General features: G+C 36.8%; 37 protein-coding genes, 2 non-coding genes and 1 pseudogene across 47 annotated transcripts in view; 21 read left to right on the forward strand and 19 right to left on the reverse strand.

The window, feature by feature from the left end:
- The first annotated feature begins 4,413 nt into the window (after positions 1–4,413).
- Positions 4,414–8,125, forward strand: LOC113778817 (mitogen-activated protein kinase 7-like). Of its 3 annotated transcripts, none has more exons than XM_027324317.1 (4): positions 4,414–4,720; positions 4,807–4,943; positions 5,172–5,598; positions 6,985–8,125. In XM_027324317.1, the coding sequence occupies exons 3-4, from the start codon at positions 5,176–5,178 to the stop codon at positions 7,687–7,689; spliced, it is 1,128 nt and encodes a 375-aa protein (XP_027180118.1). In that variant the 5' UTR covers positions 4,414–4,720; positions 4,807–4,943; positions 5,172–5,175; the 3' UTR covers positions 7,690–8,125. The 3 variants fall into 3 exon arrangements, with proteins under 3 accessions (XP_027180118.1, XP_027180119.1, XP_027180120.1); XM_027324318.1 differs by having other exon boundaries at positions 4,414–4,673; XM_027324319.1 differs by having other exon boundaries at positions 4,414–4,548.
- A 1,976-nt stretch (positions 8,126–10,101) lies between these two features.
- Positions 10,102–11,271, forward strand: LOC113778360 (bZIP transcription factor 11-like). Its single transcript, XM_027323748.1, has one exon. It carries the CDS (start codon positions 10,573–10,575, stop codon positions 11,059–11,061), a length of 489 nt encoding a protein of 162 aa, XP_027179549.1. The 5' UTR covers positions 10,102–10,572; the 3' UTR covers positions 11,062–11,271.
- A 3,801-nt stretch (positions 11,272–15,072) lies between these two features.
- LOC113777964 lies at positions 15,073–19,506 on the forward strand (annotated as a pseudogene).
- A 729-nt stretch (positions 19,507–20,235) lies between these two features.
- On the forward strand, positions 20,236–25,003 carry LOC113777965. Its single transcript, XM_027323199.1, has 5 exons — positions 20,236–20,647; positions 21,622–21,700; positions 22,136–22,969; positions 23,633–23,884; positions 24,228–25,003. Exons 1-5 carry the CDS (start codon positions 20,236–20,238, stop codon positions 24,385–24,387), a joined length of 1,737 nt encoding a protein of 578 aa, XP_027179000.1. The 3' UTR covers positions 24,388–25,003.
- Positions 25,004–33,563: 8,560 nt separating this feature from the next.
- Positions 33,564–34,690, forward strand: LOC113777631 (desiccation-related protein clone PCC6-19). Its single transcript, XM_027322786.1, has 2 exons — positions 33,564–34,067; positions 34,207–34,690. Exons 1-2 carry the CDS (start codon positions 33,762–33,764, stop codon positions 34,417–34,419), a joined length of 519 nt encoding a protein of 172 aa, XP_027178587.1. The 5' UTR covers positions 33,564–33,761; the 3' UTR covers positions 34,420–34,690.
- Positions 34,691–35,601: 911 nt separating this feature from the next.
- On the reverse strand, positions 35,602–37,850 carry LOC113777967 (pentatricopeptide repeat-containing protein At5g44230). Its single transcript, XM_027323200.1, has one exon. The coding sequence runs from the start codon at positions 37,848–37,850 to the stop codon at positions 35,877–35,879; it is 1,974 nt and encodes a 657-aa protein (XP_027179001.1). The 3' UTR covers positions 35,602–35,876.
- A 691-nt stretch (positions 37,851–38,541) lies between these two features.
- LOC113778519 lies at positions 38,542–45,754 on the reverse strand. Its single transcript, XM_027323957.1, has 7 exons — positions 45,109–45,754; positions 43,576–43,718; positions 42,636–42,907; positions 41,238–41,392; positions 40,082–40,344; positions 39,103–39,165; positions 38,542–38,964 (listed from the first exon to the last, which is right to left on the reverse strand). The coding sequence occupies exons 1-7, from the start codon at positions 45,416–45,418 to the stop codon at positions 38,704–38,706; spliced, it is 1,467 nt and encodes a 488-aa protein (XP_027179758.1). The 5' UTR covers positions 45,419–45,754; the 3' UTR covers positions 38,542–38,703.
- A 1,198-nt stretch (positions 45,755–46,952) lies between these two features.
- Positions 46,953–52,727, forward strand: LOC113778648. 3 transcript variants are annotated; one of them, XM_027324120.1, is made up of 17 exons: positions 46,953–47,130; positions 47,278–47,369; positions 47,525–47,563; positions 47,656–47,709; positions 47,898–47,972; positions 48,346–48,411; positions 48,548–48,590; positions 49,279–49,324; positions 49,408–49,501; positions 49,578–49,630; positions 50,560–50,644; positions 50,725–50,827; positions 50,948–51,040; positions 51,438–51,504; positions 51,775–51,841; positions 51,936–51,989; positions 52,157–52,727. In XM_027324120.1, the coding sequence occupies exons 1-17, from the start codon at positions 47,061–47,063 to the stop codon at positions 52,292–52,294; spliced, it is 1,239 nt and encodes a 412-aa protein (XP_027179921.1). In that variant the 5' UTR covers positions 46,953–47,060; the 3' UTR covers positions 52,295–52,727. The 3 variants fall into 3 exon arrangements, with proteins under 3 accessions (XP_027179921.1, XP_027179922.1, XP_027179923.1); XM_027324121.1 differs by having other exon boundaries at positions 47,281–47,369; XM_027324122.1 differs by lacking the exons at positions 46,953–47,130; positions 47,278–47,369; positions 47,525–47,563 and having other exon boundaries at positions 47,661–47,709; positions 47,848–47,972.
- A 1,333-nt stretch (positions 52,728–54,060) lies between these two features.
- On the forward strand, positions 54,061–55,865 carry LOC113778314 (peroxidase 72-like). Its single transcript, XM_027323677.1, has 4 exons — positions 54,061–54,456; positions 54,579–54,770; positions 54,854–55,019; positions 55,216–55,865. The coding sequence occupies exons 1-4, from the start codon at positions 54,232–54,234 to the stop codon at positions 55,626–55,628; spliced, it is 996 nt and encodes a 331-aa protein (XP_027179478.1). The 5' UTR covers positions 54,061–54,231; the 3' UTR covers positions 55,629–55,865.
- An 862-nt stretch (positions 55,866–56,727) lies between these two features.
- Positions 56,728–59,455, reverse strand: LOC113778753. Its single transcript, XM_027324246.1, has 3 exons — positions 59,269–59,455; positions 58,079–58,321; positions 56,728–57,910 (listed from the first exon to the last, which is right to left on the reverse strand). Exons 1-3 carry the CDS (start codon positions 59,410–59,412, stop codon positions 56,963–56,965), a joined length of 1,335 nt encoding a protein of 444 aa, XP_027180047.1. The 5' UTR covers positions 59,413–59,455; the 3' UTR covers positions 56,728–56,962.
- A 663-nt stretch (positions 59,456–60,118) lies between these two features.
- LOC113778754 (50S ribosomal protein L7/L12) lies at positions 60,119–62,289 on the forward strand. The gene is made up of 2 exons (XM_027324247.1): positions 60,119–60,885; positions 61,916–62,289. Exon 1 carries the CDS (start codon positions 60,300–60,302, stop codon positions 60,882–60,884), a length of 585 nt encoding a protein of 194 aa, XP_027180048.1. The 5' UTR covers positions 60,119–60,299; the 3' UTR covers position 60,885; positions 61,916–62,289.
- A 1,351-nt stretch (positions 62,290–63,640) lies between these two features.
- Positions 63,641–68,136, forward strand: LOC113778355 (folate transporter 1, chloroplastic). Of its 2 annotated transcripts, none has more exons than XM_027323743.1 (11): positions 63,641–64,001; positions 64,137–64,213; positions 64,601–64,677; positions 65,062–65,152; positions 65,292–65,382; positions 65,636–65,709; positions 65,866–65,970; positions 66,844–66,915; positions 67,045–67,065; positions 67,274–67,341; positions 67,665–68,136. In XM_027323743.1, the coding sequence occupies exons 1-11, from the start codon at positions 63,881–63,883 to the stop codon at positions 67,798–67,800; spliced, it is 933 nt and encodes a 310-aa protein (XP_027179544.1). In that variant the 5' UTR covers positions 63,641–63,880; the 3' UTR covers positions 67,801–68,136. The 2 variants fall into 2 exon arrangements, with proteins under 2 accessions (XP_027179544.1, XP_027179545.1); XM_027323744.1 differs by having other exon boundaries at positions 65,869–65,970.
- A 131-nt stretch (positions 68,137–68,267) lies between these two features.
- LOC113778514 (epoxide hydrolase A) lies at positions 68,268–70,029 on the reverse strand. Its single transcript, XM_027323951.1, has 4 exons — positions 69,604–70,029; positions 69,326–69,508; positions 69,002–69,243; positions 68,268–68,767 (listed from the first exon to the last, which is right to left on the reverse strand). The coding sequence occupies exons 1-4, from the start codon at positions 69,895–69,897 to the stop codon at positions 68,521–68,523; spliced, it is 966 nt and encodes a 321-aa protein (XP_027179752.1). The 5' UTR covers positions 69,898–70,029; the 3' UTR covers positions 68,268–68,520.
- A 450-nt stretch (positions 70,030–70,479) lies between these two features.
- LOC113777863 (probable ubiquitin-conjugating enzyme E2 16) lies at positions 70,480–73,311 on the reverse strand. The gene is made up of 6 exons (XM_027323082.1): positions 73,160–73,311; positions 72,904–73,007; positions 72,529–72,631; positions 72,341–72,404; positions 70,966–71,054; positions 70,480–70,866 (listed from the first exon to the last, which is right to left on the reverse strand). The coding sequence occupies exons 1-6, from the start codon at positions 73,187–73,189 to the stop codon at positions 70,771–70,773; spliced, it is 486 nt and encodes a 161-aa protein (XP_027178883.1). The 5' UTR covers positions 73,190–73,311; the 3' UTR covers positions 70,480–70,770.
- A 1,391-nt stretch (positions 73,312–74,702) lies between these two features.
- LOC113778783 (D-2-hydroxyglutarate dehydrogenase, mitochondrial) lies at positions 74,703–83,339 on the reverse strand. 3 transcript variants are annotated; one of them, XM_027324278.1, is made up of 16 exons: positions 83,111–83,339; positions 82,477–82,721; positions 82,271–82,372; positions 81,551–81,598; positions 81,155–81,225; positions 80,526–80,644; positions 79,878–79,973; positions 79,669–79,778; positions 79,327–79,407; positions 78,609–78,721; positions 77,484–77,592; positions 76,864–76,969; positions 76,461–76,546; positions 76,249–76,374; positions 75,851–75,990; positions 74,703–75,687 (listed from the first exon to the last, which is right to left on the reverse strand). In XM_027324278.1, exons 1-15 carry the CDS (start codon positions 83,166–83,168, stop codon positions 75,895–75,897), a joined length of 1,566 nt encoding a protein of 521 aa, XP_027180079.1. In that variant the 5' UTR covers positions 83,169–83,339; the 3' UTR covers positions 74,703–75,687; positions 75,851–75,894. The 3 variants fall into 3 exon arrangements, with proteins under 3 accessions (XP_027180079.1, XP_027180078.1, XP_027180080.1); XM_027324277.1 differs by lacking the exon at positions 74,703–75,687 and having other exon boundaries at positions 75,701–75,990; positions 83,111–83,338; XM_027324279.1 differs by lacking the exons at positions 74,703–75,687; positions 78,609–78,721 and adding an exon at positions 78,319–78,419 and having other exon boundaries at positions 75,701–75,990; positions 83,111–83,335.
- A 1,085-nt stretch (positions 83,340–84,424) lies between these two features.
- Positions 84,425–88,147, forward strand: LOC113777758 (CDK5RAP1-like protein). The gene is made up of 3 exons (XM_027322951.1): positions 84,425–84,797; positions 85,438–86,495; positions 86,847–88,147. Exons 1-3 carry the CDS (start codon positions 84,442–84,444, stop codon positions 87,353–87,355), a joined length of 1,923 nt encoding a protein of 640 aa, XP_027178752.1. The 5' UTR covers positions 84,425–84,441; the 3' UTR covers positions 87,356–88,147.
- A 7,129-nt stretch (positions 88,148–95,276) lies between these two features.
- On the forward strand, positions 95,277–101,685 carry LOC113777499 (3-epi-6-deoxocathasterone 23-monooxygenase CYP90C1). The gene is made up of 9 exons (XM_027322610.1): positions 95,277–95,766; positions 98,185–98,515; positions 98,634–98,783; positions 98,993–99,286; positions 100,227–100,316; positions 100,449–100,527; positions 100,665–100,771; positions 100,962–101,089; positions 101,317–101,685. The coding sequence occupies exons 1-9, from the start codon at positions 95,567–95,569 to the stop codon at positions 101,408–101,410; spliced, it is 1,473 nt and encodes a 490-aa protein (XP_027178411.1). The 5' UTR covers positions 95,277–95,566; the 3' UTR covers positions 101,411–101,685.
- Positions 101,686–103,497: 1,812 nt separating this feature from the next.
- On the reverse strand, positions 103,498–105,296 carry LOC113778021. Its single transcript, XM_027323268.1, has 3 exons — positions 104,962–105,296; positions 104,666–104,787; positions 103,498–103,897 (listed from the first exon to the last, which is right to left on the reverse strand). Exons 1-3 carry the CDS (start codon positions 105,236–105,238, stop codon positions 103,733–103,735), a joined length of 564 nt encoding a protein of 187 aa, XP_027179069.1. The 5' UTR covers positions 105,239–105,296; the 3' UTR covers positions 103,498–103,732.
- A 1,959-nt stretch (positions 105,297–107,255) lies between these two features.
- LOC113778457 (ribosomal RNA small subunit methyltransferase, mitochondrial) lies at positions 107,256–108,825 on the reverse strand. Its single transcript, XM_027323874.1, has 2 exons — positions 108,360–108,825; positions 107,256–108,278 (listed from the first exon to the last, which is right to left on the reverse strand). Exons 1-2 carry the CDS (start codon positions 108,786–108,788, stop codon positions 107,472–107,474), a joined length of 1,236 nt encoding a protein of 411 aa, XP_027179675.1. The 5' UTR covers positions 108,789–108,825; the 3' UTR covers positions 107,256–107,471.
- A 9,855-nt stretch (positions 108,826–118,680) lies between these two features.
- Positions 118,681–125,731, forward strand: LOC113777670 (beta-galactosidase 3). The gene is made up of 19 exons (XM_027322831.1): positions 118,681–119,112; positions 119,193–119,288; positions 119,373–119,485; positions 119,616–119,682; positions 119,905–119,997; positions 120,149–120,292; positions 120,647–120,735; positions 120,816–120,921; positions 121,036–121,123; positions 121,534–121,652; positions 121,744–121,908; positions 122,059–122,237; positions 122,706–122,815; positions 122,906–123,015; positions 123,926–124,036; positions 124,116–124,229; positions 124,317–124,519; positions 124,628–124,964; positions 125,068–125,731. Exons 1-19 carry the CDS (start codon positions 118,939–118,941, stop codon positions 125,206–125,208), a joined length of 2,559 nt encoding a protein of 852 aa, XP_027178632.1. The 5' UTR covers positions 118,681–118,938; the 3' UTR covers positions 125,209–125,731.
- Positions 125,732–125,847: 116 nt separating this feature from the next.
- LOC113777671 (thioredoxin H-type) lies at positions 125,848–127,643 on the reverse strand. The gene is made up of 3 exons (XM_027322832.1): positions 127,396–127,643; positions 126,360–126,482; positions 125,848–126,212 (listed from the first exon to the last, which is right to left on the reverse strand). Exons 1-3 carry the CDS (start codon positions 127,480–127,482, stop codon positions 126,057–126,059), a joined length of 366 nt encoding a protein of 121 aa, XP_027178633.1. The 5' UTR covers positions 127,483–127,643; the 3' UTR covers positions 125,848–126,056.
- Positions 127,644–130,122: 2,479 nt separating this feature from the next.
- Positions 130,123–132,690, reverse strand: LOC113778152 (protein RTE1-HOMOLOG). The gene is made up of 3 exons (XM_027323446.1): positions 132,486–132,690; positions 130,980–131,257; positions 130,123–130,659 (listed from the first exon to the last, which is right to left on the reverse strand). The coding sequence occupies exons 2-3, from the start codon at positions 131,247–131,249 to the stop codon at positions 130,237–130,239; spliced, it is 693 nt and encodes a 230-aa protein (XP_027179247.1). The 5' UTR covers positions 131,250–131,257; positions 132,486–132,690; the 3' UTR covers positions 130,123–130,236.
- Positions 132,691–134,155: 1,465 nt separating this feature from the next.
- On the forward strand, positions 134,156–143,891 carry LOC113778566 (protein MICRORCHIDIA 2-like). Its single transcript, XM_027324005.1, has 18 exons — positions 134,156–134,584; positions 134,655–134,729; positions 135,033–135,067; positions 135,835–135,913; positions 136,016–136,105; positions 136,748–136,823; positions 137,427–137,505; positions 137,613–137,741; positions 138,629–138,727; positions 139,317–139,424; positions 139,513–139,662; positions 140,823–140,915; positions 141,287–141,338; positions 141,424–141,535; positions 141,814–141,979; positions 142,203–142,294; positions 143,351–143,393; positions 143,484–143,891. The coding sequence occupies exons 1-18, from the start codon at positions 134,290–134,292 to the stop codon at positions 143,598–143,600; spliced, it is 1,890 nt and encodes a 629-aa protein (XP_027179806.1). The 5' UTR covers positions 134,156–134,289; the 3' UTR covers positions 143,601–143,891.
- A 904-nt stretch (positions 143,892–144,795) lies between these two features.
- LOC113777706 lies at positions 144,796–152,991 on the forward strand. The gene is made up of 13 exons (XM_027322878.1): positions 144,796–145,002; positions 145,198–145,356; positions 145,948–146,199; positions 146,331–146,450; positions 146,611–146,691; positions 147,478–147,573; positions 148,065–148,160; positions 148,809–148,862; positions 148,953–149,156; positions 149,862–149,987; positions 150,685–150,750; positions 151,602–151,901; positions 152,199–152,991. Exons 1-13 carry the CDS (start codon positions 144,940–144,942, stop codon positions 152,673–152,675), a joined length of 2,094 nt encoding a protein of 697 aa, XP_027178679.1. The 5' UTR covers positions 144,796–144,939; the 3' UTR covers positions 152,676–152,991.
- Positions 152,992–163,353: 10,362 nt separating this feature from the next.
- LOC113778511 (protein SHI RELATED SEQUENCE 1-like) lies at positions 163,354–165,701 on the reverse strand. Its single transcript, XM_027323949.1, has 2 exons — positions 164,597–165,701; positions 163,354–163,989 (listed from the first exon to the last, which is right to left on the reverse strand). The coding sequence occupies exons 1-2, from the start codon at positions 165,315–165,317 to the stop codon at positions 163,577–163,579; spliced, it is 1,134 nt and encodes a 377-aa protein (XP_027179750.1). The 5' UTR covers positions 165,318–165,701; the 3' UTR covers positions 163,354–163,576.
- Positions 165,702–181,772: 16,071 nt separating this feature from the next.
- On the forward strand, positions 181,773–187,753 carry LOC113777968 (probable methyltransferase PMT27). Its single transcript, XM_027323201.1, is given in 9 exon segments — positions 181,773–182,630; positions 182,664–182,745; positions 182,806–183,128; positions 183,206–183,355; positions 185,026–185,296; positions 185,401–185,761; positions 186,317–186,589; positions 186,670–186,864; positions 186,940–187,753. Coding segments are annotated over 9 exon segments (2,730 nt in total). The 3' UTR covers positions 187,157–187,753.
- Positions 187,754–187,855: 102 nt separating this feature from the next.
- Positions 187,856–189,959, reverse strand: LOC113777444 (glutaredoxin-C3-like). The gene is made up of 4 exons (XM_027322525.1): positions 189,714–189,959; positions 188,440–188,513; positions 188,220–188,318; positions 187,856–188,136 (listed from the first exon to the last, which is right to left on the reverse strand). Exons 1-4 carry the CDS (start codon positions 189,896–189,898, stop codon positions 188,081–188,083), a joined length of 414 nt encoding a protein of 137 aa, XP_027178326.1. The 5' UTR covers positions 189,899–189,959; the 3' UTR covers positions 187,856–188,080.
- A 7,902-nt stretch (positions 189,960–197,861) lies between these two features.
- On the reverse strand, positions 197,862–198,848 carry LOC113777619. The gene has a single exon (XM_027322767.1). The coding sequence runs from the start codon at positions 198,702–198,704 to the stop codon at positions 198,180–198,182; it is 525 nt and encodes a 174-aa protein (XP_027178568.1). The 5' UTR covers positions 198,705–198,848; the 3' UTR covers positions 197,862–198,179.
- A 139-nt stretch (positions 198,849–198,987) lies between these two features.
- Positions 198,988–203,238, reverse strand: LOC113777618 (aldehyde dehydrogenase family 3 member F1-like). 2 transcript variants are annotated; one of them, XM_027322765.1, is made up of 10 exons: positions 202,644–203,238; positions 202,264–202,332; positions 201,592–201,688; positions 201,112–201,318; positions 200,747–200,868; positions 200,407–200,511; positions 200,121–200,293; positions 199,938–200,028; positions 199,693–199,842; positions 198,988–199,589 (listed from the first exon to the last, which is right to left on the reverse strand). In XM_027322765.1, the coding sequence occupies exons 1-10, from the start codon at positions 202,839–202,841 to the stop codon at positions 199,335–199,337; spliced, it is 1,467 nt and encodes a 488-aa protein (XP_027178566.1). In that variant the 5' UTR covers positions 202,842–203,238; the 3' UTR covers positions 198,988–199,334. The 2 variants fall into 2 exon arrangements, with proteins under 2 accessions (XP_027178566.1, XP_027178567.1); XM_027322766.1 differs by lacking the exons at positions 202,264–202,332; positions 202,644–203,238 and adding an exon at positions 201,842–201,867 and having other exon boundaries at positions 201,592–201,755.
- Positions 203,239–209,577: 6,339 nt separating this feature from the next.
- Positions 209,578–212,124, forward strand: LOC113778195 (floral homeotic protein DEFICIENS-like). The gene is made up of 7 exons (XM_027323511.1): positions 209,578–209,902; positions 210,019–210,085; positions 210,168–210,229; positions 210,369–210,468; positions 211,360–211,401; positions 211,524–211,568; positions 211,735–212,124. Exons 1-7 carry the CDS (start codon positions 209,715–209,717, stop codon positions 211,888–211,890), a joined length of 660 nt encoding a protein of 219 aa, XP_027179312.1. The 5' UTR covers positions 209,578–209,714; the 3' UTR covers positions 211,891–212,124.
- Positions 212,125–213,155: 1,031 nt separating this feature from the next.
- Positions 213,156–219,786, forward strand: LOC113777432. Its single transcript, XM_027322512.1, has 8 exons — positions 213,156–213,450; positions 214,410–216,287; positions 216,383–216,544; positions 216,626–216,680; positions 217,052–217,206; positions 218,003–218,089; positions 218,303–218,431; positions 219,111–219,786. The coding sequence occupies exons 1-8, from the start codon at positions 213,379–213,381 to the stop codon at positions 219,234–219,236; spliced, it is 2,664 nt and encodes an 887-aa protein (XP_027178313.1). The 5' UTR covers positions 213,156–213,378; the 3' UTR covers positions 219,237–219,786.
- Positions 219,787–222,510: 2,724 nt separating this feature from the next.
- LOC113777723 (leucine-rich repeat receptor-like protein kinase PEPR1) lies at positions 222,511–225,150 on the forward strand. The gene has a single exon (XM_027322906.1). It carries the CDS (start codon positions 223,032–223,034, stop codon positions 224,304–224,306), a length of 1,275 nt encoding a protein of 424 aa, XP_027178707.1. The 5' UTR covers positions 222,511–223,031; the 3' UTR covers positions 224,307–225,150.
- A 1,201-nt stretch (positions 225,151–226,351) lies between these two features.
- On the forward strand, positions 226,352–228,362 carry LOC113778452 (probable leucine-rich repeat receptor-like protein kinase At1g35710). The gene has a single exon (XM_027323865.1). It carries the CDS (start codon positions 226,382–226,384, stop codon positions 228,254–228,256), a length of 1,875 nt encoding a protein of 624 aa, XP_027179666.1. The 5' UTR covers positions 226,352–226,381; the 3' UTR covers positions 228,257–228,362.
- Positions 228,363–229,177: 815 nt separating this feature from the next.
- On the reverse strand, positions 229,178–229,249 carry TRNAP-CGG. The gene has a single exon. It is a non-coding gene; the product is annotated as a tRNA-Pro (tRNA).
- A 10,203-nt stretch (positions 229,250–239,452) lies between these two features.
- On the forward strand, positions 239,453–241,282 carry LOC113777609 (GATA transcription factor 5). The gene is made up of 3 exons (XM_027322758.1): positions 239,453–239,661; positions 239,781–240,137; positions 240,297–241,282. Exons 1-3 carry the CDS (start codon positions 239,494–239,496, stop codon positions 241,008–241,010), a joined length of 1,239 nt encoding a protein of 412 aa, XP_027178559.1. The 5' UTR covers positions 239,453–239,493; the 3' UTR covers positions 241,011–241,282.
- Positions 241,283–247,311: 6,029 nt separating this feature from the next.
- On the reverse strand, positions 247,312–248,382 carry LOC113777971 (ctenidin-1-like). The gene is made up of 2 exons (XM_027323206.1): positions 247,884–248,382; positions 247,312–247,316 (listed from the first exon to the last, which is right to left on the reverse strand). Exons 1-2 carry the CDS (start codon positions 248,380–248,382, stop codon positions 247,312–247,314), a joined length of 504 nt encoding a protein of 167 aa, XP_027179007.1.
- A 14,142-nt stretch (positions 248,383–262,524) lies between these two features.
- Positions 262,525–266,350, forward strand: LOC113778772 (cytochrome P450 84A1). The gene is made up of 2 exons (XM_027324263.1): positions 262,525–263,579; positions 265,473–266,350. Exons 1-2 carry the CDS (start codon positions 262,650–262,652, stop codon positions 266,094–266,096), a joined length of 1,554 nt encoding a protein of 517 aa, XP_027180064.1. The 5' UTR covers positions 262,525–262,649; the 3' UTR covers positions 266,097–266,350.
- Positions 266,351–273,087: 6,737 nt separating this feature from the next.
- On the reverse strand, positions 273,088–276,804 carry LOC113777935 (protein FMP32, mitochondrial). The gene is made up of 7 exons (XM_027323170.1): positions 276,380–276,804; positions 275,897–276,028; positions 275,753–275,812; positions 274,608–274,684; positions 273,834–273,890; positions 273,577–273,643; positions 273,088–273,471 (listed from the first exon to the last, which is right to left on the reverse strand). Exons 1-7 carry the CDS (start codon positions 276,554–276,556, stop codon positions 273,352–273,354), a joined length of 690 nt encoding a protein of 229 aa, XP_027178971.1. The 5' UTR covers positions 276,557–276,804; the 3' UTR covers positions 273,088–273,351.
- Positions 276,805–276,873: 69 nt separating this feature from the next.
- On the reverse strand, positions 276,874–276,946 carry TRNAK-CUU. The gene has a single exon. It is a non-coding gene; the product is annotated as a tRNA-Lys (tRNA).
- Positions 276,947–278,065: 1,119 nt separating this feature from the next.
- The window catches only part of LOC113778804, a 4,269-nt gene continuing 2,967 nt past the window's right edge, over positions 278,066–279,367 (reverse strand). Inside the window, exons 4-5 of the mRNA XM_027324301.1 lie at positions 278,656–278,725; positions 278,066–278,523 (exon numbers count right to left, since the gene is read on the reverse strand). Coding sequence (XP_027180102.1) covers positions 278,403–278,523; positions 278,656–278,725 — 191 coding nt within the window. The 3' untranslated portion in view covers positions 278,066–278,402. The remainder of the gene's footprint in view (positions 278,524–278,655; positions 278,726–279,367) is intronic.

Consider the following 279,367-nt stretch of genomic DNA (forward strand, 5'->3'; position numbering starts at 1 on the left):
GTGACAAATGTCACTATATCATTGGTTGAACTTTGTTGGATACTATTCACCTTTTGACTTTTTTACCATTGAGTTAAATATCTCAAAAAAATCAATAAAATTTACTCTTTTCTTCTCCTCCATGGCCGCCTCTCTCTTGAGCAAAGAAGAAAGAAACTCTTCACCATTTTAGCTTCCATTTAGCTCAATCTTCCAAAAACAATTGCCTAAACTAGTTTCTACTCCATAAAATCCCTCCATTAGGTGCTAGTAAGTTGTTTGGTGAAGTTTTTAAGGAAGCTAAGGTGTTCTACTACTCCCTCTCTCTTGTTTATTTGGTAAGTGGTGATTGAATATCCTCCTACACTTAATGATGTTTAATTTGTGCCTAGTGGTGGCTAAAGTGTTGAAATTTGTGATTTATTTCTTGGTTTGAGATGAATTGGTGAAGTTTTCAATTTATTGAGGAATTTTCTGGTTTAATATGAATGTGATGTTGTGGATATCTTTGATGATGGGAATTGATGGTTAATAACTCTAGTAGGTGTAAATGATAGGAAATTGCAACCAATTTTGGGTTTGGAAGGAAATGTGAAAGTTAGGGTTTCATAACCCCCTTTTTCTGTCCGGTTTTGGATCATATGGTTAGAGGCCGAATTGGCCTTTGCTTAAAACATGAAAGTTGTAGGTATTGATGTGTTTGAGGTGCTTGTAAAATTTCAGGTCATTTGGAGTAGTGTAGAGTGAGAAATGTCGATTTTACTGTTGCTGTTCTGGGTTCATCAGGATGGCCGAACTGCGCCTGTAATCGGCTGTTTTGACTGGAATTGCTTTGGATTTGATTGTTGAGGTCTTCTGATGAAATGTAGCTTGATGTCCTAGCTACCATATGCAGTTGGAATTTCTGCATTTGGACCTGTATAGACTGAGTTGTACTGATTACAGCATAGTGTGATTTGTAAACCTGCAATTAAGGTTCTGGTTTGGTATTTTGCATATTTGACTTAGTTGTGCTAGGATTTGGACTGAGTGACCTTCTACATTGTTGTAGCCCTGGTTCTTAGCTTCGAAATGGTGGGTCTTACCCCCTAATCCGATAATCTTAGTGCAATTTGTGCCATTACCGCAAAAGGACGTCAAAACTGTTTTTCTGATTTTGAGCTTAACTTTCATTTCCGGACTTTTCCCCATCATGGGCTTCATTACTTCCTCAAATCAGTCCAAAGGGCACACACAAAACAGTTCATCCAATAGCCATTCAGCAAGCTTCCAAGTAGTACTAGTAAGTCAAGTTAGGGAAAAGTCCGGAAATGAAAGTTAAGCTCAAAATCAGAAAAACAGTTTTGACGTCCTTTTGCGGTAATGGCACAAATTGCACTAGATTATCGGATTAGGGGGTAAGACCCACCATTTCGAAGCTAAGAACCAGGGCTACAACAATGTAGAAGGTCACTCAGTCCAAATCCTAGCACAACTAAGTCAAAATATGCAAAATACCAAACCAGAACCTTAATTGCAGGTTTACAAATCACACTATGCTGTAATCAGTACAACTCAGTCTATACAGGTCCAAATGCAGAAATTCCAACTGCATATGGTAGCTAGGACATCAAGCTACATTTCATCAGAAGACCTCAACAATCAAATCCAAAGCAATTCCAGTCAAAACAGCCGATTACAGGCGCAGTTCGGCCATCCTGATGAACCCAGAACAGCAACAGTAAAATCGACATTTCTCACTCTACACTACTCCAAATGACCTGAAATTTTACAAGCACCTCAAACACATCAATACCTACAACTTTCATGTTTTAAGCAAAGGCCAATTCGGCCTCTAACCATATGATCCAAAACCGGACAGAAAAAGGGGGTTATGAAACCCTAACTTTCACATTTCCTTCCAAACCCAAAATTGGTTGCAATTTCCTATCATTTACACCTACTAGAGTTATTAACCATCAATTCCCATCATCAAAGATATCCACAACATCACATTCATATTAAACCAGAAAATTCCTCAATAAATTGAAAACTTCACCAATTCATCTCAAACCAAGAAATAAATCACAAATTTCAACACTTTAGCCACCACTAGGCACAAATTAAACATCATTAAGTGTAGGAGGATATTCAATCACCACTTACCAAATAAACAAGAGAGAGGGAGTAGTAGAACACCTTAGCTTCCTTAAAAACTTCACCAAACAACTTACTAGCACCTAATGGAGGGATTTTATGGAGTAGAAACTAGTTTAGGCAATTGTTTTTGGAAGATTGAGCTAAATGGAAGCTAAAATGGTGAAGAGTTTCTTTCTTCTTTGCTCAAGAGAGAGCCGGCCATGGAGGAGAAGAAAAGAGTAAATTTTATTGATTTTTTTGAGATATTTAACTCAATGGTAAAAAAGTCAAAAGGTGAATAGTATCCAACAAAGTCCAACCAATGATATAGTGACACTTGTCACTCCATTCAATGCATTCATATCCCTTTCTTTTCCTCTCACATCAATCACTTCACCTCCTCTACTTATCACTTAACACCCGATAAATTTCACTCAGTATCCGGAACTTAACCTTATTGGCCGAATTTTTCCGAACTTTTCGCACTAGTGGGGTCCACGTCCATAATATATCCGTAATTTTTCAAAAACTACCCAATGCTAGAAAAATCATTTAAAAACTATAATTACTCATAAAATCCACCAAGAAAATTTTCCTAAGCCAGAAAATGCAGAAAACAAGCCATTAAATAAATAAAATCCTAGAAAATGGGAAAAGTACGGGTTCTCACACTCATACTTTCGGGGCGTCACAGCCACTTTTTAATGTAGCGAATTGATGGGAGACAAGATTTAATGAACCCTTGTCTTCCACCCTACCAAGATTTAATGCAATGCTGGTGACCACCAGTCCAAAGGCAGGTGGTTTTGGCCCAACGCTAGTCGTAACGCTGGAGCCATGGTTGATTTTAATCTAGAATTCCACTGGCATCCGCGACGCTGGCTGCACTTTTCACTAGCCAGCCAATTCCCCGATACTTTCCACGTGGACAGCGGGTCGCCGCTTGCTTAAGGAGCCGTCAACTGAAAATGTCCCTTCCACTTCCAGACGATGAGACGACCAAAGACTTCTGAGTTTCAAACATGCACGTTGTCGAGTATTATAGTGTAGTATGGTATAATTCTACTCAAAAGTTAGTTAAACAAACTAAAGGAAACCCAACAGGCCACCAGCCCACCACCAATCCCCCACTCTATCCGTCTATCATCATCGAATCTCATCAAAGACATATCCCTTAAGAAACCAAACTCTTTATTGAACATCCAACTTCCAACTTAGCCGCACGGCTCGGCTCGGCTCCTCGCTCTTATAATACCTAAGCACTATAAGCAATATAGAAATTGAACCCTAACTACTTTGACCAAAAAAGAAAATAAGCAATCATATTCCTACCTTTTTTCTAGACACAATTTGGATAATTTCAAGTTCCACGACGGAGTTATAAATATTTTCTAGGTGAAGGCAAAAATTAGCAATAAAAGTTCGTGTAATACTTCAAAAGAAATAAACCTTAGTAAGGGTACTCGAATAATAAGTAGAAACGTGGTGGGTCAATTTATAACTTAAGATATATATGTAATTGCAACGACTTATCAAAAAATACTTAATTAGTAGAGCTCTCATCGAAGTATTTATTAAATGCTTAATCATATTATTTGGATACATACTTGTATAAGTATTTTCTCTACTTGATAATATGCAATTTTAATCTCTATTCCTAAATTAAAAGAATGATGCTCGCTAAACGCGTTAAAAATTGCTCTTGTTAGCAAAAAAACCACAACTCTAAATGAGCCCTTAAAACTTTAAGTTTAAGTAGTTCTATTTATTTATTTATTATTCATCAAATTATTATAACAACCATGATCTTAATTATTTCACAATTCAGTGGGGGCACAAATTTCTGAAGAAATTCTAAACCTATTATAAGCCTTTTTTTTCCTCCTTGCCAACACGTACATTTCCTCACTAATGAAGGCAAATATACATAGTAAACAAAGTACATAATAAAATCCTGCAAAATGATATACAGGGCTTGATTATTTTAATTTTAAAAATACAATCTTGATATTTTGACACTAAATTATAAGGCGGAGCAACAAAAATTTTTAGTGAGGAAATTAAATGTGATTTTCACAAGCTTTTGACATGCATCAATGTCTTGAAAACAATAATCTCAACTGATTCCAGCTGACATAACTGGACATCGTGAGGTGCTCAATTAAATTAGGCCTTCTACTTCTACTGCCGGCATTCCCCTCGCGGAGGCCAAAAAAAAAAAAAAAAAAAAAACTACGAAGCTCCGAGTCATATTTTATACTTCAAGCTTGGCTTAACTGGCTTTTGAAGCCGAGAATAAACCATAATTGAGCGGTAACAACAACTAAAGGGCCGTCCCCATTTATTTATCAACTAAATTGATTTTGCCTGATTCAGTAATATAGTTGAAAAATTCATGCATCCGAACAAAATTACTCGTTCAATTTGGGATAAGATTTCACATCTTTGTGGGTATAATCCTAATCATTTTTACTTTTCCAATCTACTCTCCTCATCTTAGAAATGCCCATTTTTGTCCATTCCTCTTTGTATATATCTGTCTCTGACTCTGTATCCTTCTCATCAATTTCAAGCTGGTAAGGCACCGGATATTTTTACGAGCTGGAATTTACTGGTTTTGAATGTATATTTTTCACTTTGAGTTCTGCAGGAATTTGTATATAGATCAAAACTTTATCTAACTTCGGCTTTACTTCTTCTCATAAACAGGTTTTTGATGGCCAAAGTTGAAAAAGTTGCAGTGAATTTGTCGAAGATTGAAGGGAAAGAAAAGGGGAAATTCTCAAATTAAATTATTCATTTCTTGAAGATTAATAGAGGGCCCAAGAAGATTGAACCGCCGAAATGTAAGTATCAATCTTTTCATACTTCCATTTTTTAAGTTCCACTTCACGTTTGAGAATAGTAATTTGGCTGTTCAATTCCTGTTACGCATTGCTTCAACAGTGGGTTTTAGCTTTTTGGTAATCAGTAGCTTTCTATTCTGCAAACGGAATAATTTTTTCTTCGATCAATTGGTGAATTCTGAGTGATGATTTTTTTTTTTTCTAAAATTGTGGGATGAAAAATAACAGTGAAATGGGAACTGTAATGGAGCCAGCCAATGAGATTAGACAAAGAGGAAAGCATTACTACACAATGGGGCAAACTTTGTTTGAGATCGATACAAAATATGTTCCAATCAAACCCATAGGAAGAGGGGCATATGGGGTTGTTTGTTCTTCAATTGATATGGAGACTCGTGAGAAAGTGGCAATCAAAAAGATACAAAATGTGTTTGGGAATAGGATTGATGCATTGAGGACTCTCAGGGAGTTGAAGCTTCTGCGGCATCTTAAGCATGAGAATGTGATTGCCTTGAAGGATGTCATGATGCCTATGCACAGGAGTAGCTTCAAGGATGTGTACTTGGTGTACGAATTGATGGATACTGATCTTCATCATATTATAAAGTCATCTCAGCCGTTATCAAATGATCATTGCAAGTTTTTTATTTTCCAGGTGCTGATTCATTTTGAGCTTTAAGTACACTAGATTAAGTTTATCCTTTTTAGTTCCATGAGTTTTGTTATTTGAGAAAGTTATGGATTACAATTTGCTTGTATGAGTACTAACTGCTGTTCTCATCCTAATGGAAGAGGTCTTAGTCACAATTTTCTCTCTGTTTTTTTTTTTTCTTAGTCACAATTTTCTCTCTGTTAAAAGAAGGATAGAACCACATTAGCTACTATAGATGCGGTGATCAACAGCCTTTTTGTGTCTTAATTTTGATATGAACTTCTATTTGAAACTTTTCTGCTTTTTTTCTTGTTTATCTCTCCTACACTTACTTTCATTTCTGAAATTTGGGGGTCTCTCATTTCAAGTTCTGAATAAACTGAATGAATTCCATATCTAGCATAACATATTTTGATAGCTTTCCTGATGATTAACCTTAGAGTACTCGTATAGCTTGAAAGCTTTTGGGAAAGACCTATGTTTTAAAATTGGTATTTGACTTAGAAAATGTAATTAGTACATTAGAGCTAGTTCGTAGTTTTAAGGTTTCCCCTGATGGTGAACTTTGCTACTATGCCTGGTGTGCCAGTTGTGATATATAAAACTTCATTGTGTCTGAGGACATTGGAACTAATTTCAAGGCTTATGAGTTCACTGTATCCAGAGGACCATGTATTCGGGACTTTATGCTCATAATCATCTTCTCTTTTTCTAAAGCATCAAAGAGATAAGTAGATAAGTATAAATACAAGTAGCATACGTAGCAGTTATTTTGTAAATCCAGCAGAAAAGGTTGTAGAGGCATTGATCCTCTTCTGAGTGAAGAACTATGGTTTCAATTACACTTGAGAAAAGCTTCAATTTTATATCTTGTGCCTGCATTTCCTGTCAAGTTGCATGCTTTGTCTTTTCAAAATGTTTTCCCGTGGACTATATCTCAAATTTAGATTGGGTGAATGGTGCAAAGAAAAGGTTTATTTGTTGCTTTCTTACATCATGCTTATCATGATGGAATTCAAGACAAGGCATGAGCCTTTCTTTAGTTGGACTTTCAGGGTTTATGTTTTATTTTCAATCTAATTTTAATAACCTTTCTGAGCTTTCACGACATATGCAAACAGAAAATCTTTTCCTGTTGAAGATTATTATCAATTGTTTCATTTAACCTTCTTTTCTTTAAATGCTGATACGTTGCAAGATTACTGTTCTTGTGATTCTTGAACGGTCGCATTCATGGCTGTAGCCACGCTCTCACGTGATCTTCAATTCAAAATGTTAGGTATTAGAAAATATGATGCATCAAAAGCTCTTGAGTTATTCTCCTTAATTTTTTTGCTGGTCTGATTCTCTGCTCCTGTTTTTCCCTCATCACTGAATTGCAATGTGCAGCTTCTTTGTGGTTTACAATATCTTCACTCGGCAAATGTCCTTCATCGGGACTTGAAACCAGGAAATCTCCTCGTTAATGCTAATTGTGCACTCAAGATATGTGACTTTGGATTAGCAAGAACTGGCAATGACAGTGGACAATTCATGACTGAATATGTAGTCACAAGGTGGTATCGTGCGCCAGAGTTGCTTCTTTGCTGTGACAATTACGGGACCTCTATTGACGTCTGGTCTGTAGGGTGCATCTTTGCTGAAATCCTTGGCAGGAAACCAATATTCCCAGGAACAGAGTGCCTCAATCAGCTTAAACTTATCATTGATGTCCTTGGCAGCCAAACTGAAGCCAATCTTGCATTCATTGATAATCTGAGGGCTAAAAAATTCATAATGTCACTTCCTTATTCAAGAGGGGTTAACTTTGCTTCTCTCTACCCCCATGCTGATCCTTTGGCCATAGATTTGTTACAGCGGATGCTAGTTTTTGATCCATCGAGGAGAATCACAGTGACAGAAGCTCTTTATCATCCATATTTGTCAGGTCTCTATGATCCAAGTCGCAACCCTCCTGCTCAGTTTCCTCTCAGTCTTGATGTTGATGAGAACATGAGCGAAACAATGATCCGCGAGACGATGTTGAGAGAGATCCTTCCTTACCATCCGCCACAAGTTACTTACACGAACACGAACACGGTGATAAATTTTTAATTTGAGAAGCATTTCTTTGGCACTAGACCTTTGGAAAAAGCATAAAAGTTGTGGGGAAGGAAAGAAAGAACAAAAAGTACCAATACATTATTAGTACACAAGTATTGTTTTAGAATCATACTTGTTCTGTACCAAGCCTTGGATACTTCTTTTTGATTGCATCAATTTATTATTTAAGCCCGAAGGGGAAAAGGGACAGTGCAGTGGCGGTGATATAGCAGTTGAAACCTAGCAATTTGCCTGGAGAGTGGTGACTTCAATCGCTCGACTCTTGGGCCAACCCTTGCTCCTCTAAGCTCTGAATATTTTTGATTAGTCCAGAAATTTTTGTTCTATGCGTTCTTTTAGTTTGAGATCACTGCAGAAGTAGCAGCATATCAGAACCTATAAGAGCAGTAGCTTCACACATCATTCCTTTGATGGAGAAACGGTCTTATCTCAAAATTAGTCCATTAATAATCTTAAGAGTCGGCTTTTTTCCCCCTCCCTCCCCATTAATAATCACAAGTGGTGGGCATCTTTGAGGGAATATTATGATTATCGAAGCATAAAGCAGCAGCAGCTATAAAAGGAGGCAGAATACGTCAGTATTAACTCAAACTAGTGGATCTCCACTACAGTCTGACACAACGAAAGAGATGCATCAATCGAGTCTGACAGGGAAATCACAAATTTTAAAAAGATACAACAATTTGCAGGGAAGTATCTTATCATTATGCAAAGCTATAAATTGATCAAGCTCTTCTCTTATTTGCTCGGTGTGGAATAGTCAATGAACACAAGCTTGTATCTTTCTCCAAAAGCCCAATCAAGAAAATATACAACACACACACACACACATATATTACATATAGCTGAACTAAAAGTTGGCAAGCCATCCATCCATGAAGGTGAATGAAGTTTCTATCTTCTTTCCTCAAACGTACAAATCAGGGGCCCATAATGTACGGTTGTCCGGCACGCACGAGAAGAAATTAGAGAGTCTAGAAACACGTTTTGCCGGAAGCCTCCGCTAATTGTTTCCACGTTGTCATTTGGGACTCATAATGGGTCTGTTTAGATAAACTAGATTTTTTTCTTCCAAATATTATTCAACTTGTGTCGTATTTTTTTAAAGACACGCGTTAAAATATATTTCAGATAAATTTTTTTTATCTTATATATATATATATATTATATCATAAAAAATACTACGTTGTTAATCTAAATAATTTTTTTTTTCAAATTATCTTTTATCTAAACATACCCGTTGCTTTTGCCCCGCTCCTAGTGTTCAAGTGTCGCAGGATTGAATAAAGATGTTTTACCTAAAACCATGGATGCATGATACAGCCACTTCAACTTTGCCCATGTCAGCTCAATTTTCCACTAGTTGCTTTTTTTTTTTTTAAACAACTTTTTTGTTTTTCTTTTTCTTTAATCAAGAAGTGAAGATTGGTTTTCTTACTCTGTTGTCTCCTATGCGTAATGCGTGTTAGGAGAAAGCAAGAGAAAAAGTAAATTTAAAAAACGTTAAACAATAATATTAATATTGCTTAGCTTCTTAAACATGACTTTGATGAATAATATATATTTTATTTATCAGACGTAAAACATTTACGTACTACAACATTCTTAAATGCGGTCAAAAGTAATTAAACCTCGTGCATGGATAATGTATATCGCGTTCCACGGGATGGAGAATCCCTTTAGGCTTTAACCCCTGGAAGTTAAGTCAAAAGTCAAAAAAGATGAACGAGGAAAAATGGCCGAGCCAGCTTTGAAGTTGATTGACAGTTGCTAATAGAGGCCAAGTCAGAGCGAAGGTTCCCATTTTCTGCGATTTCCCTGTTCAAGCTGCACGGGATAGGCTCCAGCGCCGCCGCCCCTTATCCAAATATCCACCCATTTGATACAATTGAAGCTTTAGCCACCAAACAACGTGCGGAAAAAAAAAATAGCAAATTTTTCCTTCCAAACGGATCAGTCTACCTATCATGTGTCAACTATTCTCTCACTATTTCAACTGCTAAAAACCAAACAAAAGTTTCTTGATACATTTTCTATTGGCACCATCCCAAAAAAAGAAAAAAAAATAATTTTTGTTTTTTTCTGTATTGTGGAATTTAGATACTACTCCACGATAAAAGTATATTTGAAGAGAGGGAAGACTAGTAAGTGATTGCCAATTCTAATTAAGTCGGTATGAGTAGCGCAATTTGCTTTTGTCTTCACTTTTTCAGGTAAAAAGTAGTGATTGATGGCTGATTTCTCTAATTCAGAAGTAATAGTACTAAATTGGTAGTTTAAATCATAGTGAGGATGGCCAGCTGGCCTCTGAGCCGTCACTTTATGCTTCTCAATGGGCCTAAAAATGTGTATAAATTCCACAGCCAAATTCTCCTTCCTTCCTCCCTCCCTCCACCTCCCTTCCTTCCTCATTTCTTTTTGCATTTAGCTTTGTGAGGTTCGGCCTCTGCCTCTCCCTAATTTTCTGTTCCTCCAGGTTCTGAAACTCCCAGCTTCCACAAAGCCCGAATATTTCTTTTTCCCCTTGATCCTCTACCCGAACATTCATGCGGCAACAGGCGTTTATTCTCTAACCTTTGACATTCATGTCTCCTGTACTCAGCGAAGTCCTCCTCTCCGGTTTCACAATCAGCTCCACCCTCCGCCGTACCCACTTGATGCAATCTTTCTCTGTTGTATTCCTCTACTGGTTCTATGTTTTCTCATGAACTCATAAAACCATCATATTTACATTATTTTCATTGACCAAAAGACTTCTTTGTCGTAAGTTCATTATCCATATAATACTCCTACCCTTTATTATTTGCTTATCTAAAAGACTGCAGAGTAGTATTTTGCAAGAGATTTTGTACTTTTTGGCATATATTTTGCGCCATGTCTTGTACCAGCGGAAATTCATCAGGGCCAAGCCAGATTCAGAATTCGGGGTCCGATGAAGATCCCCAACAAATTATGGACCTAAGAAAACGCAAAAGAATGATATCCAACCGGGAATCTGCTAGGCGATCAAGGATGAAGAAACAGAAGCACTTGGATGATATGATGGCCCAGGTGAATCAAGTGAAGAACGAGAATAATCAAATTCTCACCAATATCAACCTTACAAATCAGCTTTATCTGAACATTGAATCTGAAAATTCTGTCCTAAGAGCTCAGCTGGCTGAACTCAGCCACAGGCTAGAGTCCCTCAATGATATCATTAACTGCTTGAATGCTACAACGAATTCACCAGTTCTTGAAACACAGGACTCTGCTTTTGATTATCAGATGATGAGTGCTTTTGATCATGATTTCTTCAACCCCTGGAATTTACTCAGTGTAAATCAGCCCATCATGGCTTCTCCAGATGTTCTCATGTACTGATTCCTTCGGAGAAGTGATCCATTGCTTCGGTGTTTGGCTTGCTGATGATCGGGGTTGTAGACTTCTGGGTGCTTAGTGAAATTGAACTAGAATGTTGTCCTTGGTTTGTAATTGAAACGATTATGTATATTATGGTTGATGTACTGCCATTGCGAATGCAAGTAATTTTCTAAATATTAGAACAAAATTCAAAGTCCATTATTGAGTGGATTAGTTCATTACCTAATTACGTTGTTTTCGGTGTACATCTTCAAGAATGATGCAAGGTTCGTACTCATAATATAATTTGTACTCCCATCTTTTAATCCTTTCATATATGGTTCACAGAAATTGTTCACTGAGTGCGATGTGGAGAATTTACAATTAGTACTTTAGCAGCAAAAAAAAGGTGTATATATATTGGAAGCTAAAATAAAAGGAGTATATGTCAAAGGCGATTTGTGTTGCTGAGGACGCCAATGAGAAAATTTTAATTATTTGATGATGACATATGTTTTATCTACACATTCAACTACCACTTTAGGTAAGGATTAAGATTAGTGGACAAACTGATGTACCAATAAACTACTGGCAGAATTAGTGGGCGGACCAACATATATTTCCATTCATGAACTATACATATATGGGCTGTTTGGCCGGGGCAGAAAAGATTTGTTTAAAAAAAATACTACCTCAAATGATGACATCATCTTGTATTGTTTGGTAATCACAAACCGACAGATGCATTTGACCTAACAAGTAGAATTATTAGTATTATACAATGTTGAAAGGAAGACATCATAATCGCATTATGCGTGGAAAGTTAATACAAGACTCGCATAATGCTCTGCCTCTAATTGTTAATATTTTAGTTAAGCCATGACCTCAAGGCTAAGGACAAAATCTATGAGTTTTCGTTAATGTTTTGAAAAATAACTAAAATATAAAAAGAGGTTAACAAATCAATAATAATGTCATCTCTTTTACACGAAATAACTTAAACAGAGATGAATACAAACCGCCTCGGTCGGATGCTTATTCATTCTTTAATCCGTTCTCCGTTCCACAGGACTCAAATCAATCTAAGATTCCTTGAGAAAATTATTGAGCGCCCCCCCCCCCCCCCCACAACACACAACACAAACAGAACTTAAAAAGAAATCGATCAGAAGTTTCTTGATTAAAGAACTTAAAGAGTAGAATTATTAGTAGTGAAAGAGAAGAAACACGTTGAGGTCGCAATCCGACGTCTCTGTTATTCTTATCAGTTCCATGTTGTTTTCACCTGTCTTTGAAAGAACAAATAAATGAACTGCAAGGCGCACCGAATCAGCAAAATCACTTTCTAGCCCAAATTAAAGAAACCCCCATTAGACTCAGACTCACTGTTGCATGCATGCCAGATCGAGCATATCCACCTATTGAATTGAACCCTTTTAAGAGTTGTTCTGATGTCACAATTTTATGTAGAAAGTAGGATTCCACTCTTCAAGATTCAATGAAAATCTCAATTTCACAATAGACGGACGAGATTCATAAATTTTCAAGTCTTAAAAGGTTGAACAGAGATGCTTCTGGTGCTTGTCTACTAACTAAAGAATGCTAGATCAACTCTACAGAACAAAATGCAGTTACACGCTATCTGTTCTGCACAGACATTTGATCTCTATGTGATTCATATTAAACCAGTCGAATCCTTTTCTCTGGCTATTGAATAAAATGATGATATACGTACAAAATTACTGGCATTGATTTTGCCAGCTGTTGGGCTTCATCAGTTGAGTTAATCTGGTATCGACTTGACCAAACTTTGCCAGCAGTATGAGCAGCTCAGCATCAGGACCTTCTTGATTTGTTTTCTATTGATTAGTGCATCAGCACTAGGACCAGGGGGAAAAAGTATGTTGGAGAGATGCACGGAAAGAAAAAATTATTTGCATGTTGTTTTACTTTGGCATAGCCGTACGTGGTTTAATTTTGCAGCCTGTTTTTTTTTTTTTTTTTTTTAAAAAAAGAGTTAGGTCGACAAGTTTTCAAACTTCAACCAGACATTGCTGTACCATGTGGCCAACCCTTTTCGAGAGGACGCCCACATGATTTGATCAGAAGAAAGAAAAACAAAAGTTGGTTTGTCTGTGGAGTCCTTGAGTGGGAAGTTAATGGGTTTCGACTAAGCCAACCGACGCCAAAAATTGGCTTGCTTAGGCTGCTCACTATTGTAACTCCATGGCTTTATATTATTCATGGAGAATTGGCATGAGGAGTGGAATTTTCTCCATTTCCTTCCACCTACAGAAATCTGGCAAACAGTTTTTCCCATCATATTAAATCTTTCCGTTCAACCCAAAGACCAAAAGAGCAAAACAAGTACTCTACAACCAATCAATAGTCGGTGTGGAGTGGAGTGGGACTTCCTCTCCTGGATCGTAGGGGATTAGTCGGGTCCCGTAAGAATTGATCCAGACATCCCTGTGTCGACAAAAAAAAAAAAGTACTCTACAACCAATCAAACTATTAATCAATAGTATAATTTTTATTTGATTTCTCCTCCGATCTGTATATGCATCAAGGTATTAAAATCGCGACACCCGTAATTGACACGAGACAGCAACCACGTCTGATTGAATTTACCATGTGTGCCCGAATTGTAGCATGTTCATTGAATTGGTTCTCGATCATGAGTATGGGAATTTGTAAATTACATATTCATCTATCTTTAGTACAAAAACATGCTTTTGACCAAAAAGAAAAAGTATAAAAGCATGCACCCTATTAGAAATCAAGTTTAAGCATTTTCTTTTTTCCTTTTTTTTTTTGAGTACATCAAAACTTAAGTTTAGAATGCAAAAATCTTAAGGCTACTCAATAAGTTATTGGTGCTTAGTCAATTTTTATAGTTTGATCACTTCATGTTTGGATTGCTATTTATAGGAATTTTTGTAGAAAAATGTATCGTAATGATTTGATGTATGTGCAGTAAAAAAGTGAACGAAAAATGTGTTCTCGAAAAATATAATTTTTTTTTGCAAAAAACCACAATCCAAACATAGATATCCTTTATTTTTTAAGATAAAGTTTGGGTGAGTTTAACTCTGGTCACCACCATAAGCATAGGATACGCTCTTTTGTAAGAAAATGATCCGTTCTTATCAATTGAATTAACTTGTGTTGGCTTAAAAAAAAAAAGAAGAATTCCTCTCTTAGCATGTTCAATGTTTAATTGTTTAAGTACCAAATGCAAGCAGCAGGACAGACGTGCATCAAGTCATCAAAATTTACATGCATAAATTGTTTGGGAGGATTGAAGGCAAATATTTTCGTCAATAGTACATTTATAATTTTTTTGAATAGCTTTTTTTCATGCATTGTCAGTGTATAATTTTTTTACATTAACAAATTTAAATCATATCGCATAACATGAATAATTCAAATCATGCACATGTAGCATGCATCCAAAGTTGCTAGTGTAAAACAATTACTACATTGTCAATGCATAAAAAGTTAATTCTTTTTTTTAATTAATTGAAATTTCACGTTTCAACCACGTAATAGGCTCATATTCTATTGACAAAATAGGGAAACTGGACGGGCAACTTCTTGAATGTAAGATACGATCCTCTTGTATTGGCCCCAAACTACTCCGTGCCCAATGGGCATATCACCGATGGGCGGTGGCCGCCAGAATTTTCGTCGTCCTCTCACGTGCCCGGCATGTGGATTGGAATCATCATGTTGTTCGCGCATCGCGCGTTAGTTTTCCCATCTGGCCTCGCCTGCCAGTGTCCCATGTGCCCGCGCTTCCGTCTTTCTGTTCTTCTGCTGCATTTGCTCTCTTCCCGCTGCATTCTCTCTCCCACTACATTCTCTTTCTTTCTTTTTTTGGTTTTTTTTTGGGATAATGTTGCTCTATCACTTATCCGCATCCTCTGGAAACTGGTACAAAATTTTGTTGACCTCCTCCTTTGTTGTAATAGGCTTTCTTCTTCATCTCCGGTGAGGTCAGATCTTCTCTTCAGGTTGCCTCTGCTCTGCCCCTCTTTTTTTTTTTTGCTAAAGTTCGTATTTCTTTTGTCCCTTGTCCACTGACGTGCAGTTTTCTGCTTTTTTTTTTCTCATCCACGGGCTTGTTACCGCCCAAGGACGTGTCATCTTCACTGTTGGTTACAGATCTTGTGCTTTCTTCTTCCTCTCCAGTGAGGTCGGGTCTTCTCTTCAGGTTGCCTCTGTTCTTTTTTTTTTTGTTTGTAAAATTCGTGTTTCTTTGTCCCTTCTCCACTGACGTGCAGCTTTCTGCTTTTTTTGCTTAGCCACAGCCTTCTTACCGCCCAAGGAGGTCCCATCTTCACTGTTGGTTGCAGATCTTGTGCCGTTCGTTTGGAAAAAACTTCGGTCTCCTCCTCCTTTGTTGTATTAAGCTTTCTTCTTCCTCTCCGGTGAGGTCGGATCTTCTCTTCAGGTTGCCTCTGCTCTGCCCCCTTTTTTTTGGCTAAAGTTCGTATTTCTTTTGTCCCTTGTCCCTGACGTGCAATTTTCTGCTTTTTTTTCTCATCCACGGGCTTGTTACCGCCCAAGGACGTGCCACTGCTATAATAGCGTCCATGTCGATTTCTGGAATTCAAGGTCAACCCCTGGAGATCACCGGTAGTATGAAAAGTCAATCTGGAAACTTGAAGCCTGTTGCAGGTGACATGAGTGTGGAAGCTGAAAAATCAGTGTCACTATCTACAGAATCTCATGTTGAGACTGATGCCATTGAAGACATTCTTGTCTGATTCTGCTTTTACTCGGTTAAAAGAGTCAGAGACTGGGCTTCATCGCAAGGTACAAGATTTTATTTTTGGCAGTTGATATAAAGATTCCCTAAACTGCATGATTTGCACTAACCTGCTACTTGCGATTGGTAGTCAATGCAAGAGCTGATTGGCTTATCACAGAAGTATTACAATGAAATTGCTCTTCCTAAACTGGTAATAATGGAATATCTTCTTCTCCCTCTCTCTGGTTCTGTTTTAATTTTTTTTTTTAACATAACAACCAAATTAAGTTTCCCTGGCATTTCATTATGCAATACAGGTTGCTGATTTTGGTTCTTTGGAACTCTCACCAGTGGATGGTCGAACGTTGACTGATTTTATGCATACAAGAGGCCTTAGGATGCGTTCTCTTGGACAAGTTGTAAGTGCTTCTCCTCTTTTGTTCTGGTTCTTGCTTCTATCTCTATCTCTCTCTCTGGTTCATTGAACTACATTTAATGGCACCTCTGAGTCCGTGTTCATATTTTTGAAAAAGTGCTTACATTTTTCTTTTCATCCTTGCAAACTGGATATGTTTTATTTGATTTCCATCACTAAAATCTTGAGAAAGTGGAACTTGAGGTCCATTGCTCTCTGGTTGCTTGTTGGCATCAATATCAGTCTAACTTTCTTCGCTGTTGTGAATCTTCTATTTTGCATCTGATTTAATTTCAATATTTAAAAGATTAATCAATGGTTTAGCTGTGAATTATAGCAAAAATAAATTTAAGTTTTGAACTTTTATCAAATTATATTTGTTGTTGGTGGACTGCAATGAGCATAAGAGCCTTTGCAGCGAATATGGTGTTTCTGTTTACCCCCACCGTCCAATGGTTTGCAAAAGGTTCTTTGGAACCCAAAAAGTGAGTATATGTGAAATATTGGAGTTTTCAAAAAGGCTTGTTTTTTTACCTTGCTCTGTTGAAATTATATTTGTCCTGATGTTGACTCTATGTAAATACAACTTACATGGCTTGAGTTCATACAATTGTATTCCTCATGAATTTATTTTTATTCTCAGGTATGAGGGTGCACGATCTGCAGAAGCCTTGCTAAGTTTGTGAACAGTGAAAAAGGTAATGTTATTGGCTAGCTGGCTTGTATTTTGTGGTCCACAAGTGTAATCCATGTCAACAAGTTTGATAGATTAACGTTAAACCATATTTTGGTAAAAGTGTTGATTAATCCATGAGATTGTTAAAATCCAATACATATTACTTGTGAAGATTAGAAATTTACTTCACCTTAAGATATCACAACGAAGAATTGTGCGGTGATTTCTTAAGGGGCAAAATATCAATCTTTTTTTTGTAATGTTTTCTATATTGGTTAAAATCTACAATGGATTAATTCAGGTTGTGATAGCACTGAAGGCTACAATTAAGAAACAGGTTAGTTATTAATTTGCTTCTTATGTTTTTTTTTTTTTTGGCCTCAGTTGTCTATTACTAACCCTCACTATTTCTTTAATTCTTTCTTCTATTTCGATTTTTCCCTTACCAAAAGGTCTATCTACAATGGATTATTTCAGGTTATGATAGCACTGAAGGCTACGATTAAGAGACACGTTAGTTTTTAATTTGCTTCTTATGTGGTTTTAATTCTTTTTTTGGGCTCTGTGGTCTATTACTAACCCTGAATTGCTACCAGTGATGACAAAGAAACTATTCAGATAATTTTAAGGAGTTCCAAAGTAGCTAGCTTAAAAAGTTGTATGAATTCGGCCTTATTCTTTCAACTACAATTAAATATTAGGAGCTTGGCCATGTGGTTTTCTTGTTTTATTCTTTATTGTTTATTTCATGTGACAGGTACACCTTGATTACCTAAAAATTGGTGGTAATATCATAATATCTGCATCATATCAGGTTATATGGCTGTCTTTTTAATTTTTTAATTTTTCGAGCCTTCCTATGGCTATTGTTTAATTATTATTGGAAGTATTTATCATGAAGTTGAGGACTTTTGATTTGCCTTTTTTGGGAGACAGGCTACTCTTCAGGAATTTGCAACTAAGGGGATATCAAGAGAAGATGGTGAAGCTTTACTCAGGAAAAGTGTTGAAATAGCCCGCGAGATACGGGATATATATTATGATAGAGCCAGCAAAGGTTCTTGGGATGTTATTGGAGATCCAAAAGCTTTAAACGTCAACTCCTTGTTGCTGTTTCTGTTGGAAGCCAATGCGTATCTTGCTGATGGTTCTAAATATAGGTGAATCTTTTAATTCTCTTCTTACATTGGAAGCAGAGTAGTATTTCAGTGCCCAAATACTGAATTGAAATATTTGAACTTGTGCTAGAAACTTTTCCTCTCGAGGACTTGTGACCTTCTCATGCATTGCAGTGGCATATATGGGGATGCAGTGACTCTAGAGACTTTGAAGCATTTCCATAAAAGAATGAGTTCAAGTTCTTGCTGACTCTGGTGCTGACCTGATTGCATTTGAGACAATTCCAAACAAATTGGAAGCTATGGTATTGTTTTTGAGTTGTGACTATCTCAGTGTACCTTAAACATTTCTTACGCTAGAGCAATTTAGATGATTTGCTGTCTATTTTGCCTGATTGCTTCTTGATATAGGACTATGCTGAGATTCTTGAGGAAGGGGATCCTATATCAGATTGTGCTGCAATTGCTGATTTATGCGACTGAGTTGTTGCTGTTGGAATCAACTGTACTGCTCCTAGATATATATTGATGGACTTGTCCAATCAATCAAGAAGGTATAACCAATTCTAGGATGCATTTGAAATGAATGAAATTGAAAATGATAATCAAATTTAATTAGGAACATTGATTTTAATTCTCTCGGGAAATCCAGGTAGTTTGTTGTCATGTCTTAGCTCTAATTGCAGTCTTTTAATCACAAGATCTTTTTTTTTTTTTTGGTTTCTAAGAATTCTCATTAGAGAAACCAATTCTGGGTCATGATTATTAGATGAATAAATTAGAAGTCAGAAAATCTTGGATGTCTATTTATGTACGTGGAACTTATTGCTTTACTTGCTAATATACTGAACCGATCCTGATATATCAGCGTTTTCCTTTTTTTCTTTCCATAGTCTTCCCAAGTTAAGGGCTCAATTGAAAAAAAGAAAAGAAAAAACCAGAAACCATATATATGTATATATACACATTCTAAGTATAAAACTATGAAGTGAAGTACATCTTTAAACAGATGTACCAACATTTCAGCTGTGTGTGAAGTGAAGATCATCCTAACAATGTTAGTTATTCTAAGCATAAAACTATGAGAGTGTTTGCTGATACTTTTTGTTGGCTGATTTCAATTACCGAAGAAAGGAAAATGCTGTGTTATTAGGATTTTATGGTTCTTAAGGTATTTAAACTTGCTGAATTGCTACTGGGTATTTTCCTTGGATTTCTTGTTGGATTATGCATCTGTTTGCACGACTGTTTTCAAATCACTTATTCTTAGGGTGAGGATTACTGATCAAACTTTTGTTTGCTTGTACTTGTCAAATTAGATAATGTGGAAGTGAATAAAGAGAGGCTGGGAGAATTCCTTGAGGAGTTGCAGAGGAAAGAGGACACAAATGACAGCTATGTTGCTGCTCTGAAAGGGGAAACGTTGATTAGAAACTCATATGTGAGAATGCAACCTTTCCCGGAGCAAAGCACAGCTAAAGTTAGCAAGGAACAAGAGTAGATAATGAGACTGCTTTTGGCAGATTTTTGTACCCAGAACTTTTTTCTATTTTTCTCCCTTTTCACTACCATTGTAGAGCACTATTATGTGTGTCTAACGGTGGCTTCTGGTTTACTGGTTCTTTATTACAATGGGATCGCCAAAACTGAAGCTTAGCTTGTATACATTTGTACTTTATAAAAAGGACAAATATTAAGTGGTATAAGGATAGATATTATAAAAAGGACAAATATTAGCTTTGTTATAGCTTCAGAATTTATCTTTAGTTAGTTTATGTAAGCTAAGAAAGTGTCCCACCGCAGGATGATTATTGATTTTTATATTGTTAGTATATATTTGTATCCATCCCTTTGTGATTTTCGTACTTTCGCTATATTTGAGTTATATGAATCAGTATTTGAGTTCTTATATGAATGAGGAAGATTTGAAATATGGTCTATTTTCTGCATTAAAAGCTCAAAAATTATATTAATATAAATATTTTCACTATTTTGAGAGCATATCCATTTTTGATTAAGTATAAATCATTTTATCAAATTGGGCATGTTCATTTCTTTTTTCCACCGCGCACAGCGCGGTTTATGCCTCCTAGTTGAATGTAAGATACGATCCTCTTGTATTGGCCCCAAACTACTCCGTGCCCAATGGGCATATCACCGATGGGCGGTGGCCCAATAAGAGCTCTTAAGTTGCCGCCAAATCCCTGAACTTTTCCTCTAAATCCCAAAAATGTCCTCATCCCCATCCTCAGAGCTTCCCCTTCACCCCTCCCAAAACCCTAGCAACTGGCGCTTCACATGGGAGGCCCAATCTCACATCCCAACCGTCCGATTATATCTCTTCAACCCCCACATCAAACCATCAGCTCAATGCACCAACTTAGAGGTCGACTTATCAGTGGACCAGTCTTCACTCCTCGTCAGATTCTACCAAGCAGAAGCCGAAGCCGAAGCCGAAGCCTGCACTTCATTTCGGGTCCCGCTCCCTAGAGTTTTAATCGACCCGGAGTCACCGGTTCAGTTCACAGCTTATGATGATCATATTCATGTTAAACTCGCTCTGCTTCTTCCCATTGATCATCCTCTTGTTTCGGAATTTGATTCCTCGTCTGATGAGTACCGGCCACTTTCCACCGATTCCGGTGAGCTTATAACCAATCACTTAAGATGGAATCTTTTTATTCTTTTTTGATATTTCTATTCGCTTATGAATGATTTGCTGTTTAGGAGCAGTTGTCATTTGGTTTTAAATTTGTTTGTGAATATGTTTTATTCTTTTTTGGAACAAATGTGGCAATGTCGCTGGTATTTTGCTTTCAAGATGGATGGTGGATGATTTGACCTTCACTGCGCATAAAGCTGTGACATTTACTTTTGAACAGGTCATTTTGCGATGAATAATTGCTTGACTAAATGATGTGTGAGCTGAAATATCTTTTAGCTTACCATTGTCCTTCCTTTGCAATCTGGAAGAAAGAATATGGAATTGCTCGTGCTTCTAGTGTCTGCAACATGAGTTCACTTGGCTTTCAAGTTTTAAGGGCAAGTTGGGTACAGATTGGGAACCCGTGATTATACAATTTTCCTTTTTGTCTAGAAGTCTTTTCTTTTTTGGGCACTTATTCAAACACTGACCCAACCTTTTGGTTTTATTTATTTATTTAATTTTTATGCAAGTTGTAGTAATCATGCACATGCTAAATTGTCAGTCATACTTGTCAAGTTGATTTAGGTGGAGCTACAGAGTGGAGAATGTTATTCGATTTGTAGTTAGAATTAGGCTGAGGATATTGTACACACGGGTGGGTGGAAAAAAGTTTGTGACATTTGATATTTGTTTCTCTTGTGAAGGAAAAATGGTTGTGTTTAAGTTTAAATCACCGTATCACTTTTTCTTTGTCTATTTCATTTTGAAGATGACGAGCTAACATGTTTTAGCTTAATATTTCTGTCTTTCCTTTCATGGCATCTAAGAGGTATCTTTGGAAGCTCAAATATTGTATCTTGTCAATCTGTGATGAATCTTTTTGTTTCCATTTAATTTTTTCCTTTTTTAAAATTTCGTTTGGTATTTGTAATCCAAGTGTATTCCTAGTAATTATGGTTGTTCGTTTAGATCTAAAGAATTTATCTGCTTTGGAGGAAGTGTACTTTTACTGCAGAAGTTGCTCAGCTAAGTTGACAAGATCTCTCAGGTAGATTCTACTTCGAACATTTTTGGAGGAAATACCAAAATCCTCATGGGTGCTGATTCTTTCTTCTATAAATATTGCATTTTCATGTATGAGACATTTATGATTTCTAGAACATTTTTGCCCCCCCTCCCCTCCTTCCCCTTTTTTCCCCTGAATCACTGGCAATCTCTTCTTTGCCAGTTAAGTCCTGTACTCTTCTTGTGGAAGGGTTACCTCACCTCCTTTCATGGTACGGCCCGGTAGACGGCTAGATTTACCATTGGCTTGGAAGACCTATAGAACCTACATTCAGTTTGTTCTTTCTTTTCCTGAACAAATAGATGGAATCCTACCTTGTTCATTGGGAATTTATTTTACTCTTTCTTAGATTTTATTACAATTGTTTTATGCATTAAAGGATGTCCTTTTCTTGGCTGAACTTTCCAAATTATATAGATGTTTCAAGGAGATGCCATCAGTCAATTGGCAAGAAGCAGCAGACAATTGGTTTGGGGCTTGTTGTTGTTCATTTGGAGGTATCAGTGAGAAGCTGGTTAGAAGTTATGCAAAGTCCTATACATGTGCAGCAGGTGTTTGTCTCTTAGATACAGAATCTGTCATTTTGTGCAAGGACGATCTTGTGGGATGTGAATTTCCTGGATTTAATTGGAACCAAAGTGTTGAGTTTAATCTGAAATTGACTACTGACGATATTTTGGTCAAAGCTTCCTCAGATGATGCAAGTAAACATGGGCAAACTGTCTGCTCTGAGAATGATGACTTTGGGAGGGAGGTCAGCAATGGCAAGGAACATCATCTTGGTTCTGAGGAAGAAAACCTCAAAGAGAAACTGAGGCATGAAGCTACTGGAAATGCTGGTGATTGTGGTAACTTATCTTGCCTGTCTTCACACTTACAGACTGCAGAAAACATGGCAACTTGTCCTGACTTCCATGCAGTTATGAAACATGATCTTGGGTACTGTGATAATGGATGTCATAGTCTTGATCGTTTAGAAATCTCTTCAGAGGAAAAATCTGGAAGGGATATTGAACTCCTAGAGCATCAGAAAGTATTACTTAATGGCTTTCTTTGGAATGGTTTCCTGGCAAGATCCTCCAATCTTTCAAAAGATGTTAGGTGGGTCGAATTCTTGTGTCCTCAATGTTCTTCCCTACTTGGAGCATACCCTTGCTTCAGTGATAGTAGTCCATTGGACAGTGGAATTCGCTTGTTTAAATGCCACATTTCAACCACTTTACCTGTTGGTGGCTCCGGTAATACGTTTAGGTAAAAGACTTCTATTTATGATTGCTATCACAAGAAGTGTTGTAAGTTTTGTGCTTGTGACAGTTATGATCATTTATTTGTTTTTCAATTGTGGAAGGACACATACCCAATGCTCTTATAAGATGTATAAGAGTAGGTCTTAGAAGGAGAAAGTCATCTTTCATAAGTTGTTTATTTGTAAGTGGGTCTGTTAGTATGGCTCTGATGATATGCTGTGGATACTTTGATTTCTTTTGGGTTTGACATTTTAGGAAATAAATCCTAAATCCATCAAAGAAAACGACTTCTATCCTTTTTTTTCCCAAAAAAGGAAGGAAGTCATTCATTGGAAATAAGAAAAGAAAATATTGCTATGGCTTTAAACACTGGCTATTGGTAGTGTCACTATGCCTCTTCCTCCAATTGGTTAGTTTACACTAAAACATCTTCAGCGCTCTTTCACTTTAGTTAGTTGGCCAGCAGAATTGGGTGTTACATTATATTGGGATACTTTCGCCTGTTATATTATGTGTTCAGCATCATGAAGGGAATAAAGCATGCAAGTGATGTTGGTTAATTAACTATTTACTCTTCTTCAGTATGTTGGAACCTTTCCTAATGTCCTTTATTATTTTTAATTAAATCTTTCTTGGTCTGAATTTTGCAAAGTTCAATTTTGTGCAGATGTTATAGCTTGGAGAGGATGTTTGCAATTCAGTTGCTGGAAAGTGCAAAAGATGAATTATCATTCCGGACTGTTGTGAGAGATATGCAAACCAAATATCCTATGCTGCAAATTGTTCTGTTGAACCCGGATTCTTGGTGCTGCAGTGGATGTTGTTTGTACTCCACCGAATCAGCTTCAAGGAAAAGCATGTATCCAACCATCAAGGTGCTATTTTCTGCCTGCTGCAATGATGAGGAAAACGAGTCTAGGTCAGTTATTCAAATGCATTTGATCTATTTCGTGCATATATTAAGGCATTGTTTGTCCACCAGTTGACAGCAGAGTAAGTGTCAATAGGGTAATATAGCGAAGTGGTCTTCAATGTACAATAATTAGTCATCTGATTAAATTTCGACGTGGCTGGAATGTGTTATCATACTTTTCCCAGGGGCCTTTCTTCTTTGAGGAGCAAATGCATCTATGATTGATTTTATGGATTGGCTCTAGAAAGATTCTGTAATGGTCACTGCTTAAACACAGCTTAATAGCAATCTGTTTTTCCGATTTTGACTCTATCCAGAATTTATTTGGCCATGGTTGAATCATGTGCAGGAAGCTTGAAGAATGGATTACCAAGAATCAAGCAGATGAAGTGTACATGTTGCCATCTCAAATAGGAAACTTGATTTCCTATTTAAAGTCGGCTAATAGTATGTACCCTCCATCACAAGTTCCCCTGCAGAATCTGTCCCTGTCATCCATGAGAAGATAAACAAGATACGGGAGATTTTGATCTCCAACAAAATCTTATTGTGGTCGGTTTGCACGAGGAGGATCTGAAATCCCAAAGAAGGCTCAGATTTTTAATCTTGCAAGTTCTATAGAATTGTACGCAATTTCAAGTTGCCAGATTACTAGGGGGCTGATCTGGCTGTCATTCTGTTCCATGACCAGAGGTTTAAAAATCTCCCTCCGACTATGCACGCTCTTTCAAGAGGAAAAAGAAGCGTCTAGGATATTGAAACTTACAGTTCATCATGGCAGTGCCAGTACGATTATAACACCTACCATTAGAGGCATTTGAAGCGTAACTGGTGCCCTTGCCCGACAGAGAGGGTGGAAAATTAGGGGTTGCAATGGTATGCGGAGCCCGCAACTTACGAGGTATGGGATTCTGTGATCGAGTCAACAACGACGAGACGCAATCCCTGCATAAATGAATTTCCCTTTGATCTTTGGTGGGACTGGTATATATGTTTGCTTTGTTCTTTGGTGGAAAATAAAAAGCTATTATTCCAAAAGACAAAAAGTAAATTATGCTGTCTAATTGGTGATATGTTCTTTGAAAATTATTTCGTGGCAATCATTTTGTCTCGGATATTTTGAATGCAAACAAATATTTTGGCTATTAACCTTCTCTGTTTGCTGATTACTTGAAATTTACAACTGCAATAAAGCCATACAACTAGCCACAAAAACAACCAACCATCTTAAGCTTTAAAAAACTTCATAAGAGAAACCATAAATCTAAACTTAAGACACTACATAAGAGTAAAAGAGAAGAACTAAAAATCATCATGCATAATTTAAGAACTACAAGGAAAAGTAAAAGAGAAGACACACTAATGATAACCGCACTTGAAAAGGAAAAAAAAAAAAAAACACGCGTGCACTACTAAACGTGCTTTTCTGCGACTTTTGAATTATTCACTACTTGAAAAATTGATAGGAACTTTATTAATGGAATTGACCACTAAAATTCTTACATTTTGACTGCAGAAGAAACAAAGGAAGTTCTTGTATTAATCCAGAAGGAATGACTAATTCTTTCGTAAAGGTGAATGACACCTATGTAACAGACGAAGAATACAACTTGAATTAATGGATTCTTTGGACAAAGCTTATAGAATTTGCATACGCTTTAACAAGTCAAATATATCTGCCATTGGACTTTATGCTTCCACCTTTTGAGAGGTCAAAAGCCACGAAGTATAAAAAGAAGAATATAATGTCACAAGAGTGGAGAAGAATGCATTGTCGCAGTATCAGCTGGAGGCATTAAAATCGCAGAAATAAATTTCATGCAAGAAATCCTTTTAGCAAGATGTTGTGTCGACTGAACTTTATCCACCTTCCGAAAGTGGCTACATGAATGGGCTCATAGCAATTATTTTAAGCTTTAAAGATCATGGCCTTGAAATTGAATGGGTGATGACAGTAGATTTTCGGTTTCTTGGAATAAAATCAACATTAGTGGTTGAATTATTTGAACTTGATTCCAAATTCTATACGTTTTTTTGGACACGATTCTTTTTCCCCAAATGAGTAAACTTTACTTAAATTTTCTAGAAATAAAAAGTAGAATTTTTTTTTTATTTTAACAATGAAAAGAGGTCTTGGTTTTTTTTTTTTTTTTTTTTTTGTTTTTGAGAAACCCATTGCTCAACCATCACATTGCATATTAATAGCTTCCTAAAACCGTAAACCTAACCTATAATCCATATGATTTGATATTTTGTTCAGATTGAGCCACACCATTACGTATCTGATCCCAGACAAACCACTATGTATTGCTCAATCCTAATGAATCTAGGTACTCTAATAAGTGTAGGACTTGGAGTTTTATTATTGAAACGTTATCATGTTTTTAATTTTTGCTAATAAATACGAAGTGCTGGCAAACCAGTATATTTACCAAGAATCAGAATACCATAATGCCTATCATTTCACAATTTTATACTCGTGTCTTTCTTTTGATCTTTAATTGACTAATTGATTAGTGAAATGTATATAGATTGTCTCACGTGCTTTTTCCGAATGTCTCTCAACGAGTCGGATAGAGGTATATTCATGATGGATTTAAAGATTAAAAGGAATGATTGAACTTGGCTTGTGTTTAATAATTTTTTGAAAGAATTTAATTGAATTTGGTTTGAAATTTCAGATATATATTCACAAAAAGTTTGGCTTGACTTATCAAAATATCGAGTTCAAATACATACAATCAAAGCTTGGCTTGTCTTGAAATTTCATGTTATATTATATAGAGATTTTCACCCTAATTTGTTGCTTTTTTTTCCCTTAATTTTTGCCCTATGATATTCAAGAAATCTATTACAATGAATTAGTGATGTGATTAAAGTTAATTATGCCTATTTAAAAAATCTATTAGTGACGAGTTATGGAAGTGATCAAAATCAATTATACCTATTCAAGGGATAAGAGTAGTATATCTATTCAAAAGACAGCTATATTTTATAAGACAAGTAATATACGGGAAGGAAAGAAGTGGGGTTAAAAGTATTATATGCTTGCTATAAATATAAAATAAGCAACATATGGGAAGGAAAGAAGTGGAGTTAAGAAAGAAAACTTTATATATATTTTTATCAAATTTGCCTGCCGTAAATGTTTATGACATATCGAGTTGGACAACGTTTCCCACCCTGAATAGATGAAAGCTTATACCATCCCACTCTTTTTAATTTGATTAATCAGCTGGATTCTAATATTTTAGTAGGATGTAAAAAAATTTTTTTTTACCTAGACTAGGTTGCTAAAGATCGTACATAGTAGTACAAGTAGGTTAACCAATTTCCCATGATCATTAAATATTTGACCAATTTAGTAGGTAAAGAACAAGATTCAACCAAAGTTAAGCTCAAGGCTCACTTAACTAGTATTCTATACCATGTAGAAATAAAATTTATTTCTCCATTCAATTAAAAATATGAACTTTCATGCATGCTTATTGTTATAATTATGACAAGTGTCACTTAAATTTTGGTAACACCATAAAAATGGCCGATATAGCATAAAAATATTTAAAAAAGTGGTCGTACAGTTAACAAAAATTCAATCTATTTTTCTCAATCATTTGCAAATTTATGATTTTTTTTTTTTGGCCTTCTTCTCTAATTGGCTGTGATTTGTACTCATTGTTATTTAGTTCCCATATTGAAAGTCAAAAAAAGGATAAGGGCATAAAAGAAATAAGGATAAATAGGTATTTCAGATTTTATGAACTAATAAGGGCATAAAGAGGATAAGAAAATTTAACACCACAAAAGTAAAAATACTAAACGATACTCAGAATGTGTTTGGTTTGCATTCCAAAATCACAGTCATAAATCTTTCATCATTTTCCAACCTTGTTGCTCCATTTAGAACCAAGTTGGATTTCATTCTAGTAATTATTTAATCAATTTGAAATCCAAGTCATTACAAATTTTGACACCTTTTTCCCATTAACCGATTTCCATAATAGTTTATCAAATAATAGATATAAATAGCCTCAAGAAAACAATAGATAGAGGTATCATTAACTTCAATGCTAATTCCTAACTCTAGCACTCATTTGCCAAAAAAACCCCTAAAGCTAACCATAACCATATATATATATATATATATATATATATATATATATATATATTATTTTTAAGAAAAAGTATGGATCCGTTAGGATTACAAGCATGGCAACCATCTGCCTGTCTAATGGCCCTAACCAGCGCTATAAACAACGGTCTAATGAACCTAAATAAAATAGTGCTGTAAACAACGGCCTTATCATTTCATTACTACTAGTAATACTACACGTGCTTTGCTCGTGGTTATATTTTCCCAAACTTTTATGTATTATTTATAATGGAGTATTTTGTGAAATATTAATCATTAAAACCATAATATTTTTTCTTTCCATCAATCATGCATAGGGTGTATTTCATCCCTATATATAAAGAAAGAGTGGCAAATTATGATGTATTATTATTCATGCTAACACATATGAAGTAAAATCTGTTGAGTTATAATTTTTGGATTCAACCTTCAAGAATGTATCAAAAAATTAATTAACTTTGGCAAGAGATTGCACATCTTGAGTGCCAAATACAAAACAAGATCTGTGGAGTTATAATTTATAAATCTAACCTTCATAAACGGTATCAAACATGATAGAGTTCTGGCTATATAGAGAAGTTTATCTTGAGCTTCTCCTTTACAAACCATTAATACAAATTATGGCAGTACTCTGTTGGTTCCTTTTTATTTCGCCATATAAAGGCACTATTATATGCGGTAGTAATAATGTGTGCATGATGATGAAACCAAATAAACGGATAAGACTGGGACTACGAAACCATTGTCATTTGGGTACATTGCTGCGTTGTATCCTTAAGGTACATTGAACTATAAACGGATATGAGTAGGTGTGTGATATATTGCTACATTGTAAATTTCTAATAATAGAAATTTTTTTTTTAGTATGTATCCTTAAGGCACACGATAAGTAGAGTTGTAAACGAGCCGAATCGAATCGAGTATCTCATGTTTGAGCTCTGTTCGTTAAGCGATTCGAACAACGTTCGTGTTCGTTCGTTAATTTTCAGACTCCAAACTTGTGTTTGTATTCGGCTCGTTAAGCAAAGTTCGTGTTCGAGTTCGTGTTTGACTCGTTTAACATAAATGAGCCGTTCGTAAACATGTTCGAAATGCTCGAATCCAAATTATTTTAAGCCTTAAATATGCCATGCAAATCATTAATTATTTTAAAAAATAATTAAAACACTAAGTGACTAAATTCTATTATTTATTCACTATATAACTAACATTAATATAAAAACAACATATAAAACAAAGCAATTTGCCCTCCAAATATAAAAGTCCAGCCATAAAATTAACCCTAAAATTTGTCAAATGGTAATTATGTCTATATTCGCGAACGTTCGTTAAAACTCGCGAACATACTCGTGTTCGCTCGATTATTAATCGAACAAAAAAATTAGTTCAAACTCGGTTCGTTTAAGGTTTCGAACGAGCCTTTCACGAACACGAACGAGTCGAAACGAATCAAGCTACCGAACAGCTCGGTTTGTTTAACAGCTCTAACGATAAGCCTACAAAACACAAACGATGGACCAATTTCAAATTTTAAATATCATTATCAACCCCCAAAATCTAGGAAACTTTAGCAATAAATTTTAAACTTTTCCTTAACTAATACCTGATCCACCCCTTATCATGTGTTTTAAGGGTACAAAGAATCCTCATAGAAATAATAATATATGGTATCTTAGAACGAGGGAATGCAAATAATAAGCACTTAGATAAATTTAGAGATAATTACGGTCAGCAAATTTGTATCATAACCATTCATTACACTATTCTTCCCATACTTTATCTTTCATTAAAGTTTCTAACTATGTTTTTGGCCCATTATTTCTGAATGCATTTTGATCTAACAATTTGTTTTTCTGAATGACTTCTTAAAGATCTTAATTTACCAAAATTAATATTGTGGATATCTCTTATGTGCTAAATTAAACACGAGTTCAGCACAGCCAAAATTTACACACAAAATAGTTTAGATGTTTGAGAATTATGACTATTTTTCATGCTAACCTTTCTTCTTTTTCTTTTCCTCCTTTATTAGAGATGGCTTTTGAATTGTGTGCTGGATGGACCCGATTGAATCACCTTAAAAAAACAAAAAATCCAGGCACAATCAAGTTTGCCTCTTTTACACTCAAAGAACTCAAACGTTCTTTTTGGTATTGTTTGAATTATCTTTATTAGCTTTATATTTAATTTGTTTGTTCACTTTATGCCATTTAATTATTGATTTTCAATTCTATGGAGCTTTCCTTTTTTTGTGGACAGTTTTGTAGTTTCTTTTGGGCATTCCACTAACCTGTGTTTTTAAACTCGGACCGGATCGGACGATCCGACCGGTCGAACCAAGAACCGGTCAAGTGTTCGGTCCGAGTTGTTCTTCAAAACCGAAAGACTGAAAATCCGGTCAAAAATCGGGTTTTGACCGGAAAAAAAACCGGTTCAACCAGAGCATTTTTTAAAAAAAGGTTAAACTTTTTCAATATTATGTTTTGACCCCTAAATTTTTAAAACTTATTAATATACCTCAAATATTTCATACTTTATAAATGTTGTCCTAAATTTTGATGTTATTTTTCAATCAAATCCATAATTTTAATTCTAAACTTATTAATGTTCATTAAATAATATAAATTGCTACTTGATTGTTCTAATTTCTTTGTATTTTCTTGTTAAATATATTTGAAATATCAAATATATATGAATATACCTTTATTAATATTAACATACTTTTAGGTATTTTATATACAATATTTTAATTTTAAATAATTTTTATTTATGACATCATCCGGTTCAACCCCGATCGAAACCGGTCGAACCCATTGATCCCTGACCCCTGAGTTTGGCCGAGTCGATACCCGGTCCGAGTCTGAAAACATAGCCACTAATGAGATTAAATTTGCCATTGGATATAGAATAAGAATTATCAACCCTTAAATTACTTCAAGAGTCTAAATCACTGAATGACGCGACAAGATATAAAAGGATTTGAATAATGGGTACTGTATCCAAGAGGAACTGTAATATTTTCCTTTTTTTAGCTTATTTGCTTGTTCTTCATAATGAATTTTAATTATTGCATTGTGTTATTTCATTTATGCATAACTTTTTATTATAACAATTAATAACATGATTGATATTCATTCCCTCATCATTATTGAAATGCATTATAATTATTCTATAGAGGGTAGTTTAGGTATTACAAAAAGTAAGACAAAATCTGTTTACACTACCTATACTTCTAGACCCATGATACTTTTACAGGGAGTATAGACAGAGTCGTGGCTTTCTTTTGCTCTTGAATTGATTACGTAAATGACCAATAGGGGTTGGTTCGAGTGGTAAGCGGTTTGGATTAGCTTAAGCATGTTTCGTGTTCGAGTCCTAGTGTACGCAGACACCCCTGTTGAAAGACTCACCCATCATAGCCAGGTGTGCGACGCAGGTCGGGTCCGGATTAGTCGGGGCAAAGTTCGGATACCGGGCGGGCAATCAAAAAAAAGAATTGATTACGTAAATGTGCATAGCTTGTCCCACATGTTTTTTTTTTCCCCAAATATCCTTGAATAGCCAAACGAAATCTTGTACCGTTCCACTCCTTTCAAATTGGTTAATCAATTGGATTAACATTTTTTTTGGCCGGAAAAAAATTTCTATAGATCGTGCATTTTATCATTGAACTAGTACAAAGTGGATTAACCAATTTCCCATAGGTCGAGCATAGCACTACTACTTGATCTATAAGACATTCAAAATTTATCTTCCTCTCTCAGAATCCTTCTTCGTCGAGGACATGTAGCGCATTAGTTGAACGCAGATTCCTTAGAATGCATGGGAACTTATTCGTTTACGAAATGGGCAATCGAGAGAGAGAGAGAGAGAGAGGCAGGATTATAATTTCTCGAAGGGCCAAGATCGACCAAAGGGTCGTATGGCATTTTATGCATTGATCAGAATCTCTTCAATATTCGTTGCTTGGTTATAAATAGAGTTTGGGAATGATCAGTTTTTGCAATGCAATGCAATGGGTTGATAGGAAGGTAAGAGGAAGAGAGGCCTTACATGAAGGTAAAGGTCCTCATTTGGTAGCCAAGGATGACTTGCCTGCTCCACCTCAGGGGGTTTCTCTAAGTCCACAAGTAAACCCTTTGTCGTGGTCGCCAGGAAGTCTCCTTGGCTAGCCTGAGAGGCTCTTTTCTCTCATGCTAGGTCTTCTTTTCCCCTGCAGCCTCTGCCACCTCCCAGTCCTTTATGATTTTCTTTTATCTCTTGCAATTATTCAATTTTCCATTGACTCCTTCATCGTCGTGCTTTGCAGTTTGAGTACTTACGATGATTGACAAAGCATTGCAGTTTGAGTATTAACTTTGTTTATCAGAAGCGTTGAAAAATTTTCATCATAACACCGATATTTTGGATTTCGGTACGTAAAAGTATGTCTTGCATTGTTTTAGCATCAGCCATCGTCTACTCCTCGGATAAATGTCAGTAAGATGGATCGTCTGTTTCAACATTCGACCAGGTTTTACAATATTCGATCCGACAAATTTTTGTTTTTTGGGGGGTGGGAGGGGGAGTAATTTTTGTTGGAGAAAACCTTACAAGCGCACAAATTTTAGTGCCCCTATTCCCTGTTCCCTAGCATTTAATTTGTAAGCCATGTTTACTAATCCTTCCTTTCTGTCTGTCTTCTTTTATTTAGATCAATTGTTTTTTTTTTTTTAAAAAAATCTTTATCAAGAAAACAAAGGTGAAGTTCTTTGAAGTGTTCGGAGCAGGACTCCAAACGTAGTAAGCTGCCTAAGATCCTCATGTAATAGCAAAATCCAATTAGGTCACGAATGAAATTTAATGCAGGAACGAGGAACGAAACAAAAACCGTTCATGGGACGTGTCATACGGCAGCACTAAAAATCTTCAAACAGCTCTCCGTGCCTTGAATACCCAACATTTTAGCAGCACACTTGGACGATTGTGGGCAGATGGCATATTTCAGCAACACAACTACTTACAAATCCAGAATATTTTATCATGGAGCAAAATATCAATAATATATTTCTGTATGGGTGTGATCCAATGCCCACCAAGCCACCATGTGTACATTTGCCTCCCAAGGGCCGGGCCCCAAAGATTTATGGATATACACTGTTGACATCCAAGCCACGATTGAGGCATTTTTTGTCTGGATCCCTTTATTTAATCCATCCATTGAACCAAAAATATCCTGCCAAGGACGGGGAGCCTTCATGAAGCTTTCATGGGGGATGGGACCGGAGGAGGATTATGATGACGATGCGGAATTTTTTTTTGTCTCTTAAAGTTCTCGTACGCGGTGAAGTGTCACCTTACCTAGCTTATCACTTATAAGATCTTTGATTAAAAAGAGCGTTTTCAATTGACCAACCTTATCTACTGCCGACAGAGGACACTTGTCACTTTCATTCACAGCCACGTAACATCTCGCAAACTGACGTGGTGTCGGTACTGCATGAATTCGGCTTACACCTGGAACGCTGTTTGTGGCTCTTCCTCTGCATGCACCGGCAAAATCCTCATAACTGCTGGTCATTTCTTTACTGATCTTTTTGGTTGTTCCCTTTCTTCTTCAGCTTGCCTATATAAACAGGGTTCCGCTGCAACTATTTCTCGTCAAATCCACCCATTTGTGGGAAGAAGTCTTATCAGTATCTGATCTTTCACCTTTCATTAATTTGTGTTCTATATTCTACTTCCGCTAGTAGTTGAAATTTGGCAATTAAGATGGCACAATACGGGGCTGAATATGGCAACCAAAAGAGCCAGTACGATGAGTACGGAAACCCAGTTCGTCAGACAGACGAATATGGTAACCCTGCCCGCCATGGAGGTACCATGGGTGATTATGGAACCACTGGCACTACTGGAGCCTATGGTGGCACAGCTGGAGCACATGGGACTTATGCAACTGGAACCACCGGCACTACCGGTACCGGTGCATATGCCACCCAGCCTGGCACTGATGTGGGGAAGGAGCACCATGGCCTTGGTGGCATGCTTCATCGCTCTGGTAGCGGTAGCTCTAGCTCGGTATGCCCTCCTAATTAATCTCGTCTTGCTTAAATTGTACTGAGTAGTAGTAGCATTTAACAAATCTTGACTAGCTTGTGATGACTGGTAATTAAAAGTTCTTATCTGTTTTCCTTTTGTTTTTTCGGTTGGGATGCAGTCCGAGGATGATGGGCAAGGCGGGAGGAGGAAGAAGGGGATGAAGGAGAAGATAAAGGAGAAACTGCCTGGCGGTCACAAGGAGGCTCGACCTGGACAAGAATATTCGAGTGCTACTACAGCTCCTGGATACGGCGGGGAAGGAGAGCAGCACGAGAAGAAAGGAATTATGGATAAAATCAAGGAGAAATTACCAGGGGGTCACAACAACTGAAGATCTAATTCTAATAATATGGGATCCAATTATGATATTGTGTACCCCTATTTTCAATCTCAATCGCAATCTCAATCTCGTTCGTGTCATGTTTGTGTTTTCTGAGATTTGAGTGTGTGGACGTCTTGAGTTTCTGTAATTGGAATAAAAAGATGATGATGATGACTCTGTAGTGTGTTTGTCCGTATATTCGGCGTCTTGTACTCGGGTCATCTGGTCATGTATGTATGTAACATGTTGTCATATATCAAATACGTGAAGTTTTGCGTTACTTTAGCGTGTGATCGCTTGTAAGTTGTAAGGATAAGAAATTGAAAGATTTCGTTGAAATTGTCCGTTTGGAAATTTCCCGAAAAGCTAATCATTACGACTCTGGTCGCATCTATTCTTTTTTGTCTCCTCAAACCATAATGCGCTAACACGAGCAGTGTAAACAAGATTTCTTATTAGCAATATAACCAGTAGTAACTCAACCCCTCAGGACCTTGAAGTCAGTAGAGTAGTTGTAGGCTCTTGTAATTGTACACCAATATCTCCAAAGTTTCCAACTTCACTATATATTAGTTCCTTGATCCAATACCAAAACCAAGCAAGCAAATGCCACACAGAAAATCGGGACAGGGACAAGATATGGACCTAGCAAATCAATAGACTCAGTTCAGAGGTATATGCTTGCATTTGCGTGGCCAATCATCATTGTTTTTTTTTTAAAATTTTTTTTTTATCATTCTTTTCGCCGCTGGGGATGTATGATGGTTTGTTGACGAGGAACAAATCAGAGAAAGGGTAACACCTTAGCAAACACGGGAAAAAGACAACAATTCCAGTAAGAGTGATTTCAACTTTTCTTCGCATGCGGCAATTCTTTCAGCCCCAAGGAGGGGGGGAAAAGTGTTATCCTTGGACTTCACCTTTAGGAGGCCAAGCAGGGTACACTTAATATTCAAGGAACGGTTAGTGACAAAATGTGGCTGAAGGCCTGAGACTCGATACGTCAGGGGATCCAAAGCAGACCATAAGAACCAGGCAAGAATATCAATTTTACTAGAGATGCGAAACCCGAGGAGAGAAAGAAACGACATAAGGTCCTTTTGGAGAGTATTATCACAGATGTGAATGTGCTGCGGCTTCAGAGTAGAATATCGTGTTAGATTGCAGAGGCGATGAACCGCCATCACATCATTGACTCTTTAAGTATACGCTGTATTTACCTGGATTATCTGGGATTAACACACGATAGTATCACAAGCTTACTTCCAGTTCTGCCCCAACAATGAAAGAATCCAAACGGGGTTAAGGCTCAACCTACTGAAAAGAATTCAATGTTCCGGGATAGGGGATTCTCTTACTGAGGCCCAAATAGATTGGCTCTTTAAGTAATTATCTCAACCCTAACAATTAAGAATGTCTAGGCATTTTCATTGCTACCGTGGTTAACCCCAGGATTCCAACTTCAATCACCAAAAATCACCACAGGAGCATATTCCTTTCCGGAAATGGTGGAACCTCAAGCTATCCCTAACAACTATCTCCCTGCTCGTGAGCTGAGATGCTCTGCTCATTACAGAGTGGCAGTCCTCACATATTCTCAGGTTCTTGATGATTCTGATAACACAATTAGCACTTGTAGTTAGCAGCGAATACGCCAAAGCGAGCTTTTCACTATGCGTTAGAAGGATCCGCTCCTTTTCTTCATCACTTACATCATAAGGAGCAGAACTTAGTATTGGCTGATAGCCATGGACCTTTAGTCTCTTAAGAAGATCCTGTAGTGTCTGCTTAATCAATTTAGACTCTGGATGAATCGTGTCATCAGAATAGAAGTTGTGAAGTCCCCCATTTTCATCTTCAACCATGCTAAGTGAAGGAGTTTTTATTAAACGTTTTGCTCTTATCAACTTCCTTACTCTTGAAACATCTTCCCACCTTCCAGCTGAAGCATAGATATGGGAAAGCAAGACATAGTTTCCAATACCATCAGGTTCAAGTTGAAACAGTTGCTTAGCAGCTATTTCAGCAACCTTAGGATTTCTATGAATTCGGCAAGCTCCTAGCAAGGCTCCCCAAATGCTGCCATTGGGCTCTATTGGCATCGTTTGAATAAGTTCCAGTGCTTCTTCCAGTCTTCCAGCTCTGCCAAGGAGATCAATCATGCAAGTATAGTGGTCAACAGACGGCTTAATACCACAACCATTCTTCATCATTCCAAAGAAATGCTGACCTTGTTCTACCAAGCCTGCATGACTACATGCGGCAAGGACCCCGACAAAAGTCACCTTATTAGGCTTCACCTCAACCTTCATCATCTTCTCAAACAACTCTATTGCTTCTCTAGCACATCCGTGCATTGCAAACCCACCAATCATTGAACTATAAGAGAAAACATTTCGATCCTTCATACTCTCAAAAACCTTAAATGCATCCTCCACACTCCCACACTTCGAGTACATATCAATTAATGCCGACCCAACAAGGACATTATCCGTAGGTCCAAATCCTGACTTCTCTGCAAAATCCCGGACCCAATTTGCGTACTTGATTGCACCCAATTGAGCACAAGCTGAAATAACACTAGACAAGGTCACTTCATCCGTGTTTACCCCAGAATTCTGCATTTTCTCAAAGTACTCTAACGCTTCCTTAGGCTGAGCATTCTGTGCAAACCCTGTCACCATCGCGGTCCATGCCACCATATCCTTCACAGGAAGCCTATCAAACAACTCGCTTGCCGCCACCATATCCCCGCTCTTCGCATATGCAACGATCAAAGCTGTAAAAGAAATGACGTCCCTCGTGGGCAATTCATCAAATACCCTCCTAGCAAAATCCAAGCACCCACATTTTACATACATATCAATCAACGTATTTCCCACAAATAAATCCTGGACAAACCCACCAATCTTCAAGCTTTGCCCATGAATTTGCCTGCCCAAATCCACATTCAACACGCCAGTACAAGCCTTCAACAATGCCGTAAAAGTAAATGAAACGGGCAAAATATCATCCCTCCTCATTTGGCCATACAAAAATACGGCCTTTTCTAGTGGCCCCTGAACAGAATAACCGCGGATAATTGCTGTATAGAGAAAAGGGTTGGGGCAATATACCTGGCTGAAGATCAGACGGGCGTAAGTATCGATGGGGGTATTGAGTTTGCAGAGCACCCGAACGAGTTTTGTTAGGAGGAAGCTGCATTGGTCGAGACCTTTTCTGATGATATGAGCGTGGACTCTCTTGATTTCTGTGAGACTAATGCAGGAATCGAGGATTGAGACGAGCTGGGCTTCTAGAAGCTTTGTTTCTTGAAGCTTAGAGACGGGAATGAAGGGTTCTTGGAGGTCCAGAGCTGGAGCTTTCGGTTCGTAGAATTGGGGGATGAGAATTGCAGGGCGTCTAAGGGTTTTAATCAGCTTCTTGGACAGTGAAACCATCACATATTTTGCACAGAATTTGTGGACTAGAAGTGGCCGTTTGGGGATGCAGAAGAGAGTGAATTTTGTGTTGGCGCCAAATAACAGCAATCTGCTGTTAAATTTGAGAGTAAACAAGAGGGTGTAGTCGTCAGCGCAAGGTAGTGAAGAATTGACGCTACTAATTGCCAAACCAATTTTCTTTTTCTTTTTATTGTTATGCTTAGATAATATGTAGATAATGAAAACTTGTAATTTATCTGCATGAAGCATAATGATTATTATATGTTTACTTCAACAAAACTAAAGTGTGGATAGTAAAATATTTGAAATTTTTTTTTTAAAAAAATATTATAACACTTTTTTTTTTTTATATGAAGTATGCGACATATAAGAAATAATAAAAAAAATGCGTTAATAATGCCCATAAATAAATTTTTGCAGCACAACCACCATCCAAACAAGCCCAGTTCTGTAAACATCTTCAAAACGTTGTGAAGATATTTATATTTCTGAGTTGGATGCGCTTTAAACGGTTTAATAAACCCAAAAAATAAAAAAAAAAACCACCAAAAAGATAAAGGCCTCATGAAAAAGACACAGAACCATATATAAGTTACTCGTGCAACAAATGTTCATCATCGGGGCCTGTTTATGATAGTAATTGGTAAAAGAAGAAAAGAACAGGGAAATTTGCAGAGGGAAAAGGAGGTTAGTTAATTAGTAGGGGCACTAATCATATAGCAAATAATCGGCTTTCATATGACTAACCAACATCATACAGCATATATATATTTTGACAAACCTACTAATGATGTACAGCTCAAACAAAAAAATACCAAAGGTTTTCACTACCATAATGAGCAGCCGCAGATTAGTGTGCTTTCTGGTGTGCCTTGACGTTCCGAAGCACATCCTTCAGAACCGCTGCAATTCTTTGCTCCATATGGCGTTCTAAAAACCTTTCTTTCACCCTCTCATAGCCTCTCTTCCCCATCGTCAGTCTCCTTTCAACATGAGTAGCAAGTTTAACCATATTTCTCGCAAGAGGCATTACTCCCTGTTTCCCTACCGGATGCAGAAGACCTGTTGATCCATTCACCACAATTTCTTGAGTGCCACCTGCTGCTGTTCCCTGAAAATCAAGCCATAATCAAGCAGTCATAAGATAACCTATACTCTGAATCAACCGAATGTCCTCAAGAATATAGAAGAGCTAAAATCTCATGCATTTTTTACTGGAACAGATGTCAGAGATTCAGGGCAACCATACCAGTACGGGTAACTGAAATGCCATGGCTTCAATTGTTATCCTCCCAAAGCACTCACCTCGTGCCTACATGGAGGGATGAGGATGTAGATATTAGTACCGACACCGAGATCAAGATACATTGCACAAACACCCTAAAAAAGTCATACAAACTAGCAGACAAACTTGTTTCACAATGAGATTTTTAAATTGTTAACAAATTCACAACTATGGTTCTCTTTGAGTCCTCCCTTAATTGCATGACGTCATTTGTAGAATTCAAATCTAACAAAAGCATGTAGAATCACATGCTCATGGGTTGCAAATCAAACAGGAATAAAATTTTTGGGAAAATATATCTACACTATATACTGGACTCATCTTTCATTTGAAATGAGAACTTAATTTTACCACTACTGGACCCATATTTAGGCAAAAGGGAAGAGGGGGAAATAAAAACATCAAAAGTGAGCTCAGCAATTGAAGTTCTAAGAATGCAATAAGTCGGCTAGTGTAGCTTTTCAACTGCCCAGGCAAAAAGGACCCACGAGAGAAAAAATCTTTCCAGTGTTTGGTGCAAAAGGAAAATGCGATCAAATTGACCTTTTACTACTTTTGCTACATAGAACGTGCCTTTTTTGTGCAATTTATGACATTAAACCGAAAAAGCTTCCAGCCAGCCTTCTAAATATTTGAATAGGTTTTTTTATTAAATTTGATTGGCAATGGCATGTTACAATGTTCAGTAAAACATACAGAACTTACAAAATAATAATTAGGAACAGGTCACAATTCCAAATAACTTTCTCCTATCTAGGACATGGTGGATATGGTTTTTCTAACAATTTTTTAAGATTGTCGGCCGTGCAGTTTCTCTAAATTATACATGTATTTGGAGAAAATAAATAGATAACAAATACTGAATGTGCATGGGGGCAAAAGAACGTAAATTGCAGCCAGAGATTTGCAAAGTTAACAGCGGCAGCAGATAAAAATGATTTACCTGAGAATTCTGGACAAGAACATCAATTGCAGCAAGATAAGGAGCTACAGCCAGAGTCTTATTAACGAAATGAACATGACCCTGAATCTTTTTAGATTCAACAAAGGCCCTCAGCTCAGACTCAAATTTGCTTTGAGCATTTACATCACTCCCCACAATTGCAGCGTGTATAGGTGGCACTTGTAGCTTCTGGTGCTTGATGTATATTAGGCTCTCGTGAAAAGAATTCAGAAACAAATCTTGTCCTTTTCCACGAGAAACACCTACAGCATTACAACCACCAAACCATCAAACAAAAATAAAAATAAAAGCATGAATATTTACTTAGCAAGTCTTATAAGCAGAACAGACAAAATATTCACTGTCGGTGATTTGCAAACATCAGTACAACCTCCTCATACAAATATGCCAATAAGTAAAAAGATCATTTATACATAGAAGACTTGCAAAATGAAGATGCCCAATAAATCAAGTTAAGCCAAAAAAAAAAAAACTGGGTGAGTATTCATGATTCTGATCCTTTCAGGAATCAAGCATACTTGGTTGACGACCTCACTTACGGAGGCACCTCTGCATTTGGTGGAAAGTACAAGACTAATATGCAAGGTGAGGATCACAGGACTTAAATCTTGACAAAAATCAGGAAAGCTCACAGAGGGAGGGAAGCTGAAGCGACTGTTGATGTGCAAGAATTGATAGATGATGAATGTGAAGAAGATTATCAGACTTTCCTTGACCATTTAAACTTTAATGGCGAAAAAATGGTTCTGAAATACAAAAAGTCGATGCCTTATATATGACGGGGAACTAAATGTCCAAACTCAACTCCGTGCAGTGTGTGTGTGTATATATATCCTTAATTATGAATGCAACAGGAAGAAAAATTCATCCTAACGTGTCTAAAGCTCATGATTTCTTCTTAATTTACCACAGCAGTTGTTTAAATACAATATCAAGTCAGTCTCTCAAACAAGCTTAAAAACTCCAAAAAACATTGTGGAACAACCTCCCCTATACTAAACCAAATCTCAAATTCTTCTCACAAAAACAGCCCCCAGGTTCAACGGAAGCATAAGGACCCCAAACAACCTCCAAAAAAATATGTAAAAAAAACACATAAAAACATTTTTTAAAAAAAATGAAAGTTAGTGCATACTATTTATGATGGCAAAAAGTATATCTTCATTCTGAACCCCAAGAGATTCACGAACATGCTCCCGCAAAACCCTTTTTGCCACAGTATCCTCAGCAACTTCCATAAGTTCTTTACTGTTCCCAAGATGAACAACATATGTTTTGGGCATTTTGATCCTATAAGAGATTGACAAATACAGTTAAGAACAGTCAGAATGATGAAAAATTGAGATCGAGGGAATAATGTTGGACAGTAAACATTGCCATGAGAGAAACACACGATCAATAGTCAGAAATCTTAATTGCCCATGTCAACCAAATTTGTCCCTTACATCTACAGGTTATGGCCTTTTTTAAGACTACATCCATTTAGACCAGAATTTTCTAGAAGTTTTCTGTATCCTCAAAGAGATAAAAAAAAAAAAAGGCACAGATCATGATGGATGCATAGCTAAGTTTGAACCAGCTGCTTACCACATCAGAAGTCTCAACCATAAAAACCTTCCTCCTTTGAAGATTAAATTAATAGAAAATCGATATTAACCATTCACCAAGCCATACAAAGGAATCAATTCCCCCAAACATTCACTGTTAAGGCTCCAATTATGAAATTCAGCAACTCAAGAATCTACTTTTCAAAATTTTTGAGATTAACACTGCAGCATAAATAAATATGCATAGTAACATTATTATGAAAAAACATTTTAATCGATTTCATCAAGTCATCCCGACTTAAGGTGCTGCACATGACTTGCAACACACTTGCACCTTCATCCCCATCTTGCCCCTTGCAATATCTTCATGGACTAAAATGTCAATCATGAACTCTAATTCTCATTGTCTTACTTTAATTATTTGTTATCACATCAGCTAATTCATCCAGAGAATAAAAAAATGAAACATAGCAAAAATAAAACAAGAGAATCGGAGGTTGCATAGCACTCCAGTTTTCTTGTTCTACCAGCTGATCTTTACCATAAGAAGATTAGAAGTCCTTTGCTGGTAAGTTGTTATTAAGATACTTTTCCAATTTCTAGCAAAAATGATATGAATGTTAACTGTCCTCCGCTAAAATTCTCACACACTTCTATATCACAGTGCAATATAAGAACTGAGAAAATCAGCATAACTACCTTCTATCTTGATAATTGACAAGAGCAAGAACATTATTTGTGTCAGGCAAGCTAGTAGTGGCATATCTTGGGAAGCACCTAGGGTTGTTCAACCTTGTACATACACCTAGGGCTGAAAACTGTACTAATCATACATCATCACAACACGCTAATGCAGTGATCAACATATAATGCATGAGTTCAAATAGTAAAGAAAAAAAACAAACATAGAGCTTTGTGCATGTTGGAAGCTGCATTAAATAGGAGGCCACTAAAAGAAGTAAGGAATGACATACATAGATGCCTACCTTAATCGCTCCTGTGTCCTATTCTTCCAGTATTCTGCTGTGACATGTGAATCTATCATTGCACCAGCAACAAATGGAAGGTGTTTTACATAATCCAAACTGAAGTAATGGCCCCGCATTTCATGGATCCACCACAAAGTTTTGGGGAGAACAAGATGAACTTTTTCCTTAAGAACAGCATCCAACCACTTTCCAGCCACAGCAGTGTTCAAAACCACCAGATCAGCTTTCAGTGCTATATTTACGGCCTCTTGGCTTCTCGCCGAGACAATCTGAGATGTAAAAGGGGAAAAGGTGAGCATACTGCTCAACAGTGTTTGAACCTCATAAAATTAGCAACCAATGCATCAAGTATTTAGAAAAATGGATTCGTGTTGATAAGGCTGCATCTTATCCATCATAAAATTTTATTTACCAGAAACAATTATATTCGTGCAGAACGGAAATCTTTATTACCGTAACATATACTGAACCTTGTCACATTAGGAATGGAGAAAATAACGCTGGCAAATTCATGGATTAATTACCTGATATATCAAGCGTATTGAAAAAAAATGCAAAGCATTTTGTTGAAATGGAAGGGGGAGGGAGAGTGATTGAACCAATTGAATACATATACCTTTTTCCTCTTTGTAAAATTATATACAGATGTTTGCCACTGAGCTGACAGAAACGATATGACTAACTAAATATAACATTAGCAAACTCGAGAACATCGAGCTCCATGCATTACTTTAGCAGGAAACCATGACGAAAACTTTGACAAACAGGTTAAAAACTAAAGAGGCAAAGACTGCATCCCTCAACAAGTAGACTCGCAAGAACTGTGAGATTTCATTGTCAAAAGATTTAAGGAATAAAATATGGAAATAAAGAAGATAGATATTGCAAAAAGAGCCATGTAAGGTAGCTGATTATAAGCACAGAAAGATTTTGCAACCTGCACTCCTCGAGTTAACATTTTGTGCTCCAAACTGTAGATGACACTGTCTGTTCCTGATGGTCTCTGGTTTGTAATCCATTGAACATCAGCACCAACACCTCGTAACAGAAAAGCCAGTTCCATCAGCAACAATGGTCCACCTACAGTGTGTTTCAGTAAATGGATTAGCTAGAGATAAAGTTACAGAGATACTAATAAATGACCGAAAGCCAGTAACTTGAATAAAAGACCAACATTAACCAATCAAAGCTGATTAAAAGACTGATTAAAAGACATGATAGGTCACATTTCCAGAAGGTTTATATTGTGGGAGGTGACAAGAATAAGCATAGAATGATTCTGTTGCAGGGGCACACTTAACCATATTCCAGATGTTTTTAGAGGACCTAAATGCAATAACTTTAAAAAATATCACTTAAGGCTGAAGAGCTGGTTTAGAATACATATTGTTTCCATGTTATTGCTATGGGTTTTAAGTCTCTCATTTGTTCATGTAGAACCCATCAAAGGAACTGAAAGCTATTATTATACCTGTCACTTTCATAATGTTGCTTCTAGGATTTATTATCCAGCAACTTCTGCCTACACACTTTACTTTTGAACAACCCCCTATAATCTCCATTCCTGGGCATTTACCTATATCCCTTTATATCCTTTATTTACCATTTCTGTTGCAATTACTGCAAATTGCACTATTAAGAAAGTCGCAATGGCAATTTATCACTTAAAACTTCAACAAACAATCACTTATGTGGTATCATATCAATACCTTCATTTGGTTGTAACTTCTTCCCTAAGCGTACATAGCCAGTCCAGATTATCACATAAAATCTCATGCTATCTTTTTCAAGAAACATACACTTTATGCCAGTTCACAAACTGAAAAAAAAAAAAAAGAGGTAATGAAACTCTAGCAAAATCGAATGAAGCACGGAAGTTGCCAGAGAAAAAAAAAAGGGGGGGGGGGGGGGGTTTCACCAGGACATACAGAATCATATCTCTAGTATCCTCTACTCAGAGCCCAAGTTTTGCTAGACCAAGACCTCAGTACTAAATGTGCATGATATCAATGGCAATCCATGCATCAGCAAACGGTAACTGGATGGCTTGAAATTACATGCTGTTAACAACATCAGCCTTTTTCTCCTTGAATTTTTCATCTCTTACCTCCTATATATCATTTTTTTCCTACCTGACCTGTTATCCATATTTGATCAATACAATATAATTTCCACTTGAAGGAAAAAGTTTTGCTGGATACATATATGTAATGCACCAGCTAAAGAATTACTACTTGGCTAAATTTGCAATATATCAATAACAGCACCACAACTCAAAATCAACATTGAGTTAATTTTCTAATGAGAGATGAAAATAACAGAGGGGAAGGGGCAAGCTCTTCTTACAAGATACCTAAAAAAACTCCAGTAACTCGAATTGAATCATTAAATATACATAATTCAGATTCTTGAGGAAACAAAAAAGAGTTCCTTTTTTTTTTTTGGTTCTTTTGTTGAAGAAGAGACGGACCTGAAAGAGAAAGCTCATGAGAGACAAGAAGCACGAGCTTAGACTTCATAAAACTAAGTGGGCTGGGAGACGGAGCTGCGGTAACAAAAGGCGGCCGCAGCGGTGGCGGTGAGACGGAGCTGAACTTCTTCTGGGAAGGCACAGCCACATCGTGACGGCAATCACAAGGGGTAGAATCCACGCCGATGCCGGACCTGATAATCAAAGCAACAGAAAACATCACCAGCACCATAATTAACATCATCCACCGCTTCCTGAGGAAAACAGAAGCCACGGAGGAGGACGACGGCGTCGGGTTGTGCTTGGCCATCTCCGCCACTAGCAGTGCTTACACAAGCAACAATGTTAGGGATTGATGAGGGAATGAAAGGAGGGACTAATGGGTTAACTTTTTCAGGCATTTTAAGGGTGGGATTTCTGGTGGGGATAGGTGAATGGGAGAGAACATTTGTCACTTGAGATATGGGAAAAGTGATGCCTCATCACTTTTTTTTCTTTAATTTTTCTTTTAACTTCCTGGGCCTGGGGTTTTTGCCTGGGTTTTTCCCATGTGGAAGGGAATTGAACTTTTTTTTTTTTTCCTTTTTTCTTTTGTCTGGGAATGGAAAGAATTTTGGCATTCAACTTTCGCTTTCCCACATTCGAGCAATGGACGAGACGAGGTTCGGCACTGCACTTAATTAGGGTGTGTTTAATTACACACATTCACTTGCTCTGCCTATAACCATCAATTTTGTGGTCTGATGATGAGAAAGACAAACTGGACCGAAATGCCCCGTCATTATGTTGCATCTGTGTCTCAAAGGAGTGATTTTATGACGTTTTTAGGTACCTTGGCTTAATTTGGCAATCAACACGAATCAATATTTATTTATTTTTAGGAGATTGCGGCCTTGCTTTTGGTTGTTTTAGACTTTACAAAATTTAAATTATAAAAATTGATTGTAAAATAATTAAATTTAGTAAAAACTGCATTTTAGGTGATTATAGATTTTAACTTTTTTAATCATTAAAAAATTTATAATCAAAATGCAAAAGTAACAGAAAACATTAGAAAAATTGATTCAAAATTTATAATCAATTAAAATAAATTCAACTGAGAACAAGTCTACGGTACCATATATTTGTTCAAAAGTTACATTGATTGACTTTTTATTTTTTATTATAGTGGTTGTTATGTAATAAATTTGTTTACTCTTTCTTCGAGTAGGTGTTCCTTATTAATTGATACTTATAATTAGCATCATAATAGTTTTATCAACTCTCGTCTCTCTGACATCCAATCTTTTTTTTCCTTTTAAATAACGATTAATTTATATGAATTGGTCATTATTTGAAAATAGTTTTTTTTATTATGTTATAAATACAACCTCTATTTATTTATTTATCGTTCCAATGATTTTTTTATTTAATGTATGTCATATTACAAACATGCTATAGTGTTTTTAATAAATAATATTCCATCAAAAATATTTGGATACAAATTACGAAACGTTTTTAGTAGAATTGTTATAGATGTTCCTTGACAGAATTGTTATAAAGTAGTTCTTCAAACAAACACGTGTGACAAAGAAAATTTTGATCAATTGTAAATTTTCTTAATCCTGACATCATAAAAAGTTAAAAAAAAATTATTTACTTGCCAGTGTATATATAAATAATATATCACATTTTCTTGAACACCAAAATAGACAACAGCTACTATTACAACTATTTGCTTGTGTTTATACATAGATCGTTAGTTGATCTTCATTCACTTATTTAGAAAGAAATAATAAAACCTGGTCAAACCAAAAAATAAAAAGTTTGGGCAGTATAGTCATTTTGATTGTCAGGAGGTTACCTGATGCATCGTTCTAGGGCGGTAATACGCCTTGGCTGGAACCCAACAGGCGTCTCTGGTTTGTCCGAGACGAAGGAGAAGAAGCAGCAGCTGAGCTGACTAATGAGTAATGGCCATGACAAACCCATCAACAGCTTCTGCTAACTCTATGCGTCATTTATTAATCGCTGTAATCGGAGGTAATCATTTAATAGCAGCTCTAAATCAACATTTTGTTGCAAAAGTTTCTTCTAATCTCGAAGCATTATTGGTTTTTTCCTCTGGTTTTGAGTATTTGTAATAACTCATACTTTTGTCGTCCTTTTTGCCTTTTGGGTTTTGTTCAGCAGTGGTCTTTCATGCTCTGGAAGCTGTTTCAGTGGTTGTACCAAGTACCAATTGCTATGCCCTAGACAATTCCAGTCGCATTTATGATTTTGTATCCTGTTATATTAAATAAAGTTGCCCACTTTAAATCTTGTTATCTCTCATTATTAATTCCCATTAACGTATGATTACCTTAAGTAATTATTTGGAGTAATTACGTCATGAAGCTTTCCGTGCACTATTTGTTTTCTCTCAAGTGATGACTAGAGCAGCTGGATCGGATACCCTTTTCAGTATGATGGGAAGGTAATTTGTTCTAAGCTTTGCTCTGCTATATAATGCATATATAGGTCGTAATCTGAAGGGCTAGATATCTAATTGGTTCCAAATATATGCAGGAAGCTGACTTGGTCGTGAGATTTTGTAAAGATGTCGAGACTAGATCACAAGCGGTACTATTGAACTTATCTTATTTGTCTAACTATGAGAGCAATAATTAGACAGTTAATATTTCAGGGTCGATAATTGAATTGGACCCTTTTGTTTGCTATTCTATGTATGCTTATTTGCTTGCACATCTGATGCTGCAGAAATGGCTGAACTGAATTTGATTATTGTACTTGTGACTGTAAACCGGCAGGGATATGTGGATTTTGGCAGATTTGACAAGTTAAATCAGTTTGTTGCTGCTTCTGGAAATTTTAAGTTTGTTCAAGTAAGCTGTGATTGCTGACCCAGGTTCTTAACAGTTTATCTCTTAAGCTGGAATAGGTGACTGTTTGTTTGGTTCTAGTTCTCAAATCTCCTGTCTGAGGTCATAAATACAGTCCACACTTGCCTGAATAGCCCTTACGCTTGTTCGCTTAGTTGTGCTGCAATTGATCCATCTCATTTAACTCATTATGTATGATTACCAAGATAGGTAGATTAGCCTATCCAGTATGCCTTGCTGATGAAATCCTAGATGTGGAATTGGACTAACATAAGCAAATTTAAAGTTTTTTCTCACTGTATACAGTCATTATGTGTGCATAGCCTTTGTGGATAGTGAATGTGTTCTGATTTGCTTAGTTCTTCTGCACATTCAGCAATATTATAATGGCGACTTAACGAGCTGTGAGCAAAGTTTTGATAAATTGGGACGCACAGCACAGGTCAGATCCATTGATACAATTATTAGTTACTATGTGTTTTTGTAACTTTGATTGCATTCTTTAAAATTTCAGTTTTAATAGCATGCCAACTGCTCTTAAGGAACGTTTTAAAAGTTTGTTCTTGTAAATTTTTCAGGTCAGCATCATATGCGGAAGTTGCCCAAATGGGCAATGTAAAGGTACTGAAATTTTGCATGTTAAGAAAGTTAGCACATTCTTGACAGAGTCGTTCTATTTGGTTGTACTTTAGCATACATAAAATTTGCTAATGTTGTCAACATGAAGAGTCTTTTTGCCTTAAATGGGTTTCAGAAATGGTCTTACCACGATGCTATAAAGATATTCCCAGAAGACTACCTTTCTAGCATATTCATTTTACTTGTTACTACTCTATAAAGATTTCAGTACCTTCTGCGAACTATCATACATCATAACTTACACTACATAAATCAGCACTTAATGCACATGAGATATAAACTTCAGTGAATATCTTTGCCAGATTCAAGATAACCAATATTTGAGGATTTTTTTCTGTTTATTCGTTTTCCTTTTCTCCTAAGTTGATTCCTATGAAAGCTGGACCATGGTGTACTTCTAGACTATCATGTTATGGCTATGGATTTTGTTCATCTATTTTTGTTTTCTTCCCAAGGCTGCTAATTACTTGTTGCAGAATGGATGATAGCTTGTTTTAGTGATGTTTTTATTTTCTATTGTGTGCTGATGTGTAAATGCATTAAACCCTGCTGCAAAGAGAAAATGGAGAGATGCATAGTGTTAGCAGAATAATATGTTTGTGGATTGCAGCCCTTGAGTTTTATATTTAGAGTTTCCTGTGGTTCATAAATTTTCTAAAATTTATCTCAGGTGGGCTTGGATGCATATGTGATGTGACGTATGAGTCAAATTGCAGGTTTTTCTCATGATCTCCTGCTATTTAGCTTTTCCATTTTTTGGCTTTACATGCATTATACATAGCTGTTTCTGTTAAGGCAGTGCTCTTGTTGAACTTGCCATTCCATGTGAGAAACCGGGAGCACGAGTATTTGAAGGCTATACAGTTGGTTTTCATCCACGTTCATGGGAGATTGTAAGAAGTTTCTCTTATTCTCAGTGACAAGTGAATAATATTTCATCTTTGAGTAATTGATGTATGGAATCCTTAGGTGTACAATGGCATGACTCAATTAGGTTTTGAAAAGGCTCACAGCGAATTCAGGTACTGATTTTTCAGCTATTGCCATTTGCTATCTCTTTTTTCATTATTCTGCAGTCTGCAGTGATCGTAAAGGAAATAAGTCCAGAAAGTATAAAATTTTTAACTTGGTCATATGTTTCCTTTGCAAATCTGGATCTATCATACTTCAACTTCTTCTTGCCACACTGGTGGTTGTTTTACATGAAGTTAGGTATCTATTGTTAGCTAAATTTAATCTCCTTCCTTATCAGACTTATGTTGTGAAAAATAGATGATTGTATAGGGGTACAATGTCTATCTACGGATTTGTATGGATAGAGTATTTTGCCAAATAATTATTTGGAATAATTACTGTAGCACTTTTTGTGATATGATGTATGTAAAATAAAAAGGTGGTTGGGAATATAAAAAGGTAGATTGGGAAATGTGTTTATGATACAAGCGAAAAATTTTTTTGGAAAAATTTGTTAGCCATCTATTAGCATGTTATTGGGGTATAAATGAGGTGATTGGTGTGGTTTATACATGTTGTAGGGATGTTTGGGTAGAGACATCACTTTTGGTGATTAATCTTACATAGTGCTGCTCTTTGAGGATTAATTCATAGTATGGGCTTCAATGACTTCTGTATCTCAATGAGAAACAAGAAAGAGCATTGAAGGCTATATTATCATGCATAGAATTGATTTCTAAGGACAACCTTGTTGGGTGGCTGTTACTGGCTAAATATTGGATACTTGAGATATAAAGAGTTAAGCTACCCTTGTGGCATTGTTCTTTTCTTTCAACTTTAGGAAAGTAGAGAATTTGGCTTTGACAAGATTCCGAATTAATGTCTTGGCCACTGTGAAGTGCTCCACATTATGACCAACTTTCTTACCAATCTAAGAAATGTAACTAGATCAAGTGCTTACATCAATCACTCCATTGTTTTCCTTATTTTATTGCAGCTTGAGCACAGAACAAACTCATGTAGCCCTTTACATGACAGCAGTTGCTTCTCAATCTCATTTAGTGCAAAAACCAACAATTAAGGTGATTAAATTTATGTTGATGTACGTGGATGTGTTTCAACAGAGTGGTTTTGAAATTTGGTATGATTTCCAATCTTCTAGGTTTTCCCGGAGCAAGGTTTGGAAATTAAGCTTTCAGGTTCAGGAGCAACTGGTGGTGCACCAACAACACTATCACCCACCATTTTAACCATAGATTGGACATGTATACATTATAATAGGATCTTTTATTTCCATTAAGTCAAGCAGAGATTCATGCACAGTATCTGCATAACAATTTGAGCTCTACTCTTGTTCCTCTAAACTTCTACTTTGCATCTTTCAGGCACAGAGGCTCGTGATGTGCCATATGAAGTTGAAGTCACCATCCCAATAGAGAATTACGATCCTATTCTGTTTACTCTAGCAAAAACCTGTGGTATATATCATGGGGACATCATACATGCATGTTTATGACCATAGCTCAGACGATTTGAGTATAGACATGTACCAATACATAACCATGCATTTTTCATGTTTATGCAATTGATATATGACCATATGGCACATGCTTGTGTATGTTCTTTTTCTTGCATTTCTTATTGAACTGTTTGCAATTACAACTTAATCTGTTTCCTTTCCCTCTTCAGCTATTTAGTTTCATTTCTGAATATTTTGTTTCTCGATTATAAAGTATATTCCATATTCCAGTACTTGCAAGTCAAACTCTTTGTTTAATTTCAAAATGATAATTGTATTGCTGGTTTATGTTTTCCGGAGTAGTACTTTCGTATGCAGTAGCTATAACACCTGATCACAACTGTTCAATATTGCAGAATATGGGCAAAGTGAAGGTGGGGATGCTACCAGTGGATGGGCTATATTCGGGATACTGTCGTGCATGTATGCTTAGCTACCTTTTTAGTGCTTGTTATTTGATTCTAAAAGTCTGACTGAGGCAAATACTACTGAAATTTATTTTACTTTTTCCATTTTGGTGCCTTTTCCCAGAGTTTTGTGTTCTATACTGTAATTTTACTTTCAAATATGCATTACTTAGTGATTTTTTTTTTTTATATTTTGTTGAAGGGTATATAAATGGGAATAGATCCTTTTTTGCATAACCCTGCTGTTCTCTTCCAATTGATATTTGAATATGTCGGGTTGATGCAGATTCATTGTTCTCTCAACATTGTTCTGTGTCGGAGGGTTTGTCTATAAGACACGAGTAGAAAACCAGGTATCTTAGGGAAAAAGTTCTTTTTCTTTCGGATCTGTGTCTGTGGATTTGATACATTCTTTATACTTATTTACTTAATATGCATCATGTGTAGCATGGACTTGATGCTTTGCCCGGAATGACAATTTTAGCTGCATGTTTGGAAACCGTAAGTCTTACTTAACATCTTTCAATAACTACTCTTGGATTCGTTTGTTGATCAAGCTGTTCTGTCCATAGTCCAAAATTTCATACTTCCCTCCCCTTATATTCAAATTGCAAAGGTCAAATACCAGTACACCCACAGGCAACTCTGTTTTTTTGTAAATGTCACAGGTCAGCGGAGCAGGGCATTCCAATATACGACCAGCAGATGTTAATGATCCCTTCATAAGTCAGGCTTCATGGGAAAACCATCCTGCTCGTCCTCAAGGAACAACGAGAAGTAGAGACAATAGATATGGGACAATTTAAACTCGCACACTTCAGCTTTTTGGTTCAAGTGAAGAATTTTGCATACTGGTTTACAGGGAAAGTTTTTGCCTTTTCGGAGAAATTCATGCTGCATTCCAAAAATACCGGGTCTTCCTCCTAGGTCACAAGCTCAAGAAAGAGAGACTAGGATTTTGATCCCTTCTCCGACGGTCAAACTTCAATATGAAGGATAAGTTACTATTGGCCGGCATTTTCCACTTTCTTTGTCTGAGGGTGATGATTCATTATTGATTTGGGATGATAACAGCGTGTTACGTCTTAACTAAGCCATGCTACAAACGCCAAAATAGAGGATTAGCCATCTCTTTTTCGTCTCCCTGTGTCTCTTTTTTATACTACTACTAAATGTAATGTAATGAGTGTGTTTGGATTTAATTGGTATGTCAGACAAATTAGACCGGCACTTCTCCTACCCCACCCATATTCACATCCTTTACTGGATCGTTAACCTAATATTCTGATCTCCTGTTTAGGTCAGCTTCCTCTGCTCCTCCATTCTTGATTCTCGAGGAGCCCAGCAGCAAAGGAACATTTCCAATATATTGAGTGTGTAATCAATTAATGACACTTTTACGCGTCCAAATCGATGGTAAAGTGTATGCATGAACCCACCATGGTAAAGATTGCCCGCAAACGTACAACACAAGGATGGGCATAGATTCCCAGCTATACCTTTACTTTATGCCATTGAATTTGAATCCTGCCGCACCAAATAATGAAATCAAACACGCAATTTCAAGGGAAGAAGTGCACTGTTTTCAGCTGTTCCGACATTAAAATTTAGTCTCCGTTTTCCTTGCCAAGCTCCATGTGCCTGTACAAAGATAAATTTGCAATCTCTTTCTTTGGTCAAAGCAAGTTAAAAACAGGTTTATGCAATGTTATTCCAGCTCATTTTAGCAGTTTGGCCAGTCAAGAATAATTAATGAACACCGACACAATCTGTTAGGGGAACCATCCAATGATTTTTTGAAATGATCCATCATATTTCGTCAACAGAGCAGGTACTTCTACTCCCACTCCTCCGTTTTTCTCAATGCCTGCTGTTTGGCATCTTCTCACGTTTGTAGTAGCTTCAAACCGGGAGCAAAAACAATGCGGTTGACCGAATCAACTCTCAAATATTTAACCACTCCTGCAATTCTCCAAAACATTTTCTTGCCAACGAAATTCCAATGATTCTGCCCTTAATTTGAGGATTACTTCATTCTTCTATGCTCCTGTCCGCCTAAGAGAATCAAGAAAAATACATCAATCATCGTTTTTTCAAATATTTCAACATATACCTTTTTAAGCCCATAGCTAACGATGAACTAAATTCCTATCCTATCACTTTCAGCCAGAAAATCACTTCCTGGATGAACATTTGTTTACAATTCAATAATTTTAACCTTTAGTTGCAATTATTGATGCATGATTGCAAGACAAATATTCTACTGGAGACGTAAAAAAAAAGTCAGATTGATTGGACCACACAAACACACATAACGGATAGGAATGACTTTTAGGGTGGTCAGGTAGCACGCAGGCTAGAGGGCCGATATCAGCAATCTGTACTGCAATGGCAGTGAAACTGGAAATCTGATGCGGTAAAGCTGTCCGACAAAGTCTACATCAATTAATTTCCATGTGTTAAAATTAGAAAGTAAATTATTCGTGCTATTCCAAAAGATTGCTTTCACTAAACCATCACATGAACGAGTACCAATCCTAACTAAAATTCCACCAACTCCATGATTCTGTCTCCAAATTTCGTTTCTTCTTTTTTCTTCTCTTTTCTTTTGAAGTTTGTTCTATAAATAACCATATCATCCATCACAAACCTTGACATAAAACGAACTCTCTATACAATCTAAGCGTCCTTGTAGAAGTCTTCAACCTTTGGTCTCCAAGTGTAACAACAGAGAGTTAACGAAATGACTCAGTCCATGAGCTTTCTGATTATTGCAGCTATGCTAGCTTTTGCACCGCTTTGCTTGTGTGGTAAGACAAGCGGAGGCTACCTGTATCCTCAGTTCTATGACCGGACTTGCCCAAAAGCTAAAGAAATTGTGTATTCCATCGTTGCGAAGGCCGTTGCCAAAGAAGCCCGTATGGCTGCTTCATTGATTAGGCTCCATTTCCATGACTGTTTTGTCAAGGTTTGTGCATGCAAACTCGTTTACTTGTCTTCAGCAGCACACCTACTTATCGCTTATTCAGTGATTAATACACTTGACTAACCAATTCTTCTTTCTGTTTTTGCTCTCCCCTTTATAATAAGGGATGTGATGCATCACTACTCCTCGATAGCATTGGGGCTATAATCAGCGAGAAGATGTCGAATCCAAACAGGAATTCAGCCCGTGGATTCGAAGTCATTGATGAAATTAAGTCTGCATTGGAGAAGGAATGTCCTCATACTGTCTCTTGTGCTGATATCCTGGCTCTTGCTGCTAGAGATTCCACTGTTTTGGTAAGTATCAAGTTCTTACTAGCAAATGAAGTTATAATTACTGCATCACTTTCAGGAGAGCTGATGGTAAATGCATTTTGCAGTCTGGTGGACCAAGCTGGGAGGTACCATTGGGAAGAAGAGACTCCAGAGGTGCCAGTTTGAGCGGATCCAACAACAACATTCCTGCCCCAAATAACACATTTCAGACTATTCTTACCAAGTTTAAGCTTCAAGGGCTTGACATTGTTGATCTTGTAGCATTATCTGGTAATATACCAAGCTAGTACGGTACACACAAACAATAATATAAACTTCACTTGAAAGCCGCTAGATGCCACTAGATAATGATCATAATAAGTTAAACTCCCACTTAATTATCCCTTTCCGTTTGAAAATTTCAAAAAGGGAGCCCAAAAAAAAGTATGGGGGCTTTCATATATGAAGTACTCTGATTGTCCTGCAGGAAGCCACACGATCGGGAAATCAAGATGTACCAGCTTCAGGCAAAGGCTTTACAATCAATCAGGAAATGGGCAGCCTGATTTCACCTTAAATCAGGCATACGCGAACCAATTGCGGACCAGGTGCCCAAGATCGGGTGGTGACCAAAACCTGTTTGTCTTGGACTTTGTCACCCCAACAAAATTCGATAACAGCTACTTCAAGAACTTGTTGGCTTCAAAGGGCCTATTAAATTCTGACCAGGTTCTTGTGACCAAGAGTGCTGTATCACTACAGTTGGTGAAACAATACGCCCAGAATAACCAACTCTTCTTTGAGCAATTCCCCAAGTCCATGCTCAAGATGGCAAACATTTCACCTTTGACAGGTTCCAAGGGTGAGATCCGTAAGAACTGCAGGACGGTCAACTCTTAGTCTTAAGACCACGTAGTCATGGCTGCCAAAAAACGGCATGTCCCAATCTTTCTGTCACTCAAGCAGTCAGCACCCGCATGATTCTCCTCTCAGCGGCCGGGAACACCTCAGCACGGGATCATCCTATCCGCTCTCATCTTCCGCTACTTATTTATTTCAGCTTGTATTAATTTTCATGGAGCTTTGGCCGCAATTTGTTGTTGTCCTGAATGAATTTCAATGCTTTTTCCTCTTTTGTATTTCAATTTTCCAAGTTTTCGTTTCTTCGGGTACTTGACAATTATCATCTCAACTTGGGCACTTTGAACTTACCCGTGGCGGATAATCAAAACTTGAACTCAGGATTCACATGTTAGAACTTTGCCTAATGCCTCCAAGGGCAAATACGAGCCCAGGGACTTTTTTTTTTTTGGTCGAAACGTACTCTTCATCTTGGATAATGCCTAATGCATGGGCACCAAGATACTTCTATCCATATTGTCATTTCTTGTGCAAAAGAAAGAGCACTTTAAGAACACAGAGCTAAGGGAATGGATGTCCTCCATTAATGCCACACATCGAACTTCAGGGCAGTTTCTTTGCTGGAGGGCTTTGATTAAAGCTTTGTTGCTTATCCCTACTTTAACTTTCCTCCAGTTTTTTCCGATTGCCTTCATTAGGACCAGTCTAACTGCTTCTGCATCATCTTGCATCGAACTCTTGGATGTTCTTTCTAGTTATCTAGTTATTGTACGAAAATTTGATGTAACCGTGACAAAATAGAGTTATGTAGCCTTCGAGATTGGAAGACTATAGATTAATTTGGATTCTAATGCAACCATATACTATTTCCAGCGAAGATAATGTGGAACAAAACATCGACAGATAAGTAGGGAAGTCGAGGAAAACCAAACCTTGGCATCTGCTATATATATATAATCCAACTAGGAAGGCAATATTAGACACGCACAAAAACCAAAATGCTGCAATTTGGTGGAGAGCGCCTGGATAACAGGTCAAAAGACCCTGGTTTCACATTGCTACTAGCAGTAAGATGAAATGAGAAAATTCGACTTTTCCAACAGTAAAAGAAAAACTTCACCATCAAAGACCAAGGTCAGAAACTTTAATCAGCAAACTTGATTTAAACATCCCATAGGAGTATCTACCAGTAGATTTTAACAAATTGACTTCAGCAATTCGTTAATTTCTAACTAGTCTAGAGCTAGAAATGCTGCATGGAGCTCAACATGGTAAAAAGTTAAAAGTCTATCTACAGCAAAGGTGTCATTAAACTTTTTTTACAAATCAAGTTCAATAATAGTTTAAACAGCCTAGTAACGAGCAAAGCTGAACTACAGGAGTCCATGCACAAGAGACTTTCGGCAGAATCCACTTGCTTTCTCCTTCAGATCCACAACCTTTTTATCGATCTCCTCAGCCTTGTTCTTCATTGCTTCCAGCTCAACTTTTTCCGAAAAGATCTTCTTTTGTAAGACACCCAGCTCTTCCTCCTTTCTTGCAATCAACTCAAAGTTTCTAGTCCTTTCTTTCTTCAGGCTAAAATAGTCCCCAAGTATATGTTTAGCATAAGAAATTTCATCTATCTTCTGATGGAGCCACTTGACATCCAGCTTCATGCACTCAAGATCATGAATTAGACGAAGCAAGGTATTGAGCTCAAAAGATGAAATATCAAGAATTCCAGAGTTTTCGAGCTTTTGGTAGATACCACAGACCATTTCAAGGAAGATTCTACGGGTTTTTGGAGACTCCAGAATGGTGTTTTTAGCAATGTCACCATATTTTGCAAAGATAGCCCTAAGTAGGGGTGCGACTTCTTGGTTCACTCTATACTGATGTACTGTCACCAAAGCAGGATCAATTGCTGACTCGACCTCCTCATCATCATGAAAATCATCATTGGACATATGAGCCATCTCAGAAAGGTTAAAACTTGGACATCTGCTTAACTGGCTATTTTTTTTAGTATGGCTGCTTGTTGCAATCTTCTCTGGTACTTCATGGATAGCATTTGATCCCAAATTGGCACCAGTCATGTGCAAATTTTTTTCAGTTGAGTTCCGCTCATTAATGAGCGGAACAAGTGGAAGGAAATTTTCAGGTCTTTCAGTTTGCCAAAGGAGATTTGCAGTAAACTTTTCCACATCTAGCCTGTCCCCGCTGCTGATTGGAGCAGACCATTCTTTGGTTGAAGCAGAACTTCCAGCATTTTTCATGCTTTTACCAATTTCAGCACTGGTACTTGAGTGACTTAATGAGGTAGCTGGAAAAGTAGAGACCTGTACACCATAACACCATCATAAGGTCTGATTACTGAATGCTTCCAGATTTACATATGAAATGAAATCAATGAGGCAATCAAGTGAATAAATCAATTGTTATTAGAATCTTAACAATTTACAGAAGTTACGAGGACAGACAAGGCTGAAGGCCTAATTTCGCGTTACCTGAATTTGATGAGGGAGTTCTGAACTGCATTTTTCTAAAGGTTTTACGTCTCCACCAGCTGGATACAATGTATTGTTTGCCTCTAGCAAAACCCTCTTTGCTGTGACATAAGATTGCTTGGGAGTTCCAATTTGGTGTCGAAGTGGAAAAGTGAGAGAAGCCGTGGAACTAGGACATTCATGAGGGACTGCAGATGAACCTCGAGTTGGATACCTATGCTTTGCAGGCAGAATCACTGTGTCCTATATAGACATATCAACAAATTTAAAGCTCTTATATAAATAGCCAAGACAAGGAACTGAACAAGTTTGTCTATAGTAATACAAAACCTTTAAAATATAATTCATATACTAACGCTTTGCAGGGAAAATTGCTGTGTCCTGTATAGACACGTCAAGCTAAAGCTCTTAAGCCAAGACAAGAAACTGCACAACCTTGTCTATAGTAATACAGAAGCTTCAGTATCTATTTTATATACTCAGGTTCAATGAAAAAAATATCCTTTTTTTTCTTTTTTTTTTGGGTTTTTTTTTTGGGGGGGTGGGGGGTGCAATCAAGTCTAAAGCTTTTAAACACATAGCCAACTTAGGATTACAGTGGAAAGGGGATAATAGCTTTCTGAATATGCTTAGCAACCTACAACTAATAGTCTTAGGGATGTTAAATAGTCACACTGCAAGGGAATAATAGCATCATCTGCTTCTTTTAGTCTGTATCTTTTTGTGTAAAAAAAAAAAAGAAGAGTAAAGCAACATACTTGATCCTCTTTATCAGGTATGAAAAGATAAAATTCCAGAAATACTATGACATTGCAACACTAAAGCAAGAAATCCTGTGCAAAACCATTAAGATTGAAGCGCAATGTTGCAGCGGAACTATTTATCACTGGTTAAAACTATTGAAGTTCCACGAAAGTTGAAATCTTTGCAGAATATAGAAACCAAAAATAGAAGTTATTTCTCCACGAAATTCAAGATGAAGGCCCAAATGGTCTGATTCGTACTACTAAAAGGTTCAATGAATAACTATCAAAGGGGCAATGCAAAGCCTCGTAATCAAAGAGATTACACGATCATAACAAACCCCAGAAAGCCATTGCTTGAATGGAAAAGCAAGAACACCAGCAAATTATGCTGTTAAAAAAAAATTAAGAAAAGCAGTAGATAGAGAATGTGGATTTTGAAACAACCTGATGAGGAGGAAATGAAGGTAGGAAGGGGTCATCCAGTTGCATTTGGTGTAGTCCACCACCACCACCACCAGCAGCAGCCTGAAGGCTCTCTTGAATTAATACTTCTTTTCGTTTTCTTCCTCTCTTAACAGGGCCAGCCATTCCTAATTTCTCTATGCCTTCAGGGCCTCTCTCAAAGCTTTCAAGTTCGACGGAAAAAATCTAAAAGAGAAAATACAGCAAGCAACAATCAGATGCTACTGCTACCGCCAGTAATATACAACTACCAGAGGTACCATTTTGTAGTAACACATAACACCAGACGAGACACGTTTTTGCGCCAGTGCAGGCAGTACCAGAGTCTCGTGCCTGCAGTCTGGCGTGGTTGCATGAGAGATTATTTAAAATATTATTTGAAATAATTATAATAATATTTTTTATGATGTAATAAATGTGAGATAAAAATTTAATTAATAAAATAAAAAGATGTGTTAAAAATTATGTTTGTAATATAAACAATTCATTTTTTACTATTATTTGGGTATCCAAATACATAAGTGAGTGTGTTTGGATAGAGTATTATTTAAAATAATTACTGTAGCACTTTTTTTTATGTGATGCATGTGAAATAAAAAATAATTAAGAAAACAAAAAAATAAATTAAAAAATATATTTATAATACAAACAAAATATTATTTAAAATAAATTTGCAATCCAAACACACTCGGTTCTAATACACACCGTAATTTTCAAAACAAGTAGTAGTAGGAATAGACAAAACCATTGACAAATAAAAAGAAAAGAAATAGCTATTGATGTAAAAATGTAAAGCCTGCCTCTCAGACTCTCGGTCCGAGAAAGCAAGGCCCAAACATCCTTCCTAAGTCCCAAACCTTAAACCCACCAAAAATTTTCTCCGCTGGTGGGTTTAGGCCTCCCTCTGCAGTCCTCACTCGAGCTGCTTCCAAACTCCCTGCAATTTAGCAATTTTAAAGCCATGCTTCCGTAGTCTGTGATTTCTTCACTCCCCATAATAGATTGCTCTAACAATGAGGCATTTTTATTGCCGGCTCATTTCTCAATCTTTCCGGTGCTTACAATTTAATTACACGAAAACCCACGTCCCAAAACCCCCGATTTTGAGTCCCAGATTCTCGAACTTCACGACCGTAGCTGAGCAACCAAAGCCGCCGCCTGCACCGCCGGCTAATGTGTCCGCAATTGTAGATGAACTTTCGGGACTGACGTTGCTTGAGGTTTCGGACTTGACGGAGGTGTTGAGACAGAAATTGGGGATTGAGGAGATGCCGGTGATGGCGGTTATGATGCCCGGAATGGGGTTTAGTGGTGCCGGATTAGGAGGAGCAAAGGGGAAAGGTGGTGGGCCGGCTGCCGCGGCCGAGGAGAAGAAGGAAAAGACGGCGTTTGATTTGAAACTGGAGGGCGGATTTGATTCTGCAGCGAAGATCAAGATTATTAAGGAAGTGAGAGCGTGCACTGATTTGGGATTGAAGGAAGCTAAGGATTTGGTGGAGAAGGCGCCCACATTGTTGAAAAAGGGAGTAACCAAAGAGGAGGCTGAGAAGATTGTCGAGAAGTTGAAGCAGGTTGGGGCTAAAGTCACGATGGAGTGAGGTAACTGCTTTTGCATTCATGCTTATTCGAGTAAGCTTAGACAGAGTTTAAGCTATTGGTACAATGGTACTTTGTTCTTATGATTCGGGAATTTAAGTGCTTCTATTCCATTATGATGAATTGGGTGTCTCAATAACTGAATTTGTTGGCAAAACTGGCTGCTTTCATACTTCAGGATCTCGTATGATATAGATTCTGAATTTGTCATTCAGGCATTTGTAGAATGATGCTATCTTTGCTGTTTTTGTACGGTCTTGTCCAGCTTTTTTCGTGGATAAATGGGTCTTACCCATATGATGAATAAAAGTATGGATTTTGTTGCGTGCGTTGTCTGGAGTCTATCACGTGAATTGCAGTCACACAGAGATCTGCCTGCTTTCATAACTCAAACTTGTTTTAGTTGCTGTTGGGCTTGATAAAGTTTTCGTGTTGTTAATTAGGATGGCCAAAGAAGTCTATATTTCCTTGATTACTTTACGATTGGACTCTCTGATAACTTAATAAGAAGGCAAATGGATAGTGGAGCTGCTATGGCCATAGACTTTGATCTGGTCAAATTTTTCCTGACCACAATAGGAATATAGTTAGACAGACTTCAAGTTACTTTCATTTGGATTTAAGAACTATCCATTTTTTGGACTGAAAATTCAGGAGGACATACTACCTTGTAACTTGTAAGTGGTATTTTAAATGGTGCCTCAGGAAGCACATTGGAATCATTAATGTATTTTGTGTGAAGCTCAATTGCCATGGGGCATCATGGAGGTGGGGTTAGGGCTGTCATTTGAATTTTAATAAGGATGGTCTCTATCTCCTGTACACCCACTCTCCATGTCATGGTAGTAGGAGTAGTGAAGGCGCACACAGTGTGGCATATTTAAGAGTTCAGGGTGTTCATTAAACTCGTTATAGATATTATTTTCTTCCTGACATTCAGAATAATTTGAATTTACAATTACATGTTGTAAAGTGCTTGGATATTTGGAACTTTTTAATGGGTACTGATTTGCATATTATGCTTTTTGTTCAGGATTTTTCCATTTTCAATGCCAGCAGCATAACAACTTTTAGAGTTTCTGCTCTGCAACCTGATTCTGCTGCAGTTGATGTACTAATGAAGTTATTGGTTGATAGGCAACACATATTAGTTTGACCTTTGATCACCGAGAGTAGTATTTCTGTAACTCCTTTTATTATGATTAAACTCAAAGTGTATGGTAAGCTTGAGTTACATTTGTTACAGCTCTGCAACCGAAGTGAAGTATTTCCATTTGGGTTAGTTGTTCAAGCTGCAGACAACGCGTAATGTTTTCTTGTTTAGGCTAGCTATTATGAAATTCAACAGATTTAAGAAGTTTCTTCCCATACGTAATTAGATTGAGTCAAGGTTGTTACATTTTTGAAGTAGCTTTGTATGACCTGAACATCTTCAGTGTTTGTCATGGTGGTCATCCTTCGAGCTTTTATCTTTCTTATGGAATGCTTAAATTTCTGAGAAACTACTTGTATTACAATAATATTAAGCATTTGACATGAGATTTTACAATTATTTTGTTGTTGTTCAGTTATTGTTGGTTGTGGCTGATTTTTGACTTTACTCTCTGATCTCTAAAGCAATTTTATTGCTGAAAACAATTGAATGTTGTTCCTGAATTTACCTATGATGGCTGTCTCCCTTGCCACGACGTAGTATAAGATGGCCAAATCATGAATGATTTCTGCCTTTTGGTCATATGTAGGGGGCATCTCCTGTCTTCTATTCGGGACAGGAGTACTTTTATCATTATAAGAACAGAAGGTTCTAAGCTTTCAAGTAGTTGAGAATTTTTGGATCTTGACTAAGACAATGACTAGTTATGTTCAGCTATTAAATTAAATGTATAGATTGTTTTGCATTGGTTCTATGCCTTCTTTAAGCTGGCAACCGAATACTGTGACTGCTGCATCAAGATATCCGACTTCTGGAGGATGAAAGATATTGTGGACCAACAGGGGTTGGTCCGAGTGGTAAGCGGCTCGGATTCGCTTAAGCAGGTCTCGTGTTCGAATCCTAGTGTACGCAGACACCCTTGTTGGGAGACTCACCCACCATAACCAGGTGTGCGACGCGGGTCGGGTCCGGATTAGTCGAGGCAAAGCTTCGGATACCGGGCGGGCAACCAAAAAAAAAAAAAAAAAAAAGATATTGTGGTAAGTGGTGGAGACATGAGCTTTCAATGCTGGTGGTGCGGCGTTTTCTGGCCTGACTCTGCTTCATTCCATCCATCCCTAGCCAAGTTTTCACTTGCAAAATGCATAAAAGCAAGAAAGAAAAAGTTGCCACGGAAATATAATAAAGATGTGATGTGTAGAAAGAAGCAAGGTGGAGGTTTTAAAGAACTAGTAGTAGTATTTTCTTGTGTTCGACTTTTTCTTTTTTGGGGGGCGTTTAAAACAATAATACTTATATTATTTCGGCATTTAATAATATTAACAATAATAATAAATTTCTTCCTATGACAAAACGCACACTCTGCTGAAGCACTCCGTGGAGGTGGAGGAAGTCGAGCACGAGCACGCCAATCTTTGAACGAAGGGAATATAATAAAACTTTTACCATCAATCAGATCAGAAAGTATAAAAGGAAGAATTATCAGGCTAAAACTAAACCCAACAAAAGAGAGAAGCCGCCTCAAAAGAGAATTGAAAATGTCGTCCAAGGCAAGCAACCAAAGTATATAAAATTCTCACTAGTGTTTTCCCTCCTCTACTGTTACATCCCAGGTTCAGACTGTATGGTGGCGGAATCAATCATTTATTGATTACTTGTCACTCTCTTCTCTTCTTATATAGGATAGGAATAGACTGGAGCTTCCACGATTTGTGGCTTCCGTATCGTTCTCCGTAATATTTGGGCGTCTTATTCTCTCTTTCTTGTTTGATCAATGAAAAGAAATGATAGGAAAAACGCTGTCGTAGCAGAACCAAGAATACTGACGGAGCTTTAATAGCAGAGATGTCGGCGTGGCGGTCGGTGGTGGACTGGCAATGGGAGAACGCCACCGCCGGCGCTCTCGCCGGTCTCGCCACCGTCACTTTCTCTCATCCCCTTGACGTCGTCCGTACCAGATTCCAAGGTTACCTCCCGCTCTTTCTTCCTTCCTTCCTTCCTGGCCCCATTCTCTCTAGTCTCGTACGTATATGCATTAACTCGAAAAGGAAAAGTATATGAAATCATCATGACGATTAGTTTTTGTTTATTTTCCAAATAGTGCACGACGGGCGAATCTCCAACCTCCCGAGCTACAAGAATACTCCTCACGCTCTCTTCACCATTGCTCGCTCCGAGGTTTGTTTCTTTTTTCAGCATCACGTCTTCTTTTTAGATACCTTCGCTTCAGGATCCCAGATAGATGACGGGTTGATGGTAACTCATGTAGCAAGTCCTTTTGCTGATTTTACTTTTTTTTTTATATGAATTTTGAATCAGCTTTTCCTCCTTTTAAAGATTTGAGCTTACTGAAACGTGAAAGTTTACTCTTTTTTTTTTAAATTGAAATTGATGTTATCAATACTCTTGTAACTGGTCAACTTGCACTACGACTTGCTTTTGGTGATTATATACAAATTTGATTTTCTCCTTCTTCTTCATCTTTTGGCAGTATTTCCAATTTTTATTTTTTCCCCTCTTATTGGCTACAGCTCTGGTATCTAATTTCTACGCTTTCTGCCTCAGGGTCTCAGAGGGCTTTATGCCGGCTTTTACCCTGCTGTTCTTGGGTCAACTTTTTCATGGGGTTTGTATTTCTTCTTGTAAGTTTTACTTCTCGGGTCTTTGCTAATATCTTGTAATACACAACGACACTATTGAGTCTGGTTCACTTGGATAAAGTAATATATTATTTTTTCAAGTTGAAGACGAATGCACACAGTCATTCACCTTTTCTAGTGTATGTTTGCTAGCGTATCATGTTTGGCATTTTCTCCATACTTTTAGTTTCTTCCAGCATAATCTGTTCCTTTTCTGATAAAAGTAAATAAGTATAATAACAATAACTTGTGCAGCAATTGAAGGTTATTGCACTTGGACTTTTTCTCTAATTCCATTCCCGGCTGAATGAGTCTCCAGTTATAAGCTTTGTTTTCCAATTTGGAGATAATTTTCCTGCCTATTCGACATGATATTCTTGTATGCAGCTATAGCAAGGCCAAGCAGAGATATCTAGAAAATAGGCCAGAGCTGAGCCCAGGCCTGCATCTAGCTTCAGCTGCTGAAGCGGGAGCTCTGGTTAGTACTGTACTTAAATGGAATTCTGACTGTTTTAACTGCTGCTTGTGCCAATTTTATTCTGTATAATGCAGTTCCAAAATTGAAATTTGGACATCTATTTCAACCTGTAACAAAAGTGAGGTTGTGCCTATCTCAGGTTTCTTTGTGCACAAATCCTGTTTGGTTAGTAAAAACAAGACTTCAACTACAGACTCCTCAACAAGTCCGTCCATACTCTGGCTTTCATGGTATGCTCAGCTCTTTCATGGTATTAGATTTTAATTCATTTGCCTCTGATTTACTATTGGGAATAATTTAAAGTATTCTAATCAGTTTTGGTAAAGGGACTACTATCTATTTCACGTGATATTTGCATGCATATCTAATTCCAAATTTTGAACAGCTGTATCTGTCTACATTTCCTTTTCACCATGTTTATGAACATTATTCTTGTTTTCTGCTGTGACCAATCTGAGGTTCATGTTTTCCTTCTGATTGTAGATGCTTTAAGGACGATTCTAAAAGAAGAAGGGTGGAAAGCACTTTATAAGGGGCTGGTGCCTAGCCTTTTTCTTGTTAGCCCATCTCTTCTCTCTCTCTCTCTCTCTCTCTCTCTCTCACACACACACACAAAATGGCAGCTTTGTTCGGTTATTGAATTTATTGGTTTGACTGGCTTCCTTTCATTGTATACTCATGTAATCAACTGACTGGTCCTGGTTTTGCTTCAGCAGGTTACACATGGAGCTATTCAATTCACTGCATATGAGGAACTTCGTAAAGCTTTCATTCAACTCAAGTCTGAAGGAGGTGAAGGCTCCACTGATGACTCATTGGTGAGTCTTCAGCATATATACCTGTCTGTAAATTGTAATGGGGCGAACCTTTAGGCCCGTTCTCTTTGGCTTAAAATAAGCTAATTTTAGTGCTTTTTGAGCAAAACTAAAAGCTGCATTTGGGCATCCTTATTTGCTTTAAACTAGTGCTTTATGCTTTCCTTAGGCTTAAAAATTCTGATTATGAGAAGCAGGTGTTTTGTTTTATGAGAAAGCCTTGCAGGACTTCACCTGATAAGTTTTGTGTATCTGTTTGATAAACCGAATTCGCTGCTGCTTGTGTGCATTTGGGACATTTGTCTTCTGTAAAAGTTATATCGCTCTTTCTTATCTTTAATGCATCCTTTCTGCCCCTAGTTTAAAAGATACAAGTGTGTTGTCAGTGTAAGGATTTAGAGTAAACTCACTAGGACAGAACATGAGAAGTCATAAGTTAGTTTTAGCTTTTTACGCATCTTTTGACTGCACTACATTTTTTTCAGTGTTAGCTTTTTAGGTATCTTATGAATGCACTACATTTTTTTCCTCTCATTTTAATGTTAAACTCTCCTGTAGTTGCATACTTGGCCACCTTTGGAAAGTTTCATCTCTCTTTGTTAAGAATTTGAAGGCGAGTTGATTTTGCTTCTTCTACATGTATAACTGTATTATGGTGGTACTTAATTCTCACTTTGCTGTTCTGTTTTAATTGTTAGTAAAAGTTTAAGATGAATTTTCCTATTTTTTGTTTCTCTTTTTGGCTTTGTAGTCCTATTTGGTCTCTTTCCATGTCTGCATATCAAATTCCTCTGGCTTGGAAACGCAGAATAATTGCTGATTTGCTCTTCCTTCAGGATTTAGAAGTTTTAGCATTGTATTGTATTTTCTTGACAGGATTCAATTGATTATGCGGCATTAGGGGCTACTTCAAAACTGGCTGCCATTGTTTCAACGTACCCATTTCAGGTAGACATCTGCACAAACCCTATCTAAAATTTGGTTATGTTGATGTATTTTTATTTGGGAAGCATGTTATATATACTTCTCACGGTATTATAATCCCTTTACTAAGACCTTGTTAACACTGTATTGCAGGTCATTCGATCTCGACTGCAGGTGAGGAACCTAAACATTCACTTGATCTTATCCATATCTTTCATATTCACTCACGAGATGAGGAGAGAGACTGAGCCACTAAGGATGATGCTCTGAGTGGCTTGCTGAGAGAAAAAAAAATATTTAGATAGGGATATACATATGATCTTGTTTCTTCCTGTATTATGGTAGCTAATGGCCAGTTTGATTTTTACTCTTCCTTCTGTAGCAACGGCCGAGTACAGATGGAATTCCAAGATACATGGACAGCTGGCATGTAATGAAACAAACAGCAAGGTGAAAATCAAAATTTTCTCCCAGTCTTGTGGTGATCTTTCTCTCCCTCGTACACACACACGCAAACGCACATGCACACGCACAATCACAATCACAATCACAAACACATGGTCCTTGGCATGTTGAAAGTACTGTAGGACATTCTTTGCAAGACCTGGCTGAATGCAACAACGAGAATCATCTGTCAAGTTTGTGCAACAATCTTAGCCAATTTCTACTTTAACAATGGGAAAATTTTCATTACACTTTCTTCACCTTTAGCCTTCCTGTGGAAACTTTAGTAGTTTACAATTTGTTTTACCTTCCCCGTTTTCTGTTCACAGGTATGAGGGTCTACGAGGGTTTTACAAGGGTATCACTGCAAATGTGCTAAAAAATGTTCCAGCTGCTTCGATAACATTTATTGTGTATGAGAATGTTCTAAACATGCTAAAACTGGCTAAATGGAAAGATCAATAGCTTAGCTCATTTTTGTAATCAAGAAATCTACATGTCAGTATCAAAACCTTAGGAAAAGAAAAGTTGTAGTTGAAAAAGATGATAGATGGTGTAGTACCCAATGTTACAGCAGAGAGGAGTGAGCTATGAACAGTTGAGGCAAATATCTTGTTCAATTTGTCTGTCGGCTATAATTGATTGAAAAGTGATACATCTCTAGTTTGTTACATTGTCCAACTTCTGATACTGTCTACCATGTATCTTTTACATGTTCAATTGTCTTGGGTTCTAGCCACGATTTGCACGCATCAAAGATGACCAAGTTCGGATTCCTTATCCATCAAGAGTCTTGTATCTTTTACTTTGTGAAGTTATAGCAGTTAGATATTTGCCAGTTCTATGTTCAGAAATTTCAAAATCCGAATAGAGTATGCAATATACAATCTTTTTCAATGGTGGTGCTTGGAGCAATGTATTTTCAGAAATTTCAAAAAAAAAAAAAGAAAAAAAGAAAGCCACATACAATCTATTTCTAAATTGGTACTTGGAATAATGTAATACATTCCAGTTACTTTTCCCCCACTGTGGGTTATTAGAAAGCAAGATTCCACCGAAAAAGCTCCACGCTGATTGAGGTCTATCTGATTCAGTGTCTTCGCATTTGAACAACAAAATTTCGGCCAACGTTACAGCTTTCTGTAGACTGTAGAGTCTCTACAAAGCATGACGTATAAAGTCCCATTACTTGGCAGGAAATTTTCGGAGGAAGGATAGAATTTGTTCGGAAACCTCTTGAGCTTTCTCTTGTTGGATGAAATGATGGCCGTCTAGTATGACGACTTCATGGTTGGGTACTAGGCTCTTGAACACATTTCCTTCTATGTACTCCCTGGTGCCAGAATCAAATCCAATATCCTTGTTCCCCACAATCAGCTTTGCTGGAACTGTTATTTTAGACCCTTGCCACGGTGCAAGTAGCTCCCAATTCCTGTCATCACATGATGTTCACAACGGGATTAACAGGACCAGCTACATACTGATACCGGAGCATATAAACTCTTGCTATCTAACAAAATCGAGGTGAATTTCGTGTTCTTGCACATCATTACGCTACAAAAGATTGATCATGGCAACTTAATTGAATGATAGGCTTGTCCAGTCTGGTTAGGGGTGTTTTCATTTACTACAGTTGATTCGTGATGGAACTGTGGTTTAGACTTACAGGTCCATAGCTCGGTAGTAATTGAAAGCTCCTGTAAAACCAGACTCTAGGAACTTGTCAGCGATGACCTGAAGTTCATCTTCTGTAATCCAGCGTGGTAAGTATGAAGGGGTTTCTAAATAATCAATAATCTCCATACCAGGAGGAGCTATCAGCTGATCGGTCTTGCTAATGAGATAGAATTTCTTCATCACCGTAAGATAATCATACCTCGCAAATGATCTTTCTGCTCTTCCAGGTTCCTACCATTTCGGATTGGCACTAGTTTTATCAAATATGAAGATATTTGTAGCATAGCCGCCAGGAAACAGAAATCAAGAGTACCTGAAACTGGCAAACGTAGAAATTATCTCCAAACATCTGTTTGAATGAGTCGGTCGTTTTGATGGTTGAAAATCTTGGTGTGAATGGAACCGAGAGAGCAACTATACCTCTAACTCTATTTGGCCTGAGCAGGCTCAACTGCCAAGCAGCCGCAGCTCCCCAGTCTATCCCCACCACAAAGGCCTTGCCAACAAATAATTAAGTCATAGTTTTACAAAACTACAGCTCAGAAAGTAAAGCTCAAAAAATCGTGCAAATTATCAAACAAAAGAATTTACCTGGTCTTGGCCAAAATGATCCAGAAGGCCGATGAGATCGCCAACTATGTGGAAAGCAGTGTAAGAAGAGGGGCTGAGAGGGGAGTCAGTGTCTCCATAGCCTCTCAAGTCAGGTGCAACTACGTGGTAACCATGTTTTGCCAAGAAGTTGATTTGATGGCGCCAGGAATACCATATCTCAGGGAAGCCATGGAGGAGTAAAACAAGTGGCCCTGTTCCTTTTTCAGCTATGTGCATCCATATACCATTTGTCTTGATTCTCTGGTGATTGACATCCGCGATGACGCTCATCATTTTTACCTCACAAAACTTTCAAAATTGATTGCCTGCTATGATGATCGCTTTGTTTGATAATTTATTTTCTGGGTTATTTGGGATTAATCGTCATCAATTGACTATGGACAAAGGCGTAAGCGAAGAGACTTAGTAGGCAAGGTCAAGAATATGCAGTCAGTGCTCTGGTGTCAAACATTGTTTGGCTGCTTGTCTCAAGCCAGGCATGATGCAAGGGTGTTCCAGTCAAATACGGGTGAAGAGCTGATTGATAGACTTCTAAACATAATGATGGACCAAGAAAGAAGCTGCTTGAGTATGAACTGACACACTGCCAAGGACAAATGATGTTTGAGTTTGAATATTGTCATGAAGGTGTACTCCATTTCATCAAATGTCTAGAAGCATACTCCAGATTTATTTCTCGAGGATTTACATCTATGCAACAGATTCATAGATTGATTTTCAGTATCCCCGACCAAGCCTTGGCTATAATTCTATTGATCCTTTTTTGTAGCGACACCAGGTGCCACGAGGTCGAGAACAGGACGACACTCGGACAAACTCCTCACTCTAACGAGAATTCAGATAGTATATAAGAAATTAAATATCTTCAGAAAATTAATTTGGATTAGATGATGCAATCACCAAAAACACAGCACAGATTGGAGTTCATGACACTGCACGTTGTACTTCTAGCAGCGAGCACAAAATAGGAGTCCGCTCTTCATTTACAAATACCAGGAAAATAGTCAATTCACATTGAATTGTTCTTCGGCACTACTCCTGGTTGCCAATATTTAGCTTTACTTTTAAGCTGAATTCATCTACCGATGGAATAAGAGCTGATTTGCCTCCTTAAAACAGTTAATGACAGTGAAGAAATTATTATTTTTACACTTTGTCATCATGAAACCACCATCTTGTTTCCTTTGGAGATCTGCCATTTTTACAGTTTCTTACATAACGATCATTGTCTTCTGGTGGTTGCTGCACATACAGGCAACGAAGGATTAATATGCATCCGAGATTTGCAGGTGATTAAAAAATACCTAATCTAGAAGCCGTCAAGGACTAATAGAGGCATACCTTTACAGTTGAACTTGACAGCATTGATAGAATGCTGATACAGACAGAGCTAACAGTCATGGCAGGGGACCATGAGTCATACAGAATATCTGCATTGCACGAGGATATATAAGATATGATTTACTGATTTTCCGAAGGCCAGAGTCACAATGATAAGTATCTAACTGCATGGAAGGCATTACAAGCAAAGGCAATCAAGACGGTCTCACATTGGGCCTTCATTGCTTTCACCAATGTTAACGTCGTACATTTTAGGACCAGCTGTGGAGCCAATATTCGCAAGTTGCAGGAAGAAAAAACATAGAGATGCCATTTCATTTAGTTTTGAAAATGTAATTCTCCTAAAAGTGAACTCAAAAATCTAAAATTCCTAATGAGTGTTCTAGTAAGTAAGGAACGAGGTACTCCCACTTCCTCTCTTAATCTGGGCTGAGGATCTCTGACCAGAAACTTAAAAATCCAAGCCATTATAGCTTCAAGCTTCTTGTCATTCACCTTGAGTAATCCAGAGATGAATTCACGGGAGAAGCTTTGATTGTCTCTCCATTCACAAGAAAAAAATCTTAGTTTTAATAGGAAGCCAAATAGCCAATCATATTCTTGTATCCCTATCAAGCAGAGAACAATATCGAGCTAGATGGGGACATGCAATTCCCACTAATGCTATCTCATACTCTCGTTACCCCTTCCTAAAAGAGCAATTTCTACAACATCCAGTGTCAACAATTGGTAATGCAGCTTGTCTGTAAAATGAAAATCCCAATAAATGCTGCATTTCTCAAACCTCATAAGAGGATAAAGAGTCTAAACCTTAACATGCAACGGTCCTCATAATATGCTTTTTGTTAGCACATGCTAAAAATTACAACAAACAACTTTAAGAAACTATAAAAACAAGGACTAAACGGCTTCAATCATACGAGGAATTTTTCCTTCTCTTAAGAGAGAAATAGAGAAACCTATTTTCAGGAAGATTGGAAAGACAAGTGAGGGTACAATTAATACATAGAAGATTTGAAGAAATGGCAATGTTCTCAAAGTAACTGCCATCTCAGTGCGTTCAAATAGTAGTGATTTTTGCACATAATAGAACTATCGCTGTCATTGCATGATGGTGACAGTAAATTTAGTGGTGGCGTAACATATAACTCGCACAAATCTTTCCATTTCTTGAGATGCTAAACTTAATTAGACAAAAAGAGTTTTAACAGCAAATGGATTAGATCCCCTGTATTGACATCCACAGAAAAGGCAAATAAGGACAAAGAACACCAACCTAACAATCAAAAGAGCAAAGAAATCTCTGCAGATTAACTGCATCCGGCAAACCTAAGAGGCAAAGATTTTTTATGAAATGTAATATGATTAAGCTTACCTAAACAAATGTGGCCATTGCTATAGATATGAGGGTGCAAAGGAGCCGGGCTCAAAAATATCACCTTGCATCAATCCCAAATTAAAAGAACAAATCAGAATGCCATTCAAAGAAACTTTCGCCAAAATTATATACAGTAACTCCAAAAATTAAAACAAAAAAGAAGAAATACTGTAAAAAGATCCAACCTGGGGCGCTTCCATAGGATAATGTTCTGGAAAATCTACTTGTAGCTGAAATGTTTCATTAGCATATAAAGTTCCAGGAGCTCCATGCACTTCAATGACCCACCTTTTTATCAAATCAACTTACTAAATCAATAGCTAATCACAATCATAAACAACTGCAATGTTACAAAAAGCAGTAATTCATTCATTAAAAATCGATTTAGTATCAATAATTTCCCTGTACGAAATGAACAAATCCCGTATCATATCAACCCACCCACCCCCCCCCCCCCCCCCCCCCAAAAAAAAAAAAGGAATAAAACAATTGTTAGGAGCAAGAAGCAATTGGGCTAAAAAAAGTGAAAACTGATAAACAAGAAAGCAAAAGAAAACAACCTCTGAAGATTATCGGTGGGCTTGTGCTTAAAACCAGCAGGAGGATTGACCTGCCACTCCACCAGCTCCTTCTGCAACCGGTTGGTCGCTATTTTGCTTAACGCCTAATTCAACAATTACTATTGTCAAGATAATAATCTTTAAATGAATCTAAGAAAGAAAATTCTACATCGGGAAAGAAAAGCTAAAATTTTGTACAGCGCAATTTTGTAAAATTATCCACAAATTCCATATAGAGAGATTGAGAGGAATAAACCTTGCGAGAGGCGGCGGAGGAGCCGGTCATGGCGTCGCAAGATCACCTGATACCTGGCTCGGATAGACAGTAAAAGGCCGACTATTGACGACGAGGAGGATGATTCTACGGAGGAGCACACAAGGAATATGGCCCTGCTGCTGCTAATTATAATAATAATAATACGTCCTGTCCCCATTCTTTCTTTTTTGCTTTTATTTCATTTCACCCTCTATAATTTCTTCTCCAAATAATACTCTACTAATTTCTTCCCCAAATCAAATAAAATGTCTTCTTATTTATTTATCTACAACTGTAGTTGTACTAGTACAGTATTTTTAAGGACTTTATTGAGTTTATTCTTTATGTTTTTAAACTGCTAGTGGGATATTTTATAGTAACTAGCACTAATTTTCTTGGTAAATACTGACCTCCTCTCCTGCTACGGTTGATATAATAAATTCTAGTACTAAATTAATGTCGTCAACGGGAGCTTTTGAGGCGAACCAGATTTTATCACCCCATTAACATCGCATCGCATCACCATCTTTATGCTTTTTATTTACCAAATAGTAATACTAGTAATTAAAGAACAAGAATTGGTCCAAAATCGGCCCGGTTTTGGGCCCGGTTTGATGATGATCAAAGTGGGATGTCTTTACCCCAAAAAATAGCGCCCCCTTGAGAAAGTGGGATGTTGCCAATAGTTCCCAAAATCAGCAAAATTCATTCTATCTTGAAAAATAAATTAGGTGTAAACCACCCAGTCTAAAACTAAAAAAGAAGTAGCACGCAAAAAGTAATAGAAAGTCCCTTTTCTTTTTAGTGTAGAAAGTTGACGGGAGTCCTTGACATCTTCCCTTCAATCCAACATGCCGGGCCGAGACAGGAAAACCCTTTATTGTCATTTTCCTCTCAATTATTGGTTTCTAAATCAAATACAACAGCTCATCTATATTACTACTATGAGGACGGTCATCTCGGCCCGGTCACTCTAAAGAAAGGACTAGGGCTTCCTGTATTTCCAGTCATCTCGGCCCGAGATTGTATGAACTCGGCTTTCCAATGAAATGTCGAGTCCTCACACGTCTACAGTCATCTCAGCTCGTCATTGCGCGAATTCCGTCAAGGCCAGTTCTTCGCCCCTCAGCGTCTCGACTAATGAACTGTCCCTGACAACTAACACCTTATTGAAAAATCCCAACGTCTACATGACAGAAAGACATAACGTTTGACAAGACTTGACCACTGACAAGACTTGACCACTGCTATACCTTGTCAACACAGACAGGACACACAGGCGATCAGATCTTAGGAAATTGAAGTCCACTGTCCTTCCCTCCTATTGGCCTTCTATAAATATCATTCCCTCCTAAATAAAGGGAGAGGACTCTCTACTATTTTCATTCCCATTATTCATTTCCCACAAAACTAACTTAATCATTGGAAGTACTCCGAGGGAAAAAAGCGCCGTCTAGTGTGTTTATCAGGAAAAGTACAGCACAAAGTCACCTCGCTTAAGAAGAGGACGTATTAGGTTAGCTCGGCTTGCCCATCCAAAAATAACATTTTCATGCTACATATTTACAACAAACGGAAAAGGAAAAAATTTGAATCCCTAAACAGGAAAACGATTGTCATTTTCCGGTCAATTATTAGTTTTTATCCAAAGGAATACACTATTGCACACTGCTGCAGAGAGAGATTTGAATCCTTAATCTATAGTCAGAATTGCCCCTCAGCTCACGTAATGCGAGTCGGTTTCCTAAATTCTAGTCACCGGTCTTCGTTTCTAACCGACGCCAAGTTCATTGCATAGTTTCTCACTGGTCCAAAGTAAACGACACGTCTCCTTGCGAGGCACCATCAAAGTATCGAGTGGCTTCGTAAGCACGATATCTTCCCCTGGAATAGTTTTCTGTATTTGGCTCTTCTCAGGCCTGTCAATCTGCATTTTTCGTCGACCAAGTCGGCAAAAAGACTCGAGATCTACTTCTAGAAAACAATTTGTCAAACGAACAAAGGGAAAAATATGTCAAAAGTGATCTAAAGCAAACACTTTATTAGCTATTTGCTTTGGACGCTGTCAATAGGAAGGAATCAGATTACCCACTGACGTATCCTCCAAGGTAATTAACTTGCTAGGACAGGATTTCAGTTTCAACACAAGGAGGATTAAGCATATCCTTTGCATCATTTCAATTTTATGACTGCCCCCACCAAGAAAACTAGACTCTGGAAAGCATCTAGCGGTTGCAGAATCAAAGTTCATGCCTATTCCGATCTTGACCTGTCTTAAATCAGTAAATAATCAATAAACAATGATGATAAGTTACTCATTACGTGACAATTATGACCGCATTTAGGTACTGGATCATGGTTAATCATCGTCCCTACAAAACATGTTAGTCATGGTATGTTCTTGTACAGCAAGCGAACGGTAGAAATGGCATTCTCACTGAGACTGGAAGACAAATGAACAACCAACAGTATACGGTATGGTCATCACAATCTTTTAAGGACGGCCCAAGTTACTTTGCACAAAAATTCTGCACATTGAAGGATGGCTTAAGTTACTTGCACATACTTTTAGGAACAACATGTCATTGAAGTCTCAATTTCTCAGCCTGTAATCTGTAATCTACGACCTGTGGTATGAATTTTCTAATGCAATCTTATTCTCAATTTTGTGTCAAAAACTAAAAGTCGTACCCTGAGCTGAAAAATTGGACACTTGCAGTCATCAGTTTATTTCCTTAATTTTGAGAAAAGAGGCTCGATGGAAGAACTTTGTACGGGTTGAGTATACCATTGGGGTCAAGCAGCTTCTTGATGGAAGCCATTACTTGCACCTGTCAGCACAATTATTTGTTTTAGATTCTTGTATGGATAGAAAGTAGTAATCGGGGGAAAAATAAAAAATCAGTGAAGGATCGGAGTGTGTAAAGGAAGGAGAAAGTATTTGAACCTGTAAATCGCATTGGAAAACAAAGGCATGAGTAGGATCAAGCAGAAAGACACAGACAGATAATAGAATGATTATTATCGAGACAAGATGTGTCAGGTAACAGTTCGAATACACAATAATCAAAGTCTATCATCAGCCTTACAGTTTCAGGTGACTTGCTGTAGTGGATTTTAGCAGCTTTCATCAATCCAAGACCATGCTCAGCACTAATACTCCCACGGTTCTTTGATGTCCATTCATACACGAAGGGCTCAATTTTTGCCAAAATCTGAAATATGTGTGATCATCTTAGTGAGGTAACTACAATTCAGAATCAAGGGAACCTCACAGAGAGAGCAGGAACAAGCACACTACATTATCATCATACGCTGGAGCTGAGATATTTAGATGTAAGTTTCCATCCCCAAGGTGACCATATGCCACTACTGTGGCTGCAGGACCTAGAGATTAACATGCAAGTGTGAAAAGTTGTCAGAAACATTTAATACCTTACTGACAGTCAAGTCCAAATGTAATGTTATACCTAAGAAGTCAGAACTCAACAAGTGAAACTTAATCAGCCAAGTAAAGTAGGATCTTCAAGTTGAAATGAAGCTTGGCTTCCATGATAAGTTATGAGAAATAACTACTGAAGCTATGTATCCATTGGATGAATCCCATCCAGAAGATTGTTCCACCTTCAAGGTATCACCATGAAAGAGAACAGCATTCTTACTGTTCAATAAAACAAAGAAAAAGTAATGAATTTCATTATTACCAATTTGCACTCGCATTTCCTCAACAAGATCATACATCTTTTCAAGAGGCAGTGACAAATCATATTTGTACACAGCCCCTGCTTTCATGAGAGCTTCAGGTAAACCCTGTAACCAAGAAGCTGCATATTAGCAAGTTTCATGTATAGACAAAACGCCTCATGTAATTTAAAGATACTTCATGCTATTAAACAGATCACTCGGAAATCAATATTTTAGGTAATAGTTGCATTCTTTTATACTGTTTAAAAATTATAAATTAAAGGAAATTTCATAGTTATTTGCTCCAATGCAAAACGTTCTCGTGATTTTAGCAATAAGTCAATCCATTTAATCTGACTCCTACTATAATTCTAACATCCAAAAAACTATTATCAAGATATAGAACAAGGAGATATTCTAATTTATTACAGAACAAAATGTTATTCTCAATTTCAGAGAGAGATACTGAAACATCAGGAGAAATTCAGTAGAGCAGATGAAGCACCACATCAGAGCTGAGATGTCTATGCAAATAAAATAATATCAAATACCCGAGCGTAAGTTCCCAATTCCAAAGAACTCTCCAAAGTAATATTGGTGACTTTGATGATACGACAAAATGAGGATGCATGGTAATAACCTCACGAATATGCCAAAATGAGGATGCTTGATTGATATCTTGAGCAAGAACTCCATTGGCTACCAAACCACTTTCCACTGAATGAAGAAGGAAGGCCTCAAGGTTCTCCCTGGAGACATCAAGATAGAATGTTTAGAACCAAAAGAAGCAGCAAATCATCATTCCAGGCATATTTATTTGATAAACCTTAAGTTTTCTGATATAGAACGTTGGACATTTGTTCAAACAAAGAGCATTATTCATTAACTTCAAAGGTGGCTGTTGTCCAAGAGGTTTTAACTCCTTTCAAACTATAAGCAAAAAGCAACTAGGAAATAGAATGGTAAATAGCTGGCCAAGCTGGTTGTACTGATGCCTATGGTTGCCCAAGCAAGTTTGAACAATAACAGTTTACATAAAATTAAGAACCATCTTACATCTAGGAGATCATTTGCTAAGTTTTATTATTCAAACTGAACTAAGCTAAGCTTGCCCCCGCCAAAAAAAAAAAAGGTCCTAACTAGCTCGTTGATAGAAACTAAAACATCCCAAACAGAAAGAAAGAGCTTCTGTTCATCAGATTCATGTCATGCCACAGAAAGAAAGTGTGTCCCTAGTGTAAGAAGTATTTTTTTCAGAAGTTTTTTCTTCAGGTAAAATATTTCATCAGTGTATCCCCTCTATTTCCTTGTTAAACAAGAAACTGCTTTGAAACCTGTAAAGGGAAGGAAGAGGTTGTCAATTGTAACAAGACCTATTCAACTATTTTGTCCGATTCCTATTCGGTGACTTTCTTCGAGTCCTTCAATTTAGACGACAACAAAATTTTAAGGATGGCATGTAGCAAATAATTTACTTGTCAAAAGTTTCGTTGCTTCCAGTTGTCTCAATCAGAATATAGAAGTTGTGTATTGAGGGAGGTAAAGGATTGCGAACACCATCCAAATGTTTCAGAACCTGTCGCATGTAACATATAAGCATGGTGATGGAAATTAACAGCATATTATTCACACAAAGTACAAGACACTATGCATACATAATCTAATGTCGCTCACATGTAACTTAGCTGAGTATATTATACTGAGATAAAGTTAAAAAACATTAAGCACAAATTACATGAATATACTTCCACTTGCATAAGTGTACCAGAACTCAAGGGGCAATGCCCTGAGATCAATGCAGGTGAAATCCTGCCCGTATTTATCTTTTATCACTTCTCGTCCGTGATTTTCAGTTCCCAAAAAAGTTGTGGAACTAACCTTCATACAACACAAGAAATCAAAGCCTCGTAGAATTGAGGGAATTTCGCATCGACTGACAACCAAAAACTTTGTGGAAATTAGGGTATTCCACCAAAACCCCAAAAAATTAATAATAATAAGATCCCCACCAAAACCCCAAGCCGAAAAAACAAAATCTAAGTCAGGCAAAACTGGTGGCAGCACATAGAAAATGTCTTTTTTGCTATCTTTTGTCCTAGTTACTGTGAGTTAATATATACTTTCACGGGGTCAGAACACATGAACTTAATAGCTTCATGCGGACAAATATCCATAAATTACAAAGTTTTGGATGATATCAGAGCTAAATAAGATTTACTTCAGTCCACTTCCTTACAGCTTTTGCCTTTAAATCAAACAGACACCTCATGTAATATATCAACAATTCTTGAAATTTAGTACTAACCATCTACTCTGCATGTGCCTCTCTAGGGGTGGAGCAAAATAAGAGTTTTCTTCATGATTACATGCATTGCACAAGCATGAAAAAGATCACCATCATTGTCATCAATTAAAGTTCATGAAATTAAAGGCAAATGTACGTCAATTCATCAGAAAGATAAAAGGCCATAGAGAAAACTAACCAAACTCATTGCATCAGAATCAAGAAACTCAAATGCAGAAAGAATTCCTCCAAGCTTCTTTTTTGCTTCCAACAGAAGTTTCTGGAGCCAAGAATAGGATGTACAAAAAAATAAATCAAAAATTATTTTCCCAACTTTTTATCTAAGTATCATTAAATGGAAGAAAAGTATACAGTCATGATAACCTCACCACTACATATAGTTGGGAATTTCACACTCGACATTTTAAGTGTGGATGCTGGTGTTCCAAATGTGAATGTAGCAAAAGACAAAGGGCTTTTTTCCAAGAAAAATAAAAATCATAACGAAAGGAGTCTCTTAGCCTCTCATGATGTATATTACCTGGCAGCTGGTGTAATCTTCGCAAGCAAGAAAAGCTATATTGACAGATGACAACTTTGGAGGGGTAAGAATTGAAACCTTTGTAACAATTCCCAAAGATCCTTCACTTCCTAAAGACGCATACAGGTTGTTGAAGAAGGTAAACATAAAATTTCATTGATAAAGAGACAAAACCATCAACGAATAAGTAAAAAATTATCTCTTTTCACCTATAAATAGGTGCTTAAGGTCATATCCAGTATTGTCTTTTCTTAAAGTCCCAAGCATGTCGAGCACAGTACCATTTGCCAAAACTGCTTCAAGACCTGAAAGAAATATTTTAGATCAATGTTTTAGACTAACCACCTTTCTCAAAAGGAAAGTAAAAATTCTTAATTATCTTCAATAAAGGAAGATGATTCATCTTGATGCTGCCTAGAAAAATAATTTCCCAGTAATAGTACAGTACCCTGAAACTGCTTTCAATAAACAGAGGCATTATCCAGCCGAGCAACACTGATCACTATGCAACATGAATAAATATGTACTTGTGATTACCTGTTCCTACTTACTCACATGCTAAATCTAATTCATGTATAATGTACAAAGTCAAGTGGAATATCAGTTCAAATTTTACTCAGATGCTACCAGCAAAATCTACATTAGACAACTTAGGAATAACAGGGACCTTTTCAATTTAAACTTAAACTCCAAATGAGGCTACTGGCAGCAGATATCAGCATTATACATCAATTACAATTCAAGACATCAAAAGCAAATTCTATGCATAAGAGTGGTATCAGTATTGAACTGGAAAAGCATACCGAATATCAGTGCATAAAACAGTTAAGAACATGAAAACGAGGAACAATGCTCACCAAGTACACTGCCATGTAGTGAACCATACCGCAGAAGACGTAGCCCACCAGCATTAGTTGATACATTTCCTCCAATTTGACAGCTACCTTTGGCTCCTAAATCTAGTGGCATAATAAATCTGAAAAGGAACCAAAACTTCACTAATACAGCTAGATGTGTAAAGAAATACTCAATTACATATTTCAAGGCATGATCATGAAATTTGAGGTCGCCAAAAGCTTGAAACAGAATTAAAATCAGAAAAAGATCTGTTAAATGAAAAATATATGAACAAAACTTCTCCACTCCTCATAAAGCAAAATTTTGATCAGGCAAAAATAGAATAGAAGAAATTCTTTCGTGCATACAATCTTTGAACACTAAGTACTTGTTCAACAGAGGTGACTGAAGTAATTTGGTGAGCTGGTGAATACACCAGGAACCCTAAGGTAGCAACATTACTATAGCAGAACCGTTTTACAACCACCAAAAAAAAAATTCCACAGAATTATCACATCGACTCAGGACTACAAGTGAAAATGGCATAATAGGACATCACAGTCATCATCAACTAACCATCTGTTATATTGAGTATTCTATGTTCTTTGCAGTCTCAGAGAAGAATTATGACAAAGTAGTGAATTTTTACCCTTCATCATCTAGGAAAGAAATCAAGTTTTCCAATATGCATCCTGCTTCACAAACCAGGACACCACTGACCTGGAAAAGACAACAAAAGGAAAGACAATGGAACTCATCTCAGCAATTTGAGTTTACAACTGACATGATAATTTCTAATTTTTAATTTCTAACCCAAGTTTGAAGTGCAGGGAAATGAAAATTAGCAAAGCCAAACTAACACTCTAAAGAATGAAAACTCTGATAAAGAAAAGACAGTCTATTCCATTTCTACAACATCCTTTCAAAATCAAAATGCACAACATAGGCTGTGTATGTTAATAACAAAAGCCAGGCAAAATGCCTCAGTTGAATATCTGGCATGAAAGCAAAAATTTGAAATATAGATCAGTGAACTTACTATTACCTTGTCAAAAGAAAGGATGTTCCTCATTAAACCAACATTGATGATCACCTGTGAAGTTTCAACATGAGACAAGTAAGCCAGGTGCCTGAGAATTTGAAGGTTTGGGAAATGCAACATGTGGAAGCCACTAGATTTTCCACAAGCAGTAAATGTATTCCTGAATGCTTTTTTAGATAGGTGTCTCTAGACCATTAGTTCCAAGTTGGTTTGACCACAAATGAATCCTTTTAGGACCCCAAAACTTGTAAAGACTGAACTATGATTAGATTGGCTGTGATAATATCTGATAGATCAAAACATTATCAGGATACTAGTTTCTTCATTCTACTATGAATTCAAAATTAAATGACTCAACACTCAACAAAGAACAACCTTACTCCAAGTAATCCCCTGATCATTTAGTGATCAAACTTTTCAAATAGTATTAATTTTGTAATTTAACAAGTCTACAGTGCTTAAACTGCCAGCAGAAATCTACATGTCACCACAAAATCGATGCTTACATCCGACACCTTGTATTCCAATTAAAGTCTCTCCTCCTTGAAGCAATAATAAGATGTAGAAATAAATCAATACCCTTTTCATCAACAATATACATTCTCCAAGCACAACACAAATTATGTTCCAATTAACTGCATTAAGAACATATTTACTACAGAATTCATCTTAGATAAACTGAAAGATTCAACGCACTATAAATTAATGAGTTATGATATATACCTCATCAAAAACAGGTACACTTCCACCCACAAGACCTGTGTTTCCACCTTGGGGAACAACAGCCAAGCGCCTGGAATTACAGTATTTAAGAATCTGTGAAACCTGCATAAACCATGTGGGCACAACAGACGATTACGCTTGACTTCTTTGGGTTAAAAAAAAAAAAACCCAATGTCTTAAATAAACAATAAAAAAAAGTTATATACTTCTTCAGTGTTCTTAGGCTGAAGCAGAAGCTTGCTCGAGCCTCTGTACTTGCCCATCCAATCAGTATTTGCAGCATCCAGTGCCAATGCATCCTGAACAACACCTCTCTCCCCTAATATGGTCTTGAAATAGCTGATATCATCAGGGCTAATGCTAGAAAACAAGGGATTTCTGTGCACTGTTGTGGCCACTGAATAAAAATATTTCCCCTGTTTGCTTTTACAGCTATTGTTCCAATTAACCGCTGTCGTTAGCATACAAATAAAACACCAATTATCGACTTAATAAGACAATCTGCATTTGTTTTGTCTACAACATAGGCAGGGCGTAGAAATTGATAATCTATTGATCTCCAGATAAGCTACGACTTATTAGCAAGAAAAAAGTCTTTAAATTTATATACCCCTCAAAGCAGTATAATTTCTTTTGTCTTAAATTTTCCTAATCTGAATTACTGAAATTCAATAACAAGACAACCAACTTGCTCCATCTTTGCTATTCATTGCTACAGTAGAAATAAAGACTATTATATAAGAGCACTTACCAATAAAATGGGATAGGGAAAAAAACAGCATTCTGATACTAGCGGGTGTGTGTGATCATAGTTGATAATTGTGCACGTAAGTTTGGTACCTGAAGCGAACCTGCTAGAGAATTTGAGCAGACGGTCAGCAGCTCTCCATTTCTCCATCTCGTAGAGAATTTGATGACTATTGAGGGCCGAGCTATTTCATGATAGTGTCAGATTACTGGGCTATTAAGGGAGTTTTAGGACCAGTTTGGGCAAAGAAATATAGAAGAGACAAGTATTTGGATAAACTGGAGGCTAACTTTGTTTTTTTTTTTTTTGGTAGGAGAGGCTGACTTTGTTGAAAGCTTCAGACTCGTTGCCATGCCACTTCTATCCTGTCCTTTCTCTTGTGGTGCATGCGTCTTGTTCTCAACTATTTCTAATTGTGTAAAAATTAATTTTAAAAACTTAAAATAAAAAAATAAAAACTTGTTTCTGATTTTCAGCTTTTTATGTCCAAAAAATTCAAAATCAATATAAAATATAATTGAAAATATAATAAAATAAATTTTTAAAAATCAAATCTTAAAAGTCATTTTGTGATTAAAGTCCATACTTCGACAATGTGCAGTTGCACTCAGTGCTGGTAAAAATAAATTGCATGTTTCATTCTCTTTTTACTTATTCCAATATATGTCTTATTACCATTTTATTTGAAACTCCAAAAAATACAAAAGAGACAATCACCCTTTGGTCATATGTCTGGCTTTTATTTTTAACTAATTCCATCCAAATTAGGTAATGGGAAAAAAATTTAAAGTTCAATTTAGGAGAGAAAATGAAAAGAAATCAACATTTTCACATTGTCTTGTTTGTCGAAAATTTGGAAAAAAAAAAAAAATTGACCATGAATGAATAGACAATATGCATCTAAGGTACTTAACTTCCAATTTTTTTTGGGGGGGAGGGGCGTAAATAGATTGGGTGATATAGGAGAAAGCAGTCTAAATAAGAGATCATGACCTCAAGAGCTTTCACTTAAAAAAGAAAAGAAAAAGTCTTCCAATTTGAATTATTTAATTGTTCATTTTACTGGTAAACTAGGCAACGTAAGAATGTTGACAAATAGTCTCACTTCTGTATCTATAACTTTTCCCACTTATTAGAAGGAAATGAAAGAAAGAAAAATCACTTCATTAAAATTCCAAGAAACACTTTCAGTTGTTTTGCATTCTCTTTTTTTTTTCAAAGAAAAAAAAAACTCCCAAGTTTCAATTATCCAGATCTTTAGGCAAGTAATTCCTTTCCTTCGATTACCGTCCAAACAAGGTGTTAAACAAAACTGAAGTTATGGGTCGTACAGCCGGCTTGCAATTCGGATCCTTTCATTTTCCGAGCCCTATCCAACTCTCTCCTTCAGACTTCCCAAAGCCAAGTAGTCTATCAAAGCAAAATGGCGACTGCCGCTGCTGCTTCCATAGCTTCTTCAGTGTCGTCTGTCTTAAACCAACCCCACCACCACCCTTCTCTAATCATCCGGCTTCCTCGGAGATGCTCCGCCGCCTTCTCTCGCCGACTCCTTGGGTCCCCAAATCCCCTGAAAACCTCATCATCTCTCTCCCGTTCTTCCTACCATGTCCTCGCCCGCTCGCCATTATTAAAAGCGCGGCGATGTTTAACCTTTTCTTTAGGATTCGTTCGGAACTCAGCATCGCACATTCCGCTTTCCCAAAAGCAAGAAATCCCGAGTCTCCACCATTTCATGCCAAAAGCTACTCCCGTTCCTTCTGTTTCTGAACCCCAATTCGAGTAAGTTGGGGATTCCATCGATTTCATTTTTATGCGTGGTTTTATGTTTGTATTAATTCTGGGTTCTGTCTGCTGGAAGTATTTGCCTTGGATAATCTGAGAAAGATTTAATCTCGAAGAGTTGCCTGGTTGTTATTCAACTTGAAGCTTGTACGTTAGTAATGAGCTCAACTGTTAGTTACTGCTACAAAAATGAATAAGCCTTTTCGGTTTATTTGGCTAGTAATCAAGCTAAAAGAGAAACCACTGAATGCAATTTTCGATTTTGTATCAGTATTTGACGTCATAATTGGATATGTTGGGATTATATTGTTTGAGCATATTCATTTTTAGTATCTCATTTAGCTATTATTGTATGCTTAACAATGCCATTATTTAACCTTTGCCTTCTTGACGCTTTCCGGTTTTGATGTTGAATAGTTGTATTTGCTCTTCATAGTGTTTAGTGTCGACTGATCATACAGATGGGTATCTTCTGAAACTAAAGCCGTTATATGCACAGAGTTGTTGTCTTGTCAACAGTGCAGTGTCTAAGTACTAGCGACTTCATATACTTCTAGTTTTCTTAAACATAAAGAGCTCTTATGTCCAATTAGAAATATCTCATTGTTATTTCTCTTCTTGTTTATTTTTGTCCTAGCTTGATAGCACCTTCTGAAGTTCTTCCAAGAGGTCGTATTTATCAAGAAACATATGGATGTCAGATGAATGTCAATGATATGGAGATAGTATTATCTATCATGAAGAAAGCTGGGTATAGTGAAGTGGTGGATGTTCCTGAGAGTGCAGAGATAATATTTGTCAACACATGTGCTATTAGGGACAATGCAGAGCACAAGGTATGGCAGAGGCTCAATTACTTTTGGTTTCTTAAGAGGCATTGGAAGAGCAATGTTGCCATTGGACGGTCACAGTCCCTACATCCTCCGAAAGTTGTTGTTCTCGGCTGTATGGCTGAGAGGTTGAAGGAGAAGATATTAGATGCAGATAAGATGGTTGATGTTGTTTGTGGACCTGATGCTTATAGAGACCTGCCACGCCTATTAGAAGAGGTAGACTCTGGTCAAAAAGGGATTAACACTCTACTTTCACTTGAAGAAACTTATGCTGATATCAATCCTGTTCGTATCTCTAAAAATTCAATCAGTGCTTTTGTCTCAATTATGAGAGGTTGCAATAATATGTGCTCCTTTTGCATTGTTCCTTTCACCAGAGGCAGAGAGAGATCTAGGCCAGTGGAATCCATTGTTAGAGAGGTGGGAGAGCTTTGGAAAGAAGGTGTTAAAGAGGTGACACTTCTTGGTCAGAATGTTAACAGTTACAATGACACATCCGGGCTTGAAAAAGAAATTGAACCAGGAGTAAACTGGAAACTTAGTGAAGGTTTTTCCAGCATGTGTAAGGTTAAAAAGATGGGTTTACGCTTTGCAGATCTCTTGGATAGACTTGCTGTGGAATTTCCAGAGATGCGGTTTAGATTCACTTCACCACACCCTAAAGATTTTCCTGATGAGTTGTTGTATGTAATGCGAGACAGACACAATATCTGCAAAAGCATCCATTTGCCTGCACAATCAGGGAACAGTAACGTGCTGAAAAAGATGCGACGTGGCTATACACGAGAAGCATATTTAGAACTTGTGAGTAAGATACGGAGTATAATTCCTGATATGGGGATCAGCAGTGATTTTATTTGTGGTGAGAGTCTTATTCACATTGGTTTTACTCATCGTATTCTTAGTTTTCATTAATTATTTTATCTTCTCTTCTTTGATTTTCTTCATTTTATTGCATTTTTCTGGTTCTTTTACACCTCATGGCTTGTCATCAAGTTCCTGACTCTCCCTGATTATCAAATGGCACCACTGTCAATCATGAATCTCTGGGGTTTAAGTTTCATATGGATCCTGTAATTGCCAAGCACTCCCATGTTTTGGCAGTAGTTGACCAAATCTTCTTGAGCTTTTAATTTTAATTGGTTGGACTATTTTGGGGATAGGATTGCTTATGAATCATTTCTTGTCTGAATAATTTGGTGCCTTGATGCAGGTTTTTGTGGTGAAACAGAGGAGGAGCACCAAGACACACTTACCCTGATGAAGGCTGTCAGTTATGATATGGCATACATGTTTGCATACAGTATGAGAGAGAAAACCCATGCCCACAGGAATTACGTGGATGATGTTCTTGAAGATGTAAAGCAGAGACGGCTAACAGAGCTTATTGAAGCTTTCCGGGAGAGTACAGGTCAGTGCTTTGACTCCCAACTTGGCAGTGTCCAACTTGTGTTAGTTGAAGGGCCCAATAAGAGGGCCCCTGACACAGAGCTTATAGGCAAGAGCGATAGAGGCCACAGGGTATCTTTCAGAAACTTGCCTGTCCCTGATAGGGTTGAGATTGATGGTAAAAGGAATCCAAGAGTTGGTGATTTTGTGGAAGTTCATATTTCAAAAACCTCAAGAGCGACACTCTTTGGAGAAGCACTTGCGATTACTAAACTGAGCTCATTTTATGACAATCTACATGAACCTGCTTTTGCCTGTGCTAGCAGAATTTGATCTATTCTTTTAAGAAGCCCCTGGTACAACTTTTTCCTCACTAAATTAATCTACTTGAAGGTAGTTTTGCTGTAATTACGGGTTTAAGTTTCATTCATCCCTTTGAATTATTGCTTGGTCTCAAAATTAAGTGCTTCTTCAGCAGACCTATATTACACAGTTTATATTTCTGGAGGAAATTCCATACCAAGCAACAGTTCTGGGGCTGAAGGGAGTAAATTGAATTTTCCCTTGATTACATCCTGGAAGCATAGGTGATTTCTATTGGTCTGGTTCCTTGGGATGGGCTCTGGACCTCCGTTAAAAGGGGAGGATGTTCTCTTGGTTTTGCGTGATGCTTGTAGTGAAAGATAGGCTTTTGTGTAGTTTCTCACCTCTCACTCAAACCAGGCGAAAATGCCAAGATCACAGAATCAAATGCAGGAGAGCAAAATACTTGGTAGCACTCTTTCTCAGAGTTATTAGAGAGTATCCAAGACACTCAGCAGTGACAGTGAAATGGAGCTTCTCTGAAGCATGAATCTGGGAGGCTAAACATTCTCCAGTTCAGGTGGATCAGTGTCAGCAAGAAAATGGGTTTTGTACGCCAGGTTCATTTAATTTTACGTGAGATTATAGTTCTTAACTCCCAGAATCCATTGTCATTGAGTTTTGGTGTACGACTAGATTAGGACAAACAAAATACACATATGAGGAGTTTGGCATGAAAGCCCCCCCGTGGGGGATTCTGATGCAAGTGAAAGGGATGAAGTATACGGAAAGCTTTAGCTCGAACCCTGTACACCTTTTCTATCCTAGAGGCTCCGCATGTTTCCTGGTGTAAGTTCATTGCTGAAAGCTAAATGTAAGTCAACTATAATTATATACATAAAATATATATAATAATATATACAATTTATAATTATACCTATTATAACATAAATTAATAATAATTTATATATCGATTTGTGGTAATTCATAATCATTAAATAAATATTATATTTAATTATGAATTCGTTTTGAGTCCAAAGTTCATATAAAAATGTGAATCAAGTTTGAGCCTCCTAATTTGAGCCTAAACTCGAAGGTCCAAAAGCCTGAAAGTTCTATTTAATCAAGTTTGAGCTTGTGAAAACTGGCTCATAGAGCCTAACCGACAGCCCTGCAGCTAATTGTTTTCCTTGACAGCAACCTCATTCAGACGTTGCATGACCAAGTGATGAAATTTTAGGCTCAATGCATTATTACGCTATGCTAAAGACTCTGAAATACGGTAACACTTCATTGGAAAAGTTTATTATTATTAGAGAGCTTGTCAAAAGAATTACTGGTGTAGTGGAGGAAAAGTTTCCCAAGAAATACTTAATTGAATGCAAGGCAATTAGCTGTGTTTGGTTTTGCTTTGAGGCTTTTAGCTAATGTCAGGGGGTGCTGAGAACTGAGAATGAGAGTGTGTGAATTTGTCGGGTTCTTGAGGAGAATGAGAAGAGAGAGTGACCAAAAAGAGCAGAGTGAAAATTGAAGAGTGATAAGGACAAGTCGAAGTAGACGAGACTTGTGAGGAAGCAAAGCAGAGCCATGGGGAGCGTCTTGAAAAATGAAGATGCAGCAGCAGCAGGAGCAGGATGTAACCTCGTCTGGACTGATTTTTATTCAAACGCACGCACAGGATGTAACCTCATTTATTTGTTCATTCAAGACGTAATTCAATTTTAACAATTTGTAAATATTTAACTCACACGTAATGTTAAAATTGATGTACAAAATGTTATCTTTTTTTTTTCGGAGACGACAACTGTAGTATATCCTAATATATCCTACACTACGGGAAAGGGTGGACCTAAGGAGGTTCGGGAGTAACTCGGAGGGGACTGAACCACTGTCGAATCAAACGAGTATACTATGCATCCGTCTGAATTTTTTGAAACAAATCTACATTTTAATGTGGTAACCCCGCCAAGCCTTAAAAGGCTTTGGTGGCCACAAGCCCAAAGGCTGGTGGTTGTACAAAATGTTATCTCAACTTTACAACATCATCTCTCGTCAACCTTTAGGGACGTCGCTGCCCCATTTCCGGTTAATTAACTTGCCTTTAAATACACATCTACTACGAGTAAAAAGGTTTGCTGCTGCGTCTCTGGCATAGTTAGTGTCCGCTAGGCTCTAGGCCTCTAGCTAACATAGTATAGTGCATCTGGGGGTCGCTGCAATGTTAAATTGTACTTAAAAATTTTCGGAAGCTTGGATTTTTAAGAGTTACTATTTCAGTTTCTCCACTATCATATATAGTATTCTAAACCAGCCTTAGGTCATTAGAAATCCATTTTCACTTCCAACTTCATGCTTAATTTGTTTCCTAAGCAACTTTCCTGTTCGCCCTGCCAAATCTCTACTTTTTTTTCCCCTTATGATGCTAAATCTCTACTTAATTTGTATAAATGTCTTGTGCTTTTGCAATTCCTCATGATTATGAATAGTGGACTGAAAGATAAGGTGATTAATTGAGCCTGCGCAATCTGTTTTATGTCGAATTAGCTAAAAGTTAAACTAGTGTTGCTTAGATTTGAAAAACAGGACTAAGTGCTACAACACTCCCTAGTCAATTCCAATTAGTTTCTTCAAATCTCATTTTAATTCTCAACACGTCAAATCACACACGCACACATAATATAAATGGTCTATCCAACGGGTACCCATGCCCTCGTTAAAATGTATTTCATGTGTCATATTTTTTAAAATATAATATTAATTAACGAAAGTAAATAAATACAATGGAGAGAAAGTATATAAATGCAATGAAGAGTAATAATTATTAATATATGTATATACATAGTACGTTAAGTGAATTTTATATGTGTAAACGAGTGCCTAATGGACACTCATTAGAAAAATCCTAATACAAAATGATCTTCAGTTCTGATTTTGGTAGGTTGTTGAATTGGCTATTTCGACATTCTATCAAGTGGACATTTTATTTTCATGCCACGTGCCAAATTAAATTGCAAGAAAAAGTGTGTCCATTTATATCTCGGTGGATTTTATTTTTCTTTTTTTGGTAACAATTAATTATACACCTTATTAGAGTTCCTTATTTATAGTCAATTTCACCCAATCTATTAATGACCTACCTTATATAAGTTTGTATTAATTATATCTTTTTATTTTTTTTGGTCAATCAACTCATATCTTTCTTTTTAATCTTCCTCAGTTACTTTTTCAATTCTTGTTATTGGCTTGATTACTTATTACCATTACTAAAATTTGAACAAAATATAGATATTAATGCTCACGTAGATAGTATTTCTCTTGATGGGTTACTAAGCAGGCTATACTGAAAAAAAAGTTGGCTATTCCGGTTTTTTACCAAGTGTAAATTCTATCTTTTCGCCACGTGGAAAAAATTATGTTTGCTTATGTTTCTTGGTGTGTTTTATTCTTTCTTGGTTAACAATTAATTATAGTCCTTTATTACTTTTTTATTTATAGTAAAATTTAAACAATCAAATAATTGCCTACTGTATATACATTTCCATAATTTATGCTTTATTTTATGCATTTTTCTAATTGGTATCTAATGAACACTTGTTAACACACCTACATGTCACCCCAACCTATCATTTTTATACACACACTAATAATTACTACTTTATCTTACATTTATATACTTTTTCTAATTAATCTCCTTGTATTTATACACTTTTGATAGTTAATTTTATATTTCTAAAAATCTAACACTTGAAATACATCTTAACAAGTACCCATAGGGCACCCATTAGACATACCATTATTTTATTTTTGTTAATAGCTTTCATTTTTTAATTCTCTACAATCACATCTGATTTTTTGCCAATTGTAAGATCTATCTTTTCACCATGTACAAAAATATTGTGTATGGCTCTTGATGAATTTTTAATTTTCACCACGTACAAAAATATTTTTTTAATTATAATTCTTTATTATTGTCTTATTTGTAGTAAACTTTAAACTTTAAACAACTGATTAATTACCTACTTTACACACATTTCTATAATTTAAGCTTAATTTTATTTTTTGTTAATAGCTTTCTTTTTATAATTCTCTACAATCATATCTGATTTTTGTCAAGTGTAAGTTCTATATTTTTACCATGGAGAAAAATATTGTGTTTGCTTATGTTTTTTGGTGGATTTTAATTTTTTTTGGTAACAATTAATTATAGTCCTTTATTACTTTCTTATCAGTTAATTACCTACTTCATATACATTTCTATAATTTACGCTTTATTTTATTTTTTGTTAACAGTTTTGGTTTTTAACTCTCTACAATCTCTATTCCTATTATTGAATTATCATTTATTATTAGTAGGATTAATCTTTCACGTATACACTGTTAGCACACTGTTAGCACCGTAGATGAATGACGACTATGTAAAATTTAAATATGAAATTCAATTTTTGCGCACGTGTCATGGATTCAATGGTAATTGTGTATACACTGTCAGTATACAATATTTACCCTTATTATTATTATTATTAAAATTTAGATAAACTTTCATTTGTATATCAATTTTTTATTTATAGTAAATTAAAATCTATTAATCCCATACCTTATATATATTTACATTCATTACACTTTTCTTTTTTTAAAATCAATCAACATTGTTTTTTAAAATTTTCTTCAATTATGTTGACTATATTTCTATTGTTTGATTCGTTTATTTATTTGTAATTCTAAAGTTTTGACAATTTTTATTTTTCAATGGATTTATATACTGCAATTCTAGCATATACTCATACAAATCCACTTAAATTATATAAATAATCTTTCTTTTTCTAAATTTTTTCTATTAATTTTTATGCTCTCTTTCCATTGGAAATCAATTCAAGCTAAAATGGTGTCCATATAAACACCGGATTGTAAAAGTTTTCTCAAATTACCTTTTTGCTAATTTTTAATAATTTGATCAAATGATAAGTTCATTATCTATTAGTTTGCTTTTTAAAATTCTTATTAGTCATGAAAAATTCAAATATTAAGCACACTTATTTCCAAATATATCTTCTTTATTCATATATTGACATACCACCATTAATTAGAGTAAACATAATTGAATCATGGGATAAGGTTTGATTGCAACTAATCATTAAGTTGTTATGAATTAACTATTTTTAATCTATTTAATTTAAAATTTTATAAATGATATTTTTAGTTATTTTATATCAAATTTTATTTAAAAAATGAAAACTTTAGAGCATACAAATTGCTCGTGTAAATCCACAGGTACATAACTAATGAAGCATTATATTTCGCAACATTGTAATATATTACCACTGCCATTCTTAGCTTCATAGTCAAGAGACTCTATGCAAGTACCCAAAGTTTGTGTCTCTGCTAATTCAAGACTAAAGAAGACAAATTTATTATGTCTTTTAATTATTACTGAAACAATTACGTCTTAGTTAGGCAAATGTATATTTTCTTTGTGAAGCACGTGCCGCAAAATCTCAATCCTTGAATTAAACTGAACGTATATAGTTTTTTAAAATAAATAGACGTAGGAATAGCCACCGGAGCGAACACCCACCTTGTGAAAGGAGTATGAGGTGGGGTGGGGAGGAGGATTTTTCTCCCCCATCTTAAACGAGGTGGGGTGCGAGAGAGCATAACCTTGCCCCATCTTCCCCTCCGTCCCTTGTATTAATTAAATAAATATAATAAGATTATTAATACATTTATTTTTTCCATATTATTTTGGGTTAAATTATTAGTACTAGTAGATTTTTTTTTTCCTAATAATAGTATTAGTGATTGTAATATTAGTGAAACCAAATCATGTTTATGCAATAGCATTTGTTTGAAATGACTACTTTTTGTGATGTCCTTGAATCAGTGCAAAATGCTGTTGCATGTCTGGGAAAGTTGTCTCGAATCGAGACAAACTGTGAGCTTGTTATGAAGCTTGGACCGCCTCATTAGTGTATAAGTACGTGTACTAATGATACTTGTATTAGTTTGTGAGTCTGATGTAACTAGGGCCTAATAGCTCCATTTTATGCACTTATTTCTTATCAATATAGAGTTCATTTGTGGCACTCGTGGGGAAATGGGATAGGGCGAGGTGGGAGACAAACCGGGAGCGGGAGAGATATATCATATATGACAATGGGACGGGAGGCAGGGAAAGGCTCTCCTGCCTCAAATCCGCACTGTTGCCATTCCTAAATATACTCGCGGGGAAATGGGACGGGACAGAGACTAGAGATGGAACAGGGGCAAAGGAGTTATATGACAACAAGGTAGGAGGTAGGGGAAGCTCTCCCGCTCCAAATCCAAATCCGGTTCGCTGCATCTTTAAAGGGTTATTATCACTTTATTCCCTTAACATTCGGTGTCACTGTCAATTTCTCCCTTAACGTTATCGTTTAGTCACTTTATCCTCAAGACTAACGGTCAAAATTAACGGAGTTTATTAAATTTAACGGAGTTTATTAATTAAAATAAAAAAACAAGTTTAGCCCTTAAAGTTACTATCACTTTACTCCTATAAACTATAGTTTCATTATCAATTTACCACATAGAGTTATTTTTTGGGCAATTTATCCCACCATTAAACCAATTTAGCAAGTTGAAAAACTTTAGAAGAAAGTACCCTCCTTTTTATATAATAAAAATAATAAAAAATTTAGAGTGACTCTTCTCCTCTTTAGTATCAAGAAAAAAAGTCAAAATATTAATCTTTTTCTTTTTGGCGATCTCATTAATATTAAAAAAAATAGAAAGATCAGGAGGGGAAGGGAGGGGGAGAGAGAGCTCAATTCTTTTTTTTTTAAATACAAATAAGAAAGAATTAAATACTTTTATTATTTAAAATTATTTTACTTTATTGTTTACCACCAGATTTCAATCCTAATCGCGACAACCTTAAATTAATACGATAATATTAGACTTTTTTTTTTATTTTTTTCTTTGCAAATAATGTTATGAATTAAAATGATTATATCACTATAATTTAAAGGAATAAAGTAGTAATGACAATGTAGTAATGCTATAGAATAAAAGAGTATTTTTGTCTAAAATTTTTTAACATGTTGAGTTGAATTACTTATAGAGGTGAAGTGATTAAAAGATAACAAACGTTAAGGAGTAAACTGATAATAGTGATATAATTGAATGGGATAAAGTGATAATAACCCTATCTTTTAAATAGATGTATACGAAAGTGGCCTCGCTCATACACATTCAAACCTACAAGTTGTAAGCTTTTGACTATGTGCTTTTTTCCTAAATTATAGACACTTTAGCGGAAATTCAGACACGGTTAGGTGTCAAAATTTGACTTTGTGTACCAATTGCAATGATTATTTTTTCCATTCCGAGATGATGGTTGTAAGTAATAGTAACACAAATTAGCAAATGCCCCATAAAACACACTCACTATTGATTTGACACACACACACACATAAAAAAAAAAGCAAAAAAAAGATACTAGAAAAAAAAATTAGTGTCTATTGTGAAAAGCGTGATGCGATTCAAATCACAAAAGCTCTCACTTGGATTTTGCAAATGATTCACGAAAGAAAAGGTTAGACCGCAAACAAATAATTACTATAATATTTTTTATAATTTGATATATATATATATATATATGAAATAAAAATATAATTTGAAATATAAAAAAAAAATTAAAAAAATATGTTTATGACATTATTTAAGAAAGCTATCCAAAGACATCCATTATAGTTTCTTTCAAAGGGGTAGAGACAAAATAAGCATAAGTTGTCATGCCCCCATTGCTGAACCAGAATGGCCTTATTCATTTATGGAAAAGTAATCCCATAAGATCTTCGCACATACAACTAAAGATTCACTATTTACTCCTCTCATTCAATTTCCTGAACACAGACACGCAGGCGCACCCTGCCCCTCTCTCTCTCTCTCTCTCTCTCTCCCCCCAACCCCCCTCTCTCCATCTCTCCACACCACTTTCTCTCTCTATTTATGCCACAAAATCATTCATTTATGTACTAGCTACAACTATAAATAGAGATGCTGCATCAGTACTCTGAATACTCTGTGAAAAAGCCAGTCGTGGTGTTCTGATTCTTTAAAGCGGTTCAGCTCAGAAAAGGAATTGGAACAACTTGCGAACCAAAATCTTCCAAAAAAACACACAAGTTCTTTTCTTTCTTTCTTTCTTTCTTTCGAAAAGAAAAAAAAAAAAAGAATCCTTAATCAGCGTATATCTAGGTGAAAATGACATGGGTTTTGATTGGTATAGTTGTGTCAGTGTTCTGTTTGTATAAGGTGATGAGAAAAAATAAGGAAGAGAGAGAGAAGAAAAATTGGATTCCTAGAGGAAGTTCAGGCTGGCCTCTTCTTGGCGAAACTCTCGACTTCATAGCTTGTGGTTACTCTTCTCGCCCTGTCAGCTTCATGGAGAAACGGGCGGCCCTGTAAGCCTTCTTCTTGCTTCCATAATTTTCGCATAATTTACCATGATCTTCTTTTCTTGTGACTTAATTATCATTTGCTTCTAGAGTAAGCTATTCTTTTTGCTTTGCTGCAAATTTGTATATTATTGGCACATGCAGTGTGGTTGAAATTGTTAAAAATTCGTTTTGAAGAGGATTCTTTACAATCTCCGATGATTTGCTGGAAAGGGCAACAGTTCCGAGCCAAGACTTTAAGTTTTGTATTACAAGTTTCATCATTCATGTGGTTTTCTTACTTTGGATATGTGCAGTTTAAGAAAATTTTTACATCTAGATCTTTGCGAAATAAGAATCCATTAATTTCGACTTGTGCTTGAGTATTTAGACCGCTCACTCAAAAATTTTCTTACACTTGACGGGACTATGTGAAAAAACAAATATTCCTTCTAGTTTTAGTTTCCAAACAGAAATTTTATGTTATGAGATATATATATATTTTTTTTTTCAGTTTTGTACAATCAATGAAACTGATTGTAATGAAAAGATGTCCAATTACTTCAGAATTAAAATGCGGAATTTACAAAATTTTTTTGGTAATTTAAAATTGTCTTTAAAAGGTTAGGCCAGTAGGTAACTTAAGTAACGTAGTATTTGATTTGCGATAGCCCTTCAATTCTAGAAAGAGAAAAGGAAACGAAGTAAGACAATCACCAGATTTGTATGGTACCTAATGTTAGAGGGGAGGTCTTGTTTTGTTACTTTCATAAACTAAACTACTACTGCTTTGCACGACCATTTGAAGTAATAGACTAGTTCTTTTAGGTTGTTGGATTGGATATAGCACTTGTTTTTTTTTAAATGCAGTGGAATGTAGTGGATTTGCACAAAAACCACAATTAACGAAAGAAAATCAAAAAAGAAAAAACATATTATTGTTTTGTCAATCGTAGGGGAGTTTTGAAAATCAGTTTCCATTGATTTCCAATTTTTTTTTTTTTTTTTTTTTTGGTGGTGCCGTGCCATTCTGGATCAGGAGTTCAGGACCCTGTCAATTAATGGCATATTATCCAAGTAGGAAGTAGCGTCCACCAAATAAAAATCAAATATGTATATATCCTTTACTTTCCATCTATATAGTATATATGCCTAAAATAATTCGGCAGATATATGGTAATAACAGCAGGTAAATTAGAAAATAAAGTCAATGACTCGAAAACGTCAAAAGATCCTTTACTTTCTTGTTTCCTACTCACCTTCCTTTATGTATGTGGATGTGTATAGTAATTGTCTTATTATCGCATGATTAGCACGAGAATAGACAGAGTGCGTGCTTTTATGAGTCTTTGATAAAATGGCTTCATCCATCATTATTGGTATTTGTTGGCATGTTAAAGTTACTTGTTTGTGATACTGCTATGAAATTTTCTCTAAGCTTTATGTTTTTTTTTTGATTTATTATTAATAATTTGCCGACAATTGATTTTATTCTGATACGGATATTCGACAAATGGAGTATTTCAATATATATATATATATGTATATGCAAGTGACTATACGGTTGGTTGGCTTGCGATTGCGATGATGGATGATCGATCATATCCTTTGATGTTGCATAGGTTCCACACACAACCCATATTCACGTGTGTGTTCATTGTCATGCGTTTGTAGCATTACTATATATCTATCACTCCAGCCTTTTCCATGATTGATACGGCTTGCGTTTATTAACATTCATGATTCATGCCCCCCTCTCTCCCATAAGACACAAAAAACCCAGCTCATTGTTAGGTCATCCAATCGAAGATATATAGTCCAATATTGAGGCCTTTGTTTAGCGATACATCAATCTCTCTCTCTCTCTCCATAATAATCTTTAATGCGAAAGTAGAGGGTTATATTATTGTATATACCATCTTTTACCTGTACTGCTGTACCATTGTTAGGAATAATCTCCCTTTGTCCATTTACCTTGACTAATCATCGTTGCATCGCTATCAGACTGCGTGTGTCTTGCAATTCGAGGAAATTGTCTGAAACGATGGGTAAATTGGATTAAGACATCTGCCCATCGACTGTAAGGAATTTTTTTTGGCTGGAGTCACGCTACCCTTACTGAGGTTTTTGGCTTCATTTCATGAATTGCAGAAGGAGAGAGTGATACGAGTAGCGAAAAGCTTGACGTTAAATTGTACATGCACTGGTTGTGGCAGATTTGACTGATGAAATTAATAGTGCTTGGGTGTGATGTGGAATATTTTTTTTTAAAAAATAATTACTGTAACGATTTGATTTTTTTTTTCTATGATGTGATATATATAGAATGTAAATAAAATAATTTAAACAAAAAAATAACGTATTCGTGATAGAAACCACCGGTGTGATATAAATAAAAATATATATATATATATATGACGTATCCAAACACACCGGTGTGACCAGGTACGGGAAGGTGTTCAGAACACATATCTTGGGCAAAGCCATAATCGTGTCAACAGACCCCGAGGTGAACAAGGTTGTTCTGCAGAATCAAGGGAACGCTTTCATTCCTCATTATCCAAAATCCATCTCCGAACTGCTGGGCAAGTATTCGATATTGCACATTAATGGACCTCTGCAGAAAAGGTTGCATGCGCTCATCGGAGGCTTCCTGAGGTCACCCCAGTTCAAGGCTCAAATCACTCGAGACATAGAAGAATCCGTTCGACATGTCTTCTCATCCTGGATGGAAAAACAAGACCGACGAATTTACCTCCAAGAAGAAAGCAGGAAGGTATCTTTTGTCTTTTTTTTTTGAATCCTCACTATCGCGCACAAAGACAGAGGTACCTGTTTTTTTAAACAATTATTGTACTTGAGGATGATTAAATAAACCATGGTTAATGTTTCAGATTGCATTTGAAGTCATGGTAAAAACTTTGATGAGCGTCGGCCGGGGTGAAGATTTGAATTTGTTGAGAAGGGAATTTGAAGAATACTGCAAAGGCTTGATTTCTTTGCCCATTAAACTTCCTGGAACGAGGTTGTACAAATCTTTGAAGGTACAAACACATCCTATATATGCAATTGCATGCATGCATCCATCTAATTAATATTTCCAACGGTTTAATTATCTACGTTGGAAATATATAACGCAACGCAGTATATTTGACCATTCATAGAATTTTTTTTTTTTTTTTAATAAAAAAATTAGTTGTTGAACTTAGTCATTGGTAGGGTTTGCACATGAATATTATTAGGATCCATGCAGGCTAAAGAAAGGATGTTGAAGGTGGTGAGAAGCATAATACAGCAAAGAAAGATGGCTGCTTTGGAAGAAAAACAAGGAACGAATGGGTTGCTGAATGACGTAATTGATGTATTATTGCGCGACGCATTTGAATCATCATCAGCAGCAGAGGAGGCTCAGCCACGGCTGCCGTTGGATTCGATAGGTGAGAACCTCATAGAGTTGATGATCCCCGGTGAAGAGACTGTTCCGACGGCTCTGACGCTAGCAGTCAAGTTCTTAAGTGACAGCCCCGTCGTGCTAGCCCGATTGCTGGTATGTAGCAGTACTAGATTTTTTCTTTGTACCGTGGCTGGCGGTAGCATGGATTTTTCAATTGTTTTTTCAATCGACGGATAGGATGAGGTTCTGGGTAATCCTACGGCTGGGATCAACTAGATCCACGAGCTTCTAGTGGGCCATTGGATGTCAACTTCACTTTATGATTGTCGTACAGGATTGACTTTCAAAAGTCATTTTCAATCAGACACACGAGCGCCCACACGTGGGGAGATGCTCGTCGGCCCCACCGTGGTCTGTTTGGACTTATTCTAGCCGTACGATTTGGATTGAACGGCTGTCAGCCGGTGGACCAATCTAACAACTACGTACCTTCTTTGGATTTTTTTTTCCTTTAGAAAAATTCTTAAACCATTTTTTGTGAGCATAATTTTTAATTATTTTTTTACCTTATATATTTTTTTAAACACTAAGCTCCTTTTTTTTTCCTTACTATTTTATACTATTATTTTTGTCCGTCAAGTAGTGACTTTTTTTTTTGAAAAAAAAAAAGTGGTGGCTTTTTTCACTAGCTATTTTTTTTTTTTTTGGAGGGGAGCCTTCTTTCTTTCTTTTTGGGTGTCAGCCTTCTTTCGGTCGGTGTCAGCCTTCTTTCGGTCTAGGTACCGTACTACTACAAATTTCTTTCAAGATTTCCTTCTTTCTTTCCGGGTACTACTACAAGTTTCTTACAACTAAAATATGTTTGGATAGCGAATTTTTTCAAAAAATTTTTGCTCGTATTATAAATATATTTTTCAATTCATCTTTTTACATTATCAATCATCTTTTTATTTTAGATACATCACATCACAAAAATACTATAATAATTAATCAAAATAATTTTTAGGAATAACACTCTATCAAACAAAGCCTCCTTTCCAAATTCAAATAGTGTGTACTTCTTGTAAGTTGTAACCTCTTATCACTTGGGCAGGAGGAGAACATGGAACTGAAGCGGCAAAAGGCTAAGTCGGGTGATGAATATTATTGGACTGATTATGTCTCGCTCCCATTTACCCAGAATGTAGTTGCTGAGTCGCTGTACTATGTAACCAATAGAGTCTAGACCCCCCAAAATGAAGAATGGGAACATTTCTTTTTTTAAAGAATTGCAATATTCAAGTATCTTGTTCTTTTCTTCTTTTGGTCACTTCAGGTCATCAGTGAAACTCTGCGAATGGGCAATATCGTGAATGCAGTTTGGAGGGAAGCAGTAAAAGACGTGAAAATTAAAGGTATGTAGTTCTCTTTACTTTTATGGACGTGTCATTTGCCAAAAGCAGGTTGTACAGTACCTTTTTTTTTTCCTTCACAAATTCTCGTCAGGAAAATGCTAATTTAGGCTGTGGGGTTAATTGGGTTCTTTTCCCAGGCCACTTGATACCAAGAGGATGGTGTGTCTTGACATCCTTCAGTTCACTTCACATGGACGAAGCAAACTATGAAAACCCCTATGAATTTAATCCCTGCAGATGGGAGGTATGCGTGTCTTGTCCGATTATCTGTCTTGTTACCAGTTCAATAACTTCCTCTTTACAACTTTCAATTATCAATCAGAGCATCATTTTGATGTCGCCCGTGCAAAATGTCAACATGGAGACGAAACAAAAAGATTCTTTGGTCTGGATACCATTCTAATCAACATTTTTTTTTGGGCATTGGTTGGTAGAAAACAGGAGCTTCGGTTAACAGCAACACATTTACACCATTTGGTGGTGGCCAGAGGCTGTGTCCCGGTTTAGAACTGTCGAGGCTCGAAATTGCTATTTTCCTTCATCATCTTGTTACAACATACAGGTCATTTTCTTCGTCTTCTTTCTTTTCTTTCTTTCCTTTCTTTTTTTTTTTTTAACTTCCTGTGACAAATAGATGGTTGAGACTTGAGAGAGTCACATGCGGATGCTACCCCTAAAACTTTTAGTAGTGGCACTATGGTTTCTTATTGCATTAGGTGGCTAAGGTGGTGACGGGTGAATACTGAAAGTAACGGTAGCTAACACGATCTTTCATTTTCTCCCTTGCAGATGGGTGGCCGAAGATGATGACATTACCTATTTTCCATTCGTCAGACTGAAACGGAAGCTGCCGATCACCATCACACCCCTAGTAAGAGGATAATGAAAAGAAAAAAAAAAAAGAGGGTTGGATAACCATAAACCTAAGGCAAGGGTCATCCCCCACAACCATAGGTCTTACAAGATGAGCCCATATCAATTATTACTACCTGTAGCACATCTCCCCGAGATTTTAAGCGTTTTAATCAATCTAAATTTTAGTGCAATCCTAGAGCGTTCTTTCATTGGAGTAATGATATTTATCTTTGTGACTTGTAAGACAAATGGCATATGACTTCTCTATTGTAAGTACATATCATTGAGTTTGTTCCGGGGTCACTGTCTTTCTTTTGATTGAAGAAGGGTTTTCTTCTCCCTGGGCCCTGATAGAAAACTGATTAGTTAAGCCTGCAAGTGGAGTGGGGTTATGATTTCTGACCTTTATCATCAGAGCCATCATAGCATGAAAATCTATATTTTCTTCTTTGATAAGAATGGATGAAGGTGCATGGTGGTCCTCTACCACGTCGAACATGTGCTCTGCTAGTACATCGACAGTGTCTGGTAATCGAACGACGACAATCCTGCATCTCTCCCTTTTTGTTTTGGTACGAAAAAATTTAGATGGATTCGATTCCAATTATCATCTTAGATCAGGGTATGCCTTGAAATCATAAGCCGCTTATAGAAATTTTTACAAATCGTTCACCAACATAATTCTCTTATTGATAGTAAAATTCGAACACGCCCACGTTTCGTCTTTTGCAAACATTGGTTTAATGATGTTATAGCTTTAACCTTCATCCCTGTCTACCCGATAAACAATACGTTGTAGGGCATTTACATGATTATGCTCGTGCTTTAATGCCTAGTACGGCCTAAATTGCTGGAAACTTCAAACTGTAGCTGACATGGGTTATTTTCAGCAGTTAATACAAGAGTTATTGTAGATTATTTTGGCTCAATCACTAAATCTGTCTACTTTTAATTCTGCCTTTTAGATCTAAGATTTGTATGCGGACTGATTGGAACAAGTATAGGTCAATGTAGGCCAAGAAATTCCAGCTGAATTGTAGACAGCCCGCAACTGCTAGCTGAAACGGGATGATCATGTCATTGAAATTGCAGACCATCTACTAATTCTTCAACCAACCACACATTACAATAATTCATTTGTGTTAGTACAAGGTTCGAAGATGAAATACCAATCCGATTTAGTATCGTTTTTCTTTCTGTGAGTAATTAGTGAGATTATGATGTTACTTGCATTGTACATTTTTGTGGGTGGCAACTTACAAACATAATAACTTGACTCCTTCCCTTTAACTGAAAACAGTACATTATTTGATGTTCATGCCAACCGATCTCCATTAACCATGTTGATTTCCAGTGTCATAGCCGAGTTAAAGTCAAAGGTGTTCCTTCCTTTCCCCTCTTTGTTCCTCTTTCCCTACGGTGCCTCAAGTCTCAAATCAGGGCAAAGCATTCCACGGCTCCATAATATCCCCCTTTTCGTTTAGATGCCAATACCATGTATGCAAGCACTATTATCCAATTCAAATTACACTAGCACCCCTTGTAATGCATATGTGCACATGCACATTACCTATAACTCCTGATGGGGGAATTCAAGCACATCGTTGCAAAAGTAGACCATGAATAAGCTTTTAACTCAATGCGTTTCACCGCACTGAATCCCAGCTCAATTCTTTACCTAGGCATAATAGAAGCTATCTTCCAATAATCTAAAAATTCAACAATGTAACGGCAATGGGATCTCAATAAAATGGTCAGCTCTTTATAGCAACATAATTTGAAAACTTCAGTAATCCACTTGAGCTCACTAGGATTGCCTACAAGGATGGATGGGGCAAGCTTGAAAAGGAATGGTCCAAAGTTTTACTATGCCATAGCAGTGGGGTATATCGAGAATTTGAGTATGAAGTTTACAATCCTGTGCAAGAGAAGCTAATAACTATTCCATTTATATGTGATATTATAAGATTCACATTTTTTAGGGAATAAGAAATTTCCATTAACAAGGAGGCAACATATGTTTACTGCATTTTTTAGGGAACAACAATTTATAAAATGACGAAGACAATAGATTTTTACAGAATTTTTTAATACACTTGCAGGAAGATCACTGGAGATGACGAGCAACATGCTCTTTGAATTATGAATAAGAGCTTGTACTAGCTGTTGAAAATCCAAAACAAGGGTAAAAAGAAAGAAAAGGACAACAGATGTCAAAATAAAGGAGTCATGAACCACAACTAGAGTAGGTAGTATGTAAAGTAAAGCTTACACTGATAAAAGCAATTTCAACTTTTATCTTCTTCCCGGCACAAAAACTACAAAATGCTAGAATTGCAACCAAAAAATGTCAAGCCATTGCTGCCTTCTTCTCTTCCTCAATCTGCTGAAGCTCTACCAACCTTTGTGCCCATGCTCTTTCCCTTGCTACTGCAGCCATTTTCCGCTCCACCCTCTTTATCATTTTCTTTCTTTTGGCCTCTTGTAACTGAGCTTTACGCTTCTTCTTTTCAGCCTGTCCATGATTAAGAATATCATAAAAGGGAAACGCAAATGTCAACAAGTAGTATGCCTTAGCCAGTACAGTAAGTTATTTTTTCTAAGTAATAAATAAAAAATTCAGTGAAAACCACAAAAGTTTTGGCAGAATCTCAAAATAGCCAAACCTGATAAAATTTACAACATTAAGACAGATTATAGAACAGAAAAGAGAAGAACCATTTCAAATGACAACAGTGCATTAGATCACTAGTGAGATTATAAGGCCTAAAGATGTCAGCAAGCTCCACCAGCTAACTATAGAATTTCGTGAAGCAGCAAATTTTCACTGTCATCAATCAAAAGCCAGCTTTAATCACCAGATCCTATTTGTAACCCACTCGAGAGCAAAGAGATCAAGATAGTTTGTTGCGCCATAAACTTGTTCAAGAGAAACAGTTTAACAAGGCATTTCTCTTGAATTTGTTCTTTCCCATCTATTTTCCCAATCCAGAATAATTTAATCAGGTTACCTTGATGAACATCACGAAAATGTTCACACATTGTCATCATAATTAAATACATTATTTTACACAGACATTGCATTTTACAAGTTCAATATCGGATTTCAGTTAATCCGTACTCCTAGTTAGGCCAGAATATAAAATAGTCACCCACAAAAAGATCAGATTTGGTTAGAAGATTGAACGCAGAAAACCATATATCAAGCAGATTAACAAACTTAATTGAGCTCCAAAAAAAAAAAAGTTACTGATTACCAAGAAAATGAAGCTTAAGACTTTACCAGTATGAACGCACGGTGCAGCTTAATCCGCTTTTTCTCATTTCTTCGCTTCACACTTCCTTCATTGGGTTGTTTTGCAGCTATTGGCTCTCCAGGTACATATTTCACCCAAGCATAAGGCCCTAATATCCGCAAATAAAATTCACCCAAAAAGCATCAAAATTTCAGTTAGCTTTTAAATTACAAGGTGTACATTTTCTTATCCCCAAAATACCACCAATTTGTAATTAAAATTTGAAACTAAAACTTAAACCCTAAACCCTAAACCCTAGGAATGGGGAAGATGAAAATGGGACCTGGGGGTTTTAATTGAGCTCTTTTACGACGAGGCTTGTCACTGGGGCGTCGTTTGGGGTATCGGGTGTCCGTTAAGCTGTGGAAAGCGGAAGATGAAGGATTGAATGGAAGATTCCGGTGGAAGGGGCCCAAGTGGTGGCGGAAATGGAGCTCAGATGCCGGAAAGGGAGAGAAGATGGCCGCGATTCGTTGGGGAGCAAGAGCAAAGGTTGTACGGGTTGACAAGAGAGTCCGCGATACGGGTCGAATTATGGATCGTAGGGCTCCGAGACCCATGATTTTACGCCTGAGCTGAGTGACGTTTTAAGGTTGGTGCTGTTCTCTGTGGCAAATTTGTCTGCTACCTTGCTTCTTTAGTTTGCGGGAGAGCCAGCAGAAAACGACGTCGTTAAGATGCTCTTAGAAGGTTACGACTTAAGAAACATAAATGACAATATAAATAAAAGGGATAATTGCAGAAACCTCCCCTGAGGTTTCTAACATTTGCACTGACCTCCCCTGTAGTTTGAAAAATTACACTGACTTCCCCTGAGGTTACTAATCCATTGCAAATTCAGTCCAAACGATTAAAATATTGTTTTAGGGAGTGAAATTAGAATTTTTTACCAAATTTGTCATTTGTACTTCATGTCCAATGAATGACAAAATATTACAAATTAATTAACAATGAATAAATTTTAAGAGTATAGTTTATAGGCAAATACGCATTATCTATTTAAAGTACTGGCTTTTTATGGGTATTTTACTTTCAAACATTTAATTTAATACAAATACTTACGCTCAAATACATATTTGTATTTACTTTCATATATTTAATTTTTGTTAAATACAAAAACTACCAATCTCTCTTCCGTAAAAATATTAATATAACACTTTTTCAATTTTAGTTACAAACATTTATGTATTTAACATAAATTAAATGATTCAGAATAAAATACCCATAAAGAGCCAATACTTTACTCATGTAATGGAAGAAAACCATAAAGAATTAATACTTTATGGGCCATTTCTTTTTTTTAAAAATATTTAATTTACGTTAAATAAATAACCTACCGATTTCCTTTTTGCAAGAATATTACTGTAACACTTTTTGAATTTTACTTACAAACATTGATATATTTATCATAAATTAAATGTTTGAAAGTAAAATATCCGTAAAAAGCTAATACTTTAAATGAGTAATGCGTGTTTGACTATAAAGAGCCGGTAACTATTTAAAGTACCGATTCTTTAAGGGTATTTTACTTTCAAACATTTAATTTAATACAAATATTTACGCTCAAATACAGATTTGTATTTACTTTCAAATATTAATTTTTATTAAATACAAAACCTACCAATCTCTCTTCCGTAAAAATACTAATATAACACTTTTTCAATTTTAGTTACAAATATTTATGTATTTAACATAAATTAAATGATTCAGAATAAAATGCACATAAAGACCGAATACTTTACTCGTGTAATGGATGAAAGCCATAAAAAATTAATACTTTATGGGCCATTTATTTTTTTGAAAAAATATTTAATTTATATTAAATGAATAACCTATCGATTTCCTTTTTGCAAGAATATTACTATAACAATTTTTGAATTTTACTTACAAATATTGATATATTTATTATAAATTAAATATTTAAAAGTAAAATACCGGTAAAGAGCCGGTACTTTAAATGAGTAATGCGTGTTTGCCCATAAATTATACTTCTTGAAGTTTATTAATTGTTAATTGATTTATAGTACTTTGTCATTCATTGGATATGTAGCACAAAGGGCAAATCTGATATAAAATTCTAATTTCACTCCCTAAAATAATATTTTAATCGTTTGGACTAAATTTGCAAAGGATTAGTAACCTCAGGGGAGGTCAATGCAAATGTCAGAAACCTCAGGAGAGGTTTCTGCAATTATCCCTAAATAAAATAGTTAGGATAGGAGCTTAGTTGAAATATTACTTGGAATAATTACGGTTATACTTTGTAAATTGTCATATATGAGAGGTAAAATGGTGCATTGAGAAATTATTTGTAATGCAAGTAAATAATATTTTGACACATAAGTGATAAGTTTCGTACTATAAATGGCCTCACAAACCGAATTTTTACCTTTAAGGATTAACACATACTAAGACATAGGGTAAGGGCTCGATTATAGCTCTATGTTTTGCAAGATCCAGATTAATTTTTGCTCCTCAAAGCCTAGTCAGGATGCTATTCAATGTTTGTTGCTGCTTGAAAAGAGAATATTAAAACCTGTCCACCACGACTGCATGCCATGTTTATCCTGTGGAACTTTCGTATGGTATCAAAACCCTGGGATCCAAAGTACTCAATGACATGTAGAACTTGGATGTCAACCGCAGCACAAGTAGTTTAACGAAAGGAGTTCAGATCCATCATGGGTACTTAAAACAATATAGTAGTTCAAGTTCAGACGCCAACTATAAGGAGTGAAATTTTTTTTTGAAAAAAAAGGGTCAGCAGTGATTATCACAGCCCTCTGCTCCAACTTAGTTTGGAGTCAACTCGTATTTAATAAAAGTCGTTATCAATTTTTCATAGTATTTTGCATTGTTTGTATCCTTGACCTCTGCTTGATCATGAAAATGTATACCAGCTTGATTAAACACGGAGAGCAAATGCAGCAATTCCTCGTTTGATAGCTTTGAAGGCCTCTTGCTCTCCACTCCTCCGGATCTAATGATTTCCACGACTTTCTCTTTAAACGAGCTCATCCCTTTCTTCGAGCCCATTTTCATATTCGTCTCCATTTCATTTTTGTCATCTTCATGTTCATCTTCACTTTCAGCATTCAGCTCAACTTCCTTTTCATCATCACCATGACTCTCATAATCTTGGAAACTCGCATCAGTTTGTGACAACTTCATCAGCTCCATCAACTTCCTCTTCTTCTTAAATATCGCACCGAGTGTCTTATTTTTCTTGCTAAAGCACATCCGTGTAAACGCCCACCATTCCATCAAATCAACACTTGGAACGTCCTCTTTAGGCCAGATCTTGATCACCGAAGAATCAATCTTAGGAACGGGCAAAAAGTCCCTCTTGCTTACATCCATAACAAACTCCACGTCTGCCACCAGCTTCACATTCGCCGCTAACCGGTTATACTCTGGTTCACCAGGATCGGCTAACAGCCTCCTAGCAAACTCTTTCTGAAGTAAAAGTGTTGCACTCCTGAACTTACTCCCACCAAACACGAACTTCGCTACCAAACGCGAGGATATCCCATAGGGAATATTAGCTACCACGAGATCAAATTGTGGAAAATCAACCTTCAGTGCGTCATCACATATTACCTAAACAGAAAAAAGCATGAAATCAGCTAAAAAAAAACTCCTCTGAAGCATTACATCAAACAGCTGATCATTGTATCTCACAGTCAACCGGTCTTCAAATCCTCGCTCAGCGACTTTCTTGTGAAGGATTTCGACCATGCGCTTGTCGATTTCGATAGCATTAACTTTCTCCGCAACTTCAAGCAGCTTCAAAGTCAGATTTCCGGTGCCGGGTCCGATTTCTAAAACGGTGTCATTGGGTTTTATATTGGATTTCCTGACAATAGTATCGAGGACTCGCGGGTTAGTGAGAAGATGTTGTCCCCGGCTTTTGAATAGCTGTAAATGTTTCTCTGAAACTTTAACGTCGCTTCCGAGATTGTTACCGTAGTCATCCTCGTCATCTTCTTTGTCCGAGTCTCTGATGTTGAAACGACGGCTTGATTTCGAGCGAATTTGTTGGATGAGAAAGCTTCTCCTGATTATAACTGCAGAAAATTTGCTAGGAAGGGACTTGCAACGGTGAAGCATTTCAGGGATAGTTTTCCCCCGATTACTCGATGGGTTCTTTTTTTTTTTTTCCCCAGATTTGACCGTTTAAGTTGGAAAAGCGGGCGGGGGTGGCGGGTGGAGGACGAGTTGGCGGGGAAGATGCAAAGGCTTTCGCATTTTATCTTTCGTTTGTGAGATGGGCCAATAAAACTGATGCAGATAAGCCCAATAGACCGGAGAATTGTTGACATCATTCAGCATAAGTTGGGGGACCTTTAATTCTTGGACAGGTTAATGGGCCATCAGTCCAAAGACTCTTAATGCGTGTTTGTAAATTCTTCACTTTGTTCTTTAGCTTGATAATCTCTCTCTCTCTCTCTCCTTTTTTTTCGGAAGTAAGTGAGAGATATTGGATCCGGAACTTTTTACTTACAATCTTTCTCACCTTATCATCCAATTCAACCCTCCTCCGACTTAATAATCTTGATTTTCAAAGAAACTATGAGCTAAACCCCATGGACTGAAACATTAGGCACATTTGTAATGGTAGGAGAATAATAAGAACATTTTTCGAGTTCAAACTTGAGCATTGGCATAGCTCAAACGCACATACAACTTGAGCTTGCCAAAAAAAAACACACACACACACACATGTAAAAGGATACATGAATCTAATTCGAAATTAGATGTTAGATAAACTTAAGTGCTATAGAAGCGGACTTCTTCCGCTGGCACTCCACAAAACGAATAACGCTAGCCTAGCTTGACTTGGAATAGTCTCCCCGTTAAAAGTGACTTACTAAAACAAAACAAATAATCTTGTGAAGCACTGTGGTATTAGCCTAGTAATAGATCTTGGCAAATATCATAGAAAATCTGAGAAAGCCTTTGATTTAGGAGGTTGCTTGCTTGCTTGATATGCAGATAACTTCGATACCTGCTGTCGGTGGCACAATAGGGTCTGGATCTCCATCACTACTGATTTTGGTTGGTAGAGAAATGCTGGCCCAGCTTTTATCTTATCAATGGTCCCAGGAGGCCATGATATAAGGTTTTGACAATGAAAAGCATTCAAGGGTTCGTGCATTGGTCCAAATATTGCTCTCTCTCTTTTGAAGCAAACTAGGAAACTCGAACACTTGTCATCTAAAGAGAAGTAAGAAAATGAACCATTTCATCAGGTATAGAATCTCCTTTCGGGTTTCCCATTTCCCCATGTAAGCCTTGGAGTCTCTTCTAAACAAAACTAAAAATATATAAAGGAAAGGTATTAACCATTTGTTTAGATTTAGCCGTTGGGTGACACTGTATGAGGATCATGAAGGATTGAGACACTCTACTGTGGTCTTTCTTGGGTTGGCTTTTCATTGACATGAGATATCATTAAGCTGAACCTAATTAAGATGGTTGTTCAGCTGTACATGTACAAGTGGGGCACATAAACTCGCCTCAATTATGTTTTGCTTCACAATCATGTTGTCTAAGATTTCAATTTCACACAGTAGCCCATCAATCCGATTGAAGAAGGATCTTAGGAAAATTGGTGCATTTCCAATGAATGAGTTTTTTTTTTCTTCTTTTTTCCCCCCGAGAAATAGTGACAAGGAAGAAGCTCCGAGCCTCAGCAGTGGAAGCAAAATTTGGGGCCAATACAAGTTGGCTTACTTGGTAAGGACAGATCATTTTTTCACAAAAGATCGTGTGTTCCAATCTCACTACTATCGATGTAAAAACTGTATTGGTGGGCGATCTGTAAATAAAGCAAATTTTGGGATGGAGGGGGGAAGTTTCATATGGTGAGTATGATGATCGCAAAAGGGAAAAATTTATTAGTGCTATGGCGATACAGCCAACTTGGTCAGTTCATTTCGAATTTGATAAAAATAATAATGCTCAGGGCTTTGTTTTGAGATTCTCGAATCTCGATTATTGTAAAAGTAAATGAATAAGTAATACCAGGGGCAAAAGTTGAGACGGGTCCCTCCAAAAGTGTAGGAGACCGTCAAGGAAGCAATCACTTTGTAAGGAAACACAAATCTAAAACAGGAATGCGAGGTAATGAATGTGCCTTGAGAACGAAGGCAAGGCAAAAATAAATTGACAGTCTCCTAAGGAATCTAGTGCCTTTGGGGTCTGTTTGTTTATTCTGCTTAGCACTCAGCTGTTAATGTTTATCTGTACCATACCCCGGAAACGCTGCACATAGAACTTCAATGTTGTTGTCTTTTTAAGCAGGCTCAACGGGCTCCATATGCTTCTTTGTATCATAGCCCAGTTTCGCTGATTTTCTACACATCTATGTTATTGATTGATATATCATCGCATGCTACTTTTGCAATGGGGCATTTTCTGGGGGATGAAAATTAACCAGCTACAAAAAAGAGAACATAAATTAAGGCCATTTCGCTTAGGATACTTTTTATCTAATCCAGTTAAGTGAAGCCGAATCATGGAACGTAGATTAGGACCTTAGTTATGTTCGTATAACTTCATCCTCTCCCAACCAAAATGAGTAATCAAAATGAACATTGGAAACATGTAAAGATTATCCCCCCTCACCCCCCCCCAAAAAAATTAAAAAAGGAGAGTGAACTCACGCTCCAAGTCAGAGCGTCAATATGTTTATACCTCGGAAGGAATATTACCCATGTTAAAAAAAGAGAGAATTCCAGCAGTAACAGTAACAGAAGAAAAACGATTTTGTCCGCTTTTACCACCACCGACGCTTAACGGAACCGGTATCTCGAGGGGGAAAAAGCTAAAGAATACAACAACGGTCAGAAACGGCACACAACGTTGACGACAGGGGTTAATTCTTGGCGGCAATTATGTACGGCACATGCCCCAGGTCTTTAGTTTTTCAGTGGTCCCCACTACACTACCACCATCCCTCTTTAATCTTCTTTAGACCTTAGACGACATCCTTCATCATCCTAACAAAAGATCCCACATCCCACAAAAAAAAAATCTCGTAGACTCATTCTCCGGTTGACAGCCAATTTTATATTGACTCATATAGACACTGATGAATTCCTTCTCCAAATTTACACATTATGCAGCAGACGAGTGAAAAATTAACATAGCAGTGCATGTGTTTTGATTCTTTTGAACAATGAATATTTTCCCCAACCCCAAAAAAAAAAAAAAGAAGGATGAAGTTTGAGCAAGTTGGTGAGGAATTAATTTTTAACTACTTGTAAATTTTTTAGCATTTGATATGATTTGATATGTTTAAAAAGCTTATGTTCTTCTACATCATCATACGACTTAAAACAAAAATTACTAAAAAGCAACATATATCATGTTACGTAGTCATGGTGGACTGGACAATACTTTGATGAATTGTTTGTATGCGCTGTACCATGCAAGAAAGTGAATCGTACCTCATTAGCAGCTACTATTACTGTGGAGTTCACTTAATTATGTTTCCTTTTTCTCCCATCTGCAAATTTTGGACATGATTTTCTGGAATACATAAAAAAGTGTCATAGAACAACGAGAAGATGGATTTTCAGAACCTTTTCTTTTTCTTGGTAATGTTCGATCAATAACTTGATTGCCTTCGCTGCCAGTGGTTTTCATACAACTCAACAAAATTCTAAACTAGGGGACACATCGTCTCTCAAAGAAAATGACCCCGGCCCTTAGGTAATGACGCGTTAGGCTTCATGTTTCTTTTGAAAGCAAGATTCTTGAATTTCCTTTAAAAGTTGGCCAGATCCATCTCAGACAGGACAAGGACACGGAGTAATAATATGAGTTAGCCTTACCTACTCCATTTGGCTGCCAAATGCTTCTCCTTGTTTGTCCACACAATCTCTCTCTACCATTTGACATTTCTTGTACATGTGCCGTACAAAGCCATTGTACGTACAATGGCACTTTCAAAGCAATAATCTGTTTATTTTTCCAAAGTAAAAGCAAGAGGGATTTGGAATCTGCACTGAAAGAGTCCCTCACCCTTCCCTCCCGGCCACAAAAAAAGAAAAAAAAGAAAAGAGAGAGAAGAAGTAATTATAAAAATTTCCAAAGCACAAGAATAGCGTAGAAGAGAAAACAATAAAGGATTCGTCAGTGGCATGGTGATGAGATTGGATAAGGGGCCAGACAGAATGCAGCAATTGTTGTATTGCTTGGACCATGGTGCTTTGTTTAAATTTTTGTTTTTTTGGAAAGATTGGACCATTTGTGTTGTGTTGTTAATTAGGCGGAAGTTGCGTAAGAAAGACATTAGCACATGCTACTTTACAAGTCCATAAATGCAATCATGCAAATGAAACTTGTCCCATGCATGCAAAAAACCATTATAATGTAGTATAAAGAAACCACAATCAATGCTTTCTAGAATGTGGGGGGGGAGGGGGGGTACCGACCCGCTGAAAAGGTTTAACCACAATGAATGGTCTCTGACTAGTTTTAGCTTTCTTTGGTAGAAGATCTCTGATTGATTAGTTGAAATCCAATAATGAACATTAAGAATGATGAGTGGAACCTGCCCTATACAGATTCCGTCTATTAATATGTACTGATTTTTCTTCAAGAAAGCTAGTAGTGCAAAATTGCCATTACAGGAGGACTGATGGCTGAAAGAGAACTCATAAATTAAAATGAACCAAATCGTACCAATAACTCTTTTTTTTTTTTTTTCGAGTCTGGAAGGATATTCTGAAATCACCCAAACTAATTCCTCCAGGTTGGGCAGAGTTTCGCCGCAAAAATGCCCAACAACGATAGCACGTGGGGTCAAACTTGGGACCTTACTGTAACTATAGACGATCAGTCCCAACCGAATTATCCATGAGGCTAAATCGTACCTATAACTTGATTGAATTTAAAATTCCTTATTGCAAGAAATGCGATGAAGGTTTCCGCTATCAACCATTACAATTTTCACACACACACACAACGAACGAATTAATTTGGCCTGTGATCAGAAACTAATGGCTAGCAATATTGATCATATTATTAGTCCCATGCCGATTGAATATATAGGCCATAAGTGTAATACTTATATGTATGCACCAAAATATACAAAAGGAACTCTTTCTTGAGACTAAATTGTAGGGCCTCTCCCATACCCCAATTGCCATATGCAAGCGGGCCAAACATGAGTTCATAATGTCATTGTAACTACCTGACTTTTAACTTAGTTCCTCCTACGGGGAAAAAGGAGTTAGTTACTATAACCTTATAGCAGTGCACTTTCAGTTAATGAGACAGGATGATGGAGACACCTGAATCATCTACTGCCATTGCAGGCAGGTCAATGTGTGTTGTAGCGCAGGCCAAGGGACAATGGTTATGATTTCGAAGCCAAGCCTTCATTACTCTGATCATTATCTAATTTATATTCATTCAGACGGCATAAACATCGGAGAAACACGAATAACTGTTGCCGTTTAGATTAAATCTAGTAGTTTATGGGTTCACCTGAATTTAATTCCAAGCTGGTCAAGACATGAATCTCCAAACAACATATTATTGTGTGTGTGTGTGTGTGTTTTTTTTTTTTTTTTGGGTTTGCCGTTAATTTAGGCCTAGTTGAGAGCTCACAATACCTGTGAATTTTGCTCAATTCACTGGGACTTGGTTTTTTAGTGATCCTTACTCTAGTATTTTATTTTTTTTCTTGGGTGGTTTTTGACCTGTAACTCGGTCAAACCCCTTCAGCTCCCAAGCACAAGCACAACATATTATTGTGTGTGGGAGAGGCTAAGTGCATAAATACTGGAAAAAATGCGGTGGTGTTTTATCATTTATGTTTATGGTGGCTTACAAGTAGGATTGCAGGAGTTGGTGGAGAAACAGATGCAGCAAGTCACGGCGAGGGGCAAAAGAGGAGAGGATCACAGGACCCATATTCTCAGCGTTCCCGCTTCCCATTTTAGGGCATATGTCCGTTTTGATTAATCACCAACCTTCCGTCCATCGCGCCGTTGAAAGCTTAGAAAAGCGTAAGAATGAAATGTGCCCCCCCCCCCCCCCCCCCAAAAAAAAATGAAGGAACCAACCTAGTTTACTACTCCTATTGCTTTGAACCCAAAAAAGCGCTTTTTTTTTTTTTTGTGGGCACAAGCAAAAAAGTGTTAACTACGGTCTAAAGCAGGAGCACCATAAAGAACTGCACTGCGTCACCAGCTGGCGGCATCGGGCATCCCGTGCTAAAATTAATGTCCTTATTGACTGTTGCTCAGAAGATTTAGGGTACATTATTGTTTATGTCATATTATGTCGTTAAAAATTGGTAAAGAAGACCATGGTCCCTCCAAATTACTAATTCACTGATGTTCTTTTGACCGTGGACTACTATCTAGTCTCTACTAGGTACCCAGCTCAATTTTGCTACGCATGCATTTTTTGGGCATATTTTGCTCGAAATGCTACTATAAAATAATGAATTACTCGTACATTCCTTTAATTTCCAGAAGTATATTTGCAAATTGCAATATTTGGTACTACTATAACTTAGTCGTTGCACAAGCATCACGAGGAAATCACAGAAAACGCAACATGAAACTTTGCACGTTAAGTACTATTGTTGTTATGTTACTTTTAATTGATGTGAATAAAATGCACTAAGGAGAAGAGAAAGTGGCTGGTTTAGTCATTAGTGCTTTGGCATTGGAAGCAAATAGTCACTTATCTTCGTTGTCATTTACCATCCGTCACATATCTGTATTCATCTATAACATACCTAAATTTATAGGAAGAATTTGGTATTATTGCGCTAAGTCTCTTAACGAGTGTGGTATACGTTAGAAAAACTCTATAATAAAAGTAAAATAATCGCACCCTATTCTAAAATGAAAAAAAATCTATACAATATGTAAAGGGAGATGAGGTATTTTGGTATAAATAAAAATCTATAACTTTATATACTTACTAAACTACTCTTGATAATTATCCACTATCAATATGACTTTTTACCAATTATGTATTTTTTCTTTCTCTATTTTCAACTTATTTAGTGAATGTTAATTTTTATTAACAACTATCTATTATGATTATGAATTACTATTAAATAACTATTTTTAAAAATTTTTTTTATCAGGCTATATTTGTGAGACATGTTAGGTACTCACGAGTTTTTAATCAATCTTCTAAACATGACGTTTTCTGCATATATGAGGGTGCCCAATACTCTTCTAATCTGGTCAAACAATGCAGATCGAGTACACTATCTTTTGGAGCAAATCCGATCTGATCGGATCCCACGAATTTTTGGATCAACGCCCATCCCTAAGGGACAGAAGTGACTAGCCCGTGATCACCAAAAATTAGGGATGTACGCGAGTCGAGTCATAATCGAGTAGCTCGCGAGTAGCTCGGTCAACGGCTTGGCTTGAACTCGGGTTGACCGAGTTCGAGCCGAGTCTCGAGCTACTCGATTGTCATTCGAGTCGAGTTTCGAGCCAATATTTTGAGACTCGAGGCTTATCGAGTTACTCGTCAAGCCGGAGGTATTTAAATAATATATTTATAATTTAAATAATATATATGTATTATAATTATAAAATGATCATTATGGGTATAAGTTTTACGGAATTTACAATAAGCTCTTCTTTATAATAAAATTTCATAATGGCAAAAAAGTAATAACATAATTGTAAAAAGATCTAAAAAGAAAAAATGTCTAAAAAAGGGAAGAAAAAACGAAAGTGTGTCAAAAAACTTGATTAGGCTCGACTTGATAAGGCTTGACTAAAGGTCGAGTCTTATCGAGTCGAGTCTCGAGGTTAAAGCGAGTTTCTCGAGTCAAGTTTCGAGTATCGATTTTTTGTACTCGGTCGAGCTCGAGTCGAACTCGAGTCTAGGTATATATGAGTCGAGTCGAACTCGAGTATAGCAATACTCGAGCTTGACTTGGCTCAATTACATCCCTGCCAAAAATGCAGTAGCCAAAGAAGAAATTGACGAAAAACCGCCAATAATGGGCATACGGGATGGGCAAAATTGGCCTCCCATTCGTGACAGCCAATCTATGGCACCACTTACTAGTCTATTTACTGCTGCTACTAAGTACTGATTAGCTGGTAGCTGCAAATGTCGTTGGGAAGGATAAAGAAAGGTGTTACTATGAAATACTCCCAAGCATCCATGGGAAAAGAAAAGGACAATGGCTACAGAGAAGAGATAGATACCAGAGAGGAGAGCGTGAAAGGGGTGAATAAAATATGATTTGAGGTTGAGGCACGTCACATGGAAACGGGAAGCTGTAGGCCCCACCAGTGCTTTTAGCCCCAAAAGCACTTCCATTAATCCTAATTGCGATTTGCGACTGCCACCCCCTTCCGGACAGAAACTCTTAAACGACCTGTACTGTACGAGGCTTCCTCCAATCTCCACCTACCTTCCCATCTCCAGTTTTTTTTTTCAGAGTTTAGGAAGGAGATTAAACTTTAATTATGTCAAAATCTACACGTTTGTAATCTTGCAATTTGCCAATTTCACTCTGTGTCGGCGGATGCCTACCGCCTAAAGCAAAGTTTTGTGCTGCCCAACCGGGATTTGACAAAGAGGATGTGAGATTAACGTTAGGTGTAACCCTCTACTGTCATGCCACGTGGCATTAACCATTGGGTCATCACTAATCATTGCGTTTACCCTTTGGCCTTTTGGTATCTTCTCCTAAGTTATTCTAAGCTTCGTCGGTATATAGTCCCATTCCAGATTCTTTAGTCATGTTTATGTTCAGAGCACACTCCCAACCTGATAAGAAAACAATGAAAGAATTAAGAATCGAGAATCACCAAGAAGTATATTAAATGTGACCAACTAAAAAAAATATCACATCATTTCATGTTAAAAGAAACGACTCACCAAATTTATTTAAGAAAGAAAATACAGGTAATAAAACTAATTGTATGGCCACTTTAAATAAGGACATTGTAAACCTGTTGGCACTTTATTTTTTGAGTTAGATTTTTGTTTTGATGCCAAAAGACCCTTAATGGAAAAAGTGAATTGAATCAAATTGAAAATTTTGAAAGAAACAGTCGCTGCAAATTAATGACGCTTAGCAATCCAAGCAAAGCGATTTAAAAAGTGTAACGAGGTTAAAAACAGAAATGCAACAAAGGCGGTGGTGATTCTCAAGTAACCACGAGTGCAGCGTTGACCAATTTCAGTAACAGCTAAGAAATGGAAAAGCAGAAAAGTAGTACCATATTACCAGTAGATTTGCTTACGGGGACATGATGGTGGTGGCGTCTGCAAAGTACTACAGTGAGAGTCCCATGTGACTTATGATCTTCTACCCTAAACCAACATTACATAAATTTCGCCTTGGAGAAAAGAATAAACCCACCTTGGTACACTAGATTGTCCTAGTGATTAACGACCACCCCTACAAACCTGGAATCTTAATTAACGCGTAAACAACACTCTCCTCCTCCAAACATGCCATATAATCTACTCTTTACTTGCTTGGAAACACACTGCCAAAAGCTTCTTAAATTTCGTCATTACCATGTTAAAATACTAATGTCCTGTCCTTTTTTTCCTGTTTGTCAGCCTCCTTTTCCAACTTTTGATTTCTATTTATTTTTTCTTTGGCACTATTGAGCTCAGAATCACGCACCGATGACTCTCTCGACAGCTGTGGAGTTACAACCACCGGCTTTGGCTGTAGGCACCATCAAGCTTTTAAGATTTGCTCACACCAATTGCCACGTTAAAGTACGAATTTGCTTCAAAAAATTCAGGTGAATGTGTAGTGCACCCGTTTAATTTGATGGTGGTTCAATCTTCTCTGGATTATTCCTGGACGTCCTTAGATTTACCCTCTCCCCTAGCGTATGATAGATTAGCATGTACTACAATTGTCGTCTTCGAAAAAAAAAGAAAAAAGAAGACAGCTGTGGAGTTACAACTGTGAAACAGAAACATCTATAAATATTCACATAAGACAGCATTATTCTAAATTGCTGATACTCAGTCTGAAAGTTCAGTGCAGACAGTGGTGTTGTCCAAACTAGAAAAATGGGTACTTTAGCTGCTGACCCTTTTTCCCACTGAGACCAACACCACCTTGACCACACACAGTCACACACTATCCGCTCTCTCTGAACTTCTTGGCCTTGGAATTCTCAATTCTTTCGCTGTACATTTAAATTTCCCTCCACCCTGAAAAATATATGCGCTGATTTAAGTACAGAAGCCAAGTGAAAGATTCGATCTTGGAGGTTCAATGATGGAGACGAACAAATTCGCCAAGTGGGTTTTGGTGCTTTGCATGGTGGTGGTTCTAGGTGCTGAGTTTGTCCAGTCCAGTGTGAGTTATGACAGGAAAGCCATCGTCATCAATGGGCAAAGAAGAATTCTTATCTCTGGTTCTATACATTATCCCAGAAGCACTCCTGAGGTACTTAATTTTATAAACTTTGTGTTTCTTGAAATTTTTTTGTCAACGGATGCTGATTTTGGCTGTTGTAACGTTTGTAGATGTGGGAGGATCTGATAAACAAAGCTAAAGATGGAGGCTTGGATGTAATTGAAACTTACGTCTTTTGGAATGTTCACGAGCCTTCTTCTGGCAATGTAGGCTGTTTTCTCAGTCTGTCTTCTATTGTTTGCTCAATTTGCTGTGCTTTTTTAACGTGTAGTGTCATGTATAATTTTCAGTATAACTTTGAAGGTAGATACGATTTGGTGAGGTTCATAAAGACCATCCAGAAAGCAGGGCTTTATGCTCATCTTCGCATTGGCCCATACGTTTGTGCAGAATGGAATTTCGGGTACCGTTTTCAAAATTTTCTCTGATCTCTATTTAAATCCATAGACATACAAGCATTCACATAATTTTTTTGCATCTAAAGGGGTTTTTAGCACTACAATCTCAACACATTCATTCTACTTTGCATGCAGAGGATTTCCAGTTTGGCTGAAGTATGTCCCAGGCATTAGCTTCAGAACAGATAATGAGCCTTTCAAGGTCTAATTCAATAGCATTTCCGTTTAATTTCCCTGCTTTTCCGCATTTTCCCCCTTTTCATATAAGTAGTTGGAGTCCCAGTTTACACCTACACTTAACAGAATCACTTATAACCGATCTGCTTGTGTTGCTACTAAACACAAATTTATGGAGTAGTTGTATTAACGAAGTATGAGTTTGCTGTTTTTCATGTAAACCTAGTTAAGTTCATGGTTTTGACAGATGTACATGCAACGGTTTACCGAGAAAATTGTCAGACTGATGAAGAGTGAAAATCTGTTTGAGAGCCAGGGTGGCCCTATCATACTCTCTCAGGTAATCCTTATAAGGTCTCCAGCATTGCAATTTTTTTTTTTGGGGATTTATACGCTTACCATGTCTGACCTTTATGTTTGGGTATATTATTTATCTATAGTTAATGGTCTTGCTGGTAATACTAATTTTAGTGAATTTCTTATTTTTGCAGATTGAGAATGAATATGGCCCCCAAGTTAAAGTACTTGGTGCTCCTGCTCATCAGTATATGACTTGGGCTGCAAATATGGCTGTGGGACTAAATACAGGGGTCCCCTGGGTCATGTGCAAGGAAGAAGATGCCCCAGATCCAGTGGTAAGTCATTATCCTCAGCAAAGCCAATTGCAGTGACAGTCAACTGTTTATGTACTGGCTTTTCTAGCATTAGAGCTTGCTTTTATTTATTCGCATGAATGTCATCATTTATGATACTTAGTGAAGGACGCATGCATTTCAATTGTAGTACAGTAGCTGGGTAGTAAAACATTCTGGTACAACTTAATCATGTGTTAAGTTACATGCCACATAGCAGTTTAAAGATCTAACTCTATATGCTAGCATATCTGCAGTTGGAAGAGGAAATTTAGACGAAATTCATATTAATTACTGAACCCTTGTTTTGGTATGCTCAGCCTGAAGAACTTAAATAATTCTCCTCCATGCTGACAGATAAACACGTGCAATGGTTTCTATTGTGATTCTTTCACTCCCAACAAACCATACAAACCAACAATTTGGACTGAGGCTTGGAGCGGGTGGTATGTAGCATCATTTTCCTTCTGATTCCAATGAACAAAAATTTAGCCCCCATTGACTTGTCTTTTAAATGATACACAAGGTTTACAGAGTTTGGAGGACCAGTTCACCAGAGGCCTGTTCAAGATTTGGCATTTGCAGTAGCCCGTTTCATACAAAAGGGTGGATCATTTCTCAATTATTACATGGTTGGTCACGTTATTAACTCATTAGAGGCTGTGACAAAATCTCCTTTGTCGTATCTTTTAGTGGCAAGACATCGAAACTCTTAATAATAAAGTTTTTGTTTCAATGTGGTACAGTACCATGGAGGTACTAATTTTGGAAGGTCTGCTGGAGGCCCATTCATCGCGACAAGCTATGATTATGATGCTCCACTTGATGAATATGGTGAGCATGAGAAATATTAACTTCTATGTCCTTGCTACTGTTTTCGTAAATTTTCTAGTCCTATGCATCAGAAAATTCAACTTCTCAGTGTCATTGTTAATAATGTTATTGGGGTTAAGGGTGCTCCATTTGATGCGCCTCCTGACTGCTGCTTTAATTCTTAAATAACCCTAGTCTGTTTCCCAGGGTAACACTATCTATGAGTGAAAAATAGTCAACATTGTTTTAAGAGTGGAAACGGGTGATGTAAATGATATGAGCCACTAGGTATTAGCATGCAGTAGACAATAAGCAACTTGACCACAGAGCTGTGGCTTTGATATCCTATTTATGAATGTTCTTCATATGTAGCAACATACAAGTTTGAGTGCGAGATTTTCAGCTGAATCATTGGCTTTTCAACTTGACAGGGTTGATCAGGCAACCAAAATATGGTCATCTGAAAGAGCTTCATAGGGCTATCAAGCTATCTGAACGAGCTTTAGTTTCAGCAGATCCTACTGTTACCTCTTTGGGAAACCTTCAACAGGTACTTAAACTCTGCTACTCTGCACTCATGTCATTTGCTTCAGGCAGTTCTGCATTTTGGAATGATTTTTGCTGAAAACTCGTTTTTCCAGGCTCATGTATTCTCTTCAGAAGCAGGAGATTGTGCAGCTTTTCTTGCAAACTACGACACGAACTCTGCGGCAAGAGTGATGTTCAATAACATGCATTACTCTTTGCCCCCTTGGTCCATCAGCATCCTCCCTGATTGCAGAAATGTGGTTTTCAATACGGCCAAAGTATGGAGAATAACCAATTTTGATCTTTCATCATATGCTGTAAAATATGCTTACTGATCTTAGATCATGCATAAGTTTGGTGTCCTTTTATTCTTCATAAAACATAGCCTGCATGGAGATATTAACTCATTTCTGCTTCGCTATTCACAGGTTGGAGTGCAAACATCCCACATGGAAATGCAACCTAGCAATAGTGAGATGTTCTCATGGGAAACATTTAACGAGGACTTGACATCATCGGATGACAGCTTAACGTTTACTGCTCCTGGACTTCTGGAGCAGATAAATGTTACTAGAGACACTACTGATTATCTTTGGTACATTACTAGGTAAGTTAATTCTTGACACCTGAACTAGCTTTACAGGTATTCAAGATATTATTGATATGCTGCTCTTACTTTTCTATCACAAGTTTATGCAATATCTGTTTTTGCTGGTCCCTCTTCTAATTGCTTTTTCACAAATAATTTCTTTGGGTAAGCAATTAAGCACGTCTGTCTGACTGTCTATGATTCTCTTCCTATATTATTGTACCATGAATCATCACGTGAGCAGTAAGGTAATAAAATACTAGAAACTGAATATCTGCAGTAGTTAAGCATTGACTTTAAAATTCCCAATTAGCCGTGTCCAAAACCTATCAGCTTAATGTCCTTGCTCAAGATTCTTTTGGTTATTTATCAGTTAAGAAAGGAATATATTATTCCACAAAATTGCTTGTCTTGGCAAGAATTGTATCTCCAGGTATCAAGATTCTGTTCTTTGATCATGATGATGCTTATTCTATTTTTCTGCAGTGTCAACATTGGTTCATCTGAGTCCTTCCTGCGTGGGGGAGAGCTCCCAACTCTCATTGTGGAATCAACAGGTCATACTTTGCATGTCTTCATCAATGGGCAACTTTCAGGTACGTAGCATCAGTCAATTGGTTTCCAGAATGTGCTGATGCTAAGTTGTTGCCCTCGTTGAAGCTGACTATGATTGCTCATTTATGCAGGTTCTGCTTTTGGGACTAGGGAGAATAGGCGATTCACGTTTAAAGAAAAAGTCAATCTTCATGCTGGAACAAATAAAATTGCACTGCTTAGTGTGGCTGTTGGATTGCCAGTAAGTTATTTTTGCCACCTTTATCATTTTGACTGCTTGGATTTCAGGTGTTTCATGCCCCAGGAAGCAGAAACAGAAGCATTTGCTTAAAGACTGTTTCCTGTGGTAAATAGTTGCTTGATAAGTATCTGATTTAAGCTGTAAATTTCCTGCCCATGTCTTTTGTTATCAATCGCTGAAGGCTGAAGTTTATGAAGTAATGGACTATGAATCCGATAAAAGTACAAGGACGAATCATTCATCTATAAGTTCTGGGGTGGGATTACAAGCTTCAGACTTTGCCTTTTAAAGTTGCATTTTGCATATATCTGGAGAGTTAGAAATTATCTGTATACTAGTCCACAACCAGAAAGAAAATGTAATGAGTTGAGCTCTTATTGAATTGTGAAATTTTACTTGACGTGGGCCTGGTATGTCTTGGCTTCTATATTGCATAGCTTGTTGACCAATTCCTTTTTAGTACATAGAGGTGTCTTTAAAGTCCTTACATCAACTTAAATGGAAGATATATTTTACCTTAAACAAGATCCGCTGATTCTTAGACATGCATGGGTGATGCTACTTTATTGTGATCAATTAAACCACCTATTGCCTCCAAGTAAGGGCACATGCCTAAGATAATATGGACTTCAGGATTCCAGTAACCTACGACTAAAATGCTGCTTCTTGTTATGTCACTTAGCACAAACCAGTAAGTGGATGGTTAGAGCAATGTGATTGAATTGAATGTGTAGAGCTACTGATCGCCTAAAGGGAGCTTATTTTAATCACTGAATCCAATATTATGGGAAGAAGGCTGCATAGGTCCCTGCAATGTGGCCTACAATGAAAAAATGATGTCAAACTAAATATTGCTTTCAATAGGAATATGGTATCATCTCTCAATTGCAGTATCTCTTTGTTCTTGTAGAATGTGGGAGGACATTTTGAGACATGGAACACTGGGATACTGGGTCCTGTGGCATTGCATGGGCTTGATCAAGGAAAATGGGACTTGTCTTGGGCGAAATGGACCTATCAGGTTGTGCATTTCACATCTCTGCTTCGTAACAGCTCCTTTTAGTTGAGGAAACTTCATCTCATGGATTTGTCGTTAACAGGTGGGGCTTAAAGGAGAATCTATGAATCTTGTTTCTCCAACCGGAATTTCCTCTGTAGAGTGGATGCAGGGTTCATTAATTGCACAAAAGCAGCAACCATTAACTTGGCATAAGGTACGTATGATGCCGATTCACAGAACAAGTTTAAGCACCCATGAAAGCAGAACATATAAACTAAATCATTTCTTTGCACCATTGCAGGCTTATTTTAATGCACCTGACGGTGATGAGCCATTGGCTTTGGACATGAGCAGTATGGGCAAAGGCCAAGTGTGGATTAATGGCCAGAGTCTTGGAAGATATTGGACTGCATATGCCACCGGTAATTGTAACGAATGCAGTTACACTGGCACTTTCCGTCCTCCAAAGTGTCAACTTGGCTGCGGTCAACCAACTCAGCGATGGTAATTATATCTCCAGTATCACATGCAAGAAGTGGATGCATAGCTTTCATGATATTTGAAAGGTAAATCTACCACTACTTTGTTAACCAGTGAAGAGGTGTTTTCCAGGTATCATGTGCCTAGGTCTTGGCTGAAACCAACGCAGAATCTAGTGGTGCTTTTTGAAGAGCTTGGCGGAGATCCCACAAGAATTTCTCTTGTGAAGCGAACGGTGAGCTCTGTTTGTGCAGATATCACAGAATATCACCCCACCATTAAGAATTGGCACATTGAGAGTTATGGAAGATCAGAAGAATTTCACAAACCCAAAGTTCACCTACATTGTGCGCCTGGCCAATCTATTTCCTCAATCAAGTTTGCGAGCTTTGGGACTGCTATGGGAACTTGTGGAAGCTTCCAGCAGGGAACTTGCCATGCTCCTACATCATATACCACAATGGAGAGGGTACTTCTGATTTTTATTTTTATTTTTTTTTCATTTTTTCACTACAAAAGCTTGTACCCATTGATTAATTGCATGGCTCCTATTTCTTGCTTGATATTTGCAGAGGTGCCTAGGGCGACAAAGATGCTCTGTGACCATTTCGAATAGCAACTTTGGGCAGGATCCATGCCCCAAGGTGTTGAAGCGGTTGTCAGTCGAAGCAATCTGTTCTCCCATGGGTTCTACACTTACTTATCACAATTAATGAGGTGCATAGCAAAAATAGGATCAAATATGCACCTATAACTTAACATGCATGCTACACAGCAAGAGGAAAAGAGAGTGAGAAAGTAGTAGGAGAATAAGTAGTCATACACAGTGTGTTAATAGTTAGATTGATTTATTTTTCTGCATTGAGGGTGAGATTTCCCATGCATCAATTGTGAAAAGTTGGTAGTTGGTTGTGGAGCATCCCTTAAGGTAGTCAATTCTAGGTAGGCAAGTTCATAGTTTCCAGGAACTCCGAAGAGAGTTTCCCACGGATTTCAGCCCTGATCTCTTTCCCTTTTAGCCGGAAATGGAACCAGGAAGCTGGTTTCTTTTTTATCTGTGTCGTGCCATTTCCCGAGTGCAATTGTTAAGCTTGTTCGTGACGGTGGGGAATGTTTAACCCCAACACAGGTTCATGTTAGGAAGGGATCCTAGTATGGACTTTAATGTTCTCTTTCCAATTGTTCCCCTGTTCCAACTCTTCAAGACCGTCGGATATTGCTATTGTGTCTTTACAATCTCGGGTTTTATAATAAGCCTCTCTCAATATTAGATTAGAAGTAAAGCAATTCTGGATGAATTATGGATCATGGCATATCTGACATATCTGCACAACAAACCAAGTTCGGAAAAATAAAAGGAAACTTAATTCTGATAGCATAACAGGCCAAAATAAGAGTAACAACAAGGCTTCTTGTTTATAAGATATATATAAAACCATTTTTTTGAGATAATATATAACTTGCAAAATATAAACCCAAAGCCCATTGTCTAATTTAGAGGATGACGCATATCTAGCAGCACATCCAAGGCTAATGCCTCTCTAAGAGAAGGAACAGCACGTTAGGCAGTAGCAGTAGCAGTAGCAGCACTCAAGTGCTTAGCAATACCCTGCTGCAGCAGATCTTTATTTGCTCCAACAACCTTATCCACAATTTTCCCTTCCTTCAGAAACATGAAAGTCGGCATTGCCTCCACAGCCCAATCTTGAGCAACAGACTACGACAGGAAAATATAGAATTGATACTCATTAATCCAGAGACTTGAACCAAAAGTACTTTTGTAGGAACTACAGACCTAATAACACATCTATGAATTGTGCAAGAATAAGGTTCAAAACATAATGGTGAAATGTTTTTCTTATACCTTCAACTCATCCACATCCACCTTTATGAAGGTGACAGTGGGCAGCTTCCTTGCCAATTCAGCCAAGAATGGAGCAATGAAGCGACAAGGTCCACACCATGATGCGGTAAAATCAACGACTATCTGCATTCAGAGCACTCACTATATGTCAAGGAAACTGGAATTGCAGGGACTGAAGAAACTTTTCCAATATGCAGATTGGCATGCGATGTTGTCCCATTACACAAAGTTCCATGTTTTTTTTTCAATTCTCAAATGAAAATTCAATATTTACTCCCGAGTTATTTTATGAGGTAGACAACAAATAGACTCTGTGGTTTCCCTTCATCCATGTACTGACCTCGAAACAACAATTTTGCATGATTAAACAACCTCTAAATAAGAAACTAGTCAAATTTCATGAGCCCTCGGCTCTTTTTGGTTGAACAATTGAAAAAAAAAACAAAAAGGGATCTTAGCATTGCCAAATCAAAATCAGCATGAAATTCCAGTCCAATCGTTCAGGCCTCATAAACTATGAATATAATTAATCATCAATTATGGCTTAAAAGCACGAGACACAGACTGAACCAGCCCTGAAATATGATCGCTGTTATACATAAGCTATATCACAGCATAATAACAATTTGTACCAAGAAAAAAAAAAGGGCATAACAACAACAACAACAACCAGCCATCGACAATTACCGAGACGAAGGGAACAAAATTTATTAAAACATACCTTAGTACCTTTTCAGATTAAATATTAGATATATCAGAGTCAATCTAAACCCTGCATGCAAAATCTGATCCGCTATTCAAGTGAAACCACAAAGTAATCAAAATTGCAAAAGAGGACCAGTAATTCTAAACCAAATTAGAGACAAAAGACAAAACTCAGAAAAAAAATAAATCACAAAAAATTACAGAGCACAAAATCGAAATCAAGCCATGTAGAATCATTGATCATTTCTTAGCCGAGAACAAAAATCTGCCAAAAACAAAAGAAAATTTCAGCTTGACTCCAGGAAAAAAAAAAGAAAACATAAAAAAATACCAGCTTTTTGGAGTCGTTCCCCTTCTGGAGCTGCTCGGTCCAGGCTTCAACAGTGTGGCAGCTAATCACTTGTCCTTCTTCCGCCATAGTTTTCTTTCTCGCTTTCTTTCTACAAGATAATTTGGTTTGTGTTTTTCTGCAAAAGAATAAACTCCTCTCTCGCTCGCTCTTGTATCTCTGTTTATGCTTATCGAACAAGAAAAGCTACGCGGTTAAATAGGGAGTTAGGAGTGGACGGAGATTGTGCCATTGTGGGCAAATTACGTATTTACCAGAAATTTCCAAAACGGTAGATTTCGATGATTCTGATCTGGCGCCAGCTATATTTAAGGATGATGTGTCATTGTATGACGAGGAGGATCTTTCCATGGCAAGACCCTCTTAATTAATTAATTTTTTTTTTATTGACACCATGTACACTTACTTTTATTCCTTCTCTAACATATATTAGGGGTTTGATCCAGCAGGCGCTCTTATAATTAATCAAAGCACGGACGAAAATACGTACAACTTTTTAAGGAAAAAACACTTCCCAAATAAGGCCCTACTTACACAGGATTTGCCATGTTGAAGGAATGATTTTGGTTAAGTGAAACCTTGGATGTTGATTTTTTTTTCTTTTAAATGTGAAGTTAAATCAAGAAAGTTTTTTTTTTTTTAAAGGCGAGTTTAAATCAAGAAATTAATAAATGTACGAGTGTACATTTTAAATGGTAAATTAGTACAATTAGATTCACCATAAATCTTTCTTAATTTGATGTTGCCAAGAAATTTGGTTGTTGTTATTATATAAAGTTTTTTCTAGTTATTAAGTGTAGATCGAACTTATTGGACATCATTAAAATATACTTCAAGTATTTAATTTTTTTAAAAAAATCAAATTTGTTAGAAAAATTATATAAATGTAAGAAAATGTAATAATTATTAATATATACATACACATACACATAGTAGGTTGGACATAAAATATGTGTATCAATGAATGCTCCGCAGAAGAACTAATTTACGAAACGAACATACAAACAACAGAATTGAACCCGCTATTAAATCTTTAAAATTACCGAGCAATCTCTGGATTGTAACGTCTTTGTGCATTGTCATTATCAAAAAAAAAAAAAAAAGTCCTCGTGCAGTGTCGGTCTAAAAAAGAATGGTCTTTGTGCATTGTTCCTATGGAGTATTTACGAACCATTAGTTAAATTTGGAACAACGTCGAAAGTTGAGGAACATGTTATGGGTTTACAACTAATACCAAGAGATGCTTCCAAGCTTTGGTAAAGATTCTCTATCACCAACAAGAGCTAAACAAAAAAGGGCAAAAGAAGAAAAGAAGAGATGCTTCTGAGCTTTTGCGGACATGTCCAAGTTTTTCATATTAGCTTCTTGGTCCTGTTCTTCTTTCAGTGCGTACCTTAATGTTATTGGGCAGACATTAACAACTTCATTGTTATTATTATTATTATACAACAAGGAAATGGTAAGACATTCCAACTAGTCAACTTAGCAGAAGGATTTCATCTTGCAAAAATGGTTGACTCGACGAGAAGCGAACAAAATCTCCATTTAGAAGCTTTTTCGTGGTCTCATGGCCCATTCAATTCCAACCCGAACGCTTGGCATTTCCAGTTAGGGCCAGAGAATAATAGTGGGCTGTCCTGTCAACCACGACGCTAACATCTCCATGCGGACGAAGGAATAAAGCCGGAATTGTGGAAGGGGAGCGTGGCTGTTCAGGTCAGGGCCATCTCATCGGGCATTTAGTGACGAATTTCGAGCTTTTACTGATTGAAATTTACCCAATGGTGATCCTTCGTACAAAGGGCATAGGCAAATACAAGACCGAAATCTTTCCACGGGTTGCTCCATGCATAATCATGCTATAGCAATAATTATATGTCATCAGCACTGACTGGCAACCCTTCGAAAAAGTAAAAATACAAATTGTGCTATACTTTTCTTTGCAGAACTTTGAGAGAAATGAAGGGGATATTCACTTTTTTCTTTTTTTTTCTTTTTTTTTTTGGGGTCATTTTGTCCGGCGTTTGTCTCTTGCACTGCTTTTGCAGTGAAGGAAACTGCAGAAGCAGATACCATGCACTAATGCTCATTGGCTTCTGATTGACACGCGCTCTACGTCTAGTCCTTGAGAAGTGGGGGAAAAAGGGAAGAGAAAAGAAAAGAAAAAAAGCAATCCTCAACGTCAATGGGCTCATAAAGAATATTGGAACATGCTCGAAAATTAGCAAAAGCTAGAATGGTTTGGAGAAACTCGAGGTTCAAGTAAAAAGACAGATTCTAAAAATTTACACAGTAAAGAAGCCCCTTCTTCTAAGGTTTAAGAATTGCCAAGATTTGTATACTAAGCTGAAGAAAAAAGAAGATTAAAGGAGTAATAGGATGTGCCTTCTAAGATCAGAAGCCACCTTGTCTACCATGTCCAAATCTCTGTACCAATGTGGTTTGCTTCTACCTACTCATACAGAATATCTGCCATAAAAACACCAGGTGTCAATCCATAATACAGACCCCGCCTTTCTTGAGGAGGACTTGACTGACCAGTATAATAGACTCGCTTACCATGAGTACAAATATCTGATAGTCTTGTATTCTTGCACCAGAACAGCAATGTCAAAACAGATGTGCTAATACTAAAACAACTATATCTGATCTAAACAAAGAATTGTGTTAAGAAGTTAATTCAACCATCATGTTAGCCAATAAATCCACTAACATCAAAACAGCAAATCTTACATCGGTTAAATGAAAGAAGATCATACAGGGGGCTAATAGCACAAATACCAAGGATATTACAAAGAATAAGAATAATAATGAAAGAAAAAACTACACGTAAATTAACTTCTTGAAGCAATAAGTGCCAACAACAAACCAAACTATGAGAAGAATAACAAAGACTGCCAAATAAGCGAGAAAAGTTGCTCCTCCAAAGATGATTCCAAGACCCAAAACTATGAGAAATGGTAGATAGGACTTCAGAATAGATGATTTATTCACCCATCTTCCATTTAAGAACATAAAAATAGCCAGATTTACCACATTCCACCCACCAGCCCGAAACTTGAGTCTGTTTAAACAATTTGCTACGAACGAGTGGCAATTGCAAGTTAAAATGTTGTAAGATTGGTGCTGATATTCTTGGGTACCCTTCTGCAAGGTTTCGTCCCATGTGAACGCACCTCTTCCAGGCTCATCATGTTGATATCCATCTTCGTTGCTATATGCAGCAGAGTACTGGGTATAACCACACTGGCAACCATGATTTTGTACAAAACAAAGTTAGAAGATGTTCAATAACAACCAAAAGTTAGCAACGCTCCATCACGTTGCTGAATCACTACTTGGAAAGCTGTATTAAATATTCAGAAACTGCACATGGGATTATACAGCTTAGGGCCCTTTAGCACTGTCATTCTCTTAAAAGGTACGATAGACAGTGTCATCATGAGGTGCTCCCACAAGAGATGTATCAGAAGTGGTTCTTGCCATTTCGCGAGAGACAAAAGCATACAGAACACTGTTTATTGCGATTAGTACATTTCAGTCCTGAAACTAATACTGAGGTATACCTGGTCTTTGCCTATTTGGAAATAGCATGTGGGTGCCCCAAATGCAAAGTTATCCACGCAAACATAGTTTGGCCCTGCAAAGTCCAAGATAACTCCATCTTCTCTACAAATCCCTAGGTGGCCAACGAAGGGGATAAACCATGACAGCAAGGGAAGAGGTGTCCAAACTATGCAGCATGGAAATCTTGCTCTTTTTGGATCAACTTCCATGCTGTGGGATGCATTTTCTTCAATCATAAGTGTGTGCTGAGGGTGTGTATTTGGTTCCATCACCGGAGCTGAAAAATGAAAGAAAACATGCTCCCAAAATTAAGATTTAAACCAAACCAAAATAATCGAGCTATCATACAAAACCATTTTTGGTGCGGATAAACCGTTTGCATGTTCAACAGCCATATCCATCAACCATGCAACAGTCAGGCACAAATAACACCATGGCCTAATTGTTAACAAGGCAGCAGCTTGTTGTCGTTCATCAAGTGTGTACAAAAAGCATGTAGAACAACTATATCCATATTTCAAAGGCTCGAAAGATCGTTTCATGTAATTTCGTTTGAAAAGAACAGATTTTTTTGAAGGAGAGCACAGAAAAAGATAATCAATTAATAAATCATGATGAACATCTATCCACCAATATAATACCAGAAATTTTATGCAATATCTCCATCAAATTCGTTGTTTTCCTCTGAAACTAAGTTAAAACAGACAAAATCTTTCAACCACACTAAGTTGCAGTTAAAGCAAAGTTCAGCGCAACCTATTGAATTTTCAGATGCAATAGCCAACTCTAAACTTATTTGTTACGAAAAGGTTAACCTGTCCGTACAAGGCCCAGAAATTCCATAACAAACGCCCCTCCTTAGAGGCCGACGTCCTCGACGGCCTGGTAATTTTGGGACTCCCCCTTCAAGGAGGCAGAGCCTCTGCGAGATTCGAACCTGGGATGTTGGGTTCGTTGCCTGGCTCTGATACCACTGTTACGAAAAGGTTAACCTGTCCGTACAAGGCCCAGAAATTCCATAACATTATTATCTTCCTTCTGTTCAGTAAGCTTGTTGTTCAAATCAGAAATTTTCAATCATTACTAAGCATCCTCTGCTATGCTGCCCAAGAGCGCAATAAAAAATAATAATAAATAAATAAAAATCCCAGAGCATTCAGCGCCAAATTCAAAGCTAACACTGTTTAGTATTTCGTAAAGCTAGCAGCATTTTTAATTATGAGGAAAAAGAAATTAAAATGAAGTAACCGCACCCAAACATTTTAGTTTTGCATATCTCGACCTAACTTAAATCAATCATGTTGATTCATCAAACAAGCATCCAGCACTCAAATGTATGCTGAAACCCTGAGGAAATATCGCTAGAATACAAACCCTAAAAACTTTTTTCTTTCCCAATTTTCAAATATATAAACAATGATCCAAAAGAACAGAAGAAAAAGAAATCTTTTTTACTAAAAAAAAAAAAGACACAAAAGTATAGATAATGGCAGATGGACGATTACCTTTGACTAATTAGCGATGAAGAGCGGTCAAAGTTGCTTCAGCCTGTGGAAATGGTGTTGAATCGCTAAAAGTTGCTGAAGTTTTACATAGGATTTTCCTGTACAAGCCGAGACGAGGCACGTTGCTTTTCTTTTTTTGTGAATAATATGTCGCAGCTTGTAAACCATGCACTCGAGTTTGACAGGCATTTTACTTGCCAACCGTCTTGCGCGCTGATGGCTTAGCCAATCTTCGCTGTAAAATCAATAAAGTAGAATGAAAAATTGCCCACTTCTTTTCTGATGCCTCAATTTCGAAACTGTGCAATTTGATCCCAAATAAGATTCGAAGTGGATTACTTCTCCTCTAACTTGTGGAATGGAGGGGAAAAAATCAAGAAGAAAATACTCCTTTCATCTCATTGAAGTGTCATATTTTCATTTTTCATCCGTTCCAAAATTAGTGTAAGTATTTATTACCGATTAGGTAAAAAATATATCATTAGTGTTTCAATTTTAACCCTTATATCTTGTTGTGCAAAATGAATCATTTCTCATTTGACTTGTGAAATGAAGGATATGACATAATGTGTTATTCTTCGAGGGGGCAAGTGGGTAATACTAAAATGTTATAAGAATTAAAAAAGTTTTAACAAAAACAAAATTTAAACTTTCATTAAATATAAGTTTTGTTACTTTTAATAATATCATCTAAAATAATTGCTGTATTACTTATTGCGATGTGGTATATGTAAAGAAAAAAGATGATTAAAAATATAAAATGTTGTTATAATATAAATATAAATAATTTTCAAATAGTAACATATCCAAACACACACAATATCTTCTTTACACTCTATTTAATAATCACTAAATAGATTTCAATTTGCTTTTTTTTTTTAGTTGAGTTTAGACATATTTGATTGGGCTTTTTATATACTAAATCAAATTCAAGCTAAGGTTTTTTTTTATATTAAACAATAAGATAATATGATCAAAATAAAGTTGTGCTAAAGATAGTGTACATATTAAGAGATAAAGGAAATTTCTTTCTCATCTAAATTTCAACAAAGAAAATATCTTGAAATTCCAAAATGCCTTCTGAATTCAAGATGAACTAAAAGTAGACAACTTTATTAAATTGTCTTTACTCATTAAAGACACAATTTCAAGTGATTTTTTCTCCAATATGCTCAATTAGAGTGCTATGATTAGTCTTTCATCTCTAGTTATAATTATATTCCTACTCTTTTTTGTTTTTGACAAAACAGCAACTTGTATTTATAATGATTATTATAATTGTATTCCTACTCATTTCACTCGAAATACATTCTCCCTCTTATGCCACTTATGAAGTTTGGGAGCAAATAGTTTTTGTAAGTGGCTATGCACCGGTAATCTTTTTTTTTTTTTTGTCGACACAGAGGTGTTCGGGTCAATTCTTACAGGGCCCGACTAATCCCCTGTGGCTTGGGCTCGGGTCCGGCACCCCAACCCGACCCGAACACGATAAGTGTGCAGAGGAATCTAGTAGAGCGGAGATTCGAACTTGAGACCTCAAGGATCACCGTTAAGAGGCGCTGCCGCCGGACCATTCACGCGGGGCGCTATGCACCGGTAATCGATATGCACAAAATTGAATATTAGACTCGAAAAGGGTACCTTTGCAATTCCGATTAATTTGACAAGTTACCGACCTTTGCCCTTCTCCGGCTGTTCAGAGCTTGTTCCGTAAATAAACCCTCAAAAAATCCTGCGATTTTCAGCAATTCGGTTTTTCTTCTCTCCGGAAATAACCAGACATTTCTTCTTTCTTCTCAAACCAATGCCACGTAAAGGTCAAGATAAAGAGAAAGCTCCCATCGACGTTGTTGAAATCGACAGCAGCGACGATGAAGCCACCATTGTTGTAGATGCGGGAGGCCACAGAAACCTGAATAACAGCAACAATAACATCTACAAACCAATAAACGACGCGCAGCTGCAACTTAGAGCGCCTAAACTTGAAAATCCCGTAGTACTTGCTCCGCCAGACTCCAATTATCAGCCACTCGACACTCGGAGCTTCTGGAAAGCAGGGGCCTACGAGATTGGGCCTTCAAAGTACTCTTATATACAAGGTCAATTTGCTCACCGTCAATTTCCCTTCTTTTTTTTTTTGGGAAGTTAAAAAAATGATTTTCTTGATAGGTGATTTGGAACATGCCCGTGTGCATCCTAAGTTTTTGCATTCAAACGCGACGTCGCATAAATGGGCGTTTGGAGGTACATTTATCTGTTATAGTTATTCAGTTGAAGGGAAGCAGTATTACAGATTATGCAATCGAACTACAGGATTAGTTCCGTTCACGGTTTACATACTTACAAAAAATATCTTTTCTTATAGCTATGGAAAATATGACAAGAAATGCTCCACTATAGTTGAATTTGAACTATCTGATGGGTAGAATAGCTCGTATGTGGAATGTTGCAGAAGATAAACTACTTCTGCGACTGTGCTTCCATTTCTTCGGTCAATTATATGCTTTGATTTCTAATTTTTTGTAACTTACTTGTACGTGCTTGCAGCAATTGCTGAGCTTCTCGACAATGCAGTTGATGAGGTAATTACGTTTTCTGCTCTGTACTATGTCTATAATTTACATCCAAAGGAGTGAAATCGATGGCTTAACATTTTTAAGTTGGCAATGTGGTAAAGGTTGGAAGTTGACTTCAGATGCAGTCGGCATTCTTTGTTTGGATGTGTCTGGAAGCTAATTTTGTGAATGGATTTGTTAATGACTTTCTACTTTGACCATTGCTCGTGTTCCTGTGGACGGTCGCAGATTTTCAATAGTGTAGCCAAACATTATGACGCAAGTCTGATGCTTGGTCTAAATATGTTCACATAACAGGTGCCAGGTTTTGTTAGTCTGGCAATTGCAACCAGTTTAAAAGATCTCTTGATGCTGTCCTATTTAAATAGTGGTAAGAGATGCAATGCACAGACTTGGGGAAACGGTGGCATTAGAGCTAATGATTGACAATCTCTTGCATGGCATAGAAATGAGTCTCAAAAAGATGGGTTGTTGGTTGGAATAGGCTTTCCGATTTCTATCCTAGTAGTTTATGGATCACGTGGGTCAGCTCTAGAGACGAATTTTTGAGTGCTTGTTTGTTGGGAAAGAGTCTATTCTTTCTTCCTCGAGAATCTAACTAAACTTAATCTTGCTTTCATTTCCTTTTCATATGCGATACATAATAGGAGAGAAAAACAAGGATGAACTTAATTGTTCAATTTTTGATCCAGCTAGAGGTACTTTTGAAGTTGTTGGGATATCAATTTTGTTTGAATTGATGAGCGTGAAATTTGTTTGGTCCTGCATGTCAGATAGAAAATGGTGCAACTTTTGTGAAGGTTGACAGAATTTACAACAAGAAGGATAACTCTCCCGCATTACTTTTTCAAGGTGTTCTTCCATTGCTTGTCTTCCCCTCTGGTATAGTTCATTGTGCTTTGGTATGGGATTCCAGACCACAGTTTAAGAAGCTTCAATATTTCTTGTATGCAGATGATGGAGGTGGAATGAATCCAGAAAGCATTCGGAAATGCATGAGCTTGGGTTACTCTTCAAAGACATCAAACACTACAATAGGACAATGTAATTACTGGCATATTTTGTTTTAGTTTCACGAGTTGCCTTATGTTATATTTTCTCCTTGTAGAGTTCCTTTATGAAGTCTGTGCCATAATGTGCCTTCTTGGACCTACTAATGAACACATCCAGGAGCTTGTGATGAAATCATCCAATGACTTAAGGAAGAAATTTTAAAACCAGAAAGAAATAAATCTTAACTGAAGAATTAGGTGAATGAGGATCTAATCAATGATCTTTTTGGCTTCTCTAGCAAATTATCTTATCCAGTATCAGACTACTTTCAATGTTGTGCTGCCAAATATCCTGTCCTTCGAGTAATAAGGTTGAGAGATATGTAATTAGTGAGTTTGTGCAAATAGTACACCAGATTTATTTATCCAGTGGGCAGCAACTAAATTTCTATGAATTTGTCTTGTCAGGAAATTCTCTGCACTAATATTTTGAAATTTGCTTTTGATTTAACTGTGTGATAGCAATTGATTCTCCTGCAGTATTCTGTTGGTGGCCCTTAAGAACTTGAGCTACGTGCTTGGCTATTTTGATGCTAAATAATAAAAATTCTTGGCCACCAAAAAAACATTAATAGTAATTTGCTCAGCTGATGACATCTATATCCTCATTTAAGGGTGGTATACTTGGTTGCAGATGGTAATGGTTTTAAGACAAGTACCATGCGTTTGGGAGCTGATGTTATTGTCTTTAGTCGTGCATCTCAGTCAGGGTATGATTTGCTATCTTATCTTGCATCTCTGGTATTTTTAGTAGGGCTGGAAAAGAGTGAGTTTAAAGCCTTTTGACCTCAATAACTAAAGGAAGATACAAGTAAGATGAGGTGATGATATTCTAATAAGTTTCCATACCTTAAGCTGGCTGCATTGTTTGTAGTGATGATCAATTGGAAACACAGATTTTCTAAGGGGGCTATTTTGTTGAATTCTTATGAACACTCGTTTTTGTCTTTGTTCTTGTCCTTTTTAACCAAACTCTGTGGGGCTAGTTGTCGTTTCTTACTTTATTCTGCAATGACTGATACTTCATACAAAATTAAGTCTGGTAGATATTTGTGTAGGCCCAGAAACATTACACGTTACTAGGTTCAAATTTAAAGTTCATCATTTTAAAACTAATTAGTGCTATAGTTTGTTCATATAATTGCTGTACTTTAGTTCTGTTTTGTGTAAAGCTATTACTGGTGTACTTGAGCAGCATGGATTTTTCAGTTAATACCTCTTGAAAGTGCCAATCAGCGTGAACATTATTTTCCTTGTTAAAGGTAACTATTTCCCTATGTCCTTTGGTGTAAATTCTTGTTGCTTTCTACCAGCCGAGCGACACAAAGCATTGGTCTTCTATCTTATACGTTTCTTCGGAGAACTGGCCATGATGATGTGGTCGTTCCAATGGTAGGAAAACAATTCCTTGTGTCACATGCATTCTTTTTGATGCTCAAATTTATGTGAATATCCCCCTCCCCCTTCTCTCAAATGTCATTTGTTCAATGTTTTTGCAGATTGATTTTGACATCTCGGACCATTGGGCTGAACCTATTATTTATAGCTCTCACAATGATTGGTCAGCCAACCTAAAAACCATCCTTGATTGGTCTCCCTTTTCATCGAAGGATGATCTGATGCTACAGGTTACTTGATTCTGTGAATTAATATTTCCAGCTTAAAAAACATCGAAAATGAATCTGCAATTTGTAAGAAACTAACAATTGCAGGTTGAGTTTTATGTACCTGATGAAATTTAAATGAAAACACAATTATCGCTGTTTAAGAGTTTTCAATTGGTTTTTTTTTTAAAATTTTTTTTGTGTCTTTTAATGGTAGCTAAGCATGAAAAACTGAAAAGCATCTGACACTGCAGAATATACTGGTACAAAATTAGGCTGGTAAATTAAACTTCACCGGTTTGCATGACAGCGCACTTTTGCAGTTCGAATGTTGATTGTTCTATTGAGATAGCCATGTCCATTTATCACAAACCTCTTCTTGCTAGTAACTGCATTAGTCGTCATTACTCCAACTGTAGGTTTTCAAAAAAAAATTTGTTTTTAGTAAAGTTGTCTCCCCTTTCATCAGATTTCTTACAAATCAAAATTGAAACCTATCGCTGTTTTCAATTTTGTATCGCCAGTAGTGTCTTATGGTATTAACTGCAAAAATAGTTTGTTTAATGTGATATGATGCTTCAGAAAGTTGGTTTAGTTTTAAAACTTTAGTAAAGGAACTCCTTGTGATTATCATGAACCTTAATGGAGATTACTGTAATTTATCTGTCAAAGTTATGTTTCTCTTGTTAGAGTCACTTGGATAAGCTTCTACTAAGTTAGCTGATCAAAAATGATCCTCAAAGTCACATTTGCCAAACTGCAATTCTATTGCTCCTATTACCAGCAATGTTGGGCAGGCCTTATTCTTGTTATATGCTGATCAACTCTGAAATAAGTGCCAATGGCCTATTTTGTGTTTATATATGTATTGCATATTCATGTTTGCTGAGATTTGCTGCTTCTGTTTTCAGTTTGAGGATATTGGATCACATGGGACGAAGATTATTATATACAATCTTTGGCTGAATGATGAAGGCATTTATGAATTAAATTTTGATGAGGACGATGAGGTCTCTCTCTCTCTCTCTCTCTGTCCCTCCCTCCCCGCATTACTTGAGCTGAAAGTTGATGATTCGTGGTGTTCTTGAAGTGTCAAATGTGATGGATCAGAGAACTAAAAGAGAAAAGAATTCAAGTTTCCCTTTCATTGGCGAGTGAAGCACAAGCCCCAAAGGAACTATTAGTGTCTCTGTTTGGCTCCCAACTTTGTAGGCTCTGATCTAGATTACAATGATTTTCTCATAAAACGAATTTTGGCCATGTTGACATTTTTGTATACTATATATTTGTGCTTCAAATCAAGAAAAAGAAAAGAATTGCTGTTTTGAGTTCCAGTCAAGGTTGAACGATCTGATTTATACTGATGGGAAGAGACATTGCATATTGCATTTATATTGAAGCAACCCCGGCCTGACAAAACAATATACTGTTCAACATACATTTACTTGTAATATGCCAAACAGTTACTGGCTATTATTTGATGCAAAACAAATACTGGCTGGGTTCAGAGTCTTATGTTGTCGTCTCTCCAGTGAAGGCTGTTAGTTTGAAGGAATATGCCTTTAGATTTTTTCAGAAATGTCATTTCTACATGTGTAGGATATAAGGCTGAGAGATGAAGCAAATCGGGGAAGTTTGCTCAAACCAACTAAGCAAGTAATTGAGCTGCAGTCCCATATTTCCTATCGCATCCGGTACTCATTAAGGGTGATTATCAGTTTGTTGTGTTTAGATTATTTGTTTACCACTAACATTTGTTAGAATACATCCAATGACAATGACATTTTTGTCTCAGGCATATGCATCCATACTGTACCTTAGGAAGTTTATGAAGTTCAAAATATTATTACGGGGAAAGGCTGTTGAACAGTTTGATATTGCGGCTGACTTGAAGCATCCAGAAACAATTTTTTATAGGCCACAACTTGCTGGGGCAACGAAAGAGGTAATGTGTAAATGGAAACTTATTTGTTTGCTGGACTGTACTATGGTAATAAATTAATGATCAAAATTGTTATCCTATGAAAGAGGCAATGTGTAAATGGAAACTTATTTGTCTGATAGACTGCACTATGGTAATTGATTAATGATCAAAACTGTTATCCTATGTAATTAAAATATGTGTTTTGATTAATTTAGTGGTATCATCTGACTGACACGTTTTGCAAGCAAATAGGTGCAATTTTTTGAAGTGCCCCATTAAAAGCTGAGGTTTTAGATGGTTGATTAAAACTGGAAGTCTCCGTTCTAATTCAGAAGAATGTTGATGTCATAAAAATGGATTTTTCTTGAATTTTTTCTTGAAATATTTAACTGGCACTATCATGTATATGTTATTCATAATATATATACCAGACTTGTTGGAAATCACCATTGGTTTTCCTTTTTAGTCAAATTTCATATGTTTTCAAGTTCAGTTAAAAAAAAAAAAGTTGTGCTCAAAGACAAACTTAGACATTTCAGATTTAGGCACAGCGAATAAAGGGAAAGCTTATTGTAGTGCATTAAATTAATCACCTACGACCAGATGCTATGGGTATCAAGCCCTATCATGTGGGAAACGGTCCAAATCTCCTTTTATAAAATTTATATATTTGATAATCTACAGCAATGATGTCTTTGCATAATGGTGGTGATATCTCTTTATTATGCGAAGTAAGATGTAGTCAGTTATTTGTAATTGGCATGGCCTGGAGAGTGGAGCAGTTATTGCAGGCGATTACTGATTCGCTTGTATTTGGCAAGACAAAGCTTCAAACACCAACTGCCCATTATGTACTTGCACTTATCTGGGTATCTTTTCATATGACATGCTCTTTGGAAGACACACTCATCTCTTGTGGCATTCCTAGTTGCTTTTTCCTTATCGATTAAAATCATAAATTTGGGGTTCTTTAACTATTCTCTAATTTGAAGCAGGCTAACACTTTCAAATTGTTTGTTCAAGTTAACCCTTTAGCTGTCAAATGTTGCATGCTTTTGTTTGAACCATGCATGTTAAAATCTGAAAAAATAAATTAATCAGATTGGTTTCTTTGGCATTGAAATGAATAAATTTGCTTTTAAGTTCATTATGCTTTGTACTTTTCTCTGTTTTGAATTTAGGTCTCTGTGTCAACAATCCTTGGCTTCAATAAAGAAGCGCCTTCAATTGCAGTCAGTGGATTCAATGTGTACCACAAAAATCGCCTCATTAGGGTATGCTTTCTCATTTATAGGGCAGTTGTAAAATGTTACCATCGCTTACTACAAGTTTGTCCTATTTTTGTTATTTCTTCTGAACTGATGCTAAAGATCATTCCGATTGAGTTAGTTTTGTCATGTTGGGAACTATTGAACATCAACATCTGATTGCATTTGAGAAATCATGCGTATCTGGAATTGTTGTTTGGATATTCTATGTATCTTACATTGTTCATTATCCAATGTGCTGTCCCTTACTCCCCCAAACTTGGCCAGGAAGGGTAATGTAGTCATAGTTGTTTTCTTGATCAGTGTGGTGTGCCTTTTGCTCTATGTACAATTTTGTGGTATGGCAAATTGTTGATTGAATTGTTTTGTCATTTTAGCCTTTCTGGAAAGTTACTGCAGATGGATCATCCAGAGGAAATGGTGTTGTGGGTATGCCTAAAATCTAAAAGCACTGTTTTTTAACACTTCTGTTTAGATTGCTGACATGAATTTGTTGATTATTACATTTCTTCAGGAGTTCTTGAAGCAAATTTCATTGAACCAGCACATGACAAGCAGGACTTTGAGAGATCATCTCTGTTTTTGAAGTTGGAGATGAGGCTTAAACAAATGATATTTGACTATTGGTACTTTTCATCTTGTTCCCAGCAAATTCTCATAGTCATCTCTATTTAATATAGATAGCTTGACTACCCTCACTTTTTGACCCCTATGAATTCATAAGTCCTGCTCATTTATGTATGTTGTCAATGATGCCGCTCCAACCCTGCTATTTTCCTCATTTGAAGTGCTTATTTTCTAGTGGTGGTTATGCAGTTTTTTTTCCTGATGAAAATTTGTCAAGTGACAGCTGGAGTAAATCATGATCTCTAGATTTTTATTTTTATTTTTTTTTGAAATGCAGGAAAGGTCACTGTCACTTGATTGGATACCAACCTGAACGTAGCCGGCTGCATAATGTGGAAAGCAAATCTGCGGTGTCTTCTCGAAGTGAGGTGGCTGGAATGCAAAAGCATATGCAAACTGGTAAAAGTATGCATGAACAGCCACTGGTCATTGACCTTTCAAATGTAAGTGATACATGATCTCCTTCTTGTTTATTTGGTTAGTTTACATACTTAATGTGTGTGGATTATATCAGGACTAGTGGTAAATTCTGATGTTTTGCAGCTTTGTGTTGCTATTAATAATTAGCGTGCTTATCATTGTACAAACACAATAGGTGTCTACCGAAAGTTTTTACATTGCAGCATGGACCTGATTGTTCATCTGATATAATGGCTTTTGATGCAGGAATCTTTTGAAGAGGAAAGAAGTACGGAACCTCCATCCAAGGTAGCATCAATCGATCAACTTTGTGAAGAGAACATCCAGTTGTTTATGAGGTAAATATCAGGGCATACTTGTTATATTGTCGTTGTGTCGTGCTTGCCCAACAGTTTGTGCGGCAATAATTGGTCCTCAAACTGGCTATAACTTGGTTTTCTGGAATCTAAAAGCAAACTTTTACTGATAAGTCCTTGTTATCTAAGTGGAAAAGGAGTAAATTTGCATGATGGAGCTGCTGGACAATGCCAAAGTGATCAAGATAGCTGATATAAATAAAAAATAAATTAAATTAACTGAAAACATGCTTTGCTTATAATTCTTGTTTGAAACTTTGGCTGTTCTATGTTGGATATTCAAAAGATGGGGCTGGACATGTTAAATCAGGACTGAAAGCACACAGGTTCAATGCTTGCATTTATCTGTTATGCTGAGAATGCCCAGGGCTGTTTAACTACTTTAGGAATGTTATTTTGTCCAGGAAAGCTTCTATACACTTCCAAAACTTGTAATTTAGGAAAAAACGTCAGGTAAGATGGTGGATGGGGACCAATCATTGTCAGAGAGTTAAACGACCCTTGCTGCTGCAGAACACACACATGAATGCGGAAAAACTTGAGATTTTTCTTATTCAGTTAATAACTCTTTGATTATTCCTGATGTAAATAAGTGGGGGATACCCCTTAGCTTACACAAAACTGGAAAAGGTGAACATGTAATTTAACTACTAAAAGGGAGCATTTGTCCACTAAAATGATGGGAAGCAGTTGTTGCTGGGGCTCTGGTTTTGCTAATTGAATTCTGGTGACCAGCACAAACCACCAATTTTGAACTGTGTTTGGGAATACAGTTCTGACCTTCCACTTACTCCTCACTCATGGAACACTGCATTGATACATTTTCTGCATGTTCGATGTCTACCTCTGGAACTTTCTTTGATCCCTTTTATTTAAGATCTCTGATCCTTAATGAGGGTTCAAGTTGTTACACCATTCCTTTGAAGTTGTTCCATCTGGAATGCACTTTGACATATGAACTGGTCCTCTTTCATCCGACCAGTGGCTTGAACCTCTTGGATGAAATATCCTAACTTGAGAGCACTCGAATTATTGCAGGTGCGAGGAATACGGGCAAAAGGAAAATGAGTTAAAACGTACAGTAAGTAACATAATGTTTATTGTGCTCTTTCTATTTGGATTTTCCGTGATGTCTTTCAGTGTTCACCATTGCTCGCTATCTCTGCAACAGATTGAGGAACTAGAGGAGGAGTTGGCAGAGACCAGAATGAAGTGCACTAAGCTCTCTTTGCACTTGGAAACTCAGAGAAGGCAGAAACTTGTCGAGCAACAGATGGACTGTACTTGATGCAATACTTTTTAGTAGAGCTTTTGGCATAACGGAGGGAAAATGACATGGGGTCGAAAATGTATTTGGATGGGGTGGAATCCTCCTGCTATTGCCCTTCCTCTTTTCGGTTTCTTTGTCTGCCAGTGTCCATTATTAACAACGAAAAGGAGAAACCCCATTAGTATTGGTTTATAGCTAATTAGTATTGAAACTTTTGTTTACGCATGAAGGCAGAATTATTCTAATGGTTGTAAATTCGATCGACCAGAACGGACCTCTGATGTATCCTCTTGCGGAGTTCCTCCTACATTTGTAATTTTCTTTTTCTCCCCTCTTGGTTACAGTAATTAACCCGTCACTACCTTTACAAAGAAATGAAATACCTCCAAGCATAAAAAAAGGAATTAGGGTAATGAACGGCATTCGGACATTTTTTCTTTTTTGGCGTAATCTTCGGATTTTCTGTCTCACACCCTGTGTCACTCTCTGTCTCATTTTTTATTATATTGCTATTTTTCCTACATAAATATCATATTTGAGTTCTTTTTTTGTTTTTTTAAGATTTAATAATTATCAATTGAGTAATATACAAAATTTAACAAATTCAAAAAATCAAAATGCATAAAAAATGAGATTTTTTTTGAATTTTCTGCTGTAATTTTTAAATTTCTATTATATATTATTTTTTGAAACTGTTATATTTATTTTTTATTCAATTAATAGTTATTGGATCTTAAGGAAACAAAAAAAGAACTAAAACATGGTATTTATGTAGGAGAAATAGTAATATAATAAAAAATGAGACAAAGAATGGCACAGGGTGTGGGACAGAAGATCCATTGCGTGTAAAATAGGTAAAATATATACTAACAGTCATGGTGAGAGATTAAAGAAGTTGTGTGAATATTATTATCATTGAAACTAAATTAATAGTCATTAGGCTTTCTGTTGAAGAGCTTAAAAAGTAGCTTTAAGACTCAACCATTTTTTAACATAATTGGTTATGTTGTACAAATGTACACAATTAACAGTAATAGTATAAATAAATTTACAATCAATTATACCCAATCCTCTCATTGATGTATCATTTTATCCACAAGTGTCAACCCTTCACACCAAATCCAAATCTGACAAGCTTTGTCTGAAACCACAACGGAGCAATTCATACCCGGATTCACTAAACCCGTGGAGTCCGGTTCGTAACCGAGCGTTACGGGTTGGCCAACCAGGCCCCTTTCTTTTTCTTCTCCTCCTCCTCTAGAAGCTGAAGACGACCTCAGACTTGCTGAGGCTTCGAGCTCTGCATCAACAAATTAGAACTGAAACTCCAATCTTTGATTTTTCAAGCAAAATTAATATGAGGAAGCGCGACCTAGCCATTCTCATGCTCTCTGCTTTCGCTATTTTCTTTTCTCTTCAGGTAATTTTTTATTTTAATTACTGAAATTTTCGCCCACTAGGATGAACTCCAATAGCACTCCTCTGATAAACCTCAGAGACCTTAGGCTGCCAAATTCAATTCAGTTTTGCGAATGTTCATGCTGAACTTCCATTTAACTGAGTTGAGCTGAATAAGTTTCCTTATTTTGTGTAAATTTTGGTTCCGTAATGATAGCATGAAGGTGATTTTTCGTTCAAAGAAGCGTGGTATCATATATCCGATGAATACCCTATCAAATACGAGGCTGAGCGCCTGCCGCCGCCAATTGTCGCTGATCTCAACGGTGATGGGAAAAAAGAGGTTCTTGTCGCTACTCATGATGCCAAAATTCAGGTGTTGGTTTATTTGTTTTTGCCTTTTTTTTCCCTTTTTTTATAGTTTCTATGTTGTAAATTTTTGACTAGTTAGGGATCAACATCCAGAGAAAAGTTGAGGGTTTTGGGTAGAGTGCTAGTGAAAGTTACCCTGTTGTAGTGAGCTTTTAAGTTTAAATGAAGTTGTTGACCAAGGAGCAGCTATGTAATGTAAACCGAGCTTCTAGTGCCATGGTTGATGAACTCTAAAATTAGGGAATGAATTTGTTGTGGATACTGATGCCTGCCTGTGAAGTGGAACAAGAAGTATCGGAAAGCAAATTGGATTTTGCCAGTATCGTAGCTCTGATTCACACTGTCTGGTTCGTTGTGGGCTTGTGAAAGTGTGATGCATTGACCTCATGGTTTTTGTTAATTATATTCTTTGATTCCTAAAAAATAAATATTGCTTCATAAAGTTTGTGTTAGTATGTGTTCCACGCTTGTCAACTACATGATGTTAGTTTTTCGCTATGTAAGTGACGTATCTTTTGCTTTTGACGTGTAATTTTGAATCCTAGTGCCTGTGTTCCTTCTGCTTGCTGTTCATGATATCTGTTTCTCTTATTAGGTTTTGGAACCTCATGCAAGGCGAGTGGATGAAGGATTCAGTGAAGCACGTGTTCTTGCAGAAGTGTCCCTCTTGCCTGACAGGATTCGGATTGCATCTGGTAGACGTGCTGTGGCAATGGCCACTGGTGTCATAGATCGGAACTACAAGCGCAAAGAACCTCAAAAACAAGTGCTTGTGGTTGTTACATCAGGTTGGTCTGTAATGTGTTTTGATCACAACCTCACGAAGCTATGGGACGTGAACTTGCAGGTACATGAAATGGGAGTTCTGTCACATTGGTTTTACCATGGGCACTTAGCTATAATATCATAAGTTGATAGTTGGCACTTGTGCTTCTGCTGTTGAGTTCTAATTTATTCTTCTCTTTTGTATGTTTATAGGAGGATTTTCCACATAATGCTCATCATAGAGAGATAGCTATCTCTGTTAGCAACTATACTTTAAAGCACGGAGATTCAGGCTTGGTAATTATCGGTGGGAGAATGGAAATGCAGCCTCATGTATGTGATTGATATTTCCAAGTCTTCCAACGTTGTGCTTTTTGTTTAGTTAGCTCATGTTACATACTTTTTTTTTTGGGAATAAAATTGTGCTACATTTCAACTTTCAAGTCTTTATAAGAGATATGGCATTGTGATGAATTATTGTTGTTTATTGCAGTTGCATATGGATCTGTTTGAGGAAATTGAATTGGCAGAGAAAAATGCAGAGCAGCATAGGAGAAGTGCCAGTGAGAAGGAAGTATGGATGGATGTTCTTTATTCAAATGTGTTCTTGTTACTTTTACTGCTATTTAGTTCTTTAAACTTCAGAATTGTCAAGCTGGTCAATTTTGTGGTTTAAGGTTACTCTTTCTTGATGACTCATTTACTGATAAATAGAATCCATCAGCCTCCTTTTCTTGCAATGTCTTTTTTATTCTCTAAAGCATTTTCCGCCATGTCTGTCTGCAGTTTGACTAACAGGGTATTGTAATATTATCTGTTCAATGGACATTTTTCTGGTATTTTTAGCTTGAGACCAAAAAAAAAAAAGAAAAAAGTTCTTGATAGTGCACTTTATTTAGTCTTGTAGTGTAGACAATACTTGATAATTTTTTGTTTATATTTTTATGTTTCAAATGAAGTTAAATGCTTAAGATTATTTACTGTTAAATGCTCAAGATGTATTTAAGTGGTTATCTTTATTTGAATACTGTAATTTTCCTCATAACTCCTTGTACCCATCTTTGCCTTGAGATGATATACTGGGAACTGTTATATTTTAGGTAGTTTTTTTGATAACTGCCTTTGCCTTCATCTTCTAATTCTTTAATTGGCTTCTTTTTAAGCATCACTTTTTTGAAGGCCTTGCATGGATTTTATATCTTAGAACTAATTATTGGTTTCTTTTTTGCTAAACTAGAGCTTTCTACTGGTCTTTGTCATAGTTCTTGAGATTGTGTTTGTAAATTGGTTGAGTGATAAGTCAGGTACTGCACTTTATTTTTTGTTGTACAGTCATTCTTTTTATGTTTTTTACACCTAGGCTTCTGACAATTCTGGGATGGTGGATTTACGCCATTTTGCATTTTATGCATTTGCTGGTCGATCTGGCCAACTCCGTTGGAGCAGAAAGAAAGAGGTTTGTCCATTTCCAAACTTTGATTAGTCTGACAGTTCATGTGTCTTATGCCATCTTTTTTGCAAGGGAGATATTTCATGCTATTTCAATAAAGGATGAAGAAAAACTCAAAATTTTTGTAGGTTATCCTTCAAAAGCTACCTCTCTGATGCAATCAGGGCCTGCATAGTTCTAAGTTTTTCTTTAGCAAAAATCTTGAATGTCAAGATATTGTTGTCTTTAACTATTTCTTCGTGTCAAAATACTTGGTGATACCTCTGCTACGCCGAGATTTCTTTCTTGCTTATGAATGAACAAAGTTGGGAAGAATTTCTTTTTTATGGACGTACACATTTCATATTGGCTTATTGGATCAATGGTGCTTTTACTGGCATTTCCACTCTGGAACTGAAATTGCAAAATAAGTTTATTTATTATTTTTAAGCTCAAACTTGAAATACATGATTCGTGTGGTGGATTTTCTTTTTGCTCATTTCGTGTTCAAAATGTAGGATATTGAAAGTCATCCTCCAGATGCATCGCAGTTAATACCCCAGCACAATTATAAGCTTGATGCTCATGCTTTAAACAGCCGCCATCCAGGAGAGGTATGCAGCAGTAGAATTAACTTCAGTTTACAGTTCAAAAGGCAGTAGTCAACTTTTCCAATTTGAAGTAATGGACTCTAGGTATTCATGAATTGAACTTTAATTGCTAAAGAAAACCATAAAGTGAAGGTCATTTAAGCTTTGGGTATAAACATCTTAGGACTGGATTTTGTACTTGGGTGTGGATGTTCTCAGGTCCAGCTACGAGAATAATGGGGAACTTATTGGGAAAATAGTAGGGAGAAGAACATATGAATTGTTGAAGAAGAAACCTAAAAAAAATTGTTTCATGCGTTGGAGTACGTATTAATGTTTAGTTTATTGTAGCATGTTAAAATTATAAATTCAGTCAGGTTATTAATTTCAGCGGAGAAATTAAACCCCGCATATTTATGTATCATTCATCCCCTCACCCCCCTTTTTCCCCTTATGAAGTGTTCATTTGTGCATCAGTGTCCCATGTGTTGCTTAAGTTCTAGTCTTCTGTCGACCGTGCGACTATACAACCATGCGACTCTTGTATAGGTTACCATTATATTTCACATTTGTTACTTATTCCACGGTAGAGTTATAATTGTTGATGAAACTGTGTTTGATATCAAGAGTCTCTTATCTTGAGTGAGCTTACTTAAATGCGTTGAACCAAAGTTTGAATGCAGGGACTTCAGAGAATCTATCCTTGGTGTTATGCCGCATCATTGGGTAAATCTGATGTCTTCTTCTGAATCTTCCTTCTGCTATTCATCTTTAAATAGTCATAACATTACTAATGTGGAATATTTTCCCAATCAGGATCAGCGGGAGGATACTTTATTTGAGCTGGCACATTTTAGGCGTCACAAGAGGAAAACTGTGAAGAAAACGCCTGGAAAGAACATGAACTATCCTTTTCACAAACCAGAGGAAAATCATCCTCCAGGAAAGGATACATCAAAGAAGATTTCTAATGCAATAGGGAAGGCAGTAAACTATGCTAAATCTGCAAAATCCAAGAAGGTTACTTTCATATTCCTCAGTGGCTAAAGTTTTATATAATTTTTATTAATATTATTGTTATTATCAGTATCATATGGACCTCCCCCCCCCAATAAAAAAATTTTAAAAATTTTACTTTTGAAATTTAAAGTTTTGCCCCTGCAAAAACTTGAAAATGTTTTATGTTATGTGCATAAATTTTGATATGTTAAAATTTGCCTCCTAAACAGAAATGTTCTGGTTCTGTCCTAGATTACCATTATTATTATTTCGTCTTAAGAATAAGATATTTGGTGTCACCTTTTAGTTCTTTCATACATATTAATTGACTTTCAGCTAGATGTAAGATGTATATTGTTGTCTCTATAGATTCCATTTGTTTTTTCTTGAAATCTTCAGTATTTTGTATCCTAGACTGGACAACTGTGCAACTTGAATCCTGTGGCATCGGTTTCTATAAAAATTTGTTGTTTTGATACAAGGTGGCAATATGGCCCTATAATTCATGTAACTCACAGGTGAAATGCAAATGGTCTTTAACCAGGAATTTCAAGTATGCTTTTATCACTTTTTTGAAGCCAGCACTGTCATAGCAATTTTTTGAACTCAGTTTGTCTATTAGAGCAAATAAATTCTTGAAATGTTAACCGTAATAATCTTCCTTTAATCATTTTCATTCATACACTGGAGTACTTCCCTAAAGCCTTCTGCACTTTGGTAATGCAGCCTTTGCCTTATATACCGACCATAACAAACTATACTCAACTCTGGTGGGTTCCTAATGTTGTTGTTGCTCATCAAAAAGAAGGAATTGAAGCTGTTCATTTGGCATCAGGGCGCACCATATGTAAGGTAAAGATAAGTAATAATTTGCATATAAATGCACCGCTCTCCTTGAAATCCAAGGTCTCTGCTAGAGTCTCTACATGCTTATTTTCACTGAATATTCAAAGACAATCGCTATAGATTGCTAGGCCATTTTATATTTCACAGAAATCACTAATTATCCTATGACTGTTTGGCTTATTGAAAAACGAGTAATAGTAACAATTGATCCCATTTGTAGACCTGTGACTATCAAAAATTCTTGCCTTCCCAATAGCATTTTTTAGAAGGAATGAGTTTACGGAAAAGCATTTGGAAGATAACCAGAATTATTATCAAAGCGTGCTGGTTTTATGGGACTCTCGTCTTGTTTTAGTTGGGGATTTGACACCGGGTATTTACCTAGATGATTGATATTTATGCAAAGAGATTGAAAGGTGAAACGCCAGTTGACTGGTTAAAAAGGTATTACTTTGAAATCTACAACATCATTCTGCATTGCTGAGTTCTATATCTGTGTTGGCGGGCCATGACTGTCGGATATAATCTATTTTAATCATCTTCCTGATGATTGCAAATTCTCATCTTAACAGACTTAGATATATGAAGACGTGCATGTGCATTTTCCATGTCATTATTAATGTGATCTATTTTGATCCTGCAGTATATACTGTTCAGTTGGACTAACAAATTTATTGTATGATGTGAATATTGGTTTCCTTAGCTTCATCTTCAAGAAGGTGGCCTCCATGGCGATATTAATGGTGATGGAGTCCTAGATCATGTCCAGGTGAAATATTTTCTTTTATCTATTTCAGAAATTTCATTACCAAGCAAATAAATTGCAATAATTGTGTCAGTTTTCAGTTGAAATTCTTTTGGTAGGATTATTGCTAATTTGCCTACTCCAAGTCTCCAAGATTGTCATCAAGTTACTCTTCTGGCTGAATTGCTAAAAGAAATTTCCAATTGTACGCATCTAGCCTGGGAACATCTTTTAGTGGGACTCATTAAATTTCTTGAAGTTGGACAATTTTCACATATCTCAATTTTTGGCTGTAGTTGATTTGAAGGACATGCAGAGTTTTAATTGTCCACATTTAAATGTATGTGCAGCCTCTTGCTGCATCAGGTAGCAATGCAACTTTCCTTACTTTTCAGATGGATTGAGTGAGATTAGATGATGATGATGATGATGATAGCAATATATATATATATATATATATATATAGAGAGAGAGAGAGAGAGAGAGAGCATAAATAAGACTAGAGCAACGCTTCCAATTGCTCCTTCAGGGCCTGGGGGTGGCAAGGTAAGACTTTGCGGGGTTGAATGTTGATGTGGGAGGAGCTTAGATGTTTATTCTCTCCTCAATTGTTGCTTAAGTCTGAATGGCACTATTGCTGTTTGACATCAGCAGTTTGTCCAATGATTATGATGTTTCTCTTTTCTTTTTTTTTTATGGGGTCCTTGCCAGCCTAGTAAATGATGGCTTTTTGTTTTGGGGATTGCACAATCTTTTTATGTATTCCCCCAGAAGAATGGGGGGTGGAATAGATGGGCTCTACTTAAGTAAGCTATTAAATCCAGTTTTACCTATAAAGTTGTTGTGAGGTAGTAACATAAATGTCTTGCTTGTAGGTTGTGGGTGCAAATGGTGCTGAACAGACTGTTGTTAGTGGATCTATGGAAGTACTGCGTCCCTGCTGGGCTGTGGCAACTTCTGGTGTTCCAGTGCGAGAACAACTTTTTAATGCTTCTATATGTCATCATTCTCCCCTTAACCTTTTCCAACATGGGGAATTTTCCAGAGGCTTTGGGCGGATGCTTGATGTAAGCTCGTTAGAGGTGGCCACACCTATTCTCATCCCAACAAATGATGGTCATCGGCATCGTAAAGGAAGTCATGGTGATGTTGTTTTCTTAACAAATAGAGGAGAGGTACACTGTTAAACTAGAAGCATATACAACTTTTAATCTGTAGATTTAGTCACGATTATGTCCTCTAAATTTCAGTCTTAGGCCATGGAGATACTGGAATAGTATCTTCTTGCAAATCAACAGGCATGTCAGCTGTAGTTGCTTGCTTACTAAGGGCTTCGAAATTATTAATTGTTATAACCACCTCCTTTCCCACTTTTAGTTTGATGCTTCGTATTTCACCTGAATATGTACCGTTTTGCTTTGAAAAAAGGTGAATAACCAAACAATGAGGAATTATGTGCATTTTGTTTTTAGGTGACATCATATTCTCCTGGGTTGCTCGGCCACGATGCTTCCTGGAATTGGCAAATCTTGACAGGTGCCACATGGTCCAATCCTCCATCTCCATCAGGGTTGACAGAGTCTGGTCAGGTGATCCCTACCTTAAAAGCATTTCGCTTGCGTCCTCATGATGGTAGAGATTTGATCCTGGCCGCGGGAGATCAAGAAGCTGTAGTGTTGTCTCCTGGAGGAAGTACATTAACAACAGTTGAGCTTCCTGCAGCTCCAACGCATGCCTTGGTCACTGTGGACTTTTCAAATGATGGACTGACCGACCTTATTCTTGTGACTTCCAATGGGGTGTACGGCTTCGTTCAGACTAGGCAACCGGGTGCCCTCTTCTTTAGCACATTGGTGGGCTGCCTTATAGTAGTCATGGGAGTCCTCTTTGTCTCGCAACACCTAAATTCCGTCAAAGGGAAACCTCGACCCTCATCAGGTCACCTATGAAACAGTGCCAGTTCTGTGGTGGTATCTGAGCAATGCAGTGCAGATTGACTGTTTCTTTTTATGAGATTGGACCACTATAAATTAACCGGGATCAACTACTTAGAGAACAGCCAAATGCAGTCAGCTTTTGGGATACCTGTGCATATCGTCCGGAATCTTGATGACTTACTTAAAATCTTTTTCCTTTTTCGTTTGCATTGGCGTTGTTCACCTGTAATGGTTCTATGGAGTATATTATAGAAGATCTTTACATGTAACCTTTTAACAATTTTGGAACTGGTTTACAGAATTGCATTCTTCCCTTGATCTTTCTGTTCTTGCTCCAATCTTTTGAGGAAAGTTGTCCTTTCAAGCACTAGTGTAAGGTGTGCATTCAGACCCAACTGTCGAAGAAATATAACGGCTGCTAACCAGGGTTGCAACGGTCTTACGGTTACTGCAGGAAGGCGGCAGTTATATGCCGTCTCTCTCATCTCAGCTAATCAGTCACCTCCGAAGGTCGAAGCCGCAAAATCCATCCTAGTTTTGACTGCCGTATTAGCTGAAAATCAATGCGTTCATAGTCTCTGCTTAAAGCGGCAAAACTAATTGCGATCAATAAAAGCTCAAGAAGCAAGTGCAAAATCTCGTGATGTTTTCCGCCAAGTGATCCCCTACAGGTCCAGAAGTAGGGTACCGATGGTGACCTATGATAGGGAGTAATTGAGAATAACAACTCGGAGCTTGGAAGGACTAAAGTACTGCCGGATCTGGATCTGTATTTAAGCCCGCTCGAGTATTGCTCCCAGAATGAGAGACCAGAAAAGAAACCCCAGATTTTGCTTCTAAACCAGGTCATTTATTGCTCTGCTCGTACGCATGATGTGCAGGCTGCTATCGCCCATCAACTGTTCATCTACTACTGCTGTCTGCAAAAGGAAGACTGAACATTCTGACTTTATTTATTCCCGCCCCCTTCTCTCTCTCAGAAACCAGAGAATTTAGAATGAGATATTGGGAAGACTTTCATTAGCATTAATTTTCCCTTTGTGTTTCATATTCTCACAGTCGTTCGGTCCTCTGGCATGGCATCTCGTTCTTGTAGGGTGTCAAAATGCTCATTCCAAAACGAAAAATCAACTAGCAAGAGGGAAGATAATATAGCATCAAGTGTTACGTTACAATGAATTAAGTTCCTAGTGCATTCTAAAGAGGCCGGCTCTAGAATTGTTTCTCTAAATCTTCAGCAAAAGTTCAGCTGTCATCTTTGTTCCTGCATTATTCTAAGTTTCATCAAAAATTTAGCAGACACCACCCGATTTGCAAAATACAATCATATAGTGGAACAAACTCTATAAGCGACGAAATTGGATTATTCTATCATGAAATCTAAACAGACACCACCTGATTTACGAATCATGATAACAATAAAAATAGAGGTGCATATCCAATGTGGTTGCTTTTTTTTTCTTTTTTTTTTTCAAAAGTTATGAGGTGGGGTGAAGTTTTTGTAATTGCATTCCACGGGGTGGAAGTCATAGCTACATGTTACCCTCTCGTATGATTATAATGAACTTGCTTCCAGTCTAAATTGGTACAGCAGTTACGTAGAATTGTTCGTTTAGTCCAGTGGTTTGAGAAGTTGATTGGAACCTAGATAATACCATAATATATATATATATATATCTATATCGATATCATATTATCAAGCTTTAATTTCTTTGCAGGTTGATAACATATATTATACTTCAGCAACAGATTGCACTTTTTATTAAATCGATTTAATTCCATCAAATAAATTCGTTACCCTTTTGTCGAAGCTATATACATGGCCTTTACTTCTTTTTTTTTAATTTTCTTTTCTTCCATTCCGTCGCTTCAAATTTCCTTCAGCATTATTGATTTGATTTGTTTGAGACCATTGCAATCATTTTGTCATGTGGAAATTATTGAAGATATGGATCAAAAAAAAAATTTCCCCATACAAAATTGCAGAAAAATTTATATATCTTTTGCTACAGGACAAAGCCTAAAGGGCAAAACTGCTACTGTTTCAACCAATTGGTGAGCCTCGGTTCATTCATTTCGTTTTCTTCGATGGCAGAAAAATCTGAGCACAAGAGACAAAGAAAGCTGATATCTTCAGAATAGAAATGGGAAGAGATTCATGAACTCAAAAACTTGGCAACGTTCCAGGATTAGACTCACCTGAACCCGCAGTTTATACTAGATACATATATTTCCTGTATAAGCCACTAATTTGTTTAGAGATTCCAACGACAGAAGGTCAGAAACAGTGGCATATTTCTGTCATATTCTTCTTGTAGCTGCTCGTTAAGATCTTCCATTATTTGTATTTGTAGAAGCCATTTCTCGTTGAAATTGTATAACACAACAAAAATCACATGCTCATGATTCTTGGTTGGGTGCAGAACATAATACCCCTGGTCAAATTGACGCAGTAATGTAATGTAATGGCATCACCCCCACACATGCGGAAAGTCAAAATGCAGCAGGGAGAATATACAGTATACACTAGCTGATCAGCATGGTTCAAATTAGGATACTCAGAATAAACTAACTCCACTTTGTATTTCTAAGCTTGTATTACTTTCTCACTTTGTATCCTAAACTTAAATTCAAATACTTTGCAATCCAACATCTTAGATTTGTTCTATTTAAGTCTAATCAATAATAGTAGTGTTAGCAAAACTAAAGAAATAGGGTCCGTACAAATTGATGATAATATGCTAAAAGCAGTCCGAAAAAAAAAAGAAGCAAAGAGATCGTAACCGGAACAAAATAACATATTATCATTAATTTTCACGATCTTTTATTTAGTTGATTGTGCTAACAATATTATTAATTGGACTTAAGTGAGACAAATATGATCGATTACAATGCAAAATAAAAATGTGGTACATGTTTGAGGGTGCAAAGTAGAGTTCGGTCCTCAAAAAATTGCAACGGTGGAATTTGGAAAGGAAAAAAAGAAAAGATGAATGTCCGAATCCGCAGATGAATTTCCACGAAATTAAACCTCCTTTCCTTTAGCGGTTCCTCCATCAAGGGGTATGCCTGAGTGTTCAATTTTTATAAGTGTATATCGAGTATAAGACTCCATCATCTACTGTTATAATGTGGTCATTTTTTGCATCTGCACTTTCAAATATTTTTACGTGACCTTAAGAATGGTTATACGACAAATATGTGATTTTTTTTTTATTTTGGTGGGATATGGAAAATGTACCTGATATGTTAAGCGTAACATAATTTGATTAAGGTAATTAAAAATTTGCAGTCTTCAAGAAAATTAAATAACAATTCTTGGCATAACTACATAGGCCTAGAATTAGATTCTTATTGCTCATTCACAAAGACGAAGACGTAGTGAACAAAGAAATCAAGCCATGTTATGGAAAACATCGAAAAAAAAATACGTGCTTCAATTCTACGTGTTGTCAGAAAAGTTTGTGGTTATCAACCTTGGAAAATTTTCCCCCTTAATAGTAGATGTGATCCAAAGTTGATGTTCCTAAAAGCCATGAATTGAAAATAATAATAATAAAAAAAAACTAATATAGAGCTTAGTGATAAATATCGTGAATATTATTAGTGATCAACCAGCGGCTTATGACTCCAAGAACCATCCATTTTAGGTGCAGGTTATATGCATGCATACAAACATAAATGGTTAATAAGCTTAATCTTGTAGTAGTATTTAATTAGCATTTGAGGGTCATGTGACTGACTGAGTCTGCGATTCCCTCAGTCCTTTTTCACTCTTGTGGATCCTTGTACGGATGCCCGACTACCAGACCAACATCTGCAACTTCTACAACTGGTGATCCACATTTTTTAGCCATGTCCCAATAGATCCCATTCGCAATTTTCTATGGAACTGTACTATTTACACCTTTAAAGATACACACAGATCGATCCATACTACTACTGCCATCTTGAAATGGATGCTTTGTCGATTAACCTGCGACTGTAGCCTGCAGTTTTCCAACCATGTTTCATTAACGGCAAATCCCAGAATAAGGCACAATTATTATGTGGATTATCTATCCTCTTTCCCCTCCAGTTTTAAAGTATATTATCCTGATAGATTATACAAATCATTACTTTAAAATGATCACGTGAATCAACCTTTTTTTTTTTTGGTGGGGAGAGCTAGCTATCCAATAAAACGGGCTAAATATTTATGGATGTCAGCAGTCGGATCTCTATCTTTTTTTTTTTTTTTCTTCTTCTTTCCTTTAAAGTAAATACACCCTAGCCCTAGATATGCATAAACATATATTAATTTGAGGAAAGGTGTCCATATGAATCTTTCCCTTTCCTTTAGGCCTTTACTGTCCCCCACTGAAGCTTCTAAACTTCTTCATGAGATATATACCATGGCTGCCGAGCTAGGAGGCCACAACCTACGACCTATATACACATGACCTCAACAAATTGTATCCAAGATTCAGAGAAGTAATATGATCAAGGGATGTTATCAAACATACAACCAGTATTAAGTATTAACAACATGCTTGCTGGCCACCTTCTTCACGGGAATCCTGCTAAGTTTTTTATTTTCTTGTTTTGGTTCTGAAAAGTCTTCTTTGAGCAAATTGAGCAACTCAGCCCGGCTGCTGCTGCTGCTGCAGGTCCTGTAGTTAAAACTCCCGCTGCCTGAATCTGAGTGACCTCCAAAACCGGATAAGGCCCTGCTTGTGCTCAGAGGGACCACTTACTTCTTTATACATTTGTTTAGTGTGCAGTAGAGTCCTTCCTTCCTATATGGTTGGGGGGCACCCTAAACTAAATTTGCTTCTTTCCACCTCTACTTCATCTTATTACATTCCCATACCAAAAACCCTAAAAGTTTTTCCGATTGCTAAAGCATTGGTGCTCGGTGTATTATGTCCTTATTTACAGGTCAAACATCATGTTTTCATCTCTTTATATAGCCAGCCCTTCAATCAAATTCATCTCTCTAACTTTCTTGAAAAAGAAATTCAGTAGTGATTCAGATTTATTTAAGGGTTGAGAGAAGTTGCCAAAATAAACGATAAAAGACACCTTAGTTCTTTGCTTGATAAAAATGAAAAAAAAAAAAGGCAGTGAGTTGTCTTTAATGAGATAGTAGTGACAAGCTAAGCATCCTACTTTTTCAATCAACTCAAACACTAGCAAAATATATATGATCTCAAAAGAACGATTTCGAGGCGAGGTTAATGATGTAGATGAAGACCATCATTATTGTGTACTCGAGTTTAACCAATTTGACAATTAAGTGAATTTTATGATTTGAAATGAGCTATTATTGTTCAGGATGCAAGCACGGGGAAATAAAATACTCAACTATATCTAACAAGTGTCGATATGTAGCAACACGGATTGCCTTGAAACACCAAATGGTTTTTTTTTTTTTTTATTTAAAGAAAATTATTATATTGAATTCCATATGGCAAAAACCCTTTTCTCTCTAATCTTTACCATACCTAACCACGGGGGAATTATTTCAAGAAAATATACCATCAAACAAAATATTACCAGTTGAAAAGCTGAAATGGCGAAGCTGGTCCGTCCGTCCGTCCGTCGCAAGTGAGAGTGGTAATTTTTCTTCTCAAGTGGTCGTTATTATGTCTTCTTGTTGTGTATATGTATGACACTTGAATTAAAAAGCAAAACAATCAATTATGTCATTTGCACCAAAAGAGTCCTGAAGCGAAAAGACTTGCAACCCTGAAATTCGTACTAAACCCTAATAAAGTGAATAAACCAAAGGTCGCTTGTTTTATCTGCTTGCTGCAATTCAAGAATACATGAAGAATGGGTTACAAATAATAATTTAATAATAGCATAGCAGAGCAGAGGAAGGGCTGAGAGGCAAAATGTATGTGGTTGAACGTCAAAGGGTAGCTCTGTACTCTCATATCAGCCTTCATTCCCCATCGAGAAAGGTCCTTCAAGTTCAATCCCACTGTGGCTGACGCAAAGAATATACACTTTGACCTGACCACAGCCATCCATACCCTCCTGTCTCTCCGTCCGTCTGTCCAGCCACTCCCAACCTTTTTGATCTCTCATCTCTATCACTCAATTAATTATGCCTTCTTCCGTTATAGTTACTCGAACAATGAATATATTATTGCCATTATTATTCTGCATCAACCAATAATTGTTGAATTCTCCTCCAGCATCAATTAACGTTCAACTCGTAGTGTTACCCAACCGAGGCCCAAATACAAACTTTTTGGTTAACATGATGATGAATTCCATAAAAAAGATGATGTGTTGCGCATCGCATCGCATCGTATGCAACAGTAGTGATAATGTATATATATATATATAAGATTAAATTAAGATTAATTCATACTTTATTTATTTATTTTCTTTGAAGCACATTAATCAGTACCCGAAAGCGAGCTATGCATTATATTGTTTGGAGCTGCTCCGTTTAGCAAGAGTTGAAGTTGAAAAGGCCAAAAGAAGAGGAAATTCGCTCAATTGTTGGATGCGTATAGTTTCTCGAGAAAATTAATTACTACTGATTACGGGACAGATCCATTTCGTGACTTGCCCTCAGGAGCAGTACGGATATCCCACTTTTTGTTGCTCGAGGAGGAGGAGGAGGAGGAAATCTTGAATTCGAGAAAAGCGGAATGCAAATTTGTTGGCATGAAAATTTGCGACTGACTCCCTCTCTCCCATCGCATCATTAATTTTTGGTAAAGTTGAATTGGACAGTGTCAGCATTGGGAAAGGGTAAAAATGGCTCGGGGGGTGATGATTATCATCTTTCGGCTGCTTGTTCCGTGAAAAGCGAATGCTGACAATAAAATGGCTTACAAGGGATCCCCAGCCCTGAGAGTTTTTCTTCAATCAGGCAAGCGACCTCTCATCAGCTTTGCCCCATTCTTCTTTGTTCTACTGCTGCTGCTACTACCAGAACTAACATTAATAAATTTCTTCACTCTTAGGCCAAATGCATATAACAACACAAGTAGAGTTGTTCCAAGGGGAACAAGAGAGACTACGATGGGATTTCAAGAAATGTCAAATGACGATTTCAAGAACCAAATAGGAAACGAAAAGTTAAAAAAGGAAACACGCTTTTATCATAGGAGGATGACCTCAATGCAATTCCAACATTATTACCACATCCCGCATGGATAATTGCGTGGGGATGAGAATAATTACTCCTCTACTACTCTAATGCAAAGGCAGCAGTTAAGCTTTATGAAAGGCCAGAAAAACCAGAGCAGCAAAAACTAAAACCGAATAAGGAGAAGCATTTGATTAAAGCAGTGACATAGGTCGTCTCTGACGAATAAGCAAAACTAGAGATCATTTCACCATGAAAAATTGTCCTTGCGTGGGTGGGATGCTATACATGCTGCTGTGAACATCAAGCACCGCGCCTGGGGCAGTGCCACATTTAAATCCCGGCTTCTTCTAGCATGCAAATCTCGGCGATATTTATATCTTTTTGGGGCAAAAATATCCTTTTTACCATTAAAACTATTATTACATCATATATTTGCTTGATATTTTGGATTGCAAAAGTAGGACACCATAAATATCTTGATTCTTATAAGGCGGGAAAGGAGAAAAATGCTTTCAACAAAAACATTGAGTTTGTTTGGATAAGAATTTATTTGGATGATTTATTTGATCCAGTTACTGTAGTACTTTTTGTGATGTGATGTATGTGAGATAAAAAGGTGATTGGGAATTGTGAGTATGATGCAAGCAAAATAAAATCTGAAATAAATCTTGCAAATTTTCTTTGTCCAAACAAACCCATTAAAAGCATCCTACAGAATACCACCCGCGAAGATGGAGAAAATCTTTTTTCTTATCAACAAAATGCATTAGTACGGACTGCATATATATATATATATATATATACACATGCATCATGCAAGCGGAGAATAACTGAACTGGCCACATTATTGTATCATGTTACCCGACTCAAGAGCAAAGAGTATGAGCACAAGACACTTTGCATACAGCATGTAAGAATGACCAACTCTAATTCATCCAAAACAAACTTCTTGACACCTTCAAAGCCTGAACTGGTATTTCATACCATGATAACTTTAATCCATCCAAAACATTCTTCTACGTGTAGAGCTCAATAAGACACCAGGAGCAAGAGTGAAAGTATTCAAATTTGTGGCTCGTCAAATTTTCTTTGGTTTGCAAAATATCCAACGCTAAGTTGATAATTTATCTCAATTTCAGGAGCAATAACTAGTCAACTTCTGGTCCTGTGATCAAGTGCTATTTACAGACTTTGGTTTCTAACGTTCAGTTCACAGATTGCACCATGCATGGCATACCTGCCAATAAGAAGTTATTAATTACGTCCATATCTTACAAGTTTCACTTCTAAGACTATTATATAGGGCTTGTAACGTGACCTAGTGTTCACTGCATTTGATATATTTCTAGTGAACTACTCAGAGTATCTTGCTAAACTATTATATATCTGGGGCCTGCAAAATTAGTCCTATTTACTTGTTAGTAGATCTTTCTCTATTAGTCTTGTCATAGGATAAAATATATTCACCAACTGGAATTTGCTTTCACTCCATTACAACAAGAGGAGGAGAGAGAGGAAACACTATCATTCATTAGTCATCAATTTAAATCGCCACCAAGCAAATTACAAAGGTTTAACTACTATAACAATCTTCAAAATAATACCCACTTGGCCAAAATGCCTAATTCCAGTTTGCTAAATGATGCATCATGCAAGTCAAATCATGGGATCGATCTCTACATGAAGAGAATGCTGTTACCAAACCAGACATCCTCAACGTGGGTATAAATCAAGAGGTCTAGAGGTAGCACTGTTCAAAGCGTAAAGACTAACAGCTCGAGTGTGCAATAACCAAGGTCTGTACAATCTCCAATCTCCAATCTCCTACAGAAGAGTATGGCACACAAGAAGCTTATCTTGTTCTAGAATGATCAGAAATATGGAATTGCTACAAATATCCCAGACATGTCATGTAACTTGTGTCTGAACCCATGATCAATCCAAAGAGGGCAGCAGCAAGGTTGTAGATCCTTTATTCTCATCTTCACATGAACCTCAAGTCTAACTGAGTGTGCTTTAAATAATTTCTTCAAGTCATTTCACTCAAACAGATTGTCGGGTGTGTTAAGGCCTCCACAGTTGTTGTCAATGATAGCTTTCCCTACCTCTCAAAAGTGTTCAAATTGGTCTAGTCTTTTAGCACCCTCAGTCCTCCTAAGAGATTGAAACTTCTGAGTTTTCTTACCACCACTTGGGTTTAGGGATTGGTGACATCCTACATCCCTTAAACTGATCTTAGTCACTCTTGGGTGGACTGGCAGCATATTAGAATTTCTTACCTAGAGGAGTTGGTTTTTGCACCAACCAACTTTAACGTTTGATATAGCCCTAATAATTAATTAAATAATCTTACTAAAGGCATTAGACACATCTCTATCTTTTCTATTTATAGATGGTAAGAGTCAGACTCCATGGATAGAATTTCTCTCTTCAATTACACACAGTAATTCACAAGGCAAAATGATTTGCCTTAAAAGAGTCCCATTTTGGAAAGGGTAATTTAAGTTTTAGAAATATGCTTTAACAGTAGACATCAAAGTGGAGTACTCCATATACAAGTAACTTTGCAAAGGAATAGAGGCTTATCAAAATTGTGTCATATTTGTCCTTATAACATGCGTCATTAAATGTCAAATAAGGTCCATGGAATCACTACGTGACAAAAAGGTTTTAATCAACTGAGAAGAATAAAAATACAAAAAAAAAAAAAAAAATCAAAGTCACCGCTGCGATGAAAATGAAGAAGGCCTAGTAGGGTAGAAGTCTTGGATGCGTCAAACATATCATAGAGTAACATGCATTAAGTTGGCAAGAGAGAGAAACTCTTTTATCTTACACTACTGCTTTCATTAGCACACGAAAACTAAAAAATGCATGCACCAGTAAGTAACACTACTACTATGGATTTTATCATTTAAGCAACACTACTACTATGGATTTTTGCACATTAATATCATGAATGCATTTTCAGGTGCATCAAAAGGTTAACAGATGGAAAGAAGCGATTCCTCTTCCTTTCATGCAAGTCACATCCTTGTGTTCAGATTTAGCCAAATTAATATCTAGTGATAGGAGGACATAAAATAACAAAAGGGAAAAAAAAAATTTGTACCCCGAGAGAGAGAGAGAGACAGAGACAGAGAAAAGAAAAGAGAATGGATGTATCTTTGAAAACGTGAATATTCCTGCATGGCTGGACTCCCACATTGAAAAAGAAGAAAAGATGTCTCGAATGCAGGTTGTCCAATCCAGGAAGCAAGCAAAGCCGTTTTAAGTCGAGAAAATTCAAAGCAAAGAAACAGACTCACGCGTAACGGGGAGGAAAAAGCAAGCTTAGAAGTCCAAACTGACCAGAAATACTAACGAAATTCAACCAAGAAAAAAAAAAAAAGTTCCCACAAATACAAGCATCATACACTAGAAACAAGCAGCAGCCCATGATCATTATTATGTACGCAATATCAACTCTCTGTCATATATAGATATAGGTATAGATATATATATATATATATATATATTTCAAAGAGAGCAATTCTTCAACCTTGCATCGAAATTTGAAATAAAAAACAAAAACATCAAAAGCCCCTCGTTTTCTCTTCTTTGTCGATCCTCCTCTCCTATTTTCCTTGTGTAATTAGTAATTTTAATAAGCGCAATGCGTGTCAAATGTTCTTCTCTACTACAAACAGTAAAAATATTACTACTACAACTGTACCACGAGGAAATAGTACACAAAGTCAAGAAGAAGGTTGATTAGAGAGAGAGTGTGTGAGAGAGAGAGAGAGAATGTATGGAATTTTCCTCTTGTTGTTTCATTTCAGGACCTTGGAGGTGGGAAGAATTGCGTACCAGCCATGTAAGAATTCAGTGGAGCTGGATACATTGACGGGTCAAGAAATGGCGAACCCGCAGCTGCTCCTCCTCCTCCTCCTCCTCCACCACTGACGGTTGTCGTACCGGTGGAGGTTGCAGTGGCAGCTGTACCAGTAATGAGATTAAGCTGTTGTACTCCCGTAGTGCTGCCGCTTCCGCCACCAGACGAACTCTCAGTAGTCATGTACTGACTCTCGAGGCCTTGATCATACAAAATTCCCTTGAAAACATGTCCTCCAATGTTTACAGCCGTCTGATACGCGTACTGATCCTCATTTTCATCAATGGAGCTCACTCGTACGCACCGAAAAACCGCCGAAGTGCTTACTTCTGCCGGAAAATGTCCCACTTCGAACCCTAAAGCCACACGAAACATCACCAAAAACTGTAATAATAAGTTTTCCAGTACTGGTAAATATTTCATGTTACCACATGAATCCAAGCGCCAAATAAATATTTTGTTTAGAGGGGAGGGGGAGTGGGAGGGATGGAGGGAGGGACGCATTCCTTCCTTCCTTCACTGTAACCAACAAAAACAAGGTGGGAGAGAGAGAGAGAGAGAGGAGGAATAGCGTTTTCTTAGTCAATCTTTTGTCAGAGAGACCAAGAAACAGTAGTTGCAGTGTTTCGGAAAGGAAAAGGAAAAGGAAAAGCTGTGATGATGGATGGTTTTTCCTATGGAGAAGCAAGAGAAAGAGGAGCATGTGGGAGAAGTCGACTTCATCCATCACGCAATCGTTATGTCTTGTTTTATTCTTCCTTTTTTATGCAACTCAACACCAGAGAAGAACCAGTTAAGACAGTGAAATCTATGCACACCCAGAGATTACATTTCTCTCTCTCTCTCTCTCTCTCTCTTTGTTGACACAAATTTCCCATATCAAGAATCTTTAGCAACTTGAAACTTTGCATCGAGCGGCATACGTATAAGTAGTTGTAGGAAGACATCACTACTAATTTTTACCTGAAGAATTGGAGGGTAAGCGAGTACAGACGAGTGAAGAAGAAGCTCGATTCTCTTTCTGCCTTTTGGAATTCTCCCCTCTATGGCTATGACCATGATGAAGTTGCAATTGTTGCTGCTGCTGGTTTTGGTTTTCTTGAGTTTGTTCTTGCTGCTGCAAAGAAGCAAGTTGCTGCTGCCTTTCCCTTCTTTTGGCAGCTGGAACCCAAGTGCTTTTGACATGGGTTGAGCACTGAAACCCGCGGCTCTTGCAACAAGTCCTACATCTCATGTGTGCACAATCTTTCTTAGCTTGGTTTCCGCAGTCCTGACAGCTAATTCCCCCACCACTACTCCTCATCATTACAAACGCCGATCTCGAAGGCTCATCCGAGGAGATGTTTAGGCCACCTCCTCCGCCGCGATGGCTGCTGCTGGGGCCAAAGTCTAATCCTCCTCCGGCTGATGGATAAAAATCTTGTAGAGACGGATTGTGGTGGCGAAAATGATGGTGTTCTGGTTGATTGTGCGGCTGGTGGTATTGGTGCTGCGGTTGGGGATGCCATATCTCGAAGCCCTTGTATTCATCACTTTTGTAGAGGAACCAATTCTCCGGGTTGATTTCGGTGGGCTGATGCTGTTGGTTGTTGGTGGTGGTATTGTTATGACTGCTGCTTTCTTGGTTGCTGCTGCTTCCTCCTCTACTACTTCCACCACCACCTAGCGAAAAAAAGCCAGCCATTTTGCCACCTTTATTCCTCTCGCAGACCTCAATCGTGGCTGACAATCCATAGCAGAAAGCCTATGGTGGCGTGATTAATGACCCCAGAATGATACGGGTACGCCTGAACTTTTTCTATTTTTGAAATTTTGTTTAAAGTGGGGGTTTTGTTTGGGGTCAGAGAATGAATTTGCGTTTTTCTGAAATGAATGCTCTTTGACAATTATTGCTGCAACTCCCAAGTCGTCCTCTATGCAACAAAATGAAAGTAAACCGAAGCCAGAAAGTGGTTGTACTAATAGGGAGAAGTGAAGGAAGGAGTGAAGGGTCAGAGGACGGGGGGAAGGGAGTTTATTGGGGGTTTTATTGCAGCAGCTTTTCAATTTCTTGGACAGAAGACAAAGTAAAGGAAGACTTTTGGGCGGAGAGAGAGAAAGAGAGAGAGCGAGATCGAGAGATAAAAAGGGGCGTGGGGGAGAGATTAATCAATCCATCGAGCCTCCTTCCTTCAATTCTATGGCTGTGCTGTGAGAGAGGGAGCATTAAAAGCCATAGAATTACAGCTCTGCCACGCCGTCATCGCACCCAAAAAGCAAACTAAAACTGGTATTGTCTGTCGCTCTCTCCATCTTTCTCTTTCTTCTTTCTTTCTTTCTCCTCTGTCACTGTTCTGCTGCTGCTGCTTCTGCTTCTGTTTCTGCTGCTCGCTCTCTGCAACTACTCCCAATTTAAGTCTTACCCACGGACTCTTGTTACTTGCATTCCTTTGTTCGTTCTCTTTCCCTCCATCTCTATCTATGTATCTATCTATCTATCTCTTTGATGATGCTGATGATGAAGATGATGGTTTCTTTTCTTCGATCCTTTTTTTTCTCTTGCGGGTTTTTGCTAATACTTACTACTTATACCGCTTCTCACTCATTACTAGCTAGCTGCTGCTGACGAACTTTTTAGCTTTTTACCACCATTTCTTTTCTTCCTTTTTTTTTTTTTTTCTTTTTTGGTTCTTCTCTCACTACTTTCTCTTCTTTTTTGTATGTGCGGGGTTGCTTAGCTTAGCTATTAGCTATAGCTGCTTCTACTAAATCCCTCTTTCTTTCTTTCTCCCTCCCTGCATCCAGCATTATCATCGGCTTCAAAAAGATCAATGGTGGTGGATGATTCTCTGAGAATCCGGCGGTGAACAATAGCGCCACGTGTCAGACAACCAGCTTTTGCCCCCCTCGTGCTCTGTACCGGAAAACACGCTGCTTTACGTCTCTATCCTTTTTTTTTTTTTTGGTAATTTCGGAATTGTTTATGCATATTTGCTTGCTTACTAGCATGCGGTTATCCTGCCCAGCCCAATGTAATGTAAAGCAGAATTTTATTCCCTCTTCCCCCGGCGATTATTTTTTATCGACTTATAAAAGATATTGCACCACCTGCTTTTGATTTAATTTTTATTGATTTTCTTTTTAAAGGATCAATTCTCCGGTTCTTAATTACGATTCTACAGTTTTTTTTCCTACTATTTTGCAGGGATACAAAAAATTATCACGGACCTATGTAGGTAGTTTATATGGACGACTAATAGGTGCAGCAATTTGTCCGATTGAATCGCTATTTTTAGAAGTCTTTATACTGCAACGTATTAATATGTGTAAATTTAAAAAAAAAAAGATTAATTGAGAGATGTGTTCAGAAAAAATGTGATTTTTTTTTTTTTTTTTGCAGAAAATTACAGTCCAAACAAGAACGGGCGATAAGTTCATCTAATCTAAATAAATCAATTCTTATAAAAGTCCTTTTAGTTGTAAATTAAAGCCAAATCCGAAGTTTCGAGTGAGTGAGTAACATGTATGCTTGGCATTTTGGTTTTTAGGTTACTTTGTCAAGTGAAGTGTATCATGTTCGAGATTTAGCTCCATCTATCTATAGCCTCTCATGATTTTTGCTACTCCTTTCATTATTGAAGCCAATCTAGATGATAAGAGAGAATCAGTGAATTACAAAACCTATCCACTAAGCTTAATATAAAAAGACCCATATAAAGGAGATTCATAGAGAAAGAAAAAGGTTCAAGTAATTTTCTTTTCACTACCAACATGACGTCAACAGCCTGCATCTCCAAAGGAGTTATATAGTGGCCATTTTTCCATCTGCGACGCCAATGAATTTCTAGATGCATTGGAGGAATTACTACAAGGGACTTTGAATTAACTTCTTGTACTCGGTTAATTGACATATGGTGGAGAAATTTGAGTTTTTCCAATTTTAAACCTCAATGTCAAAAATTCTTTCTTTTCGTTTCTTTTCTAAGACATTCGAGCTGTTTCCCTCTTTGAGGCAACCGAGTTAGACCTTTATTAGCTATTAAAGAACATGCAAACCCTTTTCACAGCTCCAAGGGTAAAATGTCTTAATGACCATTAAAGTATTCCACGCATCGACTTTTGATTATTAAATAATTTTCGTCACAAATCAACCATTAAATTAACTAATCAACACACTCATGGCCATTTCGTCGCTTAATGGTCGCTCAGATTTTTTGTCCAAATATGAAATGGCCCCTTTTATCTAGAAAACTACTCTCTTAACAGCCCGTTTAGATTGTTTTTTCTGGAGTTTTTGTAAAAAAAACCAAAAACTATATTGTAACAATTTAATATATATAAAATAAAAAGATAATCAAAAAATATGCTTATAAAAAACGTGAAAATTTATTGACGAAAAATGATAATCCAAACAAAGGAAGGTTGCATCACTTCCTTTCATCCAAAAAATAAAAATCGTTAGCAAAGAAAAGTTATGGTTAAATCACTTTCAAAAGTTCATAATTAGGGGGTTCATCAGTGACTTCGAGGGGACCATTTTCTTGCTGCAACAAAGGAGGGCATCTCGCTTGGGATTAATTGAACTTTGGCTTTGAGGGAAAGGGAGGAACGGTTTGAGTGATTGACTGATACAGTGAAGGGTAATTATGTCATTTTAGTGATGCCGTATTGTCATCAGAATTATTACAAGGGTGATTAATACGAATACGGACCCCGCCGGCCTGGATCCCGGCGGAAGCGACCTATACATGATAGGGATCGTCGTCGTTACTCGTCCGTACAATTTTTGTGGCCCCACTTTTTCGTCCTCATATTTAATTCGATTTTGCATTAATAATATCAACTTGGGTTAAAGCAGTTTTTTTTTTTCCCTTGGAGGGATTAAAGCAGTTTTCAATGACAACTTAGCAGGATCATTTGGAATTGCACTGCCACAATTCATTTATTTTATTTTACTACCACTACTAAAGAATCTATATTTTGCATGTGCCGCTTGGCTAAACATGCAATTATTTTGCATGGACGCTGAAGATTCCAAGACCTGGGGAAAAAAAAATTTTTTTTTTGGGCTCTTCAAATTAACTAATTCTAGATTTTATACTAATAAGTTTAAATTATTCTGCAATATTTCTGGTTAGATTCTCCACAACGGTTGGTTTGTTTAGATTGAGACTTAATTATAAAAACTGATCACGTTTTCCTATTAATTTGTAATATTTTCAATCATCTTTTTTATTTTACATATATATCCCATCATAAAAAATATGCAAGAGCGTTATTTTAAAAACTTATTAAATAATCCTGTATATATCAAATTCACACGGTCTCAATCCAAAGTGTTTTTTTTTTTTTCGAATAATTTTTTTTACAGTGCTATTCTAGTCTAGGTTACTATTGGGGAAAGTTCCACTTTCCTTTTTCTCTAAGCTACTCGAAAAACATCAAAATACACTCAACAACTTTCCAATAAACTATTTTCTTTTATAAAATTAAAAGCAAAGGAAAATAGAAAATGGAATTTCACGAACAAAAAAAAAGTAAGCAATGAATAAAAGCTCACTCACTGGTAGACGTCCGTCACTAATAGCAATAGCTGCAAATTTTTTTCGGCATATTTTCTTTCTTTTCTCTTTTCTGTTTTCCATTTCCTTCGAAAAGAAGTCATGATGATTCATAGATAGCCTAGATGTTCCTTACAACCTTTTGGAGACATTTGTCTTCATGTGGTGAAGAATAAAGGAGAGGTTGAATTCCAAGCTTTGCTGTACTTTGATCCCCAGGCTAAGGATCAATAGGTGTTTAGGTGCGCATACAGTTAAATACTCCGTTAATAATGTCAAACATAAGCTTGGAATTTGGCAGCTTTAGGTTTAGAAAGTGATGAGGGAGTTAATGGATGACTCCCGCCAATTAATTTATCTCACCTAATCAAATTCAATTTTGTGTGCCGTGTTGGATTGTGGGTAGCAGCAGCAATTAAGTGTATGTTTGGCTTGGTTAATCACTTCAATTCCGCCGAAATATCTAGATTACCATTTCAGTAACACCTCTACGAATGGAATACTACTACTTTCTTTACTTCAATCTGTCTTTAATGGCTTAACTCGATCGTTCGTCTCCAATCCATCCATGCAAAATTTCAACTACGTATTGCTTAATTTCTTCAAGTCCATCCATTTTCTGTTCCTTCTCCTGAACTTGAAAGGGCCGGTTAATTCACATCCTTAAAACAAGCCACAATACTTTGGCCATGTGTTTAGTCTCCATAAATCTGGAACTCCATCAAGATCTTTAACCACAAAAAATGGTCTCAGTACCTGTTCGTGCCCATGCCCATAAATATCTATCATCGTTTATTTATATTTAATAGTACTACTACTTAACAACGTAGGCTGGAGCCTGGAAGGGAAAGGGAAGCTTCAATCGCTCAATTACTCATCACCATGCATTGAATAGTTCGGTTATCACTTTTAGTTCAGTTGAAGAGATGGAGTTGGGACCTAACCAGTCCTTTTGCCTCCCGTCACCATCATGCCACTTCATCACCACCATGTTCTGAAGACTACTGATCCAAAGAGAAGTCGTACTGTATACTATATACCAACAGCTACTTGGATGAAAAAAAAAAAAAAAAGCATAATCTATACCTAGATCTTAAATAACGGCCTGGCTGGTCAAATTGTCTAGTCCAAAATCCAAATTTGACACTGTCCTTTTCCATTTCGTATGTGTCTATTCTCTACCCACCCCCACCCCTAAGGAAGGGCCTAAACCCCAAACCATCGACTATGTTTAATTTGATTGGGATATTTGAGACCTCAAATGTCACCGGTGACTGGAGTTTGAATGCGACCTTCTAAGGCCTTTCTCATCTCTTGTCTCCTTCTCAACTATCGGTGGTGTTATTACTTTGATACCTAGCTAGCCAGAACCGGAAGACATGTGTACATATATAGTCCTATGGTTGCTTGTGCCTTCAATCTGAACTGGATATCAAAATATATCCCCTCACATAAATATATATATATATATATATATATATTGATGGACCTCGTACCAAGAAAATTATGCATCGAGGGACCATCCTAGCTAACACAACAGCTTCCTTCTTCTGCCAAACTGATAACAAAATAAATACCAAGTATAAGAGAAAACTGATCAAGCTATTTTGAAGGATTAACTTGTGCTCCATAAGAGAAAACAAAAGGGCAGAAAAAATGAGACGCTTCGAGATTTTAAGTGTATAATTTGCGTGGTGAATTAATTTACCGGGCCAAGTGTACACGATGATCAGTGATTACTTCTTTAGACGTCAAAAATGCGTTTGTTGAGGCTAGGATAGAGATGTTCCTAATAATCAGGTCTTGCCACGATCGTGTCTAGCTTGACTCCTAATTAAAGATGTGAAATATGCTAATCCAAAACGAGTTTGAGTAACTATTATGAGTCTAGATTGATTCTAACTTTTTCACTTTCTAGGCAACGACTGGAAGCTACGTGCTTCTAATGAGTTTGGCTGATTTTTTTTTTTCTTCTTTCGTCTTATGCAAAATTGAGGGTTCATTACTATGGCTGCATTAGAGCTGAATGTAAGACATTTTGTTGGCTCCTTGGGATTCCACCCAAAAAAAAAAAAACACAACCATAGGATTCTGGATATAGCAAGTCCGATGGGTATTGGAGCAAATGAACTAATTTTCTTCTGTTTTTGGTTTAAAAAAAATTATCCTTCAATGACTAACTCCATATACGTGCTAGAAACAAGCCGTCTTACAAAGAGAAAAAAGAGTTCAAATTTTCAGATAGTTATTGTTCTTTGACACTGACAAAATTCAACAAAAAATCTGCATGCAGCAGCACATGAGAAATGCCCTAGGAAACAGCAGTAGTCTTTCGCTCTTCCTCTAGACTGAGGGAGATTGACAGGAGGCAGGCTCTACGAAACAAACTGCTTCTTTCTAGCGCTAGCACGTACCACTGTTTCAGTTTTACTATATAAAAATAAAAGAAAAATTCATTCAAAATATCCCTCATATTTTACCAAATGAATTTTTTCGTTATTCATTTTTTAAATTATAACTTTATACTCCTTACAAAATTAAGTGGATAAAATTTGATCTCAACATAAGCTTTTGATCAATTTTTACCCTAAATCCATCATGTAACTCATACATTATTATTTTTTAGAGGTAAAAAAAAAGTTAGATCCCATTTTTATTCGATCCATATTCATTTTGGTCTCTAAAATAATAAAACTTTATCCAAAGCATATTCATTGATCCCATAAAAGAAGATTGGATCTGATCCAATTTATGTTCTTTTTTGTTATTAAAAAAATGGAATATGATTTTTTTTTTGTGCATAAAAATGACTGTATGTAAGTTACGTAATGATTTTACACTAAAAAGTGATTAAAAAATCTGGGACCAAATTTTGTTAATTTAAATTTATAAGAAATGTAAATTAAATTTTTTAAAATTAAAGGGCAAAAAAAATTATTTTAAAAAATGTAAGGAACATGTTGAACGAATTTTTCAAAATAAAATTCATTCTTCATAAATTTTCAAGTAATGTTGGCAAGATGCTGTCAATTTTTCCAGGTTCTACTTGATTGATATGCGGCGGCTCAAGACGACCCACCTTTAGGCGGCCAATAATGGAGAACCATGTACAAGCCAATTGACAAGTCTTTGTGTGATCGTTTTCTCTTATGCCACCATTCATTTAAGCGTTTTCTTCTGTCTATGCTCTTCAATTTATACTATTGACTTACGCAGAACCTGTACAATAGTTTAAGAATTAATTTTAGAGGAAACTTTTCGACTGGCCCCTAAACTATTCATTTTACACTGTTTTGACCCTCAACTATAAATTATCGCAAATAATTCCTTTAAAGAAAAGAATTATTAGTTTAAGAACTTCCGTTAATTTTGGACGCTAAATGTATTGGAATTAGAAGCAAAACCAACCAAATAGAAAAATCAACGCACAATTTGATTAAAAATCAACTATATTAAGTCAACTAATAACATGGAGTTTAATGTTTCTTCATATTCTTTTACCTTCCACTTTTTCTAGCCTTGATTTGATAAAATAGTAAAGCCAACAAGACCTCTTGGACTGTTTTCGTAGGTTCATTTTTTGTTTGGTCGATTTTGCCCCAAATTTCATCACCTCTAACGACCAAAATTGATGAAAGTTCTTGAAGTAAGTTTTTTTTAAGGACTTATTTGTGACAATTTATAGTTGAAGGGTCAAAACCGTACAAAAGCAATAAATTAGGGGTTGTTCCAAATGTTCTGTGCATGAGCAAATTTTGGATTTTAAATCCAAATGCAAATGAGTTATCGTACATCCAATAATAATAGTATATACGCTCTCAATGTATAAAAGATTAATGCATAATTTAAACATCATACATTGATGGAATCTTGTGTGTAGTAGATGGCTTAGCCAAGTTTTGAATTCTATATCTACAGCTTGGATTTTTCTTTTGTTTCAAACATTGGCATTTAAGCAAAACTAAATGTTCAGGAATAATCATCTTCTAACGAAGCGTACGCAACAACGAAAATATTAGAAGAACAACTTTCACTTCCAAGTTCATTTTAAAACGAATAAGAGCAAGTGACAGTTATTTAACTCCATTTTTAGTCCACTAATCAGGAACAATATTAAGATATTTAAATTGAGAGAGTTGACGGAGGATTTGAAATCTATTCAAATCCATTTAGTTGTTTGAAAGTTACTTAAGAGGTATTTGAATTTGTAATTCACCAATTATTGTCATGTTTAAAATATATGTAAATAATCGATAAATTACAAAATCAAATACCTTTTAAGTTTTTCAAACAATTAGCTTGATTTGAGAGGATTTAAAATCCCTTATCAAATCTCTCGATCTAAATGCAACCTAAGAAATAAACGTACTATTATTCTTCTTTAGCAATTGAGTTTCTAACATCACCCTAGCTCCATCAGCTGGAGAATTAGAGACCAATTTTATATATAGTTTACCCTTTTTTGTTTTGCCATTTCGGTACAATTAGAAGAACAAATTAGTGGTACAAATGGAGCCGTGCCTACAGTCTAAACTAAGTCTAGACAGATGATACATCAACCACGAGCGATACAACAGTTCGCTAATGGATCTCATATGCTCTGCAACTGCAGAGACTCTACTTTTGCAGTTAGAATAGGAAGAAGGAGGTGATGGATGAACAACAACGATGCAGAATGAAAGTAGATTGAGATTGAAGGAGCTAGCAGGAGTAATGTAGCAGACGAGAGGCAGCATGGCATTGGACATTTGATTTGGCCCTGGTTTCTTTGGATGAAAAGGAAACAAAATGTGTGAGTGATGTTTGTCTGTCTGTCTGTTTGTTTGTTTGTTTGCTTGCATGTCGTGACTCCCAAAATTTGCGTACACTCTGCCTTTCTTTCCTTCCTTAGTACCTCCCTTGGCTAAGATTTGTCTGTCTGTCATTTGTCATTTTTCTCGAGCCCTGTGTTTGTTTCCGGGTTGACTAAAGTTAGTACCATCTTTCCTTTCTTTCCATCTTCTCTCTTATAGCCAGGAGTAACAGTAGTGAGTTGTTCTCGACTTGCACTCAACTTTGTATCTTGTACTACTACTACTACGTATTCCTTATCGTACATTACTAGTACGTTTATGCAGCAAGCTGATAACCCCTTAGTAGTACTTCGTATACATTGAAGGAGAGCGTCAAAGCAAATACGTTATGATCGAATCCAGTTAATCTTGCTTATGTAAACGAACTTCAACTTTAGGGTTACCCTAAAAAAAAACCTTCAATTTTAGAGTTCGCTCTCTAATTTTCTTCTAGTTTTTCAGGGCGGTTGATTGTCATTTCAGAGTACAGTGAAGTCACATGAAGTGAATTTATGCGAATTCCAAAATGCAGATCGACAGCACCACTCGAAATCTTTGCCGCGATACTTCTCCTCATGTACCCTTTTTCTTTTGCCTGAAATTTTGAAGTAATGGTAGCAATAATAATTATGCGCTAATCAGTTGTTTGTTTGGATAACGAATGATTTGTTACTGTAAAATTTATTTATTTGCATCATCAAAATACTTTTCAATCACCTTTTTATTTCGCATACATTACATTAAAAAAAAAAAAGAAATGCTACAGTGTTTCATTCAAAAAATTATTTCAAATAACATATATACTTTCAACGAAGAAATCAAAATTAAATTATTAACCCTAAATCCCAGATAAACCTCAAGAGCCGGCAACTCTTGAGCCCACCCAGGGAACTAATAACCTAACCCTCAACCCTCCCTTTGATCGATGTGGGATTCTTGTGGTAAGGCCGGGAGACCTCTGCTACTAAAGGTGTACTAACCCCCAAGAAACTCGAATAACATACTACTACTATCCAAGTTTATTCTCTTTCTCTTCGAAATCTCAAGGGACGCACATTAATTACGAATCTGGACAGTATATTATTTTATAGGAGCTAGTTGTTGAAATTATTTCCCGAACTTCTTGCTAATCCCCACTCTAAGGGCCTAATAATCCTTGAATGCATCCCAGCTTTTCTTTAGAACTGTAAAATTTTTCTTGCCAGCACCATATGCCATCAAAGTGAATTTGGAGCGTTGTGGACCTGCAGGATTTTAATTTGATTCCGCTGCCATCATTTGTCAAAGCACGCATGGCTCCAGGACCATCTAATCGTCGTGTTGCTTAGGGATTGATCAATTAGTCATTATTGACCATTTTAATTGATACCAATTCTCAGATGAAGTATTATGCATCCATCAGCTTTTACCCGACTCGCATAATAGTAGTGTATATAATACATACCCAATAAGAAAAAAAAAATCATATTCTCTTGAAAGTAAAGAGTGAGCATTATTATTTGATTTCTAACTTTTCTTTTTGGTTCGATAAAAAGAAAAATAAATTTCATGAACTAATTCCTGTCATGTTTAGTTTGCGAATATCCATCCATCCATCATGTATATTTCCAGACGCACAACTCCTTCGTCTGTATCCACATGCTTCCACTGTAATCCATTGTTCCTTTTCCCCACCGTAAATTGCTTTTATGGTAATCGCTGTTTATGATTAGACATTTAATAGTGATTGGATCTTGATTTCAAACGGAATTTTTTCCGCTGTGTGTCCCCTATTTATTGCAGGACAATGTGCAAGGCAGTAAAAAAAAATCCAAGAAAGAATTTGGAGGGATGGATGTACATTACATGATGATAATAATGGAATAAAATGAAAAAACTGTAACGTCTCATTATTGATAAGTAATAGAGAATCTCGCCGGGAGGGGGCGGGTAGGGCAAAAAAACAAAAAAAGAAAAAAGAAAGGAAGTTTAGTTGAGTTGAGGGAATGAATAGTAATGGAATGTGAGTAATGCGTTAGTGGCTCCACAAAGACAAAATTGACAAGTGGAGAGTTGCTAAGTAAACAATGGAGCACCGGCCAGAAGAAAAAGAAGCTGTTAGCAAATGATTAGCAATAAAATAATGAGAAAGTTTAGTTGTAAAGGTTGATGTGGGCATGGGAATTGGCAGCCGCAGTACAGAATTGGGCGGTGCATCACTTTCACCGGCAGGCAGCAATCTCATGAAATTTTGGATGGTAATTAACGTCAGACTCTCTCTGATTTAGTCTAATCACGTCCAGGTACCTCTTCCTCCTCTGCTTTTCTTTTCTTTTCTTTTCTTTTTTCCTCCAACTTTTTTGAACGTTTTTCTGGTAAAATGCATTTTGTCCCCCGTTTGCACGGCAATCTATGAGGTTCAGTGAAGTTGGGTATCAAAGTTATGAAACAGTAGTACTGAAAACATGAATGAGTATTAATTAGGTGGTTAAACTACAAAGTACTACCACCAATTAAGTGCAGTATTAGGATTAAAAAGGTAGTTAAGATATAGTAGTAGTAGTAAATGACAAATCATCCGTCTTGTCTGCATTGCCTTGCGTGTACAGTTGCTGCTTCAAAGCATAATCAGGATTGGATTGGAGAATCATACTACTGCTGTAAATAATAAATCCTGTGCACAAATATGTATGTCAATTTTATTCGTTACTACTACTAAATTCAATGAATTTTTTTGATGTTTAGTGTTAAGACTTTTTCCAGCAATTTAACCAACCTCCATAACTGTCTGCTGCTTCCTAATGCATTTATTCTTGTCTGCGCTGCTCTCTAAAACAGCAGCACACCAACTTCTCTTATTAAATCAATTTTCTTATATTCTGATTCACCAATATTTTTTTTGTCCTTCTTTTTTCTCTCACTTTTTCTGTGCTAAGGCCTTTAGTTACTCAATAAAATAATGGAATATTATCTATGCAAATTTAAAGAGTTTCTCTTTTTTTTTTTTTTTTTTGTTTTTAAATACCCAAAACTTATTTTAGATACCCCTATCTTGTATTTTACCTAATATAAATATTTGTTATTTGGTTATCAAATACACTGTACTATATTCAAATCTATATAGCTTACACTCTCTATAAAAAGTACTCGAAGTCTAGGTTGATTTAAGTAACGTGTAAGCCAAAATTGTATTATCATTTGTGAGGTCTAAACCACCCTCACACCGTAATGAGATGCACTGAATTGCATTTCAACCAATCAATAAAACTGACATTGTGCTATGAAACATTTACAATCCATCATTATCAATAACGGCAAGCACCAGCAAAAGCTAATTAAAATTGAAAACTAATCATAAAGTGAACAACAACACAATAAAAAAAGAAAACTGAAAAATACAACTCAAATGACACACCAAGAGAACATTCACGTCTTCCTGAGCAGTGCTTGATTTGTATTGCTAAGAGCAAAAAGATCCAGACAGCAAGCCATCTTCAATAGGAAGGAAAAGAAAAAGAGAAAAGGGTTAGAACAAATAAATAATATTATTGTAGTGCTCTAATTTGTTAAGCATGTAACTTGTCTTGTGTCAATTTATGCCTAATTTAGCATCCGGGACAGATTCACTATAGAGTTCTTCTTGATAAACTGAGAAATCCATAGGAAGCTATTTTGTTGCAATTTGGAAAGAAGAAAAAAAAAAAAACCAAAAGAACCTCAAAGTAGGGTTCAATTTAGTATACAGCATATTTTTAAAAAATAAACTATAGGAGTAAGAGGACAAAATAAAACTCAAAACTTCGAAGAAATTCTTTTTTTTTTTTTCCCACCAAGAATAGCAAAGTCAGAAGATACTAAAGCTTACTGATATTTTACAGCCAAAAGTGCAAGTACACATCTAAATCCAATTCCAAGATCGTCAAAAATATTCATATGGTAACTAGAAAAAGGCGATCTGTGGACCAAAAAAGTTATATATATTTGAAATATTATTTGGAATAATTACTGTAGCACTTTTTGTGATGTGATGTATGTGAGATAAAAAGGTGGTTGGGAATATAAAAAGGTGGGTCGGAAAATGTGTTTATGATGCAAGCGAAATATTATTTGGGATAAATTTTGTATCCAAACACTCCATTATTTATGCTTAATTTGTTTTAGAGAGGGTTAGGAAGGCCAACTAGCCAGCAATTCAAAGGCATCTATAGGGTGGAGGAAAAAGAAACAGTACTGAGAGAGATAGAAGTTAGACCACTACTTCAAATCACACGACCTGTTGAGACACGGACGCACACATACATTATTTATACATATAAGTTATTATTTCAATTAAGCATTTTCTCTTTCTCTCTCCTAAGTGACATGCCTAATTCAAGAGAATTAACATGCCAACGGATATTTGAATTTGATGTATTTTTGCATCCAATTCTCTTCCAAACAATTTTATTTATAACTTCTCTCATTTCTTACAACCTCTGTCTTATTTAATAAATTTGAATTGTTCTTTTTGCCCATATATGATAAATTTGCTTAGCGTTAATTTAATTTCTATATTAGTAAGCTTATCAATTTTGAAATATAGTAATAAATCATTGGTGTAAAATTGAACATTGTATTTTTGCTTTTATCTTCGAACTGAAAATGAATACGAGTAGGTGTGTAATCATATTTATGATAAAATTTAATTACTACCTGTCATTTCTTTTTTTTATGAACTATACTAATTAATGAATATTATCACATCACATCATAATAAGTTTACATCTGTAAAGACTAGTATTGCAGTTAAATATTTGGAGTGCACTAATTTTTTGATATAAGTATGAATAGTTTATGCAAAAACATTTGTCAATGAATTATTTAAGCATCGCATTCATTTATATATAATTAATGACAATAAAAAAAATTATTCCGTGCCAATGCATGGGCAAAATACCAGTAGGTGATGATTAGATGATTTAACTAACTAAACTGGATAAATATCATGGACGTAAAATAATATGATGATTTAGTAAGTCCGTGTGATAATAAACACTAGTATATTGTTAATGCATGATGATTGTTCATACTATATATATCAAGAAAAAGAAAATTATTAGAACTTGTTTAGAATAATTAATACACTTTAGTCAAATGCAAACATGAAGAATTGCTACTACTAATAGTAGCACATAAAAGCTAAAAAAGGAGTAGTACACTAATTACCCTTCTTGTGTTTTGCTTGGAAGCTACTCATCTCATCTTGATGCGATTGATGATATTAGTGATAATATGTCCCAACCTAATTAATATGACACGTCACTAGCCCCTGTTTATCATGATGATCATGCAAATTGCCACTTAAAACACAAAGCACATGAAAATCAGCCCCAACACTGCAAATCAATATCAATTCGTTTAAAATGGCGTTTGCGTTGGGACCCTTTTGCACAGTATTAATTGTCACCCGAAGTTGGTTCCAAAAGAGAAAAACATTTTCCTCCGGATTATTATCCCAAACCCTGCAGAATTCCACCATTCTCTAAGGCGGACCGAACATCAATCACATCACATCATCAGTAGTGTATTTGCCTATTATAAAATATGGGTATCTACCCAAGAAATCATGAAACCAGGAAAGAAAGAAGAGAAAGAAAGAATTCCAGTCTATTTCCCAATTTTATTCCTTATAACTTCGTCTAAAGTCTGGCTTGATTTTGATTGCATGAGATATGAATCCGACAGGTTCCCCTTGGATATGGCTTTATTGATGTGATTTTGTTCTTTTCTTCTCTTTCCTTTCTTTCTTTCTTCTTTATTATTATTTTTTTTTTAATTTGTGGATGGTGGTGCTTTCAACAGAGTTTGTTTCTGCTGAATGAATATATACCCATCCACAAGCTCGGTAGGAAATAGAAAACTCCTCAAGTCTACAAAATTGGGGCAACAGTTAAATCTTGGCTTTGTCCTTTTCGCGTAGTGCGGCCTTAGTTGGAACCGTTGATTTATAGAGAATGCATTAATGGTTTTTCTCAAGATAGTGCAACCTTGGAAATGAGATCATATTATTGAGACATCCTAGTTAAAATTAGCAATTAAATCTGGCACAAAAGATATTTATTTTGGAAAGAAAGGATGATGATTGAAAAATCTCTTAGGCACACTATTTGTTTTGAGGGAATAGGAGGGAAAGAATATGGAATTTGATATTTGGATTACTTTCTGAGGAGGAAAAGAAAATAATTGAGAAAGATAAGATTTAGTTAATTTTTTTTTATCAACTTACTTTCTATTCAAAAGTGGGTAAAAACAAAGTAAAAAAAAAAAAAACCAAGATAAATGAAAATTTTAAAATCCCTAAAAAAATCTATATTTTTAAATTATTATGAATAAAAACGAAACTAACGTGTGATAGTTTCCTTTTCTAATGTTTTTTTTTTTTTTTTTTTCCTTTTGTATTTAATCCAAACAAAATAGACGGAATCTGCTTTCCTTTACTCTCATTTTCTTTTCTTTTTCTTCCTTTTCCTTCAACCCTAATGGTTGTGCTTTAGAGGTCTTGAATTCCATTATCCTTAGCTCTTTCCGGTTCTTACATCCAATCTAAAACCTAATCTCCTTATCCCTCCCTGCTTCTTAAATCCGACGTTAGTTACTCTGTTAGAAAAATATTTAAAAAAAAAAAGATTGGAAAATCTCTACAATGACCTCTTACGAACCCATAGTTTTGGGCTTAAAATAGGATCCAGTTGGTTATCAAATCTCCTGGTAGTTAGGATCCCATAAGAAGCCTTCAACAATTGGATTCTGTGGTATTCATCGTCCTTAACCTAAGGCACGAGCAGCCTAAACCTAAGGCCCAAGCAGAGCCTTCTGTATTTCCAACGGATGTACTAAACAAACTAACCATTCGAGGGTTCTGTCGTTCCTAATGGAGTTTTATGATCACTAAGTATCAATTTTTGTCTGTTGTTCATAAGCACAAACCATAATATCCAATTATTGAATTTTTAAGGCTATTTGCACTACTTCCAAATGAAAACACGCTCAACATAAACAAATGAATAGATCACGAAGAAACTTTTCCAAGATTGAAGACACCTCCATTGTTTAGGGAGCCAGCTTTGTCACTTACGATAGTGGTTTAGGATGGTATGCCGAAATAATAATAATAAAAAAAGAAACAACGTGGAATGATTTCTAGTACTTGCAGAATGCAGGATGAGGCGGTCAGAATTTCTTCTTCTGTAACTAAAAGTCTGAAACATCTCAGTACCAGACCTTATTAGTTCACAAGATGAGTAGTTACTGTTGTAATTGCCCCGAAAAGGAAATGTCTGATGGTGCCTAATGTCAGTCTTTTTTTTTTTTTTTAATAAAAAAAAAGTTAAATTAGGCAGTAAGCATATATAGAAGGAGGCCAATTAGTCTTCAATGTCTGCATTTAAATGGTAAAAATCTAGGTGTATTATTAAACAACAAACGCTGTTTTAGGAAAATCCGAAAAGGGAAGTCATGGAATCCTTTTGTGTATTATTATATTTAAAAAAACGCTGCTCATGCTCATGTACTTCTTTTCAGGGTCTCGAATTTAGACTTGTTCCTGATATTTACACAATTTGAATTGGACAACTTGTTTAATAATTTACAGACAGAGAAAAAGTTTCCTAACAAATTCCTGCTCCTACTCTTTTGGATCTACGATATTTTCTAACATGCACCCTCTCTAGTTCTTCGGGAAATCATCTTCCTCCTCAAATCCAACACAACAAACCTCTCCTTCCATACTCCAATCTCTCAGCAGCAACCATGGCCATAGGGAAGGCCCGCAGCAACAAGAGATCATCCAGCAGTTCACGCTCCTCCACTTTGACAACCACAATCTTGGTAGCTTTGTGTATGTTCGGATTATGGCTGCTGGCACCCAATACTCTTATTGTTTATCCACGTACAACTACTCGATCTTCCGCTACAACTTCCTCTCAATTATCCTCCATGTCCGACTCTCATCAGATTCATCCCACAGAACCTATCCCCAAGAAAAGCCAACCCGTTTTCCAAGACAGTCAGGGGGACCTCCCAGAAGATGCCATTCAAACTGATCACGGGGCAACGCATAATGACCACACAGATGAATCGTCAGAACTCCCAAACCAGAGTTCGACCGAGAGCAAAGCTCAAGCAGAAACTGACAATAATGTCAGTGAACAAGAAAATAATGGCGATTCGGACAGCAGTAGTGACGACAACAATGAAGCAGAAGGAGATGATGGTGGTGGTGGTGATAAGGACAACAGGGATGTGAAGGAAACGGATCCAGATGTTGGAGAGAATCCACACGGCGCAGAATCTGTTGATGAGCAGCAACTACAAAATCAAAACTCCGAGGAAACTTCTATTACTCAAAACCAAGAAGCTGAGGAAACAAGGGAAGAGCATGCAAGTGCTTCAGCCGAAAACAACCAAGAAGAGGGTACCAGTGACGACAAGCTTGATGACCATCAAAGTTCAGACAACAATGAGCATGAGATATCAGATGAAGATCAACAAAAACGATTGGAACAGCATCAACAGCAGGAAGATGATCAAGTCCAACAAGGAAAATCACAAGAAGATACTCAAGGAACATCAAGCCATGATCAAGTGGAACATGATGAGGCACCCTTAGCCCAGACTGGAAATCACATTGATCAGTCACAGCTGGGGGGCCGGAAAAATCCTGAAACTCATGAAAGTCAGCATAATATTCTCCACAATAACAATTCCATAAAGAACATCTCAAGTGAAGAAACAGGCAGGAAAGCAACTAACCCGGACACTAGTGATTTCTTTCCAACTGGAGAGAGATCTCAGATACCCAAGGAGTCAAAAAAGAACTCCTGGTCAACTCAAGCTAACGAATCTGAAAACCAGAAAGATAGACGACAAAATGGACAAGATGATCAAGATGGCAGTATTATTAACTACAAATGGCAACTATGTAATGTTACAGCTGGTCAGGACTACATACCATGTCTGGATAATGAGAAAGCAATCGCAAAGTTACGGAGCAGGACACATTACGAGCATCGTGAAAGGCATTGCCCAGAGGATGCCCCTACTTGTCTTGTTCCACTGCCAAAGGGATATAAAAAACCATTGCAATGGCCTCAGAGCAGAGATAAGGTAGAATAATATACGATATACTGCAGTGCTTTACAGAAATGTGCATTAACTAATGCTTTTCTATTTGAACAAAGCAGATATGGTATCATAACGTACCTCACACAAAGTTGGCAGAAGTCAAGGGGCATCAGAACTGGGTGAAGGTATCTGGAGAATTCCTTACTTTCCCAGGAGGTGGTACTCAATTCATTCATGGAGCACTGCATTATATGGATTTCCTAGAAGAGGTAACTGCATGTACAACTATCATATAACTTGTCAATTTCCTGAAACTATACTACATTTCAGTTCAAAATAACAAAGTCATATCAATTGAAAAAGGAAAATGAGTTCAGTGCAATAGAGAATGTGATGAGTTAGTATCATTTTTCCCTCCTCTCTTCTCACCTCCACCCTTTTCCTGCAACTGGTGCAGGAAAAAGGAAAAAAATTGGAATTAAAAATAGGGATAATTTCAAAAACCTCCCCTGAGGTTTTCGACAATTTCACTCGGCTCCCTTGAGATTTACATAATTACAGAGACCTCCATTATTGTGATAAAAAAACAATAATGCCCATTATTAATTGTCAACTCATTGAAAAACTCTATCAAATATTAAAACTCTCTCATCGATTATTAACCAATAATTCAAACCACAGTTTTTTCTATTTAACTATCTTTTCTTTTTCTCATATATCTATTTTTCTTTCAAACTAATTTATCTATTAGTGTCAACCAAATATGTACTGTCGCTACTAATAAAATCATCATACACGCTAAACCACCAATACTTATATATCTTAGTATCTATTCCCAATTCTCGATTTTCCATTATTAGTAAATAATTTCCTTGCGCCCACCACCAATACTTATATATCTTAGTATCTATTCCCAATTCTCGATTTTCCATTATTAGTAAATAGTTTCCTTGCGCCCATTGTTGTTTCCAATTTTTGATAGGTATTAGCAAATTGAAATTGTCAAATGACAAATTGAGTGCCAATTTCATTATCATTTTGATGGAGATGAAGATAGTGACAATGATAAAAAATAAAAATTAAGGATAAGAAGTGGAATAGAAACTAAATATAAGTTATACTATTATGGTTATCATGAAAAAAAGCATTCTTGATATATATTTATAACTGTATTGTGTTTCTATTTTTACTTTACAATTATTGATATTATTCTCATAGAGAGAATTTGATTGATTTTGAACTCTGTGCCAATGGAATATATTGGATATTGATATTAGTAGTGATTGTTTAAATTATTTTGTATTAAAAAGGTAGCAGTCATGGAATTGAAATTTTGGAATATTAATGAATATTGTAGTATATTAAGTAAAATCTAATATTGTTATGAAATTGTATGTAAATTTTTGGACATATAATGTAGCATTTATAGTTGATACAATGGTCTGCATCCGGAATTTTTAAGTAAAAGAGGAATATTAGAACAAAGATAAGTGTTTATTTAATGATAATTTGGATGTTGATAAGTAGGTAATAGTGATAGGAAATAAAGATAAATGAAATAGAGACTGAAAACCATATTTTCCTTTACATTTTTGTTGTTAATTATAACTCAAGGGTATTATAGAAATTTTGGGAAAAAGTATAGCCTTTTGGGTCTAGATATTACTTAAATAGTGAAAATAGAGGAGGTAAGTATAATTTTTAGAACTTGAGAGGAGCTTTTTGCAATTGTTAAAAACCTCAGGGGCGGTATGTGAAATTAACCCTTAAAAATAACTAGGAAAGGCATAAAGATGCTACTAGAGCTTTCCTTGGTATTAGGTTTTGTCCTGGACATCCCACTCTGTGCACACACACACACACACTGATTTTCCCCAGTCAGCTTTGAGACAGCCCCTCCACTGCTTCTTGTGATTTTTCCAAATATATTTGGCTGCAGGCTGTTCCAGATATAGCATGGGGTAAGCATAGTCGAGTGCTGTTGGATGTTGGATGTGGTGTTGCTAGTTTTGGCGGCTACCTCTTTGAAAGAAACGTACTCGCAATATCTTTTGCACCTAAAGATGAGCATGAGGCTCAGGTTCAGTTTGCCCTTGAAAGGGGAATACCTGCAATAAATGCAGTGATGGGTACCCAGAGGCTGCCATTTCCAAGCGGAGTCTTTGATGTTGTGCACTGTGCTCGCTGCAGAGTTCCATGGCATGCTGGAGGTTTTCCCCCCTAATTTTCTGACTTTTGTTTCTAATTAAATTTGAACTTACATTATGTCTATATTAACATTGCTTAGTATGCTAACTGAGAAAATTTAATCAAGGTGGTGCTCTTCTTCTGGAATTGAATCGACTCCTCCGACCAGGAGGTTACTTTGTCTGGTCAGCTACTCCAGTGTATCAAACACTTGAAGAGGATGTTATGATATGGAACGGTATGAGGCTGATCAATGATTCTCTTGATCCTGTCTATTGGCCAACTGTCTAATTATTTGCATTTATCCTTCCAGAAATGTCCAATCTAACAGTTTCAATGTGTTGGGAGCTAGTCACTATCAAGAAGGATAAATTAAACTCTATAGGTGCTGCAGTCTATCATAAACCAGACTCAAATGAATGCTACGATAAAAGGAAGCACAACCATCCTCCAATGTGCAAAAGCGATGATGATCCTAATGCAGCCTGGTAACAGAAACTAAATTCCATCAGCACTGTAAATTCTTGTTAAACTTGATGAATGACAAAAATGCAATTGTCCTTTGAAATTACAAATTTATGTGTCATCCTCACCTATGTAGAGCTGAACTAGTGCATAGAAAATCTGGCTCACAAAGAAAAAACAGCAATTTACAAAAATGGCATATATGCTTTCTATTGTCAAATATTCAAGAGTCATTATAATCTTGCATAAACCAAAGATTATCAAATTTTGTGAAGAGTATTAACTCTAGAAGCAGAACAATCTTCTGGAACTCTAGATGCGATAAGAATGACTGTAAAATCATAGAGGGACAACCACTTTTTTAATTGGTTCAAAATATGTGGACTTTTACATGCAAGGGAAACATCTTCATATAATTAGACACTTAGCCTCAAGCAAATTTACCTAAAAATTAGTCCATTTGAATCACAATTCTCCATAGATGAACATATGATAAGCATAATGCGTACTCTTACAATGAGATGTGCTTTGAGGCCAGCAATCAAGGAACCCTATTCATAACCTCCATTGTCTTTTAGGTACATACCTTTGCAAGCATGCTTGCACAAAGTTCCCATTGAAGCAAATCAAAGAGGGTCAGATTGGCCAGAGGAGTGGCCTCGTCGACTTCAGACACCTCCATACTGGTTGAACAGATCTCAGATGGGAATTTATGGAAAGCCAGCTCCAGAAGACTTCACAGCAGACTATGAACATTGGAAACAGGTGGTGAGCAAGTTATATCTTAGTGGACTGGGCATCAGCTGGTCAGACGTGAGAAATATCATGGACATGAGAGCAGTATATGGGGGGTATTCCCAATCACTAAAACGTAGCATGATACCAAGAGTTGTTTTGTGGATAAAACTAATTGAAGGATGGTGCTTTGCAGGTTTGCTGCAGCACTGAAGGACCTAAAAGTGTGGGTAATGAATGTGGTGAACATAGATGCTCCAGATACACTTCCCATTATCTACGAACGAGGGCTCTTTGGTATTTATCATGACTGGTGTGAATCCTTCAGCGCGTATCCCAGGACATATGACCTCCTACATGCTGATCGTCTTTTCTCAAGGCTAAAAAAGAGGTATAACAGGTTGCAATACCATTTTCACCTGCTTGTCATCCTTGATCTGGTGACTCATGTCTTCAGCTTTCACAGGTGCAAACTCATTCCGGTGATGGCAGAGGTTGACAGAATAGTTCGGCCTGGAGGTAAATTCATTATGCGCGATGACTCCAGCACAATCAGGGAAGTTGAGAATGTGTTGAAATCTCTGCATTGGGAAGTCCACTTGACTTTCTCTAAGAACCAAGAAGGTATACTTAGTGCCCAGAAAACTGAATGGCGGCCAGACTCTTATGCTGCTTCTTCATGATTTGCAGATGACAGCTCTAGTTTCTAATCCTAAAGGGTTCCAAGGTACTCAGCAAAAGTAGTAGTCAAAGTTTATTTCCAGCGTCATTCTTTCAGATTATACATCCATGGAATTAAAAGAATGAAAGAAAGAAAGAAAAAGAGTCTTAAGCTTACCAAGAGAGCAGAACTTTTACAGTTAATATTCATGATTGATTCTAGAAATAGTCAAGAACACATAATGGAAACAAAATCAGTGTCTAACTGATTACGGCGTGTTGACCTTGAAGGGAGCAATTCAACAAGAAAGCAGCTGCTATATGAAATCTGACAACTAAGTATAGCAGATTCAATAGATTAGCTAAAAACTCCAAATAATTGGCAGCAGTCATCGGGTGAATCTAAGCCTAATTCTGCTTGATGATGTAAAAACAGGTTAGTCTACCGGTCACTCAAAAACCAGTTGGCTATCTATTTAGATTTCTCATGGTGATGTCAGATAGAAACTTAATGATTAATGAAAAAACTACGTGAAGCTCCAACAGCAGTTGAAGTCTGACCCAAAAACAAACACCTCCTGCACACATAGACATGCAGACACAGATAGTGAGTGCAGTGAAGAAGAAACAAGCCAAGGGCAAAAAAATTGTGTTTGGTAGGTCAAGCAATCGACTCTATGAGCGCCAAGTGACCAAAGAAAGTGATTATGAAAAGCACTATGTGCACAGAATGAGAATCTTTTATTGATATCAGTTACATTTCCAATGTCTCAAAGTAGCTTCAATTCTCATGAGAGATTTTGATCAACAGAAATTAAACTTAATACTAATTATAAAGCAGCAGAGATCGAACCACCTCGCATTAATTTTATTTGGGTCTAACCACCCAAAATCACCTTCAGGTCCTAACAGTTAAAAACGCAAGCCTCCAATTTCAAGTCCTTTTGTCAACCATTGCCAAGAAGACTATGCAATTGACCATCTCGAACAGCTGCCTGGAGATCTAAATTACAAGAAAGAAAGCTTGGAAACAGTGCTTGCATTCTGATCAAAGATTTAATAAAAGCATGAAGTAAGAGTGCTAACCATCACAACCACCAACATGCTTTCCATTCACAAATATTTGAGGAACTGTACGGCGGCCCACCAGATCCAGAAGAACATTTTGAATTTGATATCCATCATCTGAACAATGTTCAGAAGAATGAAATCATAGGAAGCTCTACTTTGCAAGGAAAAAAATTGTTACTTTGAAACTGAATAATACAGCTCTTGAAAGATATCTCTATATATTGAGCTTGTATACCTCTAAGATCAAGCTCCACAACAAAAGGCTGCTCGTGTAGTTCACTGAATATATGCTTGGCACGTAAGGAGTATCTAAAATTAGACAAAACACCAACCATAAGGATGAGTAGGAGATGGAACAAGTTCCACTTTAACTGAGTTTTTGCGTGCTGGATGTGTGAAATACATAACACTGCTTCAATGTACTGAGGTACCATTTAGATGCTATCCATATAGCACACACACAAAAAGAAAACCAAAAAAGAAAAAAAAAAGGAATTATTAAAGAGATATAGGTGCAATAGGAATATATCAGTATCCAACAAATGTTCTCAACTAATAAAAGGAACAGAAGGCCCAAACTTATCTTTCGCACGTTATTTGACACAACATATATGCAACTGACATAGATCCCCGTCACCTCAGCACAGCCATGAATAACTCAACTGACCCAGTGTAGTGAAGAACAAAAGGTATAAAATAAACACACTAAATGGCAGGAAATAGCAAACTAGTAACACTGCCATTGGCAGCCTGTCTACCAGCACTCCACCACAGAGCTCCAAACTGCAATGACAAAAGGTAGCTTAACTATTACATCCATCCATTTGCAACCGATGTTCAAACTTCTTGTGCTAAACAATAACCTTAGCCAATCCAACCTCAACCAACACTTTCAGTTCAGCCACAAATTAGCCAAAAAAGGATCACATGAAATTGATCCACATTAAGATCACAACACAAAGTATGCAAGTTCACTAAGTAACAACTATCAAAGCTTTCTTGGACCCTCTAAAGAGCAGTTGTTCTGCTTAAAATTCTCGAAACTCTAACTCTAAAAAGACTTGGATATCCCCGTCTTTCGTACCCAAATTGGTCCTTCTATTTTATTAACTCATTTCGACCTTTGCCTCCACAGAATCTGAGCTTATGATCCCAACTAAAAGAGTTGTTTCATGTTGGCACGCAGTTTGTGAAAGGGTCCATCGAACGACGGAGCAACCAGTACATAATTAATTGATCCATTAACAAAGTAATTGTTCATATCGGAAGCATGAATGCTAATTATCCAGAACAAGCCCTGCATTAGGCAAATGAAATTTACAATCTTGGCCACCATTCATTAGCTAACAATAGAATCAAGCATACATCTGAGCTAGCCAAACTTCTTCACAAGCTCAGCTTTGGGGAGGAAAGACTACTGTTCCCATTGTGAAAAAAAAAATCCTTTGACAAGAAAAATGACCCAATTTCTAGTACTAAAACGAGTTAAAAAAATGAAAAAGAGCTTACGGGCAATAAGATTTGGAGAAAATTATGATTTTGTTGGAGTAGATGGCGTTTTGAACGAAGGCTGATGGAGAATTAGCAGCTATAGTCTTTCTCGGTGCAGCAATTGAGGTAAACCATAACACTCCGATTGTTGTCACCGTTACCAAGAGACGGCGATTATTCCAGGTTGTCATCAACATCGCCATCGCCGACGCCGTTATCCAATATCGTCAGTCTACCGGAAAAATCAGCGGGCTTCTTTGGGCTTTATGAACAATCATGCATAAAATTCATAAGTAATAACTTTTAACTTTATAGCTATTCCTATCCGGGAAAAATCCCCTTTTCATTTTCAAACTTTGTGATAAGACACATTTGGTCTCCAAACTTTTCGTCAGAACACATTGAGTACATAAATTAACGATTTTGTGCCACATTTAGTCAAAAAAGGGGAAATTTTTTCAATTTGAACGGTGAAATCCACGTGACCGTTAACAAATGTCCAAATATCGAAAAAACCAACACAAGTCAGACACAAAATATTGACTAAAGTCCATTCTCTGTCTCTATCCCGCTGCTTTTCTTCTCCAAATTTCCCTCTTTCCTACTTTTTCACTGGTTGAAATATTTCTGTCCTCATAGTGGAACTTTCTGAAACTCATAGTGAAGCATTCCAGTTCGATGATTGAAGACCACCAAACGTGGAAAAAATGTTTGTTCGAAAGAAATAGCTCAACGATCGTGCATCCCCAAATTACGGTAAAGAGTTAAATAACTAAATGTAAAAATTTTTAACTTTTGTGTGTATAATATTTAGATGTGGTCCCTGATGTTTGCATTATGGGTATATTCTGGTTACTTTGAGTTGTATTGGGTTGAAAAGATTAATTATTTTTAATTGATTGTCGTATCTGACAAATGCATATGGTCCTTATTTGTGATTATGATAGTAAGATGGACCCATAAGATGTGGTCTTTATCTGTGATTATTGAGTGCATTGTTGTTAATGTTAATATATATCCTGTTGATTATTGAATGGTTGATATGTGCATTTTTGTTATCAGAGTAAGGCAGTACACTTATAACTCTAAGATGTCACCATAAAGGGTTAATTTCCTATACTCCTCATCCACGTTATGAGGGTGGAGATGCATGTGTCATTGACTATGTTAAAAGTATTGGTTTAAGTGTCTTTGAAGTAGACAAATTGACTAAAAGTGCTGGTTTGTATGGAGACAAAGTGTATTATGGTTGGAAAAACAGCAATTTTATAAGGATAGAAACAAGTAGAGAATTGCATGGATACATTAAGAGGATTGATGGTTTAAATATGAAAATTATTTTGTATGTTGAGATATCATTCCATGAAATCTATGTTCAACAGTTAGGCTATGATCCGTATCAGATTGGTGAGAATGAAGGGGCTGATGGTAATAACAATTTGAATACACCTAATGCTGATCATAGAAAGGGAGGGAATGGCAGACAATGAGGCTAATAGGAACAATAATAATGATTCTGATTCAGGGAGTGAATCCTTCTTCTCAGCAGTGGACTCTGATTATAATATGACTGATAGGGATGATAATGAGTTGCATGACAATGTAGACAAAAATGCTGAATGGTTAGGTGTAGAGCACCATAAGAATTTTCAAAAAAATAAGCCAACTGGAATTGAAAGGGATGATAATTTGGTGATGCCAGAGGACAATGATGTTGCCCTATCTTCTGAATCTGATTTTCAAACTCTGAATGAACATGATGATGAAAAAATCAGCAATGAATATAGAGTCTTCAACCCTAAAGATATTGACAATCCAACATTAGAGTTAAAAATACTGTTCAGTAATATAAAAAAGTGCAAGTTGGCTATCACAAATTATAGTGTAAGACAGGACCATGTAAATTTGTGAAGCAAGACAAAATAAGATTGAGGGCTAAGTGTAGAAGTGAAGGGTGTGACTGGCTTATTTATGCTGCAAAATTGAGTGGGGAAGGTAGTGTGTAAATCAAGACATTTGAGGACACCCACAAATGTGGTTTCACCTATGACAATCCACTTGTAAATTGTGGATGGGTTGGCAAAAAGTATACTGAGGAGTTTAGAACTAATCTTAAGGTAGGTATGCAGCACTTTAGAAAGACTGTAATTAAGGATAATAAGTGCTCTTTCTCCAAAAAATAAATATACAGGGCCAGAGAAAGGCTATGAAGATTATTCATGGGAGTGAAACTGACCACTATAGTAAGTTAGGAGCATACATGCATGAAATTTAGAAATTCAACCCTGGAAGCTCCATTATATTGAAAACTGTGGATGGATCTACAAGTACAGCAACACATCAACAAAGGTTCCAAAGGTTATATATGTGTTTTAATGGAGTGAAGCAAGATTTTTTAGTTGGATGTAGGCCTTTGATTGGAGTTGATAGTACATTCTTGAAAGGATCAGTTGGGGGAGTTCTATTGATAGTGTTGGATTAGATGCTAATAATATCATTTATCCAATTTCATATGCTGTAACAGATGGAGAAAATAAGGAATCTTGGACATGATTCTTCAAATTACTCAAAGAAGACTTGAAAATTGAAAGGAATTTTGAGTGGATTATCATGAGTGACAAGCAAAAGAGGCTGATTCAGGCATGTGACAATGTTTTTTCAAATGCAGCTCATAGATTTTGTATGAAACACATGCATGGCAACTTTTCATCCGCTGGATTCAAAGGAGAAGCTCTGAGAAGAGCCTTATGGGCTGCTGTAAAGGCAACTACTCCAGCAGAATTTGCCAGCAAAATAAAAGAAATGGCATCAATTGACATATATGCAGCGAAGTGGTTTGATGATAAACCTCCATCTCAATGGAGCAGAGCTACTTTAGTACTTATCCAAAGTGTGATATCTTGTTGAATGATGTGTGTGAGTGTTTCAATAGCAAAATATTAGATGCAAGGGAGACACCAATCATTGAAATGTTAGAATTGTTAAGGTTGTATATGATGCAAAGAATGCAGCAAAATAGGGACTTGGCTCAACAGAGGTGAAAAAACTATATGTACTGTTTTAGGATTATTGAGAGAATAGAAAAAATGATGGAAAAGGTCACCCAGTGTTTTCCTTTCAAATCCAATGATGACTTGTATGAGGTTTCATGTCCATATGGTAATCAGTATGCAGTAAATATCAAAGACCATACATGTTCATGTAGGAGATGGGAGCTGACAGGAATTCCTTGTTCCTATGCTATTTCTATACTATGGATAGCAAAAAAAGATCCAATGTTGTATATATCCAATTGGTATACAGTGGAGAAATATTTGAAGTGCTATGAAGGCTGTGTGTGTCCAATAAGTGGGGAAATAAATTGGGAGAACATTGATCTCAAAGGTCCAAAATCACCTCTGTACAGTAAACCATCTAGAAAACCAAAGAAACAAAGGAGGCGGAGTGCGGATGAGGTAGAACAAGCAAAGAAAAAATAGAAAAAAAAAATGAGCAGAGTTGGTGGTGATAAGATGCAAATATTGTCTGCAAAGAAGTTACAATGTGAGATCTTGCAAGCTTAGCAAGGATGAACAGTGTGTAACTGAAGCTATCCATGAAGCCTTCCAAATTCCTCAGAATACCACTGCAAATGTTGAAGACATCTCTGTAAGCTGCAATGATACTGAAGCTGAAGCTGAAGCTGAAATTGAAGCTGAAAAGCTAGTTACATTTACTCCTCAAATTTTTGACAAGAATTCAGTTGATAAGGCAGCTCCAGTGCCTGTAAGTATTGTATGGTCTCACTTTTTCTTAATGAACATGATTTCTTTAACTTACTGTATGTTTATGTTATTGTTTTTGTAGAAAAGAAAGAAGCAGAAAAAGGGGGATGCAGCTAGACTAACAGAAATAGTTGTTGATGTTGGTGTCAAAGAGCCTGTCCCATCTTCACCTAATTTGTATGAAGTTTTTGGTTTAAAAAGATCTCAAGTGAACTATAATCAACCATTACACCTAAGAAATGACAAGGATAAGATGCCTCTCACGATTAATACTGGATTTATGGACGTGGTTGCTACCAAACAAAGTGTTGCTGCTTCGTCTAGGCTGAAGGGAAAAAAGAAATTGCCATAAACCAAAAACTTGATGGCAATCTTTTGCTTTTGCTGATGCTTTTTATGTAATAGTCTTAGGCTCCGTTTGATAACACTGAATCTGAATTCTGAATTCTGAATTCTGAATTCTGAATTCTGAATTCTGAATTCTAAATATTGAAATAATTAATTTGCTGAATTTTAAGCACTGAAAAGAGATATATGAATGTCTGAATCTTAATGCTGAATCTATTTATACTGTTTGATAAATATTCATAACTTAATGCTTAATAAGCTAAATTGTACAATTTTGCCCTTCTATCTTTTAATCCAAAAAGGAAATAGAACTTATGATTTAATTAACTTAAAATTGTTAGGTATGAAAATGACAATGATTGTGAAGAGCAATGCATACAATGACAATGTTTCTTTGTGTGGGAAAAGGGTATGATTTTATCGTTTTGAGAATGGGAAAACGAGCTTTTAATACTCCAAAAGCACATTCAATTACATTTCTCAATCTTGCATATGCTTGGTTAAAGCGTTCTTCTTTTGATCTTAGACGAAAAGCATTTCGAAAATCAGACAACCAATATCTAATATTTCGATATCTTGTCATAAAGCCACGTGTGTGTGGATAAGCTGCATCACATAAATAATATTTATCTGCACAAAAAATATATATATCAAATATAAATGTTTGTGGATGAAAATTATTGCAAAAAAAATACTATTGTTAAAAACAATTTTTGAATAGAGAATATCAGGTTATTTTGTTTAATTAGATAAGGATTTTGAATAGGAAATATTAGGTTGTTTAATTAGATAAGGATTTTGAATGTAATTAATAAACATGGACATATTTGGTAGATAAGATAAAGTAGTTGAAGTAAATCTCTTGATTCTTATCAAATTAAGCATTCAGTTACCATTCTTGTGCTGAAAAAAATACATACAAATTCAGCACCACTTAATAAGTTCAGCATGTGAATTTTTATTTATCAAACACCCACAACATCTGAATGTCTGAATGAATTCAGTTTCAGCACTTTTTTATGTTATCAAACAGGCACTTAGTCTTAGTTTTTTGCTGATACTTTTGAACAAGACTTGTCTTTTTTAATAAGACTTGTCTTTTTGAACAAGATACTATCATTATGGTGCTGATCATTTTGTTGAGAACGTTTATGTTCTTTGAACAAGTTGTCCATTTTGACATTATTTTAAGTTCTTACTAAATGGAAATGATATCAATTTGTGTATATTGGCTTGTGAATACGTCACATAAATTTCAGATTAGCTTGTCATTGTTACATACAAACAGTTTATCTCGCATAGTGCTAGTCATCTTTTTGATGTGTTACTCTTATTTCGTCCAAGGCAATATCTTTCTGCTAAAACAAAACAATTTCATTACCAAATTTTGTACAACACACAATGCAACAGCCATTCAAAACCAGAAGTAGGGGTAGTAGTACATATAAACATTCTAAATCAGACTACAACTGCAAATAGCATTGTCATCATTTACAAGATCCCAAAGCATGCTATTTCTACGTTTACAAATTCAGTCAAAATTCTGCCCCATGAAAGGAACGAATCACAGTCATCAGCCTTCCCTTCGATAATTAATTCCAAGCTTAGTACCAATTTTCCTTCTCTTGCATGTCCCCTATTTTTCCCAGCAACAGATATCATAAGCAGTATAACCAACATCAAAATAATACAAATCATAATTTGTTCCCTTATTTGGTCATTTTCAATTGTTTCCTCCATCTTATTTATCATTTTTAGCAAACCTGGTATTATGCTCCTTCCTCTTGCACAAATTGGTTCATCAAGCCATTCGAAATATTTGCACCTATCTGGCCTCTGCAAATACACCTATATTGTTACAATAAGGGCATTTTTACACTTTACTTACAAAAAATTACACTACGCTTACCGGCCATCTTGGACAACCATAGGATCTTCTTCCAGGATTATCATCCCGCTAAGAAGTTGTCAATTTGGGTCTTAATCCACATCCACACACACGAGTACTGCTATTTGACGAAATCTACGATTCTGGGTTTCGTGACCTCATTTTGCTGACAAGTACGCATTGAGGATGAAGTTTTGTTGCTTGATATGGTGGATCTCTCCATTAATTCTATTGGATTGGAAAAACTTTGTTGAATCACTCCATTAACTCTGCTAATTTCAAGCAGCTTTTCACTTCATTAACTCAGTGGGAAAGGAAAAATTTTGGAGAAGAAAAGCAGTGGGTGGGTTAGAGAGAGAGTCAAGCGGGATAGAGACAGAGAATGGACTTTAGTCAACATTTTGTGTCTGACTTGTGTTGATTTTCCTAATATTTGGATATTTGTTAATGGCCACGTGGACTTCACCGTCCAAATTGAAACAATTTCCGTTTTTTGACTAGATGTGGCAAAAAATCGTTAATTTATGTATTCAATGTGTTCTGACGAAAAGTTTGGGGATCAAATGTGTCTTTGTCACAAAATTTGAGGATGAAAAGTGGATTTTTCCCATTCCTATCGTTTCAGAAAAAATAAAATAAAATAACTTTATAGCTAGTTTGGGAGTTTAGAATAGGAAAGAAAAGAAGAGAAATGTTTCTGTTTGGATTGATTATTTTTTCAAAAAATTTTTAAATATAATAATGTTACAATAATATATAAATAAAAATAATTTTAAAAATATTTTATTTATATAATATATTAAATATTTCAAAAAATATTTATAGTAAATATTTTTCATATATATTGCTATAATAATTTTTTTCAAAAAATACCTCAAAAAACAGTTAATCCAAACAAATGTTGTTTGAGAGTTTAGATAAAAAATAAAATGATTTGGAATATATATGTCAATGAAAATTTGTTCAATACACGTTTAAGAGGATAAAATGAACATTTTGAAAATTTTTGTTAGGCTTTCTCAACTTTCCTCTGCTTTCCGGCCATACTTCGGAAAATTTTGTCAAATATAATAGCAGTAGACCATCCATGCAAAATCATCTAGTTCCCTTTCTTTTCTATCTCTCAACAGAAAGAAAGTTTTTTGTTCTCATTTCCTTTCTTTTCTTATCAAATCTGATCTTCCAAACTAGCTAAGAGTTCCCATTCGATACTCTTTAATCTTTTCTCGCACTTCAATCCTATGTTCTAAATTTGTTATTAAAAATTTTTTAGGCTCAGCTCTCAAGTCTTGTTTTATGCCACCATTTTGTTTCTTTATTTGTTTTTCTTATTTTATTTTACTTCTGAGCAAGTAAGAAAAGTTAATTGCTAGCTTGAGGGGTATGGCTAATCAAAGAAAGTCGGAGAACTTTTTTTTTTAATAATTAAAAAAAGTTAACTGTGTTTTAAGAAACTATGTACGTATGTGTTTTCGTCTTAATATGATGAACTTAGGGGATGGGGCCTCACCGGTCTCATTTCAATCACTTAAAAGTTTTTAGGTGTAAATAAATTAGAATAGGGTGTAAAGAAGTTTTGGTTAGATGTAAACAAGTTGGGAATAGGGTGTAAACAAATTTGAAATGACCATTTTACTATAAATTGTACTATTGAATCCTTAAATTCTAAAGTTTTTTTATATATAAAATATGATACTTCCATTAAATCTATATAATGACAAAAATTGCATTATAGACAGATACAATAAAGTTACACAATTACGTTAGATTTCAAAGTTGATAGTCCCAAATTCGAAACTTAATACATCTATTATGCATAATTACAATAGATCCCAAAAACACATGTAGTTCCAATTCCGGAACTTAGACACACCAAATGTGAGTAAATGTGTTTTTTTTTTTTTTGGTAAGAAGTAAATGTGTTTACTCAATCGACTTTAATCCCAAAATAATCGCCACGGTCATAAAGCTACAGCAAATAAAAAGATTTGTAGCTCGATTCACTAAAGAGGTTAGCAATATAAAATATTCGAGGTGAATGGGGGAATCGATTTTTTAATCTCTAGAAAAGAAAAACGATGATATTTAGTCAGTCAATTGTGACACCACAATCATAAATCTATGTATGAAGTATCTAGGCTCTACGCTAGATTTTACCGTCCAACATTAACAACAAATTGGATGGTACAAATACAATTAGAAGTTGATGACACTATCCAGCCTTTTCAATACAATACAACAAGCTGAAGAAATTTTTCAATCGACCGTCTTTTAACTTTTGACGTTTCCGCTTTCCACGTGTACTAATTCTCTCGGAGATCACCAAAGAAAAATGGAAATGAAAAGCAAACTCTTTTTTTTTAATATATAAAAAAAAATCAAATATTTGCTCGTCAATTCTTCACCAATCAGTGGAGGGGAAAAAAAGAAGAAGAAGAAGAAAAAAGCCCCAGAAGCATAAAGAATCAGCAATAATTCAAAACATCAGCTCTGTTCGGAAGAAGCATTGGGGGAATCAGGACTGGTTTTGTAAAGCTTGTTGTAGGCCTCCAGCTCTTCGTAGTAGATGTCCCACACGCACCTAACACATCCGCTTCCACAACAGTCATCCGGCAACGGCTTCTCCGGCGGCGGAGGAATATATCGGGGTGTTGACTTCTCCAATTCCTTCTTCTCCTCTTCTTTTTCACCGTTCAAAATCGTCGATGTACCGCTAACTGATTGAGAATTATCAGCCATGGTATCCTGGATGCCAGAGTTGTTACTATTTCCACTATTGATTGCACAAAATAATCTCGGTTGGAGCTGGGTGGTGGCAGCCGTTATTACGGTCAGATTTTTCATGGATTGCTGTCGCAGAACATTTTGGTGCGGCGGCAGGAGATAGATGATACGAGGATTACTGACGTCGGAGGTTGTTATGCCTGAAGAGGTTACGTACGAGAATGAGGATGCGGGACGAAGAAGAGATTGATGATGTTGGAGGAGGAGGAGGAGGGCCGTTCCCATAGGCTTTAGGCTTTAGAATTGGTCCATTCGCACTTTCTAGAATTTTATTTATCTGTTTATAAAAGGCCGGAAGGACATTCTGGCGTCATAACGCGTGGGCAATCAGTGGACCCAAACGAATGTGCGCTGTCCAATAAATTTACTGGTTTTGGGCCGGTCCAAAATAAGCCACCCTCCACGGACGGTAAATACTTCTAGTATTATTCAAAACAATTGTCTAGTTGCACGCACCAGAAGAAAATCGCTTTTAAAACTGTTTTAGGGAGAAGGGCAAAGACGGAAGTTTTCCTTCTAACATGGAATGTTTAATCCGTAAAAGTAGAAACTTTGAAAGTATTGACAAACGAAGCATTTGAATATGCATTATACAAGAGTCACTCAGATGGTATTACTGAGCTGGAAATGCGTCCTGATACAAGTAGAACATGGTTTCCTGACTGAAGCAGCAGCATAACATTTCTGGTAGTACGGTTGTATGGTTTTATGGTTGTTTAGAAGTCGATGAGTTCTGCATAATTTGACAGAATTTGCAGCAATTAATCCTATCAATGGTTTTGCTTTAACTATAATATTATCGGTTGCCAGAAGAGCAGTGCAACCGCTCTTACTGTCTCATTTGATCTTTCTCTTCTAGTTTGATCGCTTGAATATCCTTCTCAATCCCGACAACAGCAGTAATAACCCCAGGTAATCAAATTTATAAGCCAATTTGATGAAATCCAGCTTAAAATCATTCCATGGAGGATACCTTGGTTCCAAGTCAAGGTAAAAGCTCCTCTGCAGAACTGCTTTTTCATGGCTGAAGGTATCGAAAGAGTACTTGCCGTGATACCTTCCAATACCACTCTCACCAACACCTCCAAATGGTAATGAATCGGCCACAAACTGCAATTTTTTTGTTGGAAAGGAAAAAGAATGATGGTTTGAACATGTATGCTTTTGCATCAACTACGGCTGAGAGCTTACAACGAAGTTTGAATAGAAGTACCTGGACGATTGCATCATTGAAGGTTATGCTTCCGGATGATGTTTCAGATAAAAGCTTTTTTTTGAATCTTTCATTCTTTGTGAAAGCATGGATGGCAAGCGGTTTTGGTCTCAAGTTTATAAACTCAATGCTTTCCTCAATTTTATTCAACTGTAACACGAGAGAGAAGATATTATATCAAACTTCTTTTCTTGTAGATTAACAGCTTCATTTGAGGCCTTCATTATGAATATTTTTTCTCTTACTGTGATGATTGGCAGCAGAGGACCAAATATCTCTTCAGACATTATATCAGCATCAAGAGGAGGATCCAACAAGATGGTTGGTTCAATCATCCTGTGCAACATTAGTCAAAAGTTTGAAGGCAATAAGTAGCACGCATCCAGAAAGATCAGCTTGCACAATACACAGATTGACACAGCACTTACAAATTTTGTTCGTCCCATGAACCACCGTGAACAATGGATGCTGCAACTCTGGGGTCCCCAAGAAGATTGCTAACTCTATCAAAGTGGCTTTTGCTGACAATCCTACAAAGATTCTTCAAGTTTGGCATACTGTCACCAAAAAAAGCTTTGATGCACTTCTTCAACAACTCAACCTGAGAAATCAAACCGAGAAATCAAACCAAGAAATCATGGTAGATATCTATTTCAAAACCATTAGATCCAAATGGAGGACGAGCCTCACTCTTAAGGAGCATGCCATCATTACCAGAATTGAAGCAAATTTCTCTTCCACGAGAACATAATCAATCCCTATGCATGCCTGTCCACTGCACAGTCCCCACTTGCCACCAACTATTCTCTTAATGGCCACCTTGGAGCCACATGGAACAAATTAGAATAAGAATAGTAAACGCATACATCGTTTATGTATTTGTCTGCAAATGGGGTAATGCAATAACACATTCTTGTAGTCTAAGACAAGAAAAACAGTTGTTTTCTGACTTCTCATTTAAGCTCATGAACCTGCTTTAGTCTAAGACAAGAAATATACATCTCATGTTCTGCATTTTAACATTCTTTTAGTGCTTTTAAATACTATAGGAAACCTCTAAATCTGAAATGGAGAGAGAATCGAGGATGGTTGGACATTTTCCCCCAAGCTCCAGAGTTACAGGTGTTAAGTGATTTGCAGCTGCGGCCATGATTATGCGTCCTACTCGTGAACTCCCTGACAAGGTATGATCAAACAGAAAATGATAAGATTCTGTCCATCATTCCTTAATGATATGTGTTGGGATGGTGGAAGAAGGTAATCTTCTCCTGGTTGCAAAGACAATTCACTTATAAAGCTCATTTTTTGTACCAAAAGTGTAAACTGGCAAGGTAATTTCACTCAGTTATCAACAGCAAGAACACGATACATTCCCAGGGAGAAAAGGATTAAACAGTAGGTGACCTAAATAAGAATTACCAGTAAAGAATATCTTGTCCCACTTCTGCTGCAGTAGTTGTTCAGCTGCATCATGTCCACCTTCAATGACTTTTAGTGCTGCTGAGTCCAAGTAACGGGGGATTGTATTAGCAAGAAAAGAAGAGGATGCAGGCGATAGCTCTGAAGGTTTCAAGACCACTGTGTTTCCTGCAGATATTGCCCCAATCACTGGGTCCAAAGCCAGTGCTGCACAAAGAAAGAAATAAATTAGCCTAAAGGACATGTATCAACTTATTTGAGATGCTTCTCCCTGCCTCTAGTAAAAATAAGGCTCACCAGAAACTCAAAAGAACCTGTAACTCACAATAAACCACTACACTTATCCTAGGAGGTTTGATGGAGAAAGGAGGTCAAGATCTTATTAGCATGCTTCTATTTGAACATACACATCAGCAATTACTAGTTCCTTGACGACTATCAAAATCACATTGGATTACAACAATATCTAATTGAACTTACAGATAGGAAAATTCCAAGAAGCAAGGATCAATACTAGGCCAAGTGGCTCAGGTAATACTTCTGCTCTTGCTGGGAAAAAGAGCAATGGTATTTGGCCCTGTTTAAACGGAGTTGTTAGCAGCTGCAAGAAATCGAGATGAATAGTCCATCCCCCCTTGGTTTTACTTTGATCACAGAATAAAAAAACTGTAAGTGACCGTTAACCTAAATCTAGCAGCCAAAAAAATTTCAAGTTACCCAAAGTGCTTACCAAAAAATCATTCTTGTCTATGCTTCGATAACCAGACTTCAGCCAGCACTTATAGAACGTACTTCCTCAACCAAGTTCAATTTGTATCTAAACCTATCTAAGACGAAACTCATTTGTGCACTTCTTTTTCGTTTCTTGGCAACACTGGTATGTAAAATGAGGGGAAAAAAAAAGTTTATAGAACATGCATGCGACCACTATGTTAAAGTTGATAGTGAGCAATACATGTATCAGAAAGAAAAATTATGATCAAGAAACATATACTCTCAAATTGAATTCCAGTTCAGCTACTAGCTTACCAATTTAAATAGCTCTCTACTTTCGAATCTTGAACCAGATTGGCCAATTTTACTTGTTTGTAAAAATATGCATCGAATAGCACTACATTTAAGCAGCTAAAGTGATGCACACTAGCGACACACCTTCTTGGGAGCCATCCATTTCTCAACAGAGGCCAAAGCGTAGTTGGCTGATTTCTTCAGAACACCAACCTGTTAGGGAAGGCAAAAAAATAAAAAAGAGGGGAAAATAAAATAAAAGCATGGCATCATCAAACAGTTATAGTAACACTTAGAATTTACTTTGGAGGTGTCCCAAATGGTACAGTAGACAAATCATAAAACTCCAACCCAGCATTAACTATCTGTTGGCCCTATCAAAACTGGCTCTTAGCTAAATGAATAGGGATGATCACAATGGATATGTTAAGAAACCAAACAGTACTATGCTGGATGCCTGATATTCTACCGTGATACCAATAACCAGAATAATTATGCAATTATTAAAAAAGAAAAAATCTTACTTCATCGCGATAAGCTTCAACGGGATGCTTGCCCAGATCTTGTTGAAGCGCATCAAAAATGCTGTCTTCGTTCTCATCAAGGAGTTTGAGAATAGCTCTGAGCTGGGCCTTTCTCCATTCGAGGCCTCTGGTTTTTCCACTCCGGAAAGTTTGCCTCAACTCTGCTAAGTTTCGGGCCAATCCGGGCGATTCCTCCATAGTTACGCTGAGAATGACAATCAAGACTCTGACACCACCCTCTTATGATAATATCAGAATATCTGCTCTCAATTTATATATACATATATATTCCATATCTCTACCAGCTCTCAGTATCTATTACTACTATTAATCAGTATTCAGGTACTAATACTACTTTCTAACATAGTATTTTGTTCTGGCGGTTTATCAAACCCACCTTCACGTTTCCATTTTATTTTGCTATTAATTTCCTATTTTGTGTTTTCTTTGGTGTTTTTGTTGAGGAGGAGGAGGAGGGGTGGGGGTGTGGGGGAGTGCTTGGGTCTGCTTACGTGATTTGCACTAGTAGTATTTTATTCACGAAGACAAGAGAGGGCTGCAGCTTAGTGATGTGAAATCGTCGTACACAAATACTGCTGCTGTGCTCGTTTCCATTTCGGCACAGCTAGGACTTTTAAAGCGTCGGGGTCCAGAGTGGGACGTCGTTTGACAGCCAGCCAGGTCTGGTCCTCCGAAAGGACTGTTGAAGTTTTAATGCCTAATCACGGAAAATGCACAGCATGTTCGCCAACGTTGGTGACGACGACATAACCAGATCTCCTTCTGCAATTTCGATTTTTTTAATATTAGAAAGTTAGGAAACAGACAACAACTCGTAAGTATTTTAACAAAAAAAATTTGCCGCTTTATCAATCTATCATGAATCCAGGATCCTTGTTTTATTACAAAAAAAAGTGTCATAGGTTACTTTTTTTTCCCTTTTTTCTTTTCTTTTTTCTTTTTCCCTCTCACTTGTTAAAGTACTCTATCTAGTAACTAGCAAGATATAGCAAAATTGTTGCCGCAAACTGTAATTTTCCTTGAAATAAATTTGAATAGTCCATTTCAAGATGTATATTATAGTTTTGAAATGTAGAACTAATTCAATTTAAGTCACCCCTAAAAAGTAGTAAAAGAATTTGATATGTTTGCTGAGCATGTTTGGATAGCAAATCATTTTAAATAATTTTTTTAAAGATAATCTGTAATACTTTTTTAATGTGATATATGTAAAATAAAATAATAATTAAAAAATATGTTGATAATACAAATAAATAAAAATTGACAAATAATGCAATTTCCAAACAAACCTACACTTCAGTTTTCTAGATAATCAAGGCATTCATAGAATCCGGAAGATTTGACAATATCCCCCTTTTACAGCTTCCCAACGTTACAGGTGGTTATGATTTGTAAGGTTGTCGGCACATCTTTGTGATAGTAGATATAAGATTATTTGAAAAAAAAAAAAGGAGTCTTGTATTATTAGTGTAATACTTCTTCTAATGTCGCCTGTGTGAAATAAAATGATAATTAAAATATTATTAGAAATTATTTTTAAATAATATTGAAAACCTTTTCCAAATAATTGATTTCCAAACTGAGCATGATTTTCTTGTTTGCTTTGTCAAACTTAATTGATCATGCAAACAAAGGCTTTTTTCAATGAATATTTCCAATTTGATTTCATACTGTCTGCGATTTGTTCTTTTTTATTTTTATTTTTTTAATTTGATCAAGATACAAAACAATTGTTTATTGCTTTGCGTTGCAATCTCAAGAACAATATGTATGGATACAATATTAATGTTATTGGTTTCTTGTGGACGTCGTCTCGTCTTGTGATGCTCTGGTATTTAACAGCTTCCATGCAGGCTAAATGCAGTTCCTTTCGCATTTGGCATTTTCAGTTGCCTAAGTCACCGCATTCCTGTTACTCACACTGGAAGACTTAAGTTTGGATTGAAGTTTTTTTTTTAAAAAAAAATTATGTTTTTTGTCATCATATTTTGCAATCATCTTTTTATTTCACATATATTAAATCGCTACAATAATTTTTTTAAAAAAAAAAATTCAGAGAATAACAATTCAAAGGGGAATGTTTTCATGATTCATAGCAAAGAGAGGACGGACTGTTCGATTTGTATAAAAAAATTGTTTGTAAAGTTGCTTTTGTAAGTAACTCCTTAAGATATTTTATTTTTTGATCCTGTCATATTGAAAGTATTATAATATGTATCCAAGATTTGTACCTTTTTTTTAAAATTTTATTCTCTCATTTATCTTCACACCATTTCTACCTCCAATTATCAGAGTTACAATCCCAACCCTACATCTGACAATGGGAAGAACGGTAAGAGTCCAAACCCAATATTTCTACTTGCAGTTACTTTTATTTGCAGACATAACTTACCAAGAATTAGCTAAAAGGTAAAAGTTACCATAACTTCACAATTTTCCCTACAAAGTGAAAATCTGTGTTTGAGTCAAATCAGAATGGGATTGGTTGGGAACGAAAAATGGCACGCGTAATTCTCCGTTTGGATTTCTCATTTTTTAAAAAATAAATTTTTCATATACAATATTATAGTAATATGCAAACAAAAATAATTTTAAAAAATATCACATCAATACAATATATAAAAAATAACTCCAAATATATAAAAAATAAAAAATAAAATCTATACCATTTTTTTCTCCATCTATCACCACCACCATCATTATCCCCCTTTTCTCCTCTTTCCTCTCCCTCCCTCTTCCTTCTCCCCTCCTCCCTCTCCTGCCACACCCCATCGCTCCCTTTCCTCCCTAAATCTGGCATTGACTAGAGACTACGATTTAGCTACAGCCAAATCACAACTAAAAGGACCACGATCTGGCTGCGATGTCATGACTAGAGGCCTCGATCTAGCTTCATGCAGATCGGAGGAGGGGGAGGAGGGGTGAGATATGGTTGAGAAAGGAAGGGGAAGGGGAAAGGAGGAGTGGAGGGAAAAAAATGGGATGAGGAAGGTGGGAGGAGAAAAAAGATGGAGGAGAGGAGGAGGAGGAAGAAAGAGAGGGAGAAGGAAGAGAGAGGGGGAAGAGTAGAATGGAAGGGGTGGTGGGTGATGGTGGTAATTTTTTTAAAATATTGCAAAAAATTTTAAATTTTAAAAATATTTTAAAATATATTTCAAAAATATCTCCAAAAAAATTTATAATAAAAGATTTTTCTATACATTATTATAATAAAATATTTTTAAAATATTTCAAAAAAAAATAACTAATCCGAAGCCTAGCGTACTTCAAAAAGAATCGGTCAATTCACCTCTTAAAATGAAACGTCTTTTCTAGTATCCTGTCAGCTGGGACGGCATTTATGGACAGTTGAAACTACCTTAATAATGATCAACACTTTCAATCTATTCAAAATAGCTTGTTTCATAAATTACAAGATTTATGACATGTATCTACCCCATAAACACATTAGATGCTAGGCATCATTGATCTTGTGGGACAGCTTGTCCATTTGATTGGACCTTTGTCCAAATACTGTAAAGTTTACTGATATATATATAAAGCTAACGTTTCAACAAAAATAAAAAAAAATAAAAATCTACCCCATAAACACATTAAGAGCACAAAAAATTGCTGCTTTTTCTGTGGTGGGATGGGATCCATAAAGAAATAGGCTCCTTTAGCTTCTTTTGATGAGCGAATTGATTCATGTGGTAGAAATCACGGGACTTGCAAGCCTGTGAATTGAGCGAATGACCTTGTTTGGTAAGTAAGTTTTTGGTCAAATTTATCCATAATACAATTTTAAATAATTTTATTTACAATAATTTTAAAAAAAAATTAAAAAATTTTAAACTATACATTTCAAAATATTCAAAAAAAATACACTTTAAAAAATTTTTGTACAATTTTTATATTAAATTATAATAATATTTTTACAAATATCAAAAAAATCTTATTTGCCAAATGGGCCGACATTTTAGATAAGTCTAACCAGTCCAACAATGTTGTTTGTTTTTTTTTTGGAAACGTTACAGTAACAACGTTAAATACTTGCGAAGTGCCTAAGTCAATCCCCTGTATTCAGCAGCGTAGGACAGCATTGGCCGTCGTAGAATGCAGAAGCTACGAAGAATACATCTTTTGTTGCTTTTCTTTTTGTTTCTATTTGCACGTAGGAGATTTTTGTGTTGAAATTAACGATGCCTTAATTGGACCTGCCAATTAGATTGGGCTGATCTGAACTCAATTCGATCGGTCCTAAATTTAGTGGGCTGAACTTCATACAATTTGAACTAATCAAAACATAGACCAATATATTTTGCCCAATTTAAATGTGAGCTGAATTTGGATTGGACTAGGCTCAATCCAATTAATATTCAGCTTGAAAAATGTGTACACTGTACATGATGGCTCATGTGCGGGAATTAAGAAGATTTGTTTATCTAAATTCAATCAAATATTTAAAGTTTAGATGATTAATTTTATGATAATTTTTTTTCAATCTCTAATTGATAGGTTTGCGGATATTATGGTAAACTGTGTTATTTTTTGTCCTAAAATTCAAACTTTTTTTGGTAGATATATATGGATTAACTAGTTGTTTCACTTAACTAGATTATGTAAACATATAAAATAAATGCATGACATAAGCTTGGGTCTGCCCTAATTAGACTCAATACTTGACTCTTTTTTTTTTTGAGTCGAGCATGAGTTGCAAAAATGTGAACCTAGCTGAATTAAAATTGGTGGGTTTAAAAGAATGACATTTTATTTATGTGAATTGAATTTAAGTATGTCAAAATCCAACTCACACAGGTCAATTGACAGGCCTAGCCTTAATAGAGCTAGACATCTATATTTCCAACCATGTACAACTCTAAAATAGCAACCAGGGAAATATCCCTTCTTTTACTTTTTCTTTGAGAACAATAATTCATTTTTTTTTATTTTTGTAGTGTAAGTGGAAGGATTCAAACTTGAGATCTCTCATTTACATTCTCATCTCCTAAATAATAATTTTTTTATGAATGTATATATAATAAGAATTCGCAATGTCAACTTAATTTATTAGAACAGTCTTTTCTAATTCATTTTATCTTAATAATACAAACCAAGTACTTACAATTGATATGTAACTCATTTTCATCTTCGATAATCCAGCATATATTATCAATTTATACGACATAATCATCATGAATATATTGAAAAAATATGTTTGGGTATGAGATTATTTGACATAACAAACACACAATCTCGAACTGCATTTTTAATCATTTTTTATTTAATATACATCATATTATAAAAAATATTATAGTAATTATTCTAAAAATTTCAAGTAATATTCTATACAAACAACTTCACATTGTGACAGCATATATATATTGTTTGTATGAATGTACATGTATATAGTCGTAAGCATTGTGGCGGCATATAAGTCGTGTTTGATAATTCAATTAAATACTTAAACTTGATATGGATTTAGATCTTAATTAAGTGGCATTGAATATTCTAAACAAAACTTGTTATCAAAATTAAGTGATAAACTATTCACTTATCACTGATGTGATATGTACTCAAATGTATTAGATTTAATATTTAACAATTCAATAATTTAATGGATTTATCTTTCAAATTTCAGTTTTATGAGACACACTCTTAGTCTCTAATGTTAACATCGCATTTTAAGCCAAACCAGTCCACAAGGATTTTTATGCATTATAATCCAAAATAGAAACAGACTATATATATATATCCATCCTAATCCACTCCCAATTTTTGCACACACAAGCACGAAAAGGTAATCAACCTAGACAGAGGGAGCCCAACCCTGACGGGGACTGAACCACCATTAGACCAGACGGGTGCACCACACATCTTTATAGATTTAGAACAAATCTCATATTGAGTCACATTGATGGGAGATAAGATTTAAACTCTTGACCTTCTATCCCATAATTAATGTGATGACCAACTCCTCTAGAGGGAGTTGGTTACTCTAGTCCGATGATTCAATCAATCAAATTGATGAACCGTCTGTCTAACTGGGTTGAGTTGGTAATTTGACCGTTTAAAAAAGTCAACAATTCAGCGGTTCAACCAGAAGAACTGAAAACCCGCCCAGGTTTTGAGAAACACTTGGAGCCAAATTTGAGTTGCACATGCCAGTGCCAGTGGTATAATTCAAACTGGGACCTCTCACGTGACTCCATGGGACCATACCAATGGACAAAGTGCTTTTATGCGCTACTGATTATTTTATAATATTATTCTCTTTTCTTTCAAATCTCGAATTTTTCCTTTTTTCTTCTCCTTTAATCACTCCTCAAATAAGCATTTCTTAATTCTTTAAGACTCTCATACTTTATTCCAAAAGTTAGAAAATAAATTATCAAAATGATATCTTATCATAATTCATTCCTGACATAATAATTACATTGATAAAATTTTTTAATTGAGAGAAAAAAACTACATAAAAATAAGATGTCATGCTTTAAAGTTGGTCTTTATTCCTAATCAAAATTATTTTGACCTCATTTGGGTAATAGTTTATTATTTAATAGCTCATTGAAAGCTAAACAAAAAACTTTTATAACATTAATTTGTCAAGATTTATATATACAAAATTATTAAATATTATATTTAATTAAAAATATATTTTAATAATTCACCAATTTAATTATTTACTTACGAGTTGAACCAATAACTCACTGGTTCACTCCCTTCGTCAGGTTCTTACCCGGGTTTATTTTATTTTGTTCTTTGTCAAAACCCGAGGTTTGACAACGATGTTTTTTTTTTCTACGACTTGTCATAATCAAAAGGACCCGACATCACATGTTATGAGTAGTAATGAGAACAACAAACCTTTCACTGATATGGCAAACCCTTGCGCCTGCACGACGCATCCTCTTTTAACCTCACTTGCCCTTTATAGTAACGGATCAGTCATGCTTATCAACCTAGCTTTGGTACCACACCTCCCGTTGTCTCACAAACTCTTAATCTATTTTTAAGGTTGTTCTTGTACTTGTTTGTTCTTCGAGGAGGAGGAGGAGATTACAGGAGGAGATGGGTCGTGGAAAGATAGAGATCAGGAAGATTGAGAACTCAACCAACAGGCAAGTTACTTACTCTAAGAGAAGAAATGGTATTTTCAAGAAAGCCCATGAGCTTAGCGTTCTTTGTGATGCTAAGGTTTCACTCATCATGCTCTCCGATACCAAGAAGTTCCATGAGTATACTAGTCCTTCAATAACGTATGTCCTATGACCATAACTCTTGTGGTTTCCTGTTTTTCTTTTATAATTTTGGTGATGCATGTTAAATCCGTCGAGAAGTCTTAAGTAGAATGTTCTTGATTTGGTTTGGGTAGGACTAAAAAGGTCATGGATGATTATCAAAGCGCTGTAGGTGTTGATCTCTGGAGCACGCACTATGAGGTGTTTTTCTTAAATTTCTCGCTAATAATTGCTTAGTTGATTATGTGTGTGTGTGTTTTTAGTAACCAATTTGCATGTGTAGAAAATGCAAGAGAGTTTAAGAAGATTGAAGGAGACCAACAATAAGCTGAGGAGAGACATCAGGTAGAGTATTAAGATACGATGATATTGGAGTAGCAACTCCGTACGTATTGATTAAGTGTGATAATACTACTAATTCTTTGTTCTGATTCATGAGTGTGAAGTATCTACTGATTGTACGTCAATGGAATTTGTTCCACAGGCAAAGAATGGGTGAAGACTTGAATGATCTCAACTGGGACAATATGTGCCGTCTGCAAGAGAAGATTGTTGATTCTCTTGCTATCATACGCCATAGAAAGGTTCCTCCTTGTACTTTGCACTTTTTAATTTATACGAGGCTGAATATTTTTTTTTCCTTCCTTCACAATTTCGCTGCAATAACATGGTGGACGTTGTCAATTAAACATATCAGAATATTGGAGTGTGGTTATTAATTACCAGAGAATATTATCGTTTCCATTCTGAAGAAATCAAGAATACTGGAGTGTGGTTATTATTTACCAGAGAATTCATTCATTACTTGGTTCATGTCTTGAACATCAGAGAACAATTTTATTTGTATAATACTCGTCTCATACTTCGAACATGAGTAAACACTTTCATTTTTATATGGGAACTCTCACGGATCTTTGAACAACAAAAATGATTTGTACTTGAAGAATTTCTGTAGATAATTTTTCTTACCCGCATGTTAGTCGTCAGTTTGATGGAGGTTGATTTCAACCTCTAAATCCCTCATTGAGAATTACCTAACTTCAGACCATTCCGTTTGACTAGTATACACCTTGCCAAATCTAACTCATCATGTCCAAAAAATATCCATATGGATCTTTTGTACTCGAATGGATTTTAGTCTTTGCGATGGTTAGAGACTCTCATTAATAGCAATCGACCAGGTATAACTTCCTTCTTGTGAACTTATTTTCTTGCATATATATGCAGTTGAAGTTGCAGGGTGAATTTGTTCTTTCTTTAGAGTCAAAGAAAAGCAAAAGAATTTACATATAGATGAATTAACATTATTTCTTCAATTGTTTCTCTTTGCAACCTTCAATACATGCACCTTCAGGTAGGCGAAAGAAGTGCAGAGTTCTAATGGAACATGCAATTGTCGTCTAGCTAGTCACCTATCCATAGCTTTCGATAGATTTGGTTAGAACTGAGAATACATTTTACGAACTGTTTTGCAGTACCATGTGATCAAAAATCAAACTGATACCTACAAGAAGAAGGTTGGTGATCAGCTTTTATGCTTCAATTCATTCTTTAAAAATATTCGCTTCTTTGCGCGCCCATATAGTTTCTGTCAGAAAGAAAAATATCCTGGGATTACCCTTTCAATTAATGCGCGCAGGTGAGAAACCTGAAGGAAAGACATGGAAATCTTCTGTATGACTTGGTAAGCAGATCACAGATACACCTTCATCTAAAATGGGTGGTCACTTCTCAATTAATTATCTTTATCTTCCTAGCTGGTAGTTTAATTATCTTGGTAGCCACTCTTTTGGGATTCCCAATTTCATGATAAAGAAACTAAAGAAAGTTGGTGTGACTGTCGAGTGAAGGAGGCAAGATCATGTGAAGATCCAAAGTATGGGATTGTGGACAACGCCAGAGACTACAACTCGGCCCTTGCATTAGCTGATGGAGGGTTGTCCAACCTCTATGCTCTCCGATTGCAGTCGAGCCACCCCAATCTTCAGGACCTCCGACTTGCTTAAACTTTAAAAGCTCCAAGAACTGGGGATTTATCTAATTTATGTTCTTATCTAATTTTATCCGCAAAGAACTAGTGGATGTGCTAGTCCTCGTATGAGAAAGAATGTTAGAAGTAATTTAAGTTGTTGAAACTCAAAAACTGCATTAACTATTGGGACGAGGTTTTTGCTCATGCAATATCTACTTCGATGCTGTAATGCGATTTTTAATTTCCTTTAAAAACTTCATCTGCGCTACTTGTTGAGAGTTGGGTTAGTTTATGGTAAAAGTATCCTCATGTATGCAAAGATCGGGAGTTAGGATTAATCTTTGTACTTCTTTTTAAAGATTGTAACAACTGATATGATATGCAGTGAATATCAGAGTAGCACTTATTAGTTAGTGCTACAATATTCTAGAGTGACATATAAATAATTATATATGTGTGTATGTGCATCGGATTTTCTTGTTTCCTTATTCTTGGCTGTGTTATATATATATATATATATATCAGAAGTAATTATTATCTGAAGTCTCGGGTTCGAATCCTCTTGCTTACACGAAAAAAAAAAAATATTATCTGAAGCTACAACCCCAACTAAACATGATATAACGGCGTTCAAGTACTAAAAAGAAATTCAAGTTTAGTACTGGTAATTACTATAATTTTCTTTGGCACATTGGCCAATGGCCAGATTCTTACTAGCGAGTTGCTTAATTACCAAGCTATGGTTAAATAGCTATGTGATCATTTTACGGGTTTGTGTGTGTGTGTGTGTTTTTTTTTTCTTCACGATTTTTATTAGCAACTTCCGGATTTTAATTTTTTTTTATTTCTACGTAATTATTAACTGATAAAACTGCTTATGATAGTACTGGTAAAGAATCAGATTGTTCGTGGTTGGTTAATCCTAAGCAAAACTGAAAAAGTTGGTGAAAATAAATAATTGATGTGCTAAAGTCAACTCCGTGAGGTACAATGGGAGTTACCCTCTAGTCTACAAAACCACAAATTGTACTCCTTGAGGTACAACGTATTAAAACTTTTTTTTTTTTTTGAAAATTCATTTTTCTTCAAAAAGATGGTAGCTTGCTGTGATATTAATGTATCTATTGCTCCGAAGGAAACTAATGTATCTATTGCTAACACCAAATAAATAAATAAATAAAGTCAATGAACAAAATTAAGTGGTTGACTTTGTGGGCCATAGTCGTCTAAGGTGAATACTTATACGAGTACCAGTAGATTTAAAAGTTTAAACTAAATTACACATTAAACAGAAAAAAAATAGGAAATTAAAAAAAAGAAAAAAAAAAGAAGAAAGGTGGCTACGGTGATCGACGTCGACGAAGAGCTCCACAGACGATCACTCTTGGAATTCGGTATCTTTCATTTCGGAAAAAGCTTTAGACTTCAAATTTGCCAACTGGAAAACCTACTGCACATTCAAATTAGTCTACGGACGAACAGTTTTTAGGTTTTACTGCAGAAGCTGGAAGGGGAGAGGACCATGGCAGCTGCGGTTCCAGTCTCCACTGCTTGGATTCCCGAAGATGACCTCTTATTGAAGAACGCTGTCGAGGTAACTGCCTGCCTTTAGTCTGTGTTTCTCAGAATCATCTGCTTTATTGTTTGGAATTGAGTTTTCACTTCATTTTAGGAATACTATGAATTTTTTTTTTTAATTTGGTTTCGTATTTATTCGCATTACAATTGAAGTCTCGGAATTTTTGTACATTTTACTTGTGCTTGACATATGCTCTAGTTGCAATTATGGGAATCAATTCAGTTATCATATTCCATTTTGTCTGTCTGTATGTATGTAGCAATAGTGATATAGTGATGCTTGAACTAGCTAATCCAACTGTGTGGAGCACAAATTACGCCAAATTAGGGGGCGTTTCAAAATTATAATGCTCTGAGACTTTTATTTCTGGTGGAAGATGAGTGTGCATTAGCTATTGTGGGATTTGGCTTTTTTTTTTTGTAGATAATTTTTCTAAATTACTAGCTGTACATTGATGAAATAATTAGGTATTCTAGGAATTATATGAGTTTAAGGTGCTTTTCTTCATCCTTGAGGTTTCATTAAAGGTGACAGCACTTTTATGTGGTTCCTGAAGGACCGACCTGTTAAGGTTCTTTAAGTCGGAGTGAGTATTTGCTACTTCATTGTTGATATCATAAAGAGAATTGTAAGCATTGCTATCATAAAGTGGGGAATGGTGTAGCATTGTGTGACTGGTTCTCGTGCAAGGAAGAATACCATCATCAAAAGGAGAAGATGTTGCATTGAAATGTCGAAAACCGTCAACTAGATTGTCTGCTGTCTGCTCTTAATTTAGCTATTGTATTTCTGGAGAAAGCTTGAAATAAAGAACAGATTGCTGAGAAGTTGTCAATTTTTGCTAATAATAGTCCCTTTAACCTCCCTTCTTGTTTTACTCTTTAATTATCACTTTGAATGCACTTCTAATTCAGCTTTTCTGTGGGCTTCCACGTCCTGGATCATAAATCTTGTGTTCTTTTCTTTGGTTCCAGGCTGGGGCTTCCTTGGAAGCACTGGCCAAAGGGGCAGTACAGTTCTCCCGTAGATTTACCTTCCAGGAGCTGCGAGATAGGTGGCATTCCCTTCTCTATGACCCTGATGTGTCAGCCCAGGCATCTATTCGCATGTTTGAGCTTGAGTTGTCTGGGTTCAATCCTTTATCGAGAAATAATAGGTTTGATCATTCCAAAGTAAGTAGGGAGGTACCTGAAAAGAGGAAAATTGTGAGCATCCGCAAACAATATTATTCCATGCGGAAGAAATTTCGCAGTGAGTTTTTCAACCCTACTGACCTTGGTTTTCCAGACGAGCCAAATCTTCACGAGAGCAGTGGAAATGTGGCTGATTTCCGCGGATTTGATCGGGATCCACAGGACATCAATTGTGTGCTTGGAAACTCTATGCAGAATCAATTTGAGTTTCAGGAAGCAGAGATAGAGATCCTACGTAGTGCGTTTGCAAAACCAACAGGGAATGCATCTGTCACCTCTGGTGCTGTTAGTACACGCACATCATATCTCACAGGATGCTCTAATACACTTGAAGATAAGCAGCCAAATGGACTGTTCAGGACATATGGATTTCCTGAGGATGTTTCCACTCCACTAAGGCAAGATGGAACTCCTTTTGAGGCAAATGTTAAATCTAGGGTAATGTCTAGTTTCATTCAAAATAGTTCAGTCAACATTGGTGAATGCTCTGGTATTCAGGAGCCTGGCCTACCAGAAATACCATCTAACAGTAAGCTCTTAGAAAGTTTGGAGATGCAACAGTTGTCTGCCTTTGATTCAAGAAAGGAGAATCCACGTAATGTTCTCCGGGGATCAAGACAGGAATGCGACATGAATGCGCCTGCTGGTAATTCATCATTTCACACTATTGGTTTTTCAGCTGCAGATCCTAATCTGTCCCTTTGGGAACCAGTGCAAGATTTTTCTGCAAGTCCTCTGCCAGTCAGTTTGAAGCAAGGTGATGCAACTCAGGATGCTGAAAAGATGCTTACTGATGATGGAGCCAGCAATGTGAAGAATGAAGCTGTCTATAATGGTGTTGATTCGGGGCCGTTATTGGGTGTCTCAGAGGGTGAGTTTGGAGACCTTCCAGATTCACTTTTGAACCTTTCAAATGAAGACGACATTCTCTTCATAGATGTAGATGGGAAAGAAACTAGGGATAAATCTTATTCTGATAATGTTCATTCACTCCTCCTAAGTTCTCCAAATGATGCTCAGGAGGACAGCTTCAATGATATTGAACCTCAGGCATTGGTCACTGCAGAAAGTTGTCGTACTGATCCTCAAGGTGAAGATCTTGATAATTCTGGAGCTATTACTTCTTCCACTCATGCTGGTGATCAAAATGTTCAGCATCCTGAAATTGATGAGCCATCTGCATCAACTTTCACGTCTAATTCTCATGCACTTGGTGATGGCAATATTTGCTGCACACTGAACACTGAAGACCCTGAAATTCCTTGCAATGATGATATATTCTTGCTTATCCATCCTTCGACGTCATTTGCACCTCCTGCAGCCCAAGCAACCCCTGTAGAGACTATGGGCCTATCTTCTGCTGCTAGTCCAGAACAAACTAGACAAGGAAACTTGTTGATGGATGCAAAAGATCTTCCAAGATCTTCTACCTGGTCTCAGAAGATTGGACCAAATATTTTGCCAGAAACACGTCCCACCTGCTCTCTCGTGGGTTTTGGAGTAAAATCAGAGTTATCTGATATGAACTCTAAAAGTTTTCTTCCAAGGGATGCTAACAAGGCTCTCGGAGACTTGAACCAATGTAAATCATCGAATGCAAATCAAAGCATACCAGCTAGTAGAGCACTTGAGGACAGTATTTCTAAAGTTGACTTGAAGGTACTCAGATAACACGAGCAACTGTGGCTTCTTACATGATCAGTTTCTTCACGACTGTCATTGTATTTCTAAAGCTGTTTCTTTGTTGTAAGCAGGCTGGAGAGTGTTCAGTGTCATTTGTGGAAGTACATAATACAGTAGCAGGCTCTTTGAAAATAGATATGTCAGATTCAACAACAGTAAACCCTTCAGCATCAGATCAGGAAGAATTAGGGAGTGATAAAGATGTTCCTTATTTTTCTGACGTTGAAGCTATGGTAATTGTTTAAAGTTTTGTTTAGCTATGCTTCCAACTACCATAGTAAACTTTATTAAGCTTCTATTCCTTTGCATGTCAGATACTTGAAATGGACCTAGATCCACATGATCAAGACTTACATAGTTCGAAGCAAGGTAATTAATCTAATTTTGTTTTGATCTGTACAATTAGAATTACCTGAATGCTTGATTTTTAGAATTTTTCCATGTTTGTGTTTGCAAAGTCTTTGTTTCCCCAATTCCCTCTTCCACAAATAGCATAGAAAACTGATTGGTGGTCCCATAACATGATATAACTTGTGATTCTGGAGTATAGCAGCAGGTAAACTGATGCATGTTACTTTACTAGTTTACTATCAGATAGGGGAAAAAAATTCCATTATTCTAGTTTAGGTGCATATAAAAATTGGAAGCATAGCTATCATAAACTGAGATGAAAGGCTTATGAATTTGTGTGCTGGAGTGAAATTCAGAATCCTTTTCAGTAACATTTGGTCATTATATAGCTGAAGTTTTGAGATATCAGTATGAGGACGCAAAAAGGACTATTATAAGGCTGGAACAATGTGCTCAATCATGTCTTCAAAGATCCATGACATCTCAAGGGGCCCTTGCGGTTTTTTATGGTCGTCATTTGAGGCATTACATCAGAAAAACTGAGGTAGGCATCTAGTTCTGTCACTTTCTGAATTTGGTAACTGTGCTTCGCAATTCATTGGAATTATATGCTAATTTCCATTTTTTACATGATTATTTTACTTTTACACCTCCTCTCTTTCGGTTTCTGCTTAGTTCCTTATCTGTTAAACAGCATGTATTTTTGTAGCTTTCTTTTCAGTTTTTGTGTTTCTCAAGTGGAACATCTGTTCAATAATTTGGACACTAGAACCATTTTCTACCTTTGTAAGTAACTTGGCCTTTGGCACTTTCTGAAGCTTCGCGTGGCCTTGAACAAGTTAGAAGATAGATTCCTTCTGACGAGTGTCAAAACTCTGAGTGATTCATGCAGGAGCTGAACAAAAAAAAAAAAAGCATTAGCTCAATATTTTCATGAAATAACTCCTTTCAGTTTCTTGTACATTATCTATAAAACTTCTTGTAGATTGAAGTTTGTTCAGTCATAATTTTGTTACTACCACCAATCTGCAGGTTTTCATTTTGCCTTTTTCTGTAACTACCTCTACCATATATCCTTGAAGGAGTACAGATGCAGTCTAAGGATCTAGGCTCAATTTCTGTATTCCAGTTTGAAGAAGTTAACAACATTTTTTTGGATATCAAATGACTCTGCTCTTTTTAAAGTTTTATAAATCATTCTTGCGGTTCTTGTTAGTGATATTCCATTATCATAGAGTAGTGCATTTACATGTACACATCTCAGTCTGTGAGTTCTTAGCACAGAGTAATCTTTGAGAAAAATGCCAGAATAACTCTATTTGGTGAATCTGATTTAATAGGTTGTACTTGGAAGATCTACAGATGATTTTGATGTTGATATTGATCTAAGAAAAGAAGGGCGCGCTAATCGAATTTCTAGACGCCAGGTAGGATCTTCCATTAACTGATATCTTTGACAATATGTAAAGCTTATGTTTTCTTGTGGACAATGAGGATCGCTTCTCAGTCCTCACTATGGATAAAATCAAATGAACCGAAATTTGATTTTATAAATGATGCTTCCTCTTCTTCATTTGTTTTGGCATTTCTTCTCTGTTTTCAATCGGAGTAGTTATAACTACTGTTTTTGCCCTATGTAGGCAATTGTTAAGATGGAAACGAACGGATCTTTCTACTTGAAAAATATCGGGAAGAGTTTAATCTCAGTTAATGGCAAGTTGGTTGCAAGTGGACAACTGATCTGTCTTGACTCCAGTTGTTTGATTGAGGTATGTTTCTTTTCCTTCTGACCTTTTAACAAAGCAGTCTTCTTTGTCATGATTTTCCTCCTTTCTGGGATCCTTCTATATGAATCAATCTCTTGTACTTTTGACTGTTTCAATCAACCTCTTGTACTTTTGACGTTGAAACGGAATGAATGCCCCAGTCACTGTTGTTTTTCATTACCTGAAATAGAGGAAGTCTCATGACAAGTGCGATTTTTTTAAAGTACTCTAGCTAGATTTGAATCATTCCCATTGATACCGATCTGAAGTACACCCTGGCGGTGTGTATCTATGGCCCAAAAGTAGGAAGGAACTTCTTGATAAGCAAGTTCTAGAAAAAAGAATCTAGCGATTCTTGTGCTCTAAACTATAATATGAATAAATATGACTTTACTCATCAAACTAAATCAAATATTAGAAGGAATACAGGAATCTGCTTCTGGTGGCAACAGTTTAGTTTATTTACTCCAAACATTGATTATTAGTCTTTATGGGAAAAGTGCTGAAAGCGCATAATTAAGATTTTTTTAGCATGGATGTATTAAGTTATATTTGTTTATTGTACAGATTAAGAGCAATTTACTGCTTTTTTAGTCTTCTGCTTTTGCTCGTTACATAATTTCTTTTAGCTGGTTGACAAGTTTTGTGCTTATCCTAACCAATTAAAATGGCAAATATGTAGATAAGGGGAATGAGCTTTGTGTTTGAGATCAACCAAAAATACGTCAGACAGTACATCAATAGCATGTCAAGGGATAGCAAAGGGAAGAATAGCAAGTTTGAATGGTCACCTGACGGAGAAACTTGAGTGAAAGAATTCATGAAAAAGGTGCTTCGTTTCCATCTCTTCCAATTAATCTCCTTTTTATTTTTTTGGTCATAGGAATATGTTATGTGCATTGACGAAATTGTACATATGTAATTCTCTTCAATGCAATGCAGATATCCAATCAAGCTTTCATCTGTATCTTTGTTGCTTTCTCTCTTTCTTTCTCAACTTGTTCTGGAATCCCACTTTTATCTTTTGTTTTGACGTCGTTTTTCCCTTCATTTTTGTTTTGGCGGTGGGATGAATTGTGAGGATCATTTGGGACTATAAGAGCAAAACTGCATCGGCTGGTAAATTCCTGCATCAGTTTCACCAGCGGCTCGAAGTCAGCACTAAACTGCAGCACGGTTTAACATCACGGCACAGAAAATTACTGAAGAAAACATCAAATAGAATCACGAAATCCCCAATGTTATCAAGATCGCAAACTCTGAACAAGTGTAACAAATACATGAACCAAGTTGCTCCCTGGTCCCTGTTAACATCTACTGTATCTAAATTAATGCAGTGGGCCTAAGAGTTCCAATTATTTCCCTGTGACTTTCTTTCAACGCAAAGGACGTTAATTGGACATTTTAGCTAGTTATTTAGGCTTAATAGAGAGTCTCCCAGGAAGCTACTTTTTCACCTTCATCCACTTCAAACCGTGATGCAATCGATATTGGGGTCATCAGATAAGGTGATAGGCCATCCCAGCAAAAGATTTGGTCCCTTTTTCTTTCTGAAGATAAAGGGTATGGGAAGGGCTAGTTGGGGGTCGGATAAGTTTTAAAGTACTCATGATTTGTTACTAGTAGAATTTGCATTTACACTCTCTCGGCCCCTAGATAACGTGACGCTGAATATTTTAAAAAAGGGTAACGTGTAGTTGAGGTGTTGATATTTTAGAAAAGCCAACTTAATTAGGAAATACAAAGTGATAAGTAGGGTAAGAATTGTTAGTGAGTGCATTCAAATGATAAGTTGGGTGTGATTTAATCTTTGAAAAAATAGTTTACAACTCGCAATGGCAATAACTGCACTAACAAACTTATTCCGGGTATTTTTTGAAACGGGAATACTTAAAATTGGAAAATAATAAAACTATTCCTTTAAATATGAAGAACTTTTTTTTTTTTTTTTTGGGTTATGGAAAACAATGAACCTAAAAAATTGTTTGGTGAGCTTTTCTGCGCGCAGTCCCCTACAATTTGTTACCAAATAGTATTTATTATGTCATCAATGGACGAATAAAAATTGTATATTTGCGGATGGGAAAAGTTGCGGACGAACAGAGGTGCTTGCTAATATTTCGAAGTTAGTTAGCAATTATTGAACATCAATAATAATAATAATAATAATAATAATAAACACCATACATGCTGAGGCTACCAAATTCAGTGCCAGCTTGAGGGATTTCTGGAAGTTAGTAGTGTCACCATATGTGGCATACCGGACTACATCCAAATATTGAAACGTTTATGACTTTTTTTATACTGTAGTTGAAGAAAATGATAGTAGATAGTTTGGTAGCTTGATTTGGTAGAGGAGTGGTGAGATGTGACGTGCCTCATGAAAGTTGAAAGTGCTTTTCCACTTATTGGCGCACATAATTAATTTCCATGGATCGAATATTGTTGAAGATGCCTAGGCAGGGTTCGTTGCATTGCAGGCATTTGGGGTGTCTGTAGTAAATGGAAAAATGTGAATTTTCATCAGAACATGGCATGTTCATATTCTCCGGTGGCAACCGCTACAAGTTGCGAAGGGAGATATTCTATTTTATGGGTTGTACAACGTATTATTGGAGTGTTTTTATAAACACGTGTCTCGAAAGAATGTATACGCCTTGTATGGAAAGGAATTTTTTTTATTAAAATTTTTTTTACATTTTTCGTAAATACATTTTTCGATTATTTTTTTACGTCACATATATCAAATCGTTGCAGTACATTTTTTACAAAAACTCCAAAAATTTACAATCCAAACACAATAAATTTTCCTGGCTATAAAATCAACGAAGTATGGTCTTAAAAACGGTCATTTTGTATTTGACTCTTCAATTATTGATCTACTGTCAAGTAAAAAGAAAAAAAGAAAAAAATTCACAGTATGGTGACCATATATATCTCTTTAACTGTCAAAACGATGCACGCATAATTCTATCGTATTTGGTTATTGAAAGGAAAAATAGTCAACAATGAAGCCCTTTTACTGAAAAGATAATTTTGACCCACATGTTTGATTGTTTAAGATTAATATCTACCACAAGGTAAGCCAGATGACCACATGCTTATATGTCCATGGAAATTCTCATGCATCTTTTAGGGACTTTCTATTGGACGTGACGTTAGATTTTCTTGTGTACTAAGTAAAGGTGGCTTAGTTAGAGTATATGTTTTTACAGGATAATTAAGAGGAATGGAAAATGGAATTCCTCTTGCTCGAAAAATGATTAACAGGAGACACAAGCTTTACTCCCTTTTTTTAAGGCAAGATTTGTAGCATTACGCGTGTAAAGTTGATTGCACAACCAACCATTTTCAATCATTTTCACAAAGAAGTCCCTTTTTTGGTTAGTTATGTAACATTTGCAACTCTCTCCCTAATACCTCTTCTCGAATGACATTAAAAGATTAAACCACTGAGCTTGACTCAGTAGCCATCAAGAAGGGACAATAGGTGGGGGTTCAACTCCCATTTGCAGCCAAAAAAATTCAAGTAAGGTCTGTATATCGACTTCAAAACCAAGAGCAAGAATTTTTTCCTTCATACAATGGATAGCAAATTATTCAAAATAATATTTTGCTTGTATTATAAACATATTTTTTAATTAATTTTTTTATATTTTTAATTTTTTTTATCTCATATATATCATCTCATAAAAAATATTATCATAATCATTTTAAATAATATTTTAAATAATATTCTATCCGAAAGAAAGAAAGAGAGAGACAGAGAGAGCAGTGGTCCGATATATACTCAAAGTAATCAACTCCACCTAAAGAAAACTGTGATGCGGGACAGCAGTGTATTTTATTTATTTCATGAAGGCGTTCAGTTAATGCATTGCCAGTTAACGTTAGAAGCTGAAGCTGGCTGGAAGATTTTTAACTTATTTAAAAAAAAAAAAAAAAGATTCTCCCTTTCTTTTTTTTTTCGAAAAAAAAAGGATCCCCAAATTTCTATGACTATAAATTGCTTAGTCGCATGGCTCCCCGGGACAGATACAGCACAGCAATTTCCCTACCAAATTCAATTCCTGGCTTCCAGCTCCCCCCACCCTTCATTAATCACTGGTTCTCTAGTGTTCCTTTGTTTTCTTTTTCTTTTTTTATTTTTTTTTTAAAAATTATCTCTTGTTTTGCTAAATACAGCAGTGTAGTGTTAATCAAAGAAACATAAGCAAAAGTGTAGTCAGTAATGGTGGATTCTCCTGTGGGACTCCTCCTCTCTGCAGAAGAAGTCTGTATTTCTGACACCTCCACCCGTGATCAAAGCACTCACCCTCTCTTGCATCACAACCCCCGATGCCTCCTATGTTTCCTTCCAATTCCGAAATGAAATGAAAAGATCTTTCTTTGTGTGGCACTATCAACACTGAAAGCTGCAGCACTGAAACCGCACAGCACCCCAAGGACAAAATCCCACCCTGCCTCCATCATCATCCATCACCACTTCTTTCCGTCCCTTCCTTCCTTCCTTCCTTCTGCTTCCCTTATCTTATCTACTAATAAGTACTACACTCTTCACTTCATAAATTCCAGAAACTGAAAGACTAAGCAAATTAACAAGATGGGCTCTCTTTCTCTACTCTCTTTTTCTTCAGGTCTGGTCTTAATCATCCTCCAGCTAATGTTCTTGCATGCACACTCTAAAACATATTGGAAAGATGTTTCAGTCTTGAAGCAGCTCAAAGACAGCGTCGACCCCAAGTCGGTGACTCCTGGCTCGTGTTTGAGCTCCTGGGATTTCGGGGTCGACCCGTGTGATAATCTTTTCGGCGATAAGTTCACCTGCGGCCTGAGGTGTGACGTCGTCCTGCCTTCCGGGAGCCGAGTCACCGAACTCGCTCTTGACCAGGCGGGTTACTGGGGCTCACTCGCTTCTGTTTCCTGGGAATTGCCTTATCTTCAGAAGCTTGATCTCTCCGGGAATCATTTCACTGGCGGGATTCCCGACTCCTTCTCCTACTTGACTCGGCTTCAGCAACTCGGTCTTTCCGGCAACTCGTTCTCGGGATCGGTGCCTGACTCGCTCGGCGCTCTTTCCAGCCTCGAGGAGATGTACCTCGATAACAACAATCTTGAGGGGACGATCCCATCAAGTCTCAACGGGTTGTCTAATTTAAAAAGGCTCGAAATTCAAGGGAATAAGTTCGCTGGCCCGTTCCCTGAGCTGGGCCAACTGGGCAACCTCTATTTTCTTGATGCTAGTAACAATGCCATCTCCGGGGAGCTTCTTGCCACATTTCCGGCATCCCTCGTCGAGCTTTCCATGAGGAATAACAGCATAGAGGGAAGCCTTCCGGCTAGTTTGAGTAATTTGCCTTATCTACAAGTCTTGGACCTGAGTCATAACAAACTGAGCGGGTCAGTCCCCGCGAGCCTGTTCACTCACCCGTCCTTGGAACAGCTGACTCTGTCTTATAATCAACTAGGGTGGGTCGAGGCTCCGGCGAATTCAGGTCTGAATAGTGAGGTCATTGCTATTGATTTGAGTAATAATGAGATCCGTGGGTTTCTGCCTGGGTTCTTGGGCATGATGCCCAAATTGTCAGCTTTGGCGTTGGAAAACAATAAGTTGACGGGCATGATTCCGACACAATACGCCCTGAAGGTACTGTTGCCGCAGGGTCAAGGGGTGTCCCAATTTGAGAGGCTATTGCTTGGGGGAAACTACTTGTTCGGACCCATACCGGGGCAGTTTCTGGGTTTGAAACCGGGTTCGGTTACGATTAATTTGGGAGACAATTGCTTGTACCGGTGTCCTCTGAGATTATTCTTTTGTGATGGTGGGGAGCAGAAGTCTTTGATGGAGTGCAAAGCCTTTGCCCCATTTATTCCTTGAGAATAGGTATAATGGGGTCTTGTGTTTATGTTGTAGTAATTCCTTCAATTTTTAGATGGGCAATTCGTGATTCTCTTCCCGGGGAGGGAGAGATTTATGTGTATAGTGTATGAAGTGTGCTTGTGTTAGGGATGCCAATGATAAATGATAATCTTGTACTAGAAAATTAATAAAGACGTTGACATAAAGAAATATTTCCAGATTATGTGACTCACCTTTCAATGGAAACAAGGCGAGGTAGTTGAAGAAGACATGGACTCCCATCCCATGTGATGATGATTCAAGATAGAGATCAATGAGGGCCTGAATCGAAACAGATAGCATCAAGGCTACTGTGCCCTTCCCAATGCCATTGATTGACCTGCTATTTTCTTATCCTCAGGAATGCATTTGTGCAGTTTGTTTATGCCCGAGGCTAAGACCCACTAGGGAATTTAGTACAGAAAAGAGAAGATATGATGGACACGAATTTCATTCAATATTATGTATGTTGTTCCAGAGTTTAAGAGAGAGAGTAGAAGAAATGATCTCTTTTTGTTTGAGAGTTGTGAGAGATACGAAAGGAAATGCTAGTCTAACTAGCTTCCTGGCCTCCAGGAGTCAGCATTTCCTAAGGCAAAGAAATGATACAGAGCTTATGATCTAGGATGGTATTCTGGTGATTATTATTGGCTGAAATTTGTATCATTTTTCCATGGTTTTCCCTCTTTCGGTGTGTTGGAGTTCCCGTGTGGATGGGGAAGATTTGGGATGTGGTTTTACCTTCTGCACTAGAAGCCCGTGAATTGTATTACTATAAATGTTTTCAAGATTTTGAGAGCATGGAAAAAAGCAAAATTTATCCCCTGATGATGTTAATAATTTTTAAGTAGCCGCATCATCAGTAGGAAATTTATGGATCTCTTAACTTTAGCCTTGAGGTAGGAAGTGTAGATGTCAACCTGGACTAAATCCTAATGTTCTGGTAAAATGAGGATAACACTTTCTGTTCCATATAGTCCTCGCTTGCTATTCAAGAAAGTTCCTTCCACCTTCAATAGTACAACTTATTTGACGCTTCTTTGGATCAGACACATTATATTATTGTTTGTGCTTTTTGGCCATTGAAACTGGCAGACAGCATCCACTCTGAAGCAGTAACAAATTATGGAGCATTTTGTTCTCTGGTTTGTAATTCTTGATGGATGATGGTGACTTTGAACCATCAAGTCTGATACTTCCCAACTTGTTTCTTTGGGTCTAGCCACGTATCCTCAACTCTAATGGTGCTTGGAACTTTATGTATTTGTTTTATCAGCTGTCCCTGTCATTTTCCACTGTCTGCAAATCATATGCTTCAAAAACCTTCACCCCCGCTAGAAAGGGAGGATAAAATGCTTAATGGTGCAAATTCTCTTCATGATTTCAACTTTATTGTTTAACCTCCACTGCCACTAGGATGGAGGAGCTCATGCCCAACTTCGACCCGCAGTCAACTTTTATCCGCTTTGGCGGTTGGGAGAATCACGATACAGCTAACTGGCGGAATGATCAGTCTTAGGCTGCTGCTCCCAACATTTTTCTTAAACTCAGAATGAAGAAGCATCACGAGCGAAAGCATACCCTCTTAAATAATGGTGACTGGCCAAGTCTTGCAATCGGCAGCTAATCTTTTTCCATTTCCCTCGGGTCAACAGCTCCGAGGACAGCTGCGCAGGCATTTAGGACTCGGGAGAATCATTAACCACTCGTGAAAAAGTTGGAAATGGATCACTTGCTCCAGAGCTTCGGTCTTGGTCATTATCCCCTCCATTTGCATAATCAATTAAGACTTGAGAGAAGACAAAGTCAAGAAACATTTCTGACTCCAATCTCTTTCCAAATATAAATAGAACTTTTTTTTAAAAAAAGTACTAGGCAAGCATGTTTAATTATATTTTACCGAATCTGTACGCTTCATAATTGCAAGCAGAATGTCTTGTAAGCTATCTAAGACCAATCACTCCCAAAGGTTGAATTAATTCCGCACACTACCATTTAACAGTGTGCAGCAGCTTCAGCCAAAAAGCTCATTTGCATATTACTCAGAATTCACAATGACAAAGGAGCTGAATCCTATATGCACCTGGTGCCAAAGAAGGGCACTTCTGCTAATGTTCAGTTTCTTCCTCTTCTCTGCCTCATTGTTAACATCTGATGCTTGTCATCCAGCGGACAAAGCAGCGCTGCTAGACTTCAAGAACAAGATCACATCAGACCCCTCAAAATTGCTCCATACATGGACTCCAACAACAGATTGCTGTAAAAGCTGGCAGGGTATCGCTTGTGACACCTCTGGCAGAGTAGTGAACGTCTCTCGATCTGGCCTTACTGGTGATGACTTCATACTCGATACATCCATGTCTGGAACTTTATCTCCTTTGCTTGCCAACATCTCCTATCTTCAATTGCTCGACCTCAGCAACCTCAAGGATTTGCAGGGTCACATTCCTCCCGAATTTGGCAAGTTATCGCGCCTAACTCATCTTTTTCTCGATTCAAACAAGATTACGGGATCCATACCTGTTGCATTGCGATATCTATACAAGCTGAAGAAGCTATATCTCAGCGACAATCAGCTATCTGGTACTGTACCTTCACCTATCTTTGAATCTTTAACATTGCTTTCAGAACTTGGGCTTTCAGGAAATAGACTGTCCGGTCCAATACCGTCTTCTATTGGCAAGTTAGTTTCACTAACTAAGCTTGACATTTTCCAAAACAGCTTCTCTGGTAGTATTCCAGAAAGTCTTGGAAATCTCAAGGATCTAGAGTATGTTGATTTTTCGTATAACCAATTGACTGGAAAGATACCAGAATCAATTGGTGGCCTCTCCAATTTAGTGCTGTTATATGCAAATCATAATCAGCTTAGTGGAAGCATTCCTCCTCCTATCTCTGGACTCTATTCATTACAGTTTTGCCGTTTATCAGACAACACGTTAACTGGCAGCATCCCAGCATCAATTGGCAATCTTCGGAATATTCAACGACTGATCTTTGAGAACAACAGGCTTACTGGGAAACTACCTGCAACTATAGGACATCTTGCTGGTCTTACAGATATATTCTTCTCCAATAACATCTTCACAGGAAAGATCCCATCAAGTTTTGGCAATCTGCGAAACTTACAGACGCTAGATTTGTCACGAAACCAACTCAGTGGTCCGATCCCTCCACAGGTAGCTCAATTGCAGAGATTACAGTCGTTGGACCTGTCATTTAATCCTCTTGGACTAGTGAGCATACCCAATTGGTTCCAAGAATTAAAGGTATTTCGCCTCTTGTTGGCTAAAACAGGTCTCCAAGGACAGCTTCCACAATGGTTGGCTTCATCATCACTGTCAACTCTGGATTTATCAGACAATGAACTGACAGGAAAATTGCCCAATTGGATAGGAAACATGACAAACCTCTCCTATCTGAATTTATCGAAGAATGCATTCCACTCTTCAATTCCGGAGGAATTCAAGAATCTCTCCCTTCTGATGGATCTTGATCTTCACTCCAACAAATTCTCGGGAGGGCTGAAAACCATTTTGTCGAAACATTTCCAAGATCCACTTGGGCGCTATAACTCCATTGATCTTTCCTACAATCTATTTGGTGGTTCCATGGAGGAGGCCATTGGAGACGAACCGTCATTAGCTTCCCTTGTTATCCTAATTCTGTCGCACAATCGACTAGAAGGGTCCATACCGAAGTCACTAGGAAAATTAAGTGGACTGATGACTTTACTGCTATCGCATAACTATTTGAGTGGTGAAATCCCGGAAGAAGTTCTGAATCTAAAATCGCTCCAAGATTTTGACGTCGCTGGGAACAAGCTAAGTGGAAGAATTCCTGCTCACAACGCCACCATCCCAAAGACTGCATTTTTAGGCAATCCTGGCTTGTGTGGAGCTCCACTACCTCCTTGCAAGCACTCCTAATTATGCATCTCTCAGAGATCATCCTTACTGTTACATTTTGTGGTTTTTTAAATTTATACACTACTATATAATTCATTGGAAACCAGTGTACGTTTCGAAGGCAGCATACTTGATGAGAAAAGGGCAACTTATTTTTCCATCATAGCTAAAAAAATTTCTTACCTTAGGCCAGTTTCTAAGCTGGGGTACCAACTACTACTAACTTGCAGTGTATTTCCCCAAAAAAAAAAAAAAAACTACTAACTTGTAGTAGGAACTCTTGTGCTGAGCCTAAAATAATAGTGTGCGTGATGGATACTAAGAAAATGACAAATCATAGGAATAGTTTACGAATGAAGAAGCAGTTTTCATATTGTATTTTCTGGGTAAAAAGCCAGTGATTGTCAGACAAAGGTCCCTTTTTCCGGTGCCTTTTTAGCCTTTTCCTTTTGGTAGTTCCTCTTTCTTTTAAAGAGCTGCATCATTATCCTTGAATGCTGCTAAACTTTTATATAATGTCAGTAACTTTCCTGAATGTCCTCCTGGTCTTGTTTCGATTTACTATCAAGAGAAAATGCCATTATTCCACTTCTGCGGTTGGACAAACAAAGAGAAGCTTCACTATCAAATTAAAGTGGAAACATCACCAGGCAAAAATTGTATCAAAATCACCAGGCGAAAATTGATATAAACTTTTATATAATGTCAGTAACTTTCCTGAATGTCCTTGATTGAAGTCAAGGACATTCAGGAAACAACCTCTAAAGCGTCTATTACATTATGAAGGTCACGGATGTTGTCAAGTTATTCTTCTACAAATTAACTCGTTCTACTCCAAAAAAGTATCACACACCAATTACACTTAATATGCTAAGAAGTGCTTTTGTTGAACAGTGAAAGGGTTCTGCGGTGGTTTCCTTTGGGAAAAAGAAAAGGATGGTAGGGGTGTTGCGAGAATCGAACTCGCGACCTCTCGCACCCGAAGCGAGAATCATACCACTAGACCAAACACCCGACCTGATTCTTAAGTAAAAAATATCAATGTGAAATTCGTCACATGAAAAGTCGGTTTTTCCCTCGAGTAAAAGACTCTTAAAGTACGAAAATATTGTACTGATTGTTGGAACAACGAGAATTGAGAAGGCAGAGCCATGAACCTTTTATCAGCTCTTTCCAAAGCTACCATAATTTCTATCTAAGCCTTATAAATTCTCACGGAATTAAAATTCTTTTCATAGAGTCGTCTCTCTGATCATTAACTTCAAAACCTAACCAAGGAAAACGAACCGAGACCTCAAATCTTAATCAATTTCCTTGGTTTCGCGGGTTGGTTTTGCCGCAAAACCAAGCCTTGATTGAATGACTTTTTGAAAGCATATGGTTCAAATTCCCAAAACCCAACTCTATCGAGGAAGTGCCCTGCCCACAATTATGCTTTAACCAGTAAAACAAAAGTACTAAAACTTGTAATGGTTGGAATAGGAACTTTTGTGCATTTTCACAAATTCATTCCTGTACCATGTCACATGATTGGATCTGGATCATTGGTTTTGGGGGGGGGGTCAAGCACTTTGTAGTTCGTCCCTCCTTCATATGCAAAATTCAAGTGCAATCAACACAGACTGATGATGAACAAACAAAAAAAAAATCCTTTTTTTTTCTAATATCTCCGGCAAGCAAACGGATAATGTGAGGCCTACACAATTAAATTAACAACCGTCTCAAATGTTGACCTCTTATAAACGCTTGAATCCATTCGTCTGTGTTTGGGAATTTTGTAGTAATCTTTCCGGCTATCAATGCATGAATCAAGATGGTTGACAAATTTTATTTTATTTTTGACAAAAGTTTTTGCACCAATTGCGTGAAAGGGAGAAGATAGAGTAAAGCATGGGAGTCAGCATGCAATTCAACGCTTTGCATGTGAAGACTGAAGAGCAAAAACCAAAAAAAGCCGCTTTGCATGTGACTACGTACCGGATAAAGCAGCAGCGGCAGCGTCCTCTTCTTCTATCTTAGCCCACTTAGTTTATTCTCCACAATCAACGACAAACACCACCGGCCCATCAAGCCCACTTTTTCACTACCTAATTATTTTCTCTAATTCACTCCAAACTCGCAACTGAAATAAAAATTAAAATCATTAAAAGTTTTTCAACCTCCTTTTCCTTTCTCACCAAAAAAAAAGAAAAAAGGGAGAGAATAAAATTCAAGCTTTTGAATTAAGACTAGTTTATTCAGGATATCCGTTACCTTACTTGTGACGAGCTAATAACTTTTCTTTTCTTTTCTTTTTTGTTTGGAGGATTACTTTTCTTGAATGAGTTGTGCTACCAATCAAAATTTTTTTTTTTTATGCTTTCCTACTGGTTTTGAGTCAAAGATGGGTTGGGAAAAAATTTCCAACTTTAACGGACAAAATTGTATTCTCTCTCTCTCTCTTTACATCTTTTTGCATAAATAAACAAAATAAATTCTGTCTAGAGAGAAATTGAACAGCTGCATGCCATATATTAGTATTTGTAATGCACAAGTTGCAAGTCACATGGCATGCCTGACGATTTCCGTGCCTAAACGAAAGAGACCAAAAATTGGAATGAAGACTCAGCAAATCAGTTGGCCACTGCTGCCACATGCCTTGCGGAGTGTGAGGTGAATTGTTTAAATCTCTTGTCAAAATTGTCACTTAATATGGTTTCTTTTAGATTCATATGAATACGTAACGTACTCATATGGGTTCAATGGTGGTTCGGGCCCATCGATTTTTCATGACTCTGTTGGATCACCTCCTCTTCGAATAGGTTAGAGTAGGAGTAAAAATAGGTGTAAATCATAACAGTTGACAAAAAAAAAAAAACTAATTGAATTGACGTCCACCTAAAGTTCCAGTGTAATGTAGTCAAAATATGTTTGCTCCTAGTTGCAAATGCCTGAGAACCTGCAAGTCCAAGAATAGGATTGCGTGCTGGGTAGATCAATCAAGCTTTAACATTTTTATGTCGAGTTGGCAAGCATGTTGACTAGGTACAAATTTCAAATTTATCTTCCACAATAGTCTATCATGAGAAAATGCTTAACCGTTTGATCGACTTGCTTTCTTTTTTTTGTTTTTGTCAATTTTTAGTATTCATTTGCTACTGATCTGGAAATTAAGACAAAAGGTGCTATTCATTTTGTAAAAGAAAAAAAAAAAAAGTATCATTTCTAGGCACGATGACATTTCTTGTTTAGTTTGATCAGCAAGTAGGTCAGCCAATCGCTTGCTTAGTTCTGATATCCTAAACGTTTTCTCGCATTATAAGTTGCAATTCAATAAAATATATAGATTAATCCATAAATAGCGGTATAAACACTAACATATAGTGCTAGTAATTAGAAAAAACTCATAGCATGTAGTAAAACTCGAATTCAGAACCTCTAATTATTGGCTTCCAACCTTGAAAATCACATGGACCGAGGTTATTGACAAATCTAGCTAGCCAAGCATGTTTCGGCTTCCACATGAAACGGTCCAAAGTTGTTAATGGTGGTCTCTAGGATACGTCATTGCACGTTGTTGGACTAGTGCAATTTCGGCAGCTTACGTCCCTTTCTGGCGATCGAGTCTTTTCCAAGAGGACAAAACGTATTGAGTTTGAATGTTGATCACCATGCATTTACTGACCTGAACTTTAAGACCGGGCGGCATTTTGGCATTTGAATTTTCTACGAGGTTTTTTTTTTTTTTTTGAACGTTCAAATTTCAAAGGCATATTTCATTCTTAATTTCAACGCAAAAGAGCGGAAATCCTGCACTTCCTAAGTAATCCGTCATATAAAATGATAATCTAACCTGCTAGAATCAATCAGCTTAATGGAGCTGTGTATGCGACAGTCCGACCCGACTTTAATTGTTTTCCGGAGTACGGTAACGTTAATTAGAGAGCTCAAACGGAAACAAAAAATAATTAAAGTTCACCCGTATTAAATTTTTGCACTTTGTTTTACGTTAGGAAGAAAAAGTAACCTCCATCTTATCTTAGGTGGCTCATTCAATAATAACCTATGCAGAGTCACAACATATTAACTAACATGTGTGCGTATTTGATGTTACCCACAAATTTAATTTGCTTGACTTAAATGGAGAGCTTTCCTTTATCGATGATATTCAATAATTTCTTCAAGAAGCCGGAAATGGCCGCCTTTTTTTTTTTTTGAATTAAAGGGAACAAGAGTTGAATGGGAGTATTCCCGATAGTGCTTTTTATAACTAGAATCCAACATATTAGACAAAGAAGATGACTCAAATAATATTTCGCTTGCATCATAAACATATTTTTCAATTCATATTTTTTTTTATTTCCAACCATCTTTTAATCTCACATACATCACATCACAAAAAATGTTACAGTAATTATTCCAAATAATATTTCAAATAACACTCTATCCAAACAAACCCTTTGAGTTTCTTAAGAATCCAATGTTGTATTATGTATACTTAGTAATTCATTGGCTAGATGAAGCCAGAACTCTGATGAGGCAATACTATACAGTAAAATTTTGCAAAACTTCAAATTATTATTGCTCACTAACTATGTAGTAAAACATTATTAAACCTTGATTTACATTATTGTTTAAGCAATGCTGTCCATAATATAAAGTGATGATACTTGTGTTTATCATATACTACTAGTCATTAAGTTCCTGCAAGACCTTCAACCAACTAGTCGAACTAGGCTAGTAATTGGGCCGAACAAGGATAGAATCCATTGACTAATTAATAACATGTTGATTCAACTAGTAAATTTTAAAAATCTTCGGCAAATTTAGTCGCCAATTATATTATTTTTAATTAATAATTCAAAAATACACACTATTGTATCAAGTTATATAACTATCTACTATTACTATTGAATTGGTAAAAAATTGCGGCTAAACCGCTAATTCATTATACTCGTAGCCTTGCTAAGTTGATGTAGGCACCAGGGTTAATAATAATAATCATGGTTTTTAACACGACTTTTGTTATTAAATTAAAGTTTTCAAAGATTCTAACTTGTGTACGAGGATCGAGGTTGGAACCTGAAATATCAGACCAATTTAATCTTTGATTTCAGCCAAGTTGTTAACTCATCCCATCAGACATTTCACTCACATACTCATGGTGTAAGATCACAAATGAGAGAATCAGAAACTCTTCCCAAATTCACAAATGAGAGGTCCAAGTTCGAGTCTCTACTCTGCTGGATTCCTCCGCGCACGTATCGTGCTTGGGTTGGGTTGGGACGCCTGATCGGGCTGCAGGGGATTAGTCGGGCCCCGTAAGGATTGACCCGACCACCCCTGTATAGACAAAAAAAAAAAAAAAGAAACTCTTCCCAAATTCGGAGAAAAAAAAAGAAAGAAATGAAATTTGGGAAACCATAGTACTACCAGACGTCCTACAGTCAATTATAAAACGTGGGGCCAAGAGGCGCTTTCTCGCTCGAAAGATCTCAAAGCTGAAAATCACCGTACCACAAAGCAGGATTGTCATAGGAAACCTCCCTCCTTGGAGTTCTCGCTAGATTCCGTACTTGACGTTTTTGTCCCACCCGCCCTCTCCAAAAAGGATAAGCTCCTCCTCCTCCTCCGTTACCCGAAGCCCCTAGAACCGAACCCGACGGCACCCAAATCCAGGGAGAAATTCGTAATTGGGTCAGTTCCAAGTCCGAATTGTGATTCCACCCAGTCCCCCGTGGGTCGGGTAGTACTGTAGCAGTAGTGGGTAGGCTGCAGATTGCGAGGTGTTGCATGTGAACCGCCGACAGTGCTATAATGTACTCTGATGAGCTTACCCGCCCGCGACCTTTTTTAGTGTCTGCTATTATTGAATTCGAATTTTCAAATTTGAAGTGATCAAATCAAACAACGCTCAATTAATTGAAATTAATGCATTGCTCGTTAAATCAAATTAAATAATTATATACTCCAAAGTCTTAACAAGTGTGTATAGTTAACTGTAGTCATCCAATTAATTCCAGTCTTAGTAAGTAGTCGTTTGGCGCCCCCGCGTGAATGGTCCAGTGGCAGCGCCTCTCACCAGTGACCCTTGAGGTCACAAGTTCGAGTCTCCGCTACGCTGGATTCTTCCGCGCACTTAACGTGTTCGGGCCGAGTTGGGGCGCCGGATCCGGGTTGCAGGGGATTAATCGGGCCCGTAAGGATTGACCCGGACACCCCTGTGTCGAAAAAAAAAAAAAAAATAATCGTTTGGCTTGGGCGAGGTGGAATTTGTGGATGGCCGTCAGAAGCTTAGTCCAATAGCAAAGCAACACCTAGTTCAATCCCTCCGGCCGGCCCTCCAGAAACTAAGGCCTTGAGCCGGCGGTTCAACGTTTCTACCGAGTAACGAAACCCTGCCTGCTAGTGCTACAACCTAGGATCATCTAACGTTTGTTGAAAAAAAAATAAAAATGCTACAACCTAGGATACGCAAGTATTTACGCTGACTTTGTAATGCTACAGTTTATTTTTTTATTAGTCGTATAACAAATTAGTTAACGAGTGCACATTGGGCGACGTTCAATAAAAATGGATTCAAGCTTTAGTTTCTTGGGAAAACTTATAATTAATTCAAGAAACTGTCATAATTTAAGGGTGCAATAAATGTGCGTACACGATTATTTAAGTGTCTATTAGAAAAAAGCCGTCCTATAAAATTGTAACTTTCTACATGGGTTTTGGCCAACGAGCATTTGTTAAGGGAAAAATTCATGTGTTAACATTTTTTGTAAAAGTGTAACTAATTTTAAAAAAACTCAACAAGTGAGGGCGAAATAAACAAGAATACGTGTATTTACATAGTAAGTAAGTTTGACATGATATAAATATTCGAGTGCGTCCAAAACATCCGTTAAGAACTTCTTCCTAAATTAAGCAAGAGGTTGTGACTGGATGAGTAATGAAGTTCCTAAAATGCCCTCTTAGCTCAGTCTCCCAGGCTTTTGGTTGGGAGGAATCAGGAATTCAGGATTGTGTTGGGGGCAGAGATGAGGAGTACTGGAGCAGGAGTGTGATTAGAGGATGGATAGGTGGGGAGGAATGATTTCATTGATTTGAGGCTGAGGGGGAAGCGTAGTGTGGATGGGGACAAAAGCTGGTTAGGGTATGTCATTTGGTCCGTGTTGTTTGATGTTAGGAGTACTTTTCTCACACATTGCTTCCAAGGCATGCCCTATTCATTGGCTATTCTTTCTCAACAATGACCATCATGAGAGCCACCACTACATTGATAGTCGATGCTCGTTAATGTGTTTTAACTTGTTGCTCCTACGGACGAAATGGACTCTGTCCTTAATCACGATGCTTCCTTTCCTCTTTCTCCTGCACGGGCTGCTTGTTTCTATCTGCAGCTGCTTTACGTTTGTTCCCCCACCTTTTTTTTTTTTATGTGTGTGAGTGATTATCATATAAGCTGTGTTAAAACCAACGGACGTTGGTGTAAGCGAAAGGGGTTTGCATCTCTTACTTAATCATGAGGTTTCGGATTCGAAATCCATGAAAATAAAAAGAATAACATTGGAAGAGTTTTCCCGCAAAAAAATTTGGCCCGATTCGAACAGGATTAGTCGTAGACCGTGAAACGGATACAAACACATGTAGGTTATACCTAAAAAAAGAACATATATATATAAGCTACGTTGAAGGGGCGACGATGGATGTTTCATGTTTTATTAGCGGACTGCTTTCAGTCACTTCAAAAACCTTAAGACTCGATGACTTGATTATTGGTATAAGTTTATGTTTAATGTTGGTCCAAAGATTTTACTTGTTGCGAAAATCAAGCCTTAACTTCGCACTGTTGAAACACTCGTACCGTGTCTTCCTAGTCTTCGTTGCATTTGCATACTGTATGAAACTGCGAGCACTAGAAAGTGCACTGCTCTCAATAATGTACAGCACACACCAATTGTTTTTTTAACTTTCTGCAACCTGGAGTCTTTCGTATATCTTGAAATATTACTTAGTCAGGTGATCTCAAACAATTTTTTTATTGGGGGTAATACGTAAGTCTGTATGTGTTTCATCACCAATTAGAAACCTAAATAAATTATAAACACAAGAATTGTAGCTAAGTAGGTACACCCACCGTAGGGAATATCCACTGTATTTTGAGTTCGTGTACATGAGAAAGTATATTCAGGAAGAAATGGAAGCACAAGGACCATCATTGTGAAAGTGTCGTGCAATGCATCAAATATCTGTTCTTTTGTAGCTGGAAATAAAAATTATTAAAACAAATCTGTTTAGATTTTCTATGCACAAAGGGGAGAAAGGAGGCAAGAAAACCATTATTATTGCTTCTTTACCTTTACATGAGAAGCAAGCCTGACCTGATGATTCTTTGCGAAATTAGAAAAAGTACGGGCGGGAAAGTAACGAGAGCGGCCAAACACCTTTAAGAGCGGCGATCAATGCGGTAGGTAACTCGCGTAAATTAGTCAAAAGTTATGGGCCATTTCTCTCCAAAGTAGAATGGATAAACATTTTTAACCCCAAGAAAACAAATTATTACTTTGGAACTTCTTGCCCCGTTTTGTGCGGATGGACTGTACATTTGCATTTGAATAACGGATATCTATTGAGCAATGTTGAATAGAATCATATATATTGTTTGGATTGTGTTTTATTTCCCCAATTTTACCTGCTTACATCATCATTACAATTTCCAATACACCTTTTTATCTTCCCAATTACCTTTTTATCTCACACACATCACATCACAAAAAATGCTACAGTAAAAATATTCCAAATAAAACACAATCCAAACAAACTTACTAAGGAAATTTTTTTTAATCTTTTTTTGTAAACACATTTGTCAATCAATTTTTTTATGTTACGTGTATCAAATCGTTACAATATATTTCTTTATAAAAACCCAAAAAAATTCAAACGAGACTGGAGATCTCAAATGTTAAGTGTTTTTTTTTTTTTTTTGAAAAAAATGAAATTAATTTGAGAAATTATCTAAATCCATGAAAACACTAAATATATGCATATGCATTCATGTGCTAAGTTAAATGTAAATTAGTCATACCAACAAACACCTACTTAGACACCATTGGAAAAATCCTTTATATTTTCTTCATCTAACCCTCACATCCTTCTTTGTTGTAACTCTTCTCCTGTCTTTCATTTTCATTTTCAAGGATGCCATAGCGTGTAATTCACCCTGCAAAGCGTATAGCGAGCAAGGGAGCTTTGGCAAGGTTAAATGTATCATCTTTTGGCGGTTAAATGTATATGATCACAGTCTAAGCGAGCCAAAATACCTTGGAATTTGTAAATCATTGGAATTAATGGTGAGGACAATCTTTGGAATTTGGGATTTTGGTGACCTACAAATATTAAGAATTCAGTGAATAAAATTATAACATAATAATAATAATAATAATTCATTTGTAAGTCTAACTCAACTCAAGTAGTCGCAGAGCCAAGTCCTTAGGGTAAGGGATCGATTTTCGATAGCACGTAAAATCAAAATGAAGTAATAGTATATTTAAAATCAATAGATGTTTTTGTTAAACATACATTCTCATTTCTAAGTTTAATGAATTTTAAATTCATATTATTCTTAAATTTAGAAGTAAAAATCATTCTCTATTTGAATTTAAAAACTTTGAAAGAATTTATTCTTAAAATAACTTCTATAATTAATTCAAAATTCTCGTAGATGGTAAGAATTATAAATTGTTAATTTTTTGGGATTAAAAACAAAAGAAAATTTGATAAATTTTGATGAGGGCAAATAAGAAGTAACTTTTGAAATTTCTAATCTTTCTAAACCTAAAAACTATTTTCTCAAAGTTTAAGTGGAGCAATTGCCTCCACTTAGATACATGCAGCTCCGCCCATAAACTCAAGCATGAATTCACGATATGTATTAGTACAATTTTATGGTGGGAAGTTATAGTCGAAATAGCAAGATTTATCACTTTTATATTCTTGCTAAAAGACTCCTAAAATTGGTTACAATCTAGAAGGACTACTAGATTCTTATGGAGTTTTTAGTTTATAAGTTTTTTTTCTTCCAAATTTTAGAATATTCTTGTAACGCATCTTTTTGATCACCTTATTTTAAATATGTACAGTATAATTTTGTATTGGAAAGCATTTGTTTACTTTTTTTGTGAATATATTTTTTAATTATTTTTTTATTTCACATATATCAAATTGTAACAATAATTTTTCTACAAAAAATTTAGAAAAGCGCAATCCAAACATAACCTAAATTTTGCAATCTAAACGGCACCTTAGATGAGAGTAGGGGTGCAAACGAATCGAGCCGCTCGCGAGCGGCTCGATTCAAACTCAATCAATATCGAGCTCGAGCTCAAAACGTTAAGCTCGTTAGCTCGCGAGCTCGAGTATATATATTTATTTTTTTATTTTTATTTTTAATAGTAAAATTACATAAATATCCTTAATATTTTATTATTTATTAAGAAAAAATATTATTTTATTTATTTTTTTAAAAAAAAATAATTTTTTTTTATTTTTTTCGAGCTCGAACTTAAAAATTACCTGCTCGTCGAGCTCGAGCTCGAGTTCGAGTTCGATGAAATTAAGTCAAGACTCGACTCGATAAGGCTAAAACTCGATTCGTTTCGACTCGTTTGCAGCCCTAGATGAGAGCAAGTACTCCCCCGTTTGGAAGCAGTAAAAAGGAATAGTCCTTAATCAAAGGATGGTGGACCAAAAAACTTTTGAATGTGGACGAGGGTATTTTAGTCAACACGTTCAAAGACATTCTTGCGAATAATGACAAAATGAAAAGAAGACTCTTAATAGACTTAAATTTGCCATTAGGAGAATCCATAGAAACCGAAGGTATGTTGTACTTGTACAAATCTTGGATTCTAATATTGCATTGCATCCTAGTAAATACAACTAACGCCTACACTGCCTGGAAACAAAACCAATACAAGAGATAAAAAAAAAAAAAAAATCGACATCCTAATCCTACTCAACTGCATAATCTAGAGGACCATTCTAAGAAAGTATAGATAATATAAAAGTAGACCAAAACAGAGGAGCGAAAAAGAAATACAATATTGGGAAAGAAAAAAAAAGTTTTAATTTAAAGTAAAGAAATGAAAGGGAAGGGTCTTTCCAAAAAAAAAAAAAAAAAAAACAAAAGGGAAGGGTACTGCAAAGGAATACGGTATAATTTTGGGGGCAAGGCTTTTAAGCCTACTCTTTAGCCATTTCATTCAATCTCACGCACTGATTCATCAATGCTTTACCGAACTCACCACCACCCTTTTCTGTTCCCTCTTAACCCTTCTTTTACCTCGTCTTCCCTATCTTCTTCTGCTTCTTCTTCCCCTCATCCTTTCCCTCTCCCTCTCCCTCTCCCTCCTACTGCTCCTCCTCATTCCTTTTCTCCCACTTCTTCTCCTCAGGTACGTCCCTTTTATGTATTCTGTTTCATTTTTCCCACCCCATTTTTTTGTTTTTAAATTTTGTTTCTGTTTTCTTTAGTTTTGATTATTTTCTTTTGTGCTCGGTTTGGTTTGGGTAGGTTGTCGTTGCTCGGGAAGAGGGAATGGAAGGAGCGTTGAAGAGCAGTTTTAGGCCGGACGTGGCACCGTTAAAAACTAACCCGCACTCCCACCACCTGCACCAGCACCAGCAGCCGGCGTTCTCGGATGACATGTTGGCTGTTAATAATAACGGTCAAAATATGGAAAACGACTTCTTCGTTGACGACCTTCTTGATTTTTCTAATGCTCCCGCCGAGGACCCTGAAGAACATAAACCCCATGAAAAGTTAGACGAAAATGAAAGCGCCACCACCTCCATAACCACCAAGTCTAATGTTACTTTGTCTCCAAAAGACGAATTTGGGTCTCTCCCTGACAGCGCACTCGATGTTCCGGTAAAGTTTTGATTTTTCCTCCTTTTCATTTCCAAAAAAAAAAAAAAAAGAGTTTAGCTTTTCAATTTTGGGTGAGGGAAAAAGAAGAAAACCGTTTTTTGCGGGAGCCAAAAAGAAAAAAAACTAAGAAGGGGAGAGGTTTTTCTCGCGTTTTTACAGGCGGATGATTTGGAAAGCCTTGAATGGCTATCTCATTTCGTCGAAGACTCATTTTCCGAATACTCCCTCACATGCCCTGTCTCAAAATTCCCACCGGCGCCAGCCAAAGCCCGGTCTGAACCGGAAGCACCGGTTGAGACCAAGCCTTCTTTCACCACTCCGGTTCAAACAAAGGCCAGAACCAAGCGCGCCAGGACTGGCGGGAGAGTTTGGTCACTCGTTGGCTCGCCTTCGCTCACCGAGTCATCCTCGTCTTCGACGTCTTCGTCCTCCACAACGACGTCGTCTTCGTCGCCCCAGCCGTGTAATCCTTGGCTCGCTTACTCGAGCCCGAGTCAGTGCCAAACTCAGCAGACGGCCGAGTCCTTGGTTGGGAAACTCCCGGTGAAGAAGCAGAAGAAAAAGCCCATGGGGCTGGACTCCGCCGGCGGAGGGGGAGGATATAGCGGTGGTGGTCAGCAGCCGCGGAGGTGCAGCCATTGCGGTGTTCAGAAGACTCCACAGTGGAGAGCCGGACCGTTGGGGGCAAAAACGCTTTGTAACGCATGCGGGGTCCGTTATAAGTCGGGGCGGCTGTTACCCGAATACCGGCCCGCCTGTAGCCCCACTTTCTCAAGCGAGCTGCACTCCAATAATCATCGGAAAGTTTTGGAAATGAGGAGGAAGAAAGAGGTGGAAACCGGCCTTACCCCTCCCCCGGTGCAGAGTTTTTGAAGAATTAGTTAAAAAAAGAAGGATTTACAAGTAGAATTCTGAATCTGCTAAAAAAAAATCAGAATAGCAGGAAGCAGTTAGGGGAAGAGTAGTAGTGGTAGCAGAAAAGAAAATTTTTTAAAAAAAATTAGGGAGAGAGAGAGAGGAAGATTGAACCGGGTTTATTAGTGTACATTCTTTTTCATGATGAACCATTATGGCTTTGGTGCGGTAGGTTACTAGGCGGGGTGTAACAGACTAGAGGAGACTTTAATGTACCTTTCCTTTGAAAATTTCACCTTTTCTTTTCGATTTTTTTTTTTCTGGGGAAAATTTGGACTATGTGTTATAGTACTCGTAGCTTTTACTAGTACTTTTGATAATTGATGCTATTTGACCGAGTGATTGAGAGCTTTTTTTTTTTTTTTTTGGGGTGTGAAACGGTTGTTTGTTTTGTATCGCGAGGGAGGGCGTTGAAAAGCAAGGGGGATATGACTTTGTGTTGTGAGCCTTTTTAGCAGAGTTCAGTCACAAGAGAGGAGCGGTGGCGAAATGTTGATGGCGTGATGTGTAAGCAGCATTGGTCGATGTCCTGTGAGCGATGACTGATGGATGGTGGTCACTTTTTCTGGCAAATTTTGCAGTTGATTAACGAATCTATAATATAATTAAATTAAATCTTCACACCTCAAGAGGGAATGAAAAGAATCCCTCCAAACAGAACCTTTAAAATTTGGGGTTTCTCCTTTCTTTTTGAGTACTACCTACCTACCTACCTACATGCTGAAGAGGTGTGTAGGTTTTATTGGGGGAGCATTTCAATTTCAATTTCAATTTCAAACCCGAATGAAAGAAACCGAGTTCACTCACTCACTCACTCACTCGAGTTTGGGCGAGTTTAGTGACTGACTACTGACAGGTGAGGTCTTGGAATATGTGAGGTAAGGAGTATCTTTGGGTTGTGATCTTCGGGTACAGAGAGAAGAAATTGTGGGATGTTGACGTGGACCACCCTTGTTGGACAATAGGATGATGTTCACTTTCTGCAAGCATCTAAATTTTCGATGTTTCCAATATACCATTTCCTTTCTTTTTCTTTTTCTTTTTCTTTTGTCTGTTTTTTTTTTCCCAACTTTGATATGGTAGTAAGTAGTATTACTACCCCAGCTCAATAAAGTGAGTGAATTGAATTCTCTCTCTTTTGCTTGCATGCCTTTGTTCAAGGAGGAAAAGTGATATGCTTACGGCTGTCTTCAGTAAGGCCGAAAGAGTGGGTGACTGACGAGCAACCACCTCCACCTCCTTAGGTGTGCTGCGTTAAAGTGAATTCAATTCTTCTTATGCTCATTTGGGTGGAGAGAATGGAAGAATTTCGGTTTCAATTATATAAATTTCTTGTTCACGATTCATAGCTATATTGATATTTACATATGCACCAACAATGTTTTAATATCCTATCTTCCCATGCCTTTGAAGCAATGTGTTGTTGTTACCTTTGGTGGTTGTATTTGTGAGAGGACTTGGAAAAGTCCTAGATGTAATTGACAAGTTGCAGAGGATATATATATATATATATAATTTGAAGTTACGTTAATATCATGTAGGGGGAAAAAAGACCTCCTTTTTAGACAGGGGAAGTCTTCCCAAATAGTTGGCATCAAAAAATGAAAAGATTTTATCAAGAAACTAGTGAGTATGTTAGAAATACCATAGGTTGCAGTTACAAATTTTATAATTAAAAGCTAAACAAATATGGCCCAAGATTTTGAAAAGCACAGCTTGAAGCAGATGCAGTAAACTTTTTTTTTTTTGACAATCGGGTGTTAGTTTACTCTACACTCACTTCTATTTCTACTCTAACCTATTCTAAGGGAGAGTCTTGTTGGGTCAACGGAGAAAACGACGGGAACTGAACTACTATCGAACTAGACGGGTATACTACGCACCCATATAGATTAAGCTACTTGAGTGATAAGCCACATATAGTGACAATTAATGGGAAGTAAGGTTTAAATCATTGATCTCGATGCAGTAATGGGAGGTAAGATTTGAAACCTTGACCTCGATGCAGTAATTCGTTTCGTAATTAGGAACCATTGGGAGGGGTAGTAGGGCATGTCTGGGCAAGAAAGGAACCAATTACCGTAAGGTTGATGATACATGACGGGGTGTCTTACAAGCTACAATTACTACAATGTTAGCAATATATTTGGATTGCATTTCACTTAATCGTGCCATGTGAGATTCCCTTTTCTTCTTCCTTCTTTTTTTTTTTTTGTTGCATTGCTCTTTAATATCCAAATGTGAAGAACAGATAATCCGAATTTGATTTCTCAAAATTTGCACAGATTTCCTTATAGAAAGAAAGACTGTTTTACAATGAACGTTCTTCATTTAAGAAAAACAATATATTGATTGTGGGGTTTGCCACATTTAATTGGAAATTAAAATACGTGAATGCTAACACGTAACATCAAGAATCACCAAACATATATGTCGTAGTTCTGACTTTGCAATTCTCTGACTCAAACAAACTTCTCCAGCTAGAAATTGAACAAATGACTCAAGTAAAAAAATAGGAATTAACTCGCAAAAAAATTAAAAAAAAATCGTAACGTACAAAGTCAATTAGTGTTCTTGAGAAGAGCAGTGCATGGCTAATAATAACAAATATATATATATATATATATATATATATATATATATATATATAGGACATGGAATAGAACTAAATCCGAGCAGAAAATCATGGTGGAGGTTACGTGGAAATGTCGTTTTTTTTTTGGTGGAAATGTCGTGATGGAGCTCTCTCAACCATCCCAACTACTTTCAAGCGTTTGTCCATCTCTATAATGTTTGCTTCCCTAAGCAACATACTAACATGGAGATAATGGGTTTGTCGAGTAGCAGTTGCTATGGTATGGACCGGACGAAAAGAAAAAACCAAAACCTCAGATGAGAGGCTGAATTTTGTTTGATTGATTATTTCTTTCATGTATTAAAAGACTCATCTTCTGACCACAATTGACTCTACATGTGCACTTCTCGATGGTTGTTTTACGAAATGTTTTTTTTTTTTTCCTAATTCTTTTCAATTTCCTCTCAACTCTCAACATTGTTTTTATCGCACAAAACCTTTGGCAATTGTTAATGAGCTTTTTCGTCAGTGGTTTTTTGTTGCCCATTGATAGACTAAGGGCAATTTCCTCTCAACTCTCAACATTTTTGTTGCCCATTTTGCAGAAGACCTTGATTCTATACGTTATCCTCAGATGGTTATATCATAAACTGCTTACATTTGCCCTTTATTACTAGCAAGTAGCATCTGACGCCACTCGTGGCATAATTAAACTTTTTCTACCTCGAGGCAATGATAAATGTGGACAATATATAGCCTGAACGAAAAAAGCAAGCCAAAAATTAACTTTCCGTGCTAAGTTATGTTTCAAGTGAATGAAAACTTATGTTTAAATCTTCGCTCACCAACAAAAATAGGTAATAAAGTAAAAGGAAAGAAAATTTTTTTTGTCGGCATTTGATTTTTTTTTGGGTCCAACCGTCAGCATCTTGGGAGAATATATATTTTTTCACTTCCTCTTCTTTTTATTCTCATGTACAATTCAGGTATGTGAAAATCATTTCTTAAAAGGAAATTTGGAAGCGTGCAAGAGCTATATTTTTCAGAGAAGAAGCTTTTGAATTTACTGAGCAGTAAGTGTTCATATCCATTTGGATTAAGGGTCTTGACGACGAACTTGAGATCTTCTCAAATCCCTCTGATTGTTTAGAAAATTTGGAAAGAATTTGAATTTGTAAATTATTAATTATTCTAGGGTTTAAAATGTACTAAGAAAAAAAATAATTGTTAAATTACAAACTCAAATACTTGTTAAGTAATTTATATACACCGAAGCATTTTGGATGAATTTGAAATTTTTCATCAAATCTCTCAATTTAAACGAGGCTTAAAATGTCAGTCTAACTTGAAAGAGTCGTCTGCGAAAAATAGCTTGCGATGTAAACATTCACTCTAACACTAAAACAAAGATCGGAAATTGAGAATCGTGAACAGAAAGATTAAAGGATCTTCAGCAGTGAAAGTTGCATTGATGTTAAGTTAGTGTACAGTATATATTTGTCTACGAAGGGTGGACCGGAATATATTTTTGTGCCTGGAACGTATTGTGTCTAACGCATAACGAAAGTTAGGTGCCAGTTGCCATTTGCGCCATACTGTACTGTTTCTTTTCCTCTTTCACTTTTACGCCAGAATTTTGGTAATTTGATTGAAATCTATAAGTTGTCCCCTTTTTTGAGGTGTGAATTATGTTTTGCCAACTCGTACGATTAAAGTTCGTTAGCTTTGTTTGTCTTCGTGTACGTGTTTGGCAAAATTGATAAGAGAAAAAAAGGAGAAGCAAGTCGTTGTTTCTTCCCCAGAACCAGAACCAAGTAGGGGAAAATGCAGATGATTTTGACTGCTTTTATCGCCAAGATGATATTTTATTTCTATTTTTCTTCTTTAACGTGTGGTTGCTGCCTATACCATTAGTTTATTGATCACCATTTCCGCTAATCAAATCAGTTAATCCTCGAGAGACCGTGGCACTGATGTGATGGTTCTGAACAACAAACTTTACCATATGAGGATTTTCACAAAAACTTGTGTACCCAAAAGTTGAAAAGGGCTTACATAAATATACTTTATTTATTCATTCATCTAAACATATTTCAATTAGGGTTACCTGATATTCGAGAAGGAATAGAATTTAAGAAGTGAGGGGGATGGAGAGGAAAGATTTGAACGTAATACTTTTAAATCTTGGGGTCTCGATCATGGCTATTAAACCAACCAAAGAGTCTGTTAAACGGAATATGTGAAATCGTGTATAAGCAACTAGTAATTAATTTAACTAACTAGCACATTACTTGCAAAACAATAGAAGAGATTTTATTAAGGGTAAGCCGTAAGCACGCTCGCGGCTCGCATCAATAAGACCAAATACTCCATCATCATTCTGCGTCCTGGGAAAAAACCCATTATAGAAAAGGTTGAAGTGCATCGTGTGAAGCTATACACGTTGTCGCCGACGCATAATTTTGCGCCTCTAACTCTAAGTAGGGTAATTGAGCGAAGGTCAAAGCTTAGGCCGGCCGGCGGTTCCTTTTTAGTATCTGCGGCGTTTCGCCATTATTCCACTTGGCAAAACCGAAACACGGACAGCAAAGTCCCCTGTCCATGCTAAAATTTTTTTGCTATTTTATGGTAAAAACAAATTTTTTTTTTATGGTCATAAACAATCATACATGCTGCTGCTGCTGCTCTATTTTGTTGCGGGTGAACCACGCTTCAAATGTAAAGTTCAAAAGTTTTGACTGGAATACGTTTCTGTGGTTGTCTAGCACTAGTCCACCTTCTTCTTCTTTCCCTTTTTTTTTTTTTTTGCTGACAGAGTGGGTGTCCGGGTCAATCCTTACGGGCCTCAACTAATCCCACTTGTGCCCGGGAGAAGAGGCCCCTTCCCCCCGAACACGGTAACCCTGAGACTCGATCCCTGGTGGAGGAGCTGGACAACGACTTCCAAGGGGCTGTCGTGACCAAACGAGCTGTCCAAGAGGAGCGTCCACCTTTATTTATTTCCACCATTTCTTACTTAATTTTTGTTTTTGGTAATCTTTGATCTTTTATCGAAAATTATTACTATATACTTACTAGTTGAAAAGTAGTTCCAGTTTATGGATTCTAAAGCCCCATGTACGTAGAGATAAATGAATTATAAGAAAGAGTGGCACTTTAGTTTAGGCCGGGATAGATTTGAGAATTTGGCTGGAGCCCTTCTTTTTCCTTTCTAATCCAAGAAAGAGAATAAAAAAACAATCATTTTTTGGCACCAGAAAATATGATTAAATGGATTAATTTACCAAGTGGCGCTTGAGTATGAAGGCGGCAGGAGTTATGGTGCTTCTGGATCCTCAGGTTGTCAGGAGCTTCAATCTACAAAAATTTGCAACTGTTTACTGGGCTTTGAGCTACAATGGCCCAACATAATTATTTATGCCTACGTATGCATATGCAATATGCACCTTTTCTTCTTTTTTTTGTTGCACCCTGCACCACATCTTTTCCCCTCCCCAAATTATGAATCTTTGAACTTCATTGTATTGCGGACCAACGCCAGTGGTTGCTACATATGTATATGCCTACATTTGTTGTGATCCATTCGCTTGCTTTGACCAAAAAACAAAAAAAATAATATTATTTATCAAAGTGCTGGCTTTTTCTTATTGGTTGCACTGGTAATAAATAAACAAACGGAAAATGTCAAACTGCAAGACATAGGATTTCTATTTACAGAATAGTGCTACTGATGTTCAATATAAAGTGGGGAAATTCACAAGCTGAAGGCAGGCTAACAACTGCAATTTACCATTTTCCTTGCCACGAAAAACGTAGATCACAGATGTAACCATAACCTAGTATTTGACCACCAATTCACTGTTACGAGACTCGAATACATTTTATTCTCATTCTAGAAGGGAATCACCAAAAAGGGATCTTCTTCTTCTTTTTTTTCGACAATGCCAAAATAGATTGTTTCACTAACAAGAAATCAAACGCACCGAATTAGTTAAAAACACTTATTTGTAGTAAAAGAAAAGAAATAGTAGTACGTGTCACCGGATCAAACAACATGGCACACATTGCTTAGGCGCTTGCAAATGCCAAATCCAGTTTTAGGGCTCATTTACTTGGAGGAGGATGATTTCCACCACATCCCCAGCCCCAACACCCACCTTGGTTTCCTCCTCCTCCACCTCCCCATCCCCAACCTTCTCCTCCACCCCCTCCTCCACCACCACCACCGCCTCCTCCTCCTCCTCCTCCTCCACCACCGCCACCGCCACCACCACCACTCCCACTTCCCCAACCATGGCCTCCACCATTTCCACCACCACCGCCTCCTCCTCCACCACCACCACTGCCAGCACCTCCGCCGCCACTTCCTCCCCTTCTACCGCATGTATGTTTTCCTCTCCTTTTCCTCCTTCCACCACCTCTCCCTCCACCACTACCACTTCCACCGCCTCCGCCTCCGCCTCCGCCTCCGCCTCCACCAGCACCGCCGCCGCCTCCACCCCCTCCTTCTCCTCCACTACCTCCATAGTGCGCAACCTGATTGCCATTTAACTCCACAACTTGATTACTTGAAGTTGCATTTTTTTCTTGCTCGCGTCCTGTATCAACATGCAAGCCATGTGGCAGCTTCTTTTCAGAACTCGTACCATTGTGGTGATCAATCACATTCCCATCCTTTGCATGTTGACCATGCAAACCACAAACAACGTACGGGCTAATCAGCAATACAACAAACAGCAATGGCCCAAACCCCATCTCTTGTGACGACTCACGACCCAAAACAGCACGATAGAGATATCCATTTCGTCGTCCATTATATACTAAGCCATGCATATGGCTTTGCGTAGCCACTTACAGCTAGGTACACAGCGTCCCCACTATAACCAATTAGAGTATACTATTAAGCTACTGAAGATCCTTCCAAAGGGCTCTGCCGGAAAAGATTGTAAACAAGTACTACTTCCTTGCAGCTCAAATTTGTCCCCACTTACGTTGTCCCTTTCTAACGCATGCCTACGAGCTGAAATCTTCACTCTTCACACCTCAGATTCTCTTAAAGTGTTCGTTTGTTGAATGATTTATGGGCTTTAACTAAGTATATTGCCAGGGTTGAAGTCATGTTACAGTACTTTTCATATACACGTGTATTAGTATATTAACCTTCGGGCATGGGAGGAATGATTTACTACCAAACTTTGGAAGTGGATTCTTTGGATTACTAACATAAAAATATCCCAGAGCTCGTCAAATGTCCATTTAACCATGAGCCTGGATAAGAATTTACCGCTTTTCCGTGATATTCTAGCAGTCTAATTTCGTTCAACTCTCAAAAGCCACGTAGTTTTGGGTTCAATGAATTGATTACATAAAATTCATGAAGATAACGAGGAATTTGAACCTTAGATTTAGGGAAAACAAGCACAATGATGAGGAATTAAGATGCATTTACACATTGAATTTGCGAGAAGATCGAGTAACAAGTCTAGCCATGATAAATTAGGCTCAACTTTCTTTTTGGCTCAATTTCATCAAAACCAAATGCCGCACTTAAAACGGAGCTCAGTAGAAATTCATTCGGTCCTGCCGTGCGAAAGCTAATATGACAAGGAGATTAAGGAGGAGGTTTTCACAAAACCCATTTTAAGTTCAAAACTGTCGGATACAATTGCTGCTAGTACTAAAGCGGTTTGCAATATTTTCTGTCGACAATCTTTATACCGTGCGTCCAATTTGGTCGTCTTTCAGTTCCTTTTTTTGGTTGTGGAATAGGGAATTAGGATTCTTGCTCTGGACTCCTCATCTATCACATTATGTCCTCTGAGAATTTCATCATGACTAGTAATGTCGCAAACTTGACACAGCTGGCATCTACTAGTGAAATTAAGTGACTCCACATCCTTGCGATTTTATTGAGAGAAACGACTTTCAATTTTGCGGGCAAAATTAACTTGGAACAGAAAACTATTATTTATATTGCCATCGCATAAATCCATGTGATGTAGGGCTCGGAAGATGTGCCTTTTTTAAGAGTTGAAAGCTTGCATGCTATCCCCCTATTTTAATCTAGTGTTGGCCACCGGAAAGAGAGAAAGTGGGGGTGAATGAGGCCTCCAACTGGAGTCCCTCTAAGAAAATTCCAATAGAATTTCTGGTTGGTTGTTGTATTGGTAGTGGTGCTCGTGTTGAGCATCGGTAGCTTGTTACTCTAGTCAGTGCATTCCAGATAAGTTCCATAACCAGATATTATGGCAGACTTGTTCTTCCCATCATTTCTACCCATGTGATTTGGAAGCTAATGCCCTTTTCTTCAAGCAATCGTAAACTAGATCCATATTTTTCTGCCCTTTTTTGGAAAAAAAAAGAAGAAAACTTTCGGGTGCAGTCAGGTAAAAGCTTGGATTGCATTTTCCGTCATTTTTCATGGAAAAATTACTGTAGCGATTTGATGTATGTGAGGAAAAAAGGTAATAGGGAAATGTGTTCACGGAAAATAACGAAATTTTTCTACGGAAAACAGCAATCCAAGCAAGGCCTTATTATTGATGGACCAACCAAATAAAAAAAAATCATGGCCATTTGCAAGTCACGATCTCCCCCTCGCTGGGCTGCAAAAAGAAATCCAAAGTGATAGTAGAATAATGCTAATATTAATTGTATGTATTTGCCCAGAATGATATCCATCGGAATTGCCTTTTAGTCACGAGTCCCGCTGTGATAACATAAATTTGATTCCCCGTTGGGCCAAGTCTACAACAGAAGTGGAACATGCTTCCTTGCGTCTTCTCTGCACTGATTTGCTGTCTGATTAGGGCCTCAAGGCTGCGCTTGGGTTCTTTTTCACTCCGCTTTATTAAAATGTAAACAAAGACAGTATTCTGTAGATTCTGGTGGTGGCCTATTTATCTTCGGTCCAATTAAACGTACGTTCCGAGTGTTCTTTAAGATAATTGGTTTATTGCCTTTTTTTTTTTGATAGATGCTTCTATAGCTACTATGTCTTTTTTTTTAAAATTTTAAATGGGAGGTTTAAAATTTAGAACTTTTTATTTACAGTGCTTCCACCTTACTAAGGGTGTAAACGAATCGAGACTCACGAGCGGCTCGATTCAAGCTTGACTCGAGCTCGAGTTGGTCGAGTCAAAGTCGAGCTCGAATTCTAACTCAAAATATTAAATTCGTTAACTCACGAGCCGACTCGCTAGCTCAAGTGTATATATATATATATATATATATATATATTATTTTAATAATAAAATTATATAAATATTCTTAATATTTTATTTTTTTCCTTTCGGGCTTGAACTTCAAAATTGTCAGCTCGTCGAATTAGAGCTTGAGTTCGAGTTCGATAAACTTAAGTCAAGATTTAACTCGATAAGGCCAAAGATCGACTCGATTCGACTCGTTTGCAGCCCTACACCTTACTATTTAACCTAGCCCTCCTATGGACTACCATGCCTTACCATTCCTAGTGTATTCATGGCCTGGCCTAGCATATTCTTCCTTTCTTTTTTAATTTTTTTTTATTTGGTTATCTTTTTGCTTTTTTTTTTCAATATTTTTAGAAGGCCAGGGAGGATAGCGAAGAAGACAAGAAGGGAAGGGAAAATGGATCGGTGTAATTCATATTTTTATCCAAAGACCCTTAATCACTCAATAATGTGACATCGATGCGTCTGACCTAAAATTGTTAAACTAATTGATTGATATGTTATGGATTTTCAATGGGGAAACAAATTGGCCGTTGTCCTTGGACGGCCAACAACGCGGTGCGGCTCAATAGTGCTGCTACAATATTGAGCAGTCCACCAGAAATATAAAATTGAGAATGATGGATGCTTAATTTCTTTATGAGTGTTTATTTTCTTCCCACTTTGCTTCGCGTGATGGTAATATGCAGTGGAAGTGGCTTTTCGGAAGTCAACCGTCCGAATCTGCACAAGTCAAGAAATTGGCTACATAATGAAAATTGGGTTTGGAGAAAAGCATCATGTTTAATTATTTAACTATTTGTGGGTCGTGTTTAGCAAATAATAATAATAATATGCGGGCAACTAAAAAAAAAAAGAAAAGAAAATTAATAGCACGGTCGGTCGGCACTAATGAATCAGCAATACTTCATATGAGCTTTGTTAATTAACTTTGGTGATCTGCGAAACTCCTCAGTCACCTCTTTAAGCATTTTCAGCATCAAATGTTTTCACACCGCCACAGCAAATCTTCGGTCGAACAAAAAGAAACGTTAAGGCCACTTAACAGAAGAGAGAAGTAGGAAGTTTTGGATGTGATCTTATCATTACTTTCCTATGGCTGCAGTGGACAAATGTGTGGACGTGTAAGCTTTTCAATCCAACGAGAGTGGAAACAAAGTATCAAAAGTAATCGACCTTTATTCATGGTTTAAGGATTGAGTCCAGATCCAAATAATTTCTTCGTTTGGAACGAGAATCACGGTGTTGCCACCTTCTCCCCCTTCCTTTTCTATTTTCAGGAAAACGTGTCTTCTTCATGTTATGGCATGCCTCCTTGGTTGTATAGAAAACCCCATTTGACTCCCTCTGCTATACTTTACTAGTATGATTCCTAAAATGAAAAAAAAAAATACTCCACCAACACCAAATTAACTAGAGTAAATGAACTCAAACTCGAGTAAATTGAAACAACTCATGGTGATGAAGAATATGTTCCGCACCTCATTTCTTGAAAAACATTAGCTGTTGCAGATGCTGTAATTAATCATGTAGTAAAGTAGTAATATATCTATATTATTTTGCATGAAAGACAAAAGTTAGGTAGAGATGAACTTAATTAAGTAAAAAGGGATGAACTCGTTATTTGTATACTATCTCATTGACAGTGGTCCGTCAATAAATTAAGATTCAAGTGGATAAATGCCTGTGATGAAATGTACTCTATGAGGAATTGGCAAAAAAAAAAAAAAAAACTATTAATTGCTCGTTACAAAAGACAAATAATACAAGTCAAAGAGAAAAATCCAGGTACAGAGCCAAAGCTAGCTGAAAGGTGACATATTTCTCCCACCAAGTTGAATTTGCATATTCAAGATTGAGTTCATGCATGCCCTGCCCATCGGGACTTTAATTGTCATGGCCTATGGGTATTGGTGTACTTCACTTTCTTGCCATTGGATGCAATGATGATGATAGCATTGGGTAGCAATCACATTATTAGGGGGCACTTCGCATTGTTTTGATATTTTTAGTGGAGACAGATTGATAGTGAGGTCACAGTGATCATACGTTGAAGTAAGAAGCCATTTTGGCCTGGTTTGAATAGCTCAAATCTTGATTTACCAATTATTATTATTTTTTAACTATATCTACATCCTTGACCAATTCAAGGCCAGTTTTATTTTATCCTTTCTTGAGTTTACTTGTAGACTTGATACAGTTTATTGTCGGCTGAGTTCGTTCTAAGGAAATATCAATATCATCAGATACTGATAAAGATCAAGCTGGATGCTCCAACATTGAAGTTAATGTTTCACCTTCTACCCCTTTGAAACTCTATTTTTAAACTGCCTAGAAAGAGAGGGCGGCATCCTTTTCTCTTTTCTTGCGTTTGAAATTCGTGAAGATCATCACACACAGAAAAAAGGAAAACTCTGTCTTGAAATTTCGTACTTCATACGCCGTATAACTCTGCATGATTTTTTTTTTCAAACCCATTTATCATATTCTTTTACAGATATAGTACGAGGAGGTTGTTTACAGGAATATATATATATAGACTGAGACTTATAAAACTGAAGGATTGAGTCGAGTAATTACGGGTAAGTACATGCACAGATTTAAGAGCTACTCTAAAAAAAAAAAATAACAATCTTCTTATTACTTTGAAGTTTGAACTTGCTAGGTCACCTAGGATGAAATTACACGTAAGAACCGCTCAAACAGCTTATGTAGTTATTTAGCAGAACAAGTCGCAGATTACAGAATGGAATGAACTAGATAGGTCACCTAGGATGAAATTGTACGTAAGAACAACTCAAAGTTCTTATGTCAGAACAAGTCGCAGAATAGAGAATGGAAGGTTGGTCAACGAAATCTTGTTGTAGGAAACACTCTACACATACTAGTCTCTATTCTTTTTTTTTTTTTTATTGTTAATCAAGATTTTTTATTGTTAATCAAGAACGACAAGTACTAGAGTTTAATGTTTGCACTCAAATCCTATCCCACATCGATCGAAAGATCGTGAAGTCTTTTACTCTGCGTTTAAGGTACACAAGAATCCTGTTCTATCACCGATTGTTTCCGTCTCAAAAAAAATTAATGTTTGGACTCAAAAGTATTAAAACTCCACCTAACCCTATGACTTCTGAATTAGTCAAAGCCAATACTCACACGTACCATCGATCTAGAGGCCAACCCTTTTGCGTATTTGACCGAGAGTTCACCTTAAAAAAATCATCGACTAGAAATTATGAAATATCTAAGTGATGGATCGAAATATGAGAATATGAAATACGTCATCATTTAATTTGTGTCTATTGTAGAAGTTGTAAGTTATTTAGAGTAAATTTTTTTTAACTAAATAGTCTTTAATTTTCACTTGTCATTAACTTGAAGGTTGTTAAAAGCATTTTCAATTCACTGTTTTACTGGGGACGCCCGCATAATTTCGTCTACAGCTATTTTATTGATGAAAGTGTGGGTCAATCTTATTGTGTAGTAGATTGTGTGAGTAGCCAATATAGAATTTGTGTTGCAGGAACCACGAGAGTCGTAACCCAGCACATATAACTATCTGAAAAAAGCATCGTGACAGATTAAAAGGACAGAGAGAAAAGAAAAAGGGAGGGGGGGGGGGGGGGGGGTTTCAAACTAGCATATTCGATATTGATCGTGACAGATTGCTGATTTAGAATTTGGGATAATTTGAGAAACCTCTCGTGACGTTTATGACTATTTCACTGGCCTCTTTTCGGGTTTCTAAAATTATACTAACCTCCCCTAAAATTAATTATCTTGTAACATTTAAGTCCAATTAATAATTAAAGAGGGATATTTGGAGAGAGAAGATAATATGATTTCATTATTGCCCCTTGCCTACTATATTATTTAATTAATTTAATACCAACCCATATATTAAAGAAAAACACTAAAATTTGCTATTTATCATTAGGAATTAAATCACATATAATATCAAAAAAATAGCATATCATTTTATATTTTTCACTTCATATAGAATCTAAATTATTCTTTTCAGTTACACACCCATTAGGATCTTATATAAAATGATATACTATTTTTGATACCATATGTGATTTTATTTCTAATGATAAATTGCAAATTCTAGTGTTTTTTTTAATATTTGGGATGGTACTAAATTAATTAAATAATTTAATAGATAAGAGACAATGATGGAATCAAATTATCTTCTCTTACCTAATATCACTTTTAAACTGTTGGTTGGACCTAAATGTTATAAGATAATAAATCTTAAGGAAAGTTAGTGTAATTTACAAAATTTGAAGGAAGGCCAATGAAATAGTCAGAAACCTGAGGGGAGGTTTCTGAAGTTATCCCTTAGAGTTTTAGTAAGACTCTTTCGTGCATTAGTTTCTTCTCTTGCATTCTTCAAAACAATCCGCATGGAAAATATGCAAGCTCCACGGGATATGTGTGTATTAGAGTCTAGAGACTGTCAATGGTATTCAATACCATAGTCTACAATCTAGACTTCAATTTACAAAGCTTTACGTATGTAAACGTATTAGATGCAAAAACTCAGTTCTTTTTGTCTGAACCCAAAAAAGAAAAAGGGCCAAAACTGGAGTATTGTTGGACGACATTATGATCACTTTTTAAAATTATTTTGGCCACATCTGGTGAGAGATGATTTTCAGCCTGCAACATGAATCTTACCAAAAACAGACAATTCTATCTAGGATTATTATACCGTTTTTGGATGAGGAAACACTTTCCGTTTATTTCCCATGCTTCAACAGTTCAACGCTTATCTAAATAATATGGAATTCAAAAAGGTTAACAAGGAAAAAGAAAAAAAAAAAAAAAGGAACGGTGGGAACTCTTTTTTTTTTTTAAAATATATAGAAAAGATCATCACATTTAATAAATCTGCACTAATGCCCTCAGGGGCTTGGTCTGGTGGTTGAGGGTGCTGAAGATGGGGCTTCAGGTCCCTGGTTCGAACCTTGCTGCCAGCAAGTTGTTGAGGGTGGTGAATAGTCTGCGGGGTCCACTCCCTGCGGGACACACCTAAAATAAAAAAAATAAAAATAAAAAAAATAAATCTGCACTAATAAATAGTAGAAATATATCAAATAAAACATGACATAAATATATGCGGATCTGAAATCAATAAATACAATATGATGATATAAATTTAACCAACATGATTTTAGTTTGACATAGACCAACATGTTTTTTAATTTGAAGAATTTAGATCAGGTCATAAACTAAAGCATTCCCAAGGTTGCAGATCGAGGTTCAAAAAATAGTTAAAGGACATGTGTTTTTAGATATTTTGGAGTTTAACAACTTCTTTTTTTTTAAAAAAAAAATTCATGATGTTTTAACAAGTTCCTATAACCACGGTGGGAAAAAAAGACTTTGTCTATTAAAAATATGCCGAGGAAAAAAAAAAAAAAAAAACCCAGGGCGCGCCAAACGGACTCCAAGTTTGTAATGTACCTTTGCTCACAATGCTCGTATTATTATCGTCTCAACTTGGTGTATTTGACCCCTTCCCACTTACCGCAGCCTTCTAAAATTGCAGTATAATTGAAGATTAGCAACGATATTTTGACATTAGAATTTTGTGGAACGATAAAAATGAGAGGCTGCCAATTCTTTTGATCCGATCTCCAATCCTGATCCCAACAGTGCCTTGACCGCTGCAAAAAGTAAGGAAGCTGTCAAAGATTGAATTCCCTGTGGAATAGAGTGACATTCAAACTACTAATTACTACTAAACCACCAGAGCGGTGGTTAATTAATGTCACCGAAAAAACTAAATTAAAACAAATTAACCTCACAACGAGTGTCTACAAAATTCTTCATGTAAACATTTGAAGGCCTCTAGTCTCAAGGATAGCTCCGACGCTCAAGTTAATACGAGCTGTTCATAATAATTTAAAGAAAGAAAGCGCGGAGTTGTTGATGATCTCTAATGAGTAAAGTATGAGAGGTATTTATAAATTTTGGAGGGACTCGCTCTGAGAGCGGAGCGTGGACACCACATCTATCTATCAATTCGAAAATCTGATCTTAAAAAGGCAGAAAATATATCATCTTGCAAGTAATAATCCAACAAGAGCAAAATATGAGAAAAAAAAAAAGGAATTAACCACGTCTCAGCAACTCATACACTATTTAATTCAACATTATTATTACCCAAAAAAAAAAAAACCATGTTGATTCCCAATCATATATATGTGTGTTGCTTCGACCTTGTGGCTGTCTGTTTTGGAACATAACCAAAATCCTCTTTTTAAGTCAGATATCCGTCAGCAATTTCGGCCAAAATTTTCTTCGTTTTCACAATATTAATTCTAATGAAGCAGTTGTACGTAGATTTCTAGCAAAACTTGCTGATCAACGAGATATGTATAGTGTCACTCCTGATCGACTAGCACAATTATCAGCATAAAAAGAGTAACAGTCTAACAACCAAAGATTTTGATATCACAAAGTTAATTTTATTAAATTTAAATTTATGATTTCATGGGTTGCAAAAGTATTAGTATCTGTTGTGTGTAAATCATATTTATTTCGTGCTTTATCACTAAAATATATTTTGATGAACGATCTCGTCATGAATTTGTCCCATAATTTCAATGATCACATGGGAATACCACAAATCCCTATCATTGAGTTTGAGTCTAAAACCGAGAAAAGAGTTCGATCAAACGATATATTACGCCGAGCAAAGATTGACTTCAGGATCGTAACAATTTGCCTTTGCCCATATGGGTTGAAGATTTGACATGGACGTTTCCATGGCAAACACCGGATGATTGTGAAATTGACAATAATGAAGGAAAACATTCATCTTAAAAAATTGCTTTTCCAAGATCACAAAGTAGCCAAAGACAGGAAAAGACCCCCCCCCCAAAAAAAAGGGAAAAAAAGAGAGAAGAGGCAGAGAAAGGAACAAGTTAGGAACTGACTAATTGTATGTCATTGCTCTTGCAACTATGACAAGACCCCAAGTTTGGTCACAAATGGGACAAAAGTTCGTATGTGAAAACAATCTATACAAAATGCATGTGTTGTGTTTTTCTAAATGGAGCTAATTAATGCTAAATGCTGATAAATTTAATTAGTTAGGTAGAGAAGTCCGACTTGTTGATGTCTTGATCCCAAATCTATTAAAGTACCACCTAACAAGTTAGAAAGTTTACCAAAATCTTTATCTGTGGTCTCCACACATTTTTGACTGTACGTCTAACAACAATAAGGAACAAAAGAAATGGCTCAAAAAAAGTGATAGACGAGTATCCTTGATGATTTCTTCTTCTAGTCCTTCGATAAACTTACCCAATCTTTCGAATCAATAATCTAATTTGTAAGAGAAGATATATAATAATTGTTAGTGTATGTATTTATATGATAGATTAGATGTGATTTAACTATATTAATAAATACGCATCGAACACCTGTTAGAAAAAACTCTTCTTAACAAAATATTCAACAAATGTCATCTTAAACATTTTTGCCAAGGAAATCAAACACAAATCTTCCAACATGATATAGAGTTTATGATTGATTACCAGTATGAAGAGGATAGAAGTAATCAAGTGGAAAATTATTGTCCTAACGAAGAGGAGGTCTTAAAAGGAAAGGAGAAGTGGATGACATTTTCATGGTCCTGCAAGAACTACTTGATATAGAGTTGCCTTGACGCACCATTAACATATAGTATTACTTTCTGTTTTGAGCCCCAAAATTGATGGATAAGCACCAAAAAAGAAAAGAAGGATGAGTCACTATGAAAACTCTAGAATCATCACTTATCCATTGAATTACATGATCCTTCGCGAAAAATATTCGGTCTTTAGCAAAGAGATCAACAAGACGCGACTAGACCCATTTCCCTACGTATAAAACCCACTTCTTATTCTCTATATCACAAGTACACGTTATACAACACTAATATAGTGCCCGGCCCTAAGCTTTGAGTTTACACCATTATCCTCTTAAGGACTTTTCTAATGTTCTACCATGAAAAGCTTGTAGGCTTCACATCAACATTCTCGTTGTCTTTCTTTTTTTGATTTACATAGCTACATTGTTTGGTGGAGGGCTGAAAATCCTTTACTGCTCACCGAGTTTCCATTGATTAATTAGTTCGAAGAATTTTTCTGATAGGTGTTCATCACGGGCACTGCTTGCTTATTTGAAATGCTGTTTTACGAATTACGACAACCATTCATGCAGGATACTATTAAGAATGCAACTAAGAAAAGGAAACTTTTTTTTTTTTTGGGGCATGTTACAACTCCAAATCCCATACAACCCACAAAATTCCTATATTTGCGATGTTGGGCGGATTAGTTGGATCCTAATTAGTTCGAGTGGCGAGTACATAACTAGTTCGTTCATTCTTGTTGGTGATTTTGACTGCAACCACCGAATGTTTTGTTTGCTTGCAGTAAGATCACTTAGAATGGCAGAAAATTATAGTTTCCAGTCTCCTTCGACTTCCTCCTCCTCACAACTTGGTAAATAAGGCTAGCTACCTGAAATTGGAAGAGACGGAAAGCCACTGAAGCTGAAAGTGAGTGAGATAAAGAAACGTATGGGTAATGTACGTAAAAAAAAAAAAAAATTCTGAAAGGGATTCGAAGCTTATTTGGAACCCTGCTGTAATTAATATCTGCCGAATAACTTGGTTGTCTTATTTCTATGGCTTGAGTGCAAAAGCAGAAAAATTAAAACGTTACCAAGTCTGTTGCCCAAGAATTCTGGAACGTCATTATTTCAAAAAAAAAAAAAGACGTTAAACTGATCAAGACGCAAAGGCTAAGTCGCAACTAATCTTGGCTTAGATAGCAAGAGTAATCATTTAGCAATTTGTATCAAATCAGATGCCGAATTATCATATAGATATAGATATATATATACTTACTTCCATTCGCGGATCTCAATTATTTAGATAAGTAAAATCAAGACGAGAAAATCTTGACAACTCAGAAGTGGTGAAATGATATTTTCTCTGGTTCCAGTGTCTATTCTTGAAAATGACTCCAAATTATCTGTGAGGTTTTGCATCAATGTCTCTCACCTGTTTCTTCAATTGCATTGTGTATGGAATTGGTAGCTTAGCTGTTTCTTAATAATAGTAACAATTTTGACACATTAGCAAGTTAATTATGGAAAACTAACACCATTGCATTTGTGCTTATCAATTATAGAAAGTAATGGACTAACTGTATGGTATTAACACTTTATCCTGAACTGTCACTTTGATATGCAGAGTGAGTTTATGCCTGTCCTAAACTTGATTATATATAAAGTTAGCTTGTGCCTGTTTTAAAGTAAGTTCATCATAACAAGTCAATTCCATAGGACCGGACGTGTGAACAATTCAATTGTGATTTTTTTACCAGAAAACAGGCAAATTTAAACTTAAAATCCGTGAATTAATATATGGCATTCTAATTGTTTTGTGTACAACATTTTGGTTCATAGTTCGATGGCTTCATTGCGTTCTCATCATCAATCTATAGTAAATTGTTTCGTCTTGTTCGAACATAGTATTAGTACCATATGCCATCAACTAACTAACGAAACAGCAGAAACCAAAATTTCGACTGTTACTTTGTCCGAGTCACAGCAGCAACCTCCGTCGATTCCTTTTTTTTTTTTTTTTTTTTCGTGTTTTTATTATTCTTAATTGAACTTTAGTTGTTCTGTTGTTTGCTGTTTTTCTTCTACTTTCAGAAAATTTAAAAAAAAAATTAAGGAAAACAGGTATTAATTTCTTTCTAAAGCTTCAAGGCCCTTTAACACTTAATCTGTTGATATGTATTGTAACAGTAAAGAGAAGCTCGCAGAGAACCACCCCTGTCGTTGCATATTATATATACTAACTCTGCAACAACCACCACAGTTAAGACCTTGCTCGCCACTTCTTAATTAGACTTAGAAGCACATTTCAGTTTTCTTGTTTGCTTTGAGCTTACTTAAATTTGAAGATTCTTGTTTTGAAAGAGATATTTTTTACTTAATAACTTTTGTGGGTGTGTGTGTTTTTTTTTTGGCACCTTGCTCTCAAATGGGGTGTTCCTCTCAATTGTATATCTTGAGATTGGGATTTCCATTTTTTTTTTTTTGGTGTATATAGATACTTGAGATTGAGATTGCCTTTTTGTTTTGTTTGTGTATTTAGATAGAGGAGCATATACGTGTAAATCTGAGGTGAATTCTAGGTGTACAAACATTAATTCTTTCCTGATCTTAATGAAAGGTATTACAATTTTGGTAAAAAAAAAAAAAATTCTGTGGTTTTTTTAATCTCTTAAGAATAAACATATTTATTATTCATAGTAGAATTGGCTCTAAAATCACTAATGATAGATAGTGTGTGTATGATTAATAAAAATGGGAGTGCAAATAACATTTTCTATAAAAAACTACGAATCTAAGCCTACCAAACCTCGTTCAAAAACGTAGCAAACAGTTTATGTCGGTAGGGACGGTTGGAAAGAAATTTTTAGCAGCATGGGATGGGGGGCTGAGTGAATAAATTATCTCAGTACTGTCACCACGTGTCTAAATGTGTCATGGAGAGATCCTTCACCCGCAGATAAGACAAATTCATGCCAAATACAGTCTACTTATAAAGTAAGCAATTTGAAATATACATAACCACAACGATATCCAGCTTCTACGACATGATCCCTTTTGGATTGAAGGCTTGGGAAGGTTGTCATGAAAAAACAGTAATTCGAATTTGCCACGAAAATGTCAATGGACAAATAGTGTATACACTCGTAATCATGTAAAATTTGAACTTTAAATTTATATATATATATCTAAATCCGTTAATATATATACTATAAGAAAAGATTTATTCATGTTTAATAGAAAAAATTTGTGCAACACAGCTCACGTTCTACGCGGCCACAGAGCTAGCTCTGTTATCATAGTGCAAGAAATAATTGAGTGTGTTTCGATTGTAATTTTTTTTTTTTTAAATATTAGTCTACTTGCATCATACTCTCAATTCGCATTCGACTTTTTTTATTTTTTTAATAATTTTTTTATCTTACATGCATCACATTAAAATATATATATCTTATCCAAATCCGTATCCACCGGTGGGTAATGATATCTCAAATAATCTCTTTATTCAAAACTGTATCCACACCGGGAGAAATTTGACACATCTGCATGAACCAGCTATAAACTCTGCGGTCTCCCTCGGCATGCCGTGGCATTGCTGGCACCTTTAGTCTTTTTTCCCCCACGTTTTTCCTTCAAATACATCTTAGGTTGTCCATTTGTTACGACTATAATTGTTCCCTAGCTACGAGGGCAAATTACAGAATTTCTTTTTGTTAAAGAAATCTCAGACAAGACAGAGGGGGAAAATAGAAAGGAAAACGAAAATACAGACTTCTGATGAAACCTAACGAAGGCAGTAGTGTGAATCTGATAACTTTCAATTTCGCAACTCCTTCACTCAAACCCACAAATTCATAATTACCAATATTATCGCTTACCGATGGGGACCCATTGACTTATACTACGTATTCTCAGCCTAATAAATGTGAAAAAGAAATCTCAAAAAAAAAAAAAAGATCTCCATTTCATTATTATCTTTAACTCATTTTCCCAAACAGTTCTCGAACCAACTCCCGCAAGTAGGATTCACCGCCAACCTTTTATATAAGGCAACTCCCTGATATTCACCACCAAAAGCCAGCAACGCTCTTGCTCACTTGCCGATTCACTTGCGCTCGCTCGATTTCACACACACACAAAAACGCTACTCCCATCACAACATACAAACACACAAAACTGATCATGGAAAAGAAAATGGATTCTCTTGTTCAAGCTTTAGACACCGAGACCATGTTACTTTTGTTGATATTCCCTCTAGCCTTCCTATTTCTTCTATCAAGATTTCGAAGTAAACCCCATCCACCAGGGCCGAGAGGGTTGCCTTTGATCGGCAACATGATGATGGTAAACCAGCTATCTCACAGGGGACTGGCAAAGCTTGCCCACCAATACGGCGGCCTTTGTCGTCTAAAAATGGGCTTTCTAAACATGGTAGCGGTGTCCAGCCCCGAAGCAGCCCGGCAAGTGCTTCAGGTTCAAGACAACATATTCTCAAACCGTCCGGCGACTATAGCCATCAGTTATCTAACTTATGATCGGGCTGACATGGCCTTTGCTCACTACGGCCCGTTCTGGCGCCAGATGCGAAAGCTTTGCGTGATGAAGCTGTTTAGCCGCAGAAGAGCCGAGTCGTGGGACTCTGTAAGAGATGAAGTGGATGACATGATCAAATATGCAGCTTCCAACACTGGCTCAGCAATTAACCTTGGTGAATTGGTATTCGGGCTTACCCGAAATATCATTTATCGGGCAGCTTTCGGGTCGAGCTGCAGTGAGGGCCAAGATGAGTTCATCCAGATTTTGCAAGAATTTTCCAGGCTCTTTGGTGCTTTTAATCTGGCAGATTTTATCCCTTGGCTATACTGGCTCGATTTACAAGGCTTAAACAAGAGGATAGTTAAGGCTCGGGCTTCGCTTGATGGATTCATTGACTCTATCATCGATGATCACATCGAGGCAAAGAATAAAAGGAATGGTTTAGCTGTTGAAGGAGACAGCGATATGGTGGATGAACTATTGGCTTTTTACAGTGAGGAGGCCAAAGTCAGTGAATCAGAAGATTTGCAGAACTCAATCAAGCTTACCAGGGATCACATTAAAGCCATCATCATGGTAAGATATTTACAATCGCATCATCCAAGCATTTGCATCGGAAAAAAAAAAAAGGGTATGAAGAAGATTCAAATAAACATCTGCAACCGTTTCTTTGTGCATGAGATTTGAGTAGCTTGTATTATTATTATTTTTTAAATTATAACCAAAGGTGGTCTTTTGTGCTTTCATTACGAAAAAGAAGAAAAGCATGGTTGATACTTATTCATGCGTAGGCAGTAGCAATCCTATATAAGCAAGAAGCCTTTTGTACTTATCCGCGAGATTAATTTTGTTCATTTAGTTTTCTTCAGATTGGTTTTTCACCAACAAAATTCTTTCAATTTGTTCAGCCTTATGTTTTCTTACCAAACAGCAGATTTGATATGGGTGGACCCGGAGATTCTTGTGTTCTAGTGGATCCCCCCCCCCCCCCCCCCAACAAAAAAAAAAGGCTTGCTTTCCTTTCCAAAAGAAATGTGAAAAAGTTGCTAGTGGTTTTTTCCTAGTCCAAAGAGTTGCCTCTTATTTTTATTTATTTATTTACTAGTGGCTTATTTTCCCTAGCCCAGAGAGGAAATGAATGAAATTTTGCTAGTTGCTTATTTTCCCTATCCATTAAAAAAACAAAAATGAAATATGTAGTGGCTCTTTTTACATCCTCACCCCCACTTCCAGACCCAAAAAAAAAAAAAGTTGCTAGTGGTTTATTTTCAGTTGTCATACACAGCTCCAACGTCATCTCACATATTCCCCACTTTTTCCCAAAAAAATTAGCTATAAGGTGACAGAAAATCCTTCAACATTAGCAAAGTAATCACCAATTAATGATCACAAAAAAGCTTAAGTAATCAATTTTCTTAGAGAATAGATCCTTGTATAGCTTGCTTTGTGCTCTAAGAACTTCATTTGCAATTGTTATTTGCTTGTATAAGCGGTTTGCCTACTAATAAATAGACCACTATTTTTTTATTTTTATTTTTTAAGAAGAAGCTTAGGTAGTCATCTATATATGGTTACTTGTGATTTTATAAAATCAGAAGCCCTTTCAATCTTCGTATTGAAAAGCTCAAGTAATCATCTATGGTTACTCAGGACTTAATTTATTTTTGAATTGTCAACTTCTAATTTTTTTTGTTTCTACTATAGGGAGAACTAAATCTTGCATATTTTATTACAGCTCGACACAGGGGGATGTTGATACCAGTCACCCCCCTTCTTTTTCAGTTATTCATATGCACGAATGGTCATAATATACAATAATTAGGATCCATCAATGCCAGATATAAATAACGATTAACTTGTCATCTGAATTATATTGAACTTTTAGCTGATATTTTGCGTGCTGTTCTGGTTTCGCCGGACCATCAGTAAGACCTTCATGTCTATGATGTTGAAATACTAATCTTATCATGACTTGCTCAATTTTATCAAGCTCTTCTGGAAAATTTCATCTTTGGAATGTTTCCAAATTCTTAAAATTTACATCATCTGCAAGTCCCTTGTCTGTTTGACATTTCTATTTTGCTTCAAGTCCGTCCAAATTTATGACAGCCTTCAAATCCCATGGCTAGTAGTCCATTTCATACTTGTGCTGAATTGACACAAAATTAAATGAATTAAGAGATAAAGATTTTGTGCTTCTTAAAAAAAATACGAAAAGTCTAACGCAAAATTAATTTCTTCAATATTTTCTGGGACCCCTCGAAATAATCTTCCCACCTATCAAATCATTGGTAGGTAAAAAGTGTCTTATGTGCCAAAAAAATTGGTTACTTAATCCTAAACTAACAAATGCCTTCCGCTCACCAAATGAATAGATTGATTTAGAATTAGAGCTGCATGCCTTCCTGTGTCATTAGCACTTATGGTGATGGTTGTCCGTATTCAATATTCGTCCGTCTCCTTCTACAGGACGTAATGTTCGGTGGAACAGAAACGGTCGCGTCTGCAATCGAATGGGCCATGGCCGAACTAATGAAGAGTCCGGAGGACCTCAAGAAAGTCCAGCAAGAGCTGAAGGACGTGGTTGGCCTCCACCGGAAAGTCGAAGAAAGTGACTTGGATAAATTAACCTACTTCAAATGCTGCCAAAAAGAAGTCCTCAGACTCCACCCTCCTATCCCTCTCCTCCTCCACGAGACCGCCGAAAATGCCGAGGTGGCCGGGTACCAAATTCCGGCTAAGTCCCGGGTTATGATCAATGCATGGGCGATTGGACGTGACAAGGATTCATGGGAAGATGCTGACAAGTTTAAGCCCTCCAGATTCTTGAAAGATGGGGTGCCGGATTATAAGGGGAGCAACTTCGAGTTCATCCCGTTCGGGTCCGGCCGGAGGTCTTGTCCGGGGATGCAACTGGGGCTTTATGCACTGGACATGGCTGTGGCTCATATGCTTCACTGTTTTACGTGGGAGTTGCCTGATGGGATGAAGCCCAGCGAGCTTGACATGGACGACGTGTTCGGACTCACTGCTCCGAGGGCGACTCGCCTCGTGGCCGTGCCTACTCCGCGTCTGCTTTGTCCTCTCTATTAGAGAAGGCTGAGTACTCGTGATTGGCACAGGGGGAACAGGGTGGTTTTCTTCAACTTCTTCTTCCTTTTCTTTCTTTCTTTTTTTTTTTTTTGTCAAAATGATATTATTATATGTTTGAGAGAGAAATAATCGACTGCAAGGTCGATGAATGAGAGGTTGGGTAGACTTGAATTGTATCATTGTATGTCGATATTTGAAACTCTAATTTTCATTTGTTTCTATGTGCAAAATTTGGCTCTAAATTTCTCTTGGTATTTCTTTCTCGCAATTGCCAAGAAATTTGTCTTCGGCTCGTCTTTTCTTTCATTTTTATATTTTTATTACGAGAAACCACATCCACAATATATAGTGGAATTTATACGTACAAATTACTACTATAACTTAACAACTGACTTACAAATACAAATAGTGGGATGAAAATATACGGGATCCTCAGTGCCACTTTTCCAGTGACAATTCAGTGACTGGACCGAATTAATTATCTCAAATATAAGTAATTATACCACAAATTAATATATTCCTTTATCATGAGGTAAATGGCAAGCTCCCTTCGTTTAATTTCGACTCAAAGCATGTTTGTCTTGATGCTAAAATCAAATTGTATTCTTTTTTCCATACTTATTTAACGCTACAATCCAATTTTATTCTTTTTTCCATACATATTTTGCATTCCTCTTTAAATTGTCAACTTTTTTTTTTTGTAAAGTATATTGAATTCGATAACAAACATACTTCTGTCTGTACGTATCCGATCAACGTAATAATAAAAATTAATGACGCAATACTTGCAATTTAAGCATGCCAAGAATTTATGGAACGCAATTAATGCGTATGCATGACGAGGCGGGAGACAGATCCTCCTCCTCCTCCTCCTCCTCCTCAAAAGGGGCATTGAAAACTGAAAAAGTCGCGCACAGCCCCGTCAAATTTCAGCGCATTTACATCTTTTCGTCGTTTCGCCCATTTCTCCACAATCAGTAATAAGAGATAAGCATAATCGCTTGGGTACAAGTTGACACAATTACAAAGAAGAATAATCATTTCACCGCAAAAATTCATATATTCAAATTTCACTATGATTATATTGATAGGTGATTCATAAAAATCTTTATTAATGATTTATAATCTCAAAATCATATATTGATTCATGATGGTGATGATCGAAATCGAATACGTTCAAACTCTTTGAAATTAAAAAAAAAAAAATCACAATCACATTTACATTTTATTGATGGTGTGGGTCCAGGCCGACATTTGTTTTTACCCTCCTTTTTCTAATGTTTGTGTGTAGTAAATAATATAGCGGTCCTGCTTACATTAGGCATTTGAAGAAAACGACTAGCAACCCACCCCTAAACCCCTGTCAATATGGTCCCCCTTGCACAAAAAAAAAAAAAAGAGTAAAGATAAATCATATTTATTTGATCACTGAAGAGGTGATTTCTGACCGGTTGGAATGACCCGAGAGCTGGAAATGTCCCGGTTTGGAAAGGTCACAGCGGCAAGGTCACCTGCTTAAGTTACAAGATGGGCTGAATCCCCCGATATAACATTCTTAAAACCGTCATTCCTTAGGTTCATAAGATAGTAATTCCGTAAACAATTTAACATTCTTAAAACAAACGAATTCTGTGTTAAGTATGTTATAATTGCGTGATCCAAATAACACAAGGGTTTGGCTAACAAGTAAGTGAGCACTCGAGAAGGGCTGAGCCTTTAGGTAAGGTAATATTGATTGTTTATAAAGGTAAAATTAATTAGAGAAAGTGTATAAAATGTTATATAGATATACTAACAAATATTCACCGAACACCACGGGGGGTTTGTTTAAAAAAGCGATAGAATAATTGGTGCATTAAACTTTATTTATAGTACGTATAAGATTATTATATATAGATGCTTACATGATGCAGGATGTGATTTTGCATCACTTGGCATCATTAGTTTCACACCACGGGGGTGGGGGTTGGGTTTAATTAGCGGGTGAGAGTGCAAAATGTCTGATGCGGACTTCTCTCGATCCCTCCTTTTAACTCGCAAGCCATCTAGAAGTAACTCTACAGCTTTCAGGATGATTCCCCACTTGGCTCTAAAATGGTCAGAATATTACGCTTTGTTTGTGCTGTCTTTCTCTAGGTCGTAATTAACGTTAAATCAAACTAGTTTGACATCATCATTATTATTATGTTGATGGTTTCACGGAATCAGTCCTCTTCTTGCGTTTAGATGTAATTTCTAGAAATATCTTTGAAGAACTTGTCAAGATCATAACCGGCCGGACCTTGAAACGTGAATGGTGAAGACAATAATAACCTTAGAGCTCAGCTTGAGAGTTGAATTGGTGAGGGCGGAGGAGGGTTGATTTGATTACTACCTACAGCGCCTGCCTTGGACATCCAGCTTCATGTAGAAAATTCATCCAAAGCACAAGAACACGACAAATGCATGGAATCTTGGACGCAAACAAATAAATAAATAAACACACACACACACACACTAATAAATAAACAAATAAATAAATAAATGAGAGACAATCCATGATGAAAGTCTTGAGTGAACAGCGTTCACACGTGTGTGTATATTTGCCATCTTTTGTCGTTGAAATATTCCTTAACCTCAACGGCCAGAATGTTACGTTCTCCTTTCTTAGTCATGCATGTTGCTAAAAATTGCCTAAGTCAGAGCAAATATGAATACAATTTTGAACACTTTGTTCAATGAAAGAAAAATGAAAGGTATATATATATATAGCAAAATAAAAGAACAAGAAGTAAGGAGAAGAATGAAATATAATGGAGAAAGGTACATTTGACGACAGTTCAATGCTAACAGGAGTTAAAGGTTGTTCTCGATATAATTTTTTACTCCCACAAATACCACACGGGATCCTCGGTGTTACTTTTTCAGTGCCACTTCTATATTTATACCAAGTGTCCTATTTATTAAATTTGTCATATGTTGTTTATTTAAATTTCTTCTACCATCACGTGATTAGTGGGATTGGCACCGGATTTGGCACCGAATAGTGACACAGAGGATCCCAACTGAACAAATACCACTTGTTTCTGAAGAGGAGATTAATTAGATTGGATAAGCACTTCGGTTAGATATATATTGTTTTATATTGTTGTGAGCTTTGACATCACTGAACAGAACCTGATATGATATGTCATCTTCCCCGAAAGGATCTTTAACTACTCCTCCTAGTCTTACATTGTAGGTGAACAATAATCCGCCACAGAACAAACATCCTGCTCTATCTGCGCGTAATTATTACTATATGTACAGACATATTGACTAACGTCACAGAAAGCTTTCGGCTAATATACTATCGAAAATGGCACTCTACGTTTGTTGATGACCACAAGGTAACTGAGCCAGCCACATGTTTAGTATACACCATATTGGGAAAACTGGGTGGGCACTTAATTAGGAAATTGAAAGTTTTAGGTTAAAAACTTGACATGAATTTGTTGGAACTGACCTTTAACAAGTACTACGTGTGCCAATTACATACGCAGGTATGATCAACAAGTCCGGTGGAGCAGTAATCAGTAATGTAATCAATTGGTGATAGATAGCTAGCTAGAGGCCGCCAGAAGCTCTTAAAACTGGGAAAGAGAGAGGCAAATGGATGTGATGGTTCTCATCCGATGGACCGGACGGTTCTTGGATGTCTCCATCTCCGTCTACTCGAACCCATATCACATTCTCGTAGCCAGCCAGTGAAATTTCAAGCAATTTTCCGTTTCTGCAAGAGCAAATTATTGCAACCTCACCTTTCCTTTTCTTTTCTTTTCTCTGTTTTTATTTTAATTAAATGGAATTCAGGATTATGGCATGATAAGTTGGACTCAACTACGCCCCGTCTCCCTCCGGGGTTGGTCCAGGCGTCACCGTGTCGAAATTCCTGTGTGTCGCATGGGAATGGTCCACACTCCACAGAATTGACGCCGGAACATTTTCCCTTGAATCTTATCTATATACTGCTATCTACATATTTTTTACACTATTATTATGTTTCACGAACAATTTTCAGCTTCCCACCCCCATGAAAATGGAGAGAAGTCAAGTCCAATTTAACTAGTAACCCTGATCTTTTTTTTTTAAAAAAAAATATATAATAAATTTAAAAAAACACTAACTTCGTAAGGTATATGAATGTGGTGCAACTTTGTGACATCAATCAATGAATTTGATACAAAGTAATATTTGTACAACTTCCTAAGGTACATGAATGTGGTGCCAAATGTTCGTGTAGACATCTAGATGCATTACGTCTTGCACATTAATTTTCATTTCTTTGCGTCCACGGGTCCAAGCTTGAGAAGAAAAAAAATTAATTTTCTAGATAGACCTATAGCATCTTCCAGTCAGCATCTTCTTTCCTTCTCTAGCAGTCACTCTTCAGATAATCATGGGTAAAACGTAAAAACTGCGTCTTTGAGTACGCATAGCAAAAGGCTCATGCAGGTCTCAAGAAATCACGAACAAATAAATTATATGATTGATACTGAGATAATTGTGCATTTTATTTAGCGGTATTTGATCTTAATTTTGGCCACTTATTATGCAAAGTACTGGGTTTCTGCTCTAAATTGGTATTTATGTTAATTGCAGGCAATTGGTGTCAAAAAAGGTAAAAAGAGGTGATTTTCCAGAAAACTAGTCATTCCAGAGCGTGCTCACGCCAGAGACCGCGTAGTGAACCCCGAAAAGACGGACTGGAACTTATCCCTGGAAGCTTGCTACTTTTTTTGGGAGGTGTATTTTCAAATTGCGTTGGAGTAGGAAACATCTACAGAGAATATTTTGGCAACAAATCAAGGAGGAAAAGAAGGGGAGATATCCCAGATAGATACAAACACGTGATTGACTAAAAATGGGGGCGGCGGAAAACTTTAGGCAGAGAGTAACAAACGAGTTTTTCTTTTTTCCTTCTTAACGTGAGTTGGAGATTAATCGCTTAACTTTTCATCAACTAAATTACATTAAAGCCTCGGATTGCATCGTTGTCATGAGGCAAGGCTAAGTTCCTTTATCTAGTTAAGAATAATCAAGGCCCGGTTGCACGGATAATTGTGAGATCTTTTTAATTTTTTTGAGCTATTTTAAATTCTGTGTTCGTGAATATTTAATTATTCCTTGTTTTAATAGGCTATTATTGTTTGGATCTATTGGATTAATGTGGCCAGTTGTTCAATTGTCTGAATAGTACACTGCCAATCAAGACAGTGGTGCGTATCACTTGATCGTCTTAAAATTAGTGGCAAACAACACAATTTCATTGCCTTGCAAGTAGTCCAATCTGTGTTGTAGGAATAGTTAAACTAGTTTAAATGAACCTACGTGTGTGTTTGTTAACTAGAATTGGGTCTCTCTAATTCCTAAAACTGGGAATAGATTAAATCCTACGAGCGTCTTTAGGGTTATTTATTTTACAAGGGAGTAGTTTAAGAGCATCTTTGGGCTGCCATATAATTAAGGAGAGATTGATAGTTTGGCAGTTGTCAAATTGCTCGAACCAATTTATTTGCAAACGTGTGAATTATTTCAGGTATCTATGATCAGTTGCGTGAGCCGGTGCCGAAATTACTTACTTGACTAGGTTGTGTCAATTAATTGTTTATTATATTCTTTGGCTACTGTACCTTTTGTGAATTGGAAATTCAGTACCCTTACATCTTTAATTTGTTCTTTTTATCTCCCTTCCTAAAATCTCTCAAATTCTGTGTGTAATAAATCTACCAGTTTCTTGAAGAGACGACCATACTCACCGCTATACTCATTTAGTTTTGGGAGTAGGTATTGATATTGATTTTATTTTTGGTAATTTGACAGCCACCAATGATCTCCCCAAATACAATAAAATCCAGTATCAGCATCCTAAAACTAACACTCTATGTAATAGACCTAAATAATTAAGGGGAAAAAAAAAAAAAAGAAAAGCACCTCTACGTAGTAGCAGGACTCGCAACTTCAGTAAACTTGCAACCTTCTAAAACATATATTCACGCCTCTCGTGGTCAGCTCAGCCGGTGAGGCCATGGGATAATCCTCATGGTGGCACAGGTTCGAGTCTGGCCTCACATACTGCCTGGGTGCTCTTGGGGGGCGGGGTACTTCAGGTGCAGGGGATTAGTCGGACCCCGTAAGGATTAACCCGGACACCCCTGTGTTGATAAAAATAAATAAATAAATAAAACATATAATCACATAATTTTTCTTGCCTAGGCTGATATGAATGTTTGTCCAATTACTTCGTTAGAGATAATAAAAAATCTCCCTAAGAGAAACTTAATCAGAAGCGCCCATGGTATGAAATTTTAAGTGTGCGGAATAGGCGCTTCCCCAAAGCCAAAAGAAATACCCCAAGCCTTTCTCGTTCCCTTGAAGATGGCAATATCAGTACCAATCAATGTACCCAAATCCATAATTAATTCGTTCAAGGTCTCGCAGAGCCTTCCATACTAAAGAAAAAAGCTTTTCAATTTCAGGGCCCTAGCCAGTGAAATGATTTTAAGGAAAGAAAAGAAGAAAAAAAGAAAAAAAAAATGCAAATTCGGCAGCCCAGGGCACGATGGGATAATCTTTCACGAAAACAGAAACGCAATTGAGCCACATGCCGTCCCCACCTACCGTAAAAGCTCCCCCTTAACCTCTTAGTAAATAGTACTTTGAAAGATCAACTTCAACGAACATTCCCAGTAGTTTCAGAGAGAACCCACATTTGACGCAATGTATGTCAGTCGCCCAAGATATAGTAAGAAACTACAAATCATTTGAATGAAGTCAAGACGAGAGTCGTAACTTGTAAACCAAGTTCATACCAGTATCTTGTACTCTGCTTGATGACGAGTAAAGCAATGCTGGTGTTGTCACAATTTGAAAAAAAAAAAAAAACAACGGTGATGATTTGCCAAATCTACTTCCTTAAGCTTTCTAGTCTAGAAAAACGGCAGACCTTACATCCTTTACCAACAACGCAGGATACACATCCGCCAATAAAATATGCAGCCAAAATTGCTATTCATAATTATGATACCCCGGATCCAGCAAACGCGCCCAATTAACTAAATCAGATTACTAATGAAAGAAAATTGTAAACTTTGGTCCACCGACAAGAGTGCAGGAAGCTTCAGCTCTAAACAGAATGCACTAGTATGCTGTGCTGTGATAAGACTTCGAATCTACTTTCTCTTTTGATTCACTATCTAAAGAGTTTGAATAAAAGAAACAGTTTAGCTCTCCAGCCTTACATTATGATTCTGACGACAGCCAAACCAACAGCAGAGATGGACACAATAGTTCCTATGCAGTACTTTATTACATCGTATTTGGCTGCTTCCAACTGAGCCCTCAGCGCATGAATTTCCTGAAATTGTGTATAGTGGATGTTCAAAAAGGGAAAAAAAAGGTTACAAAGGACTCAGCAAACTCCTCCATCAAAGAGAAACTAATTAACACAATCTATACTTACCCGATCAAGTTTGTTAGTGAGGTTAGTAGTTTCTTGATTCTGATTTGACAGCTCATCTCGTATCCTTCTGTAGAAGGGAAAAAACCACAATACCTTTGTAAACAAGGATTCAGACAGAATTGAAACAGAACTTCACAATCAACAAGTAACTCATATCATCCATCACAATTGATGGTAGTGGTGAGGGGGTTTGCAAATTTGCATCTTTGCACTAGTAGGAACACAGAGTAATCCAGGAAGTTTGCTTACTAACTTACCCCCTTTCGAGGTTCAAATCCAAACGCTGTCCAGCAGTGACTTTGTCAATTTCATGTCTGCATCCGAATCAATTTGTTTAAAAATGAAAAAACTAAGAGGTTCAGACATTAATTATGGTTTCAAAAAAGTAACAGAGAGGACAGAAGTAGCAGCAAGGGCGATTCCCACCCACCTTCTGCACCCAATTCACAAGATCCTTTAGAAAGTCTGAGATTTTGGAAAATTGAATTTTGTGAAAGTCCTAACTGGACAGTTTCAGATATTCTCCTTCACAAATAACTATTAACTCCATATTTTTGTATTACCAGGCAAAAAACGAATGCCAAAACCTTTTTTGAGTAATAGAATCTGTGCTCTGTGTATATTCTGTCATTAAAAAAGAGAGTTTCTTTTTAAATTTGAAATTTATTGTACAATGTTCCAGAAAAAAGAAATAAAACAACAGAGGCCCAGGGGCAGAGGGCAACTCATCATGGTGTTTAAGTGAGAGGATTTACATAGTGAAAGAAAACATGACTTGTTCTGAATTTGATTCAAGTTTGACATAGTGAAAGACTGGATATCTGAAAGGGAGATACAAAGAATAGACCTGTAATGCATAATTACAAGAACCGTTTTTTTTTTCAGTCATGATTTTGCCAACCATCCCATCCCCCTGGAATATTCTAGCTATGCTAGTGGTTTTGAGCAAATGAAATATTTATTGCTTAAAGACCTCAAATTCTAACCATGCTACTGGATTTGAACAAATAAATAATGAATCAATTACAGACCTCAATTCACTGCGCATCTTCTCTATATCACCTTTCAGTTTTTCAGTTTCATGTTGCAGCAAAGAAAAGTGGTGTCCCTGCATCATCATTCAAGCACAACGGGATGTACCTTTAAGATCCATAGTTGCCAAAATGAAGATAAGTTGCACATGAATGAGGGACCAAATACAATTTATTGTGGACATCACATAATAAACCCATCCATTTACAATCATCCCATATATTTATGGAAACTGAAAATTTCCAAATCCATCATGACAGACTACTCTTATCAGAAAATGCAAAGCCACATGAGTAATTAAAGTTCAGTTTCGGAAGAAAACCAAAGAAAAAGGACCCCCCAAATAAACGAAAAAGAAAAAAAATATTCAATCTGCTCTTTGGGTGGAGTCTCCCTTTGACTTCTTTCATCCACTTAGCTATGCAGGTAACATGATATATCCTTCTAGCACCTATTTGGTGAAAGAAAAGCTAAGAACATGTAGCCAGCAACATGTAAGCTGGATAACCATTTAATCATCCCAAATCAGGAAGAGAGCAGAACGTATTGGGCCAACAGCTAGCTGCCTTGACTGATGAAAAAATATCTATGAATGACATTAGGCTATGGGAAGCAACGTAGTGGCAAACTGGCATGGAGGACTTGTGTTGGACATGACCGATTAAAACAAATATCACTCTTTAAACATTTAGAACCATCTGTTTGATTTTGTTTGTTCCAGTAACCTATTGAAACTACATATATTAACGCTTTAGATCGTAACACTGTGAAATCACGCTGCAGATGGTACATTAGAAAAGAAGTTTGTCTAATCAAAGAACTGAAGCCCTGTCATCCTAGAAATCTAATACCAGTTACCAACTAAAGGCAACAATATATTCTCGAAAAATCTTCATAAATGTAAAACAATGACAATAATCATTACAATTGAAATAACCACTTTCATATTATGCCTGCAATTAGACTCAGCAATGACATTTTAGTTTTCTACTCAGTCCCCCATATAACGATGGTAGTCTTCAACCCTCCCCAACCCCAAAAAAAAAAAGCTACATTTTAACCATCAACCTAAACTAAAATAAAAAATAACAGGAACAATCATATTTCCTTTTTTTTTTTGGTATTACTAGGTATAGAAAATCACCTGAGAGCTCTGAACTTCGGTCTTGAATTTGGCTAAATTCGCATCTTGTGTCATCTCAATCTACACATGTTAATGTAATTACTCCATAAAAAAGTGAAAAAAAAGGGATAAGATTGTGCTATAGGGAAACAGAATTATTATTACCTTTTGCATCTGTGCTTTGGAGACGAAGGATTGAGCCACATTTTCCAGGCTGTCATTCAGGACTTCGATTATGGCATCCGTAATCGCCTCGGCGTGCTTCGAAGGCACGCCTTGGGATTCTAATCTCCTGACCTAAGAATAATGAAGGCTTATGCACATAAACAGTGTATATTTTTTCTCCAATTTATATAAATACTGATACTTTAATTTGAATTCCAAATATAGGGAAATGATTTCTTAGAAATAGACTTCCTCTTTATATTGTCTTCTCTTGTCAAAGTTCCCTGCTCCTCATTAAATCCCCAATAAACCATCAATAATTTACTCTACACCCGAAAAATTGATTTCTCTATTTTATGACCCATTGAATCATCAACAAAATTTTTTTACTCGGAAGTAGAATATTTATCTAAATCAGATGAATGATTAATCATATGGATTATTGCTATTGCAGACAGAAGAGAGGTGATAGGGGAGACTTACAAGAGCTAAGGTGTCGACGAGGAAGACACGCTTGCCGTTGGAATTGACGAGCTGAGAGACGGATCGGGAGTCGAATCGGGTGGAAACAAAGGATCCGAATAAAGATGAGTTGATCCTGGGATTGGTTCCTAATTGTTGCCCGACGCGCTTACATGCCGCATAAGCGGCCGCGGCCATTCGACCAGAACTATCACCGTCGTCCTTGTCAGTGAAGTACTACAATTGGCCCAAAATTATGACAATAGGTTCTGACAATGGAGTATGATCAGAGGACACTGTAATATCTAAAAATCGGGGGCGGAGTAGGGAAAGATGGCGCGTGAATTGCTCAAGTGACCGGTCGGAAACTTTTCTTACGGATGGTGATATTTGATGGATTTTAGATGAGAAGTAAGAGCATTACCCCCGCCTCGCTCCTCGAATGCGGGAAATCCTAACCAAAAACAAAGAAAAGAGCTTCGACCTCGAGTTGAAACAGCTGTAGTCAAATTAGGCGCCCACCGTGGGGCTCGAACCCACGACCACAAGGTTAAGAGCCTTGCGCTCTACCGACTGAGCTAGACGGGCTCGATGTCAAGTGTTCCACTTTATTACTTAGGGGTACTATTGAGCAAAATCACATCAGATTCAGACCGACAACTGCAATATTCGCACTTCTCCCGTAAAGTCACCACATTTTATTTTATTTTTTTTAAATGAGAGATCTTGAATTTAAAATCTCTTATTTATAATTCCACCCAATGTTTCTCCCAATATGTCACCAACTTAAAAAAAACTCAAAAGCCATTAAGAAAGAACATAACTTTTAATTCTTGCATACTCTACAGGCTACGCTCCTTATAATTGAATTAGGGGATTGACTTTGAGAAGGTCAATAAGAGTTGGTTCAATTGGCAATATTCATTTTTTATATATAAAAAGGAAAAAAAAAAAAAAACTAATGAGGATGAGTGCTCGAAAGGACTTTTTTTTCTTTTTCTTTTTCATTTTTCTTTATGACCATCTCTGCTACCTCTTAATTACTTCGACAAGATAATTTCCCCTCCTATGAGTTTGTGGCGTCTGTTGGGCTGTTAGTGGCTTCTCACTAAAACATGCTATTTTTCTGTTATTTGTCGATTTCGAGACTCATTTAATTTGGTATCCTAAATCCGCTTGTCTTAATTGTTCAAGGAACTAAACCTAAAAGAGTGCTAGAAGATGACAGATAATTTAGCACATGGCACAAAGCAACAAGGGAAAAAAAAAATTAGTACTACTAATTCGCCCCCATTTTCAGAGGCAGGATGTGGACGCTGGCAACAAAATGCAGGAAGCCCATTTGCATATTGATTGAGACTCCAGAAATCCAGATGATGGATATCATTTTCGTTCCCAATTTAACGATAAGGATCCAAGCTTGTTCAGTTCAAGAAAGTTTGTTTATGTTTTGCTGGCTTCGAAATTGTCCGCCAAATCCAAAAGTGCAACGCCTTCTTCACTTCCTCTTACAATCCCCAAACAAGTACTGGTACTGGTAACCATCCCCAAACAAGTCGTAAAAATTCCAGTCCAGAAGGGATGCGTCGCAGAAACGCAGCAGAAGTTTCTCAAGGAAAGAATTGAAGGTGCCTGTCCAGCGTAATAGTACATCTTTCCGGAAGGACACGAAGAAAGAGTCTACTTAGATCATGGGGGTCTGACAGATTCATTATTCAACTCGCAGAATCGCAAGGCGAAAATAAACTAGCCCCCGATCATATAATAGCTTAACCAAGCGTTGTTGATGCGGATGTTCTAATCAAGAGTTGTATACGCAAAAAAAACTGACGCTGAAAATTTTCCTCCCTGGCCTAGCAGCCGCGTTTAAGTTTTACAACATTGCACGAAGAAAAATCGAAGGGGCTGAATGGAGAGGAAGATACAACACTACAGAAAATATGACATACATTATTATTATTATTATTTTTTAAATGAGGTCACTTCCGGCTCCAAGGTTCCACCGCTTTACTCGTGCTAAACAAGCCTCGCCTCGCCTCGCCTCTTATTTTGGGCGTCTTCGATAAGGATAAAGAATGTCATCAACACTCTCTTTTATTCGGTTCCCTACTTTACGCATGTTCTTCACCACACCCATGGCAACCAGGTTCGCATTTCTAGTGAACCTGCATTTACATTTTATTCGAGTCAAGTAATGAAGTCTCTGATATGAATTAATGAATTGGTGTTTGCAAGTATTGGCAGTGAACTATAAACGCAATATAATTCCAAGTTAACTATGTATCAAAAGTGCTTGCCTGGTTAAGAACTCATCCCCAGCAGGCTGTGCCGGTTTACGCGGACGAGGTTGTGGAATTCCAGCACCATCTACACAAAAGAATGACCAAATCTCTACTTAGCGATGAGTATCTATATACGTATAAATCAAGCGCCCATCCAGACTAATACTCCACAAAAAAATCAGAAACAAAACGGGAAAGTTGCCCAAATAGTTCCAAAAATATTTTCAATTTTCAATGTCCCAGTTTAATCATCAATCAAAGTTGGTTCAGATGCCTTTTTTCCCCAGTCAGCTTATACAAAGAGTAAAAGTAGACCCGACAGAAAATATAACCCATCTTCCTCTAGCCTCCCTGCCTCTTGTGACCTCTACTGACCTCTGCTCCCCCTTGCTCTATAAGCCCCAAACTCTCTCTCCCTCCCCCACCTCTAACAAGGCCACCAACTCATTACATCCAGGGGCCCGGAAAAATCAAGGCCCTAGGTTGTGCTTTTCACTTCAAGATGGGTTGCCTTCCAAAGTTCTCTTCGTTTAGCCATTCCTACAAACATTTTGAAGATTAACACTCACTCACTCCTAATTTGGCTTTGCCCAAATGTTACTTAGGTCACAAATGCATTAACCATTTCGTAGACCATTTCATTCTTCTCTATAATCAGATACAGGAAAACATGACATTCAGACTACAAAATTACGTATGGTCCGACATCAAGGAATTGAATTACCTA

This window comes from Coffea eugenioides, chromosome 7, assembly GCF_003713205.1.
Source record: "Coffea eugenioides isolate CCC68of chromosome 7, Ceug_1.0, whole genome shotgun sequence".
NCBI lineage: Eukaryota > Viridiplantae > Streptophyta > Magnoliopsida > Gentianales > Rubiaceae > Coffea > Coffea eugenioides.

Coding starts and splice junctions, on each gene's coding strand:
- LOC113778817 (XM_027324317.1), top strand. CDS start 5,176: ATGGGAACTGTAATGGAGCCAGCCAATGAGATTAGACAAAGAGGAAAG. Junction 5,599..6,984: donor GCAAGTTTTTTATTTTCCAG/GTGCTGATTCAT, acceptor TGCAATGTGCAG/CTTCTTTGTGGTTTACAATA.
- LOC113778360 (XM_027323748.1), top strand. CDS start 10,573: ATGTCTTGTACCAGCGGAAATTCATCAGGGCCAAGCCAGATTCAGAAT.
- LOC113777965 (XM_027323199.1), top strand. CDS start 20,236: ATGTCCTCATCCCCATCCTCAGAGCTTCCCCTTCACCCCTCCCAAAAC. Junction 20,648..21,621: donor GCCACTTTCCACCGATTCCG/GTGAGCTTATAA, acceptor TTGTTCGTTTAG/ATCTAAAGAATTTATCTGCT. Junction 21,701..22,135: donor AAGTTGACAAGATCTCTCAG/GTAGATTCTACT, acceptor CAAATTATATAG/ATGTTTCAAGGAGATGCCAT.
- LOC113777631 (XM_027322786.1), top strand. CDS start 33,762: ATGGCACAATACGGGGCTGAATATGGCAACCAAAAGAGCCAGTACGAT. Junction 34,068..34,206: donor GTAGCGGTAGCTCTAGCTCG/GTATGCCCTCCT, acceptor GTTGGGATGCAG/TCCGAGGATGATGGGCAAGG.
- LOC113777967 (XM_027323200.1), bottom strand. CDS start 37,850: ATGGTTTCACTGTCCAAGAAGCTGATTAAAACCCTTAGACGCCCTGCA.
- LOC113778519 (XM_027323957.1), bottom strand. CDS start 45,418: ATGGCCAAGCACAACCCGACGCCGTCGTCCTCCTCCGTGGCTTCTGTT. Junction 43,719..45,108: donor TCATGAGCTTTCTCTTTCAG/GTCCGTCTCTTC, acceptor AACACACTGTAG/GTGGACCATTGTTGCTGATG. Junction 42,908..43,575: donor TGTTAACTCGAGGAGTGCAG/GTTGCAAAATCT, acceptor TTTACATCTCAG/ATTGTCTCGGCGAGAAGCCA.
- LOC113778648 (XM_027324120.1), top strand. CDS start 47,061: ATGGCCATGACAAACCCATCAACAGCTTCTGCTAACTCTATGCGTCAT. Junction 47,131..47,277: donor ATTAATCGCTGTAATCGGAG/GTAATCATTTAA, acceptor GGTTTTGTTCAG/CAGTGGTCTTTCATGCTCTG. Junction 48,591..49,278: donor CCCAAATGGGCAATGTAAAG/GTACTGAAATTT, acceptor AATTTATCTCAG/GTGGGCTTGGATGCATATGT.
- LOC113778314 (XM_027323677.1), top strand. CDS start 54,232: ATGACTCAGTCCATGAGCTTTCTGATTATTGCAGCTATGCTAGCTTTT. Junction 54,771..54,853: donor CTAGAGATTCCACTGTTTTG/GTAAGTATCAAG, acceptor TGCATTTTGCAG/TCTGGTGGACCAAGCTGGGA. Junction 55,020..55,215: donor TGATCTTGTAGCATTATCTG/GTAATATACCAA, acceptor ATTGTCCTGCAG/GAAGCCACACGATCGGGAAA.
- LOC113778753 (XM_027324246.1), bottom strand. CDS start 59,412: ATGGCTGGCCCTGTTAAGAGAGGAAGAAAACGAAAAGAAGTATTAATT. Junction 58,322..59,268: donor CTTCATTTCCTCCTCATCAG/GTTGTTTCAAAA, acceptor ATGTCTATATAG/GACACAGTGATTCTGCCTGC. Junction 57,911..58,078: donor AACTCCCTCATCAAATTCAG/GTAACGCGAAAT, acceptor TATGGTGTACAG/GTCTCTACTTTTCCAGCTAC.
- LOC113778754 (XM_027324247.1), top strand. CDS start 60,300: ATGAGGCATTTTTATTGCCGGCTCATTTCTCAATCTTTCCGGTGCTTA.
- LOC113778355 (XM_027323743.1), top strand. CDS start 63,881: ATGTCGGCGTGGCGGTCGGTGGTGGACTGGCAATGGGAGAACGCCACC. Junction 64,214..64,600: donor TCACCATTGCTCGCTCCGAG/GTTTGTTTCTTT, acceptor TTTCTGCCTCAG/GGTCTCAGAGGGCTTTATGC. Junction 67,066..67,273: donor TCATTCGATCTCGACTGCAG/GTGAGGAACCTA, acceptor TTCCTTCTGTAG/CAACGGCCGAGTACAGATGG.
- LOC113778514 (XM_027323951.1), bottom strand. CDS start 69,897: ATGATGAGCGTCATCGCGGATGTCAATCACCAGAGAATCAAGACAAAT. Junction 69,509..69,603: donor ATCATTTTGGCCAAGACCAG/GTAAATTCTTTT, acceptor TTTGTTGGCAAG/GCCTTTGTGGTGGGGATAGA. Junction 68,768..69,001: donor TACTACCGAGCTATGGACCT/GTAAGTCTAAAC, acceptor ATGTGATGACAG/GAATTGGGAGCTACTTGCAC.
- LOC113777863 (XM_027323082.1), bottom strand. CDS start 73,189: ATGACCGGCTCCTCCGCCGCCTCTCGCAAG. Junction 72,405..72,528: donor ATCCTATGGAAGCGCCCCAG/GTTGGATCTTTT, acceptor GATTGATGCAAG/GTGATATTTTTGAGCCCGGC. Junction 70,867..70,965: donor TGTCAAGTTCAACTGTAAAG/GTATGCCTCTAT, acceptor CTGTATGTGCAG/CAACCACCAGAAGACAATGA.
- LOC113778783 (XM_027324278.1), bottom strand. CDS start 83,168: ATGGAGAAATGGAGAGCTGCTGACCGTCTGCTCAAATTCTCTAGCAGG. Junction 81,599..82,270: donor GTGTACCTGTTTTTGATGAG/GTATATATCATA, acceptor GAAACTTCACAG/GTGATCATCAATGTTGGTTT. Junction 81,226..81,550: donor ACATCCTTTCTTTTGACAAG/GTAATAGTAAGT, acceptor TGTCTTTTCCAG/GTCAGTGGTGTCCTGGTTTG.
- LOC113777758 (XM_027322951.1), top strand. CDS start 84,442: ATGGCGACTGCCGCTGCTGCTTCCATAGCTTCTTCAGTGTCGTCTGTC. Junction 84,798..85,437: donor GTTTCTGAACCCCAATTCGA/GTAAGTTGGGGA, acceptor TTTTTGTCCTAG/CTTGATAGCACCTTCTGAAG. Junction 86,496..86,846: donor CAGCAGTGATTTTATTTGTG/GTGAGAGTCTTA, acceptor GCCTTGATGCAG/GTTTTTGTGGTGAAACAGAG.
- LOC113777499 (XM_027322610.1), top strand. CDS start 95,567: ATGACATGGGTTTTGATTGGTATAGTTGTGTCAGTGTTCTGTTTGTAT. Junction 100,528..100,664: donor AAAAGACGTGAAAATTAAAG/GTATGTAGTTCT, acceptor TTCTTTTCCCAG/GCCACTTGATACCAAGAGGA. Junction 100,772..100,961: donor TTAATCCCTGCAGATGGGAG/GTATGCGTGTCT, acceptor ATTGGTTGGTAG/AAAACAGGAGCTTCGGTTAA.
- LOC113778021 (XM_027323268.1), bottom strand. CDS start 105,238: ATGGGTCTCGGAGCCCTACGATCCATAATTCGACCCGTATCGCGGACT. Junction 104,788..104,961: donor AGCTCAATTAAAACCCCCAG/GTCCCATTTTCA, acceptor TGCGGATATTAG/GGCCTTATGCTTGGGTGAAA. Junction 103,898..104,665: donor TGCACCGTGCGTTCATACTG/GTAAAGTCTTAA, acceptor AATCATGGACAG/GCTGAAAAGAAGAAGCGTAA.
- LOC113778457 (XM_027323874.1), bottom strand. CDS start 108,788: ATGCTTCACCGTTGCAAGTCCCTTCCTAGCAAATTTTCTGCAGTTATA. Junction 108,279..108,359: donor GATTTGAAGACCGGTTGACT/GTGAGATACAAT, acceptor TTTTCTGTTTAG/GTAATATGTGATGACGCACT.
- LOC113777670 (XM_027322831.1), top strand. CDS start 118,939: ATGATGGAGACGAACAAATTCGCCAAGTGGGTTTTGGTGCTTTGCATG. Junction 120,922..121,035: donor CATTTCTCAATTATTACATG/GTTGGTCACGTT, acceptor AATGTGGTACAG/TACCATGGAGGTACTAATTT. Junction 121,653..121,743: donor CTTTGGGAAACCTTCAACAG/GTACTTAAACTC, acceptor TCGTTTTTCCAG/GCTCATGTATTCTCTTCAGA.
- LOC113777671 (XM_027322832.1), bottom strand. CDS start 127,482: ATGGCGGAAGAAGGACAAGTGATTAGCTGCCACACTGTTGAAGCCTGG. Junction 126,483..127,395: donor GGAACGACTCCAAAAAGCTG/GTATTTTTTTAT, acceptor CTCTGAATGCAG/ATAGTCGTTGATTTTACCGC. Junction 126,213..126,359: donor TGGATGTGGATGAGTTGAAG/GTATAAGAAAAA, acceptor TTCCTGTCGTAG/TCTGTTGCTCAAGATTGGGC.
- LOC113778152 (XM_027323446.1), bottom strand. CDS start 131,249: ATGGAACCAAATACACACCCTCAGCACACACTTATGATTGAAGAAAAT. Junction 130,660..130,979: donor TCCAAATAGGCAAAGACCAG/GTATACCTCAGT, acceptor CATGGTTGCCAG/TGTGGTTATACCCAGTACTC.
- LOC113778566 (XM_027324005.1), top strand. CDS start 134,290: ATGCCACGTAAAGGTCAAGATAAAGAGAAAGCTCCCATCGACGTTGTT. Junction 137,742..138,628: donor AGGATGATCTGATGCTACAG/GTTACTTGATTC, acceptor TTCTGTTTTCAG/TTTGAGGATATTGGATCACA. Junction 139,663..140,822: donor TTGCTGGGGCAACGAAAGAG/GTAATGTGTAAA, acceptor TTTTGAATTTAG/GTCTCTGTGTCAACAATCCT.
- LOC113777706 (XM_027322878.1), top strand. CDS start 144,940: ATGAGGAAGCGCGACCTAGCCATTCTCATGCTCTCTGCTTTCGCTATT. Junction 146,200..146,330: donor TATGGGACGTGAACTTGCAG/GTACATGAAATG, acceptor GTATGTTTATAG/GAGGATTTTCCACATAATGC. Junction 149,157..149,861: donor AATCTGCAAAATCCAAGAAG/GTTACTTTCATA, acceptor TTGGTAATGCAG/CCTTTGCCTTATATACCGAC.
- LOC113778511 (XM_027323949.1), bottom strand. CDS start 165,317: ATGGCTGGCTTTTTTTCGCTAGGTGGTGGTGGAAGTAGTAGAGGAGGA. Junction 163,990..164,596: donor CTTACCCTCCAATTCTTCAG/GTAAAAATTAGT, acceptor GTGTGGCTTTAG/GGTTCGAAGTGGGACATTTT.
- LOC113777444 (XM_027322525.1), bottom strand. CDS start 189,898: ATGGCGATGTTGATGACAACCTGGAATAATCGCCGTCTCTTGGTAACG. Junction 188,319..188,439: donor TGTGGAGCTTGATCTTAGAG/GTATACAAGCTC, acceptor AACATTGTTCAG/ATGATGGATATCAAATTCAA. Junction 188,137..188,219: donor GCATGTTGGTGGTTGTGATG/GTTAGCACTCTT, acceptor CTTGTAATTTAG/ATCTCCAGGCAGCTGTTCGA.
- LOC113777619 (XM_027322767.1), bottom strand. CDS start 198,704: ATGGGAACGGCCCTCCTCCTCCTCCTCCAACATCATCAATCTCTTCTT.
- LOC113777618 (XM_027322765.1), bottom strand. CDS start 202,841: ATGGAGGAATCGCCCGGATTGGCCCGAAACTTAGCAGAGTTGAGGCAA. Junction 200,869..201,111: donor GGACAAGATATTCTTTACTG/GTAATTCTTATT, acceptor ATACCTTGTCAG/GGAGTTCACGAGTAGGACGC. Junction 200,512..200,746: donor TCTCCATTTCAGATTTAGAG/GTTTCCTATAGT, acceptor TGTGGCTCCAAG/GTGGCCATTAAGAGAATAGT.
- LOC113778195 (XM_027323511.1), top strand. CDS start 209,715: ATGGGTCGTGGAAAGATAGAGATCAGGAAGATTGAGAACTCAACCAAC. Junction 210,086..210,167: donor TCTGGAGCACGCACTATGAG/GTGTTTTTCTTA, acceptor TTGCATGTGTAG/AAAATGCAAGAGAGTTTAAG. Junction 211,402..211,523: donor CTGATACCTACAAGAAGAAG/GTTGGTGATCAG, acceptor TAATGCGCGCAG/GTGAGAAACCTGAAGGAAAG.
- LOC113777432 (XM_027322512.1), top strand. CDS start 213,379: ATGGCAGCTGCGGTTCCAGTCTCCACTGCTTGGATTCCCGAAGATGAC. Junction 213,451..214,409: donor TATTGAAGAACGCTGTCGAG/GTAACTGCCTGC, acceptor CTTTGGTTCCAG/GCTGGGGCTTCCTTGGAAGC. Junction 218,090..218,302: donor ATCGAATTTCTAGACGCCAG/GTAGGATCTTCC, acceptor TGCCCTATGTAG/GCAATTGTTAAGATGGAAAC.
- LOC113777723 (XM_027322906.1), top strand. CDS start 223,032: ATGGGCTCTCTTTCTCTACTCTCTTTTTCTTCAGGTCTGGTCTTAATC.
- LOC113778452 (XM_027323865.1), top strand. CDS start 226,382: ATGACAAAGGAGCTGAATCCTATATGCACCTGGTGCCAAAGAAGGGCA.
- LOC113777609 (XM_027322758.1), top strand. CDS start 239,494: ATGCTTTACCGAACTCACCACCACCCTTTTCTGTTCCCTCTTAACCCT. Junction 239,662..239,780: donor CTCCCACTTCTTCTCCTCAG/GTACGTCCCTTT, acceptor TGGTTTGGGTAG/GTTGTCGTTGCTCGGGAAGA. Junction 240,138..240,296: donor ACAGCGCACTCGATGTTCCG/GTAAAGTTTTGA, acceptor GCGTTTTTACAG/GCGGATGATTTGGAAAGCCT.
- LOC113777971 (XM_027323206.1), bottom strand. CDS start 248,382: ATGGGGTTTGGGCCATTGCTGTTTGTTGTATTGCTGATTAGCCCGTAC.
- LOC113778772 (XM_027324263.1), top strand. CDS start 262,650: ATGGAAAAGAAAATGGATTCTCTTGTTCAAGCTTTAGACACCGAGACC. Junction 263,580..265,472: donor ACATTAAAGCCATCATCATG/GTAAGATATTTA, acceptor CTCCTTCTACAG/GACGTAATGTTCGGTGGAAC.
- LOC113777935 (XM_027323170.1), bottom strand. CDS start 276,556: ATGGCCGCGGCCGCTTATGCGGCATGTAAGCGCGTCGGGCAACAATTA. Junction 275,813..275,896: donor CCAAAGCACAGATGCAAAAG/GTAATAATAATT, acceptor TAACATGTGTAG/ATTGAGATGACACAAGATGC. Junction 273,891..274,607: donor AAGATGCGCAGTGAATTGAG/GTCTGTAATTGA, acceptor ATTCGGATGCAG/ACATGAAATTGACAAAGTCA.